Genomic DNA, 288,358 nt, shown 5'->3' on the forward strand with positions numbered 1-288,358 from the left:
GTCTCAAAGGGCTTTGCAGAGGCAATATGATACACAATCAGAAACAGCAATTGAAGCAACAAATATGAATAAATAAATTCAAGTCCTGGGTTTCCCCCATCCTTAGACCCTCCATGTCGGCAAGGAAAAACTCCAAAAACTCCAGTCTTCGGGAGAAAACGAGAAACCTTGGAGAGTACCACAGTCAGGAGAGATCCACTCCCAGGACGGATAGACAGGAAGCCCCAGGACCGCTAATGGGAATTAGCAGGCAAAGTTACAGTTTGTAAAGATGCAGTGGAGTAAAGGAACAAGAAGCGGTCCATCTAGCCAGATGAGACGGGGGTAGCAACAAGGACGTCCATCCAGCTTGGGGTCCGGACAGTCAGGAGTCTGCAGCTGAAAAATAGCCCCTCCCCAGAGGGCAGGGGGGAAAGGGGACACCAGGTGACTAGTGATGAAGAGACTAGACAACTAGATATTAACATTGGAAAATAGAAATAAGGTAAGATAAGTGGTAGGTAGAGTGAGAAAAAGGAGACAGAACTCAGTGGCTGTACTTCCCCCAGCTTTATAGCTTCTAGTGCAGCTTAGACTAAACTTTGAGTCTACTCTGACTTCAACTTGCCAGACCATAAGCTTTGTTGAATAGGAACGTTTTTAATCTAATCTTAAATGTACAGACTGTCTCGGCCTCTTTAATATTAGCTGGAAGCTGATTCCATAAAACAGGACCTTGGTAGCTGAAGGCTCTAGCTCCGACAGTACTTTTAGAAACCCTGGGAACTACCAGTAGACCTGCATTCTGAGAGCGGAGTGTTCTGTTGGGGAGGTATGGAACCAGAGCATCGGTGAGATAAGATGGCCCCAACCCATTAATAGTCTTAAATGTAAGAAGGAGGATTTTAAATTTAATTCTAAACTCGACTGGAAGCCAGCGAAGGGCCTGGAGCACAGGGGTGATGTGCTCTCTTCCATTGGTTCTTGTTAAAAGTCTTGCTGCTGCGTTTTGGACAAGCTGAAGACCTTTTAGAGAACTTTTAGGACAAGCTGCAAGTAGGGAGTTACAGTAATCCAATCTTGATGTAACGAACGTGTAAGTTAATTTTAAGTTAATTTTATTGCTAACACTGCATTTTGGGGCCACAAAAGTCAAACTATGCCCTTTGGAATGAATGATCGAAACCGATATATCTAAGCTAGCAAGCTAATAATTTAGCAAATTCCTATTCAATATTCTTCTAATTTTGACAGTATGTTTTGTAAACAGGTCAGAATGTGTGAAATTTTGCACCATTATAATATTTTGCTCCCAAAGCTGTTGTGGCGTTGAATAAGCCCTCTTTTACATTCAATTTGATTCTTAATCTTGTCCACAGGTGCTAAATAAACAAGTAACGTTGTAAACATACATGTTCCAATTGAATATGGCGTAAATTAATGCTTAACTACAGGCGAAGACGTAAACAGTGAGAGAGTAGCGTGCAGTTGTTGTGTGCAGCTAACATGGCAGAACGTGTCTGAGGAGAACTTTTCTACATGTCCATCCATGATCAAACGTAAGTAAATATTCCTTTATTTAAAGAAAGTTTGTAGGGTTTACTTTGTAACCGTTGCTTTCGCGGCCATTTTTAACACAAATTTGCCATTTCTGATGGGGTAAAAAATTTGAAAGAAAACCTGTTAACACCGTGGGCGTACCATATTCATTGGATGACGACCTTGGCGAAAAGGACAGCTGTCCTAAGCAGCCTGATAAAGAATTCCCCTCAAAACTGATGGGATACAAAAAAACGCTTATTTTCAACTTATTATGCTAATTATTCTTGGAAGTTAATTTTAATGCTGAAACTGTGTTTCGGATTCATCAACATGTTGTGCCCCCCTGCCCCAAAAGTCAAACTCTGCCTATGTATACGTATTCTATAGTTTTGGTGATACATATTGTCATATCGCCCAGCGCTATTTGCCATCATTGACCATTTAAAAAAAAAAAAAAAAAAAACTTTCTTTTAACTGTTCACCCATATTATACAAGTGGCGCAAAGGTTTGCAGATCCTTGAAAAGGTCACCCATTGAGATAAAGATTGGGGGTTCAAATCCAGCTACCACTTGTGGCCGCTGTAGTGGTATCCTTGGGCAAGATACTTTACCGTACAGAACTGCGTGAAAGTAGTTTGAAAAAGAGTGGTTAATCATGGGCCGATGGCGCAAATTGACTGCCTGGCTTCTGTCAGACTACCCCTGGGCAGCTGTGGCTCCAATAGTAGTTTATCACCATCTAGTGTGGAGTAAAAGAATAATTTCAAGTGTTTTCCGGTCCTAGGTTAATTAATTTTCTGCCGACTGCGTTTGTGCTATGACTCCAGCCACCTTTTTAAAATTTACTTTCGTATTGGTTATCTTTGACATTTGTCATTGTTTTTCAATAGTTGCTTAAAATTTGTTTTCCCACATAATTGTACTCCAATAGTTTGAGACACTGCAAATTCTCTACCTAAATTCTCTATATGTTGAGTTTGCTTGGGTGCTGAGATTAAGTTTTTAGTAGGACAAAGTATTTAGAAAAATAAGTTAAATACACCAAAATGAAAATTCTTGGCTGCAACTGAAAACACAAAAAGAGGAAACTAATCTACCGAAAAACGTCACCCATATACACTGCTGGCCAAGAATATTGGCACTCCTACAATTCTGTCAGATAATGCTCAATTTATCCCAGAAAATGATTGCAATTATAAATGCTTTGGTATTAATATCTTCATTTATTTTCCTTGCAATGAAAAAACACTAAAGAGAATGAAGAAAAAAAATCATTATCATTTTACTTGGGCTGTCAAAATTATCGCGTTAATGGGCGGTAATTGATTTTTTAAATTAATCATGTTAAAATATTTGACGCATTTAACGCACATGCCCCGCTCAAACGGATTAAAATGACAGCACAGTGTCATGTCCACTTGTTACTTGTGTTTTTTGGTGTTTTGTCGCCCTCTGCTGGCACATAGGTAGGACTGATTTTATGGGTTTCAGCACCATGAGCATTGTGTTAACTATTGACATCAACAATGGCGAGCTACTAGTTTATTTTTTGTTTAACAATTTTACAAATTTTTTTAAAACGAAAACATTAAGAGGGGTTTTAACATAAATGTTAGTACAAGTTATAGAAATTTTATCTTTTAAGAACTACAAGTCTTTCTATCCATGGATCACTTTAACAGAATGTTAGTAATGTTAATGCCATCTTGTTGATTTATTGTTATAATAAACAAATACAGTACTTATGTACAGTACGTTGAATGTATATATCCGTCTTGTCTCTAATCTTTCCATTCCAACAATAATTTACAGAAAAATATGGCAAATTTTATAGATGGTTTGAATTGCGGTTAATTACGATTAATTTTTAAACTGTGATTAACTCGATTAAAAATTTTAATCGTTTGACAGCCCTACAGTTTACACAAAACTCAAAAAATGGGCCGGCTGGCACACTCAACCTAATACTTGGTAGCACAACCTTGAGACAAAATAACTGTGAACAACCGCTAGAATTCCGCTACAGGAATTTCCTGCTAGAATTTGTTGAAATCAACTCCACTGACTAATTAGACCCTGCTAACTCGAAGATTAAGCCTCATGTCAAAAATTCTGAATTACGGGTTAAAGGTTAGGGGTTAGGTTTAGCAGCATAGCAGTGCTAATACAAAACAATGCAAATTGATTGCACCATAATCACAACACACAAATTAATTGCACAGGGAAATAAACACAGAGGTCGGGGTGGGCGCGGAATCGTGCGCACAACCCAGAAGTACGCCGTATACACACGCGGTTAAACTGGCCACAAAATGTGGTGGCAACTAAGCACTTTACACTCAATCGTCTTCCAAAGATGCTAAACGAACACGTCACCTCACACACGAATGTGATGTAAAAAATGGCCGCCGACTTCACGGAGGATGAGCGGGAGCGACGACTACCCGCCGTTGCTATGGCGGGTAGTCGCTATGGCAAAGCTACGAAACGGCCGGACATGTACCGGCTATAATGGAACCCTCCAGAATGAAGGAAAATACGTTCATTCACAGATCAATATTCCCTCGCACATCTCAACAAGTGGCTGCACTCAACTCCACAGTAAGTCCCAAAACATTTAGCACGTGTGACTCGAGATCAAAACAGGAAGTGCGATGAACAGTTTCCATGGAAACGAACATTTTCTATTCAAAATGCTCTTCATACATGCGGCATTCTTCATTTTACATACATTATGAGGCAATGACAAAATAGTAATAGTAAAATCTACGCAACGCTGCCACTACCTGAGTTTCAACAGAACGATCGTTTTCAAAACAAGCTCATGAAGGAGCGAAGAGGGCTGGCGGGCAGAATGTCAGAGTTTATAAAAATCTTTCAAGAGATGGCACCAAGGAGGTGGCTCCTGTGAAGTAGCTGAACGATCCCGCTCCTTTCCTCTCCGTAGTGAATAATTTTATTTTTAAAGAACATATTATGCTTCATTTTTTAAAGTAATGTATTCATAGCTGAGTTTTAAGTCAGAATATTTTTCAGATTTTTTTTTTTTTTTTTTTTTGGCTGTTATTCAATTTAACCATTTATGTTTCCCTATTTTACTAGGCTGTGTTGATCATGTAAAATATAAAATAAATATACAGATTAAAATTTTTTATTGTACTGTTTTTTTTTTTATATTTAGAAAGATTTTCGCAATGGGTGTCATTTTTTATGCAGTGGGGGGCTTGAGCACTTGCCACTTGCCCCCCCCCCCAAAAAAAAATGTAAGTGCACGTGCCTGGTTAATTGGTACAGAAATGGGCATAAATTCGTTGCTGCTTTTACCTTGTATTTGAAAGCAATGACAAGACAAGTGCAGTCGAAATGCGCATCCTATTGGCTGCTTCCAAAAGCAATGTGTGCGTCGATGTATGGTCAAATTGCCCCATCTACTGGCTCATTTTGATAGTACGTTTTATTCACTATTTTTCCTTCTCTGGGGCTATTAGTGTTTGCACTTGACTCTTCTTGTCACAATCGGATGACCAGATTACTTTGTACAGTATTGCATACTGAACCTTTAGCAGGGCAGTCACAACAAAATATTCTACATCCCCCGCCATGTTTTACAATTCATCTCCCTATGTTTCACGCTTATGCTATGTAAATACAGTAATACCCTGTTTAATATTCAGTGGTTCTATGATTTTTCTGAAACGGGCCAAGTGTCGCTCCGATCTTTGTTCACTGATTGTTTTGGTCAACAAGACAATATGCAGATTATCCTGCATGTGGCAGTAAAAACATCTTTGCTTCGCACTGTCAAGCAAAGATAAACCAGTAAAATGTGTAATGATTTGTATTTAATGGTACTGTGTGCAAGTAAGGACACAATTCATGGAATAATAATTTTAATCATTTTTTTTGAAAAGCCATTTCAAACACGAGAAACAGCATTAATATTTAGTATACTCTAAAAACAACATTACATTAAAAATAATAATAATAATAATAATAATACAAAAAAATTAAAATTAAAAAATAAAATAAAATTTAAAAAAATAAAATAAAAACAAAAAATAAAAATTTTAAAAATAAATAATTAAAATAAATAAATAAATAAATGAATAAAAACAACATTACCTCATTCTCTCTCGCTTCTGAAATATAAGATTCGCTGATTGCTGTGCATTGTGCTAAAATGGGAACCAGGGCACTTCAGGAGCCATTCAAAGTAGCCCCACCTCTAAAACCGCTACTGATAAAATTCATTTTTATTTTTTTGAATGGCGTTTCTTTGGCGCGCCCATAGGCGGAAACGGAGGCGTAGCAAGGGTCCCCGGGGGCCCTAGATAACAAGCAACATGGGGCCCTTCGAGCGTGTGCAAGTAAGGAGGACAGTTGGAGCAATAGCATATTTAATAAAAGTATAATAACGTCTCGGTCTCATAAAGCACTTTTTAGGACACTCAAAGTGCCCGGCTTCTCCTACATTAGGACATAAAACTACAGTAACATAGAATACTCACCGCTTGTCATGTCAAGTCATTTCCTGTTTTATTTTGAATGCTTCACCCTCCTCGTGTCTGCATACTCTCCCTTTCTCTGGTCACCTAATCACCTATTGTTTCCACCTGTTCCCCATTACCCCCTGTGTATATATTGCCTTAGTTTCCATTGACTTGTGCAGAAGTGTCTTTCATCTAAGGTCAGTCACGTCAGCCTCTCGCCAAAGCTACTGTATCATAGTTATTCTGTGCATTATCATCCATTTGGAGCACTTTGTTTTTGTAACTTTTGATCCTAGCCAGCTTGACTTTTTCTTCCATCTGGAGCGCTTTATGTTTTTGCCTCATCTCCCTTTTGGAGTGCTTTGTGTTTGAAACCTTATTTTTGATTCTAGTCATTCTGACTCATTCCTCCGTTGGAGCGCTTTCTGTTTGTACTTTTTCTCATCCCCGCATGTCAGCGTAAGAACCTCTGTTTTCAAAATAAAAGTTTTTTTTGCCCGAAACTCTGCAACTGAGTCCACCTCGTTGTCTCGGTCTGACACCGCTGTCTTGCTTCCTTTTCTCCTCTTCTGCTTTTTTTTTCTTTTGTCGCTTTCAGAAGGATAACTTCTCTTCATTTTGGACATACGCCAATTAATAAAAAGCCAAATCACTCTCACTCTACCCCTTTCACATACTCCAAAACACCGGGAATATCGTGGGGCTTAACCGTGCAGCAGTTGTGTGTGAAAACAATTTCCCGTGTCGATTGACACAGCGTTTACGCAGACATTTCATGGGTCGCGTCCTAGTACCATGTTCGGGAAAGCAGGCGTTAAATTCCCGGGTCACAGCAGATGGCTGATGACTTAAATATCATGGCGGGTCAATGTCACTTCTTCCCTCTTCACAGTAAGACGAAAACCATCCTGCCATCTTGTGGCGAAAAGATAATATGTCAATAATAACAAGCAATAGGAACATTATTTCAACATCAACTGGGGACACATTTATGAATACAAAACATTTCTCCCAACATGTAGACTATTTAAACGTTAAAACTTTTCTGCCAATTGAGAATTTGTTACAAAAGACAGGCTTTTATACAGACACAAATGTGATCACACAAAACGCAACCAGTCCGTTTTCCCAAGCAGCAAGCAGTGCTCTGTCCAGGTCTGACTGGCGCAGTTTCTTTTTCTGGCTCGGGCCTGCAAATCAAGTTAATTGATCTTGCTCGGGCTGGGTCGGGCTGGATTTTTTAGGCCCGATTTTACATAAATACAGTCTTGATGAGCTTAAATTAGCTGCAGTTACGATGTCGGGAATGCTCCCTCCGGAAAAAAAACACGATTTGACCAACATTATGTTTAACAAACTTTTCCAGCATTATTTCATTGTGTAAATGCATTTATAATATTAAAAATTGTAGAATATTTAAACATTGAGAAAATTAGCGGGGTTTTTTTCTGCCAACTGAGAATTCGTTACAAAAGACGGTTACGACGTCGGGAACGCTCCCTCTGGACAAAAAACACGATTTGACCAACATTATGTTTAACAAACTTTTCCAGCATTATTTCATTGTGTAAATGCATTTACAATGATCATAAAAATATGTAGACTAAACATTAAGAAAATTTGCGGGGTTTTTTCTGCCAACTGAGAATTCGTTACAAAAGACGAACATTGTGACAGCTGATGCTGACTAAAAATGACATTATATACAGTTGTGAAATCACGCCAGCAGCCCTCCCCGCACAGAGAGCGCCAGTGGGCAACACGGGTCAAGTCTGTGAAAGCGCCAACCCACTTCATTCTCGGGACATCTTTTTGTGCGTGAAAGCAATGACGAGGGTAAATCCCGCCTCCCCTTACACGGGAATTTCCCTGAATATGTGTGTGAAAAAGGCATCTGACCACGTGGGGGGGGGGAGTGTAGAGCGAGTGAAGGGGCCCCTTCAGGGAACTCAGACACAATGCTTCACTGGCACTTTCGCACTTGTCCCTGCGACAATGCAGTAAAGCTGCGTGTGCTAAATCTGTTGGCCCTCTGGGGGCCCCTGCTGGCTGGGGGCCCTTGGCAATTGCCTGGTTTACCTAATGCAGTACTTCTCAAATAGTGGGGCGCGCGCCCCCAGGGGGGCGCAGAGCGATGCCAGGGGTGGCGCGTGTGACCTCGGGGAACATGCTTTTTTTTTTTTTTTTTTTTTTTTTAATACTTTCTAGAATAAAGTGTACTTGCACATCCACTCAGTGGGTGGCAGTGGCGCTCTCATTTTCAAAGTGCGCGCAGTATTTTTGAAGTAAGCAAGAGCACACGGAAGAGACTCATGAAGAGCTGGAGAGCTGTGCGCCATTTTCAAAAGCCGTTTTCCGGTTCTCCGGTTCTCACTTGTCCGCCCGAAAAGTGCTATTTTCGGCTTGGGATCGTCACGACGACCGCTCTCACCTACGGTTCTCCCTCGGCCGCCAAGAATGCGCTTTTTTCAGGCCGTTTGCCTTTTGGCTTTGACATTTAATACAGTGGTAGACGAGGAAAGACCACTGTTTACTGAGTCTAAAAATGATCAGAGTGGACAGCCGGAAGCCAAATCAATTAAGACGCCACTTAAAGACATTAGACCCCAATCTCATTGATAAGCTGCTTGGTTGTTTTTCAGCGAAAACTTGCCGAATAGTGCCAACAATCGTCCCGCTTTGTCAGTGTTATATCAGTAAACTAGTGAGCACTGTTAGCATGCTTAGTGCAATATAACCCCACATCATTGCAAACTGGAGGTGATACTGGGAGCAGCAGCAGCGAAAATAAAAACTGTCCTTCTGTCCAAAGACACTTTTTTTTTTTTTTTTCTTTATTCAGTTTTGTTTTTTCGGTCAATTTTTTTGGCATATTGTCCTCATGACTTAATGTTTCTAATCAATTTGAATTTGTTAGTATTTACTGATTTTATTTTTCAGTATAAAATGGTCAAAAATGTACCTTGAGCGTATTTTTACGGTTTGGATGTGACTTTTTTTTTTTTTTAATTCAAGCAAAATGATGCGTGTTGTCTTTTCTATTACAAACATAACAATGTTAATAAAGTTGTACTTTATAAGCTGATGTTATTTTCTCAAATAGAAAAAAAAGGATACAATGTGAGGCAGAGGCGTACCTATAATAGTAATAGACAAATGGTACTATTTACAGTGGCGGCAGAGTTTGGGGGGGGGCGCGAAACATTTACGTCTTCCTTGGGGGGGGCGTAACAGAAAATAATTGAGAAGCACTGACCTAATGGGACGCGACGCCTCTGGGCGGAGATTAAGGGGGGGGGGGCAATGGGCAGTGCCACCTGGTGACCGAAAAATGTCATTGCATGTGATTGACTTTCCTTGAAATGACTTTAAAGGGAAAGTTCAGAATTTTTGACACAAGGCTTAATCTTCGAGTTAGCAGGGGTCTAATTAGTCGGTGGAGTAGATTTCAATAGTTTGTTAGCAGTTTGTTCATTATGTGTTAGTTTCAGGGCTCCAGAGTAGCTAAGCTAATGCAGTTCAATGGTACCTGCTTAGCATACCAATAAAAATCAACATATGCATCCATGAGATTCACCGATGAGCCATGCAATCAATGAAGCATCATTCGTCCAAAGAACATGAGTGCCCTCTAGTGGAGAAAATAGTTCCTAGTTTGAATAGTTGCATAGTGAGTAGTTCATTCATTGTTACGATTATGGAATTAAAAGGATCATATCGCTGGTTTTCCATTGTCAATCGGTGCCAAATAAAAAATGGGAGAGAGGTTAAATCGGCACTTTCGAGTCATGTTGAGGTCAGCCCTCTATGTCAAATACTTAGCTCTTTACGGAGCTTTAAAGACCCCACGTGATTGAACTGGCCGGCGTGATCATAGAACGGCTAGCTTGAATCTGATTGGTATCATGGAGTTATGTGATTACTGTTGCAACGTCTCATTGGTGAAACTAGTTGAGCCACTGTTGCCGTCTAGCAAAAAAACAAAAGAAGTAAAATCTAATATGTAAAACAAAGAGGAAAAATATAATGACGAGTGTAGCCCAAAGTAGCGAAGTAAGAGTAGCATTTCTTCTTCACAAATCTACTCAGGTGCAAGTAAAAAGTATGGCTTAGTAAAACTACTCTTAGGGGCAGTTTACATGGCGACTCTGCGACACAAAGACGCAATGATTGAAATAGCGGAATGGCCTCGCGTTCATATGGTGTCGGCGATGACGGAAGGCAACGACACAAATCTCCGAATCCTGCCTCCAAAGTGGAACGATTTGGGGGGTGGCAGCGCATTCATATGAATGGAAACCCCCTTTGATTCGATGACGTAGGCACTCGCATACGTCACATTGGGCGTGCGCAGCGGTGCTATTAAACATTAACAACAGCAAATGATCGTCAGTTTCTAATTTACTATTTTTATAATATTTTTAATTTAAATATGTTGAATGTTTCCATTTTTGTGCCTTTTGGATCAAAAGAAAAATGCCATTGCTAAGAGGGGGCGGTCCAGGCTGAGGAGCTTGTTGGGGTCAAAGTGCATGATAGGCTGCTGCCTTGTAAATCTGCACTGCTCCCTAGGGCCAGGCATGAATACTACATCGTTTTCATGCGGAATTGCTACATTGTCTGAATGAAGACGGAACCATATAAATGCAAATTTGTAATTTTTCGTATTCTCGGAGAGTCACCATGTAAACGGCCCCTTAGGCTCGAGCTAGGTTCAAACCGCAGGTCTTTATGCACAAATCTGTCTTTCCGACTCGAATGAGGCAGCGACTTGACGGTCTGAACGGGACAAGTCGAATAGACTGGACCATTTCATATCCGATCTAGGTCACTTTCGTATGTGGTTAAAATCAGATCTGGGCCACATTATCCCAGGATGTGGCTGCGGTCTGAACCTTGAAGTCTCCAGGATCGGAATTCATGCAGCAGTTACGTCAGCAACGAGCGAAAGAGGCATGGAGGATGGCAGCAATTGAGCTGTGCGTTAGTGTTAGCGCCTAGCTTGAACTGAGCTTTTGGGCAGGAGGTGGGCTTGACCACAGTAAACTAAATAAATAAATAAATAATGGATAAGACTGAGAATGCTCAGTTTTATTTCTGTACACCAAATGAGCAATATTTCAATATTGCTTAAATGGCGAGAGTCGGGGTAAACTGACGGTATTTGTGTGTGTGTGTGCATGTGTTCTATCAAAACTAAACTTTAGATATAACATTTAACAGGGATTATTTACAGTGTGGCTATTATTTGTTTCCTCTTTTTGGAAACCAAAATATGATCACCCTAGAATGACATAGAACCAGCATGTGTAGTCATTTGTTTTAATGCTTCTGCGCATATGGGACAGTTTGCGCAGCATGTGTTGGACTGCGAGTTAGTGCGTGTCAAGTTCAAACCACAATCCTTAAGAAGACATTTATAATATTACCAGAAATAAGGACAGAAGGCACTCAGTTTTTGTTTTCTTCCGCAAGGAGAACAGGAGGGACTAGACAGTGAAATGCTAGATTACACTATACAGTCACCAAAGTTGCTCTAAACTAAACCCTCCTGCACCCTTTCTTTTTATTTGGGGGTTGGCCCTAGCAACAGATGGGTGTCTCCCTATAAGGGAAGGGGAAGCAAGCTGGAGACGCCCCTTGGACTTGTTAGTATGTGTGTGCTGACTATGTGTGTGCATTTAGGTTTACGTACATATGTGCTAATACATTTCATGATGCAATGGCGTCTAAGTAAAAATGGCACGTCATCCTTGATTTCTTAAATGTACCAGACAGACTAATTTGCTAATGTCTGCGGCTTGTCCTGGAAGATGACCTGTGGAACTCAGACCGGCCTAAACCGGTCTAATAGGCAAGGCCGTTTTTATCATGCGTTAGACATCTCTGGCGTAATCAAACACTGTAATATTACTTCAAACATTTCCTATCCTAGCAAGCATATAATTAACTATGATTATATTGATTAAATGAACTGAGATCAAATGATTATATTGGTTATATATGAGCACAAGCAATTATTTAATAAACCTTCGATAATTATCTCAACAGTGCGCATGTGTAATATTTGAACAGGCGCAATGGAAAAAGGCAATCTGAAACGGGCACGCCAAAAAAACAGATATGAAGAAAAATCGAAATTGTTCATCAAAACCTGCAGTCTGAAGCTAGCCTTAGAAGCACATTTTCTCAATAAGTTACTTCAGTAAATGTAACAGAGTACATGTAGCACATTACTACCCACTGCTGCGCTTATGACAGATGTCATTAAGTGTCATCCAGCAAATTACTGTCCCTAACTCCATTTTCCCCTACTCCACTAGCCTGGTACACCAGACTCACCGCTGTTCCAGCTATTGAGTCTGGCCACCATTCAAGCGGATACAATTTCCAGGGCGGAGCAAGCCACAGCAAACAGACAGCGGAGTGGACCAATCAGCGACGGGCAGGGCAGACGTCACGTTATTAAAGCGACGAGAGCAGGACGAGGGACTTGCGCGCGGAAGTAAACGTACGAGGAGAGCGGAGTTTATTCAACATGGCTAGTGCGGGACAGACTGTTGTCAATGACTCGTGTCGATGTGTTTTTGGTCATTTAAAACTGATTTTACCGTGGATTGGAACATATTCTCGGCTCTCCTGTTCAGCTTTGTTGTGGAGACGACTTCCGACGCGCAAGAGTGACGTTGCTCGTTAAGAGCACGTCACGCAAATAAACGAATCTGATTTGTCGATTGATTTTGTACCTGCTCGAAAAGGCTGTTAATGGGATGGTTCCCAGACTATTTCTCTCAGTGTTTGAAAAATACAGGGACAAAAGTCTGGCAGAGCCAGGCAACTACTCCACTGCATCTCTACAAACTGGAACTCCTTCTGCTAATAACCATCATCAGTCCTGGTGCATCTATAGCCTGTCTGTCCTGGGAGTGGATATCTCCTGATTGTGGTTCTCCCCAAGATTTCTCTTTTTTCCCGTGGGGTTTTTTGAGTTTTTCCTTGCTGCCATAGAGGGTCCAAGAATGGGGGATGCCCAGGATATGGACTCATTCATCTACTGTATCGGACTGTGTATCAAAATGACTCTGTAAAGCCCTCTGAGACAAACCTGTTTTGATATAGGGCTATCAAATAAAATTGAATAGAATTGAATTTATGTGTGTTTATGCGCATCTTTTACATCCAGTAAAACTGACAGAATTTTCCAGATGACACTTTATGACGTTCTTATGGCAGTCTTATGAGCCCACTGTCAAATAAAGTGTTACCAAAAAACACTTATAAATCGCCCAGAGCTGTGTAGCGGACTTTAGATGCTGTCACAGTTGGTATATTTGTGGAAAGAGCTGCTGCAAATGACCAGGAGGTCCTGGAGGTATTTGATGCTCCATTTGCAGTTAAAATATGTTGAAATTCCCACAGAGGTTGTGTAAGTTCTATAAAGTGATATCTTATGAGGGTACTTTTTCTTATTTTACATTTGGGGAGAATTGGTTGTCACACTTGCTATAACTTGACCACCAGAAGGTGGTGTTGCAGATTGCGAGTATTGAAATGATCACAGTCATGCCTAAAAAAACTACATCGATAACAGATCACTACAAGATGAGAGCAATTACGGTGGCACCTCTACATACAAATTCAATTAGTTTCAGCACCGGGTTTTTCAGCCGTAAAATGGCTTCCATCTGCTTGAGGACCGTCAAAATCATATACATATTCCAGCCCCATTGTCAAGCCATTTCACCGAGGTGCACAGTACACTCATATTTTTCTATTTCCTTTTTAATTCCAATGGGAAGTGTCACCTTTTTCCTTTTTTCACCACTTTCCCCAGAGGTGGGTAGTAACCAGTGTTGTCACGGATTAGTTAAAAAAAAAGATTTAATTACTGATTACACCTCAAAAAAGCAATCTAGTTCCTTTACTGATTATTTTACTATCAAAGTAACTGAGTTACTTTAAAAGTAACTTATCTGCATAGGCAGATCTACTATTCAGGCGAAGTAGACGATCGCCTTAGGCCCCCAACCAGTAGGGGGCCCCCAACCAGCTGCCCTTGCCCCAACAAGCAACGGCTTGGGCCACTGGAGCCAGCAGCACCCCCAACTATTTGTCTTGTATAATTATGTCAGCATACCAAGCAAACAAATAACAAAACATAAAAGAAAGCCATTTTAATGCTGCATTTATATTATCTCTCACACATGCACTACAATGGACTGTTCCACGACGACGGACTGAGTATCAGTCGCTTAGCTTCATTTAGCGCCGTTTAGCATCGCTTAGCTCCACTTAGCTGTTCGTTAGCTTTACTTAACTCTCCAGTGGTTTTCACGCCACTAAGCTCGCTATTTTTACAGCTCACTTGCTACTTTGCACGTCGGCTATCGTTTATTTCGAACACATGAGCGAACGTGCTCTCCATGAGAGCCAAAATGCACTGAGGGAGAGGTTGAGAACAGGCCTCTAATGCCTCTTTTAACTTTCTTCTTCTTCACACCGAACATAAAATACATGACAGCACACCCTGTGGCGAAACAATGTAGTATAATGCCTCTTTTAACTTTCTACTTCTTCACACCAAACATAAAATACACGACAGCACACACTGTGACCAAACAATGTAGTACAGTTCCAATCGGTCATACAATAACACTCAACAGCTGGTTAACAGCAAAAGCATGTCATGTTCGTCATATAAATAATGATTTCTGGAGTTAATCCCACATACTTCAGAATTAATATTATAATATGTTGAGTAAATACTACATAATACAGATTCCACACTAAGAATAGATTTCAAATGACACTCTTCATGATAAATATGATTGGCAATGAATAATTATTATAATTATTATACTATTATATATATTAGAATACTATAATGATATTGCTACATTTTTTTTTAAGAATTGTTTTGAATAATGTTGGAAAGGCAAAGTCAATGTTCTGAATCTGTTTACTTTCCATTCTTTTGCACTAGTAAATGCTACCAGCATTTAACCTCATTGTTTATTTGTGATTATTTATTGTTATTACATGATTATTTGTACTTTAATAAAGAATTTAACTGTTCCAAAATAGTTTTGTGAACTAATAAGCGTCAACAAAAATTTCATTGCTAAATTAGTAAAAAAACAAAAAAAGAAAATTATTTGATTAGTCGATTAATCGTAAAACTAGTCGGCTGACTAATCAGGAGAAAATGTGTCGTTTAGGACAGCCCTAGTGTGCCAGAACATATTTCCTCCACACCCTTCTCACTTTTTTAACCCCTGACCCATGAGGCTGGGCCCTGGATATGTTCGCCTTAGGCCCCAAAATTGCCAAGTCCGCCACTGCTTATCTGTTACTTTTGCCAATTTTTCTCCTTTTGCTGCCTCAACAAAAATGACAAAAGAAAAATGTAATCGCATGTAATTGAATTTTTCACATAAGGCTTAATCTTTGAGTTAGCGGGGGTTTAATTAGTCGATGGAGTTGATTTCAACCACTATTGACTCGCGCTAGCTTGGCCATTCCGAAGCCCTGAAACTACCAAATAACTGACAAACTGCACGGAATTTGTTCAAATCAACTCCAATGACTAATTAAAGCCCTGCTAACCCCAAGATTAAGCCTGATGTCAAAAATTCTGAACGTCCCCTTTAAAATAAAGACCTACCCGTTAAAATGTTGTCTATATAAGTGGTAAAGCAATAAAACAAAAATGAATGAAATGAAGAATCCTACAAGGTATTTCATAATGGGTCAAAATCATTTTTCAAACAGATCATGTGACTAGCACCTTAGAGACTATGCTTTGCTTTGCTTCGCCAAAACTACACCTGAGGAGGAAAGATGGATATTTAGAGTTTCTTTAAACCTAAGCTTTTAAACGCTACCAACAACAGCTGAGCTTAAACAGTTGATTGAACATGAACAGTGTCAAGATGTGTATATACAGTATAGGCCAAAAGTTTGGAGACACCTCAGAGGAATGTCCAAATTGAGTACTGCTTGTAATTTTCCTCCAAAATGTCATTTGACTCATTACAGGAGTGCTGTCAGCATTGCTGCAGAGATCGAAGAGGAGGGGGGGGGGCATTCCCACCACCATGCTTGACTGTTGGCCTGACACACTTATCTTTGTACTCCTCACCTGGTCGCCACCACACATGCTTGAGACCATCGGAACCAAACAAATAAATCTTCGTCTCATTACACCATAGGACATGGTTCCAGTAATCCATGTGCTTTGTTGACATGTCTTCAGCAAACTGTTTGCGGGCTTTCTTGTGTACCGTCTTCAGAAGGCGCTTCCTCCTGGGGTGACAACCATGCACACCAATTTGATGTAGAGTACGGCATATGGTCTGAGCACTAACAGGCTGACCCCCCACCTCTTCAATCTCTGCCGCAATGCTGACAGCACTCCTGTAACGAGTCACATGACATTTTAGAGAGAAAATGACAAGCAGTACTCAATTTGGACATTTAGGGCTGTACATAGTTCCCATGCGGTGTACTCACTTTTGTTGTTAGGGGTTTAGATATTAATGGCTATAGTTTGAGTTATTTTGAGAGGAAATTAAATGAACTATTATATAAGCCGCACACAGACTACTTTTTTTTTTTTTTTTTTTTTAAACCTGTCCTGTTCAGCTGTTCGATACAGAGAATGGAAGTCTAAGTGCCCGGATAGTATGAACAGTTTTAATGTTTCACATTGAGAGTCGGACATATTCCCATTGTGATCATTCAACATTCAGACAGACAGACTACTTTTGATTGTGTCAAAGTGTCATTTTGTCAGTGTTGTCTCATGAAAAGATATACTTAAATATCTGCAGAAATGCAAGGGGTGTACTCACTTTTGTGATACACTGTACACTTGCCACTTGCTTAATGCCACCTTAAATTAATTTAATGCCCATGCCCAACTGCAGATAGTTCCACACATACAAAGTGTAAGTACAACTGTCCAACAATGACCTTTTAACCAATAACCGATATCCCGATATTGTCCAACTCCAAAAATCAGACACTGATATATGCAGCCGTAGACTTGACGTATTATGGCTAATTGTGCAGTGATATACTGTGTGTACATTGTGTGTACATTGTATGTGATACACTGGATGTTTTAATAATGATAAATGTAACAACCTCAAGGTCTTCCGATAAGAATCCTGTGAAAAATAAAAGAACAGCTTTAACAGAAGTTATGGAAAAAGTGCCTATATTGCACAACTGTATTTATTGCTGAAAGCAAAATCATCCAAAAAAACTGGTGTGCAAAGTGCCCATAAAGCACTGCCATATGACTTACAGTGGGGCAAATAAGTATTTAGTCGACCACCAATAGTGCAAGTTCTCCCACTTGAAAAGATTAGAGAGGCCTGTAATTGTCAACGTGGGTAAACCTCAACCATGGGAGACAGAATATGGGGAAAAAAAACCAGAAAATCACATTGTTTGATTTTTAAATAATTTATTTCCAAATTAGAGTGGAAAATAAGTAGGAGCAGGAGTGGCCTAGCCAGTCTCCAGATCTCAACCCCATAGAAAATTTGTGGAAGGAGTTGAAAGTCTGTGTAACCCAGGGGTCGCGTTAACCGAATATTTTCCGTCGTTGACCGTTTTTTTAAAACGGTGACGGAAAAAACTGAAGTCCATCCGTCATTTTGACAGGTTGCAATTCACACCCCAGACCACAGGATGGCGAGTGAGCATATTAATAAGCTATTGTCCCTCTTGATGCATGACGTCGCTGGCCTTACACGGAAAAATGTCCGAACTAGCATTCAGGTGTGGCAAACACGGAAACGTTGGGAAGCTTTGGAGAGCATTGTCTCAGGCTACGTTCATTCTACAGGTCTTAATGCACAAATCCAATTTGTTTGTGTTTTTCCGACTCGAGTCAGGCATTAACTTGACGGTCTGAACGGGACAAGTCGCATAGAAGTGGACCATTTCAAATCCGATCTGGGTCATTTTTGTATGTGGTTCAAATCCGATCTGGGCCACATTTTTCCAGACTGTCGCGGCGGTCTGTACCGTCCAGTGTCCCAAATCCGATTTCAGCTATGCGTTATTAGCGCCTAGCTTGCAGTGAACACGGCTTTTGGGGAAGGGCCGGGCTTGACAACAGTCATAAAAAAATAAAAATGGGTTGAGGATAAGCATGAGAATGATCGGTTTTCTCTCTGCTCCATGTGAGCTATATTTCAACATTTCCTACACGGCCGAGAGTCGGGAGAGGGGTCTGGCTGCAGCCCGACTTGGAGAGTTGGGGCAAACTGCCCGTATGTGTGTGTGACATGCACGGACAGTGCGTGCATGCTATCGATCCATATAAACTGTGAATATAAGCCTAAACAGGGATTATTTATGTTTGTTATTTGTCTCCTCCTTTTGAAAAGCAAAATATGATATCCCTGGAATGACAGATGACTTATCATTTGTTTTGATGCTTCTGCGCACCGGCGCGTGTCGGACTGCGAATTAGAGCGCATGCGTAATACTTGAATGGTCTCAATGGACAAAAGCAGTCTGAACGGGCACACCAAAAAAACGGATATGACAAAAAAATCGGATTTGTGCATTAAGACCTGTAGTATGAACGTAGCCTAATTGAATGAGCAGGGACAAACAGCTTGGAGTCAGAAGTACGTGCGCTATTCTTAAACCTGAACGCACCCCGAGTCTTGGATGACAAATCAACAGAGCAGAGAGTAGACACAACATGGCTGGTAGTTTCTTCAATTTATTCAGAGTTGAGTAAGTAACGCACCACTTTTGACCAACACTGCTATTGAATATGTCATTATTATCATTTTAAAAATTTAAGTGATGGGTAAAAATAGATTATGACCGGATTTTTATGACCCTGTCAGTCAAAATGACAGACAACGAGAAAGTCTAGCGCAACCTCTGGTGTAACCCAACGACAGACACAAAACATCACTGCTCTAGAGGAGATCTGCATGAAGGAATGGGCCAAAATACCAGCAATAGTGTGTGAAAAACTTGTGAAGAGTTACAGAAAACGTTTGGCCTCCGTTATTGCCAACAAAGGGTACATAACAAAGTATAGAGATTAACTTTTGGTATTGGCCAAACACTTATTTTCCACTGTAATTTGGAAATAAATTCTTTAAAAATAGACAATGTGATTTTTTGTTTTTTTTTCCACATTCTGTCTCTCATAGTTGAGGTTTACCCATGTTGTCAATTATAGGCCTCTCTATTATTTTCAAGTGGGAGAACTTGCACAATTAGTGGTTGACTAAATACTTATTTGCCCCACTGTATGGCTCACACAGTGCTTCTGGCTTATTGTTCATTTAATTTTTGCACAATGAATGCAAATAGTCTGCTCACATGACAAATCCCAAGCATCTTAGTTTGAAGACATCTAATGGCCAATAAGCATGACTAGTGTGCTAAGCTGTGACCGGCTGATATACAAAGGCAGAAGGCATCTACATTCACATGCAACATGCATATTGAACCAAAACCAATAATGAAAAATCAATGTTTTTGCTATTCGATATCATTTTAAAATACGTTCATCGGTCGATGATATCGGGAAGCCGATAGTGTCGGCTCTCTTACCCCGTAATGATCTTATGTTCTCTTATCTCTACCCGATAATATTGGACAACTCTACTGAATAGTGTCAAAAAAAAGGTTTCACAACCACCAAGTTTACATAATTTTTATTTGCCTCAAACATTTTGTTCGATGCTTTTTAAGGCCTGAATTTTGACAATCCCTTTAATGACTTTTAATGCTTTTTATTGACCCTCGTAAACACTGGAGAAGTGACTAGGCAGCCATTAAAATTTTAAGGACTGAACAGGGAATGGGAACCAAAAAAGCTCAGCTTCTTCCCACCCCTTTTCAAGCAACATATATATGCAGGTAGTGCCTGGGTTATGACGTACCCGACATACGTGATTTCGACTTTACAATGCCGGAGTCTCGTCCGCCTGTCTGACTACACTCCCTTGTTTTTTTTTTGTTTTTTTTTTTGCAGTCACGTAAACTGTACCTAGTTCTTGCCATGTCAGGATGCCTCCTCCCCCAGCAGGCTCACCGGCATCCTGCAGTTTCTGACGGCATCAGGTCCTACTTTCTTGCTCTCATGCTGCTGCTGCTTCCACCTGCCGCGGACTCCTTTTGCGAGTCCCGATCAGTTTTTTTTTAGTTCGACGGCGGGCTCGCATTAAGAGAGGGGACGCTGTCGACCTTGATATACCCCCTTTCTCGCCTCTCTACTCTCTCCACAGCGCCCTTTTCTCTCAGCAAGACGACTCAATCAAGAGTAAAGCCCAAATAGTTTTCGTTTTTTTCCTAAAGCCCGAATAGTCATTGAATATAACAAAATTTAACACAACGTAAGAGAGAGTAATAAAATACACCTTGTGTCAAGTAGGGTTCATGCCCCCGATGATTTATGACTTTGACCTCTGTGACCCCGCCCCCTTTGATCGTAGTCCTTTGATCTCTATTGATGATGACAGATGATTGATGACCCCTCCCCCCTTTCTCCTTTGATCGTGGTCCTTTGATCTCTATTGGTGCTGACAGGTGATTGATGACCCCCCCCCCCCTTTATCCCTTTGATCGTAGTCCTTTGATCTCTATTGGTGCTGACAGATGATTAATGACCCCAGCCCCCCTTTACCCCTTTGATCGTAGTCCTTTGATCTCTATTGGTGCTGACAGATGATTAATGACCCCCGCCCCCGGACCCCTTTTGATCGTAGTCCTTTGATCACTATTGGTCATGGCAGATGTTTAACAACTTTGAAGTTTAGCGCATGCGTGCTAGGCGTGTTATGGGTTATGTCCGTACATGTCCCCCCTAGAAAAAAACGTAGTGTGTGGAGGGGGCGTGTTTAGCGCATGCGTGCTAATGCGTGTTCCGGGGACATGTCCGTACATGTGAATCGGAAGTAGTAGGGCGTGTTTAGCGCATGCGTGCTAATGCGTGTTCCGGGGACATGTCCGTACATGTCCTAACGAAGAATCGGAAGTAGTAGGGCGTGGCTAGCGCCTGGGCTAGTCGTAGCCAAAGCGAGCTAACCGGCATTCTCAACAAGCTACCGTGAGGGGAGCCATGATTAACGAGACGTGTGTTAACATTAGCCGGGAACGACCCAATGCGGTCACGGGTGCCCCCCGCAAAATGCAGATGTACCTAAGGCGTGTGCAATACCCGCCTAGTGAGGAGCTGGAAGAGGTTAGACCTTTACCTGACTCAGGATCATGGGGGTTCCGGTTCAACTATGCGATGGGTGAGCTGTGTTTCTTCAGTAAATATGAGGACAACGACAACATGCTGCCGGCTGACATAGGCATGCTTAATTCTAATGATTGGGGTGTTATAAAGGACCTCATACCTGGTGTGTTGGATAAGTGTTTATCTTCATCGGAAGCGTGGGAAGATTTGAGCTTTGTTTGGCTCTCCAGAAATTCAAACAGTGGACGGTGGTTCTTCAGAGTGAAGATTAAGTTACAAGAGGGTTTGGAGAAGGAAGATGATCAAAGCGTCTGTCATGATGAGTTGGAATTCCAGTTAGAATCATTTAACAGCGAATGCGGAGTGTTTATGATCATCATGGCGGTCCCTCTGTTAGATTGGAATGATCTGATGAGGGAGTTCTCCGTGAGAATCTCCGCCCTCTTCCAAAGCAGCCGTCTTTGGCATAATGAGGTGGGCGTTAAAAAGGCGTTAACGTTTGTGTAGCCAACCTCGCGGTACAAAGTTATTTTTTTAAAAAAGAGAAGCCCCACCCCAACCACGCCCCCCGCCTCCAATAACACCACACCCCCTTTTCATGTATATATACCACAGATTGGCGGGGCACATAGCTCACTCCAAACCTACAACGGAGCCGCTTATATCACTTTTTTGAAGGAAACTCCATGATGCCTGGATCCAGACCGACTCGGAGACGTTTGTCCACCATCTGGACACCGTTTGAAACGGATCGTGGAGTAGTGTTTGAGGACGATATGGAATCTAATACCCCACTACTCGCCAGTACTTGGACGGAGAGCGTTACCTGTGATGGGCCTGAACTCGTCAACCCTACCGCTGAGGATGGCGAAACACAGCAAGCTGATCCTGAGCCATCATCGGCCATCGGGACGGACGATCCCCCACTACCGATGCATGCGTCAGGGGTGAGATCAGCCGCTACCAGGTCTGAGGACTCTTCACAGCCAGAGTTGACTGAGAACGTCAACCCTAACGCCGAGGATGGGGAGACACAGCAAGCCGATTCCATGCCGTCGTCCCCCCTCTGGCCGCCTGAGGCTCCACCACCTGTGCGCACTCTGCGACTCATGAAGAGGTCAGCGGATTCTGATGGCACACCAGCGGGGTCGTCTAACTCTGAAGAGACAGCCCCTCCTTCAAAGGCATCGGTAGAACCTCTCTCGGGTGAGCACCCATCCTCCCCTTTAAAAGAGACCCCGCCACTTGAGACACCCCCTCAACCACATTACTTGGCACCTTCCGAGTTCTTCAAGGAGGCGGAGGATGGCGAGCTTATTTTTCGAGAGACTCAAAAAGGTTGGCTAATGCTTAACGAATATGATTGCATTAAGAAAACAATTTACCATCTACTTAGTAGAGTGTTAGAAAAACACATGGAATCTGAGTGCTATGGTTGCCAGGTGAACCACCCCAGTCAAAAAGAGCATGCATGTCTCTATATAAACGAAGACTATTATTATAACAATCATTTCCACTTTGTGATTCGACATTTGTACACGCCAAACTTTTTTCCGAGCATCCAATTCATGCTGAACCTGTTCGAGTATAAGGCCGAGCTTAAAAAAGTGGAAACCGCGGCGGAGATAATTCTCCTGGAGCTCGAACAGGCTAAGAATATCTCTGATAAGGTCTCTGAGGTGAACGCAAATTCATTTACCACTGAAATCAAACGTGCCCTGGATCAATACTACTTTAGAGTCTGAGGATGGGGAACAACAGATCATGCCAGTCAACAGAGCCTGTTCCGACATGTAATCGGGACGAACCTTCTACAACGTGTGATCAGGACGACCCTCCCCCGACATTTGATTGGAAGGACATAGATCAGGACGACCCTCCCCCGACATTTGATTGGAAGGACATATTGGACAGAACTATTAGTTATGACTCTAACTCAACCGGAGATGAACAAGTAGAGAAATTACTGACTGTAATGCGCAAAGTTAGACCTTTGTCTAATTTGCTTTTCAATCTACCATGGGAATCTATGGTGAAAGATTGTGTAAGCGTCAGTAATCCAAGTGTAGCCACAACAGTACAAACTATTTTCAACAACTGGGATACTCAGATCACTACAGGTCATTTGAAAACTATTATCACATTGTTTGTTGATTGTATCAAATACTGTCTTGAAAATAATCAACCTTTAGACATAGAGAGAGAATTGACAGCCTTTCAAAATATTATAAAGTTAAATGTGAAACCTCATACACTAGCCGAGGCTGCATATGATATTTTCTCTTGATTGTATTGTATCAAGTATTTGTACTCCTTGTCACCATGTACTCATTAAAAAAAAAAATCTTGTGTCTCTGTGTGTCTGTATAAAATCCTAAAGTCCATGACACTAGTTCATTTATCACCATGGCTCTGAAGAGGCGTATGAAGAAATTATACTATGACCCCACCCACCCAGCTAGTTTTGGGGGTGTGGAAAGGCTCCATCGAGGTTTGCAAGAGGAAACAGGAGAAAAAATAAACAGAGATAGAGTCAAGGATTTTTTAGCAGGCCAAGACAGTTACACGTTACATAAATCTGCCAGAATTAACTTCCCGAGGAATAGGGTTTTTGTCTCAAGAGCATTAAATCAGTTCCAATGTGATTTGGTTGATCTTCAAAATTTAGCCGAATTTAACGACGGCTTTAGATATATATTAACAGTCATCGATGTGTTTTCCAAAATGTCTTATGTCAGGACTTTAAAAAGCAAAAAGGCCTCAGAGGTGACCGAGGCATTCCAATCTGTTCTTTTAGAGAGCGGCATTCCACAGAAAATACAAACTGACGATGGACGCGAGTTTTTCAACAAGGTCTTCCAGAGGCTGATGAAAAAACATAATATTACACATTTTGCTACTGCCAGCGATCTGAAAGCGTCCACCGTCGAGAGATACAACCGGACTCTAAAGACCAGGATGTGGCGATATTTTACCGCTAAAAATACCCGTCGCTACATCGATGTCCTCCAAGACCTTGTATCGAGTTATAACGATAGTTATCATTCTAGTATTAAAATGAAACCTATCCAAGTTAACGCTGAGACTAGTCCTCAGGTTTTTCGGAATCTTTATGGAGACCTGACCTGTACAATTAGCAAAATGAAATTTAAAACAGGAGATATTGTCAGAATTTCAAAATTGCGAGGAATATTTGATAAGAAATATGAGCAAAGCTTTACAAATGAACTGTTTACTGTGAAAGAATGCCTACCACGAACCCCGCCTGTTTATAAACTGGCGGATTACGATGGAGATTTGATACAAGGCTCATTTTATGAAAGCGAACTTCAGAAAGTTAGGATAACAAAAGATCATATTTTCCACGTCGATAAAATTCTAAAGAGACGTGTGATTAATGGAAAAAGACAATTCCTAGTTCAATGGAAAAATTGGCCATCAAAATTTAATCAATGGGTCGATGCGGATCAAGTTATAGACATATAAAACAAATTAACAAACGCATTCGTCATCATTCAACCTCATGGACCCGAATCTAGTTGACGGGTTCTATGTAACGCTGCCTTCAAACGCCAGTGCCTCTGTCTATACAGATAATACAATTTCCCAATACAGAGTTAACTTAGCAAGTCATATAAATTTAAATTCCAATTGGGAAGTCGCCATAACAGAGATTTCCTATCCGCATACTTGGTTCAACGTGCCAGAAGAAGAGGCATCATTTGATGTTATAGACGTTTGGCATCATGGTCGTCCCAAACCCGGCGAGAGAGTGATTACCGAATATGATGAAAGAAAAATTAAAACTCTATTCTTAACAGAAGGGTATTACAACGATCCCGAGACAATCGGGAAAGAGTTTGAAAAAATCTTGAAAGATAATTTTGAGGTTGACATTAAAATAGCATACGCCAGGAACGTGGGGAGATTTTTTTTCACAGGAACTGGGCGTTTCAGAATCCGGCTCAGGCCACCGGTATCATATATATTTGGACTCTTGGCGGACGAATGGTATACTTGTGGACCCCATTGGACCGCAGCCACGCACCCCGCCGATATTAGGGCTGGTCTTTACCATTTCTACATATACACGGACTTGATTCAACACCAAACGGTCGGCGACACCCTAGCCCCGCTACTAAGGACTATTCCAATAACGGGGGAGCACCAAGAAACAGTTTTTAAAACGTTTAACCCGCCTTACTATCTTCCACTTAACAAAAGACACATTGAGGACATAGCGATAGAAATTAAAACTGATCAGAACAAACCAGTCCCCTTCGCTTACGGCAAAGTAATTATCACGCTCCATTTTAGACCAAAGTGAGAAAATGGTGGTGTTAGCAACACACCCGGACCTTTACCGCCTAGTGGATTATTACGAAAGCCAGGCTGGAGGGGCGTTACCTGGGTTCCACGGGTCACCAATTCAATATGGAAGAGGTCTGGGTTCCATCTTTGCCAAGCTGTTCCGATTTGTAACTCCGCTCCTTAGGAGAGGTTTCAGCATGGCGAAACCACACCTCCAGACAGCCGCTAAAAACATAGCGACGGACGTCGCAGGGCGCGTGATGGAAAGGATTCAGAAAAAGCCAGATCCACAGGAAGGCTCCGGTATCATGACCCTGGCACGCAGACCTCATAAATCACCTGCAAGGAGACTCGTTAAAAGGGGGCGTCGACCTGTGAAGTCACGTAAAAAGCGTGCGAGTGCATCTAGACCGAGATCAGTTTCCAGAAGGAAGCGTCGAAGAAGCCACGCGGACATCTTCTCCTAACCCCTTCATACCAAATGGCGCTCGCACACCACCGTTCACATGAATGCACTCTGGCCGAATTGGATTTGTTTGCCCCACCCCTTACGCAATTATCGATCGAAGGGAGTCAATATGTGGAGATGCTCCCGATCTCGGCCCTTACCGAAGACGGCCCCATCGAGTTTTTTGTTCCTGGCGATGGTTCTAAATATCTGGACCTCGCGGACACCCTGCTTCAGCTCCAATTACAGGTGACAAACGCCGATGGATCCCGTTTACCTGCGGCGGAGAAGGTGGGGCTTATCAATTACCCACTTAACACCATATTCTCCCAAGTTGATGTTACTTTGGCAGACAGATTGATATCTCAGTCCAGTTCGACACACCCTTATCGATCCATGATAGAAGCTTTATTAAACTTTTCGGACGCTTCTTTGAAGAGCCAGTTCACAGCCGGTATGTTTTTCAAAGATAAAAGTGGACAAATGGACACCACTGACCTTACTGGCGACGCTGTGAATGAGGGTTTGGTGAACCGAGCGCAGAGGGTTGCTGGCTCCAGATCATTTTATGTCATAGGCCCTCTACATGCCGACATATTTTTTTGTGAACGACTCCTGTTAAACAATGTGGACTTACGCGTCAAACTCATCAAGGCCAACAATGATTTCTGCTTCATTTCACCGGCTAACAGCGATCATAAGTTAAAAATATTGAGCGCTTCTTTATTTGTCAAAAGGGTCGCTGTGTCTCCAGCTGTTTCTCTGGGACACGAGGCTGCACTCCGCAAAGAGAACGCTTTGTACCCCCTGTCACGTATTAACGTAAAAACGTACTCTATCCCTCAACAATCTCGAACGTGTCAGCAAGATAACCTTTTCCTCGGACCAATGCCTCGTTATGTCGTAGTTGGCCTAGTTGCACACACGGCGTTCACGGGTCGTCGAGAAAGTAACCCTTTCAACTTTGCTAATTATAACATGGAGTATTTAGCTCTGACGCAGGAAGGAAGACAAATCCCCTCGAAACCTTTTCAACCACAATTTTCCGAAAGGAATGCCGCTCGCGAGTTTTATAATTTGTTTACGTCTACAGGCAGACATTTGAAGGATCTGCCTCTCTGTATTGATCACGAGGATTTCATGGACGGCTATGCTCTATATGTGTTCAATTTGAGCGCTAACGACGACACATCTGCATTATCGACTGTGTCTAACGGTAGTGTCAGATTGGAGATGAGATTCAAAGCTCCACTGCCTCACACAGTCACACTTATTGTCTACGCATGCTATGACTCTATTCTGGAAATAGACTCAAAACGGCAAGTACTGGTGGACTATTACTGAGAGATGGACGGGAGAGCCCTGGAAACTCTGATGACCCGCCTCCAGGGGAAGTTATTTGGAGGTGTCTACGCCTCTGATGAGTTAAACTCTTTAACCCCCACCCCGGCGAGACATTTTATTGTAAACACCCACCCGCGTAGCCAACCGGGGGAGCACTGGCTCGCCTTGACCTTGGAGGAGAATAATGTGGCAACATTCTTTGACGCCTATGGCCTGCCTCCAGATTTGGACTATTATCCCCCGAGTATCATCTCTTTTTTGGAAAAACACGCCAACCGAATAATATACCACACCTACCAACTACAGAACGAGCTCTCAATCACATGTGGTCAACATTGTGTATATTACTTAATTCAGCGAGGCTGCGGCCTTTCATTTCATGATGTATTAGCTTGCTATAGCGATGACACACTTAAAAATGACTCCATGGTATCTACTTTTGTTAAACGTCATCAAATGTTTACCTATGATGCATGCTATGGTCAGCGATCATGCTCGTTGCAAAAGTTTAAAAAATGTCATTGTCTGTAAACGCTTGACTTTTTACAAACATTTTATTCAATAAATGAAAAAAAAAAACAGAATATTTTCTCGTGTGCATTACTCATTTAATCCAATCCACTTGTGAGGCGACGACCTCTCTCTCTTCGCTCTTCTTTTTTTCGGATGCGCCTTAGGCTGGTCGTTAAACTCCAAACCGTCGTCAAGTTTTAATCGTCGGAACTGTTCACGAGCATGCGGATTCGAGATGGAAGTCTCGGGGATGTTTAATTCACGCAGTGTATGCAGGAACTCATCCCAACCTCTAGGGGGTGGTATCATGACTGTTTTTCCAGTAGATGTCAGATGTTTGAGGAGATCAATCATGTGCGAGCCGATAATGGGTCTACCTCGGAATATGAATTCGTTTCGCGATGTCCAGCTTTTATCATTGTCGACAAATTTTTTTAACACAAATAGAGCGTTTTTGCGATAACTGATTGGAAAGTTTTGCACCAGATCATGCCATGGCTCCTCCTCCTTCTTTACAACCGCTCCTTCTCCATCAACGCTTGTGTTGTGTTGGTAAGTCGCTGTGGGGAGGGTCAATGTGACATTCCGAGGCTCCTTCTCCCCTTGTTTCAAAAGACTTAAGTAACGTTGCATCAGAGCTTCATACTTTTTAATTTTATCGTATTGACTCAAAGAGCGATTCTCTAGAACCTCTCTCATTTTTATATCCAGATCATGCTCGGCTTTCTGCCGAATGTTGGGCTCTGTGTTCCTCAGCCGTTCTAGTTGTTGTGGGGAAATCAAAAACATTTTGTCCGCTGTTCTGAGGGTCATGTTTATCAGTCTTTTCTGATCAAACCACCTATAACACTACCCAGGACAGGAGCCAGTGTTGCCAACAAAGGGAAAATAAAACCGCCTTTCTGCTGCAAGGCAGCTCTTTTTCTTTTCAAGCTTTTTCTCCTGTCGGCCAGTAGACGGATCACCGTCCTTTGTTTTTTCAGCTTTTTGAGTTGTGTTGACGTAAGAGGAATGTTCCCACGTACAAGGTTAAGGGCAATTTCACACAACGCTTTGACCAGACTGTCTGGACTTCGTTTCAGTATGTCCTTACGTTTCTCAGGTTTGGCCTGAAAAAGCGCTTTGAGTAGAGGGGCGTTGGTTTTTAAGAGAGTAGACATGCTAGGCCTTAGAAATATACACGGTAGGCCACTGATGAGGAAGCACACCTGTCCTCAGTCTGTATCGTTCTGGACAGTTTGGGGTGAGATCTACAATTAAGTAGCCGTGAGGTACACGTGTGGCATCTTCATAACATTCTAAAAAATACTTTTTCTTGGAAGGGAACATCTGGTTGGCCAACACACTTGTCTGCAGTTGATCTCGAGGATTTTTAAACAGTATGATATAATTACTATTTAAGCTGATAGTGCGGCTATATTTGCCTTGATGAAATATGTTTTGAGTCAAAAGAATCACACTCTTGTTACAATGATGTCTGTATTGTGTAAATAATCTAACCACTTCTGGGTGGTCCAAGGCTTGAAAAATGACATCATCTAGAATTATGAGATGGCTTTGGTTTGTTGGAAAGAGTCTCTCGTCCTCGAATGAATCAGGAATGCCTTTCAAAAATTGAATTTCTTTATTTTGTTCCTTCAGCTCTAAATACATGGGTTGCATTGAAGTGTAAATCCAAACAACATTTTCAGGCACATATGTCATCACATGGTTACAATTCTCCAAAAGCTTCTTGACAAAAAACGTTTTCCCAGCCCCGCTAGGGCCTGCTAATAAAATAGAGCATGGCATTTGGAAGCGGGGGTCGAAACCAACCTCAGACATTTCCATTTCCTTAATAGCCAAAAGGAAGAGTTTTACCGCCGGCTAATAACCGTCGTTTGTCGTACACGACTTTAAATGTTTTCTGAAATGATTTATTTCTTAGCTCAAACGACTTTTTGTCACGCACAATGATGTGTTGCGGAGTGTTTATAGTCCTGGGGGTGCCAACGCCACAGTGATCGACATACCCGTCGACCAAGTCCTTTATAGTATCAAAATTCACACGCTGTGAACAAGCATAAGTCTGAGTGATCCCCTTGACTTTTATTACTGTTTTTTTGGTTTGTCTCGTCTGATACGCGTACGATTTTGGACCGGCAGAGACGAATTCCTCGATGGAATCGTTAGCTAGCTCATCCGTCAAATCGCCAAGATAATTACCTAGAGGGAGGGGCTCTTCTCCAGGACCAACTACATAGATGAGAGAGTCAGTGTCCGAATACAGGACATTTTCCTGCAGTTTTTCCAAATATTCGTACATGACTAATCGAGCGTGCGCAGTTGTCATGCATGCGACAAAAACATTGGAAGTTGCAGAGGGCGGGGCAATGTTTTTTTTGTTAAAGTTGTACTGAATCATGGCTACATCCTTGTTAATAAAACCAAAGTATTTGATCTCATACATCCCCGAGAACAAAATTTTGAAAAACTCTGCAGCCTTTTTGACAAAATGGGTTTGATTCAAGTTACTCCTTTGACCAAATTTCCCCCAAAGACTGTTCAGACACAACTTTGCAACCTGTCTCTTTCCCGGATTGAGTCCGATGGAGTCGATGTCTAGTTGTATTCCTTGATTTGCTTGGTAGTCGCAAATGTATTTCTGCTTGTCGGCCTGACTAACAACATTGGTCGGAAAACCAGACGCTTCTTGTTTCCCCTTGAGAAACGTTTTTATATATCCTTCAAAGACCTCGCTGCTGGTCTTTTCAAAATGCCAGACCTCCATTACACGAGCTAATCTGTAACCCAACTCAACAGCTTTGTTCATTTCGAGAGTGACCCACACGCCGGTCAGGGCCCTCGATTCATCATCATGTTTGCAGTCATCAGACTGGTTGTTTATTTCCGCACATGTGCGGCATAGTGTAAACACGAGTTTGCCTTTAGCAGTTTTGTAAGGGAGCACCGGGAAATACAGTTTTCGCGGCGGGTAGACTTTAGCTCTAATGAAACCAAAGTACTTGGTTACATCAGCCTCAAAATTGTTGTGGATAATAATCGGATGTCCGATCGCATATTTTTTTGAGGCGTTTACAAAGGGGTACAGGCTAGTGACATCAACATAAAGTATTTTCTGATCGGGACCAGCAGTGTGTCTTAACACAAAGGCATTTGTCCTACCGCCAAAGAGAGCTTCACGGGGATCTAGCGGTTTGGGGAAATCAGAGTTGTGTAAGAACTCCCGGATAGCGGGGTTCTCACATTTCAGTTTGTTCCATTCGTGCTCTTTCATGATCGTTAGCCGGACTCCTGGCACCGACTTCAATGCCGCCAACTTTTCCTCATTTGCCTCATGAAGCTCACGAAAGGGTCTTTGCGTCATCGGACAAATCGCCGACGGTTCAAAACAATCAGGACAGCCGTGAAAATAACAGCCATCAAATTCCCAAACATGAATCGTACCATCCGCCCCTAAGGCGTGGCCGTCAACAAAAAAACCACCCACCTTACGTTCGCCTGTGTTCAAGGCATGTTCGATGAATATTCCTCTATCATGCGACACCCATTCTAAATATTGTATGGACGCGTGTGAGTAGGACTTATGCCGACGTCTGTAATTGTCAGGGGATGGTATAGCCAAAGTGTCGGCCTGTAAGAATTTTGTACGGAAGACTTTCATGCAGGCCGAGGCTATCGTGACACTGTTTAGAGGATCCACATCTGTTTCTTTCAAAAAAGCATCTCTGAACAGCCGACAACCAATAGCTAAAATGTCCACATCGTTCTGACAGTACATTAGCGCCTCCTTGCGGAAATCGAATGTACCGTGACATTCTTTTCGGTACCAATCAAGGAATTTCTCCCGTTCGATCTCTGACATGCGGTCTATGCTGTAAAATTCAGGGGCTGGGTAGGGCCCTACATAATTCAGGTTCTCTTGGGAGCTGAATAAGTGAGGGAAATACCCCTTCATTTTGTCTTCATACCCCAAAGTTTTAGGCATCGAAGACAACTTCATCATTAAGAAGGACAAGGAGTCAATAAATTTTAAGCCATACCGAGTCTCGGTAAAACATATAATTTTACTACCCTGCATGATAGGGGACAGACCGACACCCAGATCCAACATTTTTGAAATCAATAAATAAGCGTCAAAAGCTCGAGCATTGTGGGCCACGAAGATGTAATTTTCAAATTTTTTTTGTCTAAAATGTAGGATAAATTGACGACAACAATCAACCCCGTAAAAGCATTTGTTCTCTCCTGCAAATGATTTTGTGCACACCAAGAAAGCTGTGTGTACCCCCTCATTTGATAAAAAAGTCTCAAAGTCGTAAAAGACTATGTTCTGATTTGGTGCCTGGGGTTTCAGGGTTTGGATAAAGCAAAGGTGTCTATCATTGACAATGTTGGCTGTCACCAATGGGACCCTACAAATTTGGCATTTAGGGACAGGACATCTGTGTTGTCTGGCTTTCTTGTACATATTAACGTAGAATGTCTGACCACATTTCTCACATTTCTTGTATCTGGAGCATCTGCTCCCCCATTCGCCATGGGACGTTTTAACAACTTCTTTATGCTTAGCGTAGCAAATCTTGTTGTAACAAACGTTATTACAGTCTGTGCATTTGGTATAATCCACCGATCGTTGACGGCATTCGGGGTCTTTACATAAATGACAATAGAATGCACACCTGTGAATGTTGGCATTCGCGTGACCTTTATAACACAAATAGCAGAAGTAGGCGTGACCCAGAAATTGTGCTGGAGATTTCACGCCATAAAAATGATTCTGAATTAGAGTCAACACCAAAGTGTTTGGATTTTTGACAAAATCAGTCTCGAAATGCTTCATCGGCATATCCGAGTCATCAGGCCTGTACAAGACAACTATTTTACGATTCAGGTGTTGTTCAAATTTGTGAATGTCAGCAAACCCCGCAGCAGTTTGTTCACTCAGACCTATGGCTGTATGGAGTTCACGAGCCTTTTGTATTAAGGCATTTGTGGGTAACGATTTGTCTAACATATATGCTAACGCCATGGCTAAACATAGTTGATTGTTTTGAGGAAGTGGGTCATACAGGTACCGTCGTTTTTTGCGAACAATCTCACAATCGAGCATGTGTGTCAACTTTCTCCTAACCCCGCCCCTTTGATCTTTAACGATGTTGACCACCATCTCCAACTCAGTATTGCAGAGGATTTGGTAATTGGATTGTACAAGTCGATCGATCACATTGTGAAAACCATGAAGGATTATTTCAGGGTCATCGGTGGCATTTAAGACGACATGTTGCTGAACATTGTCACCGACCACCTCAATTTGAATAATGTCACCAGGTTGTGTAATTGCAACCACATGATCAGCCTGTCGCTGAACATTTTCCATTATGTCGTTGTAAAAGCTGACAAAATCAGGAGAATCGGCGACCCTCGACGGTGTCAATATCTGTCTCAATTCGATATTGTTAAATTTTGGTCTTACTGTTTCGCTTGCACCCCCTATTTGTGTGTCCGAGTCAGTTTGCTCCTGCGTGTCAGCTTGTACATCATTGTGCATGACACTGTCAGTTTGCTCCTGCGTGTCAGCTTGTACATCATTGTGCATGACACTGTCAGTTTGCTCCTGCGTGTCAGCTTGTACATCATTGTGCATGACACTGTCAGTTTGCTCCTGCGTGTCAGCTTGTACATCATTGTGCATGACACTGTCAGTTTGCTCCTGCGTGTCAGCTTGTACATCATTGTGCATGACACTGTCAGTTTGCTCCTGTGTGTCAGCTTGTACATCATTGTGCATGACACTGTCAGTTTGCTCCTGTGTGTCAGCTTGTACATCATTATGCATGACACTGTCAGTTTGCTCCTGTGTGTCAGCTTGTACATCATTGTGCATGACACTGTCAGTTGATTCGTTTGGAACATTGCTCGGTTGATTAAGTTGTATTAAAGCGTTTTGTAAAGGCTGAAAGAAATCGACAAAATCATCTATTGATCGAATGGCTACAAATGGATCATCTGAATCAATCAGCGTGTCTGGGTTGTGTTGCTCAAATGCCATCTCATTGTTTACCTGATTCACATTGTTTATTCCGCTGACAATATCCAACAGTTCGTAAGGTATATCAGGCTGTGACACCATTTGCTCGTTTATTTGATTGATAAAATCTTGAAATTCACACGGTATGTCAGGAATAGAATCATCCATTTTTAATCAGGATAGCAAATCAGACAAAATAATATGAATAATATCGACCTCTCGCTTCGTCAATAATGAATCCAAACGGGGTGCCAGGTTCCCGAGGAAGCTCATGCGGCCCGCTCCTGATGAGACGTGGAATTATAACTGCAAAGTTAAGAAACACATATCAGCTTGCAATTGTACAAATTCATTACATTTTCATTATGAAGTATGACATATACGTTCAATAAGGATAGATTAATAAAATATATAAATTCATTATTAAGGTCAACATACAGCTTAATAACAGGTAGATTAAATAAGAATCACACAATGTTTTGCATTTTTTTATTCAAAGCACTGCAGTAAGCGTTCCCCTCGCCTTTTTCTTGGTCTGCGTAGCGTTCCCATCTTGGAATGTGTGCGCACATACACACACACGCACGCACACACGCACATCCCTCCTCTTTCTTTTTCTCCTTCCTTAACATGTGCGCTAGGAAATGTGGACGTTTTTCTCACTATACTATTGAATTTCATTTTCATCATTAAAAAAACACTGTCTCTTACCGTTTGGTTGAACGAATAACTCATCAATCTGCGCAGTTGCATCTACAAATAGAGGGGAATTTTATAATTAATAGGACATGTAGAACATAATAGAGGGAAAATATATAATAAAATATTCTTACCCGCAACTAACACATGCGCTGGTGGTGCGTATCGAATCACCGAGGGGGTAAATATAAAATTCTCACCAACTAAGATGGCTGGCTCATCGACAGCTTAAAAAAATGATAAAACACATTTCCTTGTAAATGAATAATTTGTTTTAGAAAAAAAAAAGGCTTACCTTCTGATTTAATGAATATGTCAGTTTGTGTAGAGGCATCTGTAATATGAATTTATAGAAATGTTATAAGGTTAAGTATTGGATAATCGATGGGGAAAATATTGAAATTCTCACCTGCTAAGTATGCTGTTGCTGCTGTTTAGAAAAATGATAAAACACAGTTTACATTTCGTTCTAATGAATAATTTGGTTTTAGAAAAAAAAGCATACCTCTTGGTGGAGTGGATAGGCCATTAGATTGTGAATAATAGCCACTGTCCTCCTCACTTGATCGCGATAATGGCCTACGCCAGTCGTGCGGCTGTATGTCGTTATCCGAAGTCGATTGCGAAGAATAATTAAGATCAGCCTCCGAATCACCAAGGTCCCATAGTAGGGATGGCGAAGAAGCCGGTGTCGACGCGTGATGTGTCAATTCAGTGTCCTCCGCATCAGACCTTAGGTCCAACTCTGGTGTATGGGGGAATTTTGTACTAAAAATGCATACATTTAAACAGAAAGAAAAAAGGTCTACATACCATAGTTTGAAATGTTGATTTCTTTAACCTCTGTGAATATAAAGCAAAGAAGCTTTTGTTATCAATAGCTACATCTTCATAAAGTGCCAATATTAACATCATGAAAATGAGTTGGAACTCACCTCTGGCCATTTGGTATCAGGTATGTTGAACGGACAACGAAGAAGGCGAGGAGATAGCGAATTTATAGGGTTTTCCCCACCCATTTTTACGTAATCGTATTTTGTAGTTTTTGATTTTTAAAATGTTTTATGACCTTGATCTTTAAATGAACATGGGGCTCTGCATTTTGCTGAGTGGACATACATTTGTTGAAAAAAATGCTTCGTTTCTCTCCACTGATAACGCCTTTGAGATTGCACAGATACCCATCTTAACACAAACATGAGATCTGTATATGTGTGTAGACATACATTTGTTGAAAAATGCCGCGTTTTTGCAGCGTCTCCCCCCACTGATACACAGGTCCGCGTAAACTATCATGCAATAGGAATAACATCTGCAGGACTGCGTCATGCTTCAACCATTTTTCTGTACAGACTTGAGATTCCTTCCAGTAGCATTACATTTTGGAGCTCATTTTGAGTCATTATTAGTCTAAAAAGAATAGACTTCATGGCATACACTACATTGCCATCTACCTACTGGTGTTGCGTCACCAGGAGCATTGAGGGATTCAGTACCTTGCTCAAGGATACTTAGGCGAGTTCAATAGGTTAGGTTAGGTTAAGTTAGGTTTAAAAATTAACAAGTAAGAGGATATTATGTTTTATGATGCTGTTCCTTTCACTAAATGATCAATAATTTCATATAATGTGACCAACCTGGTAAAAAGCAGTCTTCACCAGCTGAGGGCTAATGTTAACACACGTCTCGTTAATCATGGCTCCCCTCACGGTAGCTTGTTGAGAATGCCGGTTAGCTCGCTTTGGCTACGACTAGCCCAGGCGCTAGCCACGCCCTACTACTTCCGATTCTTCGTTAGGACATGTACGGACATGTCCCCGGAACACGCATTAGCACGCATGCGCTAAACACGCCCTACTACTTCCGATTCACATGTACGGACATGTCCCCGGAACACGCATTAGCACGCATGCGCTAAACACGCCCCCTCCACACACTACGTTTTTTTCTAGGGGGGACATGTACGGACATAACCCATAACACGCCTAGCACGCATGCGCTAAACTTCAAAGTTGTTAAACATCTGCCATGACCAATAGTGATCAAAGGACTACGATCAAAAGGGGTCCGGGGGCGGGGGTCATTAATCATCTGTCAGCACCAATAGAGATCAAAGGACTACGATCAAAGGGGTAAAGGGGGGCTGGGGTCATTAATCATCTGTCAGCACCAATAGAGATCAAAGGACTACGATCAAAGGGATAAAGGGGGGGGGGGGGGGGTCATCAATCACCTGTCAGCACCAATAGAGATCAAAGGACCACGATCAAAGGAGAAAGGGGGGAGGGGTCATCAATCATCTGTCATCATCAATAGAGATCAAAGGACTACAATCAAAGGGGGCGGGGTCACAGAGGTCAAAGTCATAAATCATCGGGGGCATGAACCCTACTTGACACAAGGTGTATTTTATTACTCTCTCTAACGTACCTCACAGTATTTTATTTTTTGCTTTATCTTATTAATACGGCGTATAATATGTTTTTGGACAGTTATTTTGAGTTTCAGGTGGTATCTTAGGGTACTTAAAGGGTTAATTCCGATTTACGAGGAAATTCACATTACATTGCCAGCCTAGGAACGGAACTTGTTCGTAACCCGGGGACTACCTGTATGCAGTAGTGGATTTAGCAATTTTGTGGCCTAAGGCAAACATACCTCTTTATATGTTCCTTTGACTCAAAAGAAGCAGGAAAGGCCATCTCAAAGGCCCCTATCTACATACAATATTTTACTAGATTAATACAAAATGAACAAGAGTGAGGATATGTAGCTTCATATAGATCAGGGGTGGGCAATTAATTCCACAAAGGGCCGCAGTGGGTGCGGGTTTTTGTTCATACCCATCATGAGGACAGCCTTTCACCAATCTGGTTTCTTACAAGTGCAATCAGTTGATTGCAGTCAGGTGCTCCTTGTTTCCACTGAAACCTCATTGGTTATACTGTGTGTGCTGAATCAGTTGGAACAAAGACCAGGACCCACTGCGGCCCTCGAGGACCGGTTTGCCCACCCCTGATATAGATTGTACATCAGAGAGAAAGAGACTGTGTGTATGTATCAAGGCTGAAGATAAACAACTACAATCAGGCATGACAATGGGTCAGGGGTTAAAAAGGTGAGAAGGGTGTGAAGGAAATATGTTCCGGTACACTAGGGCTGTCCCAAACGACTAATTTTCTCCCAATTAGTCAGCTGACTATTTTTACGATTAGACGACTAATCTAATATTTTATTTTATTTTTACTAATTTAGCAATGAAATTTTTGTTGACGCTTATTAATTCACATAAACATTTTGGAACACGTACATTCTTTATTCAAGTACAAATAATCATGTGAATAACAATAATTAATCCCAGATAAACAATGAGGTTAAATGCTGATAGCATTTACTAGTGCAAAAAAATGGAATGTAAACAGATTCAGAACACTGATTTTCCAACATTATTCAAAAAAATTCTTAAAAAATTTTAGTAAAATAATATTACAATAATTATTCATTGCCAATCATATTTATCATAAAGGGTGCCATTTAAAGCTATTCTTAGTGTAGAATCTGTATTCTGTAGTATTATAGTATTTACATATTATATTTTTGAAGCATGTGGGATTAACTCCAGAAATCGTTATTTATATGACAAACATGGTGTGCATTTATTTTGAGATGTTCACCGGAAGTACATTCGCTAAACCGCTAACCGAAAGCTGTCCACTCCATAAAAAGCACTCTTCGTCATTGCTTGCGGTGTCACTAATAGATTTTTTTTTTCTTTCATTTTTTTGTTTAGCAAACGCTGTTAACCAGCGATTTTTCATGTTTGAAGTGTCACCTTTTAACCTCAAGTTTGCATTTTGGAGAAGACTGTTCCATGAATGTTTTATAGCAGGCTAAAGTAGGTTGTCTTTTTCCCCACTAGCCTCAATGTAGCAATGCTAACGTTTGCAGTGTTTAATATAGATGTGTTTCCTAATTTTTCATGTCTGAACTGTAATTCTACGGCGTATTGATTGACCAATAAACATCTGTGAAAGGAACCGGAGTCTCATATGTCATCTGCACGCACGCACGCACTGATAAAACGCAGCCGTGAAAATTACCGCTCTCATTTTTATTTACCTTGCGATAAACGGACTCATTGCATATGGCGACAGGCATAGCAAATTCAATAAAACATGTCCTTAGTTAGACTTACGACCCCCCTAAAAATTTTGACTGTTACTGTATAGTAATGCTCAGTCCATAGGCGGAGTTTGACTTTTGGGGCAGGGGGGGCACAACATGTTGATGATCCCGAAACGCAGTGTCAGCAATAAAATTAACTCATAATAACAAGTTGACAATGAATGTTTTTTGTTTCCCATCATTCTTGAGGGGAATTCTGAATCAGTCTGCTTAGGCAATACTTTTCGCCAAGATCGTCATCGATTGAATATGGTACGCCCGCCGGTGTCGTGCCTATGTAGTTACCCCAGTCAAAAATTGTATCCCCTGGGTGGAGCCATATGGAAGAAGATTTGTGTCCTTATTATTCAATCAAAAACAAATACTTCAATAAAAAAATTAATGAATAAATAAATAAATAAATAAAGTTGCTTCGATCAAAATATATATTTTCAACCAAAAAAGTCGATTCAATCAAAAAAAAAAAAAAAAAAGGTATTTGAATGCAAAAATAAATTTGAAACTCAAAAAAATGCATGCGAAAGTTTTTTTTTTTTTTTTTTTTTTTTTTTTTTGATTGAAGCAACTTTTTTGATTGAAGTAATGTTGATTTGTGTTTAGGCCACATTTTGGCTAGGACATTTTTGTCATTATTTCAATCAAAAAATAAGTTGCTTCAAAAATATATATATATTTTCAAAAAGAAAAATCACTTCAATCAAAACAAAAGAGAGAAATTTCAATGATGGTAAGTTTTTCAGTGCGAAAAAAGATTTGAGATTGAAAAATTTGCATTTGAACACTTAATTTTTCATCAAAAAAGTTTTCTTTCATTGAACCAATCCTTTTTGTGTTTGGGCCATATTATGGGTAGGACATTTGTAGGTCATTTAATCCCAAAAAAGTTACTACAATAAAAAAAAAAAAAAAAAAATTTCAAAGAAAATTAATTTTTTTTTTTTTTTTTTTATGCACAGCAAATGAACGTCTAAGTTGCTAGTCACATGATCTGCTCGAAAAATAATTTTGACCCATTATAAAAATATTTTTGTTGTTGTTCATTTCATTCATTTTTGTTGCAGTTTCATTGCGTTACAACTTTTATATATATAGGAAAGTCAGTTACATGCAATGACACTCTTCGGCCACCGGGGGGGACTGGCCCCCCCCTTAAAATCCGCTTAGGGCTCAGTCCGTAGTCATGGAACAGTCCATTGTAGTGCTTGTGTGTGGAGGTTATAATATAAATGCAGCATTTAATGGCTTTCTTCTTTGTTCTGTTATTTGTTTGTTTGGTATGCTGACATAAATATACAGGACAAATAGTTGGGGGTGCTGCTGGCTCCGGTGGCCCAGGCCCTTGCTCGTTAGGCCAGGGGTAGTTGGTTGGGGGCCCCTGACTGGTTGGGGGCCTAAGGCGATCGCCTACTTCGCCACAATAGTAGATCCACCTATGCCTGTATGTGTGTGTGTTATTATTATTTTGTTATTATCATCATTACTTCTATTTTTAATAATGTTTTACTTCTCTTGTTGTATTTCTTTATAACTGCTTGAAGTAAAAATCTATCATTTCTTGAGTAATATTATTCAGGAAGTAACACTGATTTTACTTGAATAAAATTTTGTGCATCCCTACCCAATTCAGACAATAACAAACGTTTTTTTTCTATGCTGTTTTCTCTGCAGTGACATGTGCGTTAGCAGTTACAAATGAATATGCACGCATGCAAACACGTGTACGAACGTACGCACGCTCACACACACACAGACACGCGGACGCATATTTCTGACGCAGAAGTGTTACTGCTCGTCTGCGCAATTGTATTTATTTATTTTTTTTTTTTTTTACATTTCTTCCGCCCTTCAAATTCAAACTGTTTCCTTCATTATATTTGTTTTACCAAGCTTAATCGCCCCTCAAGGGAGGGATGTTTTGACTCGCTGATATCTGGTGGTACAATACACATCCTCTCCGCACGCCGCTGCGTCGCTCGACTGTTGCTCATTGAAAGCTGTATGCAGCTATACCGTCACGATGCAGTGCAGTAAGAGCACCGGTACCACACAACGTCAAAACAATCAAGCAAAAATGTGAGCGTCACGATCCACGAAGGAGTACCGTCGCTCTTTCTAATCCCATGCAGCATGCACGTTACCCACTACTGACTCCCACTGATTGCAGTGGGTGTGCACCTTTCTGTGAAGAGGAGCTCCATTTAAGAAACCTCTAGTCACCACATCAGACGCTCTCGCCGTTAAAGGATGTGTTTTTATTCGCTGCCTTGCTCCATCCTCTCTCGATTGAAGGTAACCGAGAAGATCACAAGGACACCTAGGGCTTAAGGAAATATTCATTTTGCATATAAAAACGTCAAGGATCTGGGCAAGGAAGATGAAATATCCAAGCGAGAATCCAAGAAAACCAGGGAACAGCCCTTCACCAGGTTAGACTGTCAATTAATTGTGTTGTTTTTCATCATGTTGACAGAAAGTCTCCTAAACTGTTTTTTTTTTTATATTCAGGTTTTTTTTTTTTTTTTTTAATTATTATTATTGTTGTTGTTGTTGTTTTGCTTTAAGTTTCTCTAAACTTACCATTTTCAAATTGATGCAGTGTGCAGGTGCCTTTATGCAATCTGGATGGCCACTCTCATATGCAGCCCCTGTGTATTTTTGTACCGTGACTCCATGGGGGATGCTAATGAAAAATTAATAAAGAAATACAGCAGTGATGGCTCATGCTGCATGGTGAAGTTTATGGTCAATAGCTATATGACGTCCCTTTCATTCTGAAAAACAAAAAGGTAGTGGAGAAAATGGGAGGCTGACAAATGTCACATTTGTGAGAAAACAATTGCTATAGGCATACCTCTGGCTTGAGTGTGGTGCAGTGGAAGAATTTCCACTGTTGTTTTCGATTTAGCATTACCTCATCCACTATGGGCAGATTCTCTTCCAGTTGTGCATGTGTATCACGTCCCATCACAGCATCTACATGCTCATCCATTTGTCAATTTATGTAATATATTATATATTATAGTGATGAATTAATCATACACAATTTGATCTTTCTCTGAATTTGTTTGGAAAACATGAACATTGAAGCTTTGATTGGTTACAAAACAAAGTAATTGAACAGTTGTGGTTAGAGTTTTTGATTTATGAGTGAGTGAACACAATTTACTACATATTTAGCACAATAGTGAATACAAACAGAAAATAAAACTATCAAATTATGCTGCCATCACTTTGTGATCAATGTCTGAGATACAGGGGTAACATCAACACGCTGCAGTTCTGACAAATTGATCAGGCAAAAGTAGTCTTAACAGGTATGATATTAGGCAACATGCTGTCTATACTACATTTCAATGAGGTAAAAGAAACTAAAGTGTCATGCAGTATAGAAACATACACCTTCTGCAAACCGAAATTTCCTGTAATTTCTTATGAAAAGGTAGATTTTTGGTTATTAATCTCTCCGGATTGACATTTGATTTCTACGAGTTGATAAGGAGTCTGTGGAGTTTAAAAATAGATGGAACTGTCAGAAGGTTGGAAGGTGCAACCTCGGTGCAACTTGCACCTATGGATGCTGTTGCCGTTTTTTCTCAAGCACTTCATGTGGTGTGTAAAATAGACCACAAACACCAATCAAAATCAGCGGGGAGCACACACACTGATATAAAAGAACACCCATTCCAGTGTCTTTGTCAGTGATCCTGTTCTTTCAGTTAGAATTCGAAGCGATTACAGGTAAGTGTTTGCAGCGAATCGGCTTGTCTGTTTAGTTTGTTTTCACATTGTTTTCAGTTAAATTTACTGCCCCCTATTGAGGAGGAGTGTGAAATATAAAGCATTTACTTGAAGAAGACCTATATGTTATACCATAAGATAGTGAAGGAATCTGACCATTTAGCCATATTGCCGGAATCACGCCAGCCAGACCCGCGCTGGCGCAGCTCCAACGACCCGGGTCATCCAGACTCCAAGAACCCGGCCAAAAGGCCAAACTCCGCGCGTTCCCCTTAAGCCAGAGTTATGCTACTGCGTTGCTGTGACGGCTAAGCGCCTACGGCGTCACCAACCGAAAATACGACACAAAGTGATGAAAAGCTGTCAGTTTTTGGCCAATTGGGTCACCGCTTCGTGTGGCCATTCCATTTCGAACACACACATACTTATCTCGGTGGTTCTTCCATTTTTTTGTTCAATCGCTGGCTGACATCCAGCCCTGTATTTTCAACAATCTCCTCCCACAAATTGCTTGCCATATGGCAATCTTCATAATCTCTTGATGAGACATTGTAGAAGTTGTGGTACTTGCTCTTTGTTGATGCTCTGGTCGGCTTGGTCCATTTTTGCGCGGAGCAAAATAATGTTAGACAATGGCGGTGATTTCACGCTGAACTAGGAACAACAGTCTGAGCGGACCAAACACGGTCCATTTCTACCAAGTCACATGCATTGACGCGACGCAAAGTCAGAAAATTGTGAAGGAACAAGAGAGGCTACGGCAGAGGGTCGTAAATCTGGTCTTCCTTGATGGCGCAGGTCTGCCGCGGAAGCATAACTCGACCTTTAGTCTTAACTCCTTGTACTGATTCCATTTTGTAAGCTAAAAAAAGGTTTCGAAGCACAAGTTGACAATTTGTTCAAGTTGACAGCGATCAAACAGCAGGGCGAAACAGAAACAGACTCTGACGAGTAGGCAGACTCTTTCAAAGACCATATCACAACTCAACAAAAGGTTCCCGAGAAAAATGACAACGATTAGTTAAACATTTAGTCTTTTTTAAGGCTCTCACAGGGCGGGCTATGGGCAGAAGAAGGGTGTGTTTGAGTGTTGTTTAGGATTGTCTGATTGTGGATTGGACAGGAGGATTCGGGAGTTACTGTTGTCAGGGTAACGAGGGTTGGTAACCTGGTAGTTAGCGTCAATCTTGCTCAGTCAGCTGCATGATGCACGCGTTGGGCTGCCATGGTCAGAAGGCGTTATGTATCTTTTATGCCCTAGCTCAAATATATTCTGCTTGTTTTCCTTAAACTATGATATGAATGCTATTTATTTTATATTGGGTATGTTAGAGTAATACAAACAGTCGACCGGTAAATACAAGACAAGATACTATTCCCTTCAATAGTTACTGTATGTTTTATGTGAGAGCAGTTAAAGGTATTTTGCTTGATTTGAAGTTCATCACGAAAAATATTCAGCAGATAAAAAGGGTACTGTTGTGAATACTGTATAAAGGGAGTCCTCGGGTTCTGATGACCTCGACCTATGACTGTTCAACTTTACCTCATCATTTAGTCCCAGGCGGCATAGTTTCTGCTAGTGCATAGAGCTTTGCTTGTGTGTTTGTGCGCCAGGAGTATCTTGGGCAATTTTCGCCCTCCTTTTTTCACATTACAGCCCCAAAGAAGAAAGCATGGAAATGATGCTTAAACAACATGTAAAGAATGGAGAAAGGAAATAACCCTAACGCTGAGGAACATCGGTAAAGATCTGCTGCATTCAGCCCAAAGTTGAACCGTCGGGCAAAAACACCTTGCTATTCGTCCAAAGCAGTTTTGTAGTCACACTGATCATATGACGCCAACAATTTAAGTCCAAAAAACTTCAGGTTCATGTGATGTAAAAATAAGGATAGTATAGTAACGAATCGGGCTGCATGTATTGTGTGTTGTGTTTTACGGGCTGTCCCTTAACCTCTGTCTGACTGAAGTGAGAGAGGGAGAGGTGGCTGTTCAAAGTAGTAGTGTTTACTGGCGCGGGAACTGGGGTGCAGCATCCGCTGGTGTTGGGGAGAAAAAAAAGTTTTGGTAGATTCTTTTTATTTTTAATGTTTTTTTGTTGTTTTTAAATACATACATACATAAATAAAGCATATTGAAACAGTAGCGTATTTAACTTTGGGGACTAAATATATATGTTGAAATTTTTTTTTTTTTTTTTTTTGTTAAAGGGAACCAGGGATAAAAAGACATGTAGTTCGTAAAAGATACATGTTTGTATGAGTAATAATAATTTGATATGAAAACCCCTCTTAATGCTTTCGTTTTAATAAATTTTGTAAAATTATAAATAAAAAAATTAACTAGTAGCTCGCCATTGTTGTTGATGTCGCAGGGAGGTGACGTCACAGGACCAAGCTGCCCAGTGGCGGACTTGGCAATTTTGGGGCCTAAGGCGAACATATCCAGGGGCCCTCTTCTTGGGTCAGGGGTTAAAACTGTGTGGAAGAAATATGTTCCGGTACACTAGGGCCGTCCTAAACGACAAATTTTCTCCTGATTAGTCAGCCGACTAGTTTTACGATTGGTCGACTAATCTAATAATTGTCTTTTTTTTTTTTTTTTTTTTACTAATTTAGCAATGAAATTTTTGTTGACGCTTATTAATTCACAAAACCATTTTGGAACACTTAAATTCTTAATATCGAGTAAGTAAAGTAAAACGAAGTACAAATAATCATGTAAATAACAATAATCACAAATAAACAATTAGGTTAAATGCTGATAGCATTTACTAGTGCAAAACAATGGAAAGTTAAACAGATTCAGAACACTGACTTTGCCTTTCCAACATTATTCAAAACAATTCTTAAAAAAAAAATTCTAGCATTATTATTATAGTATACTACTATATATATAGTAGTATAATAATTATAATAATTATTCATTGCCAATCATATTTGTCATAAAGAGTCATTTGAAAGCTATTCTTAGTGTAGAATCTGTATTCTGTAGTATTTACTCAACATATTATAATATTAATTCTGAAGTATGTGGGATTAACTCCAGAAATTGTTATTTATATGACGAACATGACGTGCTTTTATTTTGAAATGTTCACCGGAGGTACGTTCGCTAAACCGCTAACCGTAAGCTTTACACTCCGTAAAAAAAACATTTGTCGTCATTGCTTGTAGTGTCACTAATAGATTTAATTTTTTTTTCGTTAGCAAATGCTGTTAACCAGCTGTTGAGTGTTATATGTTACTGTACTGCATTGTTTCGCACACAGGGTGTGCTGTCATGTATTTAAGTTTGTTGTGAAGAAGAAGAAAAAAGTTAAAAGAGGTATTAGCGGCCTGTTCTCTTCTCCCTAACTGCACTTTGGCTCTGATGGAGAGCACGTTCGCTCATGTGTTCGATATAAACCATAGCCGACGTGCAAAGTTGCAAGTGAGCTGTAAAAACAGCGAGCTTAGTGGCATGAAAAACGCGGGAGAGTGTGAAGCTATGTGAAGCTAACGAACAGCTAAGTCGAGCTAAGCGATGCTAAATGGAGCTAAGCTAAGCTAAACGGCGCTAAATGAAGCTAAGCGACTGATACTTAGTCCGTCGTCGTGGAACAGTGGATTGTAGTGCGTGTGTGTGTTGGGGGGGGGGGCTAATATAAATGCAGCATTCAAATGGCTTTCTTTTTTGTTTTGTTATTTGTTTGTTTGGTCAATTAGACAAATAGTTGGGGGTGCTGCTGGCTCCGGTGGCCCAAGCCCTTGCTCGTTGGGGCAAGGGCAGCTGGTTTGGGGCCCCCTACTGGTTGGGGGCCTAAAACGATCGCCTACTACGCCTGAATATTAGATCCGCCTATGACGCTGCCGTACTTCACAGTCACTCTAACTATGTAAAGTAGTGATTTAAATACACCACAAGGTGTCAATGGTTAGTTTTACATTAATAAGACATCAATCCAATGAGTGCGTTTTGCTCCCTGGTTTGTTTTTTTTATAGACTGAGTCCATTGTGATTCACGTTCATTTGAGTGGGTTAGGCTGGGTTAGACTCCTGAAAATGGCTCCCGGCATCATAGTTTGTGTATTGTGACTAAATATTGCAGTCCAGTGTATTTGTTGAGCTAAAGGTGTTGCTAAAATGTTTAAATAGAGTTTGACCAAAGTCAAAGTAATTTTATGTGTATTTTGTATATTTATTTTGATTGTGAATGCCAGTTCTCTTTGCATTGTTATTTAACCGTGTGAGAATAGGGCCTCATTAATACAGATTGAAGCACTTTTCTTCTTGGTGACATTTTTTGAGAGATAAGAGTATTAGTTTTGTAGTATTTTCACTATATGATTCTTATGTTTGTTGTGAAAGAGTTGCCAAAGCTTATGCCAATAAGTGGTGCGGTCCGAGCTACGAATCTGAATGACTGTGTTCACTCTCTTTTCTCTCTCCCACTGTGGATTAAAGAAACTACAGCGTCAGTCAAGGGGAAAAAAACACACTCATTGGCTTGATCCCTAATTAATGTAAAACTCGTAATTGACACCTTGTGTCGTATTTAAATCACTAACTTACATAATTAAAGAGTGACACGCAATTGTTGTTGTTTTTTAAGGGTGACAGGTGGAATTCTGGCAGCCTGGCCCTGCCACGTCACCGTCCTGTGACGTCAACAACAATGGCGACGTAGTAGTTAAAATCATTTTACAAATTGTATAAAAACGAAAACATCAAGAGGGGTTTTAATATCAAATTATAATAACTTGTACTAACATTTATCTTTTAAGAACTACAAGTCTTTCTATCCGTGTAACACCATCTAGCCAATAACAACACCTGAAATCTTGCTTGCTACCGGGGTCACAATGAATATGGTGCTTTTGAAAGGGAAAAGTAAAATGTTGACAGAGGAGGCATTAACATGGCACAAAAAAAAAACAATTTGCGCTCTTTTCTTGACCAAAAAAGAGAAATTTTCTTAAATTCAATTCAAGGTCGAAAATGAAGATGGTTGTCCTCTGGTGTCTTCAAATACAGTGGTATGGAAACATATTTGAACCTTTTGGAATTTCGGCATAAAATCACCATCAAACGTGATCTGATCATTGTCAAAATCACACAGATGAAAAAACAGTGTCTGCTTTAACTAAAAGCACCCAAGCATTTAGAGGTTTTGTATGCAAATGACAAAAAGGGGGAAAATAAAAAAATAAACCATCACATTTAATATTTTGTTCCTCATTACAGTTTGTATCCTTTCCCAGCTTTATATGCCATGTTTGTGTGCCTTCTCATTGCTTATCTTTTTATTCCAGCACATGAGTCAGCTGGATGGGCGGGGCTGCGTAACACACCTGTGGCGCATCAGGAGCACTCTATATTTAAAGACTCCTGTCACCTTATACGAGTGTCAGACTATTGCGTAGTTGCTACCTTACCGCTGTCTGCATTTCGAGTCTCCTGCCCATACGTATGTATTTTCGTGGAAGGTTTTGTGACAGTAGTTTTATTTGGACTTTGTGACTTTGTTTTTGTCTTTTCTGGCCTCCTTTGGTTCGTGCCTCTTTATGTTTGTATTTTCATCTCACGTGTTCTGGCATGCTCCCATAGTCTCCTTTTTTGTAATAAATTCTACAAACCACCTGTCTGTGTTGGATCCACATTTAACGGCTCGCCGTTCCGTAACATTATAGAAATCAACAATCCTGCTGCCGCCATGCAGAGCGCTGTTGGATATATGCGTGCAATTTATTTTGGTGTTGTAAAAAGTGAGTGTTAAACCGAAGCTTATTTACCCTTTTAGTTTTCAAATGTCTTCGTGTGTCATTGCACCGTTTAGCTGCGGGAATTTGCATTATAATACACTGTAGGTGAAACAGAACGCTGTCTTAGTAGTAGCCTAGTAGTAGTACATAAACTATCCAGCATGTGTGTATACTGCCATTGTGCACGCCTTGTAGGGAGAAAATGTGCGAGCATGACAAATTTGGACTAAAATGGCTGTTTTGGGATGGGAAAATAAACTTTAAAAAGATACTCAGCACCCCCTGCTGTGAGTGACTTCGAGCGCCGCTGGTCATGTTCCGTATTTTCGGTAGAGCATTTTTTTATGTTAATGTATTTGACTTTTTTTCTTTTTTTTTTTTTTTTGTATACAAAGTATTTTGAGTTTAACAGTGAAATCCGACCTATGTGGAAATACGGATTACATCACCAGCATAGGAACAGAAATCGTTCGTAACTTGATGACTCCCTGTATAATCCTTAAGCGACTGTGAGGTGTAATCCTCATTATTTGTCCCCAATACAATCAATGTCTACGGGTGATGCCTATCCCAGCTGACTATGGGCAGGAGGCAGGGTACACCGTAAACTAGTTCCCTGCAGGTTGCAGGGCGCGTTGAGACAACCTTTCACACTCACAGTCGCACATATAGGGAATTTTTCGTTTCCAATTAGCCTAACATGCATGTTATATGGGACCTGGAAGGAAACCGCAGTAGCTGGGGAAAACACACACAGGGAAAGGGAGAGCATGTGAACTCCACACAGGAAGACCGGATCCTGGGATTGAACCCTTGTTAACCTGTCATCCCTCTGCTGCACTGAATTATTTATATACAGTACATTAATTTTTTTTTATATTCAGTGTAATGTTGATCTTTTTGAATTTAAAAGAATGTTTTTCTTTTTTTTCTTACAGTGGCAGTTCAGACTAACCTGCTCCCACCCAAAAAGATGCAGCCAGGTATGCTTCAATCTAGCCTTGTGCACGCCAGCGTGGCTACCATGCAGAACCCAATGGGCTGCTCTTTGCCCCGCCTGTCCATCTCCCGACCCCCGAGCATGGTGGCCAGCATGGAGGGTACGGCTGATGGCGCAGCTCCTTTCACCATGATGAAACTGAAGACCGTGCTGGCAGTTTTTGTGGTGGTCGTAGCCTACTTGGTGGCAGGAGGACTGGTGTTCCAAGCTCTAGAACAGCCATTTGAAGACAACCAAAAGATTACCATTACAGCGGAGAAGGCAGCATTCCTGCAAAAACACCCCTGCGTGTCCCCAGATGAGCTGGAGGCTCTTATCAAAGTAAGATCAGACGTTGATCGATTTTCCAGTTTTACTTCAGCGCCGGATAGCGTCCCAAGAGGGATTTAAAGCAACTGAAAGCTGAGCTTTGTATCGATCTGACCCCATTCTCTTCAACACGTTGTGCCGTCACCCTGTAACTTGATAAAACCACAGTTAACGTTGTCGTAAATACTAAATATAAACAAAAGTTTGTTCTTTTAGGGAGTAAATTACCAGAGGTCGACACTTAAATTTATGAGACAAAGAAGGGAATACAGTGGACCCTCATGATTACGACCACAACCCGTTCCACAACCAAGCTCGTAACGTGAATGTAACGTGTGTGAAATGGTTAAATTCCAGATAATACGTGCACCACTTCCCATTAACCACATGTTACCCTTACCATGTTGAATAAATAATTGAAGGCATCATTTTTAAAGCGAAGTAATCTGAAAAAGAAATTAAATGTAGAAAGACAATTTTATTTATATGTAAACAGTTTCCATCAGGGCTGGAGTCTTCTAGCAATGTAAAACAAGTGCGAGCCAGCTCTTATACTCTTTACAAAGATCACTAACACGCACACTTTTCATGTTTTCTTATTATTTCTTGCTTTGTTTCACTTCCAAGCATCCTTTTCATTTTTTTCACCAAGGTCTTTAGTCGCCATTTTCTGGTGGGACATGATTAATGTTCCTTGTAAGTAGGGGTGAAAGTGGCTTGAATTTCTTGTTGGAACTTCCTGTCATAAAGGTCACCACGGAGACAGAATTTTTTGGGGGGGGTTGGTGGGGGGGTTCAAACTAGAGCTTAGGCCTGTCGCAATAACAGATTTTGGTGTGCGATAATTCATTTCATAAATTATTGCGATATGCGATATTATTGTGCACCCCCCAAAATTTTTTAAAACCAATTTACAATAACACAGTGAGAATGCAGTGTATATTAATAGATCAAGTACACCCACTTAAACGCAATAAATGTTTACTCTTAAATTCAAAAATACTTTTTAAGAAATCACAACTAAAAACAATAGACGATGCCTCTTAAGTAAAAGACAACAATATTAATACCGCACAGAAACAAAGAATAAACAAAACGTGTTTTTCAAGAAAAAAAAATTTGCACTTAATAACTTAAGCATTTAGGCAAAAATAACTTTTCCCCTCATAGCTTCTGCTATGGTGTTCCGATACAGTTAAGTCACGGTTCGGGACGATTTTTGATTTGGGGACACGATTTTCGATTCGATTCAATACATAAAGCATAATTTAATGCTCTGAAAAAAAATAATAATAATAACAATTGTATTTTTTGTTTAGTTTTTTTTTTTTTCTTTTCTTATTTTTTTTTTTTGCTAACGAGCAAAAATTAAATTGCCATCATATAAACATGCATTTTAGTGCATAATATTTATGTGCTTACTTCTTACTGATCTGAAGAAATGTTGTATAAAAGTGCTGAGAACATTCTTTACTATTTGTAAAGTTAGTCGGGGCACACTGTTGATTGCTACAGCTCTCTTAGCAGCTAGTTTTACTACATGAGAAAAAAATCCTATTTGAGGTCTCAATCCATCTGCGTCACGTAATGAATTAACAATATTTGCAGCATTATCTTTAGTCACTGGTATGGATTGATTTTGCCTGCTTAACTTCCATTCAGTCATGGCGGTTTATGTCCCATAATCACTCTGGGCTCATGTGGCCAATGGCATTGGACATAGCACTCTAGTTTGCTATTTCATGATATCTAATGTGTGCGTGCATTAAAAAAGTTGGCAAACGCCACAGAAGTCACGTCTGCTCATTACTGCACAACACCAGCATTTGACAATCGACTTTCATAAACAAGACGAGTTTGAAGCACAGCGCTCTTAATTTGCCACTCATTGTTCATCATGTCCATTCAGCTGTCCATTGTCAAAGCGAGGTTGTTCGTAGCAGCCAAGTCGGTAAAAATGTTTTGGCGGACTTCGTTGTAAATATCCTGAAGCGCACGCAACAGTGATGTTGTTTTGTTCATGTGATGCGGGAGTGAGAAAGAGATGGTTTACTGAGAGCCACAGGTTGAGGAAGTGTTGTTAGCGCCATGTGTTAATAAAAACAAAAGTTGTAAGCACGCTGTGTGTTTGATATCATTGCCAGAAAAACACATTTAATAGGACACCCTGCAGCTTCCTTTTTAATGATGTCCTTATAATAATGATCTGCTGCATCACTTTGTGACTTTCCATCTCCATGATGAAACGTTCTTCGTCCATGTTTGCTGGTGTTTATACCTTTACTAAGACAGTGGGCTGTTGACTCCAGGCCTGGATCCGCCCACTTTGACGGATGCGTCTCCAGCAAAAATAGAAAATCGCCTAAACCATTCTGCAGGCTCCAGCACGCTGGAGATGGTCCGCAGTCAATCCAGAGCACTGACGCGGCCGGTATACATTGAACAACAGGATATAATGGGAACGGGTAGGCTCCAGCGCTATTTTTTGCTGGACCTGGAACGAAGATGCATTTTGCGAAGTTGGTAACAAGGAATCCGAACTTTTAACAGCACGTCTGCCGCACACGCACGTGCACGCAAGCTGATAAATCGCAGCGGAAAAATTACAGCCTTCATTTTTATTTATCGTGCTATGAATGGAATTATTGCATATTGCGACAGGCTTACGAGAGCTGTCCCGACTAGTCAACGTCATCGATGACGTAAATGTGTCGATGAGCACAACATCCCGTCGATGGTTAATGAAGGGTTAAAAAAATATGCGTGGAAAGTTGACAATCGTAGCCGCTTGGTATGCAAACGGGGAAAGCGGCACAAAGCCAAAAAAGTGCACCATAGTGGCCAAAACATTGACTTATTTCAACGAAACAGAGGAGGCAAGATTGGCTACATGTCAGCCGTGAATGAACACCTAAAGCATCGTCACCCAGTTGTAATTTTGGAAGAGGACAGGAGACAACAAGCCAACAGATCGTAAGTCCATCTAACTAACGAACGACATTTTTTATTGAAGTTGCTAAGCCTGTCACGTTGTGCAATAAGTCCATTTATCGCACGGTAAATAAAAATGATGGTGGTAATTTTCACGGCTGCGTTTTATCGCCGAGTGCGTGCATGTACACGTGCATGTTGATGGCATATGAGACTCCAGTTCTTTTCACAGATGTTTATTGGTCATCAGCACGCCATAGAATTTTAAGTTTAGAAATACAAAATAAGGAAACACATCTATATAAAACACTGTAAACGTGAGCATTGCTACATTGAGGCTAAAGGGGAAAAATAACAACCTACATTAGCCTGCTAAAGAACATTGGCAGTCTTCTCCAAAAGGCAAACTTGCAGTAAAAAAGTGACACTTCAAACATGAAAAATCGCTGAAAAAAAAAATGAAAAAAAAAAATCTATTATTGATACCACACATGCAATGAAAAGTGCTCTTTTTAGCTGAGTGTAAAGCTTAGCGGTTAGCGATTTAGCGAATGTACTTCCGGTGAACATTTCAAAATAAAAGCACGTCATGTTCGTCATATAAATAATAATTTTTTGAGTTAATCCCACATACTTCAGAATTCATTTTTTACACTAAGAATAGCTTTAAAATGACACCGTTAATGAAACATCTGAATCGCAATGAATGATTGTTATAATAAATAGTATTATACTATAGTATTAATGCTCGATATTTTTATTTCAAGAATTGTTTTTGAATCATGTTGGAAAGGTGAAGTCAGTGTTCTGAATCTGTTTACATTCCATTCTTTTGCACTGGTTAATGCTATCACCATTTGACCTTATTGTTTATTTGTGATTTATCATTTCTATTTATGTATTTATTTGTAGTTTAGCAAAGAACTTAACTGTTCCAAAATGTTTTTGTGAATTAATAATAATATCATTGCTAAATTAGTTAAAAAAAAAAAAAAAAAACTACTACATTAGTCAACTAATCGTAAAAATAGTCGGCTGACTAATCAGGACAAAAATAGTCATTTGGGGCAGCTCTAGTTTAAACCTCCTAAAACTACAGAAATACAAAGAAAAACTGCCTTTGGAAGTTATATCTATAACACACAATAAAACAACAGGTTTTACACATGCATTAGGCTACTGCATTACACTTACTGTAACACGGCATACATGAGCAAAACTAATTTTCATTCAAAATTGTATTTTTTCGATGTTGTGCAAAATAACTGTTAACAAAAACACCATACAGTGGCCATCTCATTTTTATTTTCCCTCATTTCCTTACATCAAAATGGAAAAACCTCAATTTTAATTACTTACAAACATAGAATACACAGTACATGAAAATAAAAGATAATGTAAACATCGACTGATGTATTATTATAATGACTGTAAAAAAAAGTAACATACTTGAACAAAAAAAAAGTACAAATGACTTACATTATACACAGTGAAATGGAATATATTTAAACATAATGCTAACATTGACTTTTATATATTAGGGGAGACTGGGGTAATGTGAGACATAGTGTAATGCGAGATACCCCCTGTATATAAGTGAGGTAGCACATTTGTGATCGTACAACCATCATGTTTTGAAGCCCCTACCATTTCACCTTGTCCATGAAGAAGAGATGTGGTAAACACGTTTTTTGCACAAAAATCTCTTTTTTGCATGTAAAAGTAATTTTTGTTGTGCCAAAGCAAATTGATTTAGCTTGGAATTATTTTTATCACACATGTTGATGAACTAAGAGCATATAAAACCATGTGATGACGCTAATTTAAGATTAGCCTGTGTTTCTAGGAGAGGTGTTTTTTTTTTTTCCTTTATAAAATTGTGTTGATGGGATAAAGTGAGACAAATGATGTGGGGTAAAGTGAGATGTCTCACTTCACTCCTTCTTGTCAGCAATGACACTACACAACATCACAACTGGATTTAGATCTACTGAATTTTCTCTGATTAAGCATTTGCACCATCCATGGTGTAAAACATTCCAAACCCTGAGCTGCAGCCTGCCACTGCAGAAGATCTTGATGATCCACCTGCAGATGAACTACTTGCTTTAGACAATTCAGTAACTGATAGTAATCCATCCACTGCACATGATTCACCTGGATAAGGCTGGTAAGCTGACTCGTGCCACATGGTCCCAGTCAGAAATTAGTTGGGAAAAAGCAAAGTTGCAAAGAAAAGACCAACCCGAAAACGAAAGAAGAAAAAAAAAAATTGTAGTTAGCAGCTCTGAGGAGATTGAGATCCTCGTCCCATTTGCCCAATGAAGAGAGTTCTAAAAATGAAAGTGATCCAGGAAACATAAATCTAGCCATGGGTAATTTTGTCATATTACTTTATGTTATGATGTATGATGATATGCTACTATGGTGTACTAGATCTTGAGTTGCGTTTAGGTATTTGAAAAAATGTGTTTAATTGACCAAAACCGAAGATGCTGTTACTATTCTGACATTCATTCTGAATTGTCTAATTGTCAAACTACCTGTTAAGATTCTAACTTTCACAACATTTGCTATTATGATTTGTTATACAGTGGTATGAAAAAGTATCTGAACCTTTTGGAATTTCTCACATTTCTGCATAAAATCACCATCAAATGTGATCTGATCTTTGTCAAAATCACACAGATGAAAATACAGTGTCTGCTTTAATTAAAACTACTCAAGCATTTATAGGTTTTCATATTTTAATGAGGATAGTATTCAAACAATGACAGGAGCGGAGACTAAGATTATAAGACTAAGGAGACTTAAAGAGCAATTGAAACCAACTTTTAACAAACATTTTAAGTTAGGTGTGTGCCCTGTCACTGAAGAGTGGTTTAAAAGTGCCCTGCCCACTAAAAAACACACACCGGATAAGAATTGTCTTGATGAGAAGCATTGTCTGATGTACATCCTGGCTCGGTAGAAAGAGCTGTCTGATGACCTGCGATCGAGGATTGTTCATTTGCATAAAGCTGGGAAAGGACACAAAATCTCTAAAAGTCTAGATTTTCATCAATCGACAGTCAGAGAAGTTCTCTACAACTGGAGAGAGTTTGACACAGTTGTTTCTCTCCCAAGGAGTGGCCGTTCACCAAAGACGACTTCAAGAGTTCCGCGCAGAATACTCAGAGAGATAAAAAAGAACCCTAGAGTACCTGCTAAAGACTTACAGAAATCACTGGCACGGTCCAATATCTCTGTGCACACATCAACTATATGTATAACTATGGCTAAGAATAGTGTTCATGGGAGGACTCCCTACAGGAAGCCACTGCTGTCTAAAAAAAAAAAAAAAAAAACATTGCTGCTTGTTTAATGTTCACAAAAAAGCACTTGGACAATCCACAGAGGTTTTTTGCAAAATATTTTGTGGACTGATGAAACCAAATTTGCTTGGGAGTAACCCACAACGTGATGTGTGGAGGAAAAATGGAACATCTCACCAACATCAACACCTGATCCCCACCGTGAAGCACGGTGGAGGGAGCATCATGATTTCGGGTTATTTTGCTGCCTCGGGGCCTGGACAACTTACAATCATTAATGGAAGAATGAATTGAAAAGTTTATCAGGATGCTTTGCAGGAAAACCTGAGGCCATCTGTCAGACAGATGAAGCTAAAAAGAAGATGGATGCTGCAACAAGACAATGATCCAAAACACAGAAGTAAATTAAATCTTAGGATGGTTTCAGAAGAACAAAATACACGTTCTGGAATGGTCAAGTTAAAGTCCAGACTTGAACCCCATTGAGATGCTGTGGCATGATCTAAAGCAGTGCTTCTCAATTATTTTCTGTTACGCCCCCCCAAGGAAGACGTAAATGTTTTGCGCCCCCCCCAACTCTATGCCGCCACTGTAAATAGTATCATTTGTCTATAATACTACGATTATAAGTACGCCTTAGCTTAACATTGTGTCCTTTTTTTTCTATTAAAGAAAAAAAGTAACATAGATCAACTTATAATAAAGTATAACTTTATTAACATTGTTTTGCTTGTAACAGAAGAAGACTTAACGCGCATCAATTTGCCTGAAGTAAAAAAAAAAAAAAAAAAAAAATGTCACATCCAAACTGTAAAAATACACTCAAGGTACATTTTTGACCATTTGATACTGAAAAATAAAATGTAATAAAATCAGTAAATAATAACAAATTCAAATTGATTAGAAAAATTTACTCTTCAGGACAACATGCCAAAAAATTTGACCGAAAAAAACAAAACTGAATAGAAGGGGGGGGAAAGTGTCTTTGGACAGAAGGAAAGTTTTTATTTTCGCTGATTCACCACAGTGCTCACTGGTTTACTGATATAACACTGACAAAGCGGGACGATTGTGACAATTGGCAATATTCGGCACGTTTTCGCTGAAAAACAATCAAGCGGCTTATCAATGAGATTGAGGTCTAATGTCTTTAAGTGGCGTCTTAACTGATTTGGCTTCAGACTCTCCGCTATAATCATTTTTAGACTCAGTAAACAGTGGTCTTTCCTCATTTCCCACTGTATTAAAAGTCAAAGCCAAAAGGCAAACGGCCCGAAAAAAAGCGCATTCTCGGCGGCGGAGGGAGAACCGTAGGTGAGGGCGGTGGTCGTGACGATCCCAAGCCGAAAACGGCACTTCTCAGCCGGACACGTGAGAACCGGAGAAGACTGTGGGTCGCTGCCTGAGTCCAGCTCTGCATGAGTCTCTTCCGTGTGCTCTTGCTTACTTCAAAAATACTGCACGGACTATGAAAATGAGAGCGCCACTGCCACCCACGGACTGGATGTGCAAGTACACTTTATTCTAGTACGGCAAAAAAAAAACAACAACAAAAAAAAAAGCATGTTCCCCGAGATCACTCGCGCCACCCCTGGCATCGCTCTGCGCCCCCCTGGGGGGGCGCGCCCCACCATTTGAGAAGTACTGATCTAAAGACAGCGATTCATATCAGACATCCCAGGTATCTGACTAATCTACAGCAGTTTTGTCGAGAAGAATGGGCCAAGATTAGTCCTGATCAATGTGCTAGACTTATCTGCTGCTAAAGGAAGCGTCTGGTTGAAGTTATTGCTGCCAAAGGGGGGGTTGCGGGGGTATTATATGTGATGATCCACTAACTTGTTTTTCCGCCTTCTGTCATTGTTTGCATACTATCCTCATTAAAATATGAAAATCTACAAATGTTAGGGTGGTTTTAGTTAAAGCAGACACTGTTTTTTCATCTGTGCTATTTTGACAAAGATCAGATCACATTTGATGATGATTTCATGCAGAAATGTGAGAAATTCCAAAAGGTTCAGATATCTTTTCATACCACTCATATCATATTTTCGGAATCAAAGCACCATTCAGCCCCGTTCCGCCCCCGAATTTTATACCGGAATGGCGTTCCAGACTGTTGCGGCCTACTTTCACCCCTGCTTATAAGGACAAATGATTCGGATACACTTTGATCCAAAATTAGGCAATAAAGATGAACAAGATGAGGGATTCTGTTGACGCAGGATCCTGGTATGCCCCCTAGTGAGAGGCTGAGACACTCGGGGGAGAAAAAGCTAAGGAAAGTGCTGGCATGCCAACTGGCAGGATGACAGGGCACTTGGACACGCCAAGAGAGAATGAGGCTTTTCTGGCACTCGTATGGTGAAAATTTGCTCGCATAATGAGACTCAATTTCCCTCATGACGATGCTCGTAACGTGAAAAACCAAAAGGATGAGGTTCTCATATCCTGAGGGTCCACTATACTTGAGTTTTAAATTGAAACTACTCAATTACTAGTCAATGCATTCAAAATTTGAATCAAGCATAGCTTCTTGCAAAACATCTTAAAACATGGAGATTATCTCTGAAATATGGAAGCCCGTGCTCCACTGCCTTGGAGATATCAAAATATAGTTTTAAAAAATAAAACCAGGTAAATTACTTTCTTAAATGGAGGGCCACATTGTGTGTTAGCCATCTCAGCTTAATAGCTGATGGATCATTGTCATTTCTTGATTTACTGTAACTTGGGTGCTTGTGATGTCACTGTCATTTTTAAAGTTGTGCCCGCAGGGGACATTTTGATAGATACTGTAGCTGCCTCCCTCTGGCAACCTTTTGGTATTTTTTACATAACATACATTTTTACTCTGTGAATATACGTCATGAGTTCAGTACCTACCATTTCATAGTTAATTGAATAAGAATGGCGGAAAGAAATTCATTCAGATATGGTGTTTTGTTTTCTCTGAGTCATAGTCTCTCTCGTAGCCTCAAGCACAATGTTTCAAATGGGATTTATATTTACTTCTCAGCTCATTTTTATATTTGAAGCGTGTATCGTTTACTCTTTCAGTCAGTTGCATTCATAGCTTGTCGTCCACATTGTTACGCAAATCAATTTCTAGTGTCTAATCATAATGATTAGACGCTTTTGTCTTTTGAAAGTCTAGAGCTTGCTAAAGGCGCAAAACTTGATAGCTTATGCAAAAAGGAAGCCATCTTGAATTATTTACAACCAGAATTGAGTCTGAACAACGTGCAAAATTGCCTCCCAATTCAACGAATCTCAGAGAATCATTTCAGGCTATTGTAATCCTTTCATGCACCAAATATGATGAGCTAGAACAGGATTTCTTTTGTTAAATTGCTTTATTATCTTCATATAGGAGAAAGCCACTTTTGAATAGTAATCCACTGTAGTGAGAACATCTCTAAAAATGTTAAGTAGACTACTTTTTGTCAGGGTATGTATTTTGGTTGTGTTCATACATTCATTCATTTTCCATTTTACTTATCCTGATAAGGGATGTGTAAGTTGGCCCTGAAGTGCAAAACACAATGGCAAAAAAAAAAAAAAAAAACACAAAAGCAAATAACACAAAAAAAAAAAAAAAAAACGCCATCTTCGTCAGACAGTGGACCGCTCAGGCAGGCAATCGGGCGGACAACTTTTTTACGTATGTTTTAGTGTTTTGTTACTGCTCAGTATGGTTGTTATAGCAAAAAAAAAAACACAAAAAAACGGTACTTCCAAGGTTAAAAAAAAAAAAAAAAATGCCAAATCACAAAACAAAAAAACAAATTAAAAAACAAAAGGCCAAATCGCATGACAAAAAAACAAATTGAAAAAGCAATGCAAAATCAAAAAACATAACGGCAAATCACTTAACAAAAAAACAATCCAGAAAACACAACGCCAAATCCAAAAATGAAATTCCATCAAGGAACCAGAAGAGGAAGGTACCAGTCAAAAAGTACACTCATCCCTGAATGGACAAATCAACCGTCAACGATAGGAACTGATAAACTAGGAACTTATTACGTCATGTTTGATCGGCAACAAAATAAACCGCGCATTTCCAAAGATGGACGATGGACTGTCTCTTCCTTGGTTCGATGATGAAGTAGCAATTTTATTTCGTTATGTTTTCAGATTAAATTTGCTGTCTTTCCAGTGTGAAATTTTGATGATTGCGATGTTTGTTAACCGTTTTTCGTCTTACTCTGAAGAAAGAGGAAATGACGATCGGCCCGCCGTAATATTTACCTCATCAGTCTTTGCGCTGTGACCCGGGAATTAAATGGCTGCTCACACACATGCCGTGTCCCGGGTAAGTTCCGAACATTTTACTAAGACGCGACCCGGTTAATGTCAGTGTCATCTCCGTGTCAGTCGTCCCGGGAAATTGCTTTCAAGAGAACCACGGATAGAAAGACATGTAATAAAGATAAATGTTAGTACGAGTTATCATCTGACATTAAAACCCCTCTTAATGTTTTCGTTTTAATAAAATTTGTACAGTTATTTAACTAGTAAATAACTAGGTTTTGGGACTTTAGGGGCTAATTTACTAGCATCCAACCAAGTGTGGTCAAATTCAGTCACACTGCTTTCGCTCGTATACGGAAGTTCCAATTTGACCTCATTCCAAAATATTACATCATGGATTTCGTTTTGAAATATAAGTATGATTTGAGTTTAGAAAGTATACCCATGACAAGGCTTTTTTTTGTTGAATATTATGGTGTCCTTGCATGCAGGTCTGTAAGTCAATGCAGTAATAAATGTTGCACCATATTACACCATTTCTCTTGAGGCCAAGATAAATCCAAGATTATTAATAAAGGTTTTATTCTTCTGGTGATTACCTCATGGCAAGCCCTTTACAACTATGAGTAGTTTATTTATTTATTTTTTGAAGCTTTTTTTTCATCTTCATGACCCTCCAAACCATTTATCTATTACTCAATACCACACAACTGCATTGTGCGACTGCGACTTGGAGCATTGACTTACTTTGACCAAAATTCAAACTAAACCATGAATTTGTTGCCAATAGGGCAGCCAACTCCCTGAAAAAAAATAATAAGGGACACCTCATTAGTAAAGCCGGGCTTCCTGATAACCGTCACCCTTCAGTTATTATTTTTGTATGTGAAAAGAGATTTATTTTTCATCATAAATATAATAATTTAACTCAAAACTGAATGAATTAGGTACATATTTGAGTGATATAAGCACATGGAAAAACAATAATTATCAGCCACTTGGCACTGGTCTCCAACCATTTCTTGGTGCTATTTGAGGTATGTTTTAGGTCAGTGTCAACCCATGACAGGCCCAAAACATTTTGATAGTCTCCATATATCATGGCCCCTGCTAAAAGCTTTGAATAGCTTCCTTGGAGTGTCCTATTCACCCATCTTATCATGTGAACTGCTAGCGTATGATCATGTACTGTATTTTGATGTACGAATACTGAAACTGAACTCCTTGCACACTGTCAAAGCACTCTTTGCCAGAAAAAAAGAAAGAGGCCTATAAAGAAAAAACACAGTGCCTATAGGCAAACATGATGGGGGTCCAATGATGTTTTGGGGTAGTTTTGCTGCCTCTGGCACTAGGTGCCTTGACAGTGTGCAAGGAGTCATGAAATATGGCGACTATCAAAATGTTTTGACCCGCAATCTAGGATGTAGTGTCAGAAAACGGGGTCTGCGTCAGAAGTCATGGGTGATCCAACAGGACAATGACCCCAAAAAAATACCTCAAATAGCACCAAGAAATGGTTGGAGACGAAGCAATGGAGAATTCTGAGGTGGCCATCGATGAGTCTGAATCTAAATCATATTGAACACTATGGAGAGATCTCAAAATTGCTTTTGCAAGAAGGCACCCTTATAATCTGAGAGACCTGGAACAGTTCGCAAAAGATGAGTGGTCCAAAATTTCATTTGAGAGGTGCACGAAACTTGTTGATGGTTAAAGGAAGCAATTGCTTTCTGTTATTTCTTTTAAAGGATGCACAACAAAATATTCAGTTGAGGGTGCCAACAATTTTGTCCAGTCAATTTTTTGCATTCTTTGTAAAATTGTGTACATTTTGGCTTTTCTCTTCAGCTGTTTTGTGTTTTTCCAATGCAAATCCAAGAAGTAAGCACATTCATACTGAAAACATTTGTAATTGCATTAATTTCTGTGAAAAATGCTGTATTTTCTTGGGGTTCCATTAATTTCGTCCATGACTAAAAAAAAGGTTTCCAACATTTTCGAATGAACGTTGACAGATGTGAGCACATAATTGTTGAGTCCACGAGGATCTCACCATCTTCATGATAATAATTCATACTCAGCAGGAAAACAGTACTTTATTGTCAAATAATTAAACTCACCTGGACGTCACGTCCAGGTGATACATACACGACGTCTGTATGGAAAGAGTTTTCTGATCATTTAAAATAACACTCTCAATGCTAAATGCTAATGCTACAAGTTACATTTATTGTGGGATGATCACTCAGCACAGACCTTCAAAAGCTAATGCAACATGGCATAGCTAGCTAAGATAAGTAAACAACACTTACCAAGCAGCCCCTGACACATGTGTTAGACTAAAGGAGCATGGAGTTGACACACACCTACTCACCGCATATGCACATAATGAGAGGCATAGAAAGGCGAGTGGACAGAGGCGTTCATTGGACCGCGCCGTTTATTGGCATAAGCTTCGGCAACTCCTTCACATCAAACATAAGTATCATTTAGTGAGAGAAACAATATCTCTCACAAAAAATAATGAACACAAAAAAAAGCGCTTCAATCTGTATTAATGAGGCCCTATTCTCAAACAGTCAAACAACAATGCAAAGTGAACTGGCATTCCCAAGCAAAATACACATAAAACTTACTCAGACTTTGTTCAAACTCTATTCAAACATTTTGATTAGCTCAACAAATACACTGGTTGGCAATATTTAGTCACAATATACAAGCTATCAGAGGTCTCGTACGTTGTGAAGCCAACACTCAAATGAACGTAAGGTACAATGAACCCGGAAACTACGACGTGAGTCGAGGGGCAAAACGCACTCGTTGGCTAGAGCTCTAATTAATTAAAAACTCGCCATTGACACCTTGTGGTGTATTTCAATCACTAACATACGTAGAGACACTAGGGAAGAACGGCAGGAAGCCGTTAGGTGACGTCAACAATGGCGAGCTACTAGCTTATTTTTTGATTGAAAATTTTACAAATGTTATTATAACGAAAACATTAAGAGGGGTTTTAATATAAAATTACTATGACTTGTACTAACATTTATCTTTTTAGAACTACAAGTCTTTCTTTCCGTGGATCCCTTTAACAGAAAGAATGTTAATTATGTTAATGCCATCTTGTGGATTTATTGTTATAACAAACAATTACAGTACTTATGTACAGTATGTTGTATGTATACAGTGCCTTGCAAAAGTATTCGGCTCCCTTGAACCTTGCAACCTTTCACCACATTTCAGGCTTCAAACATAAAGATATAAAATTTTAATTTTTTGTCAAGAATCAACATCAAGTGGGACACAATCGTGAAGTGGAACAAAATTTATTGGATAATTTAAACTTTTTTAACAAATAAAAAACTGAAAAGTGGGGCGTGCAATATTATTCGGCCCCCTTGTGTTAATACTTTGTAGCGCCACCTTTTGCTCCAATTACAGCTGCAAGTCGCTTGGGGTATGTTTCTATCAGTTTTGCAAATCGAGAGACTGACATTCTTGCCCATTCTTCCTTGCAAAACAGCTCGAGCTCAGTGAGGTTGGATGGAGAGTGTTTGTGAACAGCAGTCGGCAGCTTTTTCCACAGATTCTCAATTGGATTCAGGTCTGGACTTTGACTTGGCCATTCTAACACCTGGATACGTTTATTTTTGAACCATTCCATTGTAGATTTGGCTTTATGTTTTGGATCATTGTCCTGTTGGAAGATAAATCTCCGTCCCAGTCTCAGGTCTTGTGCAGATACCAACAGGTTTTCTTCCAGAATGTTCCTGTATTTGGCTGCATCCATCTTCCCGTCAATTTTAACCATCTTCCCTGTCCCTGCTGAAGAAAAGCAGGCCCAAACCATGATGCTGCCACCACCATGTTTGACAGTGGGGATGGTGTGTTCAGGGTGATGAGCTGTGCTGCTTTTACGCCAAACATATCGTTTTGCGTTGTGGCCAAAAAGTTCATATTTGGTTTCATCTGACCAGAGCACCTTCTTCCACATGTTTGGTGTGTCTCCCAGGTGGCTTGTGGCAAACTTTAAACGAGACTTTTTATGGATATCTTTGAGAAATGGCTTTCTTCTTGCCACTCTTCCATAAAGGCCAGATTTGTGCAGTGTACGACTGATTGTTGTCCTATGGACAGACTCTCCCACCTCAGCTGTAGATCTCTACAGTTCATCCAGAGTGATCATGGGCCTCTTGGCTGCATCTCTGATCAGTTTTCTCCTTGTTTGAGAAGAAAGTTTGGAAGGACAGCAGGGTCTTGGTAGATTTGCAGTGGTCTGATGCTCCTTCCATTTCAATATGATGGCTTGCACAGTGCTCCTTGAGATGTTTAAAGCTTGGGAAATCTTTTTGTATCCAAATCCTGCTTTAAACTTCTCCACAACAGTATCTCGGACCTGCCTGGTGTGTTCCTTGGTTTTCATAATGCTCTCTGCACTTTAAACAGAACCCTGAGACTATCACAGAGCAGGTGCATTTATACGGAGACTTGATTACACACAGGTGGATTCTATTTATCATCATTGGTCATTTAGGACAACATTGGATCATTCAGAGATCCTCACTGAACTTCTGGAGTGAGTTTGCTGCACTGAAAGTAAAGGGGCCGAATAATATTGCACGCCCCACTTTTCAGTTTTTTATTTGTTAAAAAAGTTTAAATTATCCAATAAATGTTGTTCCACTTCACGATTGTGTCCCACTTGTTGTTGATTCTTGACAAAAAAAATTCAATTTCATATCTTTATGTTTGAAGCCTGAAATGTGGCGAAAGGTTGCAAGATTCAAGGGGGCCGAATACTTTTGCAAGGCACTGTATATCCGTCTTGTGTCTTATCTTTCCATTCCAACAATAATTTACAAAAAAATATGGCAAATATGGTTTGAATTGTGATTAATTATGATTAAGTTTTTAAGCTGTGATTAACTCGATTAAAAATTTTAATCGTTTGACAGCCCTAGTGCTAACTACACGTATGATAAGAAAATTTCACATATTATGAACTGACGACACAAACTATGGCCAATTTACATCTCATTCTCATCTCGGTAGACGAAAACTGGCATTCGTCTCGTAATGTTTTCGTCTCCCATGACATATTTTTAGCTCATCATCGTCATGTCATCGTCATGAAAGAATTATTTTTTTGACAAAAATAATTTCGTTATCATCATTGACAAAAACCACACGGGTTCAAAGTCCACTCAGCAATAATATTTTCGCAAAAGGCCACTCCAAATATAATGTAAAATGAAATTGACAGAACACAAAAATATAATACAATTAGTGGAAATAAAGTACACAGAGAAGAACAAGAAAAAATGATCATCATTTTGAACATGCTTTTTACTCAAGCTTCACTGAAGCCTCTTACAACATGCTCATGTTCTCTTCAGTTTTTATCATGGAAAGTGACAGAACCTCGACCAATGAGATAAGTGTGATTTTGTATCGTCATTGTTCCGCCAGCTCATTGGTCACAAAGTAGGAGAGGCGGGGAAATGTGTTTCCCTGCATATTCTTGTAAAGCACCATAACAGTATTCATTCGTTCCACAAATAAGACCCTATTTTCTAGTTTCATGATCATACAGGACGAAGCGCATCCCTTGCAAGCACAATTTGTCCCGCACTTCACGGGAAACCAGGGTGACTAGGTGCCCTAGGCGAAAGTGTAGCTAGGATTAACCCCCTCAAAATCACATTACATACAGTATATATATTTTTTTAAATATTGTATATTTTGTAAATCTTGTATTTTCACAACTTAAAGGGTGTATGTAGTCCTATTTAAAGTGTATTTTACCTGATATTCCCACCAAATCGAGGGCGTAGGTTTGCATAGGAACGGTAGGGACATAACATACCTAACTAACTTTTCAGGATGCTAAAGTTGTCCCTACCAACTTTTAAGCAACCATATTTGCATGATATAATGAGTTCAGTTACTTATAAAGGGAATTTAGATTGTCTTCCCATATGTTGTAAGGATATAATTGACCCTACCATTATTAAGTGGATTATTTTCATTATGTTTGCTTAAAAAAAAAAAAAAGAACTGACATTTACTCTGGAAGTTTTCAAAATGTTTCTTTGGTAGTTTTTGAAAACAAATGTTTGAATCCAACAGTGTATCACCTGACCCAATGCACGTAAAAGTTTATTATCAGTTGATACTGATTTATTTTGCTTTCCTCATTTAGCCTATCAATTAATTATGTTCACCCAATCTGTTTGGATTTATTAATGTCCGGTCCCCAGCAAAAAGTGTACATGCAGATTATGCTGTTATATCGTCCCTACCAATGTTGAGACCTAACCTACGCCCTTGCACCAAATGATGTTTGTTTTTAATAATAGCTAGAGTCTTTGTGGAAAACCAACACTCACACAAGTGCTGAAAGTGGAGGTGGAAGGGATAAACAATACACTTAACTTGCATGGGTATAGTAGTGGGTGAGTCAACAGGTTTCAAGCTATCTACGAAGCTAACACTATTTTCATGTTAAACTTTTTTTATGACAATGATAGACATACCTCTACCTAGGGTGACCACTTTCACGCCTGGGGTGTGACAAAATATCAAAATGGTCATATATCGTGATACTTTGCATCCTAAAAGGTTATTGATACACTCATGCCAAGTATCAAGATATCGTTTTAAAAAGGTGTCAATGTTTAAATGAATAAATAAAAGGAACTAATAAGTAGCTACCAAAATCTTCTAACTCTAATCTAACTCTATGGCTACTATTGATGAAGCTTGACGGCCAATCCATTAAGACTGGCATAGGCAAATGAACATTCGTTTATTTGAAAACAAAGCATTCACAGTCACTCTTTCCCATTTTCGGGGCATTTACAGGTCACTTTCTGTTCATTTTAAGGCATTTACTGGTCACTTCCTTGTTGAGTTTGACTCACTTCCTATTCATTCCCGGGCCACTTCCTGTTCTGTAACACAAAATGAACAGGTAATGACCTGAAATTGCCCAAAATTACCTAGTAGCCTGGCATTGGCTGCTACTTACAGCCATTGAAGTGGGCGGGGTCTGTTTGAAGAGGGAGGGGGTTCATTCACTGCCATCCACCCAGTTTAAATAGACTGGACGTCTACAAAATTTACAGCAGAAGGATGAAGATAGCTTGTTTTTCTGTTTATTAGTTATTTTGTAGAATATCCTGCAATGATTTCCTGACCAATGTATCGATAATCGTTGTATTGTGAGATCATCATCGTGAGCTTTGTATCGCAAATCCTATCATATCGTGAGGTACCAAAAGGTTCCCACCCCTATTGATTATTATTCCCGTCTCGTGACCCGCGGGATTTCCCAAAATAATTCATGTTCTAGTTTAGTGCATACCCTCCACCTACTGTAGAATAGTGTGCAGCACCCACCCATCAGAAGGCACACTGCTTACTCTTGGTCAATATCTTTTTCATCTGCCTAATCTTGGTTGTACTCGCGTTGCTGCCTCTAGTGCTCGATTACAGGAAAGTTGCACGGGGCTTATCGATTGTGCCAAAACTATGAAAACGAAACTATGAATTCACATTTACAATAAAAACTAAATTAAAGTTTAACAAAAGTGACAATATGAAAAGTAATGGCGTAAAAGTACAGATACGTGCTGTAAAATGTGGTGAAGTAAAGGTAAAAATTACCACTTCATATTTGTACTCAAGTAGAGTACAGATACACCAAAATGTGCTTAAGTACATTAACTAAATACTTTTACCCAATTACATTCCACCACTGCATACAGTCAATGGATCCTACACAGAAGCTAAAGTGAGTGAGTGAATTCCTACCCCACAGCAACTTCCTGCATTGATTTCATTTAATCTAATTGCTGTCCATTATGATACAGTGGAAATTTGGGAGTTAAATGCTCTGTCCATAACAACAAAAAACAAGCAGACACACAAAAAGGATTTACCGGTAGTTGGTTTGTAAAACTTTGAATACAGGCGCAATTTCTAACTACCAGTCGATGAAAACCCGGGGGGGGGGGGGGGGGGGGGGGCGTGGGTGGGGGGGTGAATAACACAAAAGCAAAATGGAAATGATCTGTACAGGTGGTGACAAATAGCACTTTTATTATGCAGAGAGAGAATTAATTCCACCACAGGAGAGGATGATGTGTTTCATTTGTTTTATTATAGTGGAAAAAGACATAATTTTCCAGCATGTTGTAATAAAAGGCAATAGAAAATATTGATTTCTCTGCTGTGTGCCAAAGATTAAAAAAAATACTCACTGAAGAACTTGGTTTACTGTTATAATGTTCACCCTCTACTACAACTCAGAACAGTGTCACAACCAGAAGTTTGCAGATGACACGTACAAGTACAGGAGTCTAATCCAGGGGCGTCACTTGACCTAATCTAATACAATATTAGGCCACATTGGAGGTGCTGATCGTCATCCCCGCCGCTTCACACTCGGCTGCAAACCCGTCCAGTAAGGCCTGCAGGTCACAGGCTGATGATGCAAACAAGACCACATCATCTGCAAAAAGCAGTGATGCAATCCTCAGCCCACCAAACTGTAAACCCTCTCCACCACAACTACGCCTTGATATCCTGTCCATAGAAATTATGAACGTAATTGGTGACAAAGCGCAACCCTGGTGATGGCCAACATCCACTTGGAACAAGTCTGACTTACTGCTGATGACACGGACACAACTCTCACTTTGGATGTACAGGGACTGGAGGGCCCTAAGGAGTGGCCCCTCCACCCAATACTCCTGCAGTGCCTCCCACCGTATATCGCGGGGAACCCGGTCATATGGCTTTTCAAGGTCCACAAAGCACATATAGACTGGATGGGCATATTCCCAAGCCCCCTCCAGGATTTAATTCAAACAGATTGATTCCATGCATTTTGGTCAGATAAACAATTTCAGTAGGGCAAATAAGTATTTAGTCAACCACTAATTGTGCAAGTCCTCCCACTTGAAAATATTAGAGAGGCCTGTAATTGTCAACATGGGTAAACCTCAACCATGAGAGACAGAATGTAGAGAAAAAAAAAACAGAACATCACATTGTTTGATTTTAAAGAATTTATTTGCAAATCATGTTGGAAAGTAAGTATTTGGTCAATACCAAAAGTTCATCTCAATACTTTGTTATGTACCCTTTGTTGGCAATAATGGAGGCCAAACGTTTTCTGTAACTCTTCACAAGCTTTTCACACACTGTTGCTGGTATTTTGGCCCATTCCTCCATGCAGATCTCCTCTAGAGCAGTGATGTTTTGGGGCTGTCGTTTGGCAACACAGACGTTCAACTCCCTCCACAGATTTTTTATGGGGTTGAGATCTGGAGACCACTCCAGGACCTTGAAATGCTTCTTGCGAAGCCACTCCTTTGTTGCACTGGCTGTGTGTTTGGGATCATTATCCTGCTGAAAGACCCAGCCATGTCTCATCTTCAATGCCCTTGCTGATGGAAGGAGATTTTCACTCAAAATCTCTCAATACATGGCCCTTTCATTCCCATTTTCCCATTCTTTCCTTTACACAGATCAGTCATCCTGGTCCCTTTGCAGAAAAACAGCCCAAAAGCAGGATGTTTCCACCCCCATGCTGCACAGTGGGTATGATGTTCTTCTGATGCAATTCAGTATTCTTTCTCCTCCAAACACGAGAACCTGCGTTTCTACCAAAAAGTTACACATTCACATTACACATTCTCCCAGTCCTCTTCTGGATCATCCAAATGCTCTCTAGCAAACCACAGACGGGCCTGGACGTGTACTGGCTTCAGCGGTGGGACACGTCTGGCAGTGCAGGATTTGAGTCCCTGGCGCCACATTGTGTTACTGATAGTAGCCTTTGTTAGTGTGTTCCCAGCTCTCGGTAGGTCATTCACTAGGTCCCCCCGTGTGGTTCTGGAATTTTTGCTCACTGTTCTTGTTATCATTTTGACGCCACGGGGTGAGATCTTGCATGGAGCCCCAGATCGGGGAGATTATCAGTGGTCTTATATGTCTTCCATTTTCTAATAATTGCTCCCAATAATTGCTCCCACAGTTGATTTCTTTACACCAAGCGAAGAGTGAAAAGTTACAGAAAATGTTTGGCCTCCGTTATTGCCAGCAAAGCAAAAAGTATTGAGATGAACTTTTGGTATTGATCAAATACTTAATTTCCACCATGATTTGCAAATAAATTCTTTAAAAATCAAACAATGTGATTTCTGTTTTTTTCCCCCCACATTCTGTCTCTCATGGTTGAGGTTTACCCATGTTGACGATTACAGGCCTCTCTAATCTTTTCAAGTTGGCGAACTTGCACACTTGGTGGTTGACTAAATACTTATTTGCCCCACTGTAGCTATAAACAGCATCAGTATTGATACAGTTCAAATACCACATATATGAACACAATATTGGACAAAGCTCTGGAGTAAGAGCCTCTCACTTAAATCGACAGTTAGCCAGTTAGCTAAAAGACAGCAGCTAATCTGCTACTTCAACTTGCGACCAGAATAGTTTACCGCAGTTAACTGGCTGATACGTGAAGCGTAAAGTTGAACCATTTAAATTCACTATTAATAGGAATAGGCGACCAAACGAATATAAACACACAGGTAAAAACGAACAAAAAGGATGGGCAGTTTATCCGTCACAAACCTGTAAAGCAGGTGGGAAGGCGTCATGTGTATCGTCACTGTATGACTGGCAGTTTGGCACACACACTGTAATATTGATGCTGCATTCACGTGTTGTTGGAGTAATAATAATAAAAATAAAAATAAAAGATTCTGTATTACATGGTGTCTATAAAAAGCGCCAAACAGTCACTAAACTTGTGATGTATAGTTGCATGGACATATATGGTCGTCAATGGCATGGCCGTATATTGGTGTCAAATTGTCAGTGGCATAAACGTACATGGCTGTCAATGGAATCCAAGTACATTGGCATCAAGAATCAGAATGGAGATACATGACCGTCATTGGCAAGGACATTGGCTGTCAATGGCATTGACTTACTTGGGCACCAGTTGAATGTCAATGGGCTGTAATAGTAAGCTTTTGGTTAAAAATCACAACCACCCATGTTTTTCCGCCATTGAAAATGAAGGGGAAATTTTGGCCATTAGAAATGAATGGAACGACGTAAATGACAATGGCATTCCATTAGAAACAAATGGTAAAGTTTTTGCCAAATTTTGGGGGAACTTTATGCCCCTTACCTTTCTGAAAATTTTGATGTATGATTTATGTGAACTGTGTAAAAATTGTAGGACTGCCCCAATAGCAGGCGACTGCGTGCCGGATCCAGCCTCAGCTCGCCGGATCCACAGGCAATGCGGCCCGGATCAGCACTATGTTGTCATTAATGCTTTTAATAAACAAATTTAATTTGCAATATAAACAGATTGCAGCGTGATACATTGAACAAAATGCAATCCAAATTTAATACTGGAAATGGTTTTGATAAAAATCTTGCCTAGAATGCGTAACATGTGTGCCACATCCGGGCCATACATTAATGTCGTGTCTGTTACTTTGGACCAGATTTGGCACAAAACCGGTTGATGATCCGCCGAGTGACTCCTTACTCAGGTTTGGGCCATTCTTCAAAAAGACACGGGGCGGATACGTTTTACAAAGTTGGGCCAAAGTTTGCAGTACATCTTGCTCATGTCTGCTCCAGTTATGTAGTTACATTTTTTTAAAAAAAATTCCCTGCGTCGCACGAGAATTCCGGTCATTTCAGTATCTGAACGGTGTCGATGGGTGCGCCGAACAAACGGCATTTAAAAAATAATTTTTTTTTTTTTTTTTTTTTTAAAGGAATACCATAGATGATTGCTTTTGCATTACATGCAAAGTACCATCAATAATAATAACACACACACAGCAGCATTGCTCATGCTGTCTGTATAATAAGATATGATTTATTATATTCAATATCTTTTCCTAGCACTCTGTTGATGCTGTTAATGCTGGAGTGAATCCTGTTGGTGATACAACTTATAACTCCAGTCACTGGGATCTCGGCAGTGCCTTCTTCTTTGCTGGAACTGTAATCACAACCATAGGTACACTGATATATTCCAAAATGATTTTTGTGTTTTATGTATACTAAAATATTCTACGTGCAGAGTGATCAACAAATGGCATCTTGACCTTATGTTTCCTGTTTTTATAGGGTATGGTAACATTGCTCCCAGCACTGAGGGAGGAAAGATTTTCTGCATTTTATATGCAATATTTGGCATCCCACTCTTTGGATTCCTCTTGGCAGGGGTTGGTGACCAGCTGGGGACCATATTTGTCAAAAGTATTGCCAAAGTGGAGAAGATGTTCCGGGTGAGTCCGATGTACAGTATTAATGGGACCTGTGTTGTTGTATCGAACTATGACCCTCGAACCGTGACTTGTGTGTACCGTTACACCCAGAGTAAGCAGAGGTGTCGAGTAGCCAAAAATTTTACTCAAGTTAGAGTACCGATACTTCAAAACAATATTACTGAAGTAAAAGTAATCATCCAAAAAATGTAAACAAGTACAAGTAAAAAAGTATTTGGTGAAAAGAATACAGCGGTACCTCGACATACGATCGCTTCGACACACAATCTCGACATCCGACGTTAAATTTGACTCGCCATTTGTTTCTACATCCGACGACATGCTCGAAATACAAAGACATGACAGCGCCGCAGACGGGTGCACGTCGGATTTTCTTGTGAGAGAAATCAACCCAGGCTCTGAGAAGGTTGGTGCAGGAGGTGAAGGGAAAAAGGTGACACTTACCCGAAGGCAAAAAAAAAACATTAAAGGGATCCTCGATCTTAAAGACAAGTAATTCTTAAAAGATAAATGTTAGCATGAGTTATAATAATTTGATATTAAAACCCCTCGCAATGTTTTCGTTTTAATAAAATTTGTAGAATTATTTTAACTGATAGGTCGCCATTCTTGTTGACGTCGCAGTGTGGTGACATCACCGGGCCCGTTGCCGAACTTTCAGCGTGTTACTCTCAGCTACCCCAACATGTCGTCAGTTCTGCCCTTCCAATTGGACCCAGAGCGGAAAAGTGAACGGCAGGACAGCACTGTCGGTCGTTCACAAGACGAGCAGCAAAGGCAAAATGCAGAGCAGGAAATACCTGATAAGACAAGAGCTGGGCAAAACTGGTGCTCTACTTGCCGCAAGAGCAACTCAATGACAACGGAGCGAGAGAGAGTGTATGCTGTTGAGAACTCCGGTTTTTGTTAGCAGATCTTCAAGGTGAGCTATTGCGTGATCAAACTTATTCCAATTTAATATAATTATGTAGACTGTTAACATCCAGAGCTGTCGTGTGCTTTAGATACAGTACAGGCCAAAAGTTTGAACACACCTTGTCATTCGTGCATTACTATATTCATGACTATTGACATTATATACTCTCACTGAAGGTAATAAAACTGAATGCACACGTGTGATAGTCAGGATCGGAATTGTGTCGTGGCTGACTGTCGTTTATTTAATTTGTCATCTGACGGGAACAAATCCTGGGATCCAGTGTCCTCCATGTCTTGTACATCCAACTCACATTTAGCTACGTAGGGGTGGTCCATATTAAGTGCTCGGCGCGCATCAGCTGCCCACTGTTCGCTTGCATCGGACGTGTCTGGATCAGTTTGAGTGGCAGGATCACCCATATTAGGTGAAAACTGAACAAACACACTTACTGCCTGATGAACTGACAGTAGAGGTGAATTATTAGCTTCCTCTGTGACTAGCGGTACGCCCGAAGGTTCGCCTACCGCTGTAGCGACATGAGCGGCTTGCCTGCTTAAGAGAGAGGCCGGCAGTTTCTTGTTTTTGGCGCTTTGTTGTGTGCATTGCACTCGCTATCTGAGCGTGTTGAGGCTTCTTGTGAGGGAAAATAGTCGGAACAGCATTTTATTTTAGTCCCCGCTTATGTCCAGCCGCTCCGGTGAGCTCTTTCATAAGTTGTCGTCGACTGAAAGCCTCGAATGCGGTAGGAGAAAAATGGCGAGAACAAAGCCTTCGATCTTTGGGAGGTTTTGCCAGTCTACAGGCATTTTCCCAAACCTTTCTCCTCTTCATGTCAATAGGAAATCTGTGGAGACTCACATCACTCCCTTTGTTTCCATTTGACTGGAAATTTCATCCAAAAGCAGCACATAATGGCATTTTACTTAGCGAGTTTAGGCAGCCATACACAATTGTTTTACACAATTGGAAACATCCCATTTACGTCATCACTCCGAGCCCGCAAAACATGGTGCCAACTATCGGTCAAAATATGGACTAAATATTATAAAATATTGCCATTGATTTAACATTTTATGTGTTTCTAACAACATATTTTGGGAAAAGAGAACGATTGTGGTTTATTAGAGCCTACATATCTTTAAGATCGAGGATCCCGTTAAAAGAAACTAAAATAGAACCATACTCTTTAACTCACTGTCACGTCAGCCACGCGGTGCGTTCAGGTACAGCAAAAAACGACCTCCACATCAGAACACAATTGGTTACATTATTAGAGGAATTATTATTATTATTATTCAAGTTTTTATTAATAATTTATGTGTTTTGCTATGTGTAATTGCCATTTGTTATAGTACCCACAGTATTTATGAAGGATTCAGTGTAGGTTTTCGGGCTGTGAAACGAATTAATGGAACTATAATTTTATTCTTATGGGAAAATCCTGCTCGACATACGTCCATTTCGACTTACAAACAAGGTCCTGGAACAAATTAACTGTGTATGTAGAGGTAACACTGTACTCGGGTAATGGGTAACATTGTGAGTAACTGCTTAAAATGTTTGATTTTTTTTTTTTCTTTAAACAGTGGTATTTTTTTCCAGTACAAAGTTATCTATGGACAAGTTTCCTGAGTGAAATATGGGCGGCGCCATCTTGGAAAATGCCTGCTACAAACGTCCGATTTAGAAAGAACAACATGAATTACGGTTGAAGTAACCAGTGTGTTGACAAAGTTAAAAATGCAAAATCAAGCCAGTGGAACCCAGGGAATCTCCAAAAATGGATTCAGCACGACGTAGATGAGATTGATGGTTTTTCTTATCACTTTGTTGGTCATTCGTGGACAAAATTATAACAACCTGTCAGCCTGTGTTAACGTGAGGTATAGATTGATACGCCGGCCACTTGAGTGACCAAAATAAGGATAAATTATAAACATTATTACACTTGCCGAATGCAAGTTGTTGTTAAAATAAAATACTACAAGGTATGAACATATAAACAAAAATAGTATGTCATTTTGAATTGCAAATATTGATCGCACACTTGGACAACATTATTCCATTTCTTGTTTTACTTGAAAGAATTGGTGCATGTACAAAACAGGTAAATAAATCACCATTTATAAAATTATTGGAAAAATAGCATACGAGAGTGTGATATCAGACGGCAGAGCTCCGGAGCCTCGCCAAACTTTCACCCGACATTACGGCCTCCAGGCGGGCTTTCTCCCGCTGTCCTCGGTAATTTCAGCTCCAATAGCGTATCTTAAAGTTGCTGAAGTTAAAAAGCTCCACCACCTCCATCCCCAGACTCTCGGCCACCCCCGGGTAGAACGACATAGTCTCGATATATGTCCATCAACTTACAGTAAGTGTTCCTGTGAGGCAAATCAACTTATCTTCCCTTGCGTCACAGTGTTTTCCACCTGTAACCAATGAGCAAAACACTTGTAACGCTTGCGTTTATGCGTTGACATAATTGTAAAAAAAAAAAAAAAAAAGATTTTGAATCTAATATGTAGAATAAAGAGCAAAAATGTAAATGTACCCCAAAGTAGCGGAGTAAGAGTAGTGTTTCTTTTTCACAAATCCACTCAAGTAAAAGTAAAAAGTATGGCTTTGTAAAACTACTCTTAAAAGTGCATTTTTCTAAAAAGTTACTCTAGTAAATGTAACAGAGTAAATGTAACGTATTACTACTCACCTCTGATAGTAAGTATCTAGGTACATCCATAGTGACAGTTTAATATGTCTCCTGGGCAAAGTGATGGGGCACCTCATAATCACTGCTTATTGATTTTATGATGGATGCTTTGTTGTGTACGAATCAATTACTATGTGTGTGCAATTGCGTATGTCTCTGTGTGTTTACCTTTCTCCTGGATAGAACAAACACAACCAGATCAGTCAGACTAAAATCAGAATAGCATCCACCCTCCTCTTCATCCTGGCTGGCTGCATCCTGTTTGTCACGATCCCGGCTGTGATCTTCAAACACATCGAAGGTTGGACAGCCCTGGAGTCGACGTATTTTGTTGTCATCACATTAACCACAGTTGGGATAGGAGACTATGTGGCAGGTGAAGCATTTTCTTCTATTGTAACTAAAAGACTCCTATAATAGTGCCAATGTTTATGTGCCTTAAATACTGTTTTTTTTATAATGTGTACCATACACAGTAAACATGTTCAAAAAATGATATACCTCTCTGTTAGAAAATAGTGACCACAGAAGTAACTTAATTCTGACAAAAAAAATAAATAAAACAATTTCTGAACGCAACCATCCATTGGTGTGAATGGTGAACATGAATTGTGAAGAAAGTCGACGCAAATAGAGTTGCCTTTTTCTTGTTTTTTTCCCTTAAATGAACAAAAGATGAAAAACAACAACAACAATAACAACAATGCAAATAATAAATAAAACATTGAATAAAGTACAAAAGAAAATGCAAACAAAAGGCAGAAAATTCTCTATTAAACACAGAAAATAGCTGCGTTTATATTGTTCTTATGTAAATAAACAATTTCACACCATACTCCTGGAGTGCGCAATAGAATCACACACAGTGGAAAAGTACTCGCCAGCGGTGAAAAGTAAACAACAAATTCATACAAATGTGTACTGAAAAAGGAGCATGCACATTTGTGCATTAGCTAGAGCACAGTAATAGAAAAGCAATGAGGAAATAATTGAGTTGTCCGATAATGACTTTTTAACCGATAACCGATATTCCAATGTTGTCCAACTCTGATACTGATATCAAACCGTTACCGATATATGCGGTCGTGGACTTAGCATATTATTGCTAATTGTATTGTGATGCCACACTGGATGCTTTACTAATGATAAATGTAACCTCAAGGTCCACCAAATAAACATTCTGTGAAAAATAAGAGAATTTCAACTTGTATTGGGGAAAAAAAGTGCCTATTTTGCACCACTATATTTTTTAAATCAAAATAGTGCAAACATGTTTTTTGTTTTTTTTGTAGTTGGGTTTTTTTTTTTTTTTTTTTTCTCATCAAATGCAAGTCCAATAAGGCACTTATGCTGTCCTCCATGTGTGTATGGGTACACAAATCGGCAGATAGCAAACAAATCAGGCTCTAAAGAGATGTCAGATCATGGACTAAAAGTTTGGGGTCACGCAGACAGTTTTATGATTTCCTTCAAAAGTCACACTTTTATTTTTTAAATTAGTTTCAAAATGAATAGAAAATATAGTATAGACATTGACAAGGTTGGAAATAAGGATTTTTATTTGAAATAATCATTTTCTCCTTCAACCTGCTTTTATTAAAGAATGCTCATTTTGCAGCAATTACAGCTTTGCAGACCAATGACATATTAGCTGTTAATTTGTTGAGGTAAGCTGGAGAAACTTCACTCCACACTTCCAGAAGCACCTCCAACAAATTAGATTGGCTTGATGGGCACTTCTTGCGTACCATACGGCCAAGCTGCTCCCACAACAGCTCAAGGGATTTGATATCTGTTGACTGTGTTGGCCACTCAATTACAAATAGAATACCAGCTGCCTGCTTCTGTCCTAAATCGTTCTTGCATAATTTGGAGGTGTGCTTTGGGTCATTGTCATGTTTTAGGATTAAACTGACTCCAATTGAGCGTTGTCCACAGGGTATGGCATGGCGTTGCAAAATGGAGTGATAGCCTTCCTTATTTAAAATCCTGTTGACCTTGTACAAATCTCCCACTTTACCAGCACCAAAGCAACCCCAGACCATCACATTACCTTCACCATGGTTGACAGATGACATCAGGCACTCTTCCTGCATATTTTCAGTTGTTCTGCAAATGTTCTTCTCTTTGATCCAAAGTCCAAACACCTCAAACTATGATTCGTCTGTCCAAAACATTTTTTCCAATCTTCCTCTGTCCAATGTCTGTGTTCTTTTGCCCGTATTTATCGTTTCCTTTTATTAGCCTGTCTCAGATATGGCATTTTTTTTTGCCATGGTGCCCTGAAAGCCAGCATCCCGGAGTCGTCTCTTCACTGTCAACATTGACAATTGCGTTTTACGGGTACTATTTAATGAAGCTGCTAGATGAGGACCAGCGAGGCATCTATTTCTCAAACTAGGGACTCTTATGTACTTATCTTCTTGCCCGGTCGTGCAGCGGGGCCTCCTGCTTCTCTTTCTACTTCGGTTAGATCTTGTTTGTGCTGCTCTCTGAAGGGAGTGGTACACAGCGTTATAGATATCTTCAAATTCTTGGCAATTTCTCTTATGGAATAGCCTTCATTTCTAAGAACAGATTGTCGAGTTTTACGTGAAAGTTGTCTTTTTCTGGCCATTTTGAGAGTTTAATCAAACCTACAAAGGTGATGCTCCAGATACCCAACTAGCTCAAAGGAAGATCAGTTTTATAGCTTCTCTAACCACTTAAACTGTTTTGAGCTGTGCCAACATAATTGCACAAGGTTTTCTAATCATCTATTATCCTTCTAAGGCAACTAGCAAGCACAATGTACCATTAGAACACTGGAGTGATGTTTGCTGTAAATGGGCCTCTTTACAAAACTACGTAGATATTGCATTAAAACTGGACGTTTCCAGCTAGAATAGCTAGTCATTTACAACATTAATAATGTATAGTGTTTTCTGATTGGTTTACTGTTATTTCCATGCTTTTCTTTCATAAAGGAGGACATTTCTAAGTGACCCCAAACTTTTGAACGGTGGTGTATGTGTTTCTAATAACATATTTTAGTAAAAGAGAACAATTGTGGCTTATAAGAGCCTACAAGTCTTTAAGTCTATGGTCAAACACAATACAGTACAATAAAATACAGAAACCGGAATATTTGTTAACATTTAATAAACACATTTAATCTGATTTTCATACAAAACAGAAAACAGGAAAAAAAAACTGAAAATATCTGTGCAAATACCTGTGCAAAATATAAAAGACAGTTCCAAAATATAAAATGGTATTGCAGAATATTTTCCCCATGATAGTATTGCTTCAAGTTATACACTTATCCACATATGTAGTAAGAGTAGTATGGAAAATTGAGCAACAACCGTTATGTGCTGACTTTGAGGGGGCAATGTGTAAGTGGGGTATTACTGTCAGACCAAAAATCGGGGGGGGAACTACAGATTTGCATTGATGGAATTACAAATCCATTGTTTAAAAATTTAATGAAAAGTGAGAAAAAGGTTTTTGAGTGCCTGTTAGTTTTAGTGTGCACTGTAAAAAAAAAAAAAAAAAAAGTTGGGTCAACTCAAAATTTCAAGGCAACAAACTTCGATAAAATTTTAAGTTGGAAAATTAAACTAAATATTTTAAGTTTTGCTTCTGAGTTTGCTCAACTCTGAGGTTTGATTTTTATCAACTCAACAGTGAGTTCTCCTAACTTACAATTTTACATTGTAATAACTTCTAATCCGCACTTCAGCTAACTTTTCCCTAAATTGGACTAATTTATAATTTTACATTGTAATAACTTTTAAATGTAACTTGAGCTCACTCTCGCCTAAATTCTAACTTAATATTTTACATTGTAATAACATTTAATCCTTACTTCTACTAACTGTCCTGTAAATTGTACTAATTTATAATATTGTAATGACTCCTCTGTAAATTCTTACACAGAATGCACTTCTGTGTAAGAAGTGTACTTAACCCAAGTAGTTGGGTTAAGTATATACTATATCCAACCAATAATATAAACAATAATGTTTTATCAAATGCATAAATCAAATGTTGAAATAAGTAGAGATGTAATACATACATTCAATACATTTGTTTTATTGAAACTCTACGAGCACCAAATCTCTTCCATCAGGGCCAAGTGCATGCATTGCAAACTAATGAATGAGAGCAAATTGTGCCATGTAGTAGTAGTAGTATCATCAAACATGCAACAGCAGTCCCTGTGGATGCAGGGCCAGGTTGGACCTCTGTGATGTAGTCGATAGTGTTTCAGTAGAACAGCATCAACGGCGTAGGTAAACTTGCACAACTTGCACTGCATTAATTTCAATCTGAAAAAAGAAAGATGACAATTTGCTGGGGATTAGTAAAGCAGTCAGCAAGAATTTTAAACATTTTACCAATTTAATGACAATCATGTCAACACTGTAAACTAAAGACGAGGGACTATAGTTGACAAGACTAATAATATAATATTTTCCCATTTTAAATTTTTAATACAGGACAGGACAGTCACATAAGTCAGCAGTTAGTATAAAATTGATCCAAATACATGCATTTCAACGTTTTCAAACAACGTGATTCAGTATAACCAGGACGAACAACGGAAATTCAAATTTTAACTTAAACACACACACACACCGTTGATGGTCTGACCGTCACACCCCCGTAAACATACCTGAGACAAAGCATTGCTGACGTGTCGTGAGCATTTTCTAACATGCCCGCCTATGTCTGATGCTGTGACGAAGGCACATTTATGAAAGATGAAATGAAATGTCGGCTAACGTTGCAACCGCAATTTTGAGTTAAACATGGATTGACACAATAGCAGTCAGTCAGAAGACAACATGCCGTCATATTTGAATAGGATTTGCCCAGACAAACTAAGGTTACTGCCTGGCTTAAGTACTACAGCCCTCCTATAGCATCAGGTAGCCGCTATAACTGCTAAGGACCGAAAAGCCTTGTGTTTAAATGTTGAAAATGCGTAGGTCGCTTTCTTCATTACGAAACAACTCAAGATTCCTGAATGATTTAACGTTAAAATAAATGAAACGTTGTTTAGAACTTACCTATGCAGACTTCAGTCCTAGACAGCAGCAGCAGCAACAGCAGCACACAGCCAACAAAAAAGTGAAAAATGCCAACTTGGAAAGTTGCATTTCACAATAAAGAAAAATGGGTTGGCAGAACTTTCGTCCTTTGTATTGAACCACAACGTATGGACTTAAGTATTAACAACTCACCACATTATTTTGGAGCATACAACTGTTTTGCTTCGTTGTGCTAACTTAGATTATTGTCTTAAATGTCAATAACATATATTTTCAAGTTTTACCAATGTAAATTACTGTTTTAGGCCAAAAAATACAACTTATTTTTTTTGCAGTGTGAACGATAGTGCCTAATGGAGAGAGAAAAGGTGGTGGCCAGAATGTGGGGTGTCCAAGAGAATTTTGAGTCAATGTGCTTACTTAAAAATGTACAATTAATTTATCAGGATTGACCGTAAATTACATAAAGTGTCAGGTAATTCTCATTTGCTCTTTCATCCAATGTTGGGAAAGAAATACTTTGAAGTTTAAGTTGTACCCTGTCTTTCATGCAAGGTCAGACTGGCATGAACTCTTTGTAAGGAGCCCAAATGGTATTGGAAATGAATGTATCATGAGACACCTTACTTATCAATGGCCATTTTTTCCCCCTGTCGTAGGTGGAAATCGGAGGATTGAGTACCGCAAGTGGTACAGACCGCTGGTGTGGTTCTGGATCTTGGGTGGTCTGGCCTATTTTGCTGCAGTACTAAACATGATTAGCGACTGGTTGAGGGTGCTATCCAAAAAGACCAAAGAAGAGGTATTCACTCACATCTTTTTCATCATTCAGTACTGTTTTGCGTCGTTTAGAATTATTATTTTGCAACAAATGAATGTAAGGGCTGTTTCACACTAGAGGCAGCCTAAGTGTGAAAAGTGTCCCGCAGCAAAGCACAGCACGATGGCAATAGGGAGGAGCCCGCGTAAGCTGATGTAGACAGTCCCAGGAAGTGAAAAGCTGGGACTTCAGCAAGCCTATATAATAAGGGTGTAACGGTTAATGTGGATTATTGAACCGTTTCGGTTTTGCATTTTCGGTTCGGTTCACTTACATACCGTTTCAGTCATTCTTATAAAATGTATTATTAGCGCGAGCTACAGCACATCACAAAAGTGAGTACACCCGTCGCATTTCTGCAGATATTTAAGTTTATCTTTTCATGGGACAACACTGACAAAATGACACTTTTACAAAATGAAAAGTAGCCTGTGTGCAGCTTATGTAATAGAGTAAATTTATTTTCCTCTTAAAAAAACTCAAAATATAGCCATTAATATCTAAACCTCTGGCAACAAGAGTGAGTGCACCCCTTTGAAAAAACGTACATCCCTAAATGTCCAAATTGAGTACTGCTTGTCATTTTCTCTTCAAAATGTCATGTGACTCATTACAGGAGTGCTCTCAGCATTGCTGCAGAGATGAAGAGGTGGTGGTGGTGGTGGGGGGGGGGGTCATTCCCACCACCATGCTTGACTGTACGCATGACACACTTATATTTGTAGTCCTAACCTGGTCGCCGCCACACATGCTTGAGACCATCGGAACCAAACAAATTAATCTTAGTCTCATCAGACCATAGGACATGGTTCCAGTAATCCATGTGCTTTGTTGACATGTCTTCAGCAAACTGTTTGCAGGCTTTCTTGTGTACCGTCTTCAGAAAAGGCTTCCTCCTGGGGTGACAGCCATGCACACCAATTTGATGTAGAGTGCGGCGTATGGGCTGAGCACTAACAGGCTGACCCCCACCTCTTCAATCTCTGCAGCAATGCTGACAGCACTCCTTTAACGAGTCACATGACATTTTGGAGGGAAAACGACAAGCAGTACTCAAGTTGGACATTTAGGGATGTACGTTTTTTCAAAGGGGTGTACTCAGTTTTGTTGCCTGGGGTTTAGATATTAATGGCTGTATTTTGAGTTATTTTGAGGGGAAAATAAATCATCTCTATTATATAAGCTGCACACAGACTACTTTTCATAGTGTCAAAGTGTCATTTTGTCAGTGTTGTCCCATGAAAAGATATACTTAAATATCTGCAGAAATGTGAGGGGTGTACTCCCTTTTGTGCTACACTGTAAGCACTGTGCACGGAATCAACTGTGGGAGTTTCCACAAAGATGTGTCAGACGCGCAGGGCTACCCTTTATGTCACTACTGATTGGCCGGCCCACCTGGGGAAGCTGGTGGTGTTGCAACAGATGCCCAAGTTTTACCCAGCAGGAGAGGCTACAGCTGGTGGCAGCACGGGTAACACTTTTTGGCTTCCCCATTAAACTGAGCAATGGACAAAGGCAGGTGTATGAAAGTTATATAGACACTGCTACTCGGATAGTTTAACCCACTTAATAACGGCACAATCCAACAATGAATGTTGAACCTCCACATTAGAAAATCAGTTATATATTGTCACTGCAAAAAGACATGTGCTTTCAGCAGAAAATGTTGAGTTGTGTCTCTAGTAAAAAAAAAAAACTAAAAAAAAAACTAAGACAATCACATTAGTTTTCTTAAAGTTCTTGCAGCTAAGGATCCAAATGCAAATGCTAACGTGAACACAAATGCTATGCTAACTCTAGGAGTTACAGTACTTTTAGCATCTGATTATCACTTACAGACCTTTAAAAGCTAAAGCATCATTGCATATTCTCCCTTGCCACGATAAGAAAACAATCTTAACGTGTTTCCACAGTCTAGCTTGAGATACATCCAAAACTCTGGTGAGGAGACTTGAGGTGTGAGAGGTGCAGCACATCTCACATAAGTGACATGCCCCAAACAGTGCTACGATGCAAGCTGACGTACTCCTCGTACAATATGAAAATATCATGCATTGTGAACATATAACAGAAATGATGTCGCATTTTCATCTCGTCAGATGAAAACTGGCATTCGTTTTATGTTCTAGTCTCCCAAGCCACATTTTTAGCTTTTTATGTCATCATCATGAAGAAATTGTTCGTCGGCAAAATATTTTCAATGTCGTCATTGTTCTCGAAAACAACACTAGTTATGTTTGTGTCAAATTCGCAATCACAAAAGCAAGGAGCGTACAAGAAAAGACAGCGCACGAGAGAAATTTGTTTTGCAAGCAGGTGGCGCAAGAGAGAAAGTTTGACATCGAGAGCAAAAGTCTGGGCAACAAGAGAGAGAGAAAAAAAAAAGAGTCAATCCTAAAACTTTAAAGTGTGGCGTTTTACTTTTCAGATGACATTATTTCCATGAGTTAACTTATTTTTTAGTTGCAACAAAAAAAAAAAGTTTTTTTAGAGACCTACAATCCATCATGTTAAATGACTCTATTGTGATTTTAGTTTGTGATTTTAGGGGTTGACTTGACATAAACACAGTGACGTATTTTGTGTATTTTTCCAAGGTCGGGGAAATCAAGGCTCACGCAGCAGAGTGGAAAGCGAACGTAAGAGCGGAACTGAGAGAAACCAGGCGTCGTATGAGCGTGGAAGTCAGCGACAAACTACAGCGAGCGGCAACCATCCGCAGTATGGAAAGACGACAGCTCGGCTTAGATCAGCGTGCAGTGTCCATGGATATCCTTTCTCCAGAGCGTCGAGCCATCTTCAACAGCCTGGACACAAACAGCTACAAAACCTCCTCCCAGGAAAGTATTGACATTAAATTGAACAATCTTCGACTAAGGGGTGCTGAACAAAGCGACCGTCAGTCTAACCACCAAACCACATCCGAGGACAACATTTTTAACCGCTTGGGTTCCGTCACCAAACTTGCAAAACGAACCAGAAATCGGGACTTGAAGAAGAACATCACAGAAGAAGTTCGCCGTCCTCATAGTGAAGCTTACGGTTGGGTTACCGCCACCTTTGATTGTAACAAACATGAAATGGACGAAGGAAAGAGGAAAGATGAGGAACATGAAGAGACTGAAGACAAACAGTGTAACACCAGCTTGTCTGAATTTCCATTGTTTGTAGAAGCTTACAAGTCACATAATGGGATGATTCTTGAGCAAACCAAAGAAAACAGGAATGATGAAACACTTGAAATGAAAGAGATGCATGGTGAGATTGACCCATAGCAAATAGTCTGTATGTCAAAAAATATTTTAAAATGACACCATTTGTGCCTTAGGTTTTCTCTTTCACCAGTATGTGCTTAAGCAGGAGCAATGCCTGCTTCTCTGTGCTACAGTCTATACTGTTCTGGTAACATGCAGTATTCCCAGTGCCCCATGGATGATACACATACAGTATTGGCTTAGCCATGATCCAGTGTAATAATGCAAAATTCACTCATTGATTTGGCTATTTGATGCCAATTCATGACCACCTGGGGGGACAAAAAGTGTTCCTCCAGCAAGTGCAAAAAAAACAACAACAACAAAAAAACAATGCTGGTCGTGTTTCTGTGGTGTCATCCAGTTCTTGATAAAAAAAATATTAAATGTGGTAAAATATTTGTGAACAATGTACGTTGTTCAACGTACGGTTTAATGCATTTTGCTTTCTCCATTCTCTTTAAGTATCTTCATCAGTTTACCTTAACGATCATCTACTAAGGACAAGTCTAGTTTTTTGGGGAAATAATGGTATTTAGATCATGTCAAGCCTTGTTTAACAAGGAATTTTAAAAAATCCTCAGGAATTGTGATTGAATGACAATAGATGCAATGGACCCAAAAGATGGACATGCCAAAGAAATTGGATTCATCAATCAAAGGACTATCCATCCATCATCAAACCAGTTTCATCCACTTATTTGAGTCACCAAGGAAGCTCTGACTTCCTTTCCTATCCATTCCATTCCATTTTGTTTAGCTTTCTACAGGGTGGATCCTGAAGCGTTTCCAGTCCAGCCCCAAGACAAAGTCCCTCCAGCATATCTTGGGCTGTCCCGTCAGCCTCCTCCCAGTGGGAAATGCCCAGAACACCTCATCAGGGAGGCATCCAAAAGCCATTCTTATCAGTAATCCAAGCCAGCTCATCTGGCTACTCTCAAGCGGTGAAGCACCAGATCAACTCTAAATTTTTCTCAGATGACTTCTCAGACTCAAGGCAGAGCCTGGACACCCCGCAAAAAAAAATAATTTCACCTACTTGTATCCAGTGAAGATGGTGTTAGAAATCTGACTTTTAAAGGCCGTAGGACCCTACTGGGGGTCAAGGGAAAACAGTACTAATTATGTTATCCGTGTTCGTTTACCCGAGAGCAGAAGTGTACTAATTATTCATCCATCCATCCATTATGTATTGCTTAATCCAGAGTCAGGTCGCGGGTCAGCAGCTTGGTCAGGGAAGCCCAGACTTCCCTCTCCAGCATGTCCTGAGTTGCCCCCAGGGCCTTCCACTGGTGGGACATGCCCGAGCCACCTCTCCAGGGAGGTGTCCAGGAAGCATCCTAACCAGATGCCAGAGCCACCTCAACTGGTTCCTCTCAAGGAGGAGAAGTAGCGGCTCGAGTCTGAGTCCTTCCCGGACGACCGAGCTTCCCACCCTATCTCTAAGATACTGTAGATGCGAAGGAAACTCATTTCGGCCGCTTGTGTCAGGGATCTTGTTCTTTTGGTCAGAACCCACAGCTTGTGAGACTAGGTGAGGGTAAGAAATTAGATCGACTGATAAAACGAGAGCTTCACCTTTTGGCTCAGCTCCTTTTTCACCTCAACGGATCAGTAGACAATCCACATCACTGCAGGCGCTGCCTCGAACTGCCTGTCGATCTCCCGCTCCCTCTTACCCTCACTCCTGAACAAGACCCCAAGATACTTAATATCTACTCCACTTGGGGCAGGATCTCATCCCCGACCCAGAGAGGGCATGCCACCAACTGAGGACCATAGTCTCAGATTTGGAGGGGCTGATCTTCATCCCAACAGCTTCACATTTGACTATGAACCGCTCCAGTGAGAGTTGGAGATCATGGCTTGATGAAGCCAACAGCACCACATCATCTGCAAAAAGAGGAGATTCAATGCTGAGGCCACCAAACCGAACAAAGTTAGTAACAGAATCAGTGATAACACCTTGGTGTAGTCCAATCCTCACTGGGAACGAATCCGACTTACTGCTGGCAATGTGGACCAAACTCTGGCACCGCTCGTACAGGGACCGAACAGCCCTAACCAGGGGTCACGGTACCCAATACTCCCACACACAGGACTCCCCAAGCAACACGGACGAACGCCTTCTCCAAATCCACCAAGCACATGTAGACCGGTTGGGCGAACTCCCATGCACCCTCGAGGACCCTGCCGAGGGTGTAAAGCTGATGCACTGTTCCATGGCCAGGACGAAAACCACACTGCTCCTCCTGAATCGGAGATTCGACTTGCCGACGGACTCTCCTCTCCAGCATTCCTGAATAGACTTTACCATGGAGGCTGAGGAGTGTGATAGCCTAATGATTCAATAATAGTTTAAAGAAGAGACTCACAGACCAGAAGTTGCTAATTGATCCCAGTATATTGACTCCAGAGATGCAGCAAACGTCAAGTACAGAATTCTGTCTAATAGTTCCCTATTCTGAGCAATTACAGATAAGTGGAAGTATCAATAGAGTCCTACAGCCAGTGTGCTCCCTATATACTCCAAAGGTGTGATCAAATTAGCATCTAATCACATGAGAAGATGAGGGGATATCATGATGAGGTGATGTCATGTACCCCTCGCTTGGAGAAGTCGATTGGTACCGTCGCTGGTTCCCTCTTCTTGGCGCCGTCATAACCTGTTGACCTGTTATTACTACCGAGCTAAGCAATTTATTGTCGTTTATGTATTACTTGACTTTAGGTGTATGGACATTTAGCTAATTTCAAAATACACTGAGGTAAAAAGTCAGAGGCAAACAGCCTGTATTAGAATGACCGGTACACAGTAGTACTGGAGCCAGCCTAACTGGACTCCCAGAGGAAAACGATATAATGCCTTCTCTATGTAAACTATTCCAAAAAGGGCCGCAGTGTGTATGGGTTTCTGTTCCAACCCATCAAGAGAAAACCTTTCTACCAATCTGGTGTCTTGCAAACACAGTCAGTTGATCACAGTCGGATGCTTCTTGTTTCAGCAGAAGCCTTATTGGTTAAACTGTGCTAGATCAGGAACAAAGACCAGGACCCACTACAGCCCTCGAGGACCAGTTTGCCTACCACTGGGTTAGGGGACACCCCATTTACCCACAATGACCCTGGAGAGAGAGTCCGCTATGTCATGGCCAAGGGGAAAACCATACTGCTCCTCCTTAAATTGAGATTCTTTCCGACAAACCCTCTTCCCAATTACCCATGAGTAGACCATACCAGGGAGGCTGAGGAGTGTGATCCCTCTAGTTTGAACACAGCCTTCTGTCTCTCTTCTTACAAAGGCCAAACCAGAGACAAAGGATGTCCACGTTATGTTGCATAGGTCTGTAAACTAAGACAGCCCTACATCATCTACAGCCTTTAGGAACCCAGGGTATATCTCATCCACCCACAGGACCCTGAGACTGAGGAGCTTTTAACTACCTTGGTGACTTCTACCCCAGAGATGGGAAAGCCCACCTCATGCTAAAGTACTCTCAACGAAGGATGCCTTTGAAGTATTTGGCCCAGCGATTCACAATGTTCTAAATCAAGATTAACAGAATCCCAACCACTTTTCAGACAGTGTGTATCCTCCTGAGACCCTGCGTACTCATTTAAGGAAATTGAAAAATCATCTGGGGTGGCCAAATCTGGTCCTCAGGAGCCTCAGTCCAGCCTTTTCCTGTATCTCCCTCTTCTAAGACCCCTGAATGAAATGGTCAGCTCATCAGCAAGCTCTGCAAAAGTCTGACAATGATCCTGATTATTCATTTGTGTTGCAAGAAGAAAACATGGAAAACAGGCTGGATTGATGCTTTTGAGGACCGGACTTGGCCAATACATCCAACACATTTTACTCCTGAGTTACCGAATGGTGGACCAAAATTTCTTTAGTCTTCCAAAAGTTTTTCTTCATGGCCTCACTAACCTCCTCCAACACCCAGGTTTTTGCAAATCTTACTTTTTTCAGTGCAAATACACAGTAGGTGTCACCAAGCTTTTTCACTGAGATGTCATGTCCTTTTGTCAACAATCCCTTGGATGAAGGTGCAACTATACCGTGGAGAGGATTAAATATCCATCATATCAATTGGTACTGTTTCACATCTCAGTACATCATTTGCACACACAACTTAATATCCTTATGCAACATCAGTGCTTTCAATTTTGCACTCACCGCAGTAAATATTGTGTTTTGTACTGCGTTTCTTTGGAAACAAAAGGATTGTTTTATTAATATCGGAGAGCATTTAAGTAAGGCAATGTCATACTGAACGGTCAAAAACGTGTGCCTTGATGCACTCTGTTGCCGTGAGTCATTGAGTCAGAGCTTCACTGATGACAGCTTTTAATGGTGGGGCTATGCATGCTTAACTCAAGGTCGAACTACTTTGAGTTGCTTAAAGTAAAGCAAATCAGCTTTTGGGACTCTAGGAATGGAGTTTGCTATCTCAAAGTAGTTCAACTCAGAGTTCATAGTTAAACTCAAGAGTTCATTGAAACTGCTTTGTGAAATGGACCTCTGGAACAAGAAAGGAGGCAAAACTTCACCCTGCAAGCAAAATAGTCTTATCTTTGGCCTTAGGCTGCCTATTTCCTCTACAGTAGACAACACAGAGTTATTCCTTAGACCACCCCCATCAACATGTCTTTCACTTCTGTCACCATTCCTCATCTCAGACTGTACAGACATCGATTCACTGTCTCTTTTTCTACCGCAAACTATTCCACACTGTCTTGAGGGGGTAAGTGTTACGAGAGCCTGATGAGGCAACTGTGCCTGCCGTCCTTTTGACCCACCCTTCCCCAGCTCCCTTTGCCACCTTCGCTCTCCAGTCCACTTTTTTTTTTTTTATGGCATCTGTCTTTTCATGATCGCTCATTCTTCTTCTTGAACTAACATAGGAGGTTAGTTGTTTGTTTATTTTATCCTCTTGTTTCCCCAACCCGATGGTTTCATTTCTCCATCTAAGATCCCGGACTCTTTTTTTTTTTTTTTTTTTTTTTTTTTAATGGCAATCTGGCTAGCAGTTGTGCACTGTCTACTCATGTAGTGTTGTCGTAAATGTCTTGGTCGGGCTGTACCTTAAAAGAAGAATTCTGTTTCTCTGTATGGTGCAATGACAATAAAGTCTTCTAAAGTCTAAAATGTTAAATGTGGCTATTTGGAGTGCCAGTATATTTTCTCTCCCTAAGTAAAAAAAAAGAAAAAAGTGTTGTACAGGTAGTCCCTGGGTTACGACATACCAGACATAACCCAGCCACTTCAACCAGCTCCTTCGGCGGGATCCCAAGGCCAGTCGAGAGACATAAACCCCTTTTTAGATTTATATCCCGGTAATTTCCTGTGTAAGGTGACGCGGGATTTAGACATGTCATGGCTTTCACACATAGGGAAATGTCCCGGGAATAAACCAGTTTGTATGTGTGAAAGTGGCTTGACGATTTATCACAGGTTGGCGTCTCGGCGGGGGGTGGGCGGCTGGCACGATTTTAAATCCCAGACATTACATCATTTTTGCTCGGCATCGGCTGTAACATTCTGTTGGTCAGAACATGTTTTGTTACAGAGCTTCTGGGAGCGTTCCCGACGTCGTACCTGCAGCCAATTCAAGCTAATCAAGACAGTATTTAAGCCCAGGTGATCCAAGAGAAGGGTACCTAGATATCAACTAGCTGGGCGCCATTCGACACCTTGTACTCTTGAATTTCGTGCATTTGCTAGCTTGTCCGTCTGCCGCCCTTGTTTTAAAATCCTCTACATTGTGCTCGTATTTGAATGTATTTATTTTGCCGTTTTATCGGCTCTATGCCTATTACATATCATTGATCCCCATTGACCTACTGTCACGGACCCATTGTGTTATTCCCCCTTTTCCGCGATCGCATGTATTTTTGTTTGTATTTATTAAACCGTAGAACGCATCCCTCCATTGTTTGCGTTGAGGTACAACCTTATTTCCGCAGTTGCCGACACTAACATCTGCAACAAAATAAACCACACATTTCCAAAGATGGGCGATGGACTCCAGTAGCAATTTAATTTCGTTTTGTTTTCAGTTTACTTTTGCCATTTCCAGTTTGCCAAGTTGATAATTGTGATGTTTACCGCTTTTTGTTTCACTGCCATGATATTTACGTCATCAGCCTTTGTGATGTGACCCGGGAATCATACGCGTGCTTTCACACATGCCTCGACCCGGGAAGGTCCCGGACATACGGTAAAACTAAGACGTGACCAGTTAAACGGCCCGGGAAATTGCTTTTACGCACAAGGGCATCCCTTTTAAATCCCGGAATTTTAACTGTGTTTATTAGGTATGTGTGAAAGGGGCTATAGTCTCTCCAGTGTGTCCTGGGTCTTCCCCGGTGCCCCAAGACCCCAAGGTTCTTGAACTCCTCCACTTAGGGCAGGATCTCATCTGAAGCCAGTAGCACCACATCATCTGCAAAAAGCAGAGATGCCATGCTGAGGCCACCAAACCGGAACCTCTCAACGCTTCGGCTGCGCCTAGAAATATTATAAAAGTTATAAACACAATCTGTGACAAAGGGCAACCTAGGCGGAGTCCAACCCTCATTGGGAACAGATTCAACTTACTGGCGACAATGCGGATCATACTCTGGCACCGTCCGTACAGGGACTGAACAACCTTTACCAAGGGGCTCGGTAGCCCGTACTTCCGAAGCATAAACTTCATAATGATATTGACGAGACAAAATCCCCAGACACTGCGCCACGCCTTCAAGTAGGGGGCCGTACCACAAGCCGCTTCAGTCGGTCGAAGTCCGTCGCAGTTATTCTCAAACACATGCAACAATCCAACGCCAGATTTAGGTTGAATAAGCAGGAAAGCTGTACCGCACACAAACAGGAAGGATTGTCTCAGGAGTGATTTGTTTGAGGATTCAAGGTAATTATTATATTTTTCGTACCATGCATGCATTTTGAAACGTTGTGAAAAAAATCAATGGGAGAAATTAACTGCTACGGCATTGGCGTAATAATTTGCAATATTTACGTTAAATAAATGCTAACTGCCCGTTATTGTTTTTGGGTTTTTTTTGCGTTTAACCAAGAATCGAGACTGTTTACATCAGTGGTCTCAAACCGGTCCTCAAAGGGCCGCAGGGGGTACTTGATTTCATTCCAACCAAACGAGACAAATACCTTTTCACCAATCTGGTTTCTTACAAGTGTAATCAGTTGATTGCAATCAGGTGCTGCTTATGTTAGTAGAAACCTCATTGGTTGAACTGTTTGTGCTGGATCTGTTGGAACAAAAACCAGGACCCACTGCGGCCCTTTGTGGAGTCGGTTTGAGACCGCTGGTTTACATTCATATGTATAAAGAATTCTGGGATTTAAGCATTTATTCACAATAATTTTCAATGCAAAAAGCTCTTTGTGGTGATAAGGCGGCGCCACAGTGGCTTAAAGACTAGCAGCATATTGGACAGACTTACAGACTTAAAAAAAAATAAAAGCTAACTAGCCGGTTCGTTGCTCTTTTAACAAATAATTGAGACTGTTTTACGTCCATATCTATTAAAAAAAAAATTCAGCGATTTTCGGATTTATTCACAAGAATTTTCAATGTAAAAAGCTCTGTGTTGATAAGGTGGCGCCACAATGGCTTAAAGACTAGCAGCACATTCGACATATTTATGTAAAATAAATGTTAACTGTCCGGTTTTTTTGGGGGGTTTTTTTTTGCTTTTAACCCAGAATCGAGACTGTTTTACGTCGATATCTATAAAGAATTCAGGCATTTAAGCGTAAAGAGCTTTTTGTGGTGATAATGCGGCGCCACAGTGGCTTAAAGACTAGCAGCACATTCGAAGTATTTACGTAAAATAAATGCTAACTGCCTTTTTTTTTTGCAGTTGTATTGAGTTCATTTTGCCCACACTCATAGATTAGTCAAAATTTTCAATAGTAGTATAATTACCTGACATGTTTCGGCGAACACTTCCGCCTTCGTCAGATGACTATTGTCTGGGATAAAAGAAAATTTTGATGAATTTTTGTTTTTGTTTTTAACCAAGAATCGTGACTGTTTTACGTCCACATCTATAGAGAATTCAGAGATTTAAGCATTTATTCACAAGATTTTTCAACATAAAAAACTCTTTGTCTGGTTTTCCACTCGGAAAGTTTTGACGGAGATGGGCCTCCTATTAATCGGCCCCGCATCCCGTCAATATATTATGAAGTCTATGCCCAAAACACCCCCCACAGGACCCTCCGAGGGACATGGTCGAACACATTCTCGAAATCCACATAACAGATGTAGACCGGTTGGCGAACTTCCCTGCACTTTCGAGAAAACTATGCAACAGAATTATTTCAAAACATGTTTGGATCATGTCAGATTTTATTGTATATTTTTCATATCTGGATGTTAATTTTGTTGTAAAATTTTGCTGTAAAATTTCCCCTTCAAGCAAACTTAAAAAATATATAAAAATTGGATGGGATTGGCTTTTTGAAAAGTATACGTATGTGTTTAAACAAATAACACATTAACAAAATGTTTTGCCAAAACAAAGCCATTTATTATTACATAGTAAACATTAAGATACATTAGCTGGACCATTATTTGTATGTCCTATGAAATATACCAAATTTATGCTTTTCATGTGAGGAATAAGCGGCATGGAAAATGAATGAATGAATGAATGAATGTTTAGTTTGGTTATTGGCATTGAGTTTTGGTTGTAGCCAAAAAACATTCAAGTTACAAAGAGTGAGGCATTAGAGAACAGTTGTCATTTTTATTGTGTTACTACACAGCTGGACAGGATCCTACACTGACTGCTCCATGGACTAGAGCTGCCTTTCTGAAGTTCACTTTGATGTTGTTGATCATCATCCTCCTCATACAACCCACATAGGGCTCCTTGGTTACATGGCGACCAGCATGGGTGCGATCTGAGAGGGAGATAAATGTTTGGAAATCTCTGGGTTGCAAAAGTAAGTACTACTAATGCCTGTGAGTTACTCACCTGGCACGCCGCCAATGAAAATCTTTCTGGTGATTGTCGAATGAAGTTTCAGAAAGCCATCCACACGGTGGACCTTCTGGTCTACTTGTAACTTGAGATTGTCCATATTCCTCATCACTGCAATAAGACAGCACAGTACATACAGGTACATGTCAGAAAATTAGAATACCATGAAAGTTTCATTTTTATATTACAGTTGGCCAGGCCAGCTTTGCTGTTTGTGGCTGTTACTACCCAATCGTGACGGACAACCAGATTGCGATGGATTGCTACTGCGCATGCGCGAACCAAAGCCATTTTCTCTCAAGGGATGATGGGAGATATAGATATGTATGGGATAGATTCAACAATGAATGTACATTTTTCTTCCTTTTTTGGGGGTCATAATGGTGACCTCTGAAGGGTTTACTTGGGGTGAGGACTACTGTTTAAACTGCAACGTTTATATTCTTGAAGAATATTAAGTTTAGGTATACGTTGTAAGGGTGAAAGCATGAGCGCTGCATATTCTTGTACACTATATGAGGATTTGCAGGGGCGGACTGGTAATCTGTAGCTTCTGGAGGATCACAGAACGGCTGGTGCTCTGGATGGCTGGTGGCCGCCATACATACATCACTGTTTTTATCCCCCCTATCCTCTATGATTATTTACAGTTCGCATCCAATCCGGCAGGTGGCAGCGATGCGCCTGGCTGTTAACCGCCAATCTGATAGGAGAAGAACGAAGAAAGCACAGAGTGGCCTACTTTGGTAAAGCCTTACTCCTTGTGGAAGCAAAATAGCGACGAGCGTGGATAAACAATATGGATGGCGTTGGCAAAAAACGAAAAGAGAAGTGTGGCGTGGAGAAGGTTAGAGAGAAAAAACTAAAGAAACTCGAGAGCGAAGCATCGAAATGTCACAAGCTGACACACATATTCGCAAGCAGCAGTCTGGCTGCAACGGCCACGCCGGCTAGCAACAGCCCAGCCCCCGGTGATGGTGAGAGTGGGAGCGGCAGCGTGAGTGCAGGGAGGGACAACAGACGAGGGAGAGGATAATGATGAGCTGATGGAAGTTCCCCAGACAAGCGCAGGGCGAGTAAATAGGGATGAAGAGGGTTACTTGCTAGGTATATTGGCAATTGTTATCCACCAGGTAGCTACATTTTAAATGAAATAAATGGCAATTAAAAGGTTAGTGCCAACTACTCCATTTCCCCGTTTGCAATCGTGTCAAGTTACAGTATGCTAGTCCTACTATCCCTCTCCAAAGAAAAAATATTTTAGCTGTAAAACAACGTATGCACACGCAGCAGCAATATTAATTCAGAAGAAATAGTCTCCTGCCTTTTTCTGGTTCAACATAGAGATCCTGAGAGTGTTCTGTTCATTTCTCAGTGAGTATTCAAGTTAAAATGTATAATTACAGCCTCTTTTCATTGTGATTCATCATAAATCATACCATGTTTTCTTTGTGCTTCAGGCAGTCTCCTGCATTTTCTGGTTCTACATTGAGACCTGGACTGTTCTGTTAATTTCTCAGTGAGTATTCAAGTTAAAATGTATAATAATGCAATGTGTAGTTTTTCATAGCCGCTTCATTTTTCTCTCAAAGTGCACGAAATTGATGCATTTTACAATAAAATATATATTTTTTTAATTCTCCCCCTAGAGCAGGGGTGGGCAAACTGGTCCTCGAGGGCCGCAGTGGGTCCTGGTCTTTGTTCCAACTGACCCAGCACTGATAGTATAACCAATTTGGGTTCAGCAGAAATGAGAAGCACCTGACTGCAATCGACTGATTGCACTTGTAAAACAGCAGATTGGTGAAAATGTGTCCTCTTAATGGGTTGCAACAAAAACCCGCACCCACTGCAGCCCTTTGTGGAATAGTTTGCCCACCCCTGCCCTAGAGGGGCTGTGTTTCCCTTCATACAGCGATTCTGGGCTGAGTCAAAGTCCAGGGCTGCTTTTTAGTCCCAGTCCGCCCCTGGGATTTAGTACTCCTTGGGTCTTCTTCATTGTTCCAAAGACATTTTTACATATTTGACCACAATAACATACTGACCTGCAATTCTATGCCAGTGGCCAGAACAGAAGGCCTCTCCTACTGAAACGGTTGCCGATAACACATGTACCCCATCAGTCAAAACAACTGACACCTGGAAAATACATTATTTTAATTTCAACAACATTCCGCAGCTTTTGAACAGTGATAATAACAGTACTAACACTGGTGCCCAAAAATGTCACAAAGAGAGTCAAATTTCAAAAGAGTTGTATGGTTGTGACAACCATCTTTCTCAGATCCAAGCTCGTGTTCGCATCGCAACATAGCTCTACTCTTGTGTATGTAATGGATGTGGCATGGTGTCCACAATAAACCAATTTGGCACACCAAATGCAGTTATTTCCTACATTATCTTGAAAAAATATCGTTCTCCTGATTGCCAATGTTTGGAAAAAGGCTGTGATCCAAAATGATTGGTTCTCACAGTGTCAGTGCTCATGTTTAGCCACTGCTTGCATAGCTTTCATAACTGGACACAAAACAAATGAAGTTAGCATCGTTTTTTAATAAGATTCTGAGAGCGATTTATATATATATATATTTATATATGTATACAGTATATATAAATCATCCCTAATATATAAATACTGTATCCCTAATATAAAAAAACTGTATATATATATATATATATATATATATATATATATATATATATATATATATATATAATACTGTATCCCTAATATATCAATACTGTATATAACATATATACAGTATTTATATATTATGTATATAATATATACATAAATAAAAACAGAAATTTATATATTATGTGTATAATATATACATATAAATATATAAATATAATTTATATATATATAAATATATATAATATATGTATATATATGTATAGATTATATATAAAATCATCCCTAATATATTCATTCATTCATTCATTCATTCATTTTCCATGCCGCTTTTCCTCACGAGGGTCGCGGAGGTGCTGGAGCCTATCCCAGCTAACACGGGGCAGTAGGTAGGGGACACCCTGAACTGGTTGCCAGCCAATTGCAGGGCACAAGGAGACATACAACCATTCACGCACACACTCATACCTACGGACAATTTAGAGTGTTCAATCAGCCTACCATGCATGTTTTTGGGATGTGGGAGGAAACCGGAGTTCCCGGAGGAAACCCACGCAGGCACGGGGAGAACATGCAAACTCCACACAGGAAGGCCGAAGCCCGGGATTGAACCCTTGATCTTAGAACTGTGAGGCAGACGTGCTAACCACTCAGCCACCGTGCCGCTCCCTAATATATAAATACTGTATATAAATGTACATAATATATACATTTATTTTTAGTTATATATACAGTGGTACCTCTACATACGATCGCTTCGACACACGAACTTTTCGACATCCGACGTAAAATTTGACTCGCCATTTGTTTCTACATCCGACGACATGCTCGAAATACGACGACAATGGCAGCACTGCAGACGAATGCACGGCGGATTTTCTTGTGTGACAAATCAACACAGGTTTCAGAAAAGGTTGGTACAGGTGGTGAAACAAGGAAAAAGTTGACGCTTACCTTCTAAATGAAGATGCAAATGACAGAAAAATATGAGCGTGGGGTGGGCATCCGTGAAATGGCTCAACAATACATCTCCACGGTCCTCCTCCGACGATCGTTCGCCAGTCTTTATAAGTTAAGCTGACAATTCTTATTGTGGTAACATCTCCAAAGAAATCGCCAGCTTCGCCACGTTGTCATCATTTCTTTCACAACTTATTCAACACAAAACGCCTGCTGTCTGCTGCAATTGACGGTGTTCTCAAGAGAACATTCAAAGTGAAAGTGAAACTCAAGCTCACCGGTCCAGGCACGTCAGTGGTGCGTTCAGGTACACAAAAAAACGTCCGCCTTATTAGAACCCGATTCGTTACACTATTACAGGAATTATTATTATTCTTTTTATTATATTATTCCAATTTTGATTTATAATTTATTTGTTTTGCTACGTGTAATTGCCATTTGTAATAGCACCAGCAGTATTTTTTAAGGATTTAGTGCAGGTTTTTGGGCTGTGGAACGAATTAATGGAATTATAATGTATTCCTATGGGAAAATCCTGCTCGACATACGACCATTTCGACTTACAAACAAGGTCCTGGAATGGATTAACTTCGTATGTAGAGGTACCACTGTATTATATATTTACATTTATATATTTATATATGTATAGAGTATATATAAATATATATATATACAGTATTTATATATTATGCATATAACATATATACAGTGGTGGCGTGGCGTGGCTCAGTGGTAGAGTAGTTGTCCCCCAACCCAGAGGTTGTGGGTTCGATTCTTCGCCCTGATGAACTTGCCTAAGTATCCTTAAGCAAGATACTGAACCCCATGTTGCTCCTGGTGCTGCGTTACCAGTAGGTGAATGGTGAGATAGTGTAAAGCGCTTTGAGCGCCTTGAAAGGTGGAAAAGCGCTATATAAGTATAACACCATTTACCAGTATTTATATATTATGTATATAATATATATATAAATAAAAACAGAAATTTATATATTATGTGTATAATATATACATAGAAATATATAAATATAATTTATATATATAAATATAATATATTTATATATGTATAGAGTATATATAAAATCATCCCTAATATATAAATACTGTATATAAATGTACATAATATATACATTTGTTTTTAGTTATATATATTATATATTTACATATATATATATATACAGTATTTATATATTAGGGATGTCCCGATCTGATCACGTGATCAGAAATCGGGCCGATCATGCCATTTTTCAAAGGATTGGAATCAGGTGAAAAGGATCAGGTTTTTGATTCAAAAAAATGTTTTTCTGCTTCATACTCATACAGCCCCTCACTCTCCCTCCTGCTGTTTTTTTTTTTTTTTTGGTTCAGCAGTGCAGTGGAGTTTACTAGTTAAAGATAACAATGATTGACAGGTTTGTAGCTTTGATCTGGCAAGTGAAGGCTCAGTAGCTCTACCATCAAAGGCACAAATGTGTCAATCATCGTTTAGTCAATCTTCGTTGTCTAGCGGCTTTTCTCGTCAGCGTGAGCGTCAAAGCGTGAGTGAATTTGAGTGGACTCATATGAATTATATGAATATTATGGAGAGTGATTAAAAAACTGGCATTTAATGTGAAAAATGTGGGTGTGCCTTTTGTTCTGGTGCACATAAGAAAAATGTTAGGCGCACCAGTGCAACCAATGCACCAAAAAGTAAGTGTGGAGCCTTGGCAATATATTCTGCAATATCAATTTTTCATTCAGGCCCAATTTATGTATTTTTTACTTTTAAAGGGCTGAAAAGGTAACAAAATAATCCTGGAACACAATGACATTGCCAAAAGATACAAAATTATAACATTTTGTTCTCATCAACGCTCCTGGAAAAAGCGGAAGAGGAAGTACTGTTAAAAGTACAGTACTGTGATATGTTTGGAAAATTTGTTCAAATTAAAACAACAACAAAAAAACTGTCAGCTCGGGACTCAGTATTGGCAGATTCTCCAAATCAGGTGACTCGGACTCGGGTGAAAAAATATGTGATCGGGGCATCCTTAATACACACATATATAGTATATTTTAGAGATAGACCGATTATCGGTGCCGATATTTGGAAATTTGACGGATATTGGTATCGGCCTTTTTTTATCCGACCGGCCGATATCAAAAAATCCATTTTTAGAATCGGCACCTTTCAAAATTAAATTTCTTTCTTTCCTCCAGCGTTGTAGAACCAATGCCAAGGCAAAAGGTAGTCATAGGAAAATAATTAAATATAAAAATGAACTAAAAAATAAATTATATGCATGTGTACTTTTCGGTCTTTCAGTTTTCGTTTTTTTTCGGCCAAGTGTTTCCAATATTCGGTTTCGGCCAAGAATTTTGGCATTAGAACTTAACAAGATGACACCATACCCTTACATCATTCGATTTTTCTGAAAACGGCCCTCGGAGAAAAAAGTCCAGACACCCCTGTTGTACAGCAATGCTGTGATACGTGGAGCATACTTACTGCTTCTTCATGAATGTATACAGAGAAATGGCCCTCTGCTATAGGCACATGCAGAAGAACAGCTGATGTTACATGGGGCCGCGCCTCCAGCTCTAGTTCAAATTGATCTCCCAAGTCAAGTGTGTCTAAAAGGGGGAAGTAAAAGAAAAGGTTGGTTTTATGCAAAGATAATCCTTCTGATTTCCCCCTCTCAATCACTGAGAGCATTATGGCTGAAATGTGGATGTTTTCACCCTTGTTTGGTTTGTTTAAAACAAACCATGGTGTGAATCATTTGCTAGTGCTGCTTGTGTGTAAACACTGTGATGTGTAAACACTCATGTGCACCAAACAATAAATCCGAGACGTACTGCTTGGTTGAAATGGGAGGTAAACACACATGTGCGAGAAAGGATTCATTGGAACCATTTGTACAGTGCTGGCCAAAAGTATGGGCACCCCTGCAATTCTGTCAGATAATGCTCAATTTCTCTCAGAAAATGATTGGAATTACAAATGCTTTGGTAGTAGTATCTTTATTTATTTTGCTTGCAATGAAAAAACACAAAAGAGAATGGGGGAAAAAATGGAATCATTATCATTTTACACGAAACTCCAAAAAATGAGCCAGACTAAAGTACTGGCATCCTTTGAAAAATCATGTGATGCTTCTGTAATTTGTGTAATTAACAGCAATTACCCATATGTGGCACAAAACAGGTGGTGGCACGACTTAATCACACTTGTAGCCAGTTAAAATGGATTAAAGTTAACTTAACCTCTGTCCTGTGTCCTTGTGTGTACCACATTGAGCATGGCGAAAAGAAAGAAGACCAAAGAACTGTCTGAGGACTTGAGAAGCAAAATTGTGAGGAAGCATGGGCAATCTCAAGGCTACAAGTCCATCTCCAAAGACCTGAATGTTCCTGTGTCTACCGTGTGGTGTCATCAATAAGTGTAAAGCCCATGGCACTGTGGCTAACCTCCCTAGTAGTGGATGTAAAGGAAAAATTGACTAGCGATTTCAACGAAAGTTTGTGCAGATGGTGGACAAAGAGCCTAGACTAACATCCAAACAAGTTCAAGCTGTCCCGCAGTCCGAGGGTACAATGGTGTCAACCCGTACTATCAGTTGGCGTCTGAATGAAAAGGGACTCTATGGTAGGATACCCAGGAAGACCCCCTTTCTGACCCAGAGACATCCAAAAGTCAGACTGGAGTTTGGCAAAACGTACCTGAGAAAGCCAAAAACGTTTTGGAAGAATATTCTCTGGTAGGGATGGGAACCGAAATCCGACTCCAATTCCGAACCGGTTTCGAGTGTTCCGAGGCCTCGACGTCACAATGAAAAAGCCTTAACGATCCCTTTAACAAATCCTAAAGACGCGTATTGCGTCATCAATACACGTCTTTAGGAACGTGTCATGTGACGTGATGTGACGTGTCTTGTTGTCCAGACGCATCAAACTAGAACTACTCGCTCCAAAGTTTGGCTACACTTCACCAGGAAAGAGGGTGAAAATGAAAGGGCAACTTGCAATATATGCAAAGTGTTGATATCATCTAAGGGTGGGAACACCAGTAATATGATTAAACATTTGCAAACACAGCACGGCATCCGCATCACCGAGTGTCGCGTTTTCGACTCATCGCGGGTACAAAGTGACTCAAGTAGCCGAGACAGCGGCAGCACCATGGATACTCCAGGTACGTAGTCCCGTAACTAACAGCGCACACAACATGTCCTTTGCTTCACATCGACATGTAACATTAAGCAAATGCTATGCCTCGTTCTTTCTTTTACACTTAGATCCCCATGATGATTTTTTTTTAAACCTGTACTGTTCAGCTGTTTGACACAGAGAATGGAAGTCTATGTGTCCGGTTGGTCTGAACAGTTTTAATGTTTCACATTGAGAGTATGACTTACGCCCATTGTGATCATTCAACATATCTCGTTTATTATGACAAAGCAGCGAACAGGAAGGGGTTATGGGGGAACAGGAGAAAAGAAACACAAGAGAAGAAAGAAAAGAAACACAACAACTAGAAATACATTGAACGTCTACACTATTAATATGTTGGTGCTATCGTCAGCTAGATGTATTTCCAGTTGACACTATGTGGGGGGCCTGTTGACCAGGGAAAGAAGGGGAGGGGTGTGAGAAAGTCTATAAGCTAAGTGATTGGGCGGGATAGCGTGTGCACAAATCAGCACTGTGATCTAGAACCCAGTAATCGTGTGAATCCCTTGTGAGTGTAAGCCCGTTGGCAACCGACCCTACGTGGGACCGCTACATGGAATTTCTATCCAGCCACCCGTCCCACCGCCATTTGCCGCAGCTCTCCTGTGGGGTATGATGTGTGTGGTGTGTTAAAAAAGGTGCAGGAATGGCGGAGCCTGTCGTGAGGAGGTAAACGTGAGCACCCCTCCCCAACAGGTCCCATCCATCCCACAACCTTAAAGTGCCTGTGACACAAAAAAGCATGTTTAGTTCTAATACACGCGGTATTGTATGCTTCTGAATGAAATGGACTGCTTGGATGCGTTCGGAAGCGATCGTTATATTTATTCAGTTTTTTTAATCCCGCGCCATGAAAATGAGTGACTTCCGGCAACAGTCTCGAGTTGAGAAAGAGCACTGTGACGTGTACGGAGGAAGGAGTCCTCTTCACTATACAGTCGTACTGTTGTATGAGAAGGACTAAGGATTCAGCTGATTTTGCAGATTAATACGTTTATTTTTCACATCATGCCAGCCAAAAAGCAGCAGAAAAATCTTGCTGTACGAGGGAGAGGCGTGTGCGCCTTTTTGGGGTTTCAAAAGGTTTCCATTCACTGGTGGAAATTGGCCAAAACAAGTCCTACTACTGTGGGACCATGGGACTTACGAGCTGAGTCAACATCGTGTTTTGTATTATGTCAAATACTGGGATCATTTTAATACGGATGTGGCTTGCATTCTGTGGCTTACATGCTCCTTGTCCACTCCGCCGACGACCGGCGGCTTGTCGCACATCCCCCTGCCGGGCGAGCACTATACTCGGCTTTTGCCCTCATGGTGTGCCCGGTGTTCTGTCAAATTTTCCACACGATCAGAAATTGCAACTTTGTGTTAAAAATAGCCGTGAATACTGCGATTACAAAGTAAACACTACAAACTTTCTTTAAATAAAGGACAACTTATGTTTGATCATGGATAGGCATGTAAAAAGCTCTCCTCATACACATTAGCTGCACGTTAGCTGCACAACAGCTGCAGCCGCCCTCCTCCACTGTTTACGACTTCGCCGTGTGGTAAAGTATTATTTTGCCATATTCGTGTTGACCATTTGGCAGCTAAACGTTTCTCCGACATCGGCCGGTTTCTTCAGTGGTCATTGTCCAGCTGCTTCCCTGGCGAGCTCCCCTGTCCGTAGTAGCAGGGGAACGAGCTGTAAATTGCTCTCTGCTGGGTGGTTTGCCGAACGGCGAAGACAATCGACAACCCAGTCGTCATGTGAAATGATCAGGCTAGTTATGTGTGATTTTACGCTTCGAAGACTTTGAAACATCACTCGGTTCGGGTTAGCATGTCGGCTAGCTGTCACGCCTCTTGGTTTGTTTACATTCTCTGAAGCCGGGAAAGGGAAATGACATAAGCCCGATTTAGGTGATAAAATATTGTTCGGGAGGTGCGACAGTAACGGTGAAGTCGACAGTTTTGACCATTATGGAGTAATTTTGCCATGTCGTCCTGAATAAATGCATTTTTATTATTTCATTTTCCATTTAGCTCAAGACTGTTATTTGTCATGACCATGCCATTTATTTAGCAATTGGGGAAAAATACTTGCATAAAAAGAATAACCTGTAAAAATATTGGAGTAGAGAGACTGAAACAATGACATTTTGCGGCTCTCTTTGTCGCGTTTTCCTCGTTCTGAATAATGCCCCCTCAATGGGCTGCATACTAAATCAGATGAAATCATGAGTCCGCTGATGTTATCCACCTGTTGGGGACACTAAAGCCCTATAATGGTTGGCGTGGCCAACCGGAAGATTAAAAGACTAATTTCTCAAAATATGATTCTCATTCACATAATAATCATATTTAAGACTTTTTTTCTCCTGTCGTACACACTTTAATGTGTGAATTAAAATCAGGGGAGAGCCGGGCACGGACTGTATGGCCCCGTCCCAATTCCCCCACCATCATCGCCACAATGATGATAGACAGAGCCTGACTTGTTCCGAAGCTGGTAGCACCAGTTCATTGGCTGTCGCGCCTCCCCTTTATCGAGGCAGGAAAAAAATAGAATGACACAGGAGAGGATAGATCAATGTCACCAAGCAGTGACTAGGTTTGTCTTTAAAGGGTTACATCCCTTTTCTACTGTTGATTCCCCTGACTTTCGGTAGGTTGAATTTGTTCAGGCTTGGCTGTGCTTCTCAAATGGGATTGCTTTATGCAGAAACGTTGGGTAAAGGGAGAAAAAATACCCTGCAGACCACTACAGTAGGCCTACTATTAATTCGTTCTGGGTCTTTTTCTGCTAGGCTGTTTTGTGATGAGGCTACTTAATGTTTCATGCCCAGAAAGAGCACGTGTCCTTCCCACAAAAGCAGATATGTTTGTTTTTCTGCATAAGAATTGCTAATTGAGTGTTCAGTACGGTCAGCAAAATTGCACTTATTGTAGTAGTACACAAAATAGTGCTATTGAACCAAAGAGTACTTGATTTGTCACTGGATGATAGGCAGCTTTATTTTACTTTGTTTAAATCATTTTAAAACCCTAACCTTGCATTATAGGTTTTATTTGAGAATTTGGTAAATATTTTATTGGATGTGTTCCATGTGACAGTTTATTGATGTTTTAGTTGTTGCACTGTTGTAAGCAGGTCCTCAGGTTGAGGAGCCCAGGACGTTGGACCACAAGACTTTACTGTTTGATTTGTGAAGTACTTCCAAACTAAACGAAGTGGGTGCAGATTGACTGGTTTGGTGTTTGGTGTATTTTGTTTTAAAAGTGAGAATCGATAAAGAATCGCATCGTTAAACAGAATCGAAAATAGAATCGGAAAGATCGTATAAATTCCCATCCCTATTCTCTGGTCAGATGAGACAAAAGTAGAGGGGGTTTTTTTGGGCAAAGGCATCAACGTAGAGTTTACAAGGAAAAAAACGAGGCCTGCAAAGAAAAGAACACGGTTCCCACAGTCAAACATGACAGAGGTTCCCTGATGTTTGGGGCTGCTTTGCTTCCTCTGGCAGTGGACTGCTTGACCGTGTGCATGGCATTATGAAGTCTGGAGACTGACAAATTTTGCAGCATAATGCAGGGACCAGTGTGTGAAAGCTGGGTCTCCCTCAGAGGTCATGGGTCTTCCAGCAGGACAATAACCCAAAAAACACTTCAAAAAGCACTAGAAAATGGTTTGAGGGAAAGCACTCGAGACTTCTAAAGTGGCCACCAATGAGTCCAGACCTGAATCTTGTAGAACACCTGTGGAGAGATCTGAAAATGGCAGTTTTTAGAAGGCACCCTTCAAATCTCAGAGACCTGGAGCAGTTGGCCAAAGAAGAATGGTCTAAAATCCCAGCAAAGCATTGTAAGAATCTCATTGATGGACACCGGAAGCGGTTGTTCGCAGTTATTTTGTCTAAAGGTTGAGCTACCAAGTATTAGGCTGAGGGTACCAATACTTTTGTCCAGGCCATTTTTTTGAGTTTTGTGTAAAATGATAAGGTTTTTTTTTTTTTTAATTCTCCTTTGTGTTTTTCATTGCATACAAAATATATGAAAATTATAATACCAAAGCGTCTGTAATTGCAATCATTTCCTGGGAAAAATTGAGCATCATCTGATAATTGCAGGCGTGTCAATACTTTTGGCCAGCATCGTATGTTAACATTTCTCTTTTATAAAAGTATACAGAGGCATGCAAATGCTTGTCTACCATGGGTGTGCCCAAACCTTTTAATGTCATGCCATATCATAATTTAAAGTAAGGTACGCTTTACCCAAAAGCATGTATCCTCCCTCCTCTGCAAAGAATATGCCTTTCTCAGTCGGTCCCTCAAAACATGGAGTGACCCCAAATGTTTCGTCTGCAGATGACAACAAGTGTCCATCCAGCTGAATATTCTTCAAACAGCCAGAAAAACTGTTCAATGAGTTTCTCTAAAGAGAATTAAGAAATACAAAAAGAAATTATGCATAAATATGTACAGTATATACAAAAAAAAACGTTGCTTCTCTTGCATCTGTGTTCCAGAGACAAATATTTCAATAGTTTTCTGAGGATTTTTTTGGTTTCAAGTGATTCACAAGTTAAGAAAAAATGAGTTTAGACTTCTGCAATTGAAATATTTTATGGAAAAATCATCTTTTTGTGTTCATATGGTTCAGTTTAATGTTCACAATTGTTCTGTAGCTTAGTGTGTAAATTGTTTTCTGGGTCAATGTCTTATGTTTTGTTTTCTGTATAGTCAAATATTCTCAGATGTAAATTGTCACTGTCTGAATCATTCCTCCCACTTCGTCCACTTGGCTCATCGATCAAAAGTTTAGCCATTTTTATTGTCACTAACCCACTCAGTTTACCCCACCTGTCAAAATTCTTGACATTCATGGCTGTAAATGTCAATCAATGATCAAAGGTCACAGACATAAATCACTCTTACATATTTGAGGGAAAATAAAGTGCCTTTTCTATTTTTTCGTGGCAAATTTGCAAAGTCATCAATTTTTGTCATTTACACAAATTAGGCCCAAAAATTAGGTAGTTGTGTACCATGATCCCTCGTTTTTCGCAGTATAGATTAAATTAGAGGCAGAGTTTATTTACATTTGATAGGAAAAAAAATGTGTGCGTGTTCAATGTATTTCTAACTGAAGGAATTCGGCTTCCCAACCATGCCGCCGGAACAGTGACAGCCGAGCCAGTAGGCGTCCCGCTGGCGCAGCCCCAGGAAGTCGGCCGGAAAGCCAAACTTCGCGCTTTTACTCTAGTGTTAACCCTTTGTACTGACTCCATGTTCCAAAAGTTTGAAGAAGGCTCACCGAAAACAGGTTGACAATTTATTCGTCGACAGTAATCAAAAAGGAAGGCAAAACAGACGACAGAGAGGCAATGCTGAATCCAGGGTCCGCAAAACAACAGATACATCAGACTGTTCCCGAGAAGCGACAGTTGTTAGCTAAATGTTTAGTCTTTTGAAAGCTGCAGTGGAGTGGGCCGGGCGGGAGGTGTGCCTGGGTGTTGTCTTGGGATAATCCTTCTGTGGCAGGTTTGGGCGGTCAAGTTCGCGTCTCATCTTTCGTGGCTGGGTCGTGGTTGCCATGGCAACTGAGGTGAGGGTTCGGCGTGTCTTGACGTCTAAGGCGCCGAGCTATCAACTTGTTGCCTCGGTAGGGCGGGGGTGTCCTGACCCCACCGAAGGGGGAAAATAAGTAAGTGAACCATCTGCCTAAGGAGACTTAAAGAGCAATTGAAACCAGTTTTTACCAAACATTTCAAGTACGGTGTGTGTCCAATCACTGATGAGTGATTTAAAGCTGCCCTGCCCACTATAAAACCCAGCACACACCTGGTAAGAATTGTCTTGATGAGAAGCATTGTCTGATGTGCATCATGGGTCGGTCAAAAGAGCTGTCTGAAGACCTGCGATCAAGGATTGTTGATTTGTATAAAGCTACAAATACAGAATACAAAACCATCTCTAAAAGTCTGGATGTTCATCGATCGACAGTCAAAGAAGTTGTCTACAAATGGAGAGAGTTTGGCACTGTTGTTTCTCTCCCATGGAGTGGCCGTCTACCAAAGATGACGCCAAGAGTTCAGTGCAGAATACTCAGAGAGGTAAAAAAGAACCCTAGAATGTCTGCTAAAGACTTACAGAAGTTACTGGCACAGTCCAATATCTCTGTGCACACATCAGCTATATGTTAAACTATGGCCAAGAATGGTGTTCATGGGAGGACTCCACGGAGGAAGCCATTGCTTTCTAAAAGAAACAACAACAAACAACAACAAAGAAAAAACATTGTTGCTCATTTAATGTTTGCAAAAAGGCATTTGGACACTCCACAGAAGTTTTGGCAAAATATTTTGTGGACTGATGAACCCAAAGTAGAATTGTTTGGGAGTAACACACAACGTCATGTGTGGAGGAAAAATGGAACAGTTCGTGATCAGCTCATGATTTGGGGCTGTTTTACTGCCTCAGGGCCTGGACAACTTGCAATCATTAATGGAAGAATGAATTCAGAATTTTATCAGAATGTTTTGCAGGAAAACCTGAGGCTGTCTGTCAGTCATTTGAAGCTAAAAAGAGGATGGATGCTGCAACAAGACAACGATCCAAAATACAGAAGTAAATCCACTTCAGAATGGTTTCGGATGAAAAAAAAATCACGTTCTGGAGTGGCCAAGTCAAAGTCCAGACTTGAACCCCATTGAGATGCTGTGGCATGACCTAAAGACAGCGTTTCATGCCAGACGTCTCAGGAATCTGACTGACCTACAGCAGTTTTGGAGAGAAGAATGGGCCAAGATTAGTCCTTATTGATTTACCATATTCATCTGACGCTACAGGAAGCGTCTGGTTGCAGTTATTGTTGCCAAAGGTGAAGGGGGGGGGGGGCACAAAATATTAAATGTGATGGTTCACTTACTTATTTTTCCCACTTCTACCATCCTCATTAAAATACGAGCTCACATTTGATGGTGATTTTATGCTGAAATGTGAGGAATTCCAAAAGGTTCAGATACGTTTTCATACCACTGTATAAGACATTTTTTATAATTTTAAAAAACAAATCTTGTTTGTATATTTTAATAAATGTTTTTTAAGCTCTGCAGATATAATAATAATGATATCATAAAAAAGACAACAATGATCTGTACATGTATACATGCATGCAGACATTTTATAATAAAATACTGTATGTGTATATATATATATATATATATATATATATATATATACAGTATATATATTTTTCTTTTTTTTAATTGGAAAAAAATCCACGATGGGCTGAGGGCACGAAGTTTGAAGTGCGAAGTAGGAGGGATCACTGTATTGCAACACATATCTTCATTTCATCACATCAACATCATCCTCTCTAATAATGGTATATCACAATAATTGGTGTGCAGATTTAAAAATCATAATAATAATAATAAAAATCAAACCTGAATGTTTTTTCGTGCACGCTGTGGTGGTACGCCTCCAAAATAGAGGGGGGTGCTGATATGCCATGATGTATCTTTGACAAAAAAGCTTTCTCCTAGGATTGTGTGTCCATCGATGATCAATTTTCCCATATTTCCATCACGGGTTAAAACGACCTGTGCAGAGAAAGCACAAGTTCTTTTCACAGTCCAGGTTAATGATGCATGAGCAGCGGAGTCATTCGACCTCCTTATATGTTTATTATCCACTATTCAATGTACAATACATATCAAAACCAAGCAGTCATGCAGACGCAAATTCATATCAGAATGATGTCAGTCGTTTGTGCTACGTTTGTGTTTGTTTTTGCGGTAAAAAGGCCAATTTGTGCTGCTATCGTTTTCACGCAAGGGTGTAGGTTTGGGCTCAACATTTGTAGGGACGATATAACAGCATAACATGCATATACACTTTTTGCTGGGCACAGGACATTATTAAGATCAAACAGATTGGGTGAACGGAGGTCAGGGCTACATTTCTCGCAAATATGAACCTAATAATTGATAGTCTAACCTGGGTTCGATCAAACCCCAGGGGTTCGGTGCATAAGTCTAAGGGGTTCGGCAAAGATTAAGACACAAAGCCCTGTTTTCATATGCTTACTAAAGGCAAAGTGACATTTTAGACTAGGTTTTGGACTGATCTGCTGGTTCAATTTACAGGCTTTGTTCCACTCTTACAACTGCTAGCCCTCGATCTAATGGAAAAATAAACTAGTTTGCTCAGTGGAAGGTTGACTGTTGCACTTGGTATGAGGGAGTATGAGAGACCTACGGCGAGAGTGGCCTGCTCAGATAATAAAAAAACTACGGTAAATAAAAGAAAATTTGCCTCAGTTCACGCCATGAAAATAGTTTGATGCAAGAATGTAGTGGTGCAACGATTAATCGATTAACTCGAGTAATTCGATAAGAAAAAAGATTCGAATGAAATTTTGCTGCTTTGAGTATTCGTTTAAAGTGGCGTTGTGGTGTTTTGAAAGCATTTGCATTTAGTTTTATTGATTTGGGTGGATACACTGCCCTCTAGTGGAAAAAGTGAATATGACACAACTAATTTCACATGGCTGAATCCAGCTGCTCCCTGTTAAGACCAACATAAGTTTTTGTTTGACCTAATGTTTTTTTTAACTTTAAAAAAAAAAAAATATATATATATATATATATATATATATATATATATATATATATATATATATATATATATATATACATATATATATATGTGTGTGTGTGTGTGTGTGTGTATACAGTATATATATACATTTTTTAATTAGTTTATTGGTCTATTTAGCCGTTGTTTTTTTTGTGGGAATATGTGTTTGAACCATTTGTTAAGGGCATTGTCAAAAAAAAAAAAAAGTTACCATTTCATGGCATTTAAGCTAGCATTTGCTATTGAAGTTAGCCAATTGTTTTTTGTTTTGTTTTTATTTTTTTATACCATTTGAGGTTCAGCTCAGGTATTTAAATTTTTTATGTTCCTTATCTGATTACTCGATTATTTGAACTAATTAATCGACTACTTAAATAAGCGATAGCTGCAGCCCTACAAGGATGTGACAATAAAATGAGAATGTAGACCTGAAAACAACAAAAAGAACAGTGTGAAATCCAAAGTTTCATATCCTTTTCCAAAGTGACAATCAACCGCAAAAAGCAAAATTATTCATAGTCAATTTGAAATTTGAACGGGATTTGACTTAGATATTAGCTTGCTAGCTTAGCTATCTCAGCTTTGAATTTGGAGGGGAAAAAGCTTTTTTGGGTAGAAGGGTGTATGTAAACTTCAGTTCACCAACTTTTCTCACAGTTTAATTAACGTTAACAGCAGAAAACACAAAGGTGGAGGACACGTCTCTCTAAGCAGCTTCCAACCCGAGTTTTGCAAGTTAGCAAATTCACACAGTTTAATGTTATGCAAATTCTGATGCAGGTTGTTGCAAAATTTCAGTAGCAAAATTAGTGGTGTGTTCCCCGCCTCCATAACATTGACGTATTTTTACATTACTTACAGTGGCTGCTGCTGGCTGAAAAAAAAAAATCTAATATCCCTCCTCTTTAAAGGGGGCGGAGGAGGCAGCATGTTGGCGACATGTTGTATTTTCGTCGGTTCAGTGCATGTGTGTGTGGGGTGTGGTCAAGTCATCAGCCAATCAAATGTGAGTTTGAGGGGGGGAAATGGACTAGCACATTCAGCAAGGGAAGATGGTGTAAATATAAGTCTGAACATAGTGAAAATAATTCACTTAATAATGGTAGGGTCAATTGTATCCTTACAACATATGGGAAGGCAATCTAAATAACCTACTGTATATAACTGACCTCATTATAAAATGCAAATAAGGTTGCTGAAAAGTTGGTGGGGACAATTTGAGCATCCTGAAAAGTTGGTAGTATCATGTCCCTACCGTCCCTATGCAAACCTACGACCTTGGTCGACATGAATTTCTGTATTCTGTATTTCTAAGCGTGCATGTGTCGGGGGTGGGACAAGTCATCAGCTAATCAAACGTGCGTTTGAGGGGGAAAAATGGACCGGTGCATTCAGCAAGTGAAAAGGGGTAAATGTAAGCTCTAATATGAAAAAAATTCACTTAATAATGGTAGGGTCTTTATAACATATGAGAAGACAATCCAAATTACCTGTATAACTGAACTCATTATATAATGCATATAAGGTTGCTTAAAGTTTGGTGGGGACATTTTGAGCATCCTGAAAAGTTGGTCGTGTTATAGTATGTCCCTACTGTCAGTATGCACACCTAGGCCCTTGTTTTCAAGATATTTACATTTCTTTTGTGGGTCAGTCTGAGATTAACCAGCCCACTATTTTGATTAAAAAGGGCTAAAAACTGTGACAAATCGTTTATGCTTCGTTTGTGCTGAAAATTTTTAATTTGTGCTTTTATCGTTTTTGAGAGATTGAGATATTAATTTTGAGTGCTGACATCACGCAGCCCCCTGTCTGAAATTTGGACTAATTTTGGCTTTGACATAATGAGTGATATATGTTGTTAACATTTTCAAATGGTGTAAAAAAAATAATAATGGTGTAGAATAAATATTACATTTCAACATTCTGTCAATGAAGATTTGTGTCATCGCCTGCGACACACGTTTCTATCAGCAGGGCGGCTGTTGTGAACAAACTTATGTGATGGGCCGTGGAACCCAAAGGGGAAAAGAGATAAATAACTGAGGAGAACAGAGAATTCAACGTTTCTTGGGCCGAATTAATTGCATTCATTGCCAAAGCGGAAGGATTTTCTGAATATTTGCTCTGTAGTGAGAAGTTGTTAAATCACAAAAAGAGGGAAGGCATACTATTATTGCAGCGGAGTACCCAGTAAGTGCAATTGCATTACTTCTGGAGAAGTAAGAGGAGTGCAAAAATAGATTTAAGAAGTGGATTGCCTCTCCAAACTCCACTAGTGCTGCAAGTTTTGTTGCAACCAGGGAGAGAATAAAGCGTGGAAATCGTTCACAGACAGTGACTAGTAAATGAAAGAGTCATTAATCAACATGCGTGAACTCTGGCTGTATATAGTACTTTACTTTTTCGATAGGGTGCTGTTTTATTTTTTATAATTGCAGGCTGCATTTTGTTGCATTATGTTTGTTGCCCAGATAAGGGGCACGTTATGCACATTCTATTTATTGTTGTGGTTGTTATTTCCTCGAATCTTCAAAATACAAATATACTCTTGCGAGTCCCGATCCGTTTTTTTTTTTTGCGTTCGGAGAGCAGGCTTGCATTGAGAGAGGCGATTCTGGTGACCATAGCGGCCATGATATCCATCCTCCCTGACCTGTCCTTCTTCCTATAGTGCCCTTTTCTCTCAGCACGGCGACTCACTCAAGCAAAACCCGAATAGTCACTGAATGTAACGAGATTTAATATAATGTACCTCACAGTATCTTTTTTTTACTTTATTTTTTAAAAATGACATATAATACATGTTTCTGGATAGTTATTTTAAGATTTCGGGGTAACCTACTTTTTTTGGGGGGGGGGTACTTAAAGGGTTAATTCCGACTTGCGCGGAAATTTGGTTTACGTCGCCAATGCGGGAACGGAACTCGTTGGTAACCTGGCGAGTTGTCAATAGGTTGACACGAGTTGTCAATATGTTAAAACGACCTGGCAATACATTAAAACGAGAAAGCCTTCGTAGAAATGTTTCACACACTGGCAGCACTGCGCTTCCGGAAATCCTGAATGTGACATGCATACACGTGAAAAAAAAATGTTTTGTATATAACGTCAGCTTTAGAAACAACATGTGGAACAACATGATGAACTTACATTATGCCACGCGCCATCATTGCAGTTTTCATTACTCCAGATCTCGACCCGCTGATCACCCGCATTGAAAGTGTACACAAGCCGACCTTTGGCCAGGAAAAGAGTCATAAAGTTTTTCTCTTGGATGTCAGATACATAAAAAATGAGGCCAAATGATGTCTTGGTCCTTAGGGATAAGGAAACGTTGGACCTGGAAGGGAAAACATTGAAAGACTACTCAAAGAAAGCATTTAAATTTCTTGACATTGCAAAGAATTATACTTACAAATGTGAAATTGATTCCGGGAGCTCTCTATAGTGATGTCTACTGTTTGCAAAGCTGCCATAACGGTAGGAATTCTGTATTGCTTGGTGACTTGATGAGGGATGGCAGGGAGCAACTTTGTGGCTAGATTCAGATTCCATGTTAACCTGTGGAAGGACAAATTAAATGTTGTGGCTATGTTTCTAAGAGGCACATTAAATTGATGTCAAATGAAATCTTAAGGTGCCCGTAACAGGATAAAAAAAAGTCTTAAATAGCAATATTATGTGAATTAAATTCCTACTTTCGGAGGATTCGAAAATATACGGCAATTTGGCAAAACACAGATGACGAGAAATTAGTCTTTTAATCTGCCGTTTAGCCCCGCCTGTCATTATAGCGCTCCATCGCCTCCAGCTGGGTGATGACGTTGGCAGAATAACGATTTCTGCTGATTTAGAATTCAGCCAATTGAGGGTGAAGATTCAGAGCGAAGCATTGTTTTAATCTCTCTACTCCAATTTTTTACAGAATATTCTTTTTATGTACGTAAGTATTTTTCCCCAATTGCTAACTAAATGGTATGGTCATGACAAATAACAGTCTTGTGCTAACTGGAATATGAAATATTAAAAGTGCATTTATTCAGTACGACAGGGCAAAATTACTGCATAATCGTCAAAACTGTTTACTTCTTCAAGCTCCCCAACAGTATTTTATGCCTCCTGAGTTAGTCCGGCTTTTGTCATTTCCCTGTCTCTTCGGAGACGGAGGAAAGAGCGTAAACAAAACTTGAGGCGTGACAGCTAGGCGACATGCTAACCCCTTTTCCAAGTCTTTTCCTCGCCTTTCGAAAACAAAAACTCAAACAAAACTACCCTGACTAGTCACAAACGGCGAAGGGGTTTATTGTCTTCACCTATCGGCCAGAAGGAAGCTGCCCAAGCCCAAGGGGGCACGCGAAGAGGACCGAGGGGGCTTGAAATCTGGACACAGTCGAGAACCGGAGACGAGAGCGAGGGGCTCCCTGAGTCCAAGCCGCGGATAGTGCTCTCTCGGCGGGCACGTGAAAAGGACCGAAGGGGGTGGATGTCTGGACATAATCGAGAACCGGAGATGAGAGCGGGGGACTCCCCGGGCCCAAGCCGAGGCACGCCTTTATTGCCAGGCGACCATGGTGTGCAACAAGCCGCTGGTCGTCGGCCAAGTGGCCTTCTCGGTGGACAGGGCGCATTGTCTCCCACAAAATGCAAGCCACGTCCTTATTAAAACATCTGCCATGATCCCAGTATTTGACATAACATAAAACACGTAGCTTACTCACTTAGTTATCTGTCCAGTGGTTGCGCCACTGTCATACATGTCTTGCCCATTATTCATGCTTAAAAGGATCTTTTAGAAATCCAAAAAGCCTCACACCACTCTCCCTTGTGTAGCAACAAAAACCTGCAGCACATTTAGCTGGCGTGACGCAAAAAAAATAAACAATTTAATCCGCAAAATCAGCTGAATCCGCAGTCCTTCTTGAAGGAATCCGACCTTTTAGCCAGACTGCCGAACCACGCCAGCCGAACCGCCGGACCTGTGCGACTCCAACAACTCCGACAACCCGGCCAAAAGGCCAAACTCCGGGTGTTCACCTTAGTCTTAACCCCTTGTACTGACTCCATTTTGAAAGCTGGAAGAAGGCTTCGAAACACAAGTTGACAAGCAAACAGCGACAGACCCAGGCAAGGAGGCAGACTCAGGGTCACCGTATCACAAGTCAACAAAAGGTTCCCGAGAGAAAAATGACAACGATTAGTTAAACATTCAGTCTTTTTGAAGGCTCTTGCGGGGCGGGCTGTGGGCAGGAAGAAGGGTGTGTTTGGGCATTGTTTAGGATAATCTTCTGATGCAGTTTGGGCTGTTTAGTTTGTGCGTCACAGTTGCTGAGTCACCATTACTGAGGCAACCGGAGTGGGAGATTTTGCCTGCCTCAACCAATGGTGCCACTAGGGGGTCGCCAGGGGTGGCCATGGCCCCCCCAATAAATTTGTTGGCCATCCCGATTGCCAGTATATCAGTGGATTGTTGTAGCATCAGTTATGCATATCATCCCAAATGAATGCATTTATGTAGTTTTGTTAAATGTACACCTTATGCCTAATATATACATAACACAATAAAACAGAATTGTTGTGGAACTCAAAATGTTGACTGGACAGTTCTGAACTATGCACATTAAATCATTAGTAATATCAAATATTACACAATACACCAAAGTATATCAGTAGCCGTGTCCTTAAGTCTTTCTGATAGTTTTCCCCTGATTAACCACAATAATATAATGAAAACCTCAAATTATGGCTTTTAGTTTTGGTGTGCCACCCCAAGATTTTAAGTGGCCCCATCTGGCCACCCCTATGAAAAATTTCTGGAGGCGCCACTGCCCTCAACTTCAAAGAGGCGCTCGGAGTCTTATCAGTTGTGTTATCAGTTGGATATTGGGCCGGTGTTCCTGATAGGACAGGACGTCCCACCATTTGTTCTGGACTGTCCTGAAGAACTGATTGCGGGATTTTTGGTGTTGCAGACGTGGGCTTGTAGATGTCTTGCCTATCACCTGGTTGTCTGTGTCATCTTGCTCAGTCCGTTGCATGACGCACGGGTTGGGCTTCCGTGATGAGAAGGCATCATGTATCTCTTATGCCTTATGTCAAATAAATTCTGCTTGTTTTCCTTAAACTATGATATAAATTCTATTTATTTTATATTGCATATGTTAAAGTAATACAAACACAACATAACAGTAAATATAAGAAAAGATGCTATTCCCTGATTGATTATATTAAGTGTGTTGGAGCAATACAAACAGTCGAACGGTAAATACGAGAAAAGATACTATTCCCTTCATTCTGCATACGATAATAATGGCTGAATTGTGAAGATGGTTAGTCCGCTGACGTCACATTCGCCTTCTTCCTCAATCCGAGACAGTGGCCAGAAGTCATCACTTTCGTAGCGTGGGACTCCAAAAATTGAATGAATACATTAATCGCTTCCACACACATCCAAGCGGTCCATTTCATTCAGGAGCATAAGATACCACGTGTAATATGAAATAAACATGTTTTTTGTGTCACAGGCACTTTAAAACTTAGTATCTTTAATTCAGTGTGATGGTTTTTTTTTTCCTTACCTGTCGCGATCGCCTTTGTTTAGCTACGTGTTTGTCATCCCTGAGTTTTGACGAAAAAGCAGAAGGAGGCTTTTGCACTGGACAGTCCTCCAGTTCAGTCTGGACATTCTCGATATAGCGCTGAAAGTCCTCAGGCTCAATGTCTCGGTCTTGTCTGCATAAATACAGTAAAGATCAAATTAGCACAATTAAATGAAGGGTTTTGGTCAGTGCAGCAATTTTAACATTTCAGTCAACTCATATTCTATCATCAAAATGTACACAATTTCCCATGGTTGTCATCTACATGCACCTCACGTACTTTTAAATGTATTTGAGTTTTTTCATACGAAGTATTTTGACGTAAAGTTTGACTTTAATTCCGATTTGCGCATTAATTCGGGTTACGTTGCTAGCAAAAGAACGGAACTCGTTCATAATGTAGCCCAGAGAGCAAAATATGGAAGCGTTATACCTAACAACAACACGAGAGGGGATGAGCGACATTTGAAAAAGTAATTGTTATTCAGAGACTCGCGGCTGTGACGTCAGCGCATGCGCACTTTCATTTTGAACGTTGGCTTTTCTAACTGAAGGGACATAGTTTTTGTTCGCGCCAGAAAAAAACAGAAAAACAGAAAAACGATTAGACAGATGCATCAACTGCTGCTGCGTGGCGTGTCTGTTGTGAAATGCGAATTCAAACGGTCGCGCCGTGAAATACTGAGTAGAGACTACTCGGTAAGATGTGGAAACACACTTCGCTAATTCGCTAATGCTAATTTTACATCCTTGGCTAACTGCTAGCGCCTTATTCGTGCAGGCCAGAAGCCTTGTGTGAGAGGAAGAGGACCAGGCATCGTCAGTTAAGACTATTCGGTCATTTACACTATTGCATACAAAACGCTTTTGAAAGTGTTATTAACGTTTTTGTGTCATGGAAAATGTATCATTTATGGCATTCAAAATGCTTGTGAATACATCGTTTTATTGTTGAGTGTTTACACTCAGTAATGTTTGAAAAAGTTGTCCAAAATAAATGAAACTGAAAAGATTGTAACCCAGGACCTGTGTTAAATACAGGTCAGGTTTTTTTTCTGATTGGAAAAAAAAGATCATCAGAGTGGATTGACGATGGCGAGCTACCCAAAGTGTTTTGAATAACCAAGAACATCGAAAATTCTGGAATAACAGACCGACTGTCTGTCAGTCATCGGACTGGCACGCATACCTGTCAAGTTGTATGGTTTCGGCGTAATTTGTACAAGTGAGCACTGATTTTTAAATGTGTATGCCGTACGTTCAAAATCTGTACGTTTTTCGGCATTACATTTTTTTTTCACTGTTCGGATTTTGTCACCGTTTCGGCAGCGAGACAATGTGCGTTACGATGCGTTAGTATGTTGGTTGAATGACGCGAGAAAAGTCAGAGACACTGAGGGAGAAGAGTGTTGCGATGCTAGGCTAGGTGGCTCTAATGATTTCTGACTGTAGCCGACAGCCTACAATCTATGCCTGGATATGAAATGCTTATAGAACTACATGTGTAATGACAGACGGTGGCGTTAATAAACAGCCGCCATTTTGAAGCAGTAGACTTCTCAGAAAGGCTCTGTTGTAGTGAACCTTCCTAGCGAACTTAAGTAACTTTTAATCTAAAATACTCCTAAATCGGCAAAATCTTAACTTGAATCTATCTTTGAATGAATAAACAGTTTTAAAAATTGCCGAAAGTAGACAGAAGGGAACTAATGCAAAAACGGTAGCAATTTTAACAACTTTAACAGTTGATTCACAACATTAAAACGATTTCCAAACATAGCAAAGTTACTGTGTTTTTTGTTTTTTTAAATGAAGAAAAACACATGAAAGGTAACACCAGTTACTTTGCCAAGTAACTAATTACTCTTACTTTCAGGTAACTGAGTTACTAACTCAATTACTTTTTGGGAGAAGTAATTTGTAACTGTAATTAATTACTTTTTTAAAGTTAGATTAACAACACTGGTCATGAAGATGAAGTCTGCAGAATGAAAAGTGACGAAAGCGAAGATTTCATTCTGCCAATTTGTTGCCGAAAACAATTTGCCTGGAACTATTGCCGATCACGTCTCAGAATTAGCAAAAGAAATGTTCCCTGACTCAAAGATTGCATCGGTAAGTTAATTTTATCAATTGACCTTTTTAGTTTTTAATTGGACACACGAACTACCTTCAAGTCAAACTGAATTGCAAGCTGAAGTGCAGCCATCAAAAGACATGATAGATATTGCCAAAAGTGCTACATACAATTATAACAAAAGTCACTGTTAAATTTTAGTAATCATGATGTAGCTGAAGATATTGATTGTTCTTTGATTGCACCAGGTTATATGTTACAATATTACCAATAAATTCATATTATTTTTAAAAAATGAGTTTTATTCTTGTTTCATATTGCACGCTACGTAGAACGTTGTAAGATTAGTCACCTATTTGTAAGGGCATACGTCACTATTTGTAAGATTGCCAACAGGCTCGGGTTGACAGGTATGGACACATACATTTTTATTTTCAAAGAGTGCACTCCAACGAACATTGAAAAAAAATATTGCAATAGTAAAACTTGAGACATTGAATTAGTTGCCATTGCAGCTAATATAGGACAATTTTGACCTTGAGCAAAAAATTGACTGAGACTTTTTTTTTTTTTTAATTGCCTGTTATTACTGTTTTTATAACCAGTTCATCATTGTTAAATGTTAAAATTATTTTATTGTATTGTTCTTTAAAAAAAAAGATACACAAATACAATAACAAAAGTACAGCCCTGAACACCAGTGAATGCGCTTCATCCTTGTGCACATTATGAAACAAACCACTTTCACTAGCATTGCGAATGTTCACATTTAGAAGCAATTTACCTGTTAATATAAGCATACGTAATGCAGCCTGTAAAGTTTTGGAGGTTGCTACTTGGTGATCCTCCAAAGTAAAAATTCTTGACTGAAGAAACAGAAGAGGGTCTTGTGACTGACTGTGAGCGCTTCTTCTCCTGCTTGTCCTTATCATCCACCATTAATAAATACCTTGGTAAAAAAAATTTTTAGAAAAAAAAAAGAGAGAGAGGAAAACATTAAATGAATGATACCAATGAATGGTTCTGAATCATTTTGCAATGCATAGGAAAGGCATGTAAAGTAACAAAAAAAAATGACTTTCATAATATGTCAACGAACATTAATGATAGAGCAAAACAGCTAGTTTATAATATAAAATTACTAATCATTTTGTATTGTTAAAAAGAAAGCCAAATTAAGATACCGTAATTTTTTCACTATAACATGCACCTGACTGTAAGCCGCCACCCACCAAATTTTGCATGAAAACGGCATTTGTTCATAGATAAGCTACACTGGACTATAAGCCGCAGCTGTACTCACTGTATAATAGGATAGTTAGACAGAAAGATAGTAACACTTTATTTGACAGCGGCATAATACGACTGTCATAAGATCAAATGAACCGTCATGAAGCTTTGAACTAATTGGCTGCAAAGCGTCTTTGCTTCAAGAAGCTTCATTTGGCCATCCCTGCTCTTGACTGGCGGAGACAGTCAAACTCTGCTGCCGCCTGCTGTCAACACTGTTGTCGTCCAACATGCCTCCTAGCATGCATTGCAGTGCTACAGATGTAAATAACAATTAAAATGTGTGTTCTGTGCGAATTATTTCTTCAGTTACTGTTCCAGTTTTTTAATGAATTGCTAGTTATGGTATTTGGTAACACTTTATTTGACAGTGGCACCATAAGACTGTCATTAAACAATCATAATTATGACACTGTCATAAGAGTTAATCAATGCTTATAACAGATGTCATTTAGTGTTATCCGGCAAATTATCTCACTTTTGAATGAATGTAAAATATCCGAGCTGGACATAAATGGAGTTAGTGACATTATTAGCTAGATGACATCTGTCATAAACATGATAGTATCATGTTATAATTATGACGGTCTTATGACAGTCTTTTGACACTGCTGTCAAATAAAGTTCTGCCTATTACCCGAAATATATCAACAAGTGAGCCACACGTGACTATAAGCTGCAGGATTCAAAATGAAGGAAAAAAGTAGCAACTTATAGTCTGAAAATTACTGTAACAGAAAACTGGTGAATGCAGAATATGCATCAAAACCCAGGGTGAAAGTGGCTAGAAAATCATTAGCGGAACACCCTAACATAAAGGTCGCCACGAAGCCAGAATTTTAAGAAAAATTTTATTTAGTTATTTGGGGGCGGGGAGGGGTTAACTTAAGAACATTGGATGTATGTACATTAAAATTGAAGATAACGTTAACACTGACTTTTTTTAATTGAATGAATAAAATTGGTAGCCTGACATGAATGAACAAAAATAAGTCCAAATGTTGACATTAGTTTTTCACGATTGTTAACACACAAAAACATAAACTTTGGCACAGTTTGCACAACCTTAACGTTCCATTCGTTCAACCTGACTTGTCACTACTTCCCACTCCATAGACTCTGACTTTCCTACTTTACACTCTGGTGCCAATTGCTTGTCACGACGTTGTCTAAACACTACACTCAGTGTTCAGTTGTTGCACACACCTTCCATGTAAAAGCTCAACGCTTCAACTTAAAACACACTGCAGTCAATTGCAGAATAACCCGTTGTCAAAATTTCCGTTGTTACACACATTTCTCATGTAACATCAGTCATATCAACCTACAACACACAAGAGTTCAAAACTCAACACATTCAAGTTTGATGAGCAAATAGCAATCAGAAATGCAGCATATGTGTCTTGCACCTCCTCCTCTGTGTTTGGTGACAATGGAGAACCTTGACGAAAGCAACCAGAGAAGAAGTATAAGAGTGAGAGGAGCTATGTGAGAAGGGGCTAGAGGCGTGGTCCTCAATTGGCGGACCGCGGTCCATGACCAGACCACGTCACACCTCTCTGCGGATCCAGAGCAAACGGCACTTTTTAATTAAAAAAAAAAAAAAAAACATTTTTTACCATATATTATTTGTATGAATCGAAATGGACCACTTGGATGCGTGTGGAAGCGTTCGATTTATATATTCAAATTTTTTTTAATACCACGCCATGAAAATGAATAACTTCCTGTTTTGTGGAGGAATGCGAATGTGACGTCACCCAGGTCAGCATTTCACAATATAGCATTATTGCTGTATAGCATGCAGATGAACTGCGGATTCATCTGATTTTGCAGATTAATTTGTTGATTTTTCGCATCACGCCAGCTAAATGTGCTGCAGGGTTTGGTAGCTGCGCCAGAGAGAGGCATGTGAGCCTTTTAGGGTTTCAAAAACCCCCACCCCAATATTGGCCAAAACAAGTCCGACAATTATGGGACCATTGGACTTACGAGGAAGTGAGTAAACATTGTGTTTTGTATTATGTCAAAAACTGGGATTATGGCACATGGAATATGGATGTGGCTTGCATTTTGTGGCTGACAATGCTCCTTGTCCACTGAGATTGCCACTCGGCCAACAACTGGCAGCTTGTCGCACACCCCCCTCGGTCCTCTTCACGTGCCCTCCGGGAGAGTGTTATACTTGGCTTACGTATGCTCGTGCAGTTCTCTATATCGCCCAGACTTCCAGTCCCCCTGCTCTCTTCATGTGCCCGGCAATAGAACACTATCCTCGGGTTGGGCTAGGGCAGTTACGCGCTCCTCCAACATCGGCCGGCCTGTCCGGCAGTCATTCTCCAGCTGCTTCCCCGGCAAACAAGCTACGACGCAACGACGAGCTCTAATTTGCACACCGCCGGGGGGGGGTGAAGACAATTGACAACCCCGCCAACGTGTGATGTGATCCGGGGTAGTTTTATGTGATTTTATGTGATTCGCTTCTAAAGGCAAGAATAAGACTTGGAAATGCCGCTCTGTTCGGGTTAGCATGTCGGCTAGCTGTCACACCTCCTGGTTTGTTTACGCTCTTTGAACCTGGAGCAGGCAAATGACAAAAGCCGGACTAACTCCGGTGACATGAAATATCGTTTGGGTGGCAAGAAGTCAATAGTCTTGACCATTATGGAGTCATTTTGCCATGTCACATATAGCACAAGACTTTTATTTGTCATGACTATACCATTAATTTAGAAATTAGGAAAAATTCTTGGATAAAAAGAATATCCTGTAAAAATATTGGAGTAGAGAGATTGAAACTATGACATTTTTCTGCTCTCTTTGTCGCATTTTCCGCATTCTGAATAACTCCCCCTCAATGGGCTGAATTCTAAATTAGATGAAATCGTAACCCCGCCGACGTCATCCCCCAGCTGGGGACACTAGAGTGCTATAATGACAGGCAGGGCTAAATGGCAGATTAAAAGACTAATTTCTCGTCATCTCTGCTTTGCCAAATTGTTGTATATAGTCGAATCGTCTCAAAATATGATTCTAATTCACATAATAATATTATTTAAGATTTTTTTTTTTATGCTGTCCCAGGCACTTTAAGACCGAGGTTCCCTTTAAAGATCTTATCAAATTTTCATTGCATTGTCCTTTTTTATCGTAATAATTCAACAAGTTGTTTGTTACTTCTCTGGTTTATTCTTTTTTGGGTTGTTCCAGAAAACACATGTGCATTTGAACCAATCACATCTCACTATCTATGTTGTTCACATGTCAGTTTGTCAGCAAATTTAAAAAACAAGTCCAGTTAGGTTTGCTGTACGCATGCGCACATCAACGCGACTCATCAGACCGTTGATACACTGAAAGAGAGCCGCTGAACAGAACTCTGTGGAAGAAATAAAAAATATCGGTGGAAATGGATAACGCTAAACAAGCACTTTATTAGACTTGTCGTTAACACTTGTGTAGGTAAATCTGACATTGTTTTCTCCTTGGAGATGCATGTGTGGCAGCCTGCCAGGTTTAGTAACGAGGGGTGTTGACAGTCGCAGTGATATTTTTGGGATCGAAGCACAGTACCGGTTTAGTGGTACGGTGTACCTGACCGTTTCGGCCCACTTTCATCCCTGATCAAAATCAAAAGCTTTCGTCAAAGTAAAATAAAATGCTTACTTCTGATTGTTCACTGAGGCTAACAAGAAGTGCGTCCTTCCATCATTATAGTGTTTCTTATGTGTTTTAACTCTGGTTCCAAGTATGTTCATCACCACTGCTCCGTTCTCAAGGGAGATGCTGAATTCGTCAGGCTGAAGTGGTAAAAATACAAAATGCAACAGTTACTGAATTTCTAAAGCAAATTATCACTGCAACTGGTAAAGGCACTCGGAACTAAACTAAGATAAGTGTGATTTTACCCCTTCAGTATGGTAGAATAGTAGTCCATTGGCATCGTATGTTTTAAAGTTGAGGCCTCCTTCAAAATTTCTGAATGGTGAAATCTTTGCCGAGGACCTCAAGTAGCTGTCACCAATGAAATGGGCTTTATGAGATGCCTATAAAATGAATGAGAATGTTTATTCATCACAGAGTCGATTACTGAATGACGATGAATTTGGGACACTTACAAAAGACTCCTCAGGGCAGCCACTACTGATGCCAATTGTGCCAGGCTCCTCCAAGAGGTTGAAGTCTTTTTTCTGGAATAAGAAGCCTTTGACACAACCTTTAAACCCAACCACGGCAGAAAGCTCGGGCCTGGTGACAGAGACATTATCACAGATGAAGGGGAAAAAAAGTCGAGACAAGAGTCGACTTTTTTTAGTTCTCTTAAATGAACAGAAGATGACGGCACACAATCAAGCAACAAAGAAAACAATAATACGGGGGGAAAATGTGGCATAAAGTACAAAAGATAATACAGGGGATTTATAAACTTTTAAACAATCCCATAAAACCAAGAGTGATAGAAGATAAAACATTTTATTTATAGTAATTGAAACCTTAAACATGCCAATTAAGAAAAAATGATGGAATTTTTTTTTTTAATGACATTCTTTAAATGCGTTGTTCTTTACAGCAAAAACACACCTCCTTTAACACTTGTTAAATTCTCTTTTTTTTTCAGTGTAAATCTACTAGAAATAAGTAAAATAATCTGCTAGTGCTTCAAGTAAACTTTACTCACTTAGATTTCTTGAAATAACAAAAATAGCTAGCTGAAAATAAGCTTGACAGACTTATTTTAGGCAGGGTTTGCGCGGGGTCTTAAAAGGTCTTAAAAGCATTGAATTTATGAATTTTGAAATAATACCTTTAAAAGTCTTGGAAAAAGTATTGAATTTTCATATCTGTGTCTTAAAATGTATGATGCATGCACTGTATATATTTTTTTTAATAAAACGGACGGGTACTCTTTAGTTTCTATACTAACACAATACTATAAATTCTTCAATAACAAAATATTATGTTAAGTACAGTGCCTTGCAAAAGTATTCGGCCCCCTTGAACCTTGCAACCTTTCGCCACATTTCAGGCTTTAAACATAAAGATATGAATTTTAATTTTTTTGTCAAGAATCAACAACAAGTGGGACACAATCGTGAAGTGTAACAAAATTTATTGGATAATTTAAACTTTTTTAACAAATAAAAAACTGAAAAGTGGGGTGTGCAATATTATTCGGCCCCCTTGCGTTAATACTTTGTAGCGCCACCTTTTGCTCCAATTACAGCTGCAAGTCGCTTGGGGTATGTTTCTATCAGTTTTGCACATCGAGAGACTGACATTCTTGCCCATTCTTCCTTGCAAAACAGCTCGAGCTCAGTGAGGTTGGATGGAGAGTGTTTGTGAACAGCAGTCTTCAGCTCTTTCCACAGATTCTCGATTAGATTCAGGTCTGGACTTTGACTTGGCCATTCTAACACCTGGATACGTTTATTTTTGAACCATTCCATTGTAGATTTGGCTTTATGTTTTGGATCATTGTCCTGTTGGAAGATAAATCTCCGTCCCAGTCTCAGGTCTTGTGCAGATACCAACAGGTTTTCTTCCAGAATGTTCCTGTATTTGGCTGCATCCATCTTCCCGTCAATTTAACCCTCTTCCCTGTCCCTGCTGAAGAAAAGCAGGCCCAAACCATGATGCTGCCACCACCATGTTTGACAGTGGGGATGGTGTGTTCAGGGTGATGAGCTGTGTTGCTTTTACGCCAAACATATCGTTTTGCATTGTGGCCAAAAAGTTCAATTTTGGTTTCATCTGACCAGAGCACCTTCTTCCACATGTTTGGTGTGTCTCCCAGGTGGCTTGTGGCAAACTTTAAACGAGACTTTTTATGGATATCTTTGAGAAATGGCTTTCTTCTTGCCACTCTTCCATAAAGGCCAGATTTGTGCAGTGTACGACTGATTGTTGTCCTATGGACAGACTCTCCCACCTCAGCTGTAGATCTCTGCAGTTCATCCAGAGTGATCATGGGCCTCTTGGCTGCATCTCTGATCAGTTTTCTCCTTGTTTGAGAAGAAAGTTTGGAAGGACGGCCGGGTCTTGGTAGATTTGCAGTGGTCTGATGCTCCTTCCATTTCAATATGATGGCTTGCACAGTGCTCCTTGAGATGTTTAAAGCTTGGGAAATCTTTTTGTATCCAAATCCGGCTTTAAACTTCTCCACAACAGTATCTCGGACCTGCTTGGTGTGTTCCTTGGTTTTCATAATGCTCTCTGCACTTTAAACTGAACCCTGAGACTATCACAGAGCAGGTGCATTTATACGGAGACTTGATTACACACCGGTGGATTCTATTTATCATCATCGGTCATTTAGGACAACATTGGATCATTCAGAGATCCTCACTGAACTTCTGGAGTGAGTTTGTTGCACTGAAAGTAAAGGGGCCGAATAATATTGCACGCCCCACTTTTCAGTTTTTTATTTGTTAAAAAAGTTTAAATTATCCAATAAATGTTGTTCCACTTCACAATTGTGTCCCACTTGTTGTTGATTCTTGACAAAAAAAATAAATTTCATATCTTTATGTTTGAAGCCTGAAATGTGGCGAAAGGTTGCAAGATTCAAGGGGGCCGAATACTTTTGCAAGGCACTGTAAATTGACAAGTTTCAAAAGCAAACATTAGATTGCACAGGAAGCGTCTTCTCACCTTGATTGGACAATATGTGAGGGGGCCCCACCTATGTAGATATCTGAGAATGGCAAAGTGGTTTTCGGATTCTCCATAGACTTAACATGGCCTTTGTCCACTAGAAGGATAATCTTCTTTGACTGATGATAGATTACTGATATCTGTGCCAAGGGCAAGAACACAGATAATACATTAGTGTAAATAAAAAGATTCATTTTGGGTATTCTTATTAAGCCAATTTAATGAAAATAAAAATATACATACCTCGTGATATCTTGCATCATTTATTTTCAATTTTGGTAAGTTGTCCTCCAAAACCTTTGGACCATCACTGAAGCCAAAGTCATACATTAAGCGCAAATATCCATTTTTAATTTCTAAGAGAAAGAATTTTTCCTGGGAAATGTGAAAAAAAAAGGAAAGGATATGGTTATTTTGTGTATGCAGTACAGTAGATTTGATTACACAGGCAGGTAATAATTCCCCCTAGCATGCTTTAATTTAGTATAAAGTGCAGTGTTGTTTTCGTCAATCATGACGGTAACGAAAATATTTAATCAACGAATAGTTTTTTTATGGCGATGAGGAGACAATAACGAGCTAAAAACATGTTCCTCGAGATCAAAACATAACGAGACAAATGCCAGTTTCGTCTGACGATACGAGAACGAGAGGAAAATGGTTTCCGTCACTTGTTCACAATGTGTGACATCTTTATGTGTAGTTAGTTTGCATCGTAGCAGTGTCTTTTTGTGTCACTCATGTGACATGCTGCACCCTCTGACTCAACAGTGTCGTCTCTAGTCTCCATGCAGACACGATAAGATTTGCTTTCTTATCTTGGCAAGACAGAATATAATGGTCTCTTGTCCCCGGGCCCCTGCAAGTCTGTTGACAGCCCTGACTACAGTACTGTATATGCGCTCCACTTTCCTTTGTGTCACTCGGACCAGAGCAGCGTTCGTTTTCACCGCTGAACCGGTGCCAGTAATAGCTGCCGTTTCCTTGTTGAATTGGACCACAAGATTTGGACCTTATTTCCCTTGTTATTATTTTTGTAAGCAAATATGTCTCTATTGGTTTACTTTATAGCATTATTGTATGCTTTTTGTCGTTATTGTATTTCATTTTCTAATAGTGTGTTCATAGTTTGATTGTGACGGATTAATAAATGTCAGTTGTAAGAGGAACTATGGTGTGATTAGTGTTACCAGAGGGAAGTAATATCTATCTGTCTGTCAAACTTTTTACTTTATTTTATTAATATCACGTTTATTACATTTTAGATGTATTTGGGTTACTTAAAGGGTTAATTCCGACTTGCACGGAAATTCAGGTTACGTCGCCAGCGCAGGAACGGAACTCGTTCGTAACTCGGGGACTACCTGTATAAGGGGCAGTCAGCTTTTGAGAAACTTTAAGGCTTTTAAGTATGCCTTATAATGTGGAAAATACGGTACCATTTTCCTGCTGAGTGTGTTTTATCACCAAATTGGCTTTATCCTTCTAGACACTACAACATGTGCTCATCTGTCAATGTTCATTCGAAATAGTTGGAAAGCTTTATTTATTTTTTATTATTGAAGTTTTTTTTTTTGTTTTTTTTTTTTTATAGACGAAAACATTTATTGTAAATGTCAACTATAGCTAGACGAAAGTAGTCTTGAGTTTTCGTCAAAAAAAAAAAAAAAACACAACTACAAATAACACATTTTGAAATGACTAAAATATGACTAAGACTAAATGGTATTATTGTAAAAACGAAAATTAAAAGGGCTGCCAAAAACAACGTTGATACAGTGTATATTGTACTGTTTCAGTGCACAAAAACTCATTTTTAAGCTTAGTTTTCACACAATCTTGACAAATAAATATACATCATACACTGCTATAAATAATCCCAAACAGTAACAGCAGTGAAGATCCACCCCTCGTTAACGGGTCTTAGTAAAAGATTCTCTGCCCCCTTTAGTAATTGTAGTTAACTTACAGCATTGACCATGACGAAAAGCACTCCATTGTTTGCAACTGTTCGCACTGAAATGTCAAATCTTGTGACATAACCAAATTTCCCTCTCCGTTCTATGTTATTGATCAGTGCATAGCCCTTTCCATCAAACAAATAGCTTGCAATACGACTCTGCGAGAATGCCAGTTTGTACCTGCAATTGCAAAGAGAAACGGTATTAGATGTAATATGTAGTATCCAGGTCCCACAATATACTGTAGAGTATTGAGAAAAGGCTGAATAACCATCAAGCTAGAAATTAGATTGTTAGATTAAGAACTTCAACAGGACTCATACAAATTTGACTGCACCTTAGCACGATAGCATCGGGGTCTGACTAACACAGGATACGTTCTTCATCGTAGTGCTCGCAATGCCAAACTCCAAGAGTTACTAAAAATGTTTTCAACGGAATATACCTGGAACATGGTGTTGATTCAACCACATCCATTTTGTGAGTGTTTTTGAAATTATATAGACTGATCACATCATTGTTTAGCGAGGCCAACTCAATGCAGCCCACAAATGGAGCGAGGGTCAAAGGTGGTGGGAGCTGAAATTAAAAATTAAATATAAGATTTGTGTAAATTTAATTGTTTTTCAATCCAGATGCATTTGTTTATAATTACAGATAATAATGCAAAATACCGTGACATCCGGTGGGACACCTCCAACAAAGAACACCATATCTTTAGGGTCAATGTCAAAAAGTGAGTCGGTTCCTGGAGCTTCGCCTTTCTGAATGAACTTTTGTTCATCTGTGGATCTCTGGCTGGGAATGATTAGGTAGACTTTTCCATGTCTGCCCAACCTAAAAGAAAAGCAAACATGAAATAACTATACTATTTTTTTATTTGAATGAAATATGTTTGACAGGAGCGAAACTATCATGATTGTACCTCTCTACTTTGATGTAGTTGAACACAGCTGGCCATTGGCTGACAGGTTTTGAACTCAGCGGGATTTCAACGTATTCACCACCAAGATTATACATGTACACAAGATTATCATTTTTGATGGCAAGTCCCATGTAGTCTTTCTTGCCCTAAGGGGACAGTAGGCAGCAATCAAAATATTATATTAATGTTGTGACTTGGTGGTGAGAATCCTTTTAAGATTTCCGCAATTCCACCAACAGTTTCCGATAAGGGAGCCAAATTCCAGGAGTATGAGGCAAATTCACCTATTTATGTGGTTGATGTCCCTTAGGTATTATCAAAGGTCCCTAGAAGCGAGGCTCTAGAAATGCTTTTGACCCACAAAGAGTTCCAAACGGCTCTCGATCAGAGGTCGACAACCTGCCTTCCAGACCCGACTCTTTGAACCCTCTAATGCAACTCAGTTTTTATTTAAATAAATGCATATTTGATATAATTATATTCTGTTGCTTGAGAGACAGACGAAGAAGTTTAACTGGCCCGCAAGCACACGATCGTCATGGTTACAGCTCTATACATCCGTGTATACACCACACAGTGCTCATGCTAACATAGTGTCAGAGACACTGCTATTTTCATTGTGACAGGAGACTTTAATCATGTGGACTTCAAAACTTTGCTCCCAAAATGTTACCCACACGTCACATGTGCAACAAGAGGTCTTAACATGCTGGATAAAGTTCACAGCAAAATCAAGGATGGCTATAACGTCTTCCTCCTCCCCCACCGAGGACAGTATGATCGTCTGTCCTGTTTTCTCACCCCATCAGACAGACCTCTTGTTCAAAAAATATTGCTAGAGGGGAGAATCTAAATACTGTCCCACAGACACGGTTTCAATGCAACCAAGTGGGACATCTTTCGACTAGATGATTTAATTGATTTAAGGTTTAATTTAGATGTTATCCAAATAGCTAAGTGGATGAACAATGAGTTTAAGCAGCTGCTAAAAGTATGGGACTCTGCCTTCAGGTCTGAAGACATAGAATTGTACAGCTCAGCCAGATCCAACCTGAAGAGGGGACTCAAGCAGGCGAAGGCAGCATATGCCAGAAAAATGGAGGGACACTTCATGTAATGAAACCCCCGACGTGTCTGGCTGGGCATCCATCCATCCATCCATCCAACCATCCATCCATCCATCCATCATCTACAGCATAATCCGGGGTCGGGTCACGGGGGCAGCAGCTTTAGCAGGGAAGGCCAGACTTCCCTCTCCTCGGCCACTTCAACCAACTCTTCTGGCATGATCCCAAGGCATTTCCAGGCCAGCCGAGAGACATAGCCTCTCAAGCATGTCCTGGGTTGTCCCGGTGGGACATGCCTGGAACACTTCTCCAGGGAGGCGTCCAGGAGGCATTCGAACCAGATGCTCGAGCCACCTCAGATTGCTCCTCTCAATGCGGAGGATTGACCCTGAGTCCCTCCCTAATGACCGAGCTTCTCATCCTATGTCTGAAAGAGAGCCTCCGGAGGACAACTTATTTCGACCACTTGTATCCGGGATCTTGTTATGTGCAGGCACAACCCACAGCTTGTAACCATAGGTGAGGGTAGGAATGTAGATCAACTGGTAAACCGAGAACTTCACCTTTTGGCCCAGCTCCTTCTTAACCACAAAGGACCGGTGTAGAGTCCGAATCACTGCAGGCGCTGCACCGAACCACCCTAGCATCCTTGAACTCCTCCACTTGGGGCAGGATCTCATCCCCGACCCGAAGAGGACATGCTACCCTTTTCAGACTGAGGACCATGGTCTTGGATTTGGAGGTGCTGATCGTCATCCCAACCGCTTCACACTTGGCTGCAAACCCTTCCAGTGAGAGTTGGAGATCACTGCTTGATGACGCCAACAGCACCACATCATCTGCAAAAAGCAGAGATGCAAGGCAGAGGCCACCAAACCGGACCCATCACACTTTGGCTGCACCAAGAAATTCTGTCCAGATAAGTTATGAACAGAATCAGTGACAAAGGGCAACCTTGGCGGAGCCCAACCCTCACTGGGATGAATTCAACATACTGCCAGCAGTGCGGAAGATTCTCTGACACTGAGAGGAGGAGAATGCCCCTGAGTGGCTGCCCGCTGATGCCCTGGCCCTTACTGTGAGCACGGAGAAGGTAAGGGGGAGTGATACGAGTTGTGAACCCTTCAAAGGCTGCTGGTCCCGATAGTGTCCAAGGCAGGGTACTGAGGTTCAGTGCAGACACGCTAGTGGGGAGTTTTACAACCATCTTCAACCTCTCACTATCTGCCTTCACGGTCCCCAGTTGCCTGAAATCTGACACCATTGTTCCCATCCCTGTCGCCATTCACAGGCGCAAAGACTTGCTGTGAAGCTGTTCTGGTTTACACCCATCTACAACATTGCATGGGAAAGTAGCCTTAAGGGGATGGGTTGGTGAAGGGACGGCTCCCCAATTACAGAACAATCATGAGTTCTTTTTAGAGGTGCTAGAAAGGAGGATGAATTGGGAAGTGAAATTTAAACTTTAAGGGGACGAGTATGATTTTCAAGCCAGCTGTAGAAAAGTGGACCAACCGTGCATCTCCAGCAGGACCTCGAGGGTGCCAGGGGGTTTACCCAACTAATCTACATGTGCCGGTATATTAGTGAAGGATTTCAACCAGGGCCTTTAGGAAAGGCTGTAGAAGATGCTCCGGGAGGATGTAGTGCCAGACACCCTAATAAAGGTCATGAATGACAGTGGTCATTCAGGACCTTGGTTTGTTGGCATGTTAAACATTTATACATGGTATATAGACAAAACAAAATGTTTTTTTCCCCCAAACCTGGCTAAAAACAGCCATAAAAAGGCTCACATTAGTAAGTGTTACCCTTTGTATGTGCATTTCTAGTCAAAGTAAGTCTCAGTGGTATAGTAATATACTTACATTTCTGTCTCCCAGATATAAAATGAAACGGTCCTCTATTGGATCCTTGTCTGGGTCAACTCTCATGAATAAACTGATGGATGTCACTGCCTTTAGGTCTTCAAGGCTGGTATCAGCATGAATTTCCACTGAAGATTGACCGTTAAACTTCATGGAAACTTGAGCCTAGGGCGAAAAACATGGATTTGATCAATCTAAACTTCACTTTGAAGGAGACATATGTAAGTATTGCACTTTAATTATTCATGAAATGGCCCACATTTTTCAATATACATTTTTTTTAAAATGTTTTTAAGAAATACTTCTAACACGGTTCTCAGTGGTTAAACTGAGATTGTCCCATTTTAAAAGACGATAGTCATTCCCGAAAAGTTGCTATCAGTTTGACTCTGTGTTTACAATGGTGCCGCCTTCGACAAAAGCATTGTAGGGAAAAATACCACCTTTATCATGTGCATACCTGCGGAAAGACAGTGCCAGGTTGAACAGGCACAGTAATTATAAAGAGTGTGTTTAGTATTATTTTTAGCTTGTTTTTATCATTATCTCCACCATCAGAGTTAGAGTTGTCCAATAATGACTTATTAACCTACAACCGATATTGTCCGACTCCAGAAATCCGATACCGATATATGTGGTCGTGGATTTAACATATTATGGCTAATTGGCTTGTCATACCCAGGTCAAATGGTCTGCTCACTTCAAATATCCCAAGTATCTTAGTTTGGAGACATCTAATGGTCAAGAGGCATAACTGTTGTGCTAAGCTGTGACCAGCCGTTGTATAAAGGCGGAAGGCTTCTACATTCACTTTGATGGGAACCTTGCATGTTGGGCCATAACCGATAATGAAAAACAAATGTCCATATTATCTGATATAATTTTAAAATGCTTTTATCGGCCGATATTATCGGCTACATGATAATATTGGACGACTGTTATCAGAGGTCTAAGGAATTTGCGATTTGCATACCTAAATACTTTGAGCAATCATCTTTAATATGAAGACTATTTAAACTAGGAGTTTTTTCCTTTCATGGTACGGGTAATATTTGTCAAATTATTACCTTGGGTATAAAGTTTCTGATTACCGTATATTTTGGACTATAAGTCGCACCTGAGTATAAGTCGCACCAGCCCAAAAATGCGCAATGAAGAGGGAAAAAAAACATATAAGTCGTACAGGAGTATACGGTAAGTCGCATTTTGGGGGGAAATTTACTTGATAAAATCCAACACATAGAACCGATATGTCCTCTTGAAAGACAATTTAAAATAAAAATATAATAGAGAACAACATGCTGAATAAGTGTACAGTATGATAATGTTACATGATGCATGAACAACGAAATGCGAACGTGGCCGGTAGGTTAACGTAACATAGCTATTAAGAGTTATTCAGATAACTATAGCATAAACAACATGCTGACAAGTTTACCAAACCATCAGTGTCACTCCAAAACACCAAAATACCATGTGAAATGATATAATAATGTGTTAATATTTTCACACATAAGTCGCTCGAGTATAAGTCGCACCCCCAGCCAAACGATGAAAAAAACTGTGACTTACAGTCCGAAAAATACAGTAGTAGCCATTTCTAACACATTGCATAATGCATTATTACAATTACAGTTACTGGTGTTATTAAACTCACATTTCAAATTCGTTGGAACCATTTGAAAATGTTATATTGGAGCGGTAGCTAAAGATTGATATGCATATATTGCGTGTGAAATTACCTTCTTTGCCACACTTCTGGCCTGAGCTATGAGTTCTCTGATTCTCATGACATTCGTAGTTATGTTATTGACAGGCTTTTTCTGCTCAACCACTTTAAGCTTTTCCAGAAGCTCAGGAACAAGAAAATGAAGGTGATCCACTGCAGGTATATTGAACAAAACATGAAGCATGTAAGAAGTGACTAATAATAATACAGAGAATCTGCATTTGTATTGCAAATAGTTTTTGGTGCATTTCAATTATTAGGTAGGCATTTGAATGAATAACTGCCAGGAAACATTCCAAGAAAGTAGAGCTTCTGAAGGAAAACTAGAATATTCTTTCAGCAGCAAAGTCAGTAATCTAAACCCGGAAGAGAACTGTACTGTACAGTATATTTTATAAATAAAATCTTATTTGTTTACATTTTGAAGGCAGCAAGACTCACAAACACACAACAGTTGAAGGTGACTACAATGAAAACTTGAGTGATAGTTTGAAGATTTTTGTTACTTTCAATACACACAAAATAACATACCCGATTCTCTCGCAGAAACAACAGCTTGTTCATAGGCAACTGTGGAATATTTGTTGTTTTTCAGATTATTTTCCCATTCCTCTACTTTGGAACTGATAGGTTTAATGGTCTCAAGGACCTGTGCTGAGCGGTTAAGAGTTCCCTCAGCCACCTTGAGTGTATATTCCAGTCGCTGGTTAGTCCGGGCTGGAAAAGTTAAGAGATGTGGTAAGGTTTTTTATACGTCCTGGTTTAAATAATAAAGATAGAAACAGATTTATATTCATATACAGGGAGTCGTCAGGTTTTGGTGTCCTCGACCTACGACGTTTTCGACTTTACAACGCCTGTGCCCAGGGGCGGAGTGGCCCAGGAGTCATTGAAAGGCCGGCCCACTTCATGGATAGTGATGGAAACCATCCAGCCAGCAACACAGAGAGGTCCACTTCTAATATTCACTAACCTTGGCCAGAACCTATTCAAAATTGTGGATTTACAGTACCAGAAAAATGAGAACTGTAACCTGTAACCAGATCAAAGTCCACATTTAGGACTTTTAATTCAACCTTGCTGTATATTTTCACAATAAAAATGCGTAGGTGTGAGTATGGGTGTAGTCAGAGAGGTCTATTACTAATATTTAACAATGATGGCCAGAACTTATTCAGAATTGTGGATTTACAGTACCACAAAAATGAGAACTGTAACCTGTTAACAGATTAAAGACCACATTTAGGACATTTAATTCAAATTTTCTCAATTTAGCTACAGTAGAAATGTGTGAAATGAGTTTTGAGTCTAGGAGTAGTCAGAGAGGTGTACTACTAATATTCACCAACCTTGGCCAGAATTTATTCAGAATTGTGGATTTAGAGTACTGGACAACATAAGAACCACGGAGGTCAACTGCCCTTGCCGCTCGCTGAATTTACTGTAATGCTTGGGTAGGCTAATTTAAGGGTCCGCTCATTTGACCACGGGCCCACCGTCCCACTGGGCCATCGGCCCACTGGGAAAATCCCCGGTATCCCCGTATTCCAGTCCGCTCTTGCCTGTGCCTCGTCCGGCATTTAGTCCCCAACACCGTAGTTTGTAACAGATGCCTCTGCAACAGGTGTTAGTTAGTACATCCACCACACTGTGGCACTTCTTAACTTTTATGTATTTGTTTTCATCTTCTGTTGCTCCTCACTTTTTAGTCGTGGGCTCATCGTGACCGCTGTGCTCTCAGTGATGAGGAGTACAGCTAGCTTTTTGTGCAAAAACGGGCATATGTGGAACTTTGCTCCTTTTTCTTTGCTATCCAAAGGCACATGCCACCCAGCATGCCCTGTCACAGGTTACGCATTTCTGCTTAGCCAGTGCATAGTGGTTGTCGGTGTTTGTACGCCGGGAGGATCTTTGCCTTTTTTTGCCGTCCCTTTTTCACATTATGGCCCCGAAGTAGAAAGCTGGGTCTTCTCGGAACAATCAAAAGAAATGCAATTATCATGGAAATGAAGCTTGATATCATAAAAAGATATGCTGCATTCAAACCAAAGTTTACCGTCCGTCCATTATCTACCACTTAATCCAGGGTCGGGTCGCAAAGGCAGCAGCTCCTCTGGCAAAATCCCAAAGCATTCCCAAGCCAGCCAAGAGACATAGTCTCTCCAGCATGTCCTGGGTCTTCCCTGAGGCCTCCCGCCGGTGGGACGAGCCCGGAACACCTCTTAAGGGAGGCGTCCGGGAGTCATCCGAACCAGATGCCCAAGTAGCCTCAGCTGGCTCCTCTCAACGTGGAGGAGTAGCGGTCTGAGTCCCTCCAAGATAACTGAGCTTCTCACCCTATCTCTAAGGAAGAGCCCGAACACTTTGCGGAGGAAACTCCTTTCGGCCGCTTGTATCCGGGATCTTGTTCTTTCGGTCATGACCCACAGCTCATGACCATAGGTGAGGGTAGAAACTTGGATCGACTGGTAAATCAAGAGCTTCGCCTTTTGGCTCAGCTCCTTCTTCACCACAACGGACCAGTACAGAGTCCCCATCACTGCAGACGCTATACCGATCCGACTGTCGATCTCCCCAAGAAGACCTCAACATACTTGAACTTCTCCACTTGGGGCAGGATCTCATCCTTGACCCTGTGAGGGCATGCCACCCTTTTCCGACTGAGGACCATTGTCTCGGATTTGCCAGTGCTGATCTTCCTCCCGACCGCTTCACACTCTGCTGCGAACCCTTCCAGTGAGAGTTGGTGATCACAACTTAACGAAGCCAACAGCACCACATCATCTGCAAAAAGCAGAGATGCAATGCTGAGGCCACCAAACAGGACCCCCTCAACAATTTTGCTGCGCCTAGAAATTCTGTCCATAAGAGGTATGAAAAGATTCAGTGGCAAAAGACAGCCTTGGCAGAGTCAAACCCTCACTGGGAATAAATCCAACTAACTGCTGGCCATGCGAACCAAACTCTGGCTCCGGGCTTACAAGGACTGAACAGCCCTTACCAGGGGGCTTGGTGTCCAGTAGTACCGAAACGCTCCCTGAGGGACACGGTCGAACGCCTTCTCCAAATCCACAAAACACATGTAGACCTGTTAGCTGAACTCCCATGCACCCTCGAGGACTCTCCCGAGGGTGTACAGCTGGTCCACTGTTCCATGACTGGGATGAAAATCACACTGATCCTCCTGAATCCGAGATTTGACGTCCCGACAAACCCTCCTCTCTAGCACCCCTGAATAGACTTTACCAGGGAGGCTGAGGAGTGGGATCCACTTCCGATTCACGTAACATCAAAATAAGGACAGTCATGTAACGAATAAGGTTTTGTGACTGCTTCATACTGCACTGTTTTTGTGTTGAGTTGTGTTTTCTGGGCTGTCCCAAAACGCACTGCGTATCTGACTGGAGTGAGAGGAAGGGGTAGACAAGTTGGCCCGAGCACGAATGCTGTTTCCATTTTTGGGTGTCGCAGTAGTCATGTTCTGTGCTTTTGGTTGCAGATGAGACATTGAAAACCCCAACTTTCTATCCACGTCTAAGCAGTAATAGTAAGTACAGCATTTTATTTTTTTTTTCATTTGAATGTATTTTAGTTTCATTACACGAAGCATTTTAACTTAAATTTAGACTTCAACGGTGACATCCGACATACAAGGAAATTCGGATTTTGTCACCAGCATACAAACAGAACTCGTTCGTAACTGCAGGACTCCCTGTATTCTGATAAGAATATCAAGTAAAGCCCATTTCAACATCACTAGGCAAAGGCTGAACTTTCTTTTACCTGTCTCAGGTTCAATATCCTTCACCATTTCTTCAAGTTTTTCTGTGTTTTTATCCAAGGTTTCTTTTGTTTCTTCAATGTATTTTAGCTTGTCATCCACTGCAGATTCTACCTCTGGAATCAGAATGATGAAAAAAGATGGGATAATTGTCACACGCAACATGGTGGGATGACCAGTGTGGCCTACCTTTTTGTTCTGAATACAGTGAAACAGATTCTTTGAAAACACTGTCACATTTTACCACTAGGTCATTAAGCTGCGTCTTGATCCCAGTGACAGACTGAATTATGGAAGACATAAGGATAAAGCAACTTAATGACGAGAATAATACAGAATATATTTGCTGTGTTTTATGTTTGAACTTACGTCGTCTGCCGTATGGGATAAGTTCAGGGTGGTACGCGATGTGATATTGGCATCGTCGATGTATTTCACAATGTTGTTGTAGACATTGGCGGCGGTTATGGCCTTCTGGACAATGCCGTTGGCATTGCTATCTCGCAGATTCCTGGAGAAAATAAAATTGCATGTGTTTCAGTGTTAATACTCTGTCCATAGGCCATAGGGTGGATATACTACAACCGCTAGAAGAAAGTATGGAATCACCAGTCTCGGACGAGCACTCACTTAGACATTTTATTATGTAGAACAAAATCAGATAAAAAGCTTGAAAAAAATAATGAATTATTTCAAAAGTGTAACTCTTTAGCATTCAGAAACACTAAGAGAAATGAATAAAAATATTGTGGTGGTCAGTAAATGTTGCTTTTATAGAGTAGGTGCAGGGAAATAAATATAGAATCACTCAATTATGAGGAAAAATATATGGAATCATGGGAAACAAACAAAAAAATAACAATCAAAACACATATCTAGTATTTAGTTGCACCACCTCTGGCTTTCATGACAGCTTGCAGTCTCTGAGGCATGGACTTGATGAGTATTCTTCATTAATTTGGTGCCAACTTTGATTGCAGTTGCCAGATCATTCTTGCAGGTCGGAGCCTTGTTGTGGACCATTTTTTTCAATTTCCACCACAGGTATTCAATAGGGTTGAGATCTGGGCTATTTGCAGGCCATGACATTGACTGGATGAGTCTTTCTCCAAGGAATGCTTTAACAATTTTAGCTCTGTTGCATGATGCATTGTAATCTTGGAAAATTATTTCATTATCCCCAAACATATTTTCAATTGAAGGGATAAGAAAGCTGTCTAAAATTTCGATGTAAACTTGTGCATTTATTGAAGATTTAACCACAGCCATCTCCCCCCCCTCCCCCCACCCCCCACCCCCAGTACTTTTGCCTGACATGCAGCCCCATCCCATATCATCATGGACTGAGGGAATTTTGATGTTTTCTTCTGGCAGTCATCTTTGTAAATCTCACTGGAACGGTACCAAACTAAAGTTCCAGCATCATCATATTTTATATTTATTTCCCTGAAACATATATTTTTTTTATATTATTATTATTATTATTATTATTAAATTTTATATCGATAAAAGTAACATTTACTGACCACCACAATGTTTTTTATTCATTTCTTTTAGTGTTTCTGAATGCCAAGAAGTTGCACTTTTGAAGTAATTCATTATTTTTTCAAGCTTTTTATCTGAGTTTGTTCTACATAATAAAATGTCTCAGTGCATGATGTCCAGAACTGATAATTCCATAATTTTTGCTAGGGGTTGTATATGAAGACCAGAAGTGGGGAGTATTGCATTAGATTTACTCTGTTACGTTCACTTGAGTAACTTTTGGAGGGAAAAAAAATATTTTTAAGTGTAGTTTTACCACATCATACTTTTTATTTTTACTCGAGTAGATTTGTGAACAAGAACTGTTACTCTAACTCTGCTACTTTGGGCTACGCTAAAGTCAATACATTTTTCCTCTTTATTCTATTTGACTTTATTTTGCTCACAATGGCTCTACCGGTTTCACCACTGAGACGATAATGGACAATGGAGACAATAATGACTCCATTATACTTACCAGACATAACAATACAATCACCTGACCACACAAAAGCTTGCAGTCGAATGTCCTATGATCATGCCAGCCTGTTCAATCACTTGGTGTTTTTAAAGCGCCGTAAAAAAAATAATAATTTGGCATAGAGCATTGCCATCAGCATTACGCAAAAGCACGGAGTTCATTATCTCTCCCAGTTTTTATTTGGCACTGATATAGACCACGGGAGAACAGAGTGTTGTTTTAATTTCATGGTAGGAAATACACTGCTGGCCAAAAGTATTGACACCCCTGCAATTCTGTCAGAATTTCTCCCAGAAAATGATCGCAATTACAAATGCTCTGGCAGTAATATCTTCATTTATTTTGCTTGCAATGAAGAAACATAAAAGGGAATGAAAAAAAAAATCATTATCATTTTACATAGAACTCCAGAATTGGGCCAGACAAAAGTATTGGCACCCTCAGCCCAATACTTGGTAGCGCAACCTTTAGACAAAATAGCTGCGAAGAACTGCTTCCGGTATCCATCAATGAGTTTCTAACAGTGTTCTGCTGGAATTTTAGACCATTCTTTTTGGCCAACTGCTCCAGGTCTCAGATTTGAAGGGTGCCAACTCAAAACTGCCATTTTCCGATCTCTCCACAGTTGTTCTGTGAGATTCAGGTCTGGAATCATTGCTGGCCACTTTAGAAGTCTCCAGTGCTTTCTCTCAAACCATTTTCTAGCACTTTTTGAAGTGTGTTTTGGGTCAGTCACTCTGAGGGAGATCCAGCTTTCTCACACTGGGCCCCTACAGTATGGTGCAAAATTTGTTGGTAATCTTCAGACTTCATAATGCCACGCACACGGTCAAGCAGTCCAGTGCCAGAGGCAGCAAAGCAACCAAAAAACATCAGGGAAGCTCTGCCATGTTTGACAGTGGGGACCGGGTTCTTTTCTTTGAAGGCATCGTTTTTTCCCTCGTAAACTCTATGTTGATGACTTTTCCCAAAAAGTTCTACTTTTGTCTCATCTGACCAGAGAACATTCTTCTTTTTGGCTTTCTCAGGTAAGTTTTAGCAAAATCCTGCCTGGCTTTTTTATGTCTCTGGGTCAGAAGTGGGGTCTTCCTGGGTATCCTATCATAGAGTGCCTTTTCATTTAGACGCCCACAATTTTGCTTCTAGTCCTCAGACAGTTCTTTGGTCTTGATGACACTGCGCACATTAGACACAGGAACATTCAGGTCTTGAGAGATGGACTTGTATCCTTGAGCCCATGCTTCCTCACAATTTTGCTTCTCAAGTCCTCAGACAGTTCTTTGGTCTTCTTTCATTTCTCCATGCTCAATGTGGTACACACAAGGACACAGGGTGGAGGTTGAGTCAACTTTAATCCATTTTAACTGGCTGCAAGTGTGATTTGGTTATTGCCATCACTTGTTATGTGCCACAGGTAAGATAATTACACAAATTAGAGAAGCATCACATGATTTTTCAAAGGGTGCCAATACTTTTGTCCGGCCCATTTTTGGAGTTTTGTGTAAAATGATAATAATAATAAGGATTGAAGATATTACTACCAACGCATTTGTAATTGCAATCACTTTCTGGGAGAAATTGAGCATTATCTGAAAGAATTGCAGAGGGTGCCAATACTTTTGGCCAGCACTGTATGTTTTCTGTACTATAGGGTACTCATGCTCTTTGGACATGTGAGGTTTAATTTCTGTGGCTTAGTCGATAATTTTTGTGTATTTCTTTGGCCTAATATAGTCATGTAATAGGTTATTGTAGAGTATAATAATAACCAGGGGTGCACATAAGTGTTCCGCATGCCCGCATGCGTACTGTACGTAGACAAACACACTGGCCCTCAACGGCTTCCATACACTTTTGCGTACCAATGGCTGACCACTGTATTTGGGGTAGACACGAGAAAATCACTTCTGAAAATGTCAAAGAGGCAGGCCCCACTGAGTAATTATTTCCGTGTTCCCCAGCCCCTGTCAAAAGACAGACAGACGACAGAGACGACACCAGAGCAACCGGAAAAAAAGGACTTTTGCTGGAAAGTGGCTGCAGGAGGTACCATGGCTAGAAGCAAATGATGCTCGCATGGAAATGCGGTACAAAATGTGCCGTGAGAATCCCAATGTCGCCGATAAGAGCAGCGCATTTTATGTAGGGTCAAAGAATTTCAGCCATCCAAACTTTGAAAAGCACGAAAAAAACAGAGAGCATGTGGCAATTAAGCAAACTATCGATGTCAAACAGGACCCCACTCGCCCTATGGACAAGTGGCGGAATAAAGGTAATGAACAGCGACATGCACTGACAAACGTTTTTTTGCTCGCTTTTCACAAAGCTAAACATACATTCAATGAGCTCTTATGAGGAGTGACATCCTACTTTTACAAAGGCTTGGAGTTAATGTGGGAGCCGCATATGAATGCCCTTTATTTTGAATTTGTGCTTTTATATTTATTTCTTTACATTTCACTTCAAAGTAATGGCAATTTTGTTGTGCCAGTTTAAGTTTAATCAAGCGTTAATTGTTGATATAATTAATTAAAGGTTGATATAATTAATTAAAGGTAATTGGCTCTCAGTAAAGCTTGTCATAATTTTATCGCATCAGGCGGGTCGGCTCTCAAGCTCAATGAGGACCAAGTCACATCTCCAAGTCCTCCTCTGAGAACCTGGGCAAAAAAAATATGTGCACCCCTGATAATAACAGTTCATATAGATGACATTGTGCTGAGGAAAAAAATATACTGTTGTTAAAAAAGAAAACTCAGACATTGTAGGAAGGTACTCATTACTTGAGTATTCTTTTCACCGAATATTTTTTTACATGTACTTGAGTAATTTTTGGGGGGATGACTTCTATTACTTTTATATTATTATTTTGAAGTAAAACTATTACATAAAAAATGGCTACTCTACCCACCTCTGATGATGAGGGAAATGGATGATTTCAAAATCACTGTCTTATCTCACACATGTATGGAATTCACCCAATTTTGAATGCCCAAGGGCGAACTTCCCTGTGAGTAACAGCTACAGTAGTTATGTGAATATCCGTCATTATGCTTTATCCAGACAATTTTCTTACTCCTCCAGTTTGGTAGCCTGTTGCTCAAGCTCTTCAGCATGCTCATCTGCCCTTCGAATCAAGTCTGAATCAGCAGATGAGAGCTCTTCCATCTTCTCTATCAGCTTTTGATTGGCACCATCAATTGCAGCATGGTACTGTGTTGCATTCTGTTAACAAAATCAAAGAAAAAGACAAACGCATATAAAAACAAGCACACATGATAACAATGTGATTCCAAATCGACTATCCACTGCATTATTTGCAACTTGTATAGGTTTTTGTCTGAGTTCTTATTTACATCTGCCTCTCTATTAACCATTGGCATCGTTAACCAATGATTGTGTGGTCTTTCCTGAGGTGCTTGACTTTTAAGAGTGTAATGCAGTGGTATTTAAAAGTATCTGAACCTTTTGGAACTTCTCACATTTCTGCATAAAATCACCATCAAATGTGATCGGATCTTTGTCAAAATCACACAGATGTAAAAACAGTGTCTGCTTTATGCCATACATCCCAGGAATCTGACTGAACTACAGTAGTTTTGGAGAGAAGAATGGGCCAAGATTAGTCCTGATCAATGTGCCAGACTGATCTGCAGCTACAGTAAGTGTCTGGTTGGTTATTGCTGCCAAAGGGAGGGGGGGCACAAAATATTAAATGTGATAGTTCACTCACTTATTTTTCCCCTTCTGTCATTGTTTGTATACTATCCTCATTAAAATATGAAAACCTATAAATGTTTGGGTGGTTTTAGTCAAGGCAGACACTGATTTTTCATTTGTGTGATTTTGACAAAAATCAGATCACATTTGATGGTGATTTTATGCAGAAATGAGAGAATTTCCAAAAGGTTCAGATGCTTTTTATACCACTGTAGCTTGAAAAAAAAAAAAACTTTAATCTTCTGATGAAGTAAGGCAAAGCCTCAGAGTATTCTGTTGATCAAATTTAAATACATGCTACATTTACATAAACACATTTATTTGGATTAAAAGCCTGATTTGAATAAAACCCATTTGGATTGGAATATTCTGACCCAATAGAATTTTGCCCATTCTGATCAAGATTTTATCCGAATTGAAGTTGTTGTTGATGTCAATTTATAATGTGATCCACACACACGCCGTCTTTCCCGCACATGTCTGTGACATCACTATACACACATCTGTTATTCCAGGAAGCTAGTAAAAGCAGACTCGGCGAAAAACTAAACTGTTCTGTAACCGAAACGAACACATTGCTGGTGGTTTTAAAACATCTTCAAGTTGTTGAAAGACATGACGATAGAAAAACCGGGGGAAATTGCTGTAATTACAGCAGCAGCTACAAGTACCTTGGTATCGCACAGGCTAATGGAAACCATGAGGAGGTCACATGGAAGTCAACCACAGTCAAATCCAGCCAGAAAGAAAGTTAAGCCCTGAAGAATGATTGGTAAGAACAAAGATCCAAGCCATCAACATGTACTGTACGCATTACCAGTCATAGCATAGGATCATAAACAGGCCAGAGGAGAGAGGCCACAGAGCACAGACAAAGAACCTCCTCACCATGCATGGAGGGTTTGACTCTAAAATCCAGCACCCTGAGGCTGTACACCAAACGGAAAGAGCGTAAAATTCACAGTCCAGGGTGAAACATCGAATAGCCTCCAATACATAATGAAAACGTCCATAAAAGATTAGGTGCTAAGTGAAGGTCTCAGGCAGAAGAGACCCCATAAGATTGCAAAAGAAGAGGAGCAAACAACCTGGAGAGACAAACCCCTACATGGAACGTACAACCAGCAAGTTGAAGAAGTGGCTAACATTAAAAAAAAAAAAAAAAAATCCTACCAGTGGCTGAATTGTGATGGACTAATAGACAGCACAAGAACGGCCCATCTACCGTAAGTAGAAGGGCCGTAGAGACCAAGATCTACCAGCGCAGATCAGACTCGATGTACAGGCTGTGCAACAAATGCTTCCAAGACGGTCCAGCACATCGCAGCAGGGTGTAAGATGCTAGCTGGATCAGCATACATGGAGAGGCACAACCACTTGTCTGGCATAGTGTATAGGAACATATGTAACCAGAATTGAAAAGAAGTGCCCAGATCTCAATGGGCCACGCCAAGAAGCGTGGCTGAGAACAATAAGGCCAATGTTCTGTGAGACTTTGGCTTCCAGTTGGGGAAACAGTTCCTGGCTAACCATTCAGACATCATTATGGTGACCAAAGAGCAGAAAGAGTGACAGATGTGGCAATACTAGCTGACACCACCATCTGGAAGAAGGAACACGAGAAGGTGGAGAAGTACCGAAGGCTGAAACAGCAGTTGAAGCGGATTCCCGTGGTGGTGAGACCCGTAAACACCAAACTGGCTGAGTAGTTCAAGCAGGATTAACATCTGAAACCTCAGTCCAGAAGAGATATTTCACAGAACACTCGAATAGAGGTCGACCGATATGGGATTTTCAAATGCCGAAACCGATATCTAAAAAAAAGCCGATTGCCGATATCCAAAGCTGATTTTGTAAGCCGATATGTTTTGGGTTTTTTTTTTTTTGGAAGCACGTAGATTATGAATGGCAATTTTTAAACATTTGCTTGAACAGCTTCAAATTTACGATGAAGACCTGAGACTTAAAGGATTAATTTGGTCTAGTGCTACCAACCCAACGAACGCAGCACTTATTGTTATGGTTATAAACACTCTGTAAGAACAGTACATTATTTTTCAAATGATTAAACCCACCAGGACGTCACGACGAGATGTGTGACAAGTGATAGAATACTAATGCGAATACTACGCTAACACTATGAGTTACATTTCTAGTGTAAGGCTCACTCAGTAAACACCTTAAAAGGCTAAAGCCACATTGCATATTCGCTCATGCAAGATAAAAAAAAAATAATAATCTGCCAATATTTACAAAACATGCAAGCCTGAAGCTAGCTGTAGCAGCCTGCATTCAGGCTGTTACAGGGTCCTTCCGAGTTCCTACCATCAGTCAGCAGCGGCCACAGTCTCCCACAGCGATGCCTGATCAAAATCCTTTTTTATCTGCTTTTTTTTTTTTTTTTTTTTTTTTTTCATCGGCCGATGGTCAGTGTTGTAAACAAGTCCATATGTCAGCCCACTTTTTGGGCCCGCCGATATACTGGTTGACCTCTACCCTTGAACTTTTAGACCTCTGTTAGAGGACGAAAAAAAATAAAGTGATCTTACCTGGACCATCATATCCATTTGAGCTACGTTTTTTTCTGATTCAGAAATGATATCTTTGGCTTTTTCCGTCATGTTTTGAATAGCTATAGCCTCTGCTGCCATCCTTTGCTGTGTTGCCTGAAAAAGAAACGCAAACAAACAAATAAAAATCTTTTTTTTTTTTTTTTTCAGAACATAAGGCGCACTGGATTATAAAGCCACTATCAATGAACGGGTTTTTTTTTTTCATACATAAGGCACACCTGATTATAAGGTGCATCCATGCATCAATGTACTGCATTTGTCATTCGTTATTTATCTTTTAACATTTTAGTTATTGTTTTACCTATTTATTTATTATTACAGTGGTGCCTCTACATACAAATTTAATTCGTTCCAGGACCTGGTTTGTAAGTCTAAATGTCGTATGTCGAGCAGGATTTCCCATAAGCATACATTATAATTAAATGAATTCGCTCCTCAACCCAAAAACCTATGCTAAATACTTAATAAATACCCCAGGTATAATTATAAATAGCTGTTACACATAGCTGAACAGATAAATTATAAATACAAATAATAATAATAATAATAATAATGTAACGAATCGGGTTCTAATGTGGCGGTTGTTTTTTGCATGCTGTTCCCGAACGCACAGTGTGACTGACAAGAGAGCGAGAGTTGCGGTAGAGTGGGAAGTTTTTACTTCCTCTTTTCATGTTGTTGTCGGTGGACAGTAGCCATGTTATGTTGCACAAGTTCTGAAATAAATTATTAAAAACCTGACGAAGCTGGCGACTTCTAATAACAATAACAAATCGGAAATAAAAAATACGTTTTTCATTGTCACCTTAACAGAGGTCAGAGGAGACTGGCCAGATTGTCGAGCCAGTTCACTAACTAAAAATTCTTCGTTGCTCTGCTTGCTACATGATACAAAATTCCCGCTAATTGCTTCATGTCTGTATACAATGCTTTCTTAAACAAAACTTAAACTAATTTTCTGACTGCCCAAATGACAAATCTATCATGATATACTACATGTGGTAAACAGTGTTGTCACAGATTACTTGAAAAAGTAATTTAATTAACGATTACTGATTACACCTCAAAAAAGTAATCTACTTTACTGATTACTTTATTATCAAAGTAACTAAGTTACTTTAAAACTAACTTATCGGTTACTTTTTACCAATTTGTCTTCTTTTGCTGCTAAAACATAAAAATGACAAAACAAAAATGTTATCGCACGTAATTGAATTTTTCAGATAAGGCTTGAAGGGAAAAAAAGGTACCGTTCTCTCACACACCATATAATTGTTTGCATTATTCTAACACAACATATTCATTTAACTATAGTTTAGGCAGACTTCACTCAGTGGCCTTGACACAGTAAAGTTAATCACCTTATCGGGGCTCCTGAGGGGGAAATGGAAAAATGGTACCGTTTCTCGTAGGCACCGTCTAACTGTTTGCATTACTCGAACACACGGAATACAATTAATCAGGGAATAGTATCATTTCTCATGTTTACTGTGGGACTGTACTGCTCTGACACACCTAGTGTAGAATAGATAGCACACCATAGTTTAATGAAAAGAAGCAGAATAAATACACAACGCCATCTTATCATAGAAGCCCAACGTGTGCGCCACGAGCAAGATTGACGCAACAAAACTTGCAAATCAGTTCTTCAAGGACAAAGCGCTCTTTGTCCGACAACAAGTAGAGCCAGCCCGGATAACAAAGTTGATAGCAGGCGCTTGGGACGTCAAGACCAGCGTCGGTCGCTGTGGCAACCACATCCCATCCACGCACGAACCTAAAAAGCCCGAAACCGGCCAGAGAGGGATGATCCCAAAGCAACGCCCGGACACACCTTCAGCCAGCCCACTACATCACGGACTTAAAAAACACTGGACACTGAGATAAGACAGATTTTGCAGCTCAGAAGCATGTAGCCTTGTTTTGGATCCAGAATTGTCCCTCCGTCGTCTGTTTTTGCCTTGTTTTGACCATTGTCGACGAATAAATTGTCAACCTGCTTTCGGCGAGTCTTTTTCAAACTTTTGGAACATGGAGTCAGTACAAAGGGTTAACATCAGAGATGAACGCGCAAAATTCCGCCTTCCCGGTTGGCGCACGCGAGGCAGCATCGGCAGAGCGGCACTTGGCTTGGCTGTCGCTGTTTCCGGGCGGCTTGACTGGGGAGGCGAATTTCAACAGGCTTAATCTTTGAGTTAGCGGGGGTTTAATTAGTGAATGGAGTTGATTTCAACCACTATTGCGCTAGCTTAGTCCTGAAACTAACAAATAACTGACAAACTTCATGGAATTCGTTCAAATAAAAAAATTCTGAACATTAAAATAAAGACCTAGCCGTTAAAATGTTGTCTATAAAAATTGTAAAGCAATAAAACAAACAGCAAAAATGAATGAAATGAACAAGAATCCGACAAAGTATTTCATAATGGATCAAAATAATTTTTCGAACAGATCATGTGACCTTAGCACATTAGAGACTGTCCTTTGCTTTTGCTTAGCCAAAACTACACCTGAGGAGGAAAAATGGATATTTCGGATTTCTTTAAACCTAAGCTTTCAAACAGTACAAACAACAACTGAGCTTGAACCAAGGATCGAACACGAACAGCGTCAAGTTGTATATATTATACAGTATAGGGCGGAAAACACTCAGGTGACTTGAACTTCCGCTCTGAGACCCCCAATTTAGCCAACTTTCAAAATTGTCCGATATGCATGTGTGATACATCATTGGAAAGCTTAAAATTTCAAATTTCTGGGGGGGGGGGGGGGGGGAATTGAACAGGAGGGAATTTTAAGAAAAAAAAATGTTTTAACAGCAAAACCCTATCTGGAGGTGAGAGCACGCAAGAGCAGAACACAGACACAGCTATGAATGGCCACAGCTAGATTTTGGGGGGATTTTATGGGTGAAACATGGTAATATAACAAGAGTCGCGATGCAATAATCGCAGACGTCAAGGACTGGTCAGGATTAGATTTTCTTTTTCATATATTTACCCTTTTAAACTTTTTTTTTTTTCAATTTTTCTTTGTTTGGATCGATTATTTATCATCTAATATATCGGAGAAAATGCGATAGTAACAAAAAAAAAATACAATTAAGAGATAGTTATGAGGTAGATATACGTGACCTATTTACAGACGATTTTTTTCATTGTGACGTAATTTCTTTCAAAGTTTAAAATATGCGAGAGAATAATTTTTTAAAGTCGTTTTTTTTTTTTTTTTAAACAAAATATTTTCAGGGTAAAACGGACAAATTAAAAATAGCATATAGACATATTGTTCTATCAAAAACAACAGTTGTTTTGGCTTAAAATACAGCAGTTTCTTTTAAAGAAGAGTGCAAGAGCAGAAACTGTTTTTTCAGTCTTGTCTGTGTTTTCCGCCATAGACCAAAAGTTTGGAGACACCTCAAGGGTGGATACTTTGAAGAATGTAGAATCTAAAACCTGTTTTCAGTTATTTATGATTTATTACAGAGGTGTACTTATGATAAATTTATAGACAAATTATACTATTTACAGTGGCAGCTGAGAGTTGGGGGGGTGGGAAGCAAAACGTTTACGTCTTCCTGGGGGACAGCGTAACAGAAAATGATGGAGAAGCACTGATATACAGTCAATTAATACTAAGGGCATTTAATGTAAAGTATGTCTTCTAGTATATTACAATCCCAAGAACATATGCTGGCCCAAATGTCAAGCTCATATATTGTTTAAGTTACATGCATCAGATTTTTTTGGAATACTTAAAAACTGCTCATAGCTTAATGGGCTTTGGTGGTTTTGGGACCAAAGCGTAGTTTACAAGAATGTGTGTACAAAGTCTGTAGTGGTGCATAAGCATATTAAATTTACAACTGAGGAAGCAGGAAAAACGGAACGGGATTCAAGGGGGAAAAAAAACATTGACGCGACCCTGAAGGTCATGGGAAATTACCTCATTGCGCTGGAATTTGAGGACATTGCCACTGTTCTTATCCTTTGTCTCATCAATTGTGCTGGTTGCATTCTGGAGGAAGGACTCCGATTCAGACAGCTTGGTTGTGAAGTTTGACAAAGCCATCTTGATTGTGGAGAGATGGCCATTTGTAATCACTGACTTCTTCTCCAACTGACGAATCCGCCTTAGCACTGTAAATACAGCCATGGTGAAGAATTTAGTTTAATGTTTAAGTTTAATTTAAGTGTGCTGTATAAAATAGATCCTCTCATTTTATATGAAGCACATGTTGATGAAGCATTTTTCACGGGTTGCCCAAAAGAAAACAAAGTAAATAAAAAAACCTACATGGGTCATTACAGAATTGGAAGACATTTTACATCATGCCCTTCAAATTTTAAATAATTCACAATGCAGTTTCTGACTAAATATTGCTGTCATGAAACCAAATATGAAAAAAACAAAAATGAACTAATGCATGAAAACATTTTTTTAAGAATACCAAAAAGGTCTGGAGTACCCTCTAAAATGCATTTTTTGTCTTGGTCCATGCTACCTAGTAACCAACCTGAATCTCATAACAGCTCAAATGAAATGGATTTCATTTTTCGGGTATTATTTGTTTCATCACGGTCATTCATTCATCTTCTGAACCACCTATCTTCATAAGGGCGATATGGGTGCTGGAGCGAGCCTACTCCGGCTAACAACAGGCAAGAGGAAGGATATGACCTGAAGTGGTTGCCAAACAGTCGCATCCAGACAAACAACCATTCATGCACACACTTACATCTATGGACAATTTAGAGTGTTCAATCAGCCTACCATGCATGTTTTTGGGGTGTGGGAGAAAACCGGAGTACCTGGAGAAAACCCACGTGGGCTTGAGAGTATGCAAATTCCACACAGGACCCAGGATTTGACCAACAATGTCAGAACTGTGAGGTGGACATGCTGCCATTTCATAAACATAAAATTTCAAATAAAGCTGAAACAACTAATCCATTAAATCGATTTATTAAAACAAGCTCCCATTCAAACTGTAAATTGTCATACAAGAGAGAGTGCTTTGAAATTTAACAAAGAAAACTGATTCATTATATTCTGCCTCCTTCTTATTTTTTTAAAGAAAATAAATGAGTCATTGACACAATTCATATCAGCAGTTTGTCCACAAGATAAAAAAAATCAATCAGCAGCACTTTTTTTTTTTTTTTTTTTTTGAATGAACAGGATTTTTGTCTTAATTGTGTACTGAGAAATTATTTTTATGTTTTATACTCAGAACCTTTATTCAAAACTTCAACAAGTTTTATGTACAGTATTTAAAACAGTACTTTTGTAGACTACAGTTAGGTAGTAAGGAAGCTGTAATAAAATATTATTTTTGAAGGAAATAGTCATCTGTTTTGTCTTCATTGTTACTTAAAACATGCCTAAGACGACTTCAAGTTAAATTGTGAAGGTAATTGAAAAAAGTGACATTTATCCGATTAATCGTTATATTAATCGTCCGATTAATCGATTATAAAAATAATCATTAATTGTAGCCCTAATTTCAAATATTATTTGTGGACCGTGCGCCCCACAACATGCACACAAATCAGTTACCGTAACCTTTTTATTATGGTAGCAAAAGAAGAAAGCAGTGAAACACATGCTACGCTGGAATGACACACAATTCTCTCAAAGAATAGATAGAGCATAATTTATGTCCTCTCTCCTTTCGCGGGTTGGGGGTGGTCGAGGGTGTTGGTTAGTCTATCCCAGGGGTCGGCAACATTTCACACTCAAAGAAAAATCTGGACCATGTTTCAACAGAAACGACAACACTGGGAGGCAAACGCACATACTGACACTTGAAATGATCGCTAAATGACATACTTATACGGATATATATTCTGTGGTCAATATTTTACCTAACAAAGGAGTTTTGCCTCCTTATAGTAAGCAGAATAAGGGCTCACTCTTTACCCACTTTTATTAACATAACACTCTCACAGGTCATGAATTCACCAAGTACAGTGGTATGAAAAAGTATCTGAACCTTTTGGAATTTCTCACATTTCTGCATAAAATCACCATCAAATGTGAGCTGATCTTTGTCAAAATCACACAGATGAAAAAACACTCTGCTTTAACTAAAACCACCCAAACAGTTATAGGTTTTCATATTTTAATGAGGATATTATGCAAACTATGACTGAAGGGGGAAAAATAAGCTGTTGGTGAGCTGTTCCATTTTTCCTCCACACATTACGTTGTGTTTTACTCCCAAACAATTCAACTTTGCTTTCATCAGTCCACAAAATATTTTGCCAAAACTTCAGTGGAGGGTCCAAGTGCCTTTTTGCGAATATTAAACAAGCAACAATGTTCTTTTTAGACAGCAGAGGCTTCCTACTTGGAGTCCTCTCATGAACACCGGTCTTAGCCATTGTTTTACATATAGTTGACGTTTGGACAGACATATTGGACTGTGACAGTGATTTCTGTAAGTCTTTAGCAGACACTCCAGGGTATCTTTTTTTACCTCTCTGAGTATTCTGCATGGAACTCTTAGCGTCATCTTTGGTGGACAGCCACTCCTTGGGAGAGAAGCAACAGTGCCAAATTCCCTCCATTTGTTTCCATTTAGACAACTTCTCTGACTGTCAATTGATGAACATCCAGACTTTTAAAGATGGTTTTGTATCCTTTCCAAGCTTTATACAAATCAACAAGCCTTGATCGCAGGTTTTCAGACAGCTCTTTTGACCAAGCCATGATGCACGTCAGACAATGCTTCTCATCAAGACATGTCTTAGCAGGTGTGTGTTTTATAGTGGGCAGGGCAGCTTTAAACCACTCATCAGTAATTGGGCACACACCTGACTTATAATGTTTGGTAAAAATTGGTTTCAATTGCCCAGGGCCGGCCCAGGCCATTTGGTGCCCTAAGCAAAATAATGCAAAGGGGCCCATATTTTATTTGTTGAAGCTTGTAATCAAGTATCAAAACTCACAAAAAGCAAATAAAGCAAACTGTATTCAACAAAATAGAATATACATTAAATAATTGCCAGATTGGGGGCCCCCTAGTGGTCAGCGGCCCTAAGCAGCTGCATAGTCTGCGTATAGGCTGGGCCGGCCCTGCAATTGCCCTTCAGAGGTTTCCCTTACTTATTTTTCCCACTTCTGTCATTGTTTGCATGCTATCCTCATTAAAATATGAAAACCTATAAATGTTTGGGTAGTTTTAGTTAAAGCAGACACTGTATTTTCATCTGTGTGATTTTGAGAAAGATCAGATCACATTTGATGGTGTTTTTATGCGGAAATGTGAAAAATTTCAAAAGGTTCGGATAGATGGTTTCTTGTTTGTTTCTTGAATGAATCTACTTACAGTCATGGGCCTCTGTTGACTCTTCAATGGTTATTGGCCCTTGTGTGGACAATTCACGATTCCTCATGTTATTTACAGTGCTTATGGCTTCATCTGTCTTCCTCCTGACCACCTCGGGGTCCGCTTCCTGATAAACACTATACAACTCCCATTCATGGATCATTTCTGCAGACAGTAATAAAAATATTGGATGTTTATCACGTGCAAGGTCACAGAGGAAACTCGACCATGGGCTACTAAAGAAAAGAATGCATGCAGCTTTTCAAAGATTTTATAAAAGTGAATCCAAAACTACACTCAAATGTACTGTATGTGATGTCATTACATGTCACTATATTTTACAATATATTGTGTAAAAATGGCACCATGTTATTTTCTCAGCTGTGATACACAGTCATTTCCAGTTATTGTCTTTACCCAGCGGTTTATTTTCGCAATGTCTTGCACATTTTTTGTCACAGACTAATTTCCTTGTCTTTGTTCACGGTTATAACAGCATCATTGTTTTTGTTTGGGTAAATATTGTTTAATCTTTATTGTTACCTTCCACCACTTAAAGTCCATTGAGTGCCTCTAGTACATGTATGGCCCATTGCAAAAACACTTGCTATAATTCGTAATAATGCCTTGAGACATGGACTCTGAAATTGAATGGCAACAGCATCAATCCAGGATCAACATTTTCACATTTAATGCTGCATTAATTTGCAAGAAATGGAGTTTGGCTGAAACTGGCATCAAGCTGTGTAAACCATACATCTACAAAATTTCTAACACAATGCCTAAAATGCCCCATCGCACTCCTGCGCAACGTGTTGGGATAAATTTAAGCTGGGCTCAAAATTACAGCACTTTGTCTTTATTTTCCAAAGTTAAAGAGGAAAATGTAAGATTTGCACTTCAATTATTCATGAAATGGCTCTAATATTTCAAATAGACATAAAAGAAACATTATATAAATAGTGCTAATACCGTTTTCAACAGTTAAGCCGAGATTTTCCTATTTTTAAAGTCGATTGACAACCTGTATAAATTGTTGTAGTTCTGATTCTGTGTTTACAACAGGTGTACCTCCTTCCACCAATCAGCCAATTCATGCACTTGTACTACAAGTATGTTTCCTTATACTACAAGAACATGTACTTAATTGTACTCCAAGTACGTGTACTCAAAGTGTACTTGTACTACAAGTATGTATTTTTGCGTGTAATTTTGTGTACTTGTACTTCAAACAAGTGTACTTGCGTGTAATAGTATTACAGATACTTGTACTTCAAACAAGCGTACTTGCATGTATTTACTAGTACTTACTGGTGTCAACAATAATCGATGCGGCGACATGCGGGGCATGGATGATTCGATTCGATGCGGGCAACAAGCCGAATCGATTCAACGCATTTTAAAATATATAAGACTAATAGCCTAGATCTTGAGCCCGAACCCGACCCAACCCGACCCGAATTTCGGGCCCAAAATGTCAATGATTTACGTTCTGGTCGGGCCGGACTTCACGCTCGCTTTTTTTTTTTTTTTTTTTAATAAATATATATTTGTATACTAAAATGATGTATGGGTGTTAAACTAAGGAATATTAGTTATAAAAATAAATAAATTGGATAAAACAGAGAGAAGGCGCTTTGGTAATCCCAAACATGAGCCGCAGCAGAGCCAGTGCATTGTTTGCGCACATGAACGCCATGGCCCCGCCCTCCTTTTAATCTTCCCCTCGGGCTTTGGCCTCGCTGCGAGTCTGCAACTGCATCCTCGTATTTCCTTTTCAAATTTCGATATAGAGCAGCACGAGGTGAAAAGCAAACTAAAGACGGGGGGATTGAAAAGGCAAGAATCCACGAGTGGTGTGTGGAAAGGATTTAAATCGATAGTGGAAGATGCAACAGAAAACTGTGTCGGCCTTGCCGAATGCAACAAATGTGGCGCTTTGCTCTCGTACCAGAGCAGAAAGACTGGGACCTTGACGCTGAGCAGGCATTTTAAAAACTGTACTGGCCTAAAAGATGATATTAGTCAAACATCGTTATTATCATTTGTTTCAAGGGCTGCACCTCTTTGTGCTAAGCAGGACATCGTGGTGTTCCTTTAAATTATTAAGTTATTATTTATTTTGTTTCAGTGCACCTTAAGGCAGGTTGTTCTTTTGTGTGTTCTAATGCGAGTCATTAAAATAAAGAATGTTGTTTAAAAGTATTTTAGTTTATTTTTGTTTGCTGCTGTTCCTCTCATTGTCATAGAGGCGCTTAGTGAGCCTACAAATAACCCGTAAAATTTCGGGGGGGTTACGGGCTCGGGCATACAAATAAAAAATGAAATTTCGGGGTTTTTTGGGCTCGGGCCGGCTCGGGCTTTAATACGCGCAGGCCGGGCCGGGTCGGGTCGGGTCGGGCTGGATTTTTTAGGCCCGAACTAGGCTCTAATATAAGTACGGTCAAAAATCTTCCCTGCGCAATTCCGGTGATGCAACGGATTTGGTTTCCCCATTGGTATTATTATTCTCATGTTTACTTGTAGAGGAAGCTACTTTACATTCAAAGCAATGCAGGGGGAACGAGGAACCCAAATCCGCTTCCTCACCGGAGTAACGTCACAGACATGCGCAGTTGCAATCGAGAGAGCAGAGAGATAGGACATAACATAACAAAGGCTGAAGCGGAGAAAGAGGGAGTGCTACTGTGTGTAAAAAAAAGAGGAAGCCCTGGTTTCATTCAAAGCACAAATTAAATGCTGTGATGTTTTTTTGTTGTTTTTTTTTTAAATATATATCTGAAAGTATACTATTTTCATTTGACTTCAACCAGGAGTGACACAAGAGCAAATAAAAAGTTAATGTCTGACCGCTTGTGTTGCCTCATGATTCACGAAAAATATGCTTTGCTTTAGAATTTTAATGCATCCCAGGCTTTAATGCATTGCGATGCATTGCCGAATCGAACCGAATCGAATCGTGGTCCTCCGAATCGTAATTGAATCGAATCGTGAGGGCAGTGCCGATGCACACATCTACTAGTACTACAGGTACGGACGGGGGGGGGGGGGGGGGGGGGTGTCAACCGGGTTTGTTGTCCCGGGCCTCAGGACCATAGGGGCCCCTGAATGACCCTTAATTCATTTTACTTTACATTTACATTCATATTTTTTTTTATTGCATGTGTACATGCATGTACTACTACTACAAGTATGTGTACTAGTACTACAAGCACGTGTACTTAAGTGTACATTTTCAAAAAGTACGTGTCCCTGCATCCACTTGCCTACACTTTTACTACAAGCACCTCTACTTGCGTGCACTTGTACTACAGGTACGTGTACTTGCCTGTACTTGTAATACCTATACTACAAATACATGTTATTTTACTGCCAAACCGTGTACCTGTACTACAAGTACGTGTACTAGTGTGTACTAGTACTAAAAGTATGTGCACTAGTACGAAGAGCACATGCACTTTTGTGCACTTGTACTATATGTGTACCTGCGTGTATTTGTACTACAAGTATACCGACCAGCACAGCAAAGCCACCCACGCAATTTCTCCTGTTCAGAAATTGATTTGTCTAGTTTCTGAATGAAATGAAATGAAATGAAATGCAACATTGGAATAAAAATGTAGCTTGATTTGCCATTGCAAAGCAATTATTGTATCAGACAGCCGAAATGGGAAGAAAAGTTGTGCGCTGCAATATTTTGATCTTGGTTGTAGTACCATTTTTTGCCTACGAATCTTCCATGTTGCTACTTAACGCTTTCACTACCAATTCTTTTTTTTTTTTTTTTAATAAAAAAATTAATGATGTAAATGATAATAATACAATGAAATCAAATTGATATAATTCCTATACCCACTGCAATTGAAAAGCTTTGGGATGCATTGTCTCAATGGGAGTGAAAGGGTTAAGAGTGGAGTGTATAGTTGCATCTTGCATGCATTCATAAATACAGTATATTCTGTGTGTCGCATGTGACGGTATTCAAAGTATGCATGATCAGGTAAGTAAACATTTTTCTTTTCATGAAGCATGAAGCAAAAGCTAGAATTACATACAGCATGTATATGTACATTATTTGTTGCACTCGGTCAAGGGAGTCGGTACCTTCAATGCGCATGTTGAGGTCAGTGAGATTTTTGCTGAATTGCTCAGCTAGAATTAAAGTTTGTTGTGAATCCTCATCAAGCTGGTTCTTCAGATTGTTCACTACACTTTCCTGTGAGTTAAAAGAAAAATTTAAATGGGAAATCAATGTTAACAAAAGCATGAAATACAAATGATTAAAATTAACATTGTACACAACTTAACATTTAACTTTAACAGCTAGGATTATATAAATATATAACTTCTCTGACCGATTCACTGAGCTTTTTGATGAATGAAACCACATCCTGTGTGGAGTCTTCCAACTCCCCAGTTTCTCTTTTTATTTCAGACTGTTTGTTTCTCCAGGAATGGAATTGATTCTGAAACACAAAAAGCATTACACCTTATTGTCAGCATTCCAAAATGTCAAAATAGGATTCGATTTACTCTATGTTATTAACCCCTATCTGTGTACAGTGGTATGAAAAAGTATCTGAACCTTTTGGAATTTCTCACATTTCTGCATAAAATCACAACCAAATGTGATCTGATCTATGTCAAAATCACAAAGATGAAAAAGCTGTGTCTGCTTCAACTAAAAAAAACCAAACATTTATGGGTTTCATATTTTAATGAGGATAGTATGCTAACAATGACAGAAGGGGGAGAACCATCATATTTACAATTTTGTGCCCCCCCCCTCCCCCGGCAGCAATAATTTCAACCAGATGCTTCCTGTAGCTGCAGATCAGTCTGGCACATTGGTCAGGACTAATCTTGGCCCATTCTACTCTACAAAACTGATGTGGTTCAGTCAGATTCCTGGGATGTCTGGCATGAATCGCCGTCTTTAGGTTATTCCACAGCATCTCAATGGCTTTCAAGTCTGGACTTTGACTTGGCCACTCCAGAACGTGTATTTTGTTCTCCTGAAACCATTCTGTTGCAGCATCCATCCACATTTCAGCTTCAACTGACGGCCTCAGGTTTTCCTGCAAAACAGCCTGATAAACTTTTGTTATCCATTCTTCCATTAATGATCGCAAGACGTCCAGGCCCTGAGGTAGCAAAACAGCCCCAAAAAATGATGCTCCCTCCACCATGCTTCACGGTGGGAATGAGGTGCTGATGTTGGGGAGCTGTTCCATTTTTCTTCCACACATGACTTTGTGTGCCACTCCCAAACAATTCAATTTTGGTTTCATCAGTCCACAAAATATTTTGCCAAAACTTCTGTGGAGTGTCCAAGTCCCTTTTTGCGAACATCAAACAGGCAACAATGTTTTTTTAGACAGCAGTAGCTTCCTTCGTGGAGTCCTCCCATAAACACCATTCTTAGCCATAGTTTTACATATAGTTGATGTGTGCAGAGATACTGGACTGTGCCAGTGATTTCTGTAAGTCTTTAACAGACAGTTTAGGGTTGTTTTTTTACCTCTCTGAGTATTCTGCACTGAACTCTTGGTGTCATCTTTGGTGGATGGCCACTCATTGGGAGAGAAGCAACAATGCCAAACTCTCTCCAATTGTCAACAACCTTTCTGACTGTTGATTGATGAACATCCACTTTTAGAGATGGTTTTGTATCCTTTCCCAGCTTTATACAAATCAACAATCCTTCATCGGAGGTTTTCATACAGCTCTTTTGACCGAGCCATGATGAGCCAGTGCTTCTCATCAAGATATTTCTTACCAGGTGTGTCTTTTATAATGGGCAGGGCAGCTTTTAACCACTCATCAGTGATTGGGCAGATACCTGACTTTGGTAAAAATTGGTTTCAATCGCTCTTTAATTCTCCATAGGCAGAGGGTTCACTTACTTATTTTTGCCCCTTCTGTCACTGTTTGTGTGCTAGCCTCATTAATATGTGAAAACCTATAAATGTTTGGGGGGGGGGGGGGGGGTAGTTATAGCAGACACTATATCTTCATCTGTGTGATTTTGACAATTTGATGGTGATTTTATGCAGAAATGTGAGAAATTCCAAAACGTTCAGATACTTTTTCGTACCACTGGAAGTACCTGCAAGTGATGAGCAGTGTAATTGTAATATTTGACTCTGTCATTCACAGCAGCTCCAGTAGAAATGTTCAACACTCCAACCCTCAAATGGTCCAGCGTTTTGTTAGACAGCTGCAGGTCTCCGATAACATGCCAGATGCACTCATCACAGCCTGCAAAGGATTTAGACACAGTATGTGTGATTAGGATTACACCTGTTTGTGGAGTAAATAGTATAGATTTATCTGCTTTAATTGTTAATACACGTACTGATATTGCAAAGGTTGACTGTTGCAGGCTCTGGTAGGCACTCTCCTGTTTGCATGTCACAGTGACCGCTCTCACAATCACACTCTGTAAAACAATACAAACACAAATTCCTTATTGTACAGCTTTGTAACTTTTGTCTTAAAAAAATGGTAAAATTTCTACAGTTATTGCGGAAGAGAAAAATCTGATCAAATTTGCTTCTGGATGAGAGGTGAGTTGTATATGTTAGCATTTCTGTGCTCATTTTTTACATGTCGTTTTTAGACAGATTCAGAGCAGCAATATTGTAGAAATTTCACAGAGTATGTCATGTAGCATTACATTGGAGAAAAAAAAGCAAATTGCACATAAAAAAAAAAAACAACGATTTTTTTGTGATGCTCCAGACCCTTTTTTCACCATAAACAATTGCTATACACCTGAATAACAACCAGTGATGGGTAGTAGCATTTTAAATTTCCGCCATTACATTTACCTCCGTGAGGTTGGCCCCCCATCAAGTATAAATTTTAAAAAGAAATTTATAGAAAAATTATGTCATTTGTTTGTGCTAGGTTTGTGCTCGTTTGTGTTGAAAAATATTTCGTTTGTGTTGAAAAATATTTTGTTTGAGCTATCGTTTTTGAGATACTAAAAATTCTTTTATAGATCAATCTGAGGTCAACCCCCCCCCCCCCCCCATTTTGATAAAAAATGGCTAGAAATGATGTAAATCGTTTGTGCTGTAAAAAATGTCGTTTGTGCTGCTGTCATTTTATAGATATTAAGATATTAATTTTGAGCGATGATGTCAATCGCAACACCTCCATCGCGGTTGATGAAGCGTACCAACTTTCTCAATAACAGAGGGGTGTCCCAACAACTAGCACTAACGTAGTACAGACGAATGGCTGCGAGTCACGTCATCACTCGAAATTGACATCTCACGCCTCCCATTTACTGCAAAATGGACCCGAAAGGGTGCCATTTGTTCATTTTTTCTTCTACGTTTGAACAACATATGCCTTTCATTATTATATATATAATTTTTTTGAACAAATCTGCTTTTGTCCAAACCTACTCAAATGCAGGATTCTAAAGACTCCATGCCTCCGTTTTTGCAGTAAAAGCCAAAATGAGCAAAATTTCACACTCATAAAAGACGCATCACATATCTCCATCTCTGTTGGTTCAATCCGAGCAAAACGACCAGTAGTACTATGTCCGCCATTGCTGAGGTGTTCTGCCCGCAGCACACAGCTCACAGCAGCTAACTTACGGTTTACATTGACTGATGCAGAAATGGCGGCCAACCACTAGAGGGTAACGTACACAAATCGCTACTCGGATTAGTCAACAGCAGGTTGCAAGGCAATGCTGTTGCGCGCTGCCAACTTGTGGAAGGGAGTAGAAGTGCAGCCACTGAATTGGTTATTTCCACCAAAAACCCGCTTGTAAGGAATCGATAGAGATTTTGAATTGATACGAGAATTGCTTGACATAATATCACGATATATATCTCTGAACCAATATTTTTTAAAAACCCCTAGTATCTGGTGTCTGACAAGTGCCTTCATGGTAAGTCGTTGAAACATCTAAAAGCTTCAACTTAAATCTTGACACACTACCGATATGCCATGATCGCCAATTTTCGTAGCAGTCTGGGGTGAAATGTTTGCTGCAGAGATGAGTCGATTTCAAAGGTCCACTCTACTCATCTTGCATTCTCTTGGTAAAACGCTTCCAAGCATTCTTCATTGGGTTATCTTTAGCAAATTCGTGCAGCGTTCTCACGCCAGCCTCCAACGATTTACTTACAGGCGTACAATTACAAGTATGTTTCAGGTGATTAGAAAGTACATTTTGGCTAGTAAACTACACAGGACAATTTAGCTAACTAAAAGCTAACTAATAACATTAAAAACTTTGCGAAGGTATACAGTATACAATATGTGTGGGTGTACTCAGAGGCGTACCAAGGGTCCCCGGGGGCCCCAGGCAACAAGCAACATGGGGCCCTTCGAGCACGTGCAAGTAAGGGGGACAGTTGGAATTGGAGCAATATCATATTTAATAAAAGTCTAATATCGCCTCGCTCTCATAGAGCGCTTTTTAGGACACTCAAAGTGCCTCCCTCCCCCATTGCATTATTTATTCACTCCACACTCAGTGGGTGAAAGCTTCTATTGTCACCACAGCCACCCACTCTCACTCTGAGTCACGTGACACACGTACATACTCGCGCAGTATAATGAACACTTAGATGAGGGGGTGCGAGTGCGCGCTGCGCGCACGTGCAGTCATCTTTGCCATAAAAGTGGCGAAAACTAAGCACTTTACACTGACTCATATGGATGTACTTACATTCGTTCATGGACGCACACATTTTAACAGGTGGCCGTCCTCTGCTCGTAATGTGCACCTTACGCCTATTCTCGCTGCCAGAATACGCAGCGCTTGTGACGTAGGACAATAACAGGACTGGTTGCTATGGGAATGTACGCATACCCAAGGAACCTTGCTAAAAGGAGTATTAAAATTGCTAATAAAATCGTTTAGGATTATTTTAGATGCATATATATGTTATATTTTTCTTATAAAGTATTCGACGAGGAATACGATAGACCCATTAATAGACTTTTTGGGAAAATTTTCTTTATGTAGTCACATGAATAATGAGGTGGCCTGTGAAAATCAACGTAAAACAACTCGGCAAGGACTTTTCAGAGAGTACTTGGTGAGTCACTCTTTAAACAATCATGTGGTATTAATAGCTGATTGGACTTTCTTAGACATGTATAATCTACGTGACATGGTTAGTACTGATTGGGATTGATAACAGAATCGTTAGATACTCTGCCAAGTGAGTTCATGGTATTGAAACACTCCCTACACTTGTTGCTGCGACAGTGCAGTAAAGCTACGTGTGCTAAATCTGTTGGCCCTCTGGGGGCCCCTGCTGGCTGAGGGCCCAAAACAATTGCCTGGTTTGCCCAACGGGACGCGACGCTTCTGGGTGTACTGTCATTAGGATTATTCAGAGGAAATGTAATGGGCTGGAAGCAGATGTTGTCAGGAAAACGTGAGAAAAAGTTCATGCTGTATGATCTATAGACAACTTACTCTTGCAGCCGGATGGACTATAGTCCCAAAAGCCTGGGAGACACCTCTCACAGTAACGGCCTCCGGCACCCGGGCGGCACAGACAGCTGTGAGTGAGAGAATGGCAGGTGGGACGAAGTGAAGCTGGCCTGCATTCACATCTCTGACAGCCCTGGCAGCTGGAGAAACCTGAGTAACTCTCCTGAATTAAAAGTATATTAAACAGTGTTAGCGGTCAGTAACAGAACAAAGGGTTTTTTCTTTCACCTTAAACCAGAAAATTTCCTGTACTAAGCAACTGAGGTCCCAATCAAATAGTTACACTGAGTTAGTTTCATCAGTTTATTTAATCAATGTCTGCAGTAGGAAGTAGCAGTCTATTTTTGTTCCTCTACTAATGCTACAGCTCTATCTATCAGTGTGTCATTTCATGTATTTCCTTTCCTTCTCTGTTCATCAAATGACAAAATACCCGATGTTCCAGGTTTGTCTTACCTCACAGCGGTCGCACAGTCGCCCGGTGACGCCTGGTTTACAGTGACACACTCCTGTCCTGTCATCACATGAGGATGTGCCACATTTGTTGCACTCACACTCTGTGATAGATACAGGACACGTAGCATTGTATTTGAGTCACACTCACAGGCATTGCGTAGTTTATTTTGTAAACTGCACATAGCCTCGAACAGAAATACCACTTGATTAAAATCTTGTTTGTAGGATATTTGTGCCATTGAAACCCTTTACATGAGAAGGACAGTAGTACCTCTACAGAAGAATTTAATTAATTCCAGGACCTGGTTTATAAGTCAAAATGGTCCTATGTCGAGCAAGATTTTCCCATAAGAATACATTATAACTCGATTAATTCGTTCCACTGCCCAAAAACCTAGATTTGTGAAGAAGAAACACTGCTCTTACACTGAAAAAAAGTAAAAATTGGCTTAATTTAAAAAATATTGGCATATTAATCACAACTAAAATTTTACTGCTAATACAATGTAAAAAAATTAATTTATTTACAGAAATATTTATCTATTTACATTGTATTTATTTATTGTATTTTTTTTTTAAATATTTATTCACATTGTATTAGCACTAAAATTATAGGTGTGATTGATTAGCCAATATTTTTTAAATGCTTAGTTTTTTCAGTGTAAGAGCTAATGCTAAGGCTAATCAATAGTAACTTGAGTATTGTTTTCACCAAATACATTTTTACTTGTGCTTGAGTACATTTTTTGGGATGACTACTTTTACTTGAGTAATTTTATTTTGAAGTAACGCTACTCTTCCTTGAGTAATTTTTTTGGCTATCCTACCCCCCGCTGATCTCTGTGTGAACATTTACATGTACCCCGTCAACCCGCCCCTTACACAAACACATACACACACACAAACACACACCTCTGCAGTTCTTTGCACCAATGGCATCGCCATAGAAACCCTGTGCACACCTCTCGCAATTCGGCCCGGCAGTGTTGCCCCAGCAGTGCTGGCAGTGGCCGGTGACGTTGTGGCACCAATTAAAGATTAGATTTGGGTCAGAGTTGCCATTACAGTCACATTGCTTGCAGGAACCACCAATTTTCATTGGCATGCCATAGTAACCAGGAGCGCACCTGGATAGAGAAAAACACAGTTATTTCAATCAAGCAAAAAGGAAACCTTTGGTTCAGATTCAGTTCTCTTGTTTTTGTTCTGTGGTTATCCAAACAGTTTTAAATACTGTATTGAACTTGTTTTCTGTTAAGTTCATACTACTTGATCATGGAACTAGTAACTTTGAAACCCCCTGATGGCAGAAATCCTATTGAATGAAATCTGAATTCCTATTATATATGATTTTTTATCAATTTTTTTAGGCTTTACTCATAATATAAGAATGTTAAAAATAGTTTCACCAAATGTGTTTCGTGGTTAATGGCAATGGCAATGATTAATGGGAACCCAAACCTGCCGCAATAAGTGATGTACCACGAAGTAGCACCACCGTGTGGTTGTTCAATGTATTTATTCAGATTTATCATTGAAAAGGGATACATATAAGACGTTTTGCCACTTTTTTTCCAAAGTATAATTTCAAAAAAACTTTCATGTATATGCTGTATATATTTTAATAAATGGTTTTTAAGCTTCTCAAATGTAATAAATATGACAATATTTAAACATGTTACTGTCCCGCTGATAAAAGTAGACGCCCAATACAATTAAGAAAAAAATAAATATGCTTCATTGAGTGAGTCCACTCAAATCCGCTCAAGCTGCTGACTTACTCACAATGAGTTGCTACAGCAACTGTTTAACAAGTTAAACGATGTTGCTTACAAGCGTCTCTGGCAAGATCAAACCTTAAAGCTTGAGTTATACTCCTGCGTTGCGGTGACAGCGAAGTGATTACGGCGTCAATGAGCATTCGATAGTTCTGCGGTGAGGGAACGCGTTGCTCTGTAATTCACCGCCAAGCCACTAGAGGGGTGTGGCGTTATGTTTGTACAGTTTTGGGGCATGCTTGTTGACTTCCGCTAGTCTAGTTTAACGGAGAAAAAATAAGCAATGCAAAATGGAACGCTTGAATGTAAATCTTCTGCTCATCAACATTGAATAAATGTTGATCATTCAAATGTCGAGGGGCAGGCGACACAGAAGACTGTTTCGAGGCGGTCTGGCCGACTTTTGATGCCGCACAGAGAGTTCTAGACTCGGGTGGAGACGGCTAACTGTGGCGGCTAGCTTCAAACTAGCATCGAGCACTGCGTCCAAGGTCTGCAAAGCCCTCCAGCCCGATTTGTTTCCCGTGTCCTACAACCAGCCAGTGGGAAGCCATAGCAGATTTCTGGCGTCTATGGAACTTCCCAAACTGCGTTGGGAGCCTTGATTTTAACGTTATCAGAAAAAGCACCGAGGCACTCTCAATCAGTGATGATGTATCGTGTGTGAACTGTCAGTTATTGAAAATTAAAGATCAAAACAACTCTTTTGACACCAAACCTGTGCTTTTTTGTTCATATACTTGAAGTGTGACACGTAAGTAAGTCACAGACTCACAGCAAACATATGTACACAATAAAAGATGATGTGCACCAACCAAAAATACGACATAAAGTGATACAAAGTTGGCAGTTTTGGACCGACTGGGTCACCGCTTCGTGTGGCCTCTCGATTCCGAACACACACGTCTCGGTGGTTCTTCCATTTTTTTTTTCAATCGCCGACCTTGCCATTTGGCAATCATAATAATGTATTGACGAGACTTGCTCTTCGATGATACTCCCGTCGGCTTGGTCCATTTTTGCGTGTAGAAAAATGGCGGTGATTTCACGCTGAACCGGGAACAACAGTCTGAGGGAACCAATCACAGTCCATTTCCGCCTCGTCATATGCGTTGACGTGACGCTAGGCTGACGCTAGGGTTTGAAAAATCAATAGGACCGCATCAGGCTACGGCGCAGGGTCGTAAATCGGGTCTTCCTTGACAGCGCAGGTCTGACGCGGAAGTATAACTCGGCCTTCAGTGTCTGTCAATCATCATTAACTTTAATAAGCAACTCCAGTGCTCTGCCAGACCAAGAAAAGTGGCAGGACTAAGAGTGAGGGACTACGTGATCGGATCGGGACAGCTCTATAAAATACGGCATTTATTTTTTTATTGAAAAAAAATCCGCGGTGGACAGAGGGCGTGAAATTTGAAGCGCGAAGTAGCGAGGGATCACTGTATAATACCATGTTTAACCAATACTGATCCATATATAAAGCGCACTGGATTTATTAGGCGCACTGTTGGATTTTGAGGAATTTGAAGGCTTTTAGGGCGGAAAATACGGTGTATATATTTTTTAATTATCGATCATTATTTTATGATTTCGGTGATTTTCACACTATAAGCTGCTACTTTTTTCCCTCATTTTGAATCCTGCGGTTTATAGTCCAAGCAACTTCTTTTGACTTATCTCACCGATGCTCTGGTTCCATACCGCCCCAACAGAACACTCCGCTCTCAGAATGCAGGTCTACTGGTAGGTCCCAGGGTTTCTAAAAGTACTGTCAGAGCTAGAGCCTTTAGCCACCAAGCCCATGTTTTATGGAATCAGCTTCCAGCTAATATTAAAGAGCCGAGACAGTCTGCACATTTAAGATTAGATTAAAAACGTTCCTATTCGACAAAGCTTATGGTCAGGCTAGTTGAAGTCGGAGTAGACACAGTTTAGTCTAAGCTGCAGTAGAAGCTGTAATGCTGGGGGAAGTACAGCCACTGAGTTCTGTCTCCTTTTTCTCACTCTACCTACCACTTGTCTTACTTTATTTCTATTTTCCAATGTTAATATCTAGTTGTCTAGTCTCTTCATCACTAGTCACCCGGTGTCCCCTTTCCCCCCTCCCCTCTGGGGAGGGGCTATTTTTCAGCTGCAGCCTCCTGACTGTCCGGACCCCTGGCTGGATGGACGTCCTCGTTGCTACCCCCGTCTCATCTGGCTAGATGGACCTCTTCTTGTTCCTTTACTCCACTGCATCTTTACGGACTGTAACTTCGCCTGCTAATTCCCATTAGCAGTCCTGGGGCTTCCTGTCTATCTGTCCTGGGAGTGGATCTCTCCTGACTGTGGTACTCCCCAAGGTTTCTCATTTTCTCCCAAAGACTCTGGAGTTTTTGGAGTTTTTCCTTGCCGACATGGAGGGTCTAAGGATGGGGGATACCCAGGACTTGAACTTTATTTATTCATCTTTGTTGCTTCATTTGCTGTTTCTGATTGTGTATCATATTGCCTCTGCAAAGCCCTTTGAGGCAATCTTGTTGTGATTCAGGGCTATACAAATAAAATTGAATTGAATTGAATTGAATTGAATTGAATTGAATTGAATTGAATTGAATTTGATAAAGGATGTCAAGAGGAATCAAGCTAAATATCAGGAGCATGACGCCTTTATAAATATCATACAAAATAATGAATTTAAAAGGCTATAAGTGATATGTTGGGGAAAAAAGTGGCAAAACGTTTTAGTTTTTGACCATCCTGGATAAGTTAACTGTTGAATATTTTGTCATTATAATCCTGTCCAAGACTCACCTCTCACAGGTATGTCCAGCATAACCCTCTTTGCACTTGCACCGTTGAGTGTCACCTTGCTTATCACAATAGAGTGCAAAACTGTCCAGAGAAAGACAGGTAACATTACTATTTGAAATTTTCTTGAACATGCAAAACATTCAGTTTAAGCAGGGGTGTCAAACTCATTTCAGTTCGAGGACCACATTCATGGCAAATATATTTAATGTGGAGCGGACCAGTTTCATTTTTGGCAAATAAGTTAACTACCTGGCTTCCATTGAGGGTGCTTGACGTTCAATCCCCACGTCAGATGCAATGCATTGAGAAAATATGGCATTTGTTTGTGCTATGTTTGTGCTTGTTTGTGCCGAAAAGTATTTTGTTTGAGCTGCTATTGTTATTGAGATGCTTTCTTTAGATCAATCTGAGGTCAACCAGCCCTCCATTTTTATTAAAAATTGTGTCAATCGTTTGTGCTACGTTTGTGCTGTAAAAAAAAATTTGATTGTTCTGGTACCGTTTTTGAGATATTGAGATATTAATTTCGAGTGATGACGTCACGTAGCCTCCCATTTATTTCAAAATGGACTGGAAATTGTGCCATGCATTTATACTACGTTTGTGCTGTAAAAAAATTTCGTTCGTGCTGCTATCCATTTTGGGATTTTGAGATATTAATCAGTCAAGTCATGACGTGACTCGCAGCCCACAATTTAATGCAAAATGCACCCGAAGGGGTGCCATTCGTGTGTGCTACATTTGTGCTAGTTATTGGGGCACCCCTCTTTTATTGAGAGAGTTGGTATGCTTCGTCAGCTGCGACGGAAGGACTGCAACTGACGTCATCACTCGAAATTAATTTCTGAGTATCTCAAAAACGCTAGCAGCACAAATATTTTTTTTACAGCACAAATGAGCACAAACACAGCATAAACAAATGGCACAATTTCGGGTCAATTTTGAAAAATAAAAAATAAAAAAAATAGTTTATTGCACAAACCAGCACAATCGTACCACAAACGATTGACACCATTGTTACCCATTTTTAATCAAATTAATCAGACTGACCTAGAAAAGAATTGTTTATACCCCAAAAGATAGTTATTGGCACTGAAATATGAGTACTCACAGTACTCCTCCCAGTTTAAGTCAATTGGACATCTACTGTTGTCGATGGAAGCCAAACAGTTCATTTTGGGTCACTTCTTTGTAATTTTAGGGTCCCTACGGATCACTTCCTGTATATCTTGGCCTTCTTGGGGTATCTCAGTGTCACTTCCTGTACATTTTTAGGATCGTTTACGGTTAATTTTAGGGCATATCTGAGCCACTTCCTGTTCTTTGGTCACTTCCTGTTGATTTCAGGTCACTTCCTGTTGTTTTCAGGACATTTTTGGTTAATTCATTGGCTGCCATTGACATAGCTGGATGTCAATTAATTTTTGACAGGCAGGGGGCAAATGAACAAATGTGACTGGGGACACGTAGTGAGCAAAGTGCAGAAATGTACAAATCTTTGGTTTTACAGCGTCAATGTCAAAATAAATGCATGCGATTCTGTATGTACAGCAGTGTTGTTTTCGTCAACAATGACAATAACAAAATAAAATCATTGACAAGAATTTTTTTAGCATGACTATAATGAGCCTGGCCTGGGAAACTATAACATAACGAGACGTATGCCAGTTTTCATCTGACAAGACGAAAACGATACAAAAATGCTACATTGTTTCTGTCATATGTTCACAATGCGTAACATTTTCATATTCTACGTGGAGTACGCCAGTTTGCATCGTAGCAGTGAACTCATGTGAGATGTGCTGCCCCTCTCCCTCACTCTCCTCACCAGAGTTTGAGATGTATCGCAATCCTGTGCTCCATCTTGCTTGTTTGGAAACACGGGAAGATGTGTTTTCTTATCTTGGCAAGAAAGTATATGCAATGTTGCTTTAGTCTTTAAAGGTCTGTGCTGAGTGATCATCAGATGCTAAATGTAACTCCTAGCATTAGCATAACATTGGCGTCCGCGTTAACAATAGCTTCAGAATGGCAAGGGTCCTCTTAAAACACTAGCAAGTCTAAAGCAGACCCATTTTGCTTTTCTGGTCATTACGTCGAGAGGATGGTAAATGCTGGAACATTTTTTTTTTTATATACAGTTCGTGGCTTCTGGGTTGGTTTAACTGAAAATAATGTGCTGCTTTTCCTGCTGAGTGTGTATTTTTATGACAAAGTTGGCAATCTGTTCTCGTCTATGTTCATTCGAAATTGTTGGAAACCTTTATTTATTTTAGAACTAAAACATTTGAATTTTCCCGACAAAAACATTTTGAGTAACTGTCGACTAAAACTGGAGGAAATTTGTATGAGATTTCTTCAACTAAAACTAAATGAAGACGAACAAATTTTGAAATGACTAAAATATGACTAAGACTAATTAGTATTTTAGCCAAAAAGACTAAGACAAAAATTAAAAGGGTTGCCAAAAACAACATTGATGTACAGTATGAATGAGCTTCTGTCAGTTAGAATAACCTGGGGGGAAGCGTGCATTTGACACCCCTGTGTTTGAGGAAAGAGAACAGGCATACTTATTTGACGGGACAGAGAGAGGACAGGCGCAGGGTTGGCAGCTATGGGTTCCGACCAGACTAAGTGTCGGCATGTAGCCATCTTCGCACATTTCACAGAAATCACCCATACTGTGATCCCTGCAATTCTGAAAGAGGCGAAGTGCAACATAATTGACTACTTTAAATTTACAATGAACATCTGTGAACTGTTTTCTGAACACGTTTGAATTTCATAGACATGACCAATAATAGGTCACAGCTATCCCTCCTAAGACAGGAGTAGCTATTTCTGCCCTGATGAAAACAATGTCAACAGTACTGAATATAAACAAGGGGCCTAAATCTATCAGCTCATTCCTGTTGCAAAAAAACAACAACTTCAATGTAAATGCAAAGTTTTCTGCAAAAATTTCACAACAATATAAAATGCAGCATTCGAAAAGTTCAGATTCCGTGTTTTAGTAAACACAACATTTATAGAAATGTAATGTAATCCCATTTTACTGATAATATGTAAGATTAACTTACAAAGCAAATGCCAGTGATGTCCTCACAGTGATCTGCATGGCCTTTACAGTTACAGGGCAGGCATGTGTTTCGCTCACTAAGGAAAAATCCCTTAGCGCACACCTGTGGAGTGCACAAAAATATTAGAATTACAACAATCTTTTTCGCCAACTTTATTAGAAACAAGCATTGAACTTGTCTCTGATATCTACAGCATATGCCGTGGCCCGTGGTGTAGTGTTTGGTATGTTGTGGAAAATCATCCACATTTACCTACCGTAATTTTCAGACTATAAGCCACTACTTTTTTTTCCTTCATTTTGAGTCCTGTGGCTTATGTTGATTTATTTGGGTTAATAGGTAACACTTTATTTGACAGCGGTGTCATAACACTGTCATAAAACCGTCATAATTATGACACGATCATGGGCCTTACTGAATGTCATAGAATACAATACAATAAAACTCCATTAATGTCCAACTTGGATTTTTTACATCCATTCAAACACTAACACTAAATGATATATGTTATAAGCATTCATTAATGCTCAGGACAGTGTCATGTCATAATTATGATTGTTTTATGGCACCACAGTCAAATAAAGTGTTACCAAATACCATAACTACCAAGTAATGAAACAACTGGAACAGTAACTGAAGAAATGATAATGATTTATAATAGCACAAAACATGAATTGTGATTCTGTAGCGCTGCAATGCATGCTAGGAGGCATGTTGGACAACAACAGTGTTGATAGCAGGTGGCAGCAGAGGTTGACTGTCTCCCACAAAGGAGCAGTGATGGCCAAATAAAGCTTCTTGACGCAATGAAGCTTTGCAGCCAATTGGTTCAAAGCTTCATGATGGTTTATTTGGTCTTATGGCAGTCGCATGATGCCGCGGTCAAATAAAGTGTTACCGGTTGATATCTTTTGCATATCTTTTGAATTTTTCATAATAAAGTGAGGACAGCTTAGGTTTATAGTCCAGTGCGGCTTATCTCTGAACAAATTCCGTTTTCGTGCCAAATTTGGTGGGTAGCGGCTTATAGTCAGGTGTGCCTTATAGTGCGAAAATTACGGTAATTGATGTAAAAATGTATTCTGAAAATAAATGCGCAAATGTGCCGTTGCCGAGTGTCTGTGCTATCCAATGGTCTGAAATCATGCAATACCCTTCCACAGGGCTGTCAACAGACTTGCAGGGGCCCGGGGACAAAAGACCATTACAGGAGCCCCCCACCCAACCCCTGCCACCGGCTTGTCACGTCAACATACGCAGTACTTTTAACGCTTTGCAAGTAGTGACACTTTTCAAATTATTTAATTTGAGATGGACAGTTACATTTAACAGACCGTAATGTGATGTGACACAATATAAACAAACAATTTCCATTTATTGTCCCATGTAGGCTACAATACAATATAACTGAGAGTGCTATGCCTACCTGCTAAGCATCAAAACAGTACAACAAAACATCCTGTGCCTGCCCCCTCCACATCCCTGGGGTTATCAAGCCCTCAAACAGCAAAGTCATTTATAACATCAGTGAAATCCAGTTTTTGAGCAAGCTCACGCTCAATGGAGAACATGGCTAGGTTGTTAAGCCTGCCCTGTGATATGGTGGAGTGTAGGTAGTTTATTATTTTCATTTTACTGAAGGCTCGCTCTCCTCCAGCTACAGTCACTGGCAAAGACAAGAAAATGCGTAGCAGTGTGCTAAGTGTGTGCACGTGTGTAACACTGTGCTTTGTATTAGCATTTGCTATAATACACAGTGGGTTGTAAACCCATGATGAATCCAGTCACCGGACCCAAATCTGTTCAGCCTCACGCACCTGCTCCCCACGGACTAACATATATCCCTGATCTTCCATCACCTTCTATCTCCTCGGCTCAACGCAGGCAGCATGTCATGTCATAGCCAGTGTTGTCAGTAACGCGTTACTTACACGTTACTGTAATCTGATTACTTTCTTCAGTAGCGAGTAATCTAACGCGTTCATTTTTCCAAGCCAGTAATCCGATTAAAGTTAGTTTCCCTAGTGCCTGTGCGTTACTATTTTGTTTTTGCCTCATAATGTACAGTGCTGCTCGAAAGTTTGTGAACCCCACAGCGATGGTCAGATTTTTTGTAAAAAAAACTAAAATAACCTTATTAAATGTTAAGTTATACCCAAATCCACAATACTGACATTCCAAATAATGGACTGAAGCAAAAGAAATAGTTATATTGTCATTCTTTATTTAACAAAAGTGGTTGATTTAAGAAAAACTCAGATATCATGTGTGCAAAAGTATGTGAACCCCTTCAGTTAATAGGATATTGCGCCTCCTTTTGCAGAGATTACCTCAACCAAACGGTTTCTGTAGTGACTAATCAGCCTCTCACATCTACTTTGGGGGATTTTTGCCCATTCTTCCTTGCAGAACGCAGTCAGTTGAGAGAGGTTTGATGGGCGTCTGGCATGAACTGCTCGCTTGAGGTCCCGCCACAGCATTTCAATGGGATTTAGGTCAGGACTTTGACTGGGCCAGTCCAGAACACGAATCTTCTTCTTTTTCAGCCATTCCTTGGTTGTATTGCTGGAATGCTTTGGATCATTATCATGTTGCATGATCCACCTTCTGCCAAGCTTTAACTTCAAAACAGATGACGTCAGGTTATGTTCTAGGATTTGACAATATTCCTCAGAATTCATGATTCCCTGGACTATGTGGAGTTGTCCAGGTCCTGAGGATGAAAAACAAGCCCAGATCTTGACATTCCCACCTCCATGCTTCACTGTTGGGAGAAGGTTCTTTTGGTGGTATGCAGTGTTGACTTTTCGCCAGACATGGCGGTTTTGGTTGTGACCAAACAGTTCAATTTTGCACCTACATCAGTTGATGAAAACTCTTTTTAATTTAGTCTCGACAACACAACTGTTAAAAAAACAAAAAAAAACTACTGAATTGATTGATTAGGAAATCAGGTTGAAATAATAGAAAATTCCAAAATGTTGAGGGGGTTCACAAACTTTTGAGCAGCACTGTATGTAGAATGAAGAATACTGTAGTCATGTACGAAGAGCATTTCTCATCGGGGGAAAAAAAAAACGGGTCATGTGTATTACGATGCTGTTTGAGGCTGTCTGCTACGGCGGTCAACAACATAGCATTCTGACGAGGCAGCGAGGCTACCAGTGAAAGGCAGGATATATACCGCAAATGGATGCCTTTGCTCACTGGAAATACAGCCATTACTTCACATTTCTGTCCAGTAAGGATGACAAAAAAATCTCTGTGCGTTGCAAACTTTACGCTGGCTGAAAAAGACTGTCGGCTGCTAAAAACTCTACATCCAATTCAACAAGGAAGCACTTGGAATTACACTTGGACAATGCGCCAAAACTTGAAACAAAGCCTACAGGTGACAAGACATCCAGCACTTCTACAGTTTGTAACTAGCCTTTATGCACATTTTATTGTCAGTGTTTGTAAACATAGGCGGGGTTTTACTTTTGTGGGGCTGGGAGCAAAGCATGTTGATGACTGAAACAAAAGTCAAAAGTTTGGACACACCTAAACATTTTTACATTTTATACATTTTCCCTACTATTGTGAATCCTCTCTGAATACATCAAAACGCTGAACGAACATATGGAATGGCAAAAAAAGTGAAATAACTGAAAATGGGTTTTATATTCTACATTCTTCAAAGTGTCCACCTTTGAGGTGTCGCCAAACCTTTGGCCAATAATGTATATATATACATATATATGTACAGTATATGTATATAAAACTGTTCAAGCTCAGTTGTTGTTGTTTGTGTTTGAAAGCTTAGGTTTACAGAAATTCTAAATACCCATCTTGCCTCCACAGGTGTAGTCTTGGCTTAGCAAAGCAAAAGATCTCAAAGTCTCTTAGGTGCTAGTCACATGATCTGCTCGAAAAATGATTTTGACCCATTATGAAATACTTTGTAGGATTCTTGTTCATTTCAATAATTTTTGTTGTTTGTTTTATTGCTTTGCAACTTTCATAGACAATATTTTAACAGCTATGTCTTTATTTTAAAGGGGAAGTTCAGAATTTTTGACATTAGGCTTTATCTTGGGAGTTAGCGGGGGTTTATTTAGTCGTTGGGGTTGAAATCAACTCCATCGACTAATTAAACCCCCGCTAACTCAGAGATTAAGCATTATGTGAAAAATTCAATTACATGCGATGACATTTTTTGTTGTCATTTTTATGTTGAGGCAGCAAAAGGAGAAAAATTGGTAAAATAACTGATAAGTTACTTTTAAAGTAACTTAGTTACTTTGATAATAAAGTAATCGGTAAAGTAACTAGATTACTTGTTGAGGTGTAATCAGTAATCAGTAATTAAATTACTTTTTTAAGTAATCTGTGACAACATTGGTCATAGCGCAGCTCAATAGGCTACAAGGTGACAGACTCGAACCGGGCTTTGGTCATGGTGATCGCGAATGTAAAATGTTCAGTGTTAGCGACTGTTTGTTGTTCACTTATCAACATCACTGTCCACAGCCAACTCTAGCCCTAATTCTCTGGCTTCTTGTCCCCCTTTTAAAAACAATATTTTGTTGTTCACCTCTTTGATCTTCATCTCTTCTTTTTTTTTCTTTTCTTTCCTGCACACCCGATTCATGACGACTAGCCATGTTTAGAGTTTATAACAATGAAAGATTTTAATTTTCAGCTTCAGGGCACGTACGCCTTAAGTGCGCCAGAGCGGGGTCAAACCATTCTGTGCTAAGACAGAAGGGGTGGGGGGAGCGTTGAGCAAAAAAAAAGGAAAAAATATATATACTGAAATATTTAATATGTTAAAGTTTTTAAGTATATGTATCGAGTAGAACATAATATTTAATCAGACAATGATTTAAATTAAAAAAAAAAGAAATATGTGAATGTAAAGTAAAATAAATTAAGGGTCATTCAGGGGCCCCCATGGTCCTGAGGCCCGGGATAATATAACCGGTTGCCCCTCACCCCCCACTGTCGACGGATTTGTCCTTCCATATCAGTAGGCGTCAATAGGTAGCTAATTACTTTGTTTAGTCATGCAGAAGAGGTAAGAGGTTTTTTTTTAAAAGAAAAGATGCTAACTCAGAGCTAGACACATGACAAAATTCATTGAATGGCGGTCAAGAGGATGCAAAGACTGTTTCCTGTCAAAGAGTCTCTTGATTGAGGCACAATGCAAATCATTTACTGGGATTTACAGTAGACTAAAGAAGAATTGAACATCGCGGGATTAACTTCCTTTGGGGATGCAGTGATACGTACTCCAAAACAGAAAGCCCAGGTGTCACACTGATTGTGTAAAAACATGACTATAAAAAATGTGTTTCTTTGTGTTTGTTTGATTCTTATTCAATACACAACTTTATATAGTTAATATGCGCTACAGAAATTTCATTTTTTACATTTTTTTGCTGGTGCTGTCTTGAGATTTTTTAAATGAAAAAGGTGTGTCGTGGCTCATTAAACACTGATTGATCTAGAGTATTACAACAAACATGCCACTATAAAGAAAGTACGTTTCAGACGTAACATGAGCACAGAACCATTTAGCCATGAAAATGGAGACGTATTGAAACACTCTACAAGAAAAGGACAACACTGCTTAAAATCCTCTTGTCTATTCCTATAATCAACTCTGATATAGTAACTTTGCTACTTTGTGATACACTAGTCATTACATTTTTCCTCTTTATTTTACATATTAGGTTTGACTTAATTTTTGCTAGAAATAGGCACAGTTACACCAATAAGATTTTGCAACAATAATCACATGACTCCTTTATACCAATCAAATGTAACAATAGTCAAACGATCATACACAAGTTTGCGGTCAGAAGTCCTATGATAATCACGTGCCAGCTCTAAAATACCATAAAAATATAAACTATTTTACATAAAGCGGTGCCGTCAACATTACTCAAAAGCACGGGTTCCAACCTCTCTCCCAGTATTTGGCAGCCATGGAACACGGAAAACCGGAGATATGATTGTTTGAATTTCATGGTGGGAAATATGTGTTTAGCACTAGAGGGCACTCATGCTCTTTGGACGGGTAATGTTTCATTTGTGTACATTTTTCTATTCGGGATGTAATGTATAATACATAAGGATGGAACCTTTTAGCCATGAAAATAAAAAAGTACTGCAAAGGCACTGAGGAATGATAGCTGTGTAACTCTTAAATAGAAGACTACGGCAACTCATGCAGTTGTTACGCAATATAAAGTTATAGTAGTATGAAATACTGATTAACACATGGGTAAAGATTTGCTGCGTTCAGACCAAAGTTAAACGGTCAAGCAAAAACGCCTTGTTTGTCATCAAATGCAGCTTTGTGTTCACACAGATCTTACATCGCCCATAGTCAAATCCGTGAACCCAAACAACTCCAGGTTCACGTAACGTAAAAATAAGGACAGCAATGTAATGGATCCAGGTTGTATCTATGCTTCAGGTTACAATGTTGATGTGCTGAATGTTGTGTTTTCTGGGCTGTCCCCAAATGTCTGACTGGAGAGAGAGAGGGACAAGATGGCGAATTGGTTTTGTTTTTGTTTTGTTGACATTGGCAACAGCCGACTGAAGTTGCGTTCAATGCTTTCTGTTGCAAATAAACCATTGAAAACTCTAACGAAGCTGGTGTTGTCATTGTGGACGCTACAGTGATATAACAACTTTAAAATTTCATAAATCTATGACTTTTTTTTCCCTTCAATCTCCTAATATTATGCCCAAAGCAGTATGTGCAGTGGTGTACATAGCTCCCACAGCCTCCTCTCCTTCATCTCCATCCACCTCTCAGCACTAATGTTAAGTACAGAAACTTTTTTTTTTTTTTTAATTATTATAACTTTCAGCTAAATATTGACTTTAACGACTTTTTTGCTTGCTTGATTTCTTGCTTGGAGCCCCAAGAGACCCAAGCAATGTCAAGCATGCAGTCTAACAAGGTCATATGAGGTAATGTAATACAATAGTCACGCTGATGTCAATGGATCAGAAGCAAACAGGCAGATTCAAGGACAAAGAGTTATATTAGAAGCAGCTAAGGATGTTGTAGATGTTATACACTATATAGAACAAGTACAATGATGGCTAAGGTAAAATGACAAAGCATAAATAAATTCAATGAGAATATAATTTGGATATTGAATTGACTTCTCCTGGGCAATCAATTCCACTGCACTAGTTGAGAAGCGACTCAACATGAACCTACTGATGACCTGGTACCAGTCAGCCATTGCGATCTTGCTGACCTATGCTGTGTTAGTGTGGCACTCAAGCAGCACAGAAAAGGGGCAAGGAACATTGTAAAAGACTACACAGAATACAGCTTATATCTTTTTAGCCTGTTGCACTCCAGCAGGTGCTACAGAGCCATACCAGCCAAGAAAAATTAAAAAAAAAAAACACTGACAGATTCTTTCCAAGAGCTGTCGCCATTCTCATGTTTGCACTGAAATGCTACTGTCATTGCACTGCTAATGCCACAACATTGTCACGATTCGCACAAAATTATGTTTTCAGACATCTGTCTCAATCTGGGTACTGCATAATCTGGGTACAGCATATGCAATATTTGCACAGTTACATTATAGCATTTTTGCACTGTTACATCATTATCTGTTACATGAATATCACAATAGGTAAGCCGTCTGCCTCCTTGTCTGAGTACTGTAAATTATCATGTACACACTGTTGCACTCTGTTATATTACTACTACATCACCAATTGCTGCAAATCACTTATTTGCTTTATTCCCAATCTGTGTCGACTAACCTGTGTTTTTTTTGGGCGTTATTGTATTTCTGCTTTTGTTTTATCTGGTGCACGTTATGGCGACGCTTTAAATGTCATTGTACTATGTACAATGACATTAAAGGCTTTCTATTCTATTCTATTATATTCTATATTTGCAAATAAATTATTTCAGGAAGCTTCAGAATTGGAATTTATAAGGAATTTACTTAGCTGCGACTGGAAAAAACTTGAATTTCTGATGATGATGATGATGATGATAAAAAACCATTAACGGGGAAAATGGAATCAAGAAATATACCGTAATATTCGGACTATAAGCCGCTACTTTTCTTCCTCGTTTTGAATCCTGCGTCTTATGTTATGTTCCAGTGCGGCTTATTTGTTACTTTTTGGGTTACACTTTATTTGACAGCGGCGTCATAAGACTGTCATAAGACCGTTATAATTATGACATGACACTTTCATGGGCATTAATGAATGGTTATGACAAATGTCGTTAAGTGTCATTCGGCACATTTCGGCATTCGGCATTTTGTCACTAACTGCATTTATGTCCAGCTCGGATCTTTTACATCCATTCAAAAGTGAGAATGACAGTAAATGACATCTGTCATAAGCATTCATTAATGCTCATGACTAGGGTTGGGCATCGAGCATCGATGGAATCCAGGACCAACACTCCGATTGTCCCGGAACCGTTCGAATTTTTAAATTTCAATTCCATGTTTTGATGCCCTGACCGCCGATCGGAAAAAATAGCTGCCGAACACAACGAAGAAGAAGCCACATGAAGCGTGTGTTTGTGTAATGCAACTTCATTTCAACCATGGACACGGTGCGTCAGCGCTTCAAAGTTTGGCTCAACTTCACAAAGAATGGATGGATGGAGGGATGGATGGATGGATGGATGGATGGATGGATGGATGGATGGATGGATGGATGGATGGATGGATGGATGGATGGATGGATGGATGGATGGATGGATGGATGGATGGATGGATGGATGGATGGATGGATGGATGGATGGATGGATGGATGGATGGATGGAGTGAGGGAGGGAGGGTGTGAGGAAGGGAGGGACGGTTGGAATAGTAGGAGAATAAGTCGTAATATTACGTCGGGCTAATGCAGCAATATATAAGCAGCTACGTACTTTACGCAGCACGTTGCCACCTCGGTTAAAATCAAGCATCTTTTGTTTTAGAATCAGTTTTACAAATAAGGAAATCCTCAAAATTTTGCCTCATCAACATCGAATTAAGATCAACAGAAGAATTTATATTAATGCTTCATTGTAGCTCCCAGGTAAGGTACATGTATGCAAAGTGTGTGGCGGCTCACAGCTACCTTACCCCTACGTAATTTTTGCTACTTTTTCTCGCTTTCCCATATTTATGCGTTCAAGCTTCATATACACTCAGTAAACATGTGTTCTTCACTGCAGGAGACACTATCTGTCCAGAACGCTCACACTAACTGCCTGAGAAGTCATATATGATCATTTTCCTCAACAAAAACTGTTTGTGATTTTATACTTTACTATACTTTACTGTTTTGTTTGTTTGTTTGTTTGTTTGTTTGTTTGTTTGTTTGTTTGTTTGTTTGTTTGTTTGTTTGTTTGTTAGTTTGTTTAATATTCTTCACCAGGTTAGCCCATTAGTGGGAGCTCAATAACATGTCAAAATGCCTGCAGCATAAGACACTCAAAGATATAGGCAAAAGAATATATGTAAATGTTTTCTCCGTGAGCTTTTGAAAAATAAACATCTTCGTGAAAGTGCACTCCTGTGGAAAAAAACTTCATTATATTCAAGTTCAAAGACTGATATTTATATATACGTTAAAGTTTAACTTCAGTCGTAGGTTTTAAATCATAAGTTAAGTTATATAAGTTCTCTTTTTGGGGTAAATATCCTATAATAGAGTGAGGAGAGCTGCGGCTTATCTATGAACACATGCCACTTTCGTGTCAAATTTGGTGGGTGGTGGCTTATAGTCAGAAAATGACGGTACATATGTAAGATAAAAAAAGAGTGATTAACGTGAATATGTTCAGAAGTTCATAAATAAATGCAAAGTTCTTACAAATTTTGAACTGCAAACATAATAGCATTCTCTCATTGGTTGCTGGTAAAAAATGTTTAATTGAAAAGGTCTTTGTATTCAACACATTTTCTAGAACAGTGGTTCTTAACCAGGGATCGCTTTTTTTTTTTTTTTTTGCTTTTTTTTTTAAAATGTATATATTTATTTTATTTTATGAGGATTTGATGTGGAGGTTCAGAACATCTGAACATGTTAGGCTACTTATTTCCTCATAATTTAAAACTCTATGTTTGTCTTATATTTAAAATATATTCCATTTCAATATGCATAATATAAGAGTCATTTGTACTTGCTTTTTTTTTTGTTTGTTTTTCTTTTTTGTTAATATATGTTACTTATATCTTTATTATTTAGAAAAAAAAAAAAAAAAAGAAATAAGTCAATGTGTACATTTTCTTCAATTTAAAGTGCATCCTATGTTGTAAAGTATTAAAATTGAGGTGTTACATTTAGATGTAAGGAACTGGGGGAAATAAAATTTAGGAGATGGAGGTTTGGGTTACTGGTGTTTTAGTTAACGTTTATTTTACACATCTTTGAAAAGATACAATTTTAATAAACAGTCAGTTCCTCATTTATGCCTCATTACAGTAAGTGTAATGCAGTAGCCTAATACAGTGCCTTGCAAAAGTATTCGGCCCCCTTGAATCTTGCAACCTTTCGCCACATTTCAGGCTTCAAACATAAAGATATGAAATGTAATTTTTTTGTCAAGAATCAACAACAAGTGGGACACAATCGTGAAGTGGAACAACATTTATTGGATAATTTAAACTTTTTTAACAAATAAAAAACTGAAAAGTGGGGCGTGCAATATTATTCGGCCCCCTTGCGTTAATACTTTGTAGCGCCACCTTTTGCTCCAATTACAGCTGCAAGTCACTTGGGGTATGTTTCTATCAGTTTTGCACATTGAGAGACTGACATTCTTGCCCATTCTTCCTTGCAAAACAGCTCGAGCTCAGTGAGGTTGGATGGAGAGTGTTTGTGAACAGCAGTCTTCAGCTCTTTCCACAGATTCTCCATTGGATTCAGGTCTGGACTTTGACTTGGCCATTCTAACACCTGGATACGTTTATTTTTTAACCATTCCATTGTAGATGTGGCTTTATGTTTTGGATCATTGTCCTGTTGGAAGATAAATCTCCGTCCCAGTCTCAGGTCTTGTGCAGATACCAACAGGTTTTCTTCCAGAATGTTCCTGTATTTGGCTGCATCCATCTTCCCGTCAATTTTAACCATCTTCCATGTCCCTGTTGAAGAAAAGCAGGCCCAAACCATGATGCTGCCACCACCATGTTTGACAGTGGGGATGGTGTGTTCAGGGTGATGAGCTGTGTTGCTTTTACGCCAAACATATCGTTTTGCATTGTGGCCAAAAAGTTCAATTTTGGTTTCATCTGACCAGAGCACCTTCTTCCACATGTTTGGTGTGTCTCCCAGGTGGCTTGTGGCAAACTTTAAACCAGACTTTTTATGGATATCTTTGAGAAATGGCTTTCTTCTTGTCACTCTTCCATAAAGGCCAGATTTGTGCAGTCTACGACTGATTGTTGTCCTATGGACAGACTCTCCCACCTCAGCTGTAGATCTCTGCAGTTCATCCAGAGTGATCATGGGCCTCTTGGCTGCATCTCTGATCAGTTTTCTCCTTGTTTGAGAAGAAAGTTTGGAAGGACGGCCGGGTCTTGGTAGATTTGCAGTGGTCTGATGCTCCTTCCATTTCAATATGATGGCTTGCACAGTGCTCCTTGAGATGTTTAAAGCTTGGGAAATCTTTTTGTATCCAAATCCGGCTTTAAACTTCTCCACAACAGTATCTCGGACCTGCCTGGTGTGTTCCTTGGTTTTCATAATGCTCTCTGCACTTTAAACAGAACCCTGAGACTATCACAGAGCAGGTGCATTTATATGGAGACTTGATTACACACAGGTGGACTCTATTTATCATCATCGGTCATTTAGGACTACATTGGATCATTCAGAGATCCTAACTGAACTTCTGGAGTGAGTTTGCTGCACTGAAAGTAAAGGGGCCGAATAATATTGCACGCCCCACTTTTCAGTTTTTTATTTGTTAAAAAAGTTTAAATTATCCAATAAATGTTGTTCCACTTCACAATTGTGTCCCACTTGTTGTTGATTCTTGACAAAAAAAATTACATTTCATATCTTTATGTTTGAAGCCTGAAATGTGGCGAAAGGTTGCAAGATTCAAGGGGGCCGAATACTTTTGCAAGGCACTGTACATGTGTAAAACCTGTTGTGTTTTATTGTGTGTTATAGATTTAACTGTTCCAAAAGCTGTTTTCTATGCATTTCGGTTGTTTTAGGAAGATTTGACAATCCCCCACTGGAGAAAAAAAAATCTGGCTTTGTGGCGACCTATATGTCAGGGAGAAATTCTAGCCATATGTGGAAATTTGAATGTATGCTTCAAATGTCAAATTCCTCATGCCCATCTAACCATTAATCACGTTTGGAACAGAGTATCTCTTGTTTACCATTTCTATAGTCCGTCCGGCTTAGACCTTGGCTCTTTGACCACAGTATGACGCGTCAAACAGCTGCGGTGCTTACACTGTAAAGAATGCATGGGAAGGGGGTTGAAGTGCTCATAAGCGATGGAGCAGATGGTCATCTGTACTCACACATGATCCAAGTCCAGATTTTAAGTTACATTGGAGACGTATCAGAGTTCCCATAAAATTATCATTATTATTTACTCTCTGGTGAAAAATACACGGTTTTATTGAAAATATTGTGCTGTACAGTATAAATGTAGTCTTTTTCATACAGAAAACACAACTATTAATGTTAATAAGTTACACTTAGGCAAAAAATCTGGGATTGGTTTGTTGAGTGAGTTTCCCAGCTTCCAGCCACCACCTTCAATGACTACCTGTGGCCTTCACACCATTGGCCATGAAGTACTGTACCCAAAGGGTGCTGCGAAATACTATAACAAATGACTTTAAAATGATAGCAAACCCTATTTTGGACATAACTCCATACAAAAAGTGACAGAAAAGGCTTAATAATGAAATTATATCTTAATTAGTCTTCCTTTTTCAGCTGTGTCAGCCGCACCCACTACAAAAATGTCCCATCAGAAGATGATGTCACATCCAGAATGAGCTGCAGATTTTGGCGGTCTGCTAGCATGGTGACCGGAAGGCTTTGTTATTCTCTTGTTGACGTGTGATCGTTTTGTCAAGATTACTGGTGCACGATAATTATTGGTCCGATAATTATCGGTCTGATAATAGGAATTATGACGTCATCCCAATAAATCCAATAACATTAATAGGACCGATAATATGTACTGTGCTGGCTTTACAGTTTACGTTTTGATTAAAAATGGCTAAAAATAAGTCACATCATCACTCGAAATTAATATCCCAACACCTCCATTTACTGCAGAATGGACCTGAAGTGGTGCCATTCGTTTGTGCTACGTTTGCGCTAGTTGCTGGGACACCCCTCTGTTATTGAGAGAGTTGGTACGTTTCATCAGCCCCGACGGAGGTGCTGCAATTGAAGTTGTCACTCAAAATTAATATCTCAATATCTATAAAACGATAGCAGCACAAACAAAAAATTTTACAGCACAAACGAGCACAAACAATACATGAACAAATGGCACCATTTTGTGTCAATTTTGTAATAAATGGTGGGCTGCGTGACAACATCCCTCGAAAATGGTATCTCAATATCTCAAAAATGCTAGCAGCACAAACGAAAAAATTTACTGCACAAACCAGTACAAATGTAGTACAAACGATACAAACCATTTTTAGCCATTTTTACTCAAAATTGGGGGCTGTTTGACCTGAGCTTGACAGATAAAATAATTGTTAATATCATACAAAAAAATTTTTAGCACAAACGAGCACACACATTTTTCTTTAAATTTGTATCTGATGGGGGGCCAATTTCACGGAGGTCAATCTGGATGGTTAATTTTGTCTTTGGCTCTGAGCTCATGCCACTATTTCAAAAGATAATTTGAAATGTGGACTTATCAGAACACAGCACACATTTCCACTTTATGTCAGTTCATCGCAAATTAGCTTCTGCCCAAAAAAAACATTTCTGGGTGTAGTTAATTTCATACAAAACCTTTACTTAGTATGATCAGGATTTAGCTTGCATTTGAACATTGTTGTGACAAACTTTGTATAATTTAATGTACCTATTTCCTTGCAATATCACAACATACTACTCAGCAGATTGGAACCGTGGGTAGGGCACACTAACACTGTTCTTCAGTGGTACACAGCTTCTTTACATGATAGGGATTTCTTTGTGTCAATCGGAAACCATGAATCAGAAGCATGTTGTGTTTAGCGGCCCTTTTAATTTTCAGACTTTTTAGACCAAAATACTTATTAGTCTTAGTCATATTTTAGTCATCTCAAAATGTGTCTGTCTGTATCTCGTTTTTGTTGACGAAAACTCAAGACTACACTGCAAAAACACACTCCCTTAAAATTTGTTAAATCCTCTTGTTTTCAGTGTAATTCTAAGACAAATAAGTGAAATAATCTGCCAGTGCTTAAAGTAAATTTCACTCACTTTGATTTCTTGAAATAAGAAAAATAGCCAGCTGAAAATAAGCTTAACAGACTTATTTTAAGCAATAGATTAATATATCTAATCTTTAAAAAGCCTGTTTGTGAGAAATGTTCTTGATTCAAGAATAGATATTGTTCACAACATTACTTTAAAGCAATTTTTTCTTGATTTAGGTGAAAAATGACCAACTTTGACATATAAAATAAAAACAAATAGTAATATTTACTTTAAGTAGATTAATCTGACACAATTATCTGTTAACTAGTCTTTAACACTCAAATCAAGATGGAGAAAATTACTTGACTAGATTTAACAAAAATGATCTGATTAAGATGTGATAAATTTGCAGTGTAATTTCGTCTAGTTTTAGGCGACGTTTACTAAAAATGTTTTCGTCTGTAAAACAAAAATTAAAAATTACTCTAAACCCTGAAATAAAGAAATAAAGGTTTGTGACACAACCTGACACTGCTACGATGCAAGCTCACTACACATAAAATGTCACATTGTGAACATCTGACGGAAACTATTGCGCATTTTCGTCTTGTTCTCGTCTCGTCAGACGAAAACTGGCATTAGGTTTGTTATGTTTTAGTCCACCGAAACACGTTTTTACCTCGTGTTCGTCGACAAAATATTTTCGTTATCTTCATCATTGACGAAAACAACAGTGGTTGGAATGAACCAAATTCACATGTGGGGTTCCTCAATGGTCAATTCTCGGACCACTTTTACTTAAGAGCTACCGTAATTTCTGGACTATAAGGCGCACCTGATTATAAGCCGCCACCCACCAAATTTGACAAGAAAACGGCATTTGTTCATAGATAAGCCGCACTGGACAATAAGCCGCAGCTGTCCTCCCTGTATTATGGGATATGTACACAAAAAGATATTAACCGGTAACACTTTATTGGACAGCGGCATCATAAGACTAAATGAACCACCATGAAGCTTTGAACCAATTGGCTGCAAAGCTTAATTGCTTCAAGAAGCTTCGTTTGGCTATTACTGCTCCCATGGGGGAGACAGTCAACCTCTGTTGCCACCTGCTGTCAACACTGTTGTTGTACAACATGCCTCCTAGCATGCATTGCAGCACTACACATGTAATTAATAGGGCTGTCAAAATTATCGCGTTAACGGGCGGTAATTAATGTTTTTTGATTAATGACGTTAAAATATTTGAAGCAATTAACGCACATGCCCCGCTCAAACAGATTAAAATGACAGTTCAGTGTCATGTGCACTTGTTACTTGTGTTTTTTTTTAGTTTTGTCGCCCTCTACTGGCGCTTGGGGGCAACTGATTTTCTGGGCTTCAGCACCATGAGAATTGTGTAATTATTGACATCAACAATGGCGAGCTACTAGTTTATTTTTTGATTGAAAATTTTACAAATTTGATTAAAACGAAAACATTAAAAGGGGTTTTAATATAAAATTTCAATAACTTGTACTAACATTTACCTTTTAAGAACTACAAGTCTTTCTATCCATGGATCGCTTTAACAGAATGTTAATGTTAATGCCATCTTGTTCATTTATTGTTATAATAAACAAATACAGTACTTATGTACAGTATGTTGAATGTATATATCCGTCCTGTGTCTTATCTTTCCATTTCAACAATAATTTACAGAAAAATATGGCATATTTTATAGATGGTTTGAATTGCGATTAATTGCGATTAATTTTTAAGCTGTGATTAACTCGATTAAAAATTTGAATCGTTTGACAGCCCTAGTAGATAACAATTAAAATTCATTGGCTGTTCTAAATATTTCTTCAGTTAAACATCCAGTTGTTTCATTAAGTGGTATTTGGTCACACTTTTATTTGACAGTGGCGCCATAAAACCATCATAATTATGACATGGCGCTGCTATTAGAATTAATGAATGCTTATGACAGATGTCATTTTGTGTCATCCAGCAAATTATCTCACTTTTGAATCGATGTAAAAGATCCGAGCTGGACACAAATGGAGTGTTGGTAACAAAATGTTCCGGATGATACTTAATGACATTCATTCATGTCCATGATAGTGTCATAATCATGTCATAATTATGACGGTCTTGTGGCAGTTTTATGACACTGCTGTCCCAAATAAATCAATATCAAAGCCGCACTGGACCATAAGCCTCAGGATTCAAAATTAGGGGGAAAAGTAGCGGTTTATAGTCCGAAAATTACGGAATATGGTTCCTCTTACTCAGATGATGGAACAGTATGGCATCTCCTACCACACCTATGCAGATGGCACACAACTCTACATTTCAGTGTGGTCAAAATTAAAGCCCACGACCTGCTGGCTTGACATCCTCCCTTCAAACTTTTTCAAAACTGTTTTTCATTGCATAGCCCCAGACATTTTCAGATTATAAATACTTCTCTCCAAACAGGAGAGTTCCCACAGACTTTAAAAACTGCAGTAATAAAACCTCTTCTAAAAAATCCTAATCTAAATGCCTCAACTATTAATAAATATAGGCCAATATCAAATCTGACATTCCTGGGGAAAATTATTGAGAGGGTTGTGTTCGAACAGATCCAGGTTTTTGTGATGCAAAACAATCTTTTTAACTCATTTCGGCCACAACACAGCACCAAGACCGTGCTTATCAAAGTCCTAAATGATATTCGTCAGAATACCGATGTAGGCATATCATCTGTTCTGCTACTATTGGATCTCAGCGCCACATTCGACACAGTTGATCACAACATACTACTCAGCAGATTGGAACAGTGGGCAGGACTTACTGACACTGTTCTTCAGTTGTTTACATCTCATTTACATGACAGGGATTTCTTTGTGTCAATCAAAAACCATCAGTCAGAACGAACCAAATTCACGAGTGGAGTCCCTCAAGGGTCCATTCTTGGACCACTCTTATTTAACATCTAAATGTTTCCCTCAGATTATGGAACAGTGCGACATCTCCTATCACACCTATGTAGATGACACACAACTCTACATTTTAGTGTCCCAGCATGAATATAGTCCCTTAGTCTCCCTGAGTAAATGCATTCATCAAATCAATGAATAGATGTGACAGAATTTTCTCCAGCTAAATGTGGGGAAGACAGAGATGATCTTTTTTGGGCTCAAAAAGGAAAGGTCAAAGATCAGCGCGCACCTTAGCACGATGTTTATTACAGCTACAAATCAAGTCAGAAATCTTGGTGTAATTATTGACTCAGACCTAAAATTTGACAGCCCACTAAAGTTCGTCACTAAATCTGCCAATTACCACCTATAAAACATCGCAAGAACTCAGGGGCTTCTATCTAAGCAAGACATAGGAAAACACTCATTCATTTTTAGTAGATTAGAATATTGCAATGCTATATTTATGGGTCTTAATAAAAATTCAGTCAGGAAGCTGCAGCTAGTACAGGATGCTGCTGCCAATGTCCTTACAAATACAAGGAGACTGGACTATATTAAACCGGTTCTGAAATCGTTGCACTAGCTTCCAGTGAGTCAAAGGATAGACTATAAAATCGTACAAAACACTTAATGGGCTTAGAGGAAAATACATGCTTGATTTTTTTGACCCCTATGAAGCATCTAGACCCATAAGGTCGTCTAGAACCGTTCTGCTGTATGTTCCAAGAACAAGAACCAAGCAGGTTAATGCAGCATTTACTGTAGTTACTATGCTCCTCACCTTGGAACAAGTTACGTGATGGTTAAAAGTGTGGACAAACTGTTAGCTCCTTTAAATCAGGGCTTAAAAACGCAATTGTTTACCGCAGAATATTCATAACTGTCTACATATTTTAAATTTAAATTTAAATTAAAGTTATTCGCTTTTTATTCGGGTTTTTTTTTTTTTTGCATTACTAATTTCAATTATCTTTAAATTACCTTGATGATTTGATGTGATTTTTATGAATAATTTTATTTGCTATTTCAAATGTTTTTGTTTTTAACTTTCTTTTTGATTTAATGTGATTGTATGTGATGTAATGTGAGTCATTTTATCTCTTTCTGGATCTTCATGTGATTTAAAGCACTGTGATTTGCTTTGTGTTAAATTGTACTAAACAAATAAATTTGCCTTGCCTTGCCAATCACAACGCTCAAGTGTTTCCAATTAATCTGTTCACCAACAAGATGTTCCAAACGTTTTTCATTTGTGTAAGTTTTTTATATTTTATTGTTGTTGTTGTTGGTGTTGGTGGTGTTGTTTTATTTTTTCATGCATTCTGCAGGTTCCCATTGGTTTATTTCTTAGTCCCAGCTTTTTAGGCATGTTTTTTACCAGAATCCCATTCAAAATGAAAGTGTTTTTGTCTAAGACCAAAAATAAATATTTTATCCTTAACTGAATAGTGTTTGAAAATCGTTTACAAACCTTGTACTTTGTTTTGATCTGTTTTAAACAACATTCCAACTTCACTGCGTCTGAGCGTAAAAGAATTGGCTTCAAAAGTGAGCACAGTCAGTAACTACATACAGTATTTGACATCTGAGTGTCCCTCCCACTATGCTCTTTATAGAGGATAACAAAGATGACATTCAGCAAGTCACAGTCTTTCGATTGTTCAAACTCCTAAAACAGCCTGTGTGTTGCTGTGATTTGGCTTTAGTATTTCCTCAAGCTATGTGTGTGAGCCACAGTCAGAATAGTATCAAACACAAAAAACATGTCTCATCTCCACAATTGAGTGTTTCTCCTGTAAAGATACCTTGAAAGGTGACTTCAGCAGAGGAGAGTAGTAATGCACTACATTTACTCTGTTACATTTACTTGCATTAGATTGGCGTTGAAGCTTTTAGCTGTGTCAGTAGGGTGACCACTTCCATAGGGTCAAAATGGAGGACATATTTTAAAAAAAGAAAAAAACATCAGACTGGTGGTGTAATTACATCAACAATAAAGTTTTGCACGGTTTATACTGTAGATCATATTTGTGTAACTAAGTTGTAAAAAAATTTTGGGGACAATTTTAGTTTACAGTAGCGTGTTTTCAAATTGCAACATGCCCAAGAAAAAATCTTATTTTGAAACGGTGTTCTGCCAAAATATCATAAACGTTGAAACGTCTAACTCAGGGGTCGGGAACCATTTTGGCTGTGAGAGCCATGAACACCACTAGGGATGGGAATTGATACGATTTTTACGATTCCGATTCCATTATCGATATTGCTTAACGATTCGATTCTTTATCGATTCTCTCATCGATTCTAATTTCAGGAAAAAGAAGAACAAACATTTTGATTGGCATCAAGTTTGTTTAATCAGAAGTCAGTCACAACCTTACAAACTCACAACGAGGTCAAAAGAGGCCCAAAGCCTCAATGTTAACTGTGGCAATAAGTGGCAAATGCACAAGAATGTGTAACATTTTACTGAAACATTTTTCTAATAGAAATAAAAAATATTGGTATATTTTGGCATATAGGTCATTGTTCTGCCTTTGGCAATGTCCCCAAACTTTTTCCTGTGAGGGCCACATAACTTTTCCCTTCTCTGATGAGAGGTCAATTTGTAACAGAAAAAGTGTGACGATTGCAGGAGTGCGTCAATGTAAAAAAAATATTGTTTTTCAGAAAGCCACAATCAAATAACCCTCTGTGGATTCTTCACAGAACAAAAGTAAATAAAATAAAAATAATAATATAATATCATAACAATAAATAATAATAGCACTATTAATTAAATAGATAATAACCAAATAACCCTCTCTGAGTTATTCACTGAAAAAGGCCAGGAAAGAAATAACACTACTGAGGGAGAAAAAAAACTTTAAAAATTCTAAATGCTCTCTGAAATTGTTCAGGGGGCCGGACCAAATATGGAGCCGCGGGCCGTAGTTTGGGGACCCCTGTTTTTATTTACTAGTACTGTATATTGAAATGCATGCCTTTGAGTTTTTATGGTGCTGTCACGCTCAAGTGGTGGCGCCCTTGCGCTTCCTCACGCGAAGAAGAACGCGCTCACGTGAAGAAGAGCGCGCTTATACACGTAGAAGAAGAAATGCCGCATCCAAGCGAGTGAGCGAGTTAGTGAGAAAGGGAAACACTGCCACGAGCCTACGTTCTTTGTTAATGTTTGTAAAATATCTACAGAGCCAACGCCTGTATGTATCATCTTCTGTGTTGTTGTTGTGTGTTTCCACTCGCGATCGGACACTTAAATCCAGTTGTGTAGTGGTTTAAACGATGTGCTAATGCTGAGCGAACGCATGCTAACTGTTTCTTATTACTGTGTTAGCAGCTAATCATCGCTGATTTACGTTGACGCAAACCTGTTTGTTATTGGGGACGAAATTGATTTGTTTCATTTCTATTTTTAGTTTCAAGTGATGGTTGAATAAAGTCAGCAAATTATACCAACGTCTTCTGCATCGTCATTTGGGAGTTTAGCTAGCTGTATAGCCAGGACTGAGCCTTAGCGTCTCGGTGAGGACAGTGCAGTCTTTTCCCTCCCGATGCAGTTATTTCCATCTCGCAATGACTGCAAGTCGCTTTGTTGTAATTTTTCCTCATGAAGTGAAGACACAATTTCGAGCGTTCGAACCTACGTGCTGTCATTGTTATGTTTACGGCAGCAATGCTCGTGCTAAACTATCATACCTACATAACTATCATAACCTTTCATTTTCACCCTTTTTCCTGGTGAAGTGTAGCCAAACTTTGGAGCGAGTGGTTCTTGGCACCATGCTAGTTTGATGCGCCGTGACAACAAGACACGTCACGACGCAATATGCGTCTTTAGGGATCGTTAAAGGGATTGTTAAGGCTTTTTCATTGTGATGTCGAGGCCTCGAAACACTCGGAACCGGTTCCGAATTGGAATCGGATTTCGATTCCCATCCCTAAACACCACATATTTATAAATGTACAGTGGGGCAAATGAGTATTTCGGCAACCACTAATTGTGCAAGTTCTCCCACCTGAAAATATTAGAGAGGCCTGTAATTGTCAACATGGGTAAACCTCAACCATGAGAGACAGAATGTGGAAAAAAAAAAAAGAGAAAATCACTTTGTTTGATTTTTAAAGAATGCATTTGCAAATCATGGTGGAAAATGAGTATTTGGTCAATACCAAAAGTTAATCTCAATACTTTGTTATGTACCCTTTGTTGGCAATAACGGAGGCCAAACGTTTTCTGTAACTCTTCACAAGCTTTTCACGCACTGTTGCTGGTATTTTGGCCCATTCCTCCATGCAGATCTCCTCTAGAGCAGTGATGTTTTGGGGCTGTCGTTGGGCAACACGGACTTTCAACTCCCTCCACAGATTTTCTATGAGGTTGAGATCTGGAGACTGACTACGCCACTCCAGGACCTTGAAATGCTTCTTACGAAGCCACTCCTTTGTTGTCCTGGCTGCGTGTTTGGGATCATGGTCATGCTGAAAGACCCAGCTACGTCTTATCGTCAATGCCCTTGCTGATGGAAGGAGATTTTCACTCAAAATCTCTTGATTCATGGCCCCATTCATTCTTTCCTTTAAACAGATCAGTCGTCCTGGTCCCTTTGCAGAAAAACAGCCCCGAAGCATGATGTTTCCACCCCCATGCTTCACAGTGGGTATGGTGTTCTTCGGATGCAATTTAGTATTCGTTCATCTCCAAACACGAGAACCTGTGTTTCTACCAAAAAGTTCTATTTTGGTTTCATCTGACCATAACACATTCTCCCATTCTCTTCTCTTCTCTTCTGGATCATCCAAATGCTCTCTCGCGAACCGCAGACGGGCCTGAACGTGTACTGGCTTCAGCAGGGGGACACATCTGGCAGTGCAGGATTTGAGTCCCTGGCGGCGCATTGTCTTCCTGATAGTAGGCTTTGTTACTGTGGTCCCAGCTCTCTGTAGGTCATTCACTAGGTCCCCCCGTGTGGTTCTGGGATTTTTGCTCACCGTTCTTGTTGTCATTTTGACGACACGGGGTGAGATCTTGCATGGAGCCCCAGATCAAGGGAGATTATCAGTGGTCTTCTATGTCTTCCATTTTCTAATAATTGCTCCCACAGTTGATTTCTTTACACCAAGCGTTTTACCTATTGCAGATTCGGTCTTCCCAGCCTGGTGCAGGTCTACAATTTAGTCTCTGGTGTCCTTCGACAGCTCTTTGGTCTTGGCCATAGTGGAGTTTGGAGTGTGACTGACTGAGTTTGTGGGCAGGTGTCTTTTATACCGATAATGAGTTAAAACAGGTGCCATTAATACAGGGAACGAGTGGAGCCTCGTTAGACCTCGTAAGAAGAAGTTACATCTCTTTGACAGCCAGAAATCTTGCTTGTTTGTAGGTGAGCAAATACTTATTTTCCACTCTAATTTGGAAATACATTCTTTAAAAATCAATGTGATTTTCAGTTTCTTTTCCACATTCTGTCTCTCATGGCTGAGGTTTACCCATGTTGACAATTACAGGCCTCTCTATCTTTTCAAGTAGGAAAACTTGCACAATTGGTGGTATGACCGGCTCATGCATTGCCTCAAACAGATTACAAATGACGCACTTGAGAGCTATGAGGCAGAGAAAGGTGTTTTTTTTTTTTTTTGCACGCGACGTGCTTACACTTTGTTTCTTTATTAGCACATTCAGCTTCAACATTAACACAGCGCACGGCTCTCGGCAGGCCGTAACTCTAATTCACCCCTGCATCATGTGAGTAAACATTAGTGGCGCGTGCACTTCAGAGTGCCTCGGATAAATATCAGAATATTACAAAAGGCGAGTGGACACAGGCGTTCATTGGACTGCGCCGTTTATTGGCATAAGCATGACTCCTTCACAACAAACATAAGTCATTTAGTGAAAGCACAACAAAAATAATATCTCAAAAAAAAAAAAATGTTCACAAAAAGAAAAGCGCTTCAATCTGTATTAATGAGGCCCTATTCTCAAACAGTTAAACAACAAAGCAAAGAGAACTGGCATTCCCAATCAAAATAGCTATGCAAAATACACTTAAAACTTACTCAGACTTTGGTCAAACTCTATTCAAACATTTCGTTTAGTTCAACAAATACACTGTATGGCAATATTTTGTCACAATATACAAACTATCAGAGGTCTCGTACGTTGTGAAGCCAGAACTCAAATGACCGTGAAGTACAATGGATGGGAACTACGACGCCAGTCGAGGGACAAAACACACTATTTGGCTTGATTTCTAAATTAATTTAAAACTCGCCATTGACACCTTGTGGTGTATTTCATTCACTATCTTACGTAGTTAAAGACACTGTGGAAGAGCGGCAGGGAGCCCATGTGACGTCCCACTCGGCGACGTCAACAATGGTGAGCTACTAGTTTATTTTTTGATTGAAAATTTTACAAATTTTATTTAAACAAAAACATTAAGAGGGGTTTTAATATAAAATTAGTATAACTTGTACTAACATTTATCTTTTAAGAACTACAAGTCTTTCTATCCGTGGATCCCTTTAACAGAAAGAATGTTTATAATGTTAATGCCATCTTGTGGATTAATTATTATAATAAACAAATACAGTACTTATGTACAGTATGTTGTATGTATATATCCGTCTTGTGTCTTATCTTTCCATTCCAACAATAATTTACAGGGAAAATATGGCTTATTTTAGAGATGGTTTGAAATGCAATTGATTATGATTAATTAGTTTTTAAGCTGTGATTAACTCAATTAAAAATTTTAATCGTTTGACAGCCCTACTAAAAACACAAGTAATGTGTGCATTTTATGTAATTTCATCACTTTTAAAGTACAATAAGTCTCTGTATTCTTTTTAATAACATTGTTATGCTGTTCCTAATTAATGATGAGTATTTCTTATCATTAATGCAACTTCTGGTGCTCCATGGTTTTGCTGATGGCTTTGTAGTCTGGTTGATATTTGGTGGGGTTAAGCTTCATACAGGCATTGAGAAACTTATCCACGGAGCGCCATCTGCACACCGAAACAAGTTTATCCATCGGTAGTGTTTTTTTTCTTTAGCGAATTCAGTGAAGGACTCTTGTTGTCCCTTTCATAGTCAAAACCTTGCAATCACGCTGAACTGGGATAAATAGCTTACATCTGTTGACTCGTTCAAAGTGAGACAAAAAAATGGTGCCACATTTATGTCCTTATGTCCTGCTGAAAAGTACAATACTCCTCGTCTTTTCTTATTTTTGCCATCTTCTCAAAAGGGTTTCTAACAACGCGGAAAACGAAACTGAAATGAGGGAAGTTTATGTCCTGATTTCACGCACATGCGCACATTGGCCGCTATTTTCGACAGCAAAATACAGCAATCCCACTTGAATAGTTGGGCCTATTCTGCGTTGCCTATGCGATTGATAAATAGATAGATAAATACATAGACACAACGACATATATGTTTGCCGTTTTCCCATTAAAATTACTGCGAACCGGCTATTTAGTCGCCGGTGACCGTCGTCGTTTCGCGCAATGCGCAAAGGAGTATAGTGAAGCTCTTTTTTTTGGTTTTTATTAATTAAACATTTGCCTGCGCGCCAGATGCAGCCATCAAAAAAGCCAGATCTGGCTCGCGAGACATAGGTTCCCGACCTCTGGTCCAACTAATGCCCAGTGCGCTTGCGCACGCATGCGCACATCAGTTAAAAGCAGTGAGTACTTATTATTTTCGATTTTATTGAGTCTTTCACCGGTGAAAGATATTTTGGCAGAACAACGGTATTTACTAGGAACATTTGTAACAAACAACATTCTTAAAGGGTACCACGAATAGAAAGAAATGTAGTTCTTAAAAGATAAATGTAAGTACGAGTTATAGTCATTTGATATTAAAACCCCTCTTAATGTCTTCGTTTTAATAAAATTTGTAAAATTTTAAATCAAAAAATGAACTAGTAGCTCGCCATTGTGTTGATGTCGGAGGACGGTGACTTCAACAACAATGGTGACCTACTAGTTAAAATAATTTTACAAAAACTGTTGCCGTCATATTTTCGGGATCCAAGCACCGTATGCCGAAAGGGCGTTCCGGCCCCGGAACTCGCGTTCCAGTCCACTTTCTGTCTTTCCTGTCAAGACAGCTGCTACTACATTACAGTAACTAAAAGCATGACATTGTTTTTTGTTGTAATACAATAACATACTTTGGCAAAATGCATAGGTCTACATTTGAAAATTGAATCTATATGCACATTGTTCATTGTCCCATTAATGTGTTTGGCCTGACATTGTTTGTCAAAATCAGGTGCTCATAAACCTAAGGGATAATTCTGTTTGTTACCTTCACTGGGGTGCATATTTGTGCTTGTTTAGACAAGGTGATTGCCACCTTGCATATTGTTATTATTGAGTTACAGTTTTGCACCAATCATTAATTTATGTCAGAAAGACCAGAGAGAAATGTGACAGCACATCACCCTGAGCCTGGCTGCCTATCTACTTCACCTGACTGACTTGAATGGCCTGGATGGCTGGCTAGCTGGTTGGCAGACTGATTTCCTAACAAACTATTTGGTTTACAGACTGACTGACTGACTGACTGACTTACTTTCATTTCTTATAAAGTATAAATAATTACAAATAGAAGACATTACGAATACTTCATTTGTCAGTATTTTTATTTTGGCAAGAAATCATAATCGATATGGGAAAAATCTGGATTTTCTTGTTAGACAAAATCGAACAGCCCAACTGTCAAGCTAATGTCTACATCTCCCGCTAACTCAAGATAATTTTTTATTCTGTTGTTTAAATGACAACAATTTGATTATTAAATGTCATTTTGCATTAATAAACATATGGAGTTGAATCATGTGAACTTTGGAGCACGGCTTAAACCCAATTTAGTCATGCTAACTCCCCCGGAAGGTCCTTAAAATGGAAAAAATGTGGGGTCATGAGAAAGTCATCCTAACTGAACATGGTATGTCTGTGGGAGTGAGCTGTCCACTCAGAAGACTCAGAGACATACGGAGTGTGACGGAATTGTTTTTGTTCAACATTATAGATGATTTGTAAAATCCTTTATAGATTTTGCATCGTTACTAATACGTAATTAATAATTCCAAACAAAAGTCAACAATCAGTACAGTACATACAGTATATGAGTCACCGGAAAATTAATTATTTTTAAAATCTCAAATTTCAACACTTTAGAACTAAATAAAAATATTAAAAGTGAGGTTTATAGTTTAAAATACAGTTACTATATTATTTATACATCCAGCGCTTCTGTCACTGAATGCACAATTTCAATTTGTGCGCAGAAAAATGGATTTGGCCAGCCATTCAGCATATGTATATTTCAATTCCTTAAACATTTTCAGAAAAATTATTGTCAATAAAGTATTGGCAATGGCATTGAATATGTGAATGCTGTGTATTCAGATTATGGCAACAATGGAAAAAGAGTAAAAACTATATTTTGCCTTCCCCGAGTAAGGGTGGGGCAAAAGCAAGGACAGAATGGAGGAGGCACTAACAAGAGAATATTAAAGCTACCCAAATGTAATGCTAATATATATAACAGATCTCAAGGTTGAACCATTTGGATTTCTCCAAAACAAGCAACACCAATGAAAAAAAAACTCATCTTCATATATTTACCAATGTTCATCCTGCATATAGAAAATACTATTACAGCGGTTTCAAAAGTCAGAAAGTCAGATCAGGCAAGTACACAAAAGAACATTTTCCACTAAGTTTCTTACTTTCAACGATGTCTGTTGCTCTGTTTCAATGCTGACGGCAGAAGATAAACAGGCAATCCCAGAGAGCATGCCGAAAAGGCAGATGTATCGCATAGTGGTCATATTCTGGCTTTGCTTTGTGTTCTCTTTCCTATCTGCCTCTGTCATGACAGCCTGAAAGCGAGGCAATCTCTGCGTCGCTCCCTTTTTCACCGCTCCGATGTCTTGATTTGTCAGTGTGCTTCGTTCTGGCCCATTCTGAGTAGAATAAACAAAGTTGTGTGAACTTCCTCCCACTCTCTCCCCTACTGCCAGCTCTATATCTTCTCACTTGGTGAAACTGCCCTCCCCCACAGTCTGAGTCAGTGTGTCTAAATCACATGCAGATGGAAAGCTTGGACAGGCGAGAACGAGACAAGATGCCAAGTTTGCCATTATCCCGTTGCTACGACGGCATCAAAAAACAATAACATGCATATACATGTACTGTATACTGTATGCACAACTGCTCCCCCAAAAACTTAAGTGTTTAAATAGGTTAGGGCTCAAGCGTCCCGGATCCCTGAACAAGATAAATGGTGTTGCACACTGAGGGGGATCAACACAGAAGGTAACGGTTACTGACTGTCACGTTTCTCGGACGGGCAGGCGGTGTGAACCCAAATGCAGGGAAAGCACAGAGGCGAGGCAGAGAAGCAATGCAAAAAAGGTTTTACTTAAAACTGACAAAAAAACACAGTACAAACAAAAGACTGCAGAATCCAAAAACTCTAAGGCAAACTGGGATCAAACAATTTACTTAGGATCTCAAACACGGGAGAACGAGGGCACAGGAACACAAGGGACTCAAACACTGACATGGACAATGTTGCAACAAGGACGCAACAAAAACGGGGAATTTATATTCACAGACAAGGGGTACGGGACAATGAGGCACAGGTGGGTGATACGAGAGGAAGCAGATTAGTGGATACAAAAGGCAAGGAGGAGGTACAACAGGTGAACTCAATGGGTAATCACAGGGACAAGCCACACTAGGAGGAAACAAACAAATCATAACAGTACCTCCCTGTCCCAAGGGACGGATCCAAGACGTCCTCATGGAAAACAAGGAGTCCCAAAACGGGCGGACAGAAGGGGGCCCTATGCAGGGAGAAAAGTCAGCCCATCAGAGCTAGTCAGGTGGGCATCCAGGATGCCAGATGTGGGGTTACCACATGGAGCGCTCAGGTGGGCGTCCCAGGTGCCAGACGTGGGGTGACTGCACGGATTGCTGGGGCGGACGTCACGGGCGCCTGACATGAGGCTGAAGCACGGGTCAATCATCCGGGACAAGTTTGATTGGCTCAGCTCTCTGTGCAGCCTAGCCGTGGCAGGTAAAGGGAGCGGGCACGTTGTCGCCGTGGCAAAGACTGGGAGCGACGTCATTGCCGGTGTGAAGACCAGGCACAGTAGCGACGTCATCTAGGAGACCAGGCAAGGGAGTTGGCGCAACATCATCGGGGGAACCAGTCACGGGAGCTGGAGTGACATTGTCAGGGCGAAGACCAGGCACGGGACCTGGAGAGATTTCATCTGGGCAAAGATCAGGCAGGGGAGCTGCAGCGAAGTTATCTGGGAGGCCAGGCACAGAAGCTGGAGTGACTCGTTTGGAGAGACCTGTCACGAGAGCTGACGCGACGTCGTCAGGGCGAAGACCAGGGACAGGAGCTGGAGCGAAGTCGTCTGGGAGACCAGGAAGTGAGTCGTCTTGGAGACCAGGAACGGAATTGTCTGGGAAACCAGGAACGGAGTGGTCAGAGAGACCAAGAACGGAAGCGACGGGGAGACCAGGAACGGAAGCGCCGGGGAAACCAAGAGCTAGACGGCGAGGATCATCAGAGGCGGAAGTGTTCGCCGAAACATGCCAGGAAATGAAAACAACCTATAACTATGACTGGAATAAAAGAAAAAAATCAACTAATGTATAAGTGTAGACAAAATGAACCCAATACAACTATTCATATACAGTAGATAAGTTTGTGCTGAGAGAAAAAATACCTTTGCTTGAAAAAAAAATAATAATAAGCAGTGACTCACAATGTTACTCATTACTTGAATTTTTTTTTCATTGGATACTTTTTTACTTGTACTTGAGTATATTTTTGGGATGACTACTTTTACTTTTACTTATTCATTTTGAAGTAACGCTACTCTTACCTGAGTAAAATTTTTGGTTACTCTACCCACCTCTGCGTGCTGGTTTTGTACATAAATTTCTTTAGTTTAGACAGACAGTTTCTATAATGTCCTCTACTTCTCTCAACTTTAATGTTATATAGTTGGAAATTTAACGTGAAGGGAGGCACGAGTGTATGAGACTCAAAATGAAGTGAACAGAGAACATCCGGGCAATTTGAAGTCTCTGCTGGATTGCTTCAGTGGAAATGACCCTCCTCAGTCAGTGTCAGTGATTGGACGGGTTCCAGCCTAGTTGGGCTATTTTCAAAGACTCAGGGCAGGTTGAGAAAATTTGGGCTACTTTTGACAAAATTTGGGAGTTTTAGAAAGAACCGTTTTGATTATTTTAAGCAGATAAACTCTTATGTCTAACACTTTGAAATTCAGATTCACTGTTTTCTTTTTACAGCAGCATCTTCTTTGCTGTAATTATATCTGGCATTTTAGCGCCTCACAGCGCGTGGAGATGCAAACTGCAAGTCATTTCTAATTTTGAGGTACAATTCAACAAAACTATTCTAAAAACAGCATAACATTAAAATGCGTTAGATGCAGTTTCGTAACCTGAAAATTCTGGAAGTAGAGATACGTTTTCAATGTAAATGCCCTAATCTGTTCCAAGCCCCGCAAAATTCAATTATGCATTATAAAATTCTTTTATAATGCATAAAAATACATCACAATATATAACAATTAAATTATTGCACAATAAACATCAAATCAGTTGTGCATAATGTTAGAAACATAAATAGATTAAAGAATAAAAGTTAGTACACTCATGTAAAGCTGTAGGAACACGAGGGGCGATTGAAGAGGACGCTGGGATACACACATACTGTTGGGGCCTCTGCCCCTCCCTCCTGAGAGCTGGGCCACCTCCGGCAGGTGTGCATGATTCATCTAATTCACAGGTCAGACGGGTGGAGCGGCCACAGGTGCAGGCAATCATCATCAGCCACCTTTATAAGCCAGTGGACGCCTCACCTCGTCGCCGGATCAACTTGTCCATTTCCAGCGTCAGTTGCTTCTCGTAATCATTTGAATACTTTTCTCTGTTTCTCGGCTCATGATTTTTTGCTCTCGTCCCAGGACCTGTCTCTGCGCGCCCCATGTCGGAACCTCAAGCCTGATTTTCTTCCCGATTCTTGTCAGCACCCTGCCTGCCTATTTGCTCTTGGATCTGGCAACAAATAAAACATTTTTTGATCACAGTCACTCTGCCTTTGTCTGCTCTTGATCCCCTCCCGTCGTGCAAACCTAACACATACAGTAGAGGTCCCTCTTAGTCAATTGGATGCCGGGAATGCTAGGCAATAACCAATGGCAGAGCAGCTATATGTTATGTTCAGTAAACTCTGGCAGCTGCGAGTAGCAGCCATACTTTTATTTTTCCCGTTGAGGCATGTCTTAACCTAAAAATTTGAAAAAAAAAAAATAATAATGTATGTAGAGACGTTCGTAAATCAGGGTAACACTGTAATACAATGTAGATGGAAATTTGGATATGTTCTATTATTGTTATTGCCTCATCGCAAAATCATAGACTTCATAATAAATTGACATGACACGGGAAACGGGGCCGATCTGTAGGGGGCCTATTTTCAAAAACTTCAAATATTTTCAAAAACCAAAGCTGCTGCCGACCTAAAACCAAAACAGGCACCTACCTTAGGCATGTATGAGTCTCCACGAGCAGCGGCATCAAAAAATTCAAAGTTGTTCTCTTATGAAATCCCAATTATTTATTTTTTATATAAGTATAACAAAACTTTTAAATGGCTATAAAATTCTCAGATTTTACACTAGATGCACAAAAATCACCAAATGCAGATATAATCACCTACATTTTCAGGATCAATAGCAATATTTAAAATAACATAAAAGTTTTTGCCCAAAATACCAACTTATTTTGTTCTTTTATTTACTGCATGTTTTCAACAGCTAATAGATCACTCAATTTTCACGTCAGGGACTCAATACTTGAGGAAAACATGCAGAATCAATGATAAATAATTTATAGATAGATTATTAATAAATTCTATATACAATAGCAACTTATTATAGAATAGAATAGCCCTTTATTGTCATTACACAGTTGTACAATGAAAATGTAGAGCATCTCCCTTTACAGTGCAGGATAAGAGAAGTTAAAATCTCAAAAGTGACTTGCAAGTATAAAGTATGAAATCTAAATAAACATAAATAATAAAATGCCTATGAGATAGTCCAAAAATTCAGGCAGTGCAAATAATCAATGTGTTAACAGGATATGAGCCTCGCCTTTCAACAATCACATAGCCTTTTTCTATGCCTTGCGTTTTCTGGTCAGCTTCCTTGACTTGTATGAGTCCCTTTTCCTCGCCGTCTCCTTTCTGCCCTCCTCGACTCTGCTCTGTTTCCTGCCGGTCGGCCTCTCCAAGGCCTTGTCCTTCCTCGTTTCTGAAGTCACATCCTTGGAGAAGTTCACACCAAAACAGTTGAAGAGGGACCGCCAGGAACTCCAGCTGGTGCTCTTGCGCTTCCTGCACATCAGGGAGTCCCACAGCCACATTCCGAAGGACGCCATGTGGGCCACGGGGATAGATGGCCGCTTGAGAACCAACCGGGCCATTTCCAGCTCTCCCTTGACCTTTTGAACATCTTCAGTCCGTATCCCTGTGTTCCTACTATTCCGTGGTCATGGCAAGGAGCCTCAGCCCGGCGACCGTGTTGGGGTTGACGACCGCCATGATGAGCCTGACGCTCTGCTTTACAATCGAAGAGCACGCCAGCACCTTCTGGATCAACTTGTAGGCAGCCTCTCAGGCTCCTAAAAAACATGTTTGTTTTAGAAAGATACTGTAGGTGTTTTGATTCATCTTTCTTATAAAGTGAATAATGCTGGCCACTTACTTCAGCACCAGGACACCTAAACAGCACCATACAGCAGTTGTTGTGGAAGCTGCCGTAGATGCTCTTCCGAAGGTGCACGGGGTCAAAGTAGATGAAGATCTGCTTGTTGCCATCGGCGAAGGGGTTGGTGTAGGACCAGGTGCCCTGGGGGAGCTCAAGGCTGGCATAGTAGCCAGCTTTGTTGGCGTGGCCGTCAAAGCTGACCGACTGGGAACACAAAGAGCTTTTTCCGCTGAAAATTCTTGTGAATAAATGCTTAAATCCCTGAATTAAAAAAATAAATAAATACATTTTTAAAAAGGCAATTCTTTTACATGAATATGTCGAATGTGCTGCCAGATTAGTCACTGTGGTCGCCCCCTTAGTACAACAAAGAGCTTTTTACGTTGAAAATTCTTGTGAATAAATGCTTAAATCCCTGAATTCATTGTAGATATGGACGTAAAACAGTCTTAAGTCTTCTCGATTCTTGATTAAAAAGCGTAAAAATAATAATAATAATAATAAAATAAAAAAAACAGGCAGCAGGTTTTTTTTACATAAATATGTTGAATGTGCTGCTAGTTTAGTCACTGTGGTTGCCCCCTTAAAACAACAAAGAGCTTTTTGCGTTGAAAATTCTTGTTAATAAATGCTTAAAGCTCTGAATTCTTTATAGGTATGGACGTAAAACATTCTCAATTCTTGGTTAAAAGTTAAAAAAAAAAAAGGCAATTAGAAGTTTTTTTTATATTTTCTCTCAGCTCTACTACCTACCTACCTACCTACCTACCTATCTATATCATTCAGACATAACAATACAGTCACAGGACCAAACACAAGCTTGCAATCTAAAGTCCTATGATCACAGCAGCCCGTTCAATAATGAGGCATCTTTAAGAGAAAGAAGATGAAAAAGAAACTATTTCACATAGAGTGCTGCCATCAACATGACTCGAAAGCTTGGATGTTAACCTCTCTTCCAGTTTTATTTGGTACCGATAGACCACGGAAAAACCAGAGATATGATCATTTCAATTTCATGGTAGGATATATATTTTCTCCACTAGAGGGCACTCTTGCACATTGGTCCATTGATGTTTCATTTCTGTAGTTGTTCCGAGTCTTTGTGGTTTTTGTGTGGGTTTTTTGTTTGTTTGTTTTTTTTTTTTGGGGGGGGGGGGTGCTAATATGTTCATATAATGGTACAGTCAGAGGCAGGAATACCAGACATACAAGCCAGGCAGTTGCTTGGGGCCCCGGCCAATGAATGAGGCCAAAGGCTGCCTAATTTCACAGAAATGAAAAGAATTGACCATTTGAAATGACACTAAAGTAGCAAAGTGAAACTTAAAGGGCAACTGAAGACCTTTCCGGATTTTGGTGTAATTTTATGAATATAAACTTTGGACGAGTTCGTCAAAACAACCATGACATTATCAACACGTAATTGTAAGGATAATTTGCATTTTTTTAGTTTTTTTGCACTCCGTTAATGGTCCCTTCGCAAACCCGGAAGTGTGACGTAGGCAACAGAAGACTACCCACAGCTAGCATAGCAGCAACAACGATGTCAGTGATATTTCCACCAAAGGTAACCATTCAGGATCGGTCTTTCGTGACGCTACCGATGGCAAAGGCTCCCAGGAAAGATGAACTACAATTAATCCCTACATGTTTGAACCTGAGGCGTCAGATGACGGCGATTTACTTGACACGGCAGATGGCGTCATGACGCCAATTGACAGCTCGACACTTCACGAACAGGAGAGTGAGTGGTAAGTCCAGCATCGTGATTTTTTTATTAGAATGCGATTACATGGTTGTATATTTTTCCATGCTCTACACATAGCTAAAACTGAATATTAGGTAATGGGACAGCTCCTACCGATCTAAATATGATAAAGCTAGCCCAAATGTGGCTAAATGAATGCTCTACACATAGCTAAAACTGGATATTAGGTAATAGGACAGCTCCTACCGATCTAAATATGATAAAGCTAGCCCAAATGTGGCTAAATGAATGCTCTACACATAGCTAAAACTAGATATTAGGTAACAGGACAGCTTCTACCGATCTAAATATGATAAAGCTAGCCCAAATGTGGCTAAATGAATGCTCTACACATAGCTAAAACTGGATATTAGGTAATAGGACAGCTTCTACCGATCTAAATATGATAAAGCTAGCCCAAATGTGGCTAAATGAATGCTCTACACATAGCTAAAACTGGATATTAGGTAATGAGACAGCTCCTACCGATCTAAATATGATGAAGCTAGCCCAAATGTGGCTAAATGAATGCTCTACACATAGCTAAAACTGGATATTAGGTACTAGGACAGATTCTACCGATCTAAATATGATAAAGCTAGCCCAAATGTGGCTAAATAAATGATATGTTATTGATATTTCAAAATAAATGACAAAACCATTTTATTTTCCAGGTGTTGCTGTAAACCGTCTAGTAATTACCCTTCCAAGAGTATGCCTGTGTCATCAGGAGATCCCAGACGTGAGAGCCAAACTTGAGGAGGCTGAAGCACTGACAGGGGCATGAATTATAAAACCATAAATTGTTAACAACATTGACACATTTTGTTGACTGTTTAATGTATTCTATTGGTATATAATATATTGTAATTATATTCCATTCTGAAAAAAATATTCAATAGGCCACAATAAGAAATGATACCAGATTTATGTTGAATCAGCATTAGCTTTCGTTGTCAGATTGTGACACATCATATGTTATACCAAGCACACAATGGCACACATCAAAGAGCATAATTTTAGTAAGCAACACAAAGTTAGGATAGCAATGGACTAGCGCAACATTGAAAAATGATAATGGCAGTGGGAAATATGTACTCTTTTCTGTAGCATGAAGTGTTCTCTATACAAAGATAATGCATTATCATTAAAATATGAAGGTAACTAGATTTTTCTTTTAAAAAATGTGTACTGTATATATGACTAGTTTATGATTTCATGTCATCAAAATTTGCTACATTTATTTCTCCTAAATCATTGTCATCTGATGTCGCAGACGGAAGAAATTCAGCATCTGGCAGGCCTCATAGGATCTCTTCAGTCGTCATCGCTGGACACCGCATCACTTGGGTCATCATATGACTCGACCCACTCTCTCTTGATTTTGGGAAACTGGGTGGCAACTGACTTGCAACACTTTTTTCATCGTGTTGAGGGTTTCCGCCACTTAATTTTTTATATTTGGCTTCCTGGAGAAAAAAAAAATCACAGCATCATGAACATACTGGATGAATCCTAATTTCAATTTAATAATTTCTTGGTGATCAAATAATAATGCCCCAGTCATAGCAGCATCTATTTGATATAAAAAAAACAACGAGTCAAGGACCTATTTGGTGCTGGCAGGGCTGGACTTGGACAAAAAATCGACCCGGGCATTTTGAGCCGAGACCAGCCCACCAGGTATTGATGGAAAGACAATTAAGCCTATGAATGAAAACAAACTTTCTTGTGACAATGCTTTCACACTGTCTTGTTGGTGTATATATACTTAAACTAGGGCTGTCAAACGATTAAAATTTTTAATCGAGTTAATTACAGCTTAAAAATTAATTAATCGTAATTAATCGCAATTCAAACCATCTATAAAATATGCCATATTTTTCTGTATATTATTGTTGGAATGGAAAGATAAGACACAAGATGGATATATACATTCAACATACGGTACACAAGTACTGTATTTGTTTACAATAAATCAACAAGATGGCAATAACATTATTAACATTCTGTTAAAGTGATCCATGGATAGAAAGACTTGTAGTTCTTAAAGATGAATATTAGTATAGTATAGTTATAGAAATTTTATATTAAAACCCCTCTTAATGTTTTCGTTTTAATAAAATTTGTAAAATTTTCAATCCAAAAATAAACTAGTAGCCCGCCATTGTTGATGTCAATAACTACTTACACAATGGTAATGGATGCTGAAGCCTATAAAAGCAGTCGCACCCGAGCGCCAGCAGAGGGCGGAAAAACTCCATAAAACACAATTAACAAGTTGGCCTTTCACTATACTTGACATTTAAATCTGTCTGAGCGGGGCTAGTGCGTTAATTGCGTCAAATATTTTAACGTGATTAATTTAAAAAATTAATTACCGCCCGTTAACGCGATAATTTTGACAGCCCTAACTTAAACATAAACTTAAACATACACCATCCTTCCAGTCCCAATATTCTATACAGTACTTAGCGGATATCAAAAGGCTGCATGGTCTAGTTAACCTCCTGAACAATGTACAACGTATGATGGGATCCTGAAATTAGGACAGGGGTTAATACGGAATAGAGGTGAGACATGATCATTGATGAATATATTAAAATGAATAAATGACAGATTTAGTGATTTTTTTCATAGACTATTTATTTACTGCATCAATAAAATTGCAAATAAATATATCCACAGAATAGGCCCTCAAACACGGAGACCTTTAAAAAGTGAAAGGAGACAGAGGAAGATAAGTGATAAAGAATAACACTTTATGGACTTGTATGATCACAGTACTGGTTTCTAGAATAATCTGGGAAAATAGTTGCATCATATACTCCATATAATACTTACTTAGGGCAAACTCCTGAACAAACAATGAACAAAGTATGATGGGATCCTGAAAAATAGGACACAGAGTTGAGATGAATATTAAAATGTGTAAATTACAGACTGTAACCGTAAAAACACTCAGAGAGCACAGACCTGTTTGTATGTCTGTACCCTCATCTGTTACCTCACTGTGTCAAAAAAAATGTGATAAGCCCCTATTTTTCTCATGTACTGGATCACAGTACCCAGAATATTGGCAGAATTCAAATCATAATGTGTCATTTCATAGCAACTACCATGGCCATGTCCTGTATTTTTTTTTTTTTTTTTTTTTTTTACAAGCAATCTTGGCAATTTTCTTGGAGTTGCATACACATATGCTGAAAATCGCCCTATCCTGCAATGATAAAGAATCCTTCAAAAAAATCCTGGATCAAGACAGTGATCCGGTGTTCGGCCATTCCTTACTATGCGGCGAAACGTCCTACACAATGCTCAGGGCGCTTGCGCATGCATTCACACGCATGCGCACATCGGTTGGAAGTGGCGAGTACTCACTATTTTTGTTTTTATTTAGTTATTTAGAACCTTTTCACAGCCTTTAAGATACTTTTTGCATGCATTACCCTGTCATACTTTTAACCATTGTGTTTTTTTGTGTTAGCTTTGAAACAGTTGACCACATTAGTCGAGCAGCGTATTTAAACCGTCCTTATTTGATATAACTACATTTAAGTATTTTCTGCAGGCATTTTTTGAGTACGTTATTCCTATATGCATCTAAACAAAACAAGTTTAGAGCGCACGGTAGTACTTTAGGTGTCAAATTCGACTAATATAGAACGTTTCGCCGATGTAGGATGTTTTGGCAGAACACCGGATCACCTCTAAATCTAAATTGAATCATCTCTTCCTTGTCCCAGAGTGGACATTTCCTGAAAATTTCATTAAGATCAGTCCATAACTTTTTGAATTATACCGTACACAAACAAACCAACTTAGCAGAAGTAATTAAGTGATATTTTCACAGACTAATGTACTTACCATATCAATAAACTTGAACCTCCACTGCAGCAACACTTTTCACAGCAACACCAAATGCTTCCTCAAACATGGGAACCTTCAAAGTGAAAGGAGACAGAGGTGAAAAAGAATGTCATGGTTTAACTTGGCCAATTGAGACCACTCATAAACTGTCATATAGTTGAGATTTCGCACTTTTGACAGAAGTTTGAATGGAAACTACCAGGCTAGATCTTGCCTGTGTTGTCTTACAAAAAAAAAGTTATGTGCTCGGACGCGCCGGCGCGTCTGCTCGACCTTATAACGTTTTTAACTACCCAACAAATAGAGATAATACTTAACTAACTAAATTAATAAAATAAAGTTACTTAAGCACTAAACATAATTACAACTAGAATAGCATCATAGAAACAGTCCAGCATTAAAGAAACCCCATCATGTTAGTTTGCATGCACAGCCAGCTAAATTGCTTAACGGCCTAATTATAACTACTCGCGGTGTTAAGAGTTAGCGAGCGCAATGAAAATAAACTACACCCACGCTTAATTCATATCTGAACCAGATAGACTGCAGTTCAACACTTCTTACCTGAAGTTCAGATTCCCCTCCGCGGGTCTCTCCTCCTGCCTCCCCTTCCCCTCATCCACCTGACGGCCACCCCCGCCATCGTAACCTGCGGTTGCTGCTGTCGCTGAAGAGGAAGCGCCGCCACCGGCAAACATCTGTGTTATTTTAACACATTTAGCGGCATCCGCATGAAGGGCTTGTCTCTTTCTATCTCAATTTTTTTCCGCGCCTCCTTTCCTTTTCTTGTAGTTATCCATTCTGTTTATCTCCTCTCTCTGTATGTCTGATTAATGTATTTCTGATACCTCTGATCAAGAGGGAGGGGGCATCGGCCCTCGTTTGTAATTGGTCCAGCCCATAACCAATCTTGACTGATGGGCCGATCTACCAGTTTTGTGTACCAATGTGATTAATGCCGTTAGGAAAAAAAAAAAAAAATTCAGGACCGGCCCAAAATCGCCATCGGCCCACCGGGCAAATGCCCGGTATGCCCGATGGCCAGTCCAGCGGTGGGTGTTGGGGACATTTGAATTTACATAACACCTATTGATACAGTAATAAAATCACATGAGTAGACGACATGTCAGCCAACCTATCTACTTATGACAGGCCAACAGCAAAAAAAAAAAAAAAAAATGTCGCACTTCAACAAACAGGCAATAGGAGTCCCCCTCGTTTATCAAAAAAAGCCATTAATGTTCTACTTACGTCTTTGTAAAACCAAGGTTGCATTGTTGTAGGTTTTCAAAGCTGTTGTGGCTGAAATGATGAAAACAATGAGCCGATTGGGGACCTGTATGCATGCTAACAAAAACGGTCCAAACCTTTGCAGGAGAAGTTGTTTTGGGACCACTCCTAGAGTCTCGAATCTTCCTGTGAGTAATTCATCGCTACACATCGAGATGGCATGACGAATCCCGCGAGTAAAACCCAGAAAATGTTTGCAAAATATGGCGAGGATAGCGTGGTGCTATATTTCCGCGTTCAGAGTGGTGGCGAGGCTTCCTGGAAGTTACGTCATGAGGCAGGGGTCGGCAGAACGGCGCGTCCCTCGTTGCTATGGTGTTGCTATGGCCATAACTCAAAAACTACGCGGTCAATTATTTTTTATTTTTTTTTATGTGACTTTTTGAGAGAGCGAATGACGCATTTAATACAATTCAACTGAGTAAAACACTTAAGAGCGAAATCTGAAAAGCTCTTCAGTTGCCCTTTAAGTGATTTTGCTGTGTGTAAGTTTATTTTATTTAATGTTATTTATTCATACAAGGCGCCACTGACTGTAAGCCGCACCCACCAAATTTGACACAAAAATGGCATTTGTTCATAGATAAGCTGCAAAGAACTATAGCAGCTCTCCTCACTGTGTTATAGTATAATTACACTAAAAACTAGTAACCCTTAACACTTTATTTGACAGCAGCATCATAAGACGCTAACACAAAGATCTTTTTGCGTTGAAAATTCTTGTGAATAAATGCTTAAATCCCTGGATTCCTTATACATATGGACGTAAAACAGTCTCGATTCTTGGATAAAAGCAAAAAAAACGGGCAGGTAGCAGTTTTTTTTACGTAAATATGTCAAAGTATAATGCCAATGCTGTAGCCCCTATTTTCTCCCATTGGTGTCTTTCACAACGTTTCAAAATGCATGCATGATACGAAAAATACAAGTATTACCTTGAATCCTCGAACAAATCACTCCTGATACAATCCTTCCTGTTTGTATGTGGTTCAGCTTACGTCCTTTTTCAAAAATCCAAGCTTGGGCTTGCAGCGTGTTCGGTCTTCGACTGACTGCAACTAAATAAAGCTTCCAACGAGAAGGCGTGACACAAAGAATGATGACGTGTAGGAAACCTTTGCTCTCCAAGAAGAACATGAAGGCCAGACTGAAGTTTGCCAGAGTGAATGTAGACACTTCTGGAATAATGTTCATTGGACAGATGAATCTAAAATCGAATTATTTGGACACCATAACAGAGGACATGTTTGACGTAAACCCACCACAGCATTTATACAGTGTATATATATAATGAAGCAGAGTTCATGTAGATTCATTTGAGTGGAACGAAGCAACACAATTTCGCTCAGCCAATAAAGCCTACATGGATTCTATCGTGTATCAGAGGGTGTTTGAAGAACATGTGAGATCATCTGTGAAAAAATTAAAGCTGAAGCGAAACTGGACCCTGCAACATGACAATGACCCAAAACATACCAGTATATCCACCAAGGACTGGCTGAAAAGGGAGAAATGGAGAGTCCTGGAATGGCCTAGTTCAAGCGCAGATCTTAATCCCATTGAGATGCTCTGGGTTGACTTGAAACGGGCTGTACATGCAAGAAACCCATCAAACATCTCACAGCTGAAAGTATTTTGCGTTGAGGAGTGGGGCAAACTTTTTTCAGACTGATGTCAGAGACTGGTAGATGACTACAAAAAGCGTCTCACTGAAGTTATTTCAGCCAAAGAGGGTAAACACTAGCTGTATGGGCTATAGGGTGTCCTAACTTTTTCTTCAGTTAGAATATGCATTTTTGTTGATAAATTTGGTTTAATGAGTAAAACAATGGTAATTTTTGTTGTTTACCTGCAATTAAATCACTTTCTTTTCCAGAGATAAAGAAAAACAAGATCAGTCATTTATATGTGAACATTTCTTAATGAAGAACTGAATATTTAATGGGGTATCCTGATTTTTTCACACGACTGTATGTCTCCCGGGTGGCCTGGGAACGCCTCGGAATACCCCAAGAAGAGCTGGCTGAAGTGGCTGGGGAGAGGGAAGTCTGGACTTCCCTTCTGAAGCTGCTGCCCCTGCAACCTGATCTCGGGTAAGCGGGAGAAACTGGATGGATGGATGGATGGATGGATGGATGGATGGATGGATGGATGGATGGATGGATGGATGGATGGATGGATGGATGGATGGATCGATGGATCGATGGATCGATTGGTGGATGGGTGGACGTATTAACGCGCCCCTTCACATCCTCTGTTATACAGTGGATATTATTGTGTTAGTTATAATACAGGAGTTTGCGAATAGAGGGTATGCATGCCAAGTACAGTGGGGAGAACAAGTACAGTGCCTTGCAAAAGTATTCGGCCCCCTTGAATCTTGCAACCTTTCGCCACATTTCAGGCTTCAAACATAAAGATATGAAATTTAATTTTTTTGTCAAGAATCAACAACAAGTGGGACACAATCGTGAAGTGGAACAACGTTTATTGGATAATTTAAACTTTTTTAACAAATAAAAAACTGAAAAGTGGGGCGTGCAATATTATTCGGCCCCTTTACTTTCAAACTCACTCCAGAAGTTCAGTGAGGATCTCTGAATGATCCAATGTTGTCCTAAATGACCGATGATGATAAATAGAATCCACCTGTATGTAATCAAGTCTCCGTATAAATGCACCTGCTCTGTGATAGTCTCAGGGTTCTGTTTAAAGTGCAGAGAGCATTATGAAAACCAAGGAACACACCAGGCAGGTCCGAGATACTGTTGTGGAGAAGTTTAAAGCCGGATTTGGATACAAAAAGATTTCCCAGCTTTAAACATCTCAAGGAGCACTGTGCAAGCCATCGTATTGAAATGGAAGGAGCATCAGACCACTGCAAATCTACCAAGACCCGGCCGTCCTTCCAAACTTTCTTCTCAAACAAGGAGAAAACTGATCAGAGATGCAGCCAAGAGGCCCATGATCACTCTGGATGAACTGCAGAGATCTACAGCTGAGGTGGGAGAGTCTGTCCATAGGACAACAATCAGTCGTACACTGCACAAATCTGGCCTTTATGGAAGAGTGGCAAGAAGAAAGCCATTTCTCAAAGATATCCATAAAAAGTCTCGTTTAAAGTTTGCCACAAGCCACCTGGGAGACACACCAAACATGTGGAAGAAGGTGCTCTGGCCAGATGAAACCAAAATTGAACTTTTTGGCCACAATGCAAAACGATATGTTTGGCGTAAAAGCAACACAGCTCATCACCCTGAACACACCATCCCCACTGTCAAACATGGTGGTGGCAGCATCATGGTTTGGGCCTGCTTTTCTTCAGCAGGGACAGGGAAGATGGTTAAAATTGACGGGAAGATGGATGCAGCCAAATACAGGAAGATTCTGGAAGAAAACCTGTTGGTATCTGCACAAGACCTGAGACTGGGACGGAGATTTATCTTCCAACAGGACAATGATCCAAAACATAAAGCCAAATCTACAATGGAATGGTTCAAAAATAAACGTATCCGGGTGTTAGAATGGCCAAGTCAAAGTCCAGACCTGAATCCAATGGAGAATCTGTGGAAAGAGCTGAAGACCGCTGTTCACAAACACTCTCCATCCAACCTCACTGAGCTCGAGCTGTTTTGCAAGGAAGAATGGGCAAGAATGTCAGTCTCTCGATGTGCAAAACTGATAGAAACATACCCCAAGCGACTTGCAGCTGTAATTGGAGCAAAAGGGTGCGCTACAAAGTATTAACGCAAGGGGGCCGAATAATATTGCACGCCCCACTTTTCAGTTTTTTATTTGTTAAAAAAGTTTAAATTATCCAATAAATTTTGTTCCACTTCACGATTGTGTCCCACTTGTTGTTGATTCTTGACAAAAAATTAAAATTTTATATCTTTATGTTTGAAGCCTGAAATGTGGCGAAAGGTTGCAAGGTTCAAGGGGGCCGAATACTTTTGCAAGGCACTGTATTTGATACACTGCCAATGGGTTTTCAAATACTTGTTCTCCCCACTGTATATGTGTTTATGTTTGTGCATTATTCCTTGACTAAGCGGGGGAACAGTGTTGTTGTTGAGACTCACTTGGCCTGACGTTAACCTATCAAGCTGTCATGTGGATCACTTGGTCACGATATAACATCCTCAGTAACAGTAACGGCGTTGCAAAGATGGGAAAAGCAATTATTTAGATTGCTCATTACTGGAAAAAAATAACGCTATTAGTAACGCTGTCTTACTCTAACGACGTTATTGACCACACTGCTTACAACTGATGTTTTTTAAAAAAAAATTTTAACAGATGTTTTTATGAGATTTCATCTTCTGAACTTGAACTGATAATAGAGAGTTGATGAAGTGATAGTTATGTTCAGTTGATTTGATGGAATGTTGGAATTTGTTTTTGTAATGCCTACTTTGTGACGAAGAATTGCACATTTTGCTTTTTGTGTCGGGTATATGAAAGGCAAAATATTCGCACGAAGACACGCTCCTCAGTAACTCCGGTTTTTCAAATAGCGTACTGCACGAATGCTACTTTTGGACCGCGAGGCTGCATGACGTCACCCTTGTAAACCGGAAGGGGGTCAACATAGAAGCACGCTCACATACAAACAATGCTAGTACTGCTTGTTTCTTGCCGGTAATCTTTTAAAAAAGAACATGCCGAGCAAACACTGCTGATATGCAAATGACTCTAGACATTATGACCGTCCACATATGATGGATGTTTTCTTCTTACGTTTCCCGAAACCAAAAACTCAGAGGGACAAAATGTGAACAATGGATCAACTTATGCGGACGTGCAAAAGACCAGTTTAACGCCAGCAAGGTGAAGCCATTCCCCTTCATGTGCAGTTAACATTTTGTTTGGGGCCATGGTCCTACTGATCGACCATCCTGATCCATTGCCTTCCCGGAAGAGGTAAGCCATGTTGACATTTTTACTTCTTTTTTAGCGTGGCGTTTTGCGGTACTGCTTCTGTCAGACAATGAATGACCTGAAAAACTTAACCATGGTCCTTGTCCTTGGTCCTTTTGGTCCAAATGTGGCGTGTTATGTGCGGTACGCTATTGAAAAAGGGCTCTGGATACCTTCCTGTGCCCTCCACCTGTTGGCAGAGCACTTGGTCATGATATGAGACAGCTCCCCGGACTATTATCAGCTTTGAATCTGTGGTAATTCAGTAACTACAAAATATTGTACTGTAGTTTTGTGTGGGAAGCTTCAAAATAGAGGGAAAAAAATGAATCGGCATCAAATCCCTCAGGGCAGATGCCTTGACTAAAACTCTTGGTCTCTACATTACAGATGCTAAACAACAAAATTGATTTCAGGAACAGGCAACATGAGCCACGTTTACATGCTGACTTTTATTCATACCGATTCAAATCATTCCGAATGGAAATTTCACATCAGCTGTTTACATGTTACTTCATCTATTCCGATCCAGCGTTTACATGTGTCTGCCTTTATTCCGAAAGGACGTTTGACAACTACCGTCTGACATGCACAGATTAATCAAAACAAAGCGTCACGTTGCAAAACATGGAGATCGATCGTCAGATCAGCTACTGTTTTAACTTTTCGAGTGGAAACAAAACTTCAGAATGACACGCCGTTCATTTAAAAAGTTGTGTGGGTGCGCTGTGCGTGTGCTTGGAAGCCATGTTGCAAGTGACGTTACTTACGTCACAAAGTCACATCACCACGTTAGTACGGAGCATGCGCAGAAAGAACGCAACCAGACACCATTCCGCTTCCCTGTTTACATGATATAATTTTACTTCTAATCGGTTTGGGAAAAGGAATATTCCACCCCTGTGAATCGGAATGAAATTCCATTCGGTTTGGGCCTGTTCATTCCGAATGAGGTGTTTATACGGAACACATTTATTCGGTTTGAACAAATATTCCGATTGTAATTGGAATATTTGGCTCCATGTAAACGTGGCAATGGATGCGTACCATAATTCCAAGCCACTGGAATGACATCACCCAACGACAATGTCCTATGACAATAAATTTAACTACACCCAGTATCATTTTTGGCACCTAAAAAAAAAAAAAACACTCCAGGATTTCAGTACACACAGCAAACATTTATTTCATTTAAAAAAAAAAAAAAAACTCTAAAAAGGACAAACATTTTAAAATATACACTATTTACATAAAAAAAAGATCAAAACTACACTAAAATGGACAAAGGAAACATTTTAAAATATACACTATTTACAAATTTAAGAGCTCGTCTGGCCATTGATCGATGGGATGATTTGCCAGCTGTAGTAAAAATTCATTGAATTCCTGCTCAAGGCTGAGCTCTGCTGTCCCGTCAGGAGAGGAGGGTGGTGAATGAGTGACGGGGGCGACAACTGGAGCAGGGGCCACAGCAACCGGACTGTCGATGACCGGAGCAGCGTCGAATGGATGGGCAAAAAATGGAGATGCAGCAACCGGGTAGAAGGCGACCCAATAGGCAGCGTCTTGAGATGCATTAATCAGAGATGCGGTGACTGGAGAGGCAGCGGGGAGTTGGCTCGTACATGCTGGGTAAAAAAAAAAAATCACTGATTACCACCCACAACTTCAAATAAGATTACATATAACATTGCATTTATTTCTAAAAAATACAATGATAATGAATAACAAGAGATCATAGAATAATTGATCACATATACAGTACAGTAAGCCAAGATTTTGTTTCAAATGACCAAGAATATTCATCCTGTATGGAGAATAGTGCCAAAAGAAGTGAGGTTGTAAAATGAAAATTATCCCTGTAAAATGACCAATTTTAACTAAAAAACACATGTATTTCCAAATTTTGTGTTGTAAAATAAACATGAAAAAAACTTGAAGGAATAAATTGTTCTACAAGTTGTTTTTTTCTGTCTGCAAGTATGCACTACGGGCTAAAAATTACCAATTACAAGTGCACAAGTTTTGTCACATTCTTGTCGAGTTTTATAAGCAAAAAAAGATACTCGTAACCTAGTTTTAAAATAAAAAAAATACCTGTAAAATGACTAATTTTAACTTGTAAAACAAAAAGGACAACTTGTATTTCCAAATTTTGCGTTGTGAAATAAACATGAAAAAAAAAAAACAATGTAAAAAAAATTTCTACAAGTGTTTTTTTTCCCGTTTACAAGTGATTTTTTTTGTTCTACAGATGTTTTTTCTTCACTACGGGTTAAAAATGACCAATTACAAGTGCACAAGTTTTGTCACAATCTTGTCGAGTTTTATGAGCCAAAAAAGATACTCGTAACCTAGTTTTAAAATAAATAAATAAAAAACTGTAGAATGACTAATTTTAACTCGTAAACAAAAAAACTACTTGTATTTCCAAATTTTGCGTTGTGAAATAAACATGAAAAAAAAACACAATGTAAAAAAAAAAAAAAAAAAAAAATTCTACAAGTGTTTTTTTTTTCCGTTCACAAGTGATTTCTTTTGTTCTACGGGTGTTTTTTCTTTGCTACAGGTTAAAAACCACCAATTACAACCTCACGAGTTTTGTCTCCCCCTTGTCGCGTTTTCAGAGACAAAAGTCACTTGTAACCACAGACGAAAAAAACTACTAGTACATCGAAATAATCTGTTGGAAAACACAAACACAAAAATATCATTCCAAGTCGTGGTCAAAAAAGACCACAAAAGAAAAGAACACAATCTAGTGAATAGTTCTTAATGACCAGTTGTGAGCAACCATCAGCAAGCATGGCAATACCAAAAGTAGCGGAAAATCCACCTTTTAAACAGTATGGAGTTTGCATGCAAAATCATTTAGTGGTCTCTTGCGCTACCTGCAGGGTTGGGGGTGTAAATACACTCTATATCCGTCTCACATGTTATTTGACCGTCGTTGAAAGGATTGATACGAAAATCACGAAAATTGCAATAAAATACGTCAGGTGTACAATAAATCCAAATTTATGAATTATAATGTTAGTCAATGGGTACATATTTTGTCATTTCGAGTCACGTGCATTCAAGTTCTTTGGCTACTTAATGCAAAGGTTTAGAAATGACGGCAAAGTTGCATTTGGAACGTCTGCCTGTTTTAAGAACCTAGGAAATATTTAACATTCGTTGTGTTTTTTTTCCTATGCTTTCTCTTTGATGTGAAAACAAAAACCATCAAAAAATTACATATAATGTAATATTGGGCACAAGGGTTAAAGTAAAAACACCCGAAGAACTATTCACTAGTTTGTGTTCTTAACGTCTGTTTTTTGACCACGACTTGGAATGATATTTTTGTGTTTGTGTTTTACAACAGATTATTTTGATGTGCAAGTAGTTTTTTTGTCTGTGGTTACAAGTGACTTTTGTCTCTGAAAACGCGACAAGGGGGAGACAAAACTCTTGAGGTTGTAATTGGTGGTTTTTAACCTGTAGCAAAGAAAAAACACCCGCAGAACAAAAAAATCACTCGTAAACGAAAAAAAAAAACACTTGTAGAATTTTTTTTTTACATTGTTTTTTTCATGTTTATTTCACAACGCAAAATTTGGAAATGCAAGTAGTTTTTTTTGTTTGTTTTACATGTTAAAATTAGTCATTTTACAGTTTTTTTTTTTTTTTTTTAACTAGGTTACAAGTATCTTTTTTGGCTCATAAAACTCGACAAGAATGTGACAAAACTTGTGCACTTTTAATTGGTAATTTTTAGCCCGTAGTGAAGAAAAAACACCTGCTGAACAAACAAAACAAAAAAAATACTTGCAAACAGAAAAAAACAATTTATTCCTTTGAGTTTTTTTCATGTTTATTTTACAACGCAAAATTTGGAAATACAAGTGTTTTTTAGTTAAAATTGGTCATTTTACAGGGATAATTTTCATTTTACAACTTCACGTCTTTTGGCACTATTCTATCTCCATAATCCTGCCCTATAGGGTTCATCGGGTTAGTGTCCAATACTCATAAGCACCAATTGATATCTCTATTCATGATTTTTCTTGGAAAGTTTACAGTTTTTCACAATTGTTAACTCACAAAACCTTAACTTCACATACTATTCATTCAATTCGAATTGTCACCACTTCGCACTCCCTTATCTCCCGTAGACTTTCCTTCTTTACACTCTGATGCCAATTGCCCATCACGTTGTTGTTTCAACACAACACAAAATATTCAGTTGTTCCACACACACCTCTCATGTAAAAGCTCAAAGCTTCAACCTTCAACACACTGCAGTCTATTGCATAATAATTTGTTGTCAATACATGACACACAATGTTCCGTTGTTACACACACTTCTCATGTAACATGTCAGTGGTATCAACCAACAATACACAAGTGTTCAAAACTCAACACATGGAAGTCTTGTGAGCATATAGCAATCAGAACTGCAGCATATATCAAAAGGGGAAAGATCATATTTTCCAGATTCATTTTCATTCATATGGTGTGTTTCATTTGAAATGCTTGGTCTTGTGCAGCAAAAGCTTAGCTGTGTGTATTCAATGTATGTGTGTCAGTGGAAATACGACTGTGTAGAAGATGAAAACACGAGTGAACACAATGTACAGATTTGATGGCAAGAGTCATCTTACGAAAGGAGTGTCAGGTTTAGAATTTTGTGTGTGCAGTTTTCAGTTTTGTGTAGGCCTGAACGATATATCGTTTAAACATCGCCATCGCGATGTGCGCATGCGCAACAGTCCCATCGCAAGGACGTGCGATAGTTTTTTCATTTCATTTTTTTTAATCCACAAATGTTTGTTTTGAGGAAGGAGAGGGAAGGAGAGCGCACAGCTTCTCTTTCCCTCCAGCAAGTCATCGGCTCCTCCCCCTCCCCCCGCGGCAGCGGAGTGGAGGGAGGAGGGGCCGAACAGCAGAGCGGAGGGAGGAGGGGCCGTTCTCAAAGTGAAAGCAAGAAAGCAACACGTTGAAGCAAGGAAACGAGGCAAGACCGTCTCCAAAAGGAGTTTTGGAAGTATTTTGGCAAGAAAAAGGACTATAAGGGACAAAAAACAGCCCTGTCGACAGTGCCTCGCCATGGTTGCATCAACAAGAAGTAATCTGTCGAACATGTGGGACCATTTAAAACGCAGGTATCTATGCATTCCTGCTAAGACCTTCCCATGAGAGGCTTTTTAGTACAGGTGGGAACATTGTTACGTGCCAACGTTCTTGTCTCAAGCCTGCAATAGTGGATAAACTAGTAGTCTTGGCCAAAAACCTATGAGACCCAGTTGAGAATTGCTGAGCAAGGAAGGTGGACGATATGCAGACAAATACATAACACAGCCGGAGGAATGTCTTTTCTTCTTTTTATTCATGTGACAGCTATCAGGAAGGCAGGAAATTTGGTTCTGTTATTCATCAGTTATTTGCAGTTATTCAGGTCAATTATTTACAAGTTCAATTGAGTTTCTGTTTCTTTTATATTTAAATTTATTGTAAATCATATTTTTCAAATAACTATATATAGTACTGCTGCACATAAAGTTTTGACACTTAATATTTATGTTTAAATATTTTTACAACTTTGTTGCCGTTTTGCAGTTTATATTGTAATATTTTGTGTAAACAGCTCAGGGGACTAATGCACTTGCACTTTTATTAGTCAGATTTAATATTTAAGTTCAAATATGTTGACAACTTTGTTGTTTTACTGAGGTTTTTATTTATTGTTATAGTTTGTGAACAACTCTTTTATTTGTCATATTTAATATTTTTGTTCAAATATGTTTACAACTTTGTTGTTATTTTACAGAAGTTTTTATTTATTGTTATATTTTGTCAAAAACTTAGGGGACTAATGCACCTGCTCTTTTATTTATCATTTAATGTATTTGCTGCTGTTGAAGTGTAAAATATTGTGTTCAATAAATGATCTATTTTGTGCAGACATGGCTTCCTGGATCCCTTCATAAAGCAATCTTCATCATTCACAAATGAAACGGTATTATATGAAAACACTGTGGTCACGGTGTGTCAAGTAAAGTATTTCCAAACAGCTATTCAAGTCATCTAGTGAAAATTTCTTTAAAAAAGATAAAAAAATATATATATAATATCGCAATATAATATCGCAATATATTGCAAACCTCAAAAAAATCGCAACAATAGTTTTTTCCAATATCGTTCAGGCCTAGTTTTGTGTGTGCAGTATTGAGAAATCGGTTATTGTATTGAAAAACGTGTTAACAATCGTGAAAAACTTTAAACTCCAAAATGGATGTGAAGGAAAAAAGAAGCTTACGTGATGCCAGGGAACACTTTCTCCTCTTTCTTTTGCCCTGGAAAACAAAAACAAAACATCTTTGCATTAATACAATGGCGCCAGAGAGAATACACATCCTATTCATCAGCAGTTCCTTGAGATTTCAGGTTTGGAATGTCAATCTAAATTCTACTCCTTCACACATTATCGGAGCAAAGAGTGGCAGATTGGAAACTTTTTGTTGGGCTAGGAAAAGTATAAAAACACCCAACAAGTCATATGCATGATCATGTGTGGCCAAATGCATGTGCGTGTGTGTACATGTGTGCATAATAGGACTTACATAGTTGTCGCTGGCTGACCAGTTGGGATATTTTGCTGCGTGCTCCTGGTCCAAGCGCTTCTGCTCCTCCAAATATTTTTCTCTGTCACTAAAAGGCAGGGTTTTCCACTGTGGACAAAATGACAAGAGTGTCAACACACAAAAACGTACAATTGCAGTAACAAGTGCGCACAACAGTCCGTCGAACAAACTCACCATCTGTCCTAGAAGTTTATTAATGCTGGCACTGTCATGGTTGGCATGCAACTCTTTCAACGCGGGACGCTGCTCCTTTGCGTAGATCATGAACGCATTCAGTGGCTTTTTCACATAGTCCTTTGTCTCCTGGACCAATTTCCTCTTTTTCCTATTTCAAAAAAAAAAAACATACAAAAGAAAACAACCAAATCAGTTTAGTGTTGCCGGCAAGCTGACGCGCATCTGGATGTGTGAGGAACGATAGAGAAATCTTACAAAGGTTGGCATGGACTTCAGCAGCGCCGAAGTCCAACAGTAGAGGTAGCCGGTACACTGCAAAAACACACCTCTTTAAAGCTAGTTCGATTCCCTTGTTTTGAGTGTAAATCTACTAGAAATAAATTAAATGATCTGCCAGTGTTTCAAGTAAATGTAATCACTTAGATTTCTTGAAATAAGAAGAATAACTATCTGTAAATAACTTTGTCAGAATGTTGTTCAAAACATTATTTGATTTGATTTATTTTTGGAAAATGACCAATTTTTTAGATGTATGGGCTGAATAAGAACAAATATTAATATTTATTTAAAGTCATTGGAATAATCTAACACATTCATCTGTTAACTAGCCTCAAAGCAAAATGGACAACATTATTAGACTGACTATATTTGAGAAAAATAATCTGATTAAGACATTATAAATTTGCAGTGTACACCTGCTCCTGGCTACACAAAACAAATACACAAATATTACACGGCAAAAACACAACTCCTTTAAACTAATGAAAGTCCCTTGTTTTCAGTGTAAATCTACTAGAAATAACTGAAATGATCTGCCAGTGCTTGTGGTAGATTTTACTTCGATTTCTTGAAATAAGAAAAATAGCTTGCTGAAAATAATCTTAACAGATTTATTTTGGCCAATAAATCTGTATATTTAATCTTAAAGAAGGCTTGTTTGTCAGATATGTTCTTAATTTAAGAACAGATATTGTTCAAACATCATTTGAAAGCAAATAGATGTATGGACGTAATAAAAACAAATAGCAATATCTACTTAAACTAAGTGAAATACACACATTAATCTGTTACCTGTCTTTAACACCCAAAACAAAACAGAAACTTATTTGACTAGATTTAAGAAAATTAATCTGATCATGAATTTGCAGTGTAGGCAATGAAATATGTGTGTGACATGTGTTAGTAATAGTATGTGACTTACATGCTGACTCCAACAGGATTTGGGAGCTCTTTACAAAATCCGGCATCAAAGTGCTAAAGAAAAAAAAAACAAACAAACAATCAATATCATCTACCTACTGTTTCCTAACCATTTAGATGCACGTACAATATTTGACGGTGAAAACGGCTTCAAAAATCCTTGTCAAAAGTGGATAGTTCCATCAAGTGGATGGCACAGAACATAATCATGACCAGTGTTGTTAATCGTCCTTTAAAAAGTAATTAATTACAGTTACAAATTACTTAGTGAGTTATAACTCAGTTACCTCAATGTGATAGTAATTAGTTACTTGGCAAAGTAACTGGCATTACTTTTCATGTTCTACACGTTATTACCTGATCCATTCTAAAACGTCTTTCACAGCAAATATGCTTAAAATAACTGATTGAATTGAACTGTTTTTTTTGTTTGTTTGTTTTGTTTTGTTTCCTAAAAAAAACATAGGTCACACTTTTTATTTTAGTTTTTAATTTCACCTATATAACAGTGTAATGTAATGGCATCCAAACTTTCAAATGACATGAGCTAATGTCTAATTATCATTATATTGTAGAATCAAAAAGGACAACGGCCACTTGGTGATGATCATGCATACGCAACAGGAAAACAGACCATTATTTTCTATTCATTATACCCAGCTGAACGCCACGAACAGTATGTAAAAAACAAAAAGTTGCCGGAAAATTAAGCTGACGCTCGCTATTCTAAATGCTATAGCTAGCAAGACCATGAATGCTATGCTAACGCTCCGAGCATCGCGTTTCCTCCCTACTCCCGCTCTTCTCTCTCCGTGTCATTCATCCAAATTGCAGTCAGTACTAACGTGCCGCTCAGTAACGATAAATTGCAAATAGATTAAATTACTCACTACTGGGGGGAAAAAAAAAAAACGTTAGTACCGCCGTTCTACTCTAACCGTTTTTAATAACACTGATTCAAGACACAAGTCTGATGACAAATATGGCAACTTACAGGTGCTTCAGGGGGAAGCAGCTGCTAAATGCTTTCTTCCACTTTCTGGACTCGGCCTTGTTACGGTGTACAAATACCAAAAAAAAAAAAAAAAAGCATATACAACAGATATGCTTACATCCAAGCCGTATTTTTAGGTTTACACACTACTGATAAACGCAGTTTAACATTTGTGCCCGAACACTAACGTTTCTGGTCCTTATTTTAACATTTCTGCCAGTGATGGAAACTTAACGGCACATGTGCAAGAACCATTTGCGCATTTTCACTCAAAACTACAATTTAATGCAGAGCAGAGGGGAAAGAAATTTGGGGGGGGGGGACAACATCAGCGAATAGATGAAACATCAACTTGCACTGCTTCTCGGGGCAGCTTGGTTTACTGGCACAAGTCAAAAGTGAAGGATTTTCCGTCAACTGCAATATTCAATTCTTATGATTATTATTTTATTTTCTTACCTGTTGCTGGGCAGGAGAACTTGGTAGTGGTAAGCTTCTCAAATCGTCGTCAACTAGATCGAAGAGCGAGCTCCACTCAACTGGATGCAAACTTTGGATGGACTCCATTTCATTTGCGCACACCTTGATGTCTCGAAAGCATAAGATGAACTGATGGATACATTGCACTTGACCGTTGAGTCACGTGACACTCTGACGTCACTCATCGGTCAAGTTCGCATGGTAACACTTTTCCCCCTCTTTGATATACGTCACGGATTGTACCGCCGCTCGTCCAATAGGAAGCCGCGAAAAATGCTAACCGTTAACTCGATTTCTAAGTGGATATAAAAACTGTCACCAAAATGTTAAACATTAATATTATTATTATACGAATACACCCTTACCGTTTACCAAAGATTTAAAGATGTAAAGCAATGTTGAAATATAAATTTAAATTGTGTATTCCCTACCCGATTAAAATGGCGGCCACCCCGTCAGCCATTTCGTAGCTTGTTTGGCCTTCCGCCAGGTTACCTTCGTTAATCCCAACGAGCCACTAGAAGCAGCAAGTTTTAGGAGCTTTCGTTTTCAAGAACATGCTAAACGCATGCAATCACAACTAAAAAGTGTCATTTCGTTTCATTACCAGCAGATGTCAGAGTAGAACGTTAATGCCTGACTCAAGGCTGCCAGTGTTCAGCTGTTATCAAACGCTGAACTATGGATGTAGATTTGTGTCTTTGTTAATTAAAAAAAAGAGGATACAAACAAAATATATATTTTTGAGAAAAAAGTCGCTTCAATCAGTTTTGGTTTTTTTCCCCAAAACGTTTTGGGTGGAAGTAGTATTGTTCTGCGTTTGGGCCACATTTTGGCTAGGACATTTGTGTCTTTATTATTCAATCAAAAAATAAGTTGCTTCAAACAAACAAACAAAAAATCAAAAGAAAAATCACTCCAAACAAAAAAATAAATCAATTATAGAAAAAAGTTTTTGAATGTATAACAAGGTGGAGAGTCAGGGTGCCATTTTTTCCTAGAGTCTCAAACGCATCATGCCTAGCTAGTTGACTGCCCCTCTTCCATTGTGCACTACAAATGGCGTACCGCAAGCAACACGTCACTTCCGCTCATTAATATTCATGACATTAGCTACTGTTGCTAAGTAAGGACAAGCCACTGGTTGTCCCTAATAGGAAATGAATGGAAATCGTGTACGAAGGAGATGTTTACAGAGTTAAACCTACCAATTCTCTCCGAAAATGATGTGCCTGGTGCAAAATTGACTGGCAAAGATGTGGAAGAACATAAAAATGTTCAGTTAAAGAGATGGCTTTAGTGTCGAAGGCTGAAAAAGACGAAAAACACGAGCCGACCTAAGCATAGCTTTAGCTTTTTTATCGACGCGACTGACAATGACATTCTCCTGTTTCAACAAGCTAGCCTTTACCATCAGCCCTGTCTTTCTTATATATCCTCTGGTTGGCCTACATCTCTTACCGTTCTTGAGGGTAATTTAGTTAGCTTTGTGTAGCGATCGCAAATGCTACTCAGTGACAGCCAACGAACACTTAATTTTTTCATTGATAACACATCTTAATCCTATAATTTATTTACACTTCCCCCTTACTAAAGTTGTTTTATATATATATATATATATATATATATATATATATATATATATATATATATATATATATTGTAATTCTTTTCAGGTCATTCATTGTCAGACAGAAGCAGTACGGCACAACGTTACGCTGAAAAAAATAAGTTAAAAATATAAAAATGGCTTACCTGTTTGTCCTCTGAAAGACCATGCCAACCCAACATAATGTTTACTGCATATGAAACGTGAATGGATTCGCCGAGCTGGTGTTAAAAGTCAGCGCAAGTAGATTCGGTCTTCACATTTTTTTCCCCTCGAGTTTTTGGTTTCCGGACACGTATGAAGAAAACATCCTTCATGTGTCGTAATGTCTAGAGTCGTTTCTACAAGTTCCAAAAAAGCAATGCGTGATCGGCATGTTCGTTTTTGAAAGATTACCGGAGAAATGTAGCACTTTTTACGTTGGGTCTATGCGAGGGCGGGTCTATAATGTCCCACTTCGGCTTTACTTCCGCTTTACGATGCGACGTCAGTCTAAAAATAGCCTGCGTGCGGTACGCCATTGGCTCATGCAGAACACCTGTGCATGATGAGCCAGTTTGTTTTCCTGTTGCCTTGGAAGACAAGACCTGTGAAGGGGAGGTGGCCCGAGGAACCAGCTTTTAAGTGTACAGTGCTGGCCAAAAGTATTGGCACCCCTGCAATTCTCTCAGATAATGCTCAATTTCTCCCAGAAATGATTGCAATTACAAATGCTTTGGTAGTAATATCTTCATTCACAAAAGTATTGGCACCCTTTGAAAAATCATGTGATGCTTCTCTAATTTGTGTAATGAACAGCATTGTTGTTAATCTTACTTTAAAAAAGTAATTGATTACAGTTACAAATTACTTCTCCCAAAAAGTAATTGCGTTAGTAACTCAGTTACCTGAATGTAAAAGTAATTAGTTACCTGACAAAGTAACTGGTGATAATTTTCATGTTTTTTTTTTTGTCTTTAAAAAAAAAAAAAAAAAAAAAAAAAAAAAAGGTCACAAAATCTGACAATCCTTAAAGGGTTTTTGGGACAACAGGGGTAGTGTGGATATTGTGATAACTAGATAATAATAATAATAATAACTAGATACTAACCTTTTCTATGTGTGGAAGTCATTTAATGTTGTGAAACAATCGTTAAAGTTGTTAAAATTGCTCCCGTTATTGCATTAGTTCCCTTCCGTCTATTTTCGACATGTGTAAGTTTTAAAACTGTCTTATTGTTTAAAGATAGATTTAAGTTAAGTTTTGCCGATTTAGGAGCATTTCAGATAAAAAGTGACTTAGATTCGCCAGGAAGGTTCTCTACAACAGAGCCTTCATGATTAGTCTACTGCTTTAAGTGTCAGGGAATGCACGGGAAGGCAGGTTGTGTGGACCCAAAAGCAGTGAAACAAAAATGCAAGGCAGGAGGCAGTGAACTCAAAAAAACGTTTTAATAATAACTAACAAAAATCACAAAGTTTAAACAAAAGGACTATGGATCAACAAAACTTACGTAAACGGATGGACAGGTACGCGAGGGTTTGGACGGGTCTTGACTTTGGCAAGGACAGACATAGACAATGACGCAAAAAGGAGTGACAAGAAACTGGGTCATTATATACGCAGACAAGGGGTAACGAGACGAGGAACAGCTGGGTAACACAGGTGGATGCAGATTGCAGGATACACTGGGAAAACACACACAGGTGAGAGCAATGGGTAATCACAGGGACAAGTCACACTAGGAGAAACCAACACAAAACCTAACAGTACCCCCCCCCCCCAAAGGACAGATCCCAGACGTCCTGAAGAAACGAAAAGTCAGAAGGTTGCTCGGAGGAGGGAGCAACACCAGCCCGTCAGGGCCAGTCAGGCGGGCGTCTAGGACGCCAGACATGGGCTGACCGCACGGGTCAATTTGGAGGGCGTCCAGGGCGCCAGACGTTGGGCGACCGCACAGGTTGATCAGGCGGGCGTCTAAGACGAGGCAGTGCTTGGTCTTTCATGCCGCCAAGCCGTGGCAAGAAGCGGGGAGCAGCATCGTCGGGACGAGGGTTAGGAACTTCGGAGTCTGCTGGCGGGACGGCAGCGGTGTCATCTGCTGGCGGGACAGCAGCGGTGTCGTCTGCTGGCGGGACAGCAGCGGTGTCGTCTCCTGGCGGGACAGCAGCGTGGTCGTCTGCTAGCGGGACAGCAGCGTGGTCGTCTGCTGGCGGGACAGCAGCGTGGTCGCAGGAGTCTGCTGGCGGGACAGCAGCGGAGTCGCAGGAGTCTGCTGGCGGGACAGCAGTGGAGTCGCAGGAGACTGCTGGCGGGACAGCAGCGGAGTCGCAGGAGACTGCTGGCGGGACAGCAGTCCGAGGGTACAACGGTGTCAACCCGTACTATTGGTCGTTGTCTGAATGAAAAGGGACTTTATGGTAGGATATCCAGGAAGACCACACTTCTGACCCAGAGAAATAAAAAAGGCAGGCTGGAGTTTGCTAAAACGTACCTGAGAAAGCCAAAAACGTTTTGGAAGAATGTTCTCTGGTCAGATGAGACAAAAGTATAGCTTTTTGGGAAAAAGCATCAACATAGAGTTTACAGGAAAAAAACGAGGCCTTCAAAGAAAGAACATGGCGGAGGTTCTCTGATGTTTTGGGGTTGCTTGGCTGCCTCCCGACAATGAACTGCTTGACCATGTGCATGGCATTATGAAGTCTGAAGACTACCAACAAATTTTGCTGCATAATGTAGGGCTCAGTGTGAGAGAGCTGGGTCTCCGTCAGAGGTCATGGGTCTTCCAGAAAGACAATGACCCAAAACACACCTCAAAAAGCACTAGAAAAGGGTTTGAGAGAAAGCACTGGACTCACTGGAGACTTCTAAAGTGGCCAGCAATGAGTCCAGACCTGAATGCCATAGAACACCTGTGGAAGGATCTGAAAATAGCAGTTTGGAGAAGGGACCTTTCAAATCTCAGAGACCTGGAGCAGGTGGCCAAAGAAGAATGGTCTAAAATTCCAGCAGAGCATTGTAAGAAACTCCTTGATGGATACCGGAAGCATTTTTTCCCCTTTTTATGTTGTTTATGGTGTGTCTGAATTTGATAACTGTGATCTCTTTTGTTGTTAGCAGTGACCACGTGGAGCGAGAGTAGTTTGTCAACTGCCTTTTAATCAGGTCACCCTTTTTATCCAGTAACCCATTGGTCAAGCTCTCCTTTAATTAAGCTCTCAAATCAGGTACGTTTCAAAGAATTTAGCTGAACGTGCAAACTTAGTAGTTATTTTCCTTTTACTTGGTTGGGTGGGATTTTCACTTGAGTTTGTTTGCGTTTGCTGTGATTGTTTTCCAAATACTGACTCAGCGATTTTAAGAGGTTTTAAATAAAGCATGTTTTATTTATCACTGTTAAAATAAATTCACCAAAATAAATTGTTCACTGTGCCACCACCAGTGTTGTTTTCGTCAACGACAAAGACAACGAAAACATTTCGTTAACATTTTTTTCATGACGATGACTTCATGATGACAAGCCGAAAACGCGTCTTGGATGACTCTAACGTGACGAAAAGATTGCCAATTTACGTCTGACGAGACAACAACGGCATGAAATGCGCCATCGTACCCGTCATATGTTTACAATACGTGACATTTGATAATTGTACACGTTGGTTTTTTTGTTTTTTGTTTTTGACTTGCACATTCCCCTACCCTCCCCTGAGGCAGTGCAGATGAGCAGTGATCTATCAACAACAATGTCAGCTGCAATGGTCGCGTTTTAACTGTAATCCCTGCAATGCGCTGTCCACGTGGGAGATAAGTGTGGCGGCTGTGGCCACACACTAGGTGGAGAAAATACCTGTACTACGAATCTCGAGTTTATATTTTATTTATTCATGTGTTTTTTAGTTTGGCACTCCTGCGATTCCATACGTCCTGCCATAACTGCCACATACAATCTAATTTTTTCATTCTTATTCATTTACAACAATGATGAATTTTACAATTCGAAAGGCAATTGGGTAAAACATTCAAACGCCGTGCTGGCTCCTCCATTCATTTTCTTCTTTGGTGGTAAATAGACTGCAACCAACAGTATTTGAGCTTCGTTATCACCACCGCATCGACATAATTTCTGTGCACGACTGCAATGCATTGTGGGATATAGGGAGCTCTGGAGTGACCATGGCTGCGTTCCAATCACGGTTTGAGTTGCCCTCGCTGACTTGCTTTAAGCACTTGCTATGACGTCACACAGAGGCCACTTGGAGGGCGGAGGGAAAGTGGGCGGAGGGGGAGCGAAAGACGTAAATGGAACACACCAGCCCTCATTCACTCACAGGCAAGAAAATCATGAAACAACCACAAGGCTTTGGAGTAGCGCTATACTGCCAATTCCAAATCAGTGGCGCCTCCAGAAATTCTTCATCGGGGTGGCCAAATGGGGCCACTTAAAACCTTGAGGTGGCACACCAAAAAATAAAAGCCATAATTTCAGGTTTTTACTATGTTGTAGTAGTAAACAGGCCAGTAGAAAACTGTCAGATTGACTTAAGGACACACCTACTGATATACTTTTGTTGATTGTGTTATATTGTATTTTGTACACTATTATATTGTGTTAATGTGCATAGTCCATAATAGTCTAGTCAACATTTTGAGTTCCGCAGCTACTACAATCTAACATTACACTAGCGCGTGGGTGGCCAACAAATTTATTGGGGGGAGCCGTGGCCAGGCCTGGCCACCCCCTGGTGGCACCATTATTCTACATCGCACAAAATGCACGGCGACTCATGTGAATAAGCCGGAGACGTATTCCGCGCTTGATGGCAATACGTCTGTACCTGGGAATGATCAAATTATTAGTTTTGTATCAAATTTTATTTGGCCAATTCTTTATTTATTTGTCGATACCTTATAATTTGTAGACAAATTTGTTGTTTAAATTAAAGTTGCACCGATACCAGTATCGGCAGGGGGCGCTGATCCGGCCCGAATCGGTGGTATCGGTATCGACGAGTACCAACATTTAGGGCGCCGATACCATCTACTGGCGTCCCTTGAGCGCAAATGAACGATCTTCCCCACGTGAGCTAACTTCCCAAATCCCGATGCATGACATCTGTATGTTTATGTCTCGAATTTATCAAACGAAAACATCATCTTCGTCTTCAATATTCAGGATGTTCACTACAATGCTTATCCGCGATGTTACGCTGCTTTTCTAACATGGTATTCACAATCGGTTAGCATGCGTAAGCTAACGCGCGCTATTTAAGCGCCGATGGGATCAGAAAGATTAAGACCGTGAGAGACTAAGCAAACTCATGGTTTCATGATGAACAATGAGTGGCAAATTAAGAGCGCCGTACTTCAAACTCGTCCTGTTTATGAAAGTCGATTCTCATATGCTGGTGCTGTGCAGTAATGAGCAGAAGTGACTTCTGTGGGCAGAAAACACTCAAGCGGCGCAGCGCGCACACTAGATATCATCAGATAGCAACCTAGATGTCTTATGTTAGATCCCATGCTAACTCTCGCGCGCACACACTAGATATCATCAAATAGCAACCTAGATGTGATACATTAGATCCCATGCCATTAGCTGCGTGAGCCCAGAGCGACGCCATATTGCCCATTGATGAATTAGAAACCGCTATGACTGAATGGAAGTTAACCCTTTAAGGTCTGGGCCTATTTTGTCTGATTTTGCATGCCTTTGAAGTTGCCTTTATATTTCAAAGAAAGAATTGTTTACGATGGCCTGGTTTGGTCCCTTTTTTTGTGACACCTTGAACTTCATGTCCAAATTGTTGTTTCCTTCACTGATCAATTATAAATCATCATTTTGGGCCCAAAAAGACCAAAAATTCCAAAATCGTTTTGTCAAAATTTTTAATATTGATGTCCAATTGACAACCAAACATGCGTAACGAACCGTTTTGAAACTTTGTAATATTTATTCAACATGTTAGGATGAACATTCAACCAAAAAAATTTAGAATAAATAGTCTTATAGTTGACAATTCAACATAAACAACAGGTATAGCCATAGGCGTTTTTTGCCTTTATACATGCTCCAGTCAAAACAGGTTATATACAGCAGACCTAACAGTGAAGAACAGTGAAAAAATATATACCATCTAACACAAAAAGTGTTTAGAGGCCATCTCTTTATGAGTTTAGGTATTGCGGCCCATCGCCTGATGAAAACTATGTACACACAATCAAGCTTCTTGAACACACATTTATATACACAAATTGAGAAGATTGATGTGAGAAAAATATATACATATAACATTGGGGGAAAAAAAGCATTTTCAAAAATATTTACAATAAACAAGTTAAATTTTTTTCAGTCATGCCACTCCGAAAAGCAGTTTCGTCCTGGAATTAGACACGGCTACATCACACAGCTCACACTTCCATGGGGTGTCGGTCCTCTTTCCACCCTTCCATTTTCATTTCACTTTACTTTCATTGTCACTATAAATGTACATGAAAATAAGTCAGTATTTATGAAAATAATAAAGTATAAAATAAAAATATATACAGCAATAAATAATAATGGAAATCTATATGTATGACAATAGAAAGAATACCATAGCTGAATACGTGCTACATCCCTAATCTTCATATAGAAAGAAGAACACCACAAATGATAAATTCCTGCCTGGGATACCCACAGTGCACGTACGACTTTGATCTGATATGCACATTTTATTATTATATACACAAACACACACTTATATTGCATCAAAATTAACTTTGTCTTGCAATATCAAAAGAAACTTTCAAAAGAAACGTTTTCAGCATGAAAAAAAAGAGTGAGTTGGTTTACCTCTGCTCGTCGATGGCGTCACCCACGTGTTCAAATCCGTCACTATCTTCACTCGAGGACTCTTCCGAAGAAAGTCGCTGCTCGATCCAGGAGTATCCAACTGGCCGTCGCTCGCCACCTCGCAGCTTCAGAAAACTCCTCCCTCTCGTTCGGTTGAACCTCGCACCGCAGTTATATTTATAAAATTTAAAAAAAAACGCATTTTGTGCTTCCACTGTGACTTCGAAAGGGTTCGTTTGATTTGTGTTTTTTTCATGGAGCTTCCGTTTTGAAAAAGGACTAGAAATGATGGAAATATAGACATAAACAAATGATCCATGCAGCGTTTTAATGTTTTTTTGAGAGGACAATAAAACTATAAAACTTAAATGACAATATCTCACGTTCTAGTTGGTCGATTGACTTCAAATAATAACGAGAGTAAACTGCAACTTCCGCACTTTAAAACGAGACCAACCAACGGCATGTGGGTGACGTAATCAAAACGTGAGGGCGCTTCAAAGACGACGTGCGCTGAGGACGCGCCGGCGCGTCCTTCGACTCTCAAGGGTTAAGCAGGCCAAATCAATCCATACCAGTGACTATAGATAATGCTGCAAATACTGTTAATTCAGCACATGTTACAGATGGACTCGGACCACAAATAGGATGTTTTGCTTATATGGTAAATATAGCTGCTAAGAGAGCTGCAGCAATCAACAGTGTGCCCCACTTTACAAACAGTAAAGATTGTTCTCAGCACTTATATACAAAATTTCTTCAGATCAGTAAGAAGTGGGCACATAAATATTATGCACTAAAATGCGTGTTTGTATGATGGCACTGTTATTTTTGCTTGTTACCAAAAAAAAAAAAAATAATAATAATAATAATAACAGTTGTATTTTCTGTTTCATAGCATTAAATGTATTGAATTGTTTTGAAAATCGTACCGAACCGTGACTTAACTGTATCGTTGCATCCCTTATACATACATACATATATACATACTGTACATACATATATACATATATATATATATATATATTTTTTTTTTTTTTTGTTTTGTTTGTTTGTTTTTTGCAAACAGTGGTATCGGAATGGTATCGGTATCTGTATCGGTATCGGGCCCAAAAAATGGTATCGGTGCAACACTAGTTTAAATGCATTTAACCTATTTGAAGTTTAGTTTGTCTCTCCCAATGCCATTTGATTGACAGACCATTCCTTTCATTTAAAGCAAAATAGAAAAGATAAGCGAAATAGAAACAATGAAAAAAAATTGTTCCCCCTTTTTTTATGGCAAAACTGAAAGTCAATTAAAAGTTACTTTATTATTATTTATTCATGTATTTCTCTTTATATTGTTGAAATTCGCCCCCCCGACCCAGACGCACCCGGGAACAGCACCAGCCAAAACAAGTGCTGCTCGGCTGACGCTGCCCCGCGCGCGCCCGCCGGGAAGGCCGAACTTCGCGCGTCCTCTTATTTTAACCCCTTGTACTGACTCCATGTTTCAAAAGCCTGAAGAACACTCACTGAAAACAGGTTGACAATTTATTCGTCGACAATGGTAAAAACAAGGCAAAAACAGACGACGGAGGGACAATTCTGGATCCAAAACAAGGCTACATGTTTCCGAGCAGAAAAAATCTGTATTATCTCAGTGTCCAGTCTTTTTAAAGTCTTTGCTGACGCGGGTCATGTCGAAGGCGTGTCCGAAGGTGGGTCTGGGCGTTGCTTTTGGGTCTTCCCCTTGGTGGTCGGTTTTAGGCGACTTAGGTTCGTGCGCGGATTGGGACGCCCGCTATCAACTTTGCTGTCCGGGCTGGTTGTACTTGTTTTAGGACAAAGCGCTTTGTCCTTGGAGTTTGCTGGGAGAGGTGTTTGCACGAGTTGGTGCGTCAATCTTGTGATAAGACGGCATTGTGTATCTCTTCTATTTCTTCTCATTAAACTATGGTGTGCTATTTATTTTATATTAGTAGTGTAGTCCTACCGTAAATATGAAAATGATACTATTTCCTGATTAATTATATTACGTGTGTTAGAGTAATGCAAACAGTTAGACGGTGCCTACGAGAACCTGTACCATATGTATGTGTTAGACTATATATGTGTATGCAAACAATTATATGGTGTGTGCGATGACGATATCTTTTCCCCTTCAATATTTATCATTCATGTGTTTTTTTAATTTAGGCACTATTGTGATTCCATACATTTTGCCATAACTGCCACATACAGTCTAATTTTTTTATATTTTAACAGCAATGATGATTTTTTAAATTCGAAAAGCAGTTTGGTATAGCATTCAAACACTGTGCTGGCCGCTTAATTCATTTTCTTCTTCTTTGGTGGTATAGATACAGCAGCCAACGGTGTTTGAGCTTCATTATCACCACCGCATGGACATATTTTCCATGCACCATTGCAATGCATTGTGGGAGCTCTGGAGTGACCATAGTTTTTCACTCGATCACTGAGCCCTCTGAGGGTCCATCTCACCAAGTTCACTTTGCTGTTTTGGGAATTGGAACGGCCCTTAAGATGGTGACAGGGATTCCCCCGGGGGGCGGTGGCTAGGGCAAGTGAGCGAGGGCTCATTTAAATGGTCTGTCAATCAAATGCCATTGGGAGGGACTGAAACTAAACTTCAAATAGGTTAAATGCATTTAAACAACAAGTTTGTCTACAAATTATAGGGTATCGACAAATAAATAAAGAATTGCCCAAATAAAATTTGATACAAAACCAATAATTTGATCATTCCCAGGTACCGACGTATTGCCATCAAGCGCGGAATACGTCTCCGGCTTATTGACATGAGTCGCTGTGCATTTTGTGCGATGTAGAATAATGGTGCCACCAGGGGGTGGCCAGGCCTGGCCACGGCTCCCCCCAATGAATTTGTTGGCCACCCCACGCGCCAGTATAATATTAGATTGTAGTAGCTGCGGAACTCAAAATGTTGACTGGACTATTATGGACTATGCACATTAACACAATATAAGAGTGTACAAAATACAATATAACACAATCAACAAAAGTATATCAGTAGGTGTGTCCTTAAGTCAATCTGACAGTTCTCTACTGGACTGTTTATTAACTACAACATAGTAAAAACCTGAAATTGTGGCTTTTATTTTTTGGTGTGCCAACTTAAGGTTTTAAGTGGCCCCATTTGGCCACCCCTATGAAGAATGTCTGGAGGCGCCACTGATTTGGAATTGGCAGCAGAGCGCTACTCCAAAACCTTGTGGTTGTTTCATGATTTTCTTGCCTGTGAGTGAACGGGTGCAGGTGTGTTCCATTTACGTCTTTCGCTCCCCCTCCGCCCACTTTACCTCCGCCCTCCAAGTGGCCTCCGTGTGACATCATAGCAAGCGTTCAAAGCAAGTGAGCGAGGGCAACTCAAACCGTGATTGGAACGCAGCCAGTATTTGAGCTTCATTATCACCACCGCATAGACATATTTTCTGTGCACCACTGCAATGCATTGTGGGATATAGGGAGCTCTGGAGTGACCATTGTTGTTGGTTTGATCACTAAGCCCTCGAAGGGTGGATCTCACCAAGCTCACTTTGCTGTTTAGGGAAACATCCCTTAAGATGGCGGCGGGGATTCCCCCAAGGTGGTGTGCCGAGGGCAAGTGAGCGAGGGCACATTTAAAACCACGATTGAAACGCAGCCTAACTTAAAGCAGCGTTCCAATCACTGTTTGAGTTGCCCTCGCTCACTTGCCCTATGCACTTGCTATGACGTCACACAGAGGCCACTTGGAGGGCGGAGGGAAAGTGGGCGGAGGGGGAGCGAAAGACGTAAATGATACACACACAAAACAACCACAAGGTGTTGTAGTAGTGCAATACTCCCAATTCCAAATCAGTGGCGCCTCCTGAAATTCTTCATAAGGATGGCCAAACGGGGGCCACTTGAAACCTTGGGGAGGCACAAAAAAAAAAAAAGCCATATTTTTACTATGTTGTCGTAATAAACAGGCCAGTAGAAAACTTTCAGAAAGACTTCTGGACACACCTATTGATATACTTTGGTTGATTGTGTTATATTGTATTTTGTATACTATTATATTGTGTTAACGAGCATAGTCCAGTCAACATTTTGAGTTCCACAGCTACTACAATCTGACATTATCCTGGTGAGTGGGATGACCAGTGGAGTGGCCAACAAATTCAGGAGCAATGGCGAGGCCTGACCACCGCCTTGTGGCACCATAGTTCCAACTCACACAAAATATATGGAGACTCATGTCAGCTGATGTTTTTATAAGATTTTATCTTCTTAACTTGACTTGATGGTCGTGAGTTGATGAAGTAATAGTTATTTTCAGTTGATTTGATGGAATGGTGGAATTTGTTTTGTCCTGCCTACTTGTAACGAAGAACTGTCCATTTTGCTTTTCGTGTAGGGTATATGAAAGGCAAAACATTCGTACAACAAAGACACTTTCCTCAGTAGCTCACTGCACGAATGCTATTTTTAGACCGCAAAGCTGCCTGTCTGTTATGTACTTCCCTGATCTAAGTACATGTAAGGCCGAGACTTGAATGGAACAACACTTCTTTATTCAGTGTGCTTCTCATCATATATATCACAGAGACATAACAGAGATTCCTTTTTATACTGTAATACCACACCCACAGGAAGTGCACACTATGGCAACAGCAGTGTGACATAAATATGTCACATCTCCTCCCCCCTTACATAACATGTCCCAGAAATAAACACAAAAATACCTCCTGTTTTCCCCTCATTACTTATTACTTATAAATCCAATCTATCAGGCGGTCGCCTGTCGCGTGCAGGATAACGACGTTCAACAGTCACTTCCGATTTCCCACTTGTGGAAACAGGTTCCGATACCGTTTCAGGTTCCGTTTGTGCATTGGTTGGATTAGACACAATTACAGCAGGATTGTTTGGGTTTGACACATCCGGTAAGCTAGACATTTCTGGTATAATTACACTGCTAGCATCATCACAATCAATAGACAGTTCTGGAGTAGTGTCTGATGTTCCCAACAATTGATCCACATGGCGACGCCAAACACCATCAGCTATCTGAACGGTGTAGGAAACAGGCCCAGTTTGAGCAATGATGGTGGCAGGGGCCTACTTTTCCTCACTCTGGTAACTCCGGGCCATAACAGAGTCACCAGGTACAAAAACTCGGTTCTTGGAATGCAGGTCTCTGTACTTGACTTGCTTCCGTTGATCCATTTGAACAATCTCACTCAGGGTTGGTGGTTTCAGAAGATCCATGCCAGTTCGTATCTCTCGAGAAAACATGAGGCTCGCTGGCGATACTTTGGTAGTTGCATGCACAGATGTTCGGTATTTGAGGAGAAATTCGTGTAGTCTCTGATGGAGTGTACTTTGCCCTTGTGATGCTTTGAGAGCATGTTTGAGGGTCTGCACAAACCACTCTGCCAGGCCGTTGGTTGCTGGGTGATAGGGAGCCGACTTAATGTGTTGAACACCATGGGCTTGCAGGAATTCAACCATTTCTTTTGACAAAAATTGGGGGCCATTGTCTGAGACGAGTTGTGCAGGGGCTCCGAAACGACTAAACATCTCCCCTAACTTCTCAATTGCCTTTTCCGATGTGGTTGATTTCATGATAGCTACCTCTGGCCACTTACTATGGGCATCGATAGCAACCAGAAACATTCGATTTCCAAAAGGCCCCGCAAAGTCAATATGAATGCGGTGCCAAGGGTCCTGAGGAAAATCCCAAGGATGAAGTGGGGCTGCAGGTGGATTGTTGCGAATCTTCTGGCAAGATGAACAACTTTTTACCGTTCCTTCGATCTGTTTATCTAATCCTGGCCACCAAAAATAACTTCTTGCCATTTCTTTCATTTTAACAATACCACTGTGACCTGCATGCAGTTGCGCAAGCATTTTAGCACGCAATGACTGTGGCACAATCACTCTCCTCCCCCACAGCAAACAACCCGATTGAACAGAAAGTTCCCACCTCCTATCCAAAAAAGGTTTGCGAGCGGTGTTCTCACACTTGGTTTGTCCTTTAATTACCATGTCCATGACGACTGACAGGTCGGGGTCGTTCCGAGTTGCACGTTTTACTTGCGACGCTGAAATTGGTGCATGTTCAACATTTCAGAAATAGAATATGTCCACTGAGGTAGGTTCATGTTTTGTGACAGGAAGCGGCAACCTCGAAAGTCCATCAGCATTGCAATGCAAATCAGATTTACGATACTTGATGTCGTATGAGTGAGCTGATAACAACAAAGCCCACCTCTGAAGACGTGCAGCAGCCAGCGAAGGGATTCCTGCATGAGGTCCCAAAATCGTTGTCAGTGGTCTGTGATCCGTTAACAGAGTAAACTTAATTCCATACAAATATTGGTGGAACTTCCTCACACCAAAAATAATGCTCAATGCTTCTCGTTCCAATTGAGCATAGTTTGACTCTGCTTTGTTAAGTGTTCTCGATGCGAAAGCAATTGGTCTTTCATCTCCGTTCGGGAACACATGGGAGATGACAGCACCCACCCCATAGGGTGAAGCATCACATGCCAGCTGTATTGGATATGAAGGGTTGAAATGAGTGAGAACATCTGATGAAATCAGGGCGTTTTTCGCATTTCGAAAAGCTTTGTTACACTCATTCGTCCATTTCCATTTTACATCTTTGCACAACAGCTCATGCAATGGTTTAAGAAGTGATGCCAAATTGGGAATAAACCGTCCATAATAGTTCAATAGACCTAAAAAAGATCTAAGCTGATTCACATTTTCTGGGGCGGGTGCATCCACAATGGCCTTTGTCTTTGACGGAGCCTTGTATAGTCCTTCGTGGTCTATCACATGCCCGAGATACTCCACCGATGGTCTCAAAAATTCACATTTTTCCTTGCGCACTCGAAGACCATACTGCCTTAGCCTTTTTAAGACAGCATCCAGGTTGTGAAGATGCTCCTCGTCGTTGGCACCGGTGCAGAGAATGTCATCCAAGTAACATTGTACTCCTGGCAATCCACTCAAAATTTGATCCATAGCCCGTTGAAACAGAGCAGGAGCAGATGTGATGCCAAAAGGTAATCTGCAATATCTGAAAAGTCCCTTGTGCGTGTTAATTGTCAGCCACTCCCGTGATTCTTCATCCACATGCATCTGCAGATAAGCTTGGTTGAGGTCAATTTTGCTGAATTTTTGACCACCGCTCAGACCTGCAAACAAATCATCGATCAATGGAAGTGGGTACTGCTCCACACAAAGCACCGGATTCAAAGTCACTTTAAAATCGCCACATGTGCGAATTCCGCCATTCTTTTTCGGAACCGGCACAATTGGTGTCGCCCATTCGCTGGTGGTGACTGGTTCCAAAACCCCACTTTTGACCAACGCATCCAGGTCAGCCTCGACTTTGTCACGAATAGCATACGGCACTGTCCTAGCCTTCATAAACACAGGTTTGCTTCCTGGTTTAATGTGCAATTTCACTGTAATGTCCTTCATGCTGCCCAATTCCTCACGGAAAACCTCTTCATTCTTGTCCAGTATGACTTGTAGTTGTGAAGAACCGTCTGACAGCTGCCGAACTTCTAGCCATTTTACACAAAGTGCATTAATCCACAGTCGTCCCATTATGGAAGCAAAATTCCCTTTTGTGACATACACTGGAAGTTTAGCAGTTTGATCCTTGCATTGCACAGTAATGTCAGTCATTCCTTCCATGTGCACTTTGTGTCCAGTGTACGCTTTGAACACAGTGTCTGATGGTCTTAATGGAAGGTGTCTCAAACACTGTTTATAGACTTGGTAAGACACAAGCGATGCCTGTGATCCAGTATCTATTTGCATTTTGACTGGGTGACCCTCTAACTTTGGTGTGACCCAGTAACACCCTGACTTCCCGTCCACGCTCATTACATGCACGGTGTGCATGTCACTTTCATCTTCGGAAGTAGAGGCACTCTCTACCGCTTTGACATATTTCTTTGTTTTCTTCTTGTCATTCATTTCCTTATCTTTGTCTGTGCTTGTTTTTTTCCGACAGGCACGCTCAACATGACCCTTCTTCCCACAATGATGACAGTTCATTTCTTTGCACCAGCAGGTGGAGGAAAGGTGCCCTGTTTTACCGCACCTAAAACAGGGACCAGCAACATTGCTTTGGGTACTTGCCACTTGGTGTATTCTGCTCGTAATGTTCAGTTGTTGAGCCTCCTTTGAAGCCATTTCCATAGCCACGCTTACATCAAAGGCTGTCTTTAATGTCAGTCCACTTTCTGAGAGTAACTTCTTTTGTGTTGCTTCGTTTCTCAGTCCACATACCAATCTGTCTCTTAATGTGTCTTCTAAAACATCACCAAACTCACAATGTTCAGCCAGCTTCCGCAGCGCCGCTACGGACATAGTGACAGATTCCCCCTCTTCCTGATTTCTCCTGTGAAATCGGAATCTCTCTGCTATCACAAGGGGCTTGGGTGAAAAATGTCCATTAAGAGTTTCCATGATTTCCCTGTACGTTTTACTACCAGGTTTATCGGGTTGAAGCAAGTTTCTCAGTAGATTGAAAGTCTTTGGCCCAATAACGCTCAAAAACGTGGGCACCACTTTCTCTTCCGCTATTTCGTTAGCTTCCACGAAATAGCCAAACCGCTCTGTGTACGAGCTCCACTGTTCCACAAGCTCATCAAAAAGACCAACAGAGCCGATAACTCCCGCCATAGCGCCTGGTTATACAGCACCTTCAAGCTCCTTTTGAAAACTCCACTCGTCCTCCCCACGAAGTCACGACGTGGAAGCTGAGGTCGGCGCCGTCTGTCCCCAGGAGCACCGCGACCCGCAGTAAACTCCAAAAACAGCACGTCCAAGCTGACGCAGGTCCAGACGTCCTCGTCACCACTTTTGTTATTGTTATGTACTGATGTGCTTGCCGTACTGATGATGTCAGAGATGCATGTAAGGTGGAGCAAGCGGGAGAGTAGAGAAAAAGAGGTAAACGCGGGAATGTGGCCGTGTGTTGACAACAGGGAATAAAACTCATACATTGTTTCAATACGGAGTTGTTCCTTTTAGATAGGAGTCATTATCTAACAATGGCGACGAGGATACTGGATTGACCTAAATCCGACAAGTTTGACTGCGTTTTGGAGACAGTATGGATCATTTGCCGAAGTTTGAGTGCTACACCGAGCCTGCTACGCTGGGACCGAGATGGACTAGGTGGCTGACGGCGTTTGAGCTGTACGCGGACGGGAAAGGCTTGATTCTGGCCGCGGACGCGGAAGCTACGGTGAGACAGAGGAGACGGGCTCTGCTCCTACACCATGCCGGCACGGACGTGCAAGATATCTTTTCTACGCTGCCTGACACGGGAGGAGTGACAGACTATGATAGAGCAGTCACGGCGCTGAATGACTACTTTGTGCCACAAGTAAACACGGCGTTTGCGCGCCAGGCTTTCTACCAAGTTGCGCAGAAACCGGGAGAAACGGTGCAGCAGTTTGTGACGAGGCTTCGTCAAGCGGCGAGAGACTGTGCGTTTGGTGCGGACATCAGCAATCAGATAAGAGATGCGGTGTTGGGCAAATGCACATCGGATTATGTACGGAGAAAAATACTGGAAGAACCTCAACCGACGCTGCAGCGCGCTCTGGAGATAGCCGCGCAGTGCGAACGAGTGGAGGCCCAGATGTCAGCGATGAAAGTGACCGACGCGGACGGCGCGGAGGGGGGAGCGACGGTGAATCGTGTCTTCTCCAAGACAGAGGGGAAATCGCGAAAATGGAGATCAGCACCTCGAGGAGATCGGGGAGAAGGAAAGGAGCGATCGAACAAAGTGTGCTACAGGTGTGGACACGGAGACCACATGGCCAAAGACTCTGCATGCCCAGCAAGAGGACAGACGTGCAGAAAATGCAATGGAAAAGATCACTATGCAAAAATGTGCAAATCAAAAGGTAAAGACAACCAAACTGTGAAATGTGTAGAAGCGGAAAACAGTGATGCTGGGGACAGACACTATGCATTTACAATTGATGATGATTCAAATACAGAGAGGGTCATTTTTGATGTGGGGGGAGTTGATCTTCTTATGTTAATTGATTCTGGGGCATCCAGTAATATTGTTGATGAAAACACATGGGAAATGCTTAAAAGTAAAAAGATAAAATGTGTATCAACTAAAGCAGTTTGCAAACCCCTGTACCCATACTCCTCCAAGGTGCCCCTACCAATAATGGGTGTGTTCAGATGTGATGTTAAAGTGGGAAAACGAAATACTGAAGCTGAATTCACTGTGATACAGGGAAGGGGGGAGCCACTACTGGGGAGGAAAACTGCTATTGAGCTAAGAGTACTTAGAGTGGGAACCAATATAGCAGCAGTGATAGATGTTAAATCTGAAATACAGAATAAATACCCCAAACTGTTTAAAGGTGTTGGTAAACTTAATACAAAGCAAATTCGCTTGCATATTGATGAGAATGTGACACCAGTTGCACAGCCCCTAAGGCGGGTGCCCTTTCACCTAAGAGAGGCAGTAGAGAAAAAAGTGAATCAGCTGCTGGACCTAGATATTATTGAAAAGGTTGAGGGACCCACACCTTGGGTGAAACCCGTGGTTGTTGCACCAAAAGAACATGAAGATGACATTCGGATGTGTCTTGATATGAGAATGGCGAATACAGCTATTATCAGAGAAAGGTATACAATCCCCACGGTGGATGAGCTCTTACAGGGAATGAACGGGTCTGCTCTTTTCAGTAAATTAGATCTGAAATGGGGCTACCACCAACTAGAACTCCCACCAGAGTCCAGAGGCATCACTACATTTGCAGTGCACACAGGTACTTACCGATATAAGAGACTCATATTTGGTGTTTCATCTGCTAGTGAACAGTATCAACGGGAAATTGCAACAGCTACAGCTGGCATTGAGGGGGTAGAAAACATCTCTGATGACATAATTGTCCATGCCCCAGACCAGGAGACTCATGACAAGCGACTCCATGCAGTTCTGAAAAGGTTGGAGGACTGTGGGCTGACCTTAAACAAGGAGAAGTGTCAGTTCAATATGGACAAGCTCATCTTCATGGGCATGTTACTCTCACAGAAGGGCATAGGTCCCACAGCGGAAAGGGTGAGAGCAGTAGCAGAGGCACGAGAGCCTGAGAACGCCTCGGAAACCAGAAGTTTCCTTGGTCTGGCTGGATACTCATCCCGGTTCATACCACAGTTTGCTAGCATATCAGAGCCACTGCGGAGGCTTACTAAGAAAGACACACCGTTCATCTTTGGGCCAGAGCAAAAACAAGCATTTAAAATACTGAAGGAAAAATTGGCTGAGGCTGGCACGCTGGCGTACTTTGATAAGGACGCCCCTACTAAAGTCATAGCGGACGCAGGACCAGTAGGAATAGGAGCAGTGCTGGTGCAGCAGCAACAACAACAAATGGTGCCCATTTGCTATGTCAGCAGGAGCCTGACTGACTGTGAGCAGAGATACTCACAAACGGAGCGAGAGGCCCTTGCCTTGGTGTGGGCATGCGAGAGACTGCACCCATACATCTATGGAAAAAAGTTTGACCTCGTGACGGACCACAAGGCTCTGGAGGCCATCTACACCCCGACCTCCAAGCCATGTGCCCGGATTGAACGGTGGGTGCTACGGCTCCAACCGTATGACTTCAGAGTAGTCCACGTACCCGGAAAGGACAATATTGCAGACCCCCTGTCGCGACTGCTGGGAGCGAGCACGACGGAGGGGAATCACAAACACGGAGCGGAGGAATATGTGCGCTTTGTGGCCACACATGCTACTCCACGAGCACTTACCACCAGAGAGGTAGAGGAGGGCTCGGCAACGGATGATGAACTCAGGGAGCTGAGATGGGCCATACAGAGTGGGCGTTTTGACAAGTGCCAGGTATACGCACGAATCGCGTTTGAACTGTGTGTGGTTGGACAATTGGTGCTAAGGGGGACACGCATCATATTGCCGCATGCTCTCAGAGACCGGGCCCTGGAGTTGGCTCATGAAGGACACTTGGACATTGTGGGCACAAAGCAACACCTCAGGAGTAAGGTGTGGTGGCCTGGTATGGACAAAGCGGCTGAGAAATATGTGAGGACGTGTCACGGTTGCCAGATTGTGTCAAGGCCAGATGTGCCGGAACCTCTGAGGCACACAGCACTTCCAGATGGGCCGTGGCAGGACTTAGCTACTGATTTACTAGGTCCATTACCAACCGGACACTCAATATTAGTCGTGATCGACTACTACAGCCGTTATTATGAATATGAGATCCTGCAATCGACTACTGCTGAAAAAGTTATTGACAGCCTGGAGAATATCTTCAGCAGGCATGGCCTACCTATCTCGATCCGCTCTGATTGTGGGCCACAGTACATGTCTGCACAATTTCAAGCGTTCTGCCAGGAGAACGGAATTGAGCATGTGAAAACCACACCGAAATGGGCTCAGGCCAACGGTGAAGTGGAAAGACAAAATGCCTCATTAATGAAGAGGATTCGCATTGCTCAGTCTGAGGGGCTAGACTGGAAAAAGGAGCTACGCAAGTATGTGACCATCTACCGATCCATCGATCATGCCACAACAGGGAAAAGTCCTGCAGAGCTCATGTTCAAGAGAAAGATCAGAGGAAAGCTCCCAGATATCACGACACCACAACGAGACCTGGAGGTCAGAGACACTGATGCGGAAAGAAAAGGTAAATCAAAAATCTACACAGACAACAAAACAAATGCAAAGTACTCTGATGTGTCAGTGGGCGACCAAGTCCTACTAAAACAAGACAAAATTGACAAGTTCACAACGACCTTCAACAGGACCCCACACAAAGTGATCAGTAAGGAGGGAAACAATGTGGTTGTCGAAGCACCAAGTGGAGTGACCTACTCCAGGAACACCACATTTGTCAAAAAGTACTACACGGAGGATCCAGCTCCACAGTCATCTAGCAAAACACAAATGACTTGGAGTGAGAATGAGGACAAACCAAAAACACCTGACATGGAGTCCAACACAGAGATTCAAACTAGGGTGTCCATGCCCAAACCTACCACAGCTGTCAGGTGTGAGAGACCCCGCAGGCAGATCAGGCTGCCATCGAGATTAACCGACTTTGTTATTAAGTGAAAAGCCTGTCTGGTGATGTTTACATGCACTTATTGTTCATAGGGTCACTTTGGAGGAAAAAGAAAAAAAAAAGAACGTTCTGAATTGTTTGTGTTCTAAATGAGAGAAAAAAAAGGAAAGTTCTGAATTGGTTGTGTTCCGTATGAAAAAAAAAAAATAGACCTATTTGTATTGTGAAGAAAAGAGTTCAATTTCACTGAGGTTCTGTGCATGGCATACTGGAGTTTAATTCCTAGTAAGGGGGGGATGTTATGTACTGATGTGCTTGCCGTACTGATGATGTCAGAGATGCATGTAAGGTGGAGCAAGCGGGAGAGTAGAGAAAAAGAGGTAAACGCGGGAATGTGGCCGTGTGTTGACAACAGGGAATAAAACTCATACATTGTTTCAATACGGAGTTGTTCCTTTTAGATAGGAGTCATTATCTAACAGTTATGTACTTCCCTGATCTAAGTACATGTAAGGCCGAGACTTGAATGGAACAACACTTCTTTATTCAGTGTGCTTCTCATCATATATATCACAGAGACATAAGAGATTCCTTTTTATACTGTAATACCACACCCATAGGAAGTGCACACGATGGCAACAGCAGTGTGACATTATGTCACAACGTCACCATCATAAACCGGAAGGGGGTCAACATAGAAGCGCGCTCGCATACAACCAATGCTAGTCCTGCTTGTTTTCTTCCGGTAATCTTTCAAAAAAGAACATGCCGACTAAACACTGTTGATATGGAAACGACTCTAGACATTACGACCGTCCACATATAAAGGATGTTTTCTTCATACGTTTCCCGAAGCCAAAAACTCAGAGGGACAAAATGTGAACAATGGATCAACTTGTGCGGACGTGAAAAAGACCAGTTTAACGCCAGCAAGGTGAAGCCATTCACCTTCGTGTGCAGTTAACATTTGGTATGGGGCCATGGTCCTACTGATCGACCATCCTGATCCATTGCCTGCCCGGAAGAGGTAAGCCATGTTGACATTTTAACTTCTTTTTTAGCGTGGCGTTTTGCGGTACTGCTTCTGTCAGACAATGAATGACCTGAAAAAACATTAACCATGTTTGGCCTTGGTCCTTTTGTCCAAATGTGGCATGTTATGTGCGGTACGCTCAGGGGTCGCGTTAACCGAATATTTTCCGTCGTTGACCGATTTTTTAAAACGGTGACGGAAAAAACTGAAGTCCATCCGTCATTTTGACAGGTTGCAATTCACACCCCAGACCACAGGGTGGCGAGTGGGCATATTAATTAGCTATTGTCTCTCTTGATGCATGACGTCGCATGTCAAGGCAACTGAGTGTCCGAAGTTTCTTCAAAAAGCCCCAAAACGACGATGGTGTTGATAAAAGAGGTGAAAAAAGAGGGACTGCACAAGCGGGCACGCAATGGCGTACCGCACGCAGGCTACTTTTAGACTGTGACGTCGCATCGTAAAGCGGAAGTAAAGCCGAAGTGGGACATTATAGACCCGCCCTCGCGTAGACCCAACGTAAAAAGTGCTACTTTTCTCCGGTAATGAACATGCCGATCACGCATTGCTTTTTTGGAACTTGTAGAAACGACTCTAGACATTACGACACATGAAGGATGTTTTCTTCATACGTTTCCGGAAACCAAAAACTCGAGAGGAAAAAATGTGAAGACCGAATCAACTTGCGCGGACTTTAACACCAGCTCGGCGAATCCATTCACGTTTCATATGCAGTAAACATTATGTTGGGTTGGCATGGTCTTTCAGAGGACAAAGAGGTAAGCCATTTTTATATTTTTAACATTCTTTTAGCGTAACGTTGTGCTGTACTGCTTCTGTCTGACAATGAATGACCTGAAAAGAATTACCAATGGTATCTGACTGCCACTGTTACCGTTTCTGTTATACATATAAAAAAAACAACTTTAGTAAGGGGGAAGTGTAAATAAATTACAGAATTAAGATGTGTTATCAATGAAAAAATTAAAAGTGTTCGTTGGCTGTCACTGAGTAGCATTTCCGATCGCTACACAAAGCTAACTAAATTACCCCCAAGAACGGTATGAGACGTAGGACAACCAGAGGATATATAAGAAAGACAGGGCTGATGGTAAAGGATAGCTTGTTGAAACAGGAGAATGTCATTGTCAGTCGTGTCGATAAAAAAGCTAAAGCTATGCTTAGGTCGGCTCGTTTTTTTTCGTCTTTTTCAGCCTTCGACATTAAAGCCATCTCTTTAACTGAACATTTTTATGTTTTTCCACATCTTTGCCAGTCAATTTGGCACCAGGCACATCATTTTCGGAGAGAATTGGTAGGTTTAGCTCTGTAAACATCTCCTTTGTACACGATTTCCATTCATTTCCTATTAGGGACAAACGGTGGCTACCTACTAGGGCCACAGCTGTTTTTGTCACTGCGGAGAAAAAGTTACTTATTCATCTGCTTGATGTGTGATGGTACGGTGTGGATTCTCTGTTAAGCTTGTTCGGACAGAATATTAATTGAAAATGAATGAAAACTAAATACTATTGAATATGTTGAAGCGGTATGCAATGTTAAGAGTCTTGTTAGCTGGAATTGCTGTGTCCAGCCGCTGTAGCTCTGCTGCTCTCTGTGAACTGTCTATTCAAGCCGGACTGCGCACGGCTCTTAAGTGTCTCTGTCACGTGACTATGTTGTAGCCGGTAACGTGCTCGGCCAAATGAACGCACAAGTGAATTATGCTAAACAAAAGGTCACCACAATGTCATTATTATCATTTTAAAAAATTAAGTGACAGGTAAAAATAGATTATGACCGGATTTTTATGACCCTGTCAGTCAAAATGACAGACAACGAAAAAGTCTAGCGCAACCTCTGGGTACGCTATTGAAAAAGGATACCTTTGGATACCTTCTGTGGGCACGAGAAACGTGCCCTCCACTTACTGGCAGAGCACTTGGTCATGATATGAGACAGCTCCCCGGGCTATTATCAGCTTTGAATCTGTGGTAATTCAGTAACTACAAAATATTGTACTGTAGTTTTGTGTGGGAGGCTTCAAAAATAGAGGGGGAAAAAATGAATCGGCATCAAATCCCTCAGGGCAGATGCCTTGACTAAAAATCTTGGTCTCTACATTACAGATGCTAAACAACAAAATTGATTTCAGGAACAGGCAACATGGATGCGTACCATAATTCCAAGCCACTGGAATGACATCACCCAATGACAATGTCCTATGACAATAAATTTAACTTCACCCAGTAACATTTTTGGCACCTAAAAAAACAAACACGCCAGGATTTCAGTACACACAGCAAAAATGTATTTCATAAAAAACAACAACAACAAAAACAACAACTCTAAAAAGGACAAAGATAACATTTTAAAATATACACTATTTACATAAAAAAAATCAAAACAACACTAAAAAGGACAAAGATAACATTTTAAAATATACACTATTTACATAAAAAAAAAGATCAAAACAACACTAAAAAGGACAAAAATAACATTTTAAAATATACACTATTTACAAATGTAAGAGATCGTCTGGCCATTGATCGATGGGCTGATTTGCCAGGTCCAGTAAAAATTCATTGAATTCCTGCTCAAGGCTGAGCTCTGCTGTCCCGTCAGGAGAGGAGGGTGGCGAATGGGCAACTGGAGCAGGGGCCACAGCAACCGGATAGTCGATGACCGGAGCAGCGGCAAATGGATGGGCAGAAAATAGAGATGGAGCAACCGGGTAGAAGGCGACCCAATAGGCAGCTTCTTGAGACGCATCAATCAGAGATGCGGTGACTGGAGAGGCAGCGGGGAGTTGGCTCGTACATCCTGGGTAAAAAAAAAAAAAAATCATTGATTACCACCCACAACTTCAAATAAGATTACATATAACATTGTATTAATTTCTAAAAAAAATACAATGATAATGAATAACAAGAGAATAATTGATCACATATACAGTACAGTAAGCCAAGATTTTGTTTCAAATGACCAAGAATATTCATCCTGCCCTATAAGGGTTCATCGGGTTTGTGTCCAATACTCATAAGCACCAACTGATAACTCTATTCATGATTTTTCTTGGAAAGTTTACAGTTTTTCACAATTGTTAACCCACAAAACCTTAACTTCACGTACTATTCGTTCAATTCGAATTGTCACCACTTCGCACTCCCTTATCTCCCGTAGACTTTCCTTCTTTACACTCTGATGCCAATTGCCCATCACGTTGTTGTCTCAACACAACACAAAATATTCAATTGTTCCACACACACCTCTCATGTAAAAACTCAAAGCATCAACCTTCAACACACTGCAGTTTATTGTATAATTTGTTGTCAAAACATGAGACACAATGTTCCGTTGTTACACACACTTCTCATGTAACATGTCAGTGGTATCAAGCTAAAACACAAGTGTTCAAAACTCAACACATGGAAGTCTTGTGAACATATAGCAATCAGGAATGCAGCATATATCAAAAGGGGAAAGATCCTATTTTCAGATTCATTTTCATTCATACGGTGTGTTTCATTTGAACTGCTTGGTCTTGTGCAGCAAAAGCTTAGCTGTGTATACTCAATGTATGTGCGTCAGTGGAAGTACGACTGTGTAGAAAATGAAAACACGAGTGAACACAATGTAACGATTTTACAAAAGGAGTGTCAGGTATAGAAGTTTGTGTGTGCAGTTTTCAGTTTTGTGTTTGCAGTATTGAGAAATCCGTTATTGTATTGAAAAACATGTGTTAACAATCATGAAAAACTGTAAACTCCAAAATAGATGTGAAGGAAAAAAAGAAACTTACGTGATACCAGGGAACACTTTCTCCTCTTTCTTTTGCCCTGGAAAACAAAAACAAAACACCTTTGCATTAATACAATGGCGCCAGAGAGAATACATATCCTATTCATCAGCAGTTCCTTGAGATTTGAGGCTTGGAACCAGAGGTTGCGCTAGACTTTTTCGTTGTCTGTCATTTTGACTGACAGGGTCATAAAAATCCGGTCATAATCTATTTTTACCCGTCACTTAAATTTTTTAAATGATAATAATGACATATTCAATAGCAGTGTTGGTCAAAAGCGGTGCGTTACTTACTCAACTCTGAATAAATTGAAGAAACTACCAGCCATGTTGTGTCTACTTTCTTCTCTGTTGATTTGTCATCCAAGACTCTGGGTGCGTTCAGGTTTCAGAATAGCGCACGTACTTCTGACTCCAAGCTGTTTGTCCCTGCTCATTCAATTAGGCTACGTTCATACTACAGGTCTTAATGCACAAATCCGATTTTTTTGTCATATCCGTTTTTTTGGCGTGCCCCTTCAGACTGCTTTTGTCCATTGAGACCATTCAAGTATTACGCATGCGCTCTAATTCGCAGTCTGACACGCGCCGGTGCGCAGAAGCATCAAAACAAATGACAAGTCATCCGTCATTCCAGGGATATATATTTTGCTTTTCAAAAGGAGGAGACAAATAACATAAATAATCCCCGTTTAGGCTTATATTCACAGTTTATATGGATCCATAGAATGCACGCACTGTCCGTGCATGTCACACACAAATACGGGCAGTTTGCCCCGACTCTCTCAGACGGGCTGCAGCCAGACCCCTCTCCCGACTCTCGGCCGTGTAGGAAATGTTGAAATATAGCTCACATAGAGCAGAGAGAAAACCGATCATTCTCATGCTTATCCTCAACCCATTTTAATTTTTTTTATGACTGTTGTCAAGCCCTTCCCCAAAAGCCGTGTTCACTGCAAGCTAGGCGCTAATAATGCACAGCTGAAATCGGATTTGGGACACTGGACGGTACAGACCGCCGCGACAGTCTGGAAAAATGTGGCCCAGATCGGATTTGAACCACATACAAAAATGACCCAGATCGGATTTGAAATGGTCCACTTCTATGCGACTTGTCCCGTTCAGACCGTCAAGTTAATGCCTGACTCGAGTTGGAAAAACACGAAAAAATTGGATTCGTGCATTAAGATCTGTAGAATGAACGTAGCCTTAGACAATGCTCTCCAAAGCTTCCTAACGTTTCCGTGTTTGCTACACCTGAATGCTAGTTCGGACATTTTTCCGAGTAAGGCCAACGACGTCATGCACCAAGAGAGACAATAGCTAATTAATATGCTCACTCGCCATCCTGTGGTCTGGGGTGTGAATTGCAACCTGTCAAAATGACGGATGGACTTCAGTTTTTTCCGTCACCGTTTTAAAAAACCGGTCAACGACGGAAAATATTCGGTCCCCTGCTTGGAACGTCAATCTAAATTCTAGTCCTTTACACGTTATCGATGCGAAGAGTGGCAGATTGGAAACATTTTGTTGGGCTAGGAAAAGTATAAAAATACCCAACAAGTCATATGCATGACCATGCGTGGCCAAATGCGTGTACGCGTGCGTATGTGTGTGCATAATAGGACTTACATAGTTGTCGCGGGCCGACCAGTTGGGATATTTTATTATGTGCTCCTGGTCCAAGCGCACCTGCTCCTCAAAGTATTTTTCTTTGTCACTAGAGGGGAGTGTTTTCCACTGCGGACAAAATGACGAGAGTGTCAACACACAAAAACGTACAATTGAAGTAACAATAACAGTGCGTCCGACAAACTCACCGTCTCTCCTAGAAGTTTATTAATGCTGGCACTGTCTTTGTTGACATGCAACTCTTTCAACAAGGGGCGCTGTTCCTTCGCGTATATCATGAACGCGTTAAGTGGCTTTTTGACATAGTCCTTTCTATCCTGGACTAATTTCCTCTTTTTCCTGTTTCAAAAAACAAACACAAAAGAAAACAACCAAATCAGTTTCGTGTTGCCGGCCAGCTGATGCACATCTGGATATGTGAGGAGCAATAGAGAACTCTTACAAAGGTTGGCATGGACTTCAGCATCGCCAAAGTCCAACTGTAGAGGTAGCCAGTACACTGCAAAAACACACTTCTTTAAAACTAGTTCAATTCCCTTGTTTTCAGTGTCAATCTACTAGAAATGAAATGATCTGCCAGTGCTTCAAGTAAATTTGACTCAGATTTCTTGAAATAAGAAAAATAACTAGCTGAAAATAAGCTTAACAGACTTATGGAAAAGAAAAAAGAAAAAAAAAACTTGTTTGTCAGAAATATTCTTGATTCAAGAATAGATGTTGTTTAAAATATCATTTGAGAGCAACTTTTTCTTGATGGAGGTGGAAAATGACCAATTTTTAGATGTATGGGCCCAATAAGAACAAATAGTAATATTTACTTGAAGTAATTGGAATAAACTGACACATTAATCTGTTAACTAGTCTTTAACACTCAAAGCAAAATGGAGAACATTATTGGACTAGATTTGATATAAATGATCTGATTAAAACATTATAAACAGGGGTGCACATAATTTTTTTGCCCAGGTTCTCAGAGGAGGACCTGGAGATGTGACTTGGTCCTCATTGAGCTTGAGAGCCGACCCACCTAATGCGATAAATTTATGACAAGCTTTACTTAGAGCCAATTAACTTTAATTAATTATATTAACAATTAATGCCTGATTAACATCAACTGGCACAACAAAATTGCCATTACTTTGAAGTGAAATGTAAAGAAATAAACATAAACGCACCAATTCAAAATAAAGGGCATTATGCGGCTCCCACATTAACTCCAAGCCTTTTTAAAAGTGGGATGTCCTCCTCATAAGACCTCAATGAACGTGCATGTTTAGCTTTGTAAAATGTGAGCAAAAACACGTTTGTCAGTGCATGGCGCTGTTTTCATTACCTTTATTCCGCCACTTGTCCATAGGGCGAGTACCGTGCTGTCTGACATTGATAGTTTGCTTAATTGCCACATGCTCTCTGTTTTTTCGTGCTTTTCAAAGTTTGGATGGCTGAAATTCTTTGACCCTACATAAAATGCGCTGCTCTTATCGGCGACATTGGGATTCTCACGGCACATTTTGTACCGCATTTCCGTGCGAGCATCATTTACTTCTAGCCACGGTACCTGCTGCAGCCACTTTTCAGCAAAAGTCCTTTTTTCGGTAGCTCCGGTGACGTCTCTGTCGTCTGTCTGTCTTTTGACAGGGGTGGGGGAACACGGAAGTAATTACTCAGTGTGGCCTGCCTCTTCGACATTTTAAGAAGTTATTTTCTCGTGTCCGCCGCAAATACAGTGGTCAGCCATCGGTACGCAAAAGCGTATGGAACCCGTTGAGGGCCAGCGCGTTTGTCTACGTCCAGTACGCATGCGCGCATGCGGACCACTTATGTGCACCCCTGATTATAAATTTGCTTTGTACACCTGCTCCTGGTTACATAAAACATAAACAAATATTACACTGCAAAGACACAACTCCTTAAAACTAGTTGAAAGTCCCTTGTCTTCAGTGTAAATCTACTAAAAATAACTGCAATTATCTGCCAGGGCTTCTGGTAAATTTGACTCAGATTTCTTAATATAAGAAAAATAGCTTGCTGTAAACAATCTTAACAGATTGATTTTGAGCAATAAATTAGAATGTTTAATCTTAAAGGGTACCACGGATAGAAAGACATGTAGGGGTGTATTAAAACCCTTCTTAATGTTTTCGTTTTGAATTTCTAAAATTTTACATTTAAAAAAATAAACTAGTAGCTCGTTATTGTTGTTGATGTCACATGGCCACGCTGCCATATTTCACAATGTCACGCTTTAACTATGTAAGGTAGTGATTTAAACACACCACAAGGTGTCAATGGCCAATTTTAAATGAATGAGATCAAGCCAATGAGTGTGTTTTGTTCCTCAACTTACGTCGTAGCAGTGTGTTGTCTTCACAACAAACAAGACTCCTGATAATGGCTCCCAGCATCCTTGTTTGGATATTGTGACTAAATATTACCATCCAGCGTATTTGTTGAGCTAAACGAGTTGCTAAAATGTTTAGAGTTTAGCCAAAGTCTGACTAAGTTTTATGTGTATTTTGCATATTTATTTTTATTGTGAATGCCAGTCCTCTTTGCATTGCTGTTTAACCGTGTTTGAAAAGTGCCTCATTAATACAGATTGAAGCATTTTTCTTTTTGTGAACATTATTTTTTGAGAGATATATTATTTTTGTTTTATTTTTACTATATGATAGTTATATTGGTTGTGAAGGAGTTGCCCAAGCTGATGCCAATAAAGAGCATGTGTCCACCCTCCTTTCTCTCTGTCTTACACCCCAATGTGGATGAAAGGAAAAATATGGCATCAGTCAAGGGACAAAATGCACTCATTGGCTTGAGCCCTAATTAATTTAAAACTCATCATTGAAACCTTTTGGCGTATTGAAATGACATCATCAATGACTTTTAGATGTATGGTCTTGAGAAAAACAAATAGTTATTTCACTTACGTTTGGTAAATATTCTCTTACACATTAATCTGTTACCTGTTATCTGTCTTTAACATTCAAAACAAACTTATTTGACAAGATTTAAGAAAACTAATCAGAATTAGACATTATAAATCTGCAGTATAGGCAATGAAATATGTGTGTGACATGTGTTAGTAATAGTATGTTACTTACATGCTGACTCCAACAGGATTTGGGAGCCCTCTACAGAATCCGGCATCAGTGCTGAAGTGCTGAAGAAAAAAACAAACAAACAATGAATATCATCTAAAAACTGTTTCCGAACCATTTAGATGCACATACAGTATTTGATGGTGAAAACGGCATAAAAAATCCTTGTCAAATGTGGATAGTTTCCTCTCGTGGATTGCACAGAAACATGATCATGCCCAGTGTTGTTAATCTTACTTCAAAAAAGTCACTAATTCCAGTTACAAATTACTTCTCCCCAAAAGTAATTGAGTTAGTAACCCAGTTACCTCAATGTAAGAGTAATTAGTTACCTGGCAAAGTAACTGTCGTTACTTTCATGTTCTACACGTTATAACCTGATCCATTCTATAACGTCTTTCACATCAAATATGTTTAAATAAAGTTATATATATATATATATATATATACATATATATACGTGTGTGTGTGTGCGAGTGTGTGTGTGTATACGTATATATATATATAGGTCACACTTTTTATTCCAGTTTTTAATTTACCTATATAACAGTGTAATGGTATTCAAACTTTCAAATGCTGTGAGCAATATATATAATTATTATATTGTACAATAGGAAAGGACAACGCCCACTTGGTGATGATAATGCAAACTCAACAGGAAAACGGTCCATTATTTTCAATTAATTATACCCACCTGAACTCCACAAACTGTATGTAAAAAGAAAAAAAAAGTTGCCCGAGAGTTTATGATAACGTTCGCCACGCGAAAAGCTATTGCTAGCGAGACCGTGAATGCTATGCTAACGCTCCGAGCCACCTAGCATCGCGTTTGCAACGGCGTCAACACCCCGCTCCCTCGTCCCCACTCCGGCTCTTCTTTCTCCGTGTTCTCAGCCAACACGCGCGTCATTCGACTAAATTGCGGTAACGTATTAACGTGCCACTCAGTAACGATAAGGGCGTTGCAAATAGATTAGATTACTCACTACTGAAATAAACAACCGTTAGTAACGCTGCTGTACTCTAACCGTTATGAATAACACTGATTCATGGCACAAGTTTGAAGACAAGTATGGCAACTTACAGGTGCTTCAGGGGGAAGCAGCTGATGAATGCTTTCATCTACTTTCTGGACTAGGCCTTGTTAGTGTACAAACAAACACACAAAAAAAGCGTATATAACAGATATGCTAATATCCAAGCCTTATTTTTAGGTTTACACACGACTGATAATGCACGACTAATGCAGTGCCGTCTCACATTTGTGCCCGAACACTAACGTTTCTAGTCCTTATTTGCAAAATTCCGTCAGCGATGTTAACTTAACAGCACATGTGCAAGAACCATTTGCGCATTTTCACTCAAAACTAGACTTTCATGCACCGTCGGGAAAAAAAAAAAAAAAAACGGGGGAAAAAATACTTAAGCGAGCAGATGAAACATCAACTCGCACTGCTTCTTGAGGCAGCTTGGTTTACTGGCACAAGTCAAAAGTGAAGGACTTTCCGTTAACTGCAATATTCATTTTTTATGATTATTATATTTGTTTCTTACCTGTTCCTGGGCAGGAGAACTTGGTAGTGGTAAGCTTCTCAAGTCGTGGTCAACTAGATCGAAGAGCGAGCTCCACTCAAGTCGATGCAAACTTTGGATGGACTCCATTTCATTTGCGCACACCTTGATGTGTCGAAAGCATTAGATGAACTGATGGATACATTGCACTTGACCGTTGAGTCACGTGCCACTCCGACGTCACTGCTTGTCCAGCAGAGAAGGGCGTTGAAGGGCGTTTACCTTTAATTAGCGAATCAACTCATCGGTCAAGTTCGCATGGTAACACTTTTTCCCCTCTTTGATATACGTCACGGACTGTACCGCCGCTCGTCCAATAGACCCTACTCACGTGACGTCACAGCCACGCCCCCGCGCCATGTTGTCCGGATACTAGTCATGTTAATGCATTAGCGCTTCGTAAATTCCTCCTATTATGGCGTGTTTTTCTGCTCGTTAACATTAATAATCAAAATGGTGAAGTCGTGTGTGGCGGTCGGTTGCAAAAACAGAGAAGATAGACGGAGAGACTTGAATTTTTACCGTATTCCGAGAGACCCGAAGAGGAGACCGAGATTGACTGCTGCAATTCGACGAGAAAACTGGGCTCCAAACGACTACCACAGATTACGTAGTAGTCATTTTATATCTGGTAAGATGCATTTAATATATATTTAGAGGGTTTTGGGCTGAGAACCACAATTAAGATCATTGCTAGGCTAATCGCCGACAACATACACTCAGACGTTGTGAATGAACTACCTGAAAATATATAATTATAAGGGGATAATCAGACAGTTGTCATACAATTAATTTACAATTTCACTATTGAGGTCAAAAGCCAAAAAATAAATTCAACTAGGGACAATCTGGAGTAGTGCTATTGCACTTCATATTTATTACGTATTATATATGTATGCAGTGAGAGTGCTATCGCTAAACCATATAAACATTAAAAGCCCTAGCTCCATTGACAAATGATATGAAATACATTAGACTTGACAGTGGATGTTAGCAAGAACAAAAGATTTTGAATTGAAAATTTCGTAACTCACCTTCCAAGCACAAGATTCCTGCCGAATTTTCGTGTACGAGGACCTGTTTCACCCAACCAGCAACGTAGCATTTATAAGCCTCCAAGCTCTTAAAGTTTTTCAAACTTTCGTGAGAATAGGCTGATTTTGTGTGGACAAGATAGTTGTAAATATCAGGATATCAGATGTCAGGCGAAGCCAGCGGGTCGAAAAACATCGATTTAGGCATCAAATACGGATCTGGCAAATGGATAAACTGAAGCTTTTCCACGTAACGCCTTTTATGCAACGGATCCAATGAGTTTACAGCGTCAGATAACACCGGGGCTTCCATGAATTGCTCTATAACTTGCTCGACTAATTGAAAACAATGAGAATAGGTCTGAAAAAGAGGTACAATATGGCGGCCGGAAACAGCGACCCGCCCATTTTGTGACGTAGGTGAGTAGGGTCTATAGGAAGCCGCGAAAAATGCTAACCGTCAACTCGATTTCTAAGTGTATATAAAAACCTGTCACCAAAATGTAATCATTGCTATTATTACACGAATACACCCTTGCCGTTTACCAACGACTGAATGTAAAGCAATGTGGAAACATAGATTTAAATGGTGTATCGCTTACCTAATTAAAATGGCGGCTACCCTGTCAGCCATTTCGTAGCTTGTTTGGCTTCCCGCTAGGTTAGCTTCGTTAATCCCACGAGCCACCGCAAGCAGCAAATTTTAGTTTTCGTTTTCATAAACATGCTAAACGCATGCAATTAGAACTAAAAAGTATCATTTCGTTTCATTACCAGCAGATGTCAGGGTAGAACGTTGATGCCTGACAAGGCTGCCGGTGTTCAGCTGTTAACAAACTGTGGAGGTAGATTTGTGTCTTTTATATTCAATCCAAAAAGTTGCTTCAATCAAAATATATATTTTCAAATTTAAAAAAAAAAAAGGTCACAACCTTTTTTTTTTTTTTTTTTTTTTTTTTTTTTTTTTTTTTTCAAAAAAAACTTTTTGGGTGGTGCGTTTGGGCCACGTCTTGGCCAGGACATTTGTGTTTTTATTATTCAATAAAGTTGCTTAAAAAAGATCAAAAGAAAAATCACTTCAAACAAACAAAAAAACTAATAATAATAAAATAAAATAAAAAAATCAATCATAGAAAAAAGTTTTTGAATGTGTACAAACAAGGTGGAAAGTCAGGGTGCTATTTTTTTCCCTACAGTCTCAAACACATCATGCCTCGTTGACTGACCGTCCTCCATTGTGCGCTATAAATTGGCTCATGCAGAACATCTGTGCATGAGCCACTTTGTTTTCCTTTTGCCATTGAAGACGAGACCTGAGGTACTAGCTTTTAAGTGTACAGTGCTGGCCAAAAGTATTGGCACCCCTTCAGATAATGCTCATTTTTTCCCAGAAAATGATTGCAATTACAAATGCTTTGGTAGCAAAATATTCATTTATATTGCTTGCAATGAAAAAAACACAAAAGAGAATGAAAAAAAAAAAATCATTTTACACCTCAAAAACATCAGGGAACCTCCGCCATGTTTGATTGTGGGGACTGTGTTCTTTTCTTTGAAGGCCTCGTTTTGTTTTTTTTTCCTGTAAACTCTATTGAGGCCATGGAAGGCGAGACCTGTAAAGGGAATGTTAAGCCTGGTACTCCAGACTCAACGCTGTTCCAGCTATTGAGTCTGGCCACCATTAGGCGGATAAAATTTCCAGGGCGGAGCAAGCCACAGCAAACAGACAGCGGAGTGGACCAATCAGCGACGGGCGGGACGAGGGACTTGTGCGCGGAAGTAAACATACGAGGAGAGCGGAGTTTATTCAACATGGCTAGCGCGAGACAGACTGTTGTCAATGACTCGAGTAAATGTGTTTCTGGTACTTTAAAACTGATTTTACCGTGGATTGGAACATATTCTCGGCTCTCCTGTTCGCCATCTGTGTTGTTGTGGAGACGACTTCCGACGCGTAAAGGCCCAAGTACACTGCATGCGTGATCGTTGCGGTTCCGGTCTGGTTCAGTGTTGCCTGCGTGCCACGCAGTCCGTCAAAAACAGATAAATCATACCGGCTGCTGCACGGCTGCGGTCCGCCAACCTCATCGCCCCCCCCCCCCCGAGCTCTCGCGTGATCGCGCGCGATAATGTGCCATCTAAAACAACGAAAAACACACGGAGTCTATACTCATCAGAGAAGCAGAGAGAGAGCACATATTTTCTTTGCATATTGATATTTTAGTTAATCTGGAATTAAGAGACAGACATGAACTGCATCATGATGAGATCAGGACAGAAAAACACACATAATAGGACACCTTGCAGCTTCCTTTTTTATATTGTCCTTATAGAAAGGATCTGCTGCATCATAAATGATTTTTTGGGTTTCCACCTCCATGATGAAGCGCTCATCATCCATCTTCGCTCGTGTTTAAACCGTGATTAGGCACCTGGGTTGTTACGTCCAGGCCCAGCTCCGCCCATTTTGCCGGATGCGTGTCCGGCAAAAATAGAAAATAGCCTATAACATGGTGGTTCGCAGTCAAGCCGGAGCACTGACGCGGCCGGTATACGTTGAACAATAGGATATAATGGGAACGGATTGGCTCCGGCGCTATTTTTTACCGGAGTCGGACCGGAAACGCAACAATCACGCATGCGGTGTACTTGGGCCCTTAGAGTCACGTTGCTCGTTAAGAACACGTCACGCAAATAAACGAATCTGATTTGTCGATTGATTTTGTACTTGCTCGAGAGGCCGTTAATGGACTGGGTCCCAGACTATAGACCCCACTCACATGACGTCACAACCAAGCCTCCGTGCCATATTGTCCGTCAGCTCGTCGTGTTGACGCATTACCGCTACGTAAATTCCTCCTATTATGGCGTGTTTTTTTGCTTGTTAACATTAATAATCAAAATGGTGAAGGCGTGTGTGGCGCTTGGTTGCAATAACAGAGAAGATAGACGGAGAGACTTGAAGTTCTACCGTATTCCGAGAGACCCGGAGAGGAGAGCGAGATGGGCTGCTGCAATTCGACGAGAAAACTGGGCACCAAACGATCACCACAGACTATGTAGTAGTCATTTTATACCTGGTAAGATGCATTTAATATATATTTAGAGGGTTTTGGGCTGACAACCACAATTAAGATCATTGCGAGGCTAATCGCCGACAACATACAGTTTCAAATTCAAGATGCTTATTTCTTCCACCATCATTATTTTTTGAATAATATTTAGCTGGTACAAAGTGAAAGAAGCTGGCCTTGTCTATGGATCATCAGTTAAACAGGGGTGTCCAAACTTTTTGCAAAGGGGGCCAGATTTGGTGGGTTAAAAATGTGGGGGGGCTACCTTGGGTGATTTACGTAGAACAATATATTTAAACAAATTTTAGCAAGCCCTTATGTGTGTCACATTTGCTTTATTATTATTTTTTTTTAATTCATAATTTCAACAATCTCGCCTTTGTGGCGCTCTCTTTCGACACTCGGGCTCTTGTGAAATACTGCTGCTGTGAAACTAGCTTCAAGTTGCTTTAATTTCTCGTTGCGTATCTTCCCTGTTATGTTGTCGTACATGTCAGCGTGTCTTGTTTGGTAATATCGCGTCACATCGAACTCTTTGAAAACAGCGACTGTCTCTTTGCAATTGAGGCAGACACAGTTGTTGCGTATTTTATTTTATTGAAGAAATAGTCCAATATCCACCTATCCTTGAAGCGTCGGCCATCGCAGTCAACTTTTTTTTTTATTGATTGTCGCCATTTTAGAAAATTGGAAGTATAGGGTCACACGGGGTAATGTTGCTTAGAGTGCTGCTCTTAAAGTTTTTCAAAGTTTCGTGAGAATAGGCTGAGTTTCTGTGGACAAGATAGTTGTAGATATCAGGGTAGCAGATGTCAGGCAGAGACGGCGAAGAACGGGTCGAAAAATATCGATTTAGGCATCAAATATGGATCTGGCGAATGGATAGACTGAAGCTTTTCCACATAACGCCTTTTATGCAACGCATCCAATGAGTTTACAGCGTCTGAAAGCACCGGGGCTTCCATGAATTGCACTATAAATTGCATGACAAATTGAAACCATTGAGAATACGGATAAACAATGACGGACAATATGGTGGCCGGATACAGTGACATGTCATTGTGTGACGTTGGTGAGTGGGGTCTATACTCTCAGTGTTTGGAAAAACACAGAACAGTCTGGCCGTGCCAGGCAAGGGAATGTCGCCCGGGGAACTAGCTTTTAAGTGTACAGTGAAGTAGAGCTTTTTGGGAAAATGCCTCAACAGAGTTTACAGGGAAAAAAAAAACGAGGCCTTCAAAGAAAAGAACATGGTCCCCATAATCAAACATGGCGGAGGTTCCCTGATGTTTTGGGGGTGTGAAATGATAATGATCTATTTTTTTTTCATTCTCTTTCGTGGTTTTTCATTGCAAGCTAAATAAATGAAGCTATTACTACCAAAGCATTTGTAATTGCAATCATTTTCTGGGAGAAATTGAGTATTATCTGACAAAATTGCAGGGGTACCAATACTTTTTGCCAGCAGTGTAATTAAGGAAATTCTTCAAATTATAATCAATAGATAGCTTTATATTGATGCTTCGTCGTAGATCCCAGCTAAGGTACATGTACAGATGGTGCGTAGCAGTTTACCCTTTTTTTTAACCTCATAAAGCCACTGAAATGCAAAAACTGCTTTTGACTTAGTTAAAAAAAATAACAGGTTTCACACACACAGTGGTTAGGACGTCCGCCTCACGGTTCTGAGATCAAGGGTTCAATCCCAGGCTCTGGCCTTCCTGTGTGCAGTTTGCAAGTTTCCTCCGTGTCTGCGTTGGTTTCCTCTAGGTCACAGGTGTCAAACCGATTCCAGAAAGGGCCTAGTGGGTGCTGGATTTTGTTCCGACCGATAACGCGCAGAGAGTTTAACCAATGAACTTCCTGCTGAAACAAGCAGCACCTGACAAAGTTTAACTGATTACACATGTAAAAGATCTAATTGGTGAAAAGGTGTCCTCTTCATTCGTTGGAAAGCAAACCTGCACCCACTAGGCCCCTTCTGGAATCGGTTTGATACCTGTGCTCTAGGTACTCTGGTTTCCCCCCACATCCCATAAAAATGCATGGTAGGTTGAATGAACAATTGTCCCTAGGTATGAGTGTGCGCGCGAATGGTTGTTAGTCTCTTTGTGCCCTGTGATTTGCTGGCAACCAATTCAGGGTGTTTCCCGCCTACTGCCCATAGTTAAAGGGTCTCTGCAGGTTTCAACAGGCCAAATTTTAAGACATTTAAAGACTTTCTAAAGACTGTATTGAATACAGTTTTCGACCCAATTCACATCAATACCAGCAGCAACAACAACAACAACAAAAACTAAGAAAAATGAGCGGGTAGTACAGGTAGTTCCTCTTTGTTGTTAGGTTTTGTCGTCCTCAAAAATCGAAACATTCAAAAGCGAGACTAAATTAAGGTATCGTCAATAGATTTTTAAGGCCTTTCAAAATTTTATTTAAGGACTTTTGTAGGGTTTAGGAGAATTTGATACGATTTAAGGCCTTAAATTCTAATGATTGGATTAAATACATTTTTTGACTTTTCAAGACAACACAGGATTTATGGTTCTTGATAAAAAATCAGTCAAGAAGCTGCAGCTAGTACAGAATGCTGCAGCCAGAGTCCTCACAAATACAAGGAAGCTGGACCACATTACACCGGTTTTGAAATCGCTACACTGACTTCCAGTGAGTCAAAGGATAGACTATAAAATACTACTGCTCGTCTACAAAACACTTAATGGCCTTGGACCAAAATACATGCTTGATTTGTTAGATTCCTATGAGACATCTAGACCCCTAAGGTCGTCTGGAACCAGTCTCCTACATGTTCCAAGAACAAGAACCAAGCAGGGTGAGGCAGCATTTAGTTATTATGCTCCTCACCTCTGGAACAAGTTACCTGAACGTCTGAAGTATGCTCAAACTAGGGCTGCAGCTATCGAATATTTTAGTAATCGAGTAATCGACTGAAAATTCTATTGATTAATCGAGTAATCGGATAAAACAAATATATTTTTAGGTGAAGAGCAATTATAAATATACATGAGAAAACAAGACATTTCATCTAATCTTGAACCATTTTCAGTCAATCAATGTCTTTATTTTCGATGTATATTGTAGCTAGAATTAAAAAAAAAAAGACTAATTCACTGCTTTCACTCAAAAAACTTTTAGATCTTATTTAAAAAAAAAAAAAAAAATATATATATATATATATATATATATATATATATATATATTTATGTATGTATGTGTATATATAAATATATATTACCTAAAAATGCCGTTACGCTTGATAACACACATCACTTAAAAGTTAGGATTTTTTCCCACGTGTTTCAATTGAATTTCTCTTTGTGTCAAGCCATTTTTAAGTTCTAGTTAAGTTTTAAGTTAGTCTAAACTGTAAGTCCTGATAGGATTTTGAGTTTTTGCAGTGTTCAAAATAAATGTATGATACAGGCTGTACTGGAGCACATTAGGGACCAGTGCTACTTGGTGTTTTATCCAGCAATGACTACTGAGCTAAAATTGATAGTTAGCATGATTAAGTTTTTATTTTACACCCTCATCACGCCACAATGCTATGTTATGTTAAAGCCTGTATGTAAGACACTTTAGCCACGCAACGACAGTGGTCATAATTAATTGAAACCTAGTCCTCCGCAGGGCTAACTTTTCGTGAGCTACTAGCGACAGTAACGTTAATCTTATTTATTAGCGCTTAGCGCTCTTTATTAGCGCTTAGCGCTGTACTGCTTTAAGATGGCGGCTGTTTAATAACGCTGCCCAGACGCGGCCGAGTCTGTCATTGCGCATCTAGTTCAACATACATGTGATCTTTATGAGACGCATCAGACGCTAGCTGTTACCAACGTAGCATCGTGCGGGCTAGTATTTGGCAACGTCGGCGTCGTTTGTGGCGGCTGTCAGCTGCAGTAAGCTTTTTTCCCCCCTTCTTCCTCTCCGCACGTGACAGCGCGTTGTCCCGCATTAAAAGTAGTCCGAGCAAAACGTGATGCTTAGAGCTGTCAAAATAAACGATTACTCGAGGTGAATAAAATTACTCGGATCAGTTTTTAAACTCGAGTTACTCGAGTTGCTCGAGTACTCGTTTCAGCTCTAGCTCAAACTGTTAGCTCCTTTAAATCAGGGCTAAAAACGCTTTTGTTTAGCACTGCATATCCATAACTGTCTATATATTTCAATCTACATGCTTTCTATTCCTCTTGTACTTTTCTCCATAGCTGATTTCAATTATTATTAGTAGTAGTAGTTTTTGTTTTGTTTTTATTTATTTATTTAATTCTATTTGTGTTTAAATGTGATTTTTATGTATAATTTTATTTCCTATTTTGATTGTCTTGGTTTTTACGTTGTATTGATTTGAATGTGATTTTTATGATCTTCATGTGATGTAAAGCACTTTGAATTGCCTTGTGTTGAATTGTGCTATATAAATAAATTTGCCTTGCCTTGCCCTTGCCTTGCCTTGCCTTGCCACAGATACCGGGAGTTAGCTGGGATTGGCTCCAGCGCATGAATGAATGAATGGTCTCACATGCATTAGGCTACTGCATTACGCTGAAGCAAGGCATAAATGACAAAATGATTTCCATTCAAAATTATATTTTTTCACTGATTTACAAAATTCCATCTAAAACTACATCTAATTTTTAGGTTTCCTGCAAAACTTCAATTCGAACTATTCAAGAACATAGGATGTACATTAAAACTGAAGATAAGGTAAACATTCTTTAAAAATATATAAATAAATAATAAATATAATATACATTTAACAAAAATAAGTACAAATTACTTACATTGTGCACAGCGAAATTGAATATATTTTGAAGATAAAACAAACATTGACTTTTTTTATATGTATATATATAAGGAAATAAATAAATAGGCTTACGATAGACTACAAGATACTTGACAGGTCAGATAAGGGTTTTTTTTCTGCGCACCGCCTGCCCGTAGGGAGCTGTTTGAGTCGGCTTCATTTATCAGAAGTCAGTAGGAATGACTAACACATGCTTATGAACACACAGGCGAAATTACTTCAAAAACTACGAATCTGGACTGCATACTAACAACAAGGATTGTCTCATTAGTGATTTGCTCGAGGATTCAAGGTAATCATTATATTTTTCGTATAATGCATGCATTTTAAAATGTAGTGATAAAAAAATCAATGGGAGCCATTGGCGTCATTCTTCGACAAATTTATGTAAAGTAGCTGCCCGTTTTTGCTTTTAACCACGAATTGAGACTGTATTGCCTCCATATCTATAAAGAATTTAGTGATTTAAGCATTTATTCACAAGAATTTTGAACGGAAAAAGCCATTGTGGCAGCCCCCTCATCATAACAAAGCTAACGGACTAGCTTCATTCTTCGACAGATTTAAATAAATTCAAACTGCCCGTTTGTTTTGCTTTTAACCAAGAACCAAGACTGTTTTACGCCCATATATATAAAGAATTCAGGTATTTAAGCATTCACAAGAAGTTCAACGTGAAAAGGTCTTTGCTATGGACTTGTGGTAAAGGGGCGCCAGAGTGAACTTAAAACCGAGCCGCACATTCGCCATTTTTACGTGAAGTAAATGTTTCCTGCATGGTTTCTTTTGCTTTTAACCAGAAATTGACGATGTTTTACGTCCGTATTTATAAAGAATGCAAGGATTTAGGCATTTATTCAGAAGAAATTCAACGTAAAAACCTCATTGTTTTGCTACGGCGGCCATGTTGGATTTTGTATCGAGATTTTATTAAGGACATTTTTGCATCCATATTTAAAAACAATTAGCTTTTGCATGTTTTATTTTAAATCAATCTCATAACTTTCAGTGAAACACCATGGTCCTACACCAACCCCTTCACCGACGGCAACAAGCAGATCTTCGTCCACTTTGATCCCGTGCACCTTTGGAAGAACATCTACAGCAGCTTCCACAACAACTGTTGTATGGTGCTGCCCAGGTGTCCTGGGGCTGAAGTAAGTGCGCAGCATTATTCACATTATAAAAAGGATGAATCAAAACGCCTATCTTTCTAAAACAAACATGTTTTGTAGGAGCCTGGGAGGATGAGGACGACCCTATTCTCGAGCCTGAAGGCGCTGGCCAACTGGAAGAACATGTCTGTCAAGGCAGGCTACAAGTTGACCCAGAAGGTGTTGGAGCCCTCTTCGATCGAGAAGCAGAGCGTCGGGCTCATCATGGCGGTGGTCAACTCCTACACGGTCGCCGGGCTAAGGCTCTTCGCCATGACCACAGGGACAAGGAGGAACACAGGGACATGGCTGACGTTCTGGAGATTTTCCAGAGGATGAGCTCTGTGATGAACGTGCGCGGGCCGGGGCAGGACGTGCACTGGAATGATAACTACCGATGTGTCCTGCGGCCAAGAGCAGGAGGTGATAGGGCGGCCTATCAGGGATACGGGTGCCAGGAGGGGCACAGGCTGGTCAACACCATTTCGCCGCACATCAGCAGGTCCCTCTTCAACTATAATATTCCTTAATATTCCTACAATATTCCTTTGCATGCATATTCTATCGGGCTGTCAAAATTATCGCATTTTTTAAATTAATCACGTTAAAATATTTGACGCATTTAACGCACATGCCTCGCTCAAACAGATTAAAATGACAGCAAAGTGTAATGTCCACTTGTGTTTTTTGGTGTTTTGTCGCCCTCTGCTGGCGTGTCGGTGCCACTGATTTTATGGGTTTCAGCACGATGAGCACTGTGTAATTATGGCGTGGCTCAGTGGTGGAGTAGTTGTCCCCCAACCCAGAGGTTGTGGGTTCAATTCTCCACCCTGATGAACTTGCCTAAGTATCCTTGAGCAAGATACTGAACCTCGCATTGCTCCTGGTGCTGTGTCACCAGTAGGTAGATGGCAATGTAGTGTAAAGCGCTATACAAGTACACCATTTACCATTATTGACATCAACAATGGCGAGCTAGTAGTTTTTGATTGAAAATTTTATTAAAACGAAAACATTAAGAGGGGTTTTAATATAAAATTTCTATAACTTGTACTAACATTTATCCTTTAAGAACTACAATTCTTTCTATCCATAGATCGCTTTAACAGAATGATAATAATGTTAATGCCATCTTGTTGATTTATTGTTATAATAAACAATAACCGTATGTTGAATGTATATCTTGTGTCTTATCTTTCCATTCCAACAATAATTTACAGAAAAATATGGCATATTTTATAGATGGTTAGAATTGCGATTAATTACAATTAATTTTTAAGCTGTAATTAATTCGATGAAAGATTTTAATTTAATATTCTATGTTCCATGTTAATATTCTATGTTCAATACTTTCTCACCTACAATATATTTCTAACCTTCGCGTCGCGTAGACGTGTATGACGTGGCGAAAACAGACTTTGATTGGTCCGCTCAGACTGTTGTTTCTGGTTTAGCGCGAAATCACCGCCATTGTAGAATAGAATCAAACATTATTTAATTTTCTACACGCAAAAATGGACCAAGCTGACGGGAGTATCATCGAAGAGCAAGTCTCGTCAAGACATTATTGTGATTGCCAAATGGCAAGGTCGGCGATAGAAAAAAAAAAAAAATGGAAGAACCACCGAGACGTGTGTGTTCGGAATCGAGTGGCCACACGAAGCGGTGACCCAGTTGGCCAAAAACTGCCAACTTTTTATCACTTTATGTCGTATTTTTGGTTGGTGCACTTCATCATTTATTGTGCACATATGTTTGCTGTGAGTCTGTGACTTATTTACAGTGGGGAAAACTAGTATTTGATACACTGCCAATGGGAAAACCCATTGGCAGTGTATCAAATACTTGTTCTCCCCACTTGTACGTGTCACACTTCAAGTATACGAAGAATAAAGCACAGATTAGGTGTCAAAAGAGTTGTCTTTGTTTTCCGCCATATGTATTTATGCTTGTGCATTAGTCCTAGACTATGAGAGAAAACAGTGTTGTTGAGAGTCACTTGGCCAGACGCAGTAAAGTTGTTAACCCACAAAGGTGTCGTGTGGATCACTCGGTCACGATAACAGTAACGGTAACGGCGTTGCAAAGATGGGAAAAGTAATGAATTAGATTACTCACTACTGAAAAAAAATAACGCTGTCTTACTCTAACGGCGTTGTTAACCACACTGCTTATAACTGATGTTTTTAATTTCTTTTTAACTGATATTTTCATTAGATTTGATCTTCTTAACTTGAATTGATGATAGTGAGTTAAATGAAGTGATCATTATTTTCAGTTGATTTGATGGAATGTTGGAATTTGTTTTTGTCATGTCTACTTTGTAACGAAGAACTGCACATTTTGCTTTTCGTGTCGGGTATGTGAAAGGCAAAATATTCACACATCAAAGACACTCTCCTCAGTCGCTGTTTTTTTTTTCATATTGGAGAAGGGCTTTGGATACCTTCCGTGAACATGAGAAACGTGCCCTCCACCTTTTGGCAGAGCAATTGATCATGATATGAGACAGCTCCCCGCACCAATCTTGGCTTTGAATCTGTGGTAATTCAGTAACTACAAAATATTGTACTGTAGTTTTGTGTGGGAGGCATCAAAAATTGAGGGAAATAAGAAATCGGCATCGGCACCGTCAGGGCTGATGCCTTGACTAAAAATCTTGGTCTCTATATTACAGATGCTAACCAACAAAATTGATTTCGGTAACAGGCAACATGGATGCGTACCAGAATTCCAAGCCATTGGGCCACTAGAATGACAGCATCCAATGACAATGTCCTATGACAATCAATTTAAGTTCACCCAGTAACATTTCTGGACCTAAAATATATATTTTTTAAAAAACACTCCAGGATTTCAGTACACACAGTCAAAATTTATTTCATTAAAAAAAACACAAAAAAAACACTAAAAACGGACAAAGATAACATTTTAAAATATACACTATTTACAAATTTAAGAGATCGTCTGGCCATTGATTGATAACATTTTAAAATATACACTATTTACAAATTTAAGAGATCGTCTGGCCATTGATCGATGGGCTGATTTGCCAGCTGTAGTAAAAATTCATTGAATTCCTGCTCAAGGCTGAGCTCTCCTGTCACATCAGGAGAGGAGGGTGGCGAATGGGTGATGGGGGCGACAACTGGAGTAGGGGACACAGCGGCATTGACCATATAAGATCCAACTGGATAGGTAGCATCCAAATAGGCATAAACCGGATAGTCCGCGATGGGAGCAGCGGCGACTGGATACGCACTAACCGGATAGAAGGCGACCCGATAGGCAGCGGCTAGAGAGGCAGCGGGGAGTTGGCTCATACATCCTGGGAAGAAAAAAAAAAATCACTGATGACCACCCACAACTTAAAATAAGATTACATATAACATTGGATTTATTTCTAAAAAATACAATGATAATGAATAACAAGAAATCATAAAATAATTGATCACATATACAGTAAGGCCAGATTTTTTTTTCAAATGACCAAGAACTCCCGATACTCTTAAGCACCAATTGTTATCTCTGATCATCATTTTTCTTGGGAAGGAGTTTTTCACGATTGTTAACACACAAAACTTTAACGTCACGCACTTTTTGTCCAAAATAATTGTACTGCCTAATCCCTATATCTAGTCAAGTACTGGATGATAGGAGTTTGTGTTGATGGCGTGCGCCCAGTGCATTTGGAGACACGAAGCAAACACCAGAGAGTCCATTTCTCAGTTCCAATAGTTTAATTTGCTGGCGTCTTGTAACTTAACTCAAAATCACTTCTTCCAAACAAAAGTAGCAAACCAAAAGACTCCAAACGTATTCACAACCAAACAAACAAAACGAGTACATTTCTTTCTTGCACGCTACACTAAGCCAGTACTACTACACTACTGGAGCTGACCTCAGGTCAGTGGAAATACACGATGGACAGCCTCTCGTGGCAAGCAGTAACATTACATTTAATAACACAAATCAGGAATATGGCTCAAACGATAATAATTCAGCTTTCAATACAGTCAACACAAGCTGGTTCTTCAGGAGATGTCTATATTGATAGAGCATTGATTGTGATGTGGACATGACCCTCTGGCCTGACAAAAATCAAAGGCATGATGATGTGTGATCATGATAAATCCTCAATCATGTACAAAAAGGGAAAAAATGGCTGCATATTTGTGTGCTGTTTGAAAGTTTGTTTTCTGAAAAAGTAGGCTATATTGAGTCATAGTTTCAAAAGGGGAAATATCTTATTTTCCAGATTGATTTTCATTCATATGGTGTGTTCCATTGGACTATAGCGGTTTCAGATTTGCACTACAATGTGCTGTAAATACTAGGTAGCGTGCAGCAAAACCTTAGCTGTGTGTATCGAATAAATGCTATGTGTTTCATTGGAAATACGATGAAACCACGAGTGAACACAATGTACAGATTTGATGGCAAAAGTCTTCTTGCAAAAGAAGTGTCAGGTTTAGCATTTTGTGTGTGCAGTATTGAGAAATCTGTTATTGGATTGAAAAACGTGTTAACAATCGTGAAAAAAAGTAAACTCCAAAATGGATTTGAATGAAAAAAAGAAACTTACGTGATGCCAGGGAACGCTTCTTCCTCTTTGCTTTACCCTGGGAAAAAAAAAAAAAAACACCTTTGCATTAATACCATGGCTCCAGAGAAAATATGCATCATATTCATCAGCAGTTTCTTGAGATTTAAGGTTTAGAACGTCACTCCTTCACATATTATCGTAGCAAAGAGTGGCAGATTGGAAACATTTTGTTGGGCTAGGAAAGTAGTAAGATACCCAACATGTCATCTGCATTACCAAGGATGTCCGTGACCAAATGCGTGTGAGCGTGTGTATATATGTATGTGTGTGCGTAATGAGACTTACATAGTTGTCGCTGGCTGACCAGTTGGGATATTTTGCTGCGTGCTCCTGGTCCAAGCGCTTCTGCTCCTCCAAGTATTTTTATCTGTCACAAAAAGGGAGGGGTTTCCACTGTGGACAAAATGACAACAGTGTCAACACACAAAAATGTACAATTGCAGTAACAGCAACTAGGCCTGTCGCGATAACAAATTTTAGTGTGCGATTATTTATTTCATAAATTATTGCGATATGCGATATTATTGCGCCCCTGCATTTTTTTTAAAACCAATTTACAATAACACATTGAGAATACAGTATATATTAATAGATCAAGTACACCCATTTAAATGCGATAAATGTTTACTCCTAAATTCAAAAATACTGTTTAAGAAATCACAACTTAAAAACAATAGACAATGCCTCTTAAGTAAAAGACAACAATATTAAATCCCGCACAGAAACATAGAATAAATAAAATGTGTTTTTCAAGAAAAGAAATAAAATTGCACTTAATAACTTAAGCATTTAGGCAAATGAAAATTTTTCCCCTCATAGCTTCTGCTATGGTGTTCCATAGGGATGCAACGATACAGTTAAGTCACAGTTCGGTACGATTTTTGATACGGGTGACACAATTTTCGATTCGATTAAATACATTTAATGCTCTGGGGGGGAAAAAAAAAAAAAACAATTGTATTTTTTGTTCCATTTTTTTTTTTTTTTTTTGGTAACGAGCAAAAATTAAAGTGCCATCATATAAACATGCATTTTTGTGCATAAAATGTATGTGCTTACTTTTTACTGATCTGAAGAAATTATGTATAAAAGTGCTGAGAACAATCTTTACTGTTTGTAAAGTGAGGCGGAGCACACTGTTGATGGCTACAGCTCTCATAGCAGCTAGGTTTACTACATGAGCAAACATCCTATTTGTGGTCCGAATCCATATGTGTCACGTACTGAATTAACAATATTTGCAGCATTATCTATAGTCACTGGTATGGATTGATTTGGCCTGCTTAACTTCCATTCAGTCATGGCGGTTTATAATTCATCGATGTAGTATATGGACTTCGTGTCACTCTGGGCTCATGTAGCCAATGGCATGGGACGTGGCACATCTAGTTTGCTATTTCATGATATCTAGTGTGTGCACGCATTAAAAAAGTTAGCAAACGCCACAGAAGTCATGTCTGCTCATTACTGCACAACACCAGCATATGACAATCGACTTTCATAAACAGGACGAGTTTGAAGCACAGCGCTCTTAATTTGCCACTCAATGTTCATCATGTCCATTCAGCTGTCCGTGGTCAAAGCGAGGTTGTTCGTAGCAGCCAAGTCTGTAACAATGTTTTGGCGTACTTCGTTGAAAATATCCGGAGATGCACGCGCGACTTTCCACCTCCATGATGAAACGTTCTTCGTCCATGTTTGCTGGTGTTTAAACCGTTAATAAGACACTGGGCTGTTGACTCCAGGCCTGGATCCGCCCATTTTGACGGATGCGACCCCAGCAAAAATAGAAAATCGGCTAAACCATTCGGCGGGCTCCAGCACGCTACACGGAAGTCCGGAGCGCTGACGCAGCCGGTGTAGGTTGAACAACAGGATATAATGGGAACGGATTGGCTCCTGTGCTATTTTTTGCTGGACCTGGAACGAAGATGCATTTTGCGTAGTTGGTATTAAGGAATCCGAACTTTTAACAGCACGTCTGCCGCACGTGCACGCACACGTGCACGCGAGGCGATAAATCGCAGCGGAAAAATTACCGCCTTCATTTTTATTGATCATGCGATAAATGGAATTATTGCATATTGCGACAGGCTTAACAACAACAGTGCGTCGGAAAAACTCGCCATCTCTCCCAGAAGTTTATTTATGCTGGTACTGTCTTTGTTGGCATGCAACTCTTTCAACGCAGGACGCTGCTCCTTTGCGTAGATCATGAATGCGTTCAGGGGTTTTTTGACGTAGTCATTTCCCTCCTGGACCAATTTCCTCTTTTTCCTATTTCAAAAAACAAACACAAAAGAAAACAACCAAATCAGTTTAGTGTTGCCGAACAGCTGATGCGCATCTGGATGTGTGAGGAACAATAGAGAAATCTTACAAAGGTTGGCATGGACTTCAGCAGCGCCAAAAGTCCAACTGTAGAGGTAGCCGGTACACTGCAAAAACACACCTCTTTAAAACTAGTTCAATTCCCTTGTTTTCAGTGTAAATCTACTGGAAATAATAACTAGCTGTAAATAACTTTTTCAGAATGTTGTTCAAAACACTATTTGAGAGCAACTTTTTGGAAAATGATAAACTTTTAGATTTATGTGCTTAATAAGAACAAATAGTAATATTAACTTAATTGTAGTAATTAGTAATTGGAATAATCTGACACATTAATCTGTTAAATCAAAGCAAAATGGAGAACATTATTGGACTATATTTGAGAAAAATGATCTGATTAAGACATTATAAATGTGCTACACAAAAGAAATACACAAATATTACACTACAAAAACACAATTCTTTTAAACTAGTGAAAGTTCCTTGTCCTCAGTGTAAATTTACTAGAAATAACTGAAATGATCTGCCAGTGCTTCTGGTAAATTTGACTCAGATTTCTTGAAGTAAGAAAAATAGCTTGTTGAAAATAATCTTAACAGATTGATTTTGAGCAATAAAGTAGTATATTTATTATTAAAGAAAGCGTGTTTGTCCCAAATGTTCTTAATTCAAGAATAGGTATTGTTCAAACATCATTTGAAAGCAAATAGATGTATGGGCTTGATAAAAAAAAAAAAAGATAATAATTACTTAAAGTAAATGAAATACTCTTACACATTAATCTGTTACCTAATCTTAATCACTCAAACCTAGGCTGTCAAACGATTAAAATTTTTAATCGAGTTAATCACAACTTAAAAATTAATTCATCGTAATTAATTGCAATTCAAACCATCTTTAAAATATGCCATATTTTTCTGTAAATTATTGTTGGAATGGAAAGATAAGACACAAGACGGATATATACATTCAACATACTATACATAAGTACTGTATTTGTTTATTATAACAATAAATCTACAAGATGGCATTAACATTATTAACATTCTTTCTGTAAAAGGGATCCACGGATAGAATGACTTGTAGTTCTTTGAATGTTAGTAGAAGTTATACAGATTTTATATTAAAACCCCTCTTAATGTTTTCGTTTTAGTAAAATTTGTAAAATTTTCAATAAATAAATAAACTAGTAGCTCGCCATTGTTGACGTCGCCGAGCCGAACGTCACACGGGCTCCCTGCCGGTCTTCCACAGTGTCTTTAACTACGTAAGGTAGTGATTGAAATACACCACAAGGTGTCAATGGCGAGTTTTAAATTAATTTAGAAATCAAGCCAAATAGTGTGCTTTGTCCCACGACTGACGCTGTTGTTTACTGGTCCATCCATTGTAATTCACGTCATTTGAGTGTTTGCTTTACAACGTACGAGACCTCTGATAGTTTGTATATTGTGACTAAATATTGCCATCCAGTGTATTTGTTGAACTAAACGAAATGTTTGAATAGAGTTTGACCAAAGTCTGAGTAAGTGTTATGTGTATTTTGCATAACTATTTTGATTGGGAATGCCAGTTCTCTTTGCACTGTTGTTTAACTGTGTGAGAATAGGGCCTCATTAATACAGATTGAAGCGCTTTTCTTTTTGTGAGCATTATTTTTTGAGAGATATTATTTTTGTTGTGCTTTCACTAAATGATACTTATGTTTGTTGTGAAGGAGTTGCCGGAGCTAATGCCAATAAACAGCGCCGTCCAATTAACGCCTGCGTCCACTCGCCTTTTGTAATATTCTGATATAGAATTATCCGAAGCACATAGAAGTGCACGCGGCGCCAATGTTTTTTACTCACATGATGCAGGAGTGAGTTAGAGTTACGGCCTGCCGAGAGCCGTAAGCTGTGGTAATGTTGAAGCTGAATGTGCTAATAAAGAAACAAAGTGCCAGCACGTCGCGTGTGGTATACCTTTAAGAAAAAGCACATAACTGGACACCTTTCTCTGCCTCTTAGCTCTCAAGTGCGTCATTGTAATCTGTTTGAGGCAACGCATGAGCGGGTCATTCCGCCCATGTGTTAAATGCGTCAAATATTTTAACGTGATTAATTTAAAAAAATTAATTACCGCCCGTTAACCCGTTAAATTTGACAGCACTTCTCAAAACAAAACAAAAAAAATTATTGACTAGATTTAAGAAAACTAATCTGATTAAGACGTCATTAATTTGCAGTGCAGGCAATGAAATATGTGTATGACACGTGTTAGTAATAGTATGTGACTTACATGCTGACTCCAACAGGATTTGGGAGCTCTATACAAAATCCGCCATCAGTGCTGAAGAAAAAAAAACAAACAAACAATGAATATCATCTACTGTATAAACTACAACCATTTAGATGCAAAGGCACATATTGGATGTTAAAAACCACTTCAAAAACCCTTGTCAAATGTGCATAGTTTCATCTAGTGGATGGCACAGAAACATGATCATGACCAGTGTTATTAATCTTACTTTCAAAAAGTAATTAGTTAGTTACAAATTACTTCTCCCAAAAAGTAATTGGGTTATAACTCAGTTACCTCAATGTAATAGAAATTAGTTACTTGGCAAAGTAACTGGCGTTACCTTTCATGTTCTACACATTACCTGATCCATTCTATAACGTCTCTCACATCAAATATGCTTAAAATAATTGATTGAATTGAACTTTTTTTCATTCCTAAAAAAAAAAACAAAAAAAAAACATGTCACACTTTTTATTTTAGTTTTTAATTTCACCTATGTAAGAGTGTAATGGTACAGTATACAAACTTTCAAATGCTACAAATGCTTTGGCAGTATTATCTTCATTTATTTTGCTTGTAATGAAAAAACACAAAACAGAATGGGAAAAAAATAAATCATTATAATTTCTTCTTTAATTTGTGTAATTAACAGCACCTGTTGTGTACCTGGGGCAAATAAAAGGTGGTGGCATTAACTAAATCACACTTGCAGTCAGTTAAAATGGATTCAAGTTGACTCAACCCCTGTTCGGTTTGCCTGTGTGTACCACATTGAGCATGGAGAAAAGAAAGACGACCAAAGAAATGTCTGAGGACTTGAGAAGCAAAATTGTGAGGAAGCATGGGCAATCTCAAGGCTACAAGTCCATCTTCAAAGACCTCAATGTTCCTGTGTCTACCGTGCGCAGTGTCATCAATAAGTGTAAAGCCCATGGCACCGTGACTAACCTCCCTAGATGTGGATGGAAAAGAAAAATTGACGAGAGATTTCAACGAAAGATTGTGCGGATGGTGGATAAAGAACCTCGACTAACATCCAAACAAGTTCAAGCTGTCCAGCAGTCTGAGGGTACAACAGTGTCAACCCGCAATATCCGTCGGCGTCTGAATGAAAAGGAACGCTATGATAGGATGCCTAAGAAGACCCCACTTCTGACCCAGACACATTAAAAAAGCCAGGCTGGAGTTTGCCAACACTTACCTGAGAAAGGCAAGGTCACCCTTTTTGTCCAGTAACCCATTGATCAAGCTCTCCTTTAATTAAGCTCTCAAATCGGGTACATTTTAAAGAAATTAGTTGAACGTGCAAACGTAGTAGTTATTTTCCTTTTTCTGCCTTTTTCTTTGTTGGGGGAATTTTCATTTGAGTTTGTTTGCGTTTGCTGTGTTTTGTTTTTCCAAATATTCTCTCAGTGATTTTAAGAAGTTTTGAACAAAGCAGAAGTTTTATTTCTGACTGTTTAAATAAATTCACCAAAATAAATTGTCGACTCTGCTGCTTCTTCGTTGTTGCCAGAGCTGTGTTTTTATCGTTACCAAGGGGCTTGCCTTACCCACATGTTTACAAAGTGGCGTTGTTTATTTTAAAAATGGCACGCATTTTTTTATTTTATTCATACGATTTGTCTTTGTTAGAATCTGCTTCATACACTGCTGGCCAAAAGTATTTGCACCCCTGCAATTCTGTCAGATAATGCTCAATTTCTCCCAGAAAGTGATTGCAATTACAAATGCTTTGCTAGTAATATCTTAATCTATTTTGCTTGCAATGAAAAAATTCAAAAAAGAATGGGGAAAAAAAATGAACTCATTATCATTTTACTTTAAACTCCAAAAATGGGCCGGAAAAAAGTATTGGCACCTTCAGCCTAATACTTGGTAGTACAACCTTTAGACAAAATAACTGCGAACAACCATTTCCGGTATCCATCAAGGAGTTTCTTACAATGCTCTGCTGGAATTTTAGAACATTCTTCTTTGGCCACCAGCTACAGGTCTCTGAGATTTGAAAGGTACCTTCTTCAAACTGCCATTTTCAGATCTCTCCACAGGTGTTCTATGGGATTCAGGTCTGGACTCATTGCTGACCACTTTAGAAGTTTCCAGTGCTTTCTCTCAAACCATTTTCTATTCCTTTTTGACCGATGACCTCTGAGGGAGACCCAGCTTTCTCACACTGGGCCCTAAATTATGATGCAAAATTTGTTGGTAGTCTTCAGACTTCATAATGCCATGCAAACAGTCAAGCAGTCCAGTGCCAGAGGCAGCAAAGCAACCCCAAAACATCAAAGAACCTCCGCCATGTTTGACTGTGGGGACCGTGTTCTTTTCTTTGAAGGTCTTGTTTTTTTCCCTGTAAACTCTAAGTTGATGCCTTTTCCTAAAAAGCTGTACTTTTGTCTCATCTGAACAGAGAACATTCTTTGAGCATTAACTGACAGAATTGCAACGGTGCCAAAACTTTTGGCCAGCAGTGTAACTAAGGAAAATTTTCAAATTATAATCAATATATGGCTTTTGATGCTTCGTCGTAGCTAACAGCTAAGGTACATGTACGGAAAGTGCGTACATGTGTGTTGAGCAGTCGCGGGGGTACCCTATCCGGGCCTGCTGCCTTCCTGGGGCAGAGCCTCCTCAGTTCCTCTCTGACCTGGTTGGTAGTTATGCAGAGAGGAGACGGTGTGAGGGGTGGTGGTGGAGGAGAAGACAGTGTCATTGACAGGGAAAGCTGCCTGCAGTGTGGAATAGGAGGTCGACATCCCGGGGTGGTCAAACAGGTTGAAAACTTAATTGTTGTGAAAACGCACCACTAATTTTGCTACTGTAAGTCCGACATGCATCACAGTTAAGCATTACCATTACATTACACTGTGTGAACTTGCTAACAGAGTAGAAAGCTGCTTAGAAGTGTCCTTCGATATGTGTTTTCTACTATGTTAACGTTAATTAAACTGTGAGAAATAGAGTAAACTCTGCTCAGCTGTAAGAAATTTGGTGTACTAAGGTTTATCCCCTTCTCCCCAGTTTTGATTTTTATTTTGCTCATCTGGTCTTAAAGCAGCCCAAAGGAGCTTTCATTTTTTTGTTGAGTTTGGCTGTGCTTGTGGCCAAAAGCAGTAGTTTTTTTTCCTGAAAGAAGGCTCCATTTTTATTTATTTCTTATATTCCCTGACTAAGAAGTTTGTTGTTGTTGTTGTATTTAATTCATTTAGACAGACAATTCGGAGTGGTATTAAGACAAATGTTTTATTTAATGTATTTATTTATTGCATTCCTGCATACAAGTTTGTATTTCTTGTGTATGTTAATATAATTTATGTTCAAATAATGCAATTTAAATTTCCTAATAAAATCCAGACATTTATTCTGTAAGTTTTCAAAATGTTTCTTTAGCAGTTTTAGAAAACAAAGGTTTGAATCAAACGGTGTATCACCTGAACCAATACATATGCACTGCAAAAACCCACTTGCTCAAAACTGGAAAAAAACAACAACAATAAATTCCCTTGTTTTCAGTGTAAATCTACTAGAAATAAGTATCTGCCAGTGCTTCAAGTAAATTTTACTCAGATTTCTTGAAATAATATAAAATAGCTAGCTGAAAATAAGATGAACAGACTTATTTTAAGTAAAATATTTTGTATATTTAATCCCAAAAAAAAAAAGTGTTTACTAGAAATGTTCTCAATTCAATAATACAACTAGCCAATAATAGCACCAACATATTCATAGTTAGTGTTGGCGATCTATGTATTTGTTGTTTGTGCTTCTTCTGTCTGTCTCTCTCTCTGATCACAATGGGAGTGTGTCATACTCCAATGTGATATATTAAAACTGTTTAGAGCAATCGGACACTCAGATTTCCATTCTCTGTGACAAGCAGCTGAACAGGACAGGTTGAAGAAAAAAAAGAAAACGAAATGTTCACAATTAAAGAAGATATTATTAAGATATTAATTAGATATTATTCGAAACATTATTTGAAAGCATTTTTTTCTTGATTTAGGTGAAAAATGACCGTCTTTTAGATGTATAGTATTAGTAAGAACAAATGGTAATATTTACTAAAAGTAAGTGGAAGAATCTGATGCATTAATATGTGAACTAGCCTTTAAAACTCAAAACAAGATGAAAATTATTCAACTAGATTCAAGAAAAATTAACAGTTAAGGACGTTATACTGTAAATTTGCAGTGTGAAAGTTAGCATAGGTCAGTATAGATTTATTTTGCATCAATCACCAAGCCTATCAATTAAATTCTTATTGGAGAGAAATGTAGCCCTGACCGCCATTCATCTGTTCATCTGTTTAATTTTATTAATGTCCCATCCCCAGCAAAATGTGTACATGCAGTTTATGATTAAGGTTATATTGGCCCGACCAACATTGAGACCAAACCAACGCCCTCGGAAAAAATAAATCTGCATCGGCACCCTCAGGGCAGATGCCTTGACTAAAAATCTTGGTCTCTACATTACAGATGCTAACCAAAAAAAAAGGATTTCAGGGACAGGCAACATGGATGCGTACCAGAATTCCAAGCCATTGGGCCACTGGAATAGCAGCATCCAATGACAATGTCCAATGACAATCAATTTAAGTTCACCCAGTAACATTTTTGGCACCTAAAAAAAAATTTTTTTTTAAAACACTCCAGGATTTCAGTACACACAGAAGAAATTTATTACATAAAAAAGATCAAAACTAAAAAGGACAAAGATAACATTTTAAAATATACACTATTTACAAATTTAAGCGATTGTGCGGCCATTGATCGATGGGCTGATTTGCCAGATCTAGTAAAAATTTATTGAATTCCAGCTCAAGGCTGACCTCTGCTGTAACATCAGAGGAGGAGGGTTGTGGATGGGTGAGGGGGGCGACAACTGGAGCTGGGGCCACAGTGGCATTGAGTGGCACCGACTGGATAGGCAGCGTCCAAATAGGCATCAACCGGATAGTCCAGGATCGAAGCAGCGGCGACTGGATAGGCAGCAACCGGATAGAAGGCGATTCGATAGTTAGCGTCTGGAGAGGCAGCAGGGAATTGGCCCGTACACCCTGGAAAGAGAAAAATGACTGATGACCACCCACAACTTCAAATAAGATTACATATATCATTGTATTTATTTCTAAAAAAATACAATGATAATCAATAACAAGAAATCATAAAATAATTGATCACATATACAGTTAAGGCAAGATTTTGGTTCAAATGAACAAGAATAATCATCCTGCCCTATAAGGGTTCATCGGGTTTGTTCGCAATACTCTTAAGCACCAATTGTTATCTCTAATCATGATTTTTCTTGGGAAGGATAGTTTTTCAGGATTGTTGACACACAAAACCTTAATTAACTTCACGTACTTTTCGTCCAACATAATAGTAATGCAGCGTTCAATACAATCCACACAAGTTCTTCCAGAGACGTCTATATTGATAGAACATTGATTGTGATGTGGATGCAACCCTCAGGCCTGACAGAAATCAAAGGTATGATGATGCTTCATCATGATCAGTGTTGGGCACGTTACTTTAAAAAAGTAATTAGTTACATTACTCACTACTTCTTCCAAAAAGTAACTGAGTTAGTAACTGAATTACTCTATAGTAAAAGTAACTAGTTACCAGGGAAAGTAACTATTTCCGTTACTTTAAAAAGAACTTGTTGTATGTCAAAGAATTTGAAATTTTCTGAGCAGTATTCGAGTCAGTGGAATAGAGAAGAACAGACAGGTAGTTAACTTGTTAGGTGCTTCAGCAGATTTGAATTGCTTACCACAGATGTCGACAAAAGCTTTGCCCCTGGACATAAATTACACATTACATGCAGGTTCTTTCCTTTAATTTCGACAAACTTGAAATAGTGCCTATATCTCTACCTCTTAAAGGACAATTTTTCTTCTGAATGCTCTGCCATCCCGACCCTGTGCATCTGTTTTGCATGTGTGTGTTTGCCGCACGCGCTGTTCCGGTTTGCTTGTGAAATCACTGGCTCTGATTGGCTTACCACGACACATGACTCTAACCCTCAGCCAATCACAATCACTTCCATCGCATCTCTTGAGGGGCTGCATTCAGGTAGGCTCGTTTCCCGACAATTCACGTCACCTTCAAAGCGTCTGCCGTCCTCAAGATGGAAGCAGAATTATTGCTGGCTGACAGTGGGAGATGGGAACGAGGCTAGCATCAGGTGTAGCAAACACAGAAATGTTACCAAACTTTGGAAAGCATTGTCTAATTGAATGAGCAGGGACAAACAGCTTGGAGTCAGAAGTACGTGCGCTATTCTCGAACCTGAACGCACCCCAAATCTTGGATGACAACTCAACAGAGCAGAGAGTCGACTCGACACGGCTGGTAGTTTCTTCAGTTTATTCAGAGTAAGTAACGCACCGCTTTTGACCGTCAGTAACGGTAACGGCGCTGTAACGGCGGAAAAAGTAATTAGTTTGATTACCCCGTTACTGAAAAAATAACGCCGTTACGTAACGGCGTTATTTATAACGGCGTTACTCCCAACACTGATCATGATAAATCTTCAATCATGTACAAAAAAAGGGAAAAAATGGCTGCATATTTGTGTGTTGTTTGAAAGTTTGTTTTATGAAAAAGTAGGCTATATTGAGTCGTACTTTCGAAAGGGGAAATATCTTATTTTCCAGATTGATTTTCATTCATATGGTGTGTTCCACTGGATTATAGCAGTTTCAGTTTTGCACTTCAATGTGCTGTAAATGCTAGGTAGTGTGCAGCAAAACCTTAGCTGTGTGTACCGAATAAATGCAATGTGTTTCAATGGAAATACGACGGCGTAGAAAATGAAAACACGAGTAAACACAATGTACAGATTTGATGGCAACAGTCTATTTGAAAAAGGAGTGTCAGGTTTAGCATTTTGTGTGTGCAATATTGAGAATTTCGTTATTGTATTGAAAAAACGTGTTAACAAGTGTGAACAACAGTAAACTCCAAAATGGATTTGAAGGAAAAAAAGAAACGTGATGCCAGGGAATGCTTCTTCCTCTTGCTTTGCCCTGGAAAACAAAAGCAAAACACCTTTGCATTAATACCATGGCTCCAGAGAAAATACGGATCCTATTCATCAGCAGTTCCTTGAGATTTAAGGTTTGGAACATCACTCCTTCACACATGATCGTAGCTAAGGCTACGTTCATACTACAGGTCTTAATGCACGAATCCGATTTTTTGTCATATCTGTTTTTTTGGCGTGCCCGTTCATACTGCCTTTGTCCATTGAGACCATTCAAGTATTACGCATGCACACTAATTCGCAGTCCGACAAGCGCTGAGCAAGACGACCCGCATGCGCAGAAGCATCAAAACAAATGACCACACATGCTGGCTGTCATCCGTCATTCCAGGGATATTATATTTTGCTTTTTAAAAAGAGGACACAAATAACAGACATAAATAATCCCAGTTTAGGTTTATATTCAAAGTATATGGACCGACAGCATGCACGCACTGTCCGTGCATGTCACACACACATACGCGCAGTTTGCCCCGACTCTCGGCCGTGTAAGCAATGTTGAAATTATGCTTAAATGGAGCAGACAGAAAACCGATCTTTCTCAGGCTTATCCTCAACCCATTTTTATTTTTTTTATGACTCTTGTCAAGTCCGACTCTTCCTAAAAAGCCGTGTTCAAGGCAAGCTCGGCGCTAATAACCCACAGCTGCACCGCTACAGTGGCGTCTCTCTCGCTTTTTGATGACGTAATTGCTGCATGAATTCCGATTTGAGAGACTGGACAGTACAGACCGCCACAACAGTCTGGAAAAATGTGGCCCAGATCGGATTTGAACCACATACGAAAGTGACCCAGATCGGATTTGAAATGGTCCAGTTCTATGCGACTTGTCACGTTCAGACCGTCAAGTTAATGCCTCACTCGAGTCGGAAAAACACGAAAAAATCGGATTCGTGCATTAAGACCTGTAGTATGAACGTAGCCTAAGAGTGGCAGATTGGAAAAATTTTTTGGCCTACGAAAGTAGTAAAATACCCAACATGTCATCTGCATGACCAAGAATGTCTATGACCAAATGCGTGTGAGCATGTGTATATGTAAGTGTGTGCATAATGAGACTTACATAGTTGTCGCTGGCTGACCAGTTGGGATATTTTGCTGCATGGTCCTGGTCCAAGCGCTTCTACTCCTCCAAATATTTTTGTCTGTCACTAGAGGGGAGTGTTTTCCACTGTGGCCAAAATGACAAGAGTGTCAACACACAAAAACGTACAATGGCGTACCGCACGCAGGCTATTTTTAGACCGTGACGTCGCATCGTAAAGCGGAAGTAAAGCCGAAGTGGGACATTATAGACCCGCCTTCGCATAGACCCAACGTAATTAGTGCTACTTTTCTCCGGTAATCTTTCAAAAACGAACATGCCGATCACGCATTGCTTTTTTGGAACTTGTAGAAACGACTCTGGACATTACGACACATGAAGGATGTTTTCTTCATACGTTTCCGGAAACCAAAAACTCGGGAGGAAAAACTGAAGACCGAATCAACTTGCGCGGACTTTAACACCAGCTCGGCGAATCCATTCACGTTTCATATGCAGTAAACATTATGTTGGGTTGGCATGGTCTTTCAGAGGACAAAGAGGTAAGCCATTTTTATATTTTTAACTTATTTTTTTAGCGTAACATTGTGCCTTACTGCTTCTGTCTGACAATGAATACCATGAATGAATTACAATGGTATCTGACTGCCACTGTTACCGTTTCTGTTATATATATATATATATATATATATATATATATATATATATATATATATATATATATATATATATATATATATATATATATATATATAAAAAAACTAGTAAGGGGGAAGTGTAAATAAATTATAGGTTTAAGATGTGTTATCAATGAAAAAATTAAAAGTGTTCGTTGGCTGTCACTGAGTAGCATTTGCGATCACTACACAAAGCTAACTAAATTACCCCCAAGAACGGTAAGAGACATACTCTTACCGCTTTGTGTAGGACAACCAGAGGATATATAAGAAAGACATGGCTGATGGTAAAGGATAGCTTGTTGAAACAGGAGAATGTCATTGTCAGTCCCGCCGATAAAAAAAGCTAAAGCTATGCTAAGGTCGGCTCGTTTTTGTCGTCTTTTTCAGCCTTCGACACAAAAGCCATCTCTTTAACTGAACATTTTTATGTTCTTCCACATCTTTGCCAGTCAAATTGGCACCAGGCACATCATTTTCGGAGAGAATTGGAAGGTTTAGCTCTGTAAACATCTCCTTCGTACACGATTTCCATTCATTTCCTATTAGGGACAAACGGTGGCTTGTCCCTACTTAGCAACAGTAGCTAATGTCATGAATATTATTGAGCGGAAGTGACGTGTCGCTTGCGGTACGCAATTGCAGTGACAACAACAGTTAGTCGGAAAAACTCACCACCTCTCCCAGAAGTTTATTTATGCTGGCACTGTCTTTGTTGGCATGCAACTCTTTTAACAAGGGACGCTGCTCCTTTGCGTAGATCATGAATGCGTTCAGGGGCTTTTTGACGTAGTCCTTGCCGTCCTGCACCAATTTCCTCTTTTTTCTATTTCAAAAAACAAACACAAAAGAAAACAACCAAATCAGTTTAGTGTTGCCGGCCGGCTGATGCGCATCTGGATTAATGTGTCAGATTATTCCAATTACTTTAAATATTACTATTTGTTCTTATTAGGCCCATACCACTGCAAAAACGCAACTCCTTTAAACTAGTGAAAGTCCCTTGTCCTCGGTGTAAATCTACTTAAAATAACTAAAATGATCTGCCAGTGCTTCTGGTAAATATGACTCGGATTTCTTGAAATAACAAAAATAGCTTGTTGAAAATAATCTTAACAGATTGATTTTGAGCAATAAATAAGTATATTTAATCTTAAAGGGTACCATGCACATATCTGCTGCTTCGCTACTGTGCAGACGTCTCTCTGCTTTGCTCCTGCTTCTCAAGCTTCAATCATCTTTTTAATCATTTTTAGTCACCTCTAAATTACTCAGTAAGTCTTGGAATTTTCTTTTAATCTTGTTTATATTCAAACAAAGGCTTTTTGAGCATTTTTGAGCCTTTTAAAGTGCTTTTTTGTCGTTACTGGAACACAAGTCTGCCTTATCGGAGCTGAGGAATTCGGCTAACGAAAGCTAAGTAGCAGCAACATGCCTCCCCTGTCAATGGATAATTACCACAAACTGCTCCAGAAGATAGCAGTACTGGAAACAAAAATCTACCGTCTTGAAGTGAATATGGAGGTAAATGGACAGCTCGGGAATGAAACCACTCTGCCGATCTCCCAAAACAGCGAGTGGGAGCGGACCCACAGAATGCAAACAAACACCATCGAGACTCAACGGGACCCTGGCAGAACCCAGCACTGGCAGATTTACGATGAAAAGGAATGGCCACCTCTGCAGAAGACAGCGTCATCTACTCCGGCACCAGAAAGAAAATTATCACAGATCAAGGCAACAACAAAGGCTTAAAGCAAAGTGCCTCAAGCTGCTGGAATTCTACTGGAAAATAGATTTACGCCACTCTCCGAGACTCCTGACCCAGGGAAAGTTGGAACACCCAGCTCGAAAGAGAGGTACGATGCTAATGCATGTGCTAGCAGGCTACAGAGAAAGCGACCCAATGGGCCCCGCACTCTGATAGTGGGCGACTTTGCTGTGAATGGGATGAAACACTTTTGTAGCAACAATACCAGAGTATGTTGTTTTAACAAAGCTACGGTGTCTGTTATCTCTGAAAATATCCTGAGCATTGCTGCTCAGCATCCAACAGCCACTACTCTGATAATACACACAGGAGCCCTCGATATTGCGAAGCAAAAATCAGAGCTTTTAAAGCAAGACTTCACTGAACTGATAAACAAAGTCGGAACTTTAAATACTGAGGTGTTTTTCAGTGGACCCATACCCGCGCCCAGGCTGGGGGATGAAAGTTTCAGCAGAGTGATGATGCTCAACAAATGGCTCAAAGCAACATGCGCTGGACAATCGATGTACTTCATTGACAATTTCAACATATTTTCAGGGCGCAGGCATCTCTTTAAGAACGATGGCCTTCACCTAA

General features: G+C 39.9%; 5 protein-coding genes across 5 annotated transcripts; 2 read left to right on the plus strand and 3 right to left on the minus strand.

The window, feature by feature from the left end:
* Nucleotides 1-26,141: 26,141 nt before the first annotated feature.
* LOC130907381 (uncharacterized protein F54H12.2-like) lies at nt 26,142-27,347 on the plus strand. The gene has a single exon (XM_057822382.1). The coding sequence runs from the start codon at nt 26,142-26,144 to the stop codon at nt 27,345-27,347; it is 1,206 nt and encodes a 401-aa protein (XP_057678365.1).
* Nucleotides 27,348-40,844: 13,497 nt separating this feature from the next.
* Nucleotides 40,845-90,554, plus strand: kcnk10a (potassium channel, subfamily K, member 10a). The gene is made up of 7 exons (XM_057823093.1): nt 40,845-41,201; nt 49,199-49,581; nt 72,021-72,138; nt 72,249-72,409; nt 76,219-76,411; nt 81,734-81,876; nt 84,495-90,554. The coding sequence occupies exons 1-7, from the start codon at nt 41,150-41,152 to the stop codon at nt 85,170-85,172; spliced, it is 1,728 nt and encodes a 575-aa protein (XP_057679076.1). The 5' UTR covers nt 40,845-41,149; the 3' UTR covers nt 85,173-90,554.
* Nucleotides 90,555-92,590: 2,036 nt separating this feature from the next.
* lama4 (laminin, alpha 4) lies at nt 92,591-199,151 on the minus strand. The gene is made up of 40 exons (XM_057823020.1): nt 198,877-199,151; nt 171,780-171,881; nt 171,270-171,397; nt 168,697-168,777; nt 165,038-165,252; nt 164,126-164,226; nt 163,652-163,832; nt 160,550-160,633; nt 160,301-160,452; nt 158,547-158,657; nt 158,296-158,407; nt 154,192-154,356; nt 150,804-150,997; nt 146,835-146,951; nt 143,642-143,790; nt 138,930-139,071; nt 138,750-138,843; nt 138,563-138,676; nt 135,311-135,496; nt 134,793-134,932; nt 133,051-133,215; nt 130,116-130,261; nt 129,865-130,027; nt 129,636-129,769; nt 129,199-129,370; nt 127,473-127,604; nt 127,227-127,369; nt 124,694-124,823; nt 124,484-124,621; nt 124,242-124,375; nt 120,070-120,234; nt 117,188-117,341; nt 114,028-114,173; nt 113,763-113,952; nt 109,415-109,570; nt 106,239-106,398; nt 100,253-100,377; nt 96,215-96,308; nt 94,164-94,280; nt 92,591-94,089 (listed from the first exon to the last, which is right to left on the minus strand). Exons 1-40 carry the CDS (start codon nt 199,021-199,023, stop codon nt 93,944-93,946), a joined length of 5,625 nt encoding a protein of 1,874 aa, XP_057679003.1. The 5' UTR covers nt 199,024-199,151; the 3' UTR covers nt 92,591-93,943.
* Nucleotides 199,152-238,810: 39,659 nt separating this feature from the next.
* LOC130907382 (uncharacterized protein K02A2.6-like) lies at nt 238,811-239,813 on the minus strand. Its single transcript, XM_057822383.1, has one exon. The coding sequence runs from the start codon at nt 239,744-239,746 to the stop codon at nt 238,811-238,813; it is 936 nt and encodes a 311-aa protein (XP_057678366.1). The 5' UTR covers nt 239,747-239,813.
* Nucleotides 239,814-250,594: 10,781 nt separating this feature from the next.
* Nucleotides 250,595-258,030, minus strand: LOC130907383 (protein pop-1-like). The gene is made up of 5 exons (XM_057822384.1): nt 257,908-258,030; nt 256,357-256,415; nt 253,441-253,591; nt 253,253-253,360; nt 250,595-250,642 (listed from the first exon to the last, which is right to left on the minus strand). Exons 1-5 carry the CDS (start codon nt 258,013-258,015, stop codon nt 250,595-250,597), a joined length of 474 nt encoding a protein of 157 aa, XP_057678367.1. The 5' UTR covers nt 258,016-258,030.
* Between the last annotated feature and the right edge of the window lie 30,328 nt (nt 258,031-288,358).

The sequence above is a fragment of the Corythoichthys intestinalis genome, chromosome 19 (assembly GCF_030265065.1).
Source record: "Corythoichthys intestinalis isolate RoL2023-P3 chromosome 19, ASM3026506v1, whole genome shotgun sequence".
NCBI lineage: Eukaryota > Metazoa > Chordata > Actinopteri > Syngnathiformes > Syngnathidae > Corythoichthys > Corythoichthys intestinalis.

Bases quoted from the DNA above. Each gene is read 5' to 3' on its own strand.
- kcnk10a (XM_057823093.1), top strand. From the start codon at position 41,150: ATGAAATATCCAAGCGAGAATCCAAGAAAACCAGGGAACAGCCCTTCA. The intron at 41,202-49,198 runs GTTAGACTGTCA...TTTTTCTTACAG, and splicing joins AGGGAACAGCCCTTCACCAG to TGGCAGTTCAGACTAACCTG. The intron at 76,412-81,733 runs GTGAAGCATTTT...CCCCTGTCGTAG, and splicing joins GATAGGAGACTATGTGGCAG to GTGGAAATCGGAGGATTGAG.
- lama4 (XM_057823020.1), bottom strand. From the start codon at position 199,023: ATGACAGAGGCAGATAGGAAAGAGAACACAAAGCAAAGCCAGAATATG. The intron at 129,371-129,635 runs GTATATTCCGTT...TTGCAATTGCAG, and splicing joins GAATCAACACCATGTTCCAG to GTACAAACTGGCATTCTCGC. The intron at 124,622-124,693 runs GTAAGTGTCCCA...TTCATTTTATAG, and splicing joins GCTGCCCTGAGGAGTCTTTT to GCATCTCATAAAGCCCATTT.
- LOC130907381 (XM_057822382.1), top strand. From the start codon at position 26,142: ATGCTCCCGATCTCGGCCCTTACCGAAGACGGCCCCATCGAGTTTTTT.
- LOC130907382 (XM_057822383.1), bottom strand. From the start codon at position 239,746: ATGGACATGGTAATTAAAGGACAAACCAAGTGTGAGAACACCGCTCGC.
- LOC130907383 (XM_057822384.1), bottom strand. From the start codon at position 258,015: ATGGAGTCCATCCAAAGTTTGCATCGACTTGAGTGGAGCTCGCTCTTC. The intron at 253,361-253,440 runs GTGAGTTTGTCG...TTTTGTCCGCAG, and splicing joins ATAAACTTCTAGGAGAGACG to TGGAAAACACTCCCCTCTAG. The intron at 250,643-253,252 runs GTAAGTCCTATT...TTTTTTACCCAG, and splicing joins GGTCGGCCCGCGACAACTAT to GATGTACGAGCCAACTCCCC.